This window comes from Carcharhinus amblyrhynchos, chromosome 9, assembly GCF_965287045.1.
Source record: "Carcharhinus amblyrhynchos chromosome 9, sCarAmb.v2.hapA, whole genome shotgun sequence".
NCBI lineage: Eukaryota > Metazoa > Chordata > Chondrichthyes > Carcharhiniformes > Carcharhinidae > Carcharhinus > Carcharhinus amblyrhynchos.
Genome location: NC_137332.1, coordinates 18,400,997 through 18,689,354, shown reverse-complemented (window position 1 = coordinate 18,689,354; position 288,358 = coordinate 18,400,997). Strand labels below are relative to the sequence as shown.

The 288,358-nt window shown below is 42.7% G+C and overlaps 4 protein-coding genes across 7 annotated transcripts; 2 read left to right on the top strand and 2 right to left on the bottom strand.

The window, feature by feature from the left end:
* Positions 1 to 5,178: 5,178 nt before the first annotated feature.
* hccsb (holocytochrome c synthase b) lies at positions 5,179 to 26,654 on the bottom strand. Its single transcript, XM_080196509.1, has 7 exons — positions 26,509 to 26,654; positions 23,255 to 23,394; positions 22,416 to 22,570; positions 21,059 to 21,207; positions 18,665 to 18,784; positions 9,157 to 9,243; positions 5,179 to 6,405 (listed from the first exon to the last, which is right to left on the bottom strand). Exons 2-7 carry the CDS (start codon positions 23,364 to 23,366, stop codon positions 6,204 to 6,206), a joined length of 825 nt encoding a protein of 274 aa, XP_080052635.1. The 5' UTR covers positions 23,367 to 23,394; positions 26,509 to 26,654; the 3' UTR covers positions 5,179 to 6,203.
* Positions 26,655 to 34,368: 7,714 nt separating this feature from the next.
* On the bottom strand, positions 34,369 to 100,829 carry tlcd4a (TLC domain containing 4a). Of its 3 annotated transcripts, none has more exons than XM_080195270.1 (9): positions 100,588 to 100,829; positions 92,256 to 92,400; positions 88,412 to 88,563; positions 86,749 to 86,910; positions 83,694 to 83,783; positions 79,159 to 79,217; positions 75,827 to 75,921; positions 44,072 to 44,145; positions 34,369 to 37,454 (listed from the first exon to the last, which is right to left on the bottom strand). In XM_080195270.1, the coding sequence occupies exons 4-9, from the start codon at positions 86,895 to 86,897 to the stop codon at positions 37,139 to 37,141; spliced, it is 783 nt and encodes a 260-aa protein (XP_080051396.1). In that variant the 5' UTR covers positions 86,898 to 86,910; positions 88,412 to 88,563; positions 92,256 to 92,400; positions 100,588 to 100,829; the 3' UTR covers positions 34,369 to 37,138. The 3 variants fall into 3 exon arrangements, with proteins under 3 accessions (XP_080051396.1, XP_080051398.1, XP_080051397.1); XM_080195272.1 differs by lacking the exon at positions 100,588 to 100,829 and adding an exon at positions 92,992 to 93,043; XM_080195271.1 differs by lacking the exon at positions 88,412 to 88,563.
* Positions 100,830 to 118,201: 17,372 nt separating this feature from the next.
* alg14 (ALG14 UDP-N-acetylglucosaminyltransferase subunit) lies at positions 118,202 to 213,171 on the top strand. Its single transcript, XM_080195269.1, has 4 exons — positions 118,202 to 118,369; positions 124,793 to 124,944; positions 148,651 to 148,773; positions 203,820 to 213,171. The coding sequence occupies exons 1-4, from the start codon at positions 118,231 to 118,233 to the stop codon at positions 204,048 to 204,050; spliced, it is 645 nt and encodes a 214-aa protein (XP_080051395.1). The 5' UTR covers positions 118,202 to 118,230; the 3' UTR covers positions 204,051 to 213,171.
* Positions 213,172 to 213,283: 112 nt separating this feature from the next.
* cnn3a (calponin 3, acidic a) lies at positions 213,284 to 284,740 on the top strand. 2 transcript variants are annotated; one of them, XM_080195267.1, is made up of 7 exons: positions 213,284 to 213,838; positions 267,507 to 267,628; positions 271,607 to 271,673; positions 272,870 to 273,007; positions 280,438 to 280,554; positions 281,166 to 281,312; positions 283,216 to 284,740. In XM_080195267.1, coding segments are annotated over exons 2-7 (813 nt in total). In that variant the 5' UTR covers positions 213,284 to 213,838; positions 267,507 to 267,626; the 3' UTR covers positions 283,558 to 284,740. The 2 variants fall into 2 exon arrangements, with proteins under 2 accessions (XP_080051393.1, XP_080051392.1); XM_080195266.1 differs by lacking the exon at positions 213,284 to 213,838 and adding an exon at positions 227,567 to 227,889.
* Positions 284,741 to 288,358: the final 3,618 nt, after the last annotated feature.

The following is a 288,358-nucleotide window of genomic DNA, read 5'->3' as shown; positions in this document are numbered from 1 at the left end:
GAGAGAATCTACACTCACGAAACCTTATTGAATAATGAGGATTGGCCAGGCATTCTTCAGACTATATTAACATAAGCGGGATTGTTATCCACCAACCATCCCAGTAAAGTGGTGACAGTAAGGAATAGTTTGCCAGTGTGAAATGGACTTTGCTGGCACAGCCCCTCATTACTAGAGTTAAAAAAGGTCACACTCTCAGTCTAAAGCAGCTGTAGCTTCATTACAGTGCCCCAATCTCTCCCATTTCCAAGGGTCTTTTCACCTTCTAGGCCTGAATGATCAATAATTCTTTCTGAAACTCGGATGACCTGCTGATTATCTCGAGCTATCGAGGTTTACTGTCTTGGAGGCAATGCTCCCCTCTAATTCTCTTTGCTAAGCGGTTTTCTTCCCTACTAAACCAGGCTTATCTAACCCATCTCCCATGGGGTCAGAAGCCCCAATATGTGGCCTGCAAAGCACGTTGAAAATCTTGTTTCTCTCCTAAGTTTGCTGCTGATAGGCTCACCACTGAGTGAGTGGACAGGTGGGTGGGTGACGAGGCAGCTGAGTGAGTGAGGCGGCAGCTGAGTGAGTGGGAGGGTCTCTGAGTGAGTGAGGGGGCAACAGAGTGAGTGAGGGGACAGCTGAATGAGGGGACAGCTGAATGAGTGAAGGGGCAGCTGAGTGAATGGGAGGGTCGATGAGTGAGTATGTATATGTAGTTGGTTGAGCGAGTGAGTGGTGCGAGAGGTCGGTTGAGCGTGTGCACGTGTGTGTAAAACAGAGAGTGTAGCAGAGCTGGTGTGTGAGGGTCGATGAGTGTATGTTCGAACGTGCAAGATGATGGCAGTGTCTGTGAGGGTGGCTGAGTGAAGGAGGGAGGCACTCTGATAGTGGGTGGGGGTGAGTGAGTGAGCATGCTAAACTGAGAGTGAGCCAGACACACACACTCTCCTACCCTTTCACACTCTAATGGCTGTCTCTATTATTACTAATTTATTGCATTTTTTTGTTGCTCAGCTAGTTGTTTCTTTCCCTAGGTCAGCTTTTTGCTTTGAAATACATGTTTAGCGCTGTGTAAAACCTTAACGTCTCTGAAATTTGCTCATCTCGATCTCCCCCACCAATGTATGAAAAATTTAAATATGTCCCCCCATGCAAAAGGCTGGACAAGCCTGAGCTACACCGTCCTTCTAAGATTACTCTATGTGCCTACACCTTAAAGAGAGGATTAGTTGTGCCTGCTGTCTGTTCCCTGCACAGTAACATTCCAGATTGTTAAGCAGTCACATGTCCATTGATTAGCGACAATTCAGCCAACCTTGGCCGTACTCCCAACCTCATCTCCTTCTCTGCTTCCAAAGCAAATCCAATTTTCAATCATTGGCACAGCGGCCTCTACCTTCAGCCCTCACAGCAGCAAAGAGTTCAAATCTCCAAAAACCCTCTTACATAAAGAAATTCCTTGTGAATTCTAATGGAGATATAATTGGCAAGAAGAACCACAGGAGAGCTGAGAGTTTTAAAAGTGCAGTGTGTTAATATGATCTGTAATGAAAGACTGCAGGCAGAAATTGAATAGCAACTTTCCAAAGGGGATTGGATATATATTTAAAAAGTGAAAAATTTACATTGGACGGGGAAACAGAAAGTAGAAGCAGGAGAAGGCCATTTAGCCCTTCGGGCCCGCTCTATCATTCATGGAATCATAGAATCCTACTCCACAGAAGGAGGCCATTCAGCTCATCAAGTCTGCACCAACCATAATCCCACCTAGGACCTGTTCCTCTACCCTCATGCATTTACTCTAGTTAGTCCCCCTGACGCTAAGGGGCGATTTAGCACTGTCAATCCACCGAACCTGCGCATCTTTGGGAGGAAACTGAAACACCCCGGGGAAAACAACACAGAAACAGGGAGAATGTGCAAACTCCACAATTTGTTTCTGAATCTATCCTGTCTAATCTTTTTAGAATTTTAAAAGTTTCTGTGAGATCCCCTTTCACTCTTGTAAGCTCCAATGAATACAATTCTAACCGACTTAAGCCCCTTCTCAGACCCACCATCCCAGGAGGCGTTTGACAAGGTACCTCACAAGAGGTTATTGCAGAAGGTCAGGGGACATGGAGTTGGGGGTAGGGTGTTAGCGTGGATAGAGGATTGGTTGTCAAATAGGAGGCAGAGAGTGGGGGTCAATGGGTGCTATTCGGATTGGCGGTTGGTGACTAGTGGGGTGCCCCAGGGGTCGGTGCTGGGGCCTCAGCTATTTACCATTTATATAGATGATCTGGAGGAGGGAACCGAGTGCAGGGTGTCGAAATTTGCTGATGACACCAAGATTGGGGGAAAGGCAAATTGTGCGGAGGGTGTGGAGAGTCTGCAGAAGGATCTAGATAGGCTGGGCGAATGGGCCAGGAAATGGCAAATGGAATTTAATGTTGGCAAGTGTGAGGTGGTCCACTTTGGTAGGAAGAATGGTAGGAAGGACTATTACTTACGTGGCAAAAAACTGCAGCAGGCGACGGTGCAGAGGGACCTCGGGGTCCTTGTGCATGAGTCGCAAAAACCCAGCTTGCAGGTGCAGCAGGTGGTCAGGAAGGCGAATGGGATGCTGGCCTTCATAGCGAGGGGGATTGAATATAAAAGTAGGGAGGTCTTGCTGCAGCTGTATAGGGCATTGGTGAGGCCGCAGCTGGAGTACTGTGTGCAGTTTTGGGCGCCGCACCTGCGCAAGGATATTTTGGCCCTGGAGGGAGTGCAGAGGAGGTTTACTAGGCTGATACCGGAGTTGAGGGGGTTGAGCTATGAGGAGAGGCTGAATAAACTGGGCTTGTACTCGTTAGAGTTTAGAAGAATGAGGGGAGATCTCATTGAGACGTATAAGATGATGAATGGGATGGATAGGATAGAGGTGGAGAGACTCTTCCCGCTCAAAAAAGACAGTAGGACTAGGGGGCACAGCCTCAAGATAAAGGGGAGGCGGTTTAGAATGGAGTTGAGGAGGAACTTCTTCACTCAAAGGGTGGTGAATCTCTGGAATTCTCTGCCCGTTGAAGTGGTGGAGGCTGCCTCGCTAAATATTTTTAAGAAGCGGGTTGATGGGTTCTTGATAAGAGAGGGGATTAAGGGTTATGGGGAGAGGGCGGGAAAGTGGAACTGAGCCACGACAGATCAGCCATGATCTTATTGAATGGCGGGGCAGGCTCGAAGGGCTAGATGGCCTACTCCTGCTCCTATTTCTTATGTTCTTATGTTCTTATGAATCAGCCTGGTAAACCTTGGTTGCATTCCCTCCACAGAAAGGACACCACAGGAGGGAAGTAGAATCTGGGGTCTCGTTTCTGAGTGTTCCACAAGTGGATCCCAGTGGCAAAGGATAATAGATGATTATCTTGAAAGCCTGTGCAATTTTGAAAGAGATCATAGAATTCCTGCAGTGCGGAAAAAGACCATTCGGCCCATCGAGTCTGCACTGATCATGATCCAACCCAAACCCTTCAACCCCACATATTTACCCTGCTAGCTTGCCTGACACTAAAGGGGCAATTTAAAATGGCCAATCTACCTAATCCGTACATTTTTAGAATTAGACAGGGTAGATTGAGAATGTTCCCAATAGAAACCCTACAGTGCAGAAATAGGCCCTTCGGCCCATCGAGTCTGCACTGACCACAATCCCACCCGGGCCCTACCCCCATATCCCTACGTATTTTACCCACTAATCCCTCTAACTTGTGCATGTCAGGGGCAATTTTAGCATTGCCAATCAACCTAACCTGCACATCTTTGGACTGTGGGAGGAAACCGGAGCACCCGGAGGAAACCCACGCAGACACAAGGAGAACGTGCAAACCCCACACAGACAGTGACCCAAGCCAGGAATCGAACCCGGGTCCCTAGAGCTGTGAAGCAGCAGTGCTGACCACTGTGCTACCCTGCCGCCCCTTTTTCTTTCTGCAAGAAAAGAAACAGGTCAATGTTTGGGGGAATGGTGGGAGAATCCAGGACTAAATTGAGATGGGGAGAAATTACTTCCCAAGAGTTGAGAATGTGTGGAATTCACTACCACAGAGGCCAAAATATTGTGCGATTTCAAGAAGAAATTAGATATAGCTCTTGGGGCTAAAGGGATATGGGAGGATCAAGATATTGAATGTCAGCCATGATTAAGTGTGATACAGTGGTTAGCACTGCTGCTTCTCTCAGTGCCAGGGACCCGGTTTGATTCCTGGCTTGGGTCACTATCTACGTGAGAGGAAACCAGAGCGCTCAGACAAAACCACTCGAACACGGGGAGAACATGCAGACAGAGTGACCCAAACCGGGAACTGAACCAGGTCCATGGCGTTCTGAGACAGCAGTGCTAACCACTGTGCTACCATGCCGCCCTTAAAGCTGAGTCTGACAGAACTCTGGACAGTGTCTGTGTACCATGCAGTCCCACACCATGCTGCAAGCACTCAGGTACGACCGGATGTTTGGCAGGCTGGGAAAGTAGGCGACATATTGGGAAATACTGCTGTCGCAGTGCCAGGGATCCGGATTCAATTCTGATCTCAGGGGACTGCCTGTGTCAAGTCTGCACAGTCTCCCCATGTCTGTGTGGGTTTCCTCCCACAGTCCAAAGATGTGTGGATTGGCTATGCTAAATAGCCCCTTCGTTGCTAGGGGGCTTAGCAGGGTAAATAGGTGGGTTTTAAGAGGATAGGACCTGGGTGGGATTGTCATGGGTGCAGGCTCAATGGGTGTGAAGGCCTCCTTCTGCACTGCAAAGATTCTAAGAAAGATTAGTGCTGGGGATATTGTGGGGCACAAAGAAAATATTCTCTATTGCCATCAGCCCCACCTCCCCTGGAGAATGGCAAGTTTGTGCTCGCATGCACCATTAGTAGCGGAAGACTCAAACTTCAGGACTTGATTGCACTTAGGCAAGCACGGTTTGCCGAGGGCTCAAGTCAAATGGCTGAGAAACCTACACAGGTTCTGTGTACCCAACATTAATTTCATATGCTATTACTCAAGCCCAGAGCAGTTAGGCAGAAGTCAGCTGCAACAAATATTCATTTTCAGGCTCGTATCCAGAACAGTGATTCTCTGCTTCAGTGAAGTACAACAACCAAAGATTAGCATTCTAATCTTGGGAACAACTCACTGAAAGTTCGAATGGAGGATACAGTTGTAACTATTTATGTACGTTTGGATAAAAATACTTTTATTGCAGCTGTGCAAGTTTAGTACACACAAATCATAATGAGGATCACCAGTGTTCCCAGAGCATGAATCCTCCCAGCAAATAAACCTAGGCAATAATGAATAAAGTCAAAATTGAGACCTTGAATGAATTATTAACATAGAATATTGGCGTATGGAATGCGGAAATTAGAATGTTGTCTCTCACCTTATGGTTTTGAACTTTTTTCGTTCAGATGAATTTACCTCATATTCTGAAACCTCTACAATAGTTATGTCATGGAAAAATTTATTTTGGATCTTGTATCAAGTTTGTTGCCTGCCATTAAGGAAAATACAACAAGGGAGACTTAGCAAAAGTGTTTGGGGGCAGGGGGAAGGAATTTTCAACAAGTACCTCCCAACCTAACAGAGAAGCTAAGATTTTACTGCTGCATCTTTATTTTTCAGCACTCGTTCAGCTCTCTGTACATCAGGAAAATTACTGTAATTAGTCCATTTTGAAGAGTTGCTGCTCAGTCCCAAAGCCGAGGGGGAAGCACTGGACGTGTACAGCTTTGCACCATAATTCCCAAGCACTACTGAACTGAAAGCACAGGAAGAGTCTCATGACTGCAGTGACCCCTGTATTCCATCAGGCCATTCAAACTCTAGAAGAAATAGTCAAGTATAATACTTTTTAAAATTAATACACTGGGGCAAGGCCTCATGAAAATAATTCCCCAGGACATGTCTTCACCGTCAAAATAAATGAATTTTGATTGATTATTCCTTATCAGCAATTACAAGAACTAAATGTATAGAATACATACAACACATTTATCAAGTCTAGAATTAAGACAAACTGCATCCACAGGTGTGATCAGAACGGTTTTAAAGAGTTCAGAATTTTTAAGTGTGCATCATCTGGTCAATGGCAGGTGCAAGTTGTCCAGTTGTTATTTGCAGATAATTCAGTTTTGATTTTAAAACATTTAAAGATGTGACATCCAAAGGCTCATGTGCAATAAATACTACAATTCAAGCAGAGGTTATGAAGTCCAGCGCCACCATGCCACTTTCATTCTGTCCCACACTGCACTGAAGGAATCCAGAGCAGGGCGCACATCTAGAGCAGTGAACTGGTACGTTGACGTGTCAACTTCACCTCCGTCGTAGTAATCAATCACATATCGCACTTCTTTTCCACAACGGTTCACAATCCAGTCATGGCGATCAAAGGGTAGCTCATACCTAGCGGGATTTTAAAATAATCCATTGAGATATCATAGTCACCTCGCAAGAACAATTATACACTAAATACATGCAGACTTTTACAACTGAAATAATGTCATTAGTGTCAAACACAGGTGGCCCAGGTCATAGTGACTCACTTACTTACTTGCTTCAACATAAACCACTAAATTCGTGATATATTCCTTCAAAATGTTTAAGCTCAGCAACATTTATTTTTGTAGGTGCAATTGAAAGATGAGATGACATTAAGCCATTTATTATTTGGTATTTTTTTCAACACTGTCTTGCTTTTCTACTTCTCAGAAAAAGGCTCCATCTCCACCAAATGTCTGGGTGTTCTGAAGCTAAATAAAGTATGTTTGAAATTGAATTACAGTTAATGTAGGCAAAGGTGACAGCCAATTTACATACAGCAAGCTTCTGATAATCTGTTCTGTGATGTCGATAGGGGATAAACATTGACCAGGATATCTGCCCTGTTTTTCTTCAAAGTATTCCTAGTTTTTTTCCCCCCAGGGTGAAAGTGTCAATGACAAGTGTGCACAGGCTGGGGGAGGAGGAGTTTTTCGCGCAGAGAGTGGTGAGTACCTGGAACACACTGCCAGAGGTGGTGGTGGAAGCAGGCACATTAGTGACATTTAAGAGGTATCTGGATGGCTACATGAATAGGGAGGGAATAGAGGGATATGGATTGAGTAAGAGCAGGTTTTTCTTGACATCTGACGAAATTAAGTCACAATTCGATTCAATGCTTTAACAATCATATGTAAATCAACATGAGATTAATTTTAAACAGCATCTACTGATCAGGGTGCGATAGTCATTTAGATAAATGGCCAGATGTTGCTGTCAGCAGCGAAGGGATGACACTCATCAGCTTGAAGAAAGCTGCCCACAAAAACCTAGCTGTCGCTATGCCATGAATTTCCTCTTTCCAGTGTTAATTTGAATCCAGCAACAAGTCACAGGGATCTCTTGGCAACTTGCAGCAAGGGTAGGCAGTGGTTCACCTTGAATAATTCTCACAGATAGAAAACTGGGGAAGTTAAAACAGGGGACAGGGAACCCTTTACTTTTAATATCATTCCACAGAACAAAACAGACATTATAATGAAGAAATCTGACAAAGTGAGAGGGGCTGCTTAACAGTAATTATGAGCCTGGTACATTGTTAAAACCCATTCAGCAAGACAAATTTTTCAAGGGCTTTTAAGTGAAATTAATAGTATAAAAGTGGAAGTTCCCATCAGTTCACTTAACTTTAATTGATTGCAGTCTGCAGGGAGTTTGACAGTGCAACCTATGCAGAAGCTTAGAATCTCAGATAGGATTTCCATGATTACCAGGGCATGTGAGGTGCTGCAATTTTCCGAGAAATGAAAGTGAACATCAATACTACCATAAAATTTGGACTGATACAATTAACACATCTTTCAATGCTGTTATAATGCCATTTTCAGCAATCATAGGTGATGGAAAAACAGTCAGCTTGACACCATTCTCTACAATTTCATTCTTAAACCCCCTCTCTCTCCCCAACTTCTCCTGGTAAAAAGGTTCTCAAAGCCAGATCTTCAACCAGATTTTTGTTCACTTCCCTAATCTTTCCTTCTGTAGTTCAGTATCCAATTCCCTGGCTTCATTTGTGAAGTGCCTTGAGAGTTTTAATGTTAAAATACTGGTGTTATTTTCATTTTTTTTTAATGATTTGCAAGTAAAATGATAATGCAAACTTGGATTACATTAAAAATTATGTATGCAAACATTTTTAAAAAGTACCATGTGAATAACAGGAGTGACATATTTATCGTCAGCACAGTTTTGGGAATAGGTTTTTAAGTAACCATGCCCAGTGCAGTACATTCCAAACTCCAGTAGATGCCAGTCACTGCATACTGAAAGGAAGAAATAAGGCAGAAAATCAACTGCACAAGTGTATCTCATGGCGATTCCCTGACTTTAAGTTCACTCACGTTTAATACAAAGTAATTAGATTGTTGATTGTTCTATAATGGTCTTTCTTGCCCCAAAGAATGGGGGAGCAGTGGCTTATGTATACAATTTGCTCACCCTCAAAGGGAATTCTTAACCTCAAAAGTCTAATCAAATGAAGCTACCATAGGCAGATTAAGAGGTTAACAGCCAGATCTACAGTATCACTGGTGAGGACCAGGGATAGTATTAGAGTATAACTGGCAGTGTAATTAGGCTGGAGTCAAGTAAATGCACTCAGTGACCCTGGAGCACAGCAAAATTTCAAACAGCTGGTTACCAAGTTCTCTTCTACCCACCGACATCACACACCCCCCATGATGGTTGTACTTGTTCCAAAAATACCACGGCACAATTCATTTACATCCTCAAAAATATCATGCAGCCTATGACTATGGGTGGCACAGTGGTTAGCATGCTGCCTCACAGAGCCAGGGACCTGGGTTCAATTCCCAGCTTGGGTCATTATGCATAGTCTGCATGTTCTCCTGGTGTCTGCGTGGGTTTCCTCCCACAATCCAAAAGACATGCTAGTTAGGCGCATTAGCTATACCAACTTCTGTGTACCCAAACAGGTGCCAGACTGTGGCGTCTGGGGGATTTTCACAGTAATTTCATTGCAGTGTTAATGCAAGTCTACTTGTGATAATAATACACAAACTTTAAAAAAGTATTTGACACACTTTTTAGAAATGTGTCCAATTCTTGCATAATCTAACTACATTAAGTAAGGCCATGAAATAGATCATTACATACCCCATTAAAGAACGAAGTCGAGCTCTTGGTGAATATTCCTTTGCTTTTCCCCCAAAGCGGAGTAATGAAGGTCCACACGGGCATTCCCTAAAACACAAAAAAAATCAAGTATGTTTAACTTAGCTAAACTGATAATAAAGCCCAATACGGCTCTTACAGCTTTATTCCATATATTGAATACCCAGAATATTATGTGGCAGAGTGACTGAATTCATGTTTTGTGAACTTTAAGTTTTGTCAGAAATTGAGGTTTTCACGTTAGTTATGATTCTGAGAAAAAAAAAACACCTGAAGGTGACAAAGATTGAAAGTGTCATCAACAAGTGGCATTTACTGAGCAATAACCTACTCACTGCTGTTCTCTCCATACTCAGCTCCTGACCTCAATACACAAGAAAGAGTTGAATTCCAGCAGTGAACCAAAAACAACTGTCCTGGACATCAAGGAGCCCTAGAAAAACTGGAGTCAGTGGGAATCAAGGGGAAACTCTCCATACTTGGCACGAAGGAAGATGGTTGTGGTTATTGGAGGTCAATCAACTCAGCTCCAGGATATCATCACAGGAGTTCCTCAGGGTAGTGCCCTAGGCTCAATCATCTTCAGCTGCTTCATTACTGACCTTCCTTCCATCTTAAGATCAGAAGAGGGAATGTTTGCTGATTATTGCACGATGTTCAGCACCATTTATAACTCCATAGATACTGAAGCAGTTCATGTCCAGGTATGCTGCATTTGGATAATATCCAAGCCTGACCTGAAGAGTGGCAAACAACATTCATGCCATCTCAGTGCCAGGCAAGACCATCTCCGACAAGAGAACGTCCAACTATTTCCTCTTGACATTCAATGGCATTACTATCGCTGAATTCCCTATCATCAACATCATGGGAGTCACCATTGGCCAGAAACTGAACTAACCATGTAAGTATTGTGGCTAGAAGAGCAGACCAGAGACTGGAAGTTCTGTGGAAAGTAACGCACCTCCTGTCTCCCCAAAGCCTGTCCACAAGACACAAGTCAGGAGTGTAATAAAACACTTGCCACTTGTCTAGATGAGTGCAGCTCCAACAACATAAGTTTGACAGTATCCAGGATAAAGGAGCTTGCTTGATTGGCACTCTCTTGCCCAACTTCAACGTCACTACTGACACACAATGTGCACTGTCTACAAGATGCACTGCAGCAATTGACCAGGGCTCTTTGATAACACTTTCCAAACCTATGACCTCCACCACCTGGGAATTCCTCTCTATGCTACATACCATCCTGACCTGGAACGATATCGCCATTCCTTCACTGCTGGTAGATCAAAATCTTGGAACACCCTTCCTGGGTGTACCTACACCAGAAGAACTGCAGCAGCAGCTTACCACCATCTTCTCAAGGGCAAATGAGAAATAAATGCTCACTTGCTATGAGATTGTAATAAAACACCTCCCTTTAGCTTTCAATAGCATTACCATTGCTGAACAGGACTAGCCACATAAATATTGTGGCTGCAAAGGCAAGTCAGAATTCTCAAAGGTGAATTCTTACCTGTTGACTTCCCATAGTCAAACAAAAGGATAGTAAGAGTTTTTATAAATATATGAAGAGGAGGAGGCTGGCTAGGGTGAATGTTGGACCCTTAGAGAATGAGGGGGGGGATTTAGTGGTGGGGAATGAGGAAATGGCTGAGGCCTTAAATAAGTTCTTTGCCTCAGTCTTCACGGAGGTGGACGCGAATAGTTTGCCGGGTATTAAAGATAGAAGGATGGTAGGAGTTGAGGGCCTGAATACGATCACTGTCACTAGAGAGGTAGTGCTCGATCGACTAGCGGGACTGATGGTGGACAAGTCCCCAGGACCGGATGGAATGCATCCCAGGGTTCTGAAGGAAATGGCAGAGGTGATAGTAGATGCCTTAGTGATTATTTTCCAAACCTCGCTGGAGTCCGGGGAAGTGCTGGAAGATTGGAAAATGGCTAATGTTACGCCGCTGTTTAAAAAGGGTAGCAGGCAAAAGGCAGGGAATTATAGGCCAGTTAGTTTAACGTCTGTTGTAGGAAAAATGCTCGAATCCATCAAAGAAGAAATAGCGAGGCACCTTGAGAAGAATTGTTTGACAGAGCAGATGCAGCACGGATTCGTTAAGGGGAAGTCGTGTCTGATGAATTTATTGGAATTCTATGAGGATGTGACTAGTGCAGTGGACAGAGGGGAACCGGTGGATGCGGTGTTTCTCGATTTTCAGAAGGCGTTTGATAAGGTGCCACACAAAAGGTTGCTACAGAAGTTTAGGGGGCATGGAGTAGGGGGTAAGGTGTTAGCGTGGATAGAGGATTGGCTGTCTAATAGGAGGCAGAGAGTTGGTATCAATGGGTGCTATTCGGATTGGCAGTTGGTGACTAGTGGAGTGCCCCAGGGATCGGTGCTGGGGCCTCAGCTATTTACCATTTATACAGATGATCTGGAGGAGGGGGCTGAGTGTAGGGTGTCGAAATTTGCTGATGACACGAAGATAAGTGGAAAAGCAAATTGTGCGGAAAGCCTGCAGAGGGATCTAGATAGGCTGAGCGAGTGGGCGAGGACCTGGCAGATGGAGTACAATGTTAGCAAGTGTGAGGTTATCCACTTTGGCAGGAATAATAGTAGGAGGGATTACTATTTAAAGGGTGAAAAGCTGCAGCATGCTACGGTGCAGAGGGACCTGGGGGTCCTTGTGCATGAGTCACAAAAACCCAGCCTACAGGTGCAGCAGGTGATCGGGAACGCAAATGGGATGCTGGCCTTCATAGCGAGGGGGAATGAATATAAAAGCAGGGAGGTCTTGCTGCAACTGTACAGGGCACTGGTGAGGCCGCAGCTGGAGTACTGTGTGCAGTTTTGGTCGTCGCACTTGCGCAAGGATATTCTGGTCTTGGAGGGAGTGCAGAGGAGGTTCACAAGGCTGATATCGGAGTTGAGGGGGTTGAACTAAGAGAAGCTAAATAGACTGGGCTTGTACTCGGAGTTTAGAAGGATGAGGGGGGATCTTATTGAGACGTATAAGATGATGAAGGGGATGGATAGGGTAGAGGTAGAGAGGTTCTTCCCGCTCAGAAAGGATAGAAGGACTAGAGGGCACAGCCTCAAGATGGGGGGGGGGGGGGGGGGGGGCAGTTTAGAACGGAGTTGAGGAGGAACTTCTTCACTCAAAGGGTGGTGAATCTCTGGAATTCACTGCCCGTTAGTGGTGGAGACTACCTCGCTAAATATATTTAAGACACGGGTAGGTAGGTTTTGGTAGGCAAGAGGATTAAGGGTTATGGGGAGAAAGCGGGAAAGTGGAACTGATCCACTTCAGATCAGCCAATGGTCTTATTGAATGGCGGGGCAGGCTCGAAGGGCTAGATGGCCTACTCCTGCTCCTATTTCTTACGTTCTTATATCAGTCCACCATCTACAAAGCACAAGTGCGGGATTGATGGAACACTCTCCACTTATCTGGATGATTAAAGTTCAAGAAGCTTGACACCAACCAGGACAAAGCAATCCTCTTCATTGGCACTCAATCCACTACAGTGACATTCACTCCCTCTATCACTGATGCACAGTGGCAGCACTGTGCACTATCCGCAAGATGCACTGCATCAACTCACTAATATTTCTTCCAAATGCACAATTTCTGCCGCCTAGATGAATAAGGACAGTCACCACCTGCAAGTTTCCCTTCAAGTCAGATGCCATCTTGACTTGGAAATCTTCAGTGTTACTGGACCACCAACCTGTGGGCCCATCGACACCACAAAGCCTGTAGTGGTTCAAGGCAGCTTCCAGTTACCTTCATAAGGACAATTCTAGGTGTGCAATAAATATTGACCTTAGCAACAATTTCAACCTCCTATGAATGAGTAAAAATAACACAAAAATTGTACTGATATTTGATCCTACAGGACTTTAAATAAATTAAACACATTACAGGGAATTGCCTTATTAATATTTTTATAAATAATAGATAGTTAGAATTGTTAAAAATCACATATGATAACGCAAACATGAATAGTCCCTGAGGGGCTCTCTGAGTGAAACTTGATTAGCAAACTCATTCTCATTTTCCTGTAACAGACAGGTTTTTGCACATTTTGGTTTAACATTCTGCAATTGGAAATAGAAAATGCTGGAAATACTCAGGTCTTGCAGCAGAAACAGAACTAAAGTTTCAAGCTGGTGAACTGTTGAATCAATCTTAACTTTCCTCACTTCATTTTTGCTGAAGGAGGCCATTTGGCCCATTGTGTCTATTCCCACTCTTCAAATGAGCCATTCCCTATATCCTTGCCATTTTTCTATTCAAATAATCATCTAACGCCCTGTGAAGGCCCCAACTGAACCTGCTTCCACCACATTTTCAGCAGTGCATTCCAAATTCCAACTATTGGTGAAAAGGTTTATTTCCACATTAACATTTGCTTTTTCTGCAGATCACTTTAAATCTGTGCTCTTTCGTCCTCGATTTGCAGAGTGCTTATTCCAGAATTTTCTGTTTTATCTCAGATCTCCACCATCAGCAGTCTCCTATGAATTACGGAAAATCTAGTGAACTGGTGTGGTAACGATAATCATTCCCTCAGCATCAACGAAATGAAAGAGATTGTCATCAACTTCAGGAAGTGTAAAGGAGAACATGCCCCTGTCTACATTAACGGATGAAGTAGAAAGGATCAAGAGCTCCAAGTTTTCAGGTGTCCATATCACCAACAACCTGTCCTGGTCCACCCATGCTGACACTATTAGTTAAGAAAGCCCACCAATGTCTCTACTTTCTCGGAAGACGAAGGAAATTTGGCATGTCAGCTACAACTCTCACCAATGTTTACAGATGCACCATAGAAAGCATTCTTTCTGCTGGTATCACAGTTTGGTATGGCTCCTGTTCTGCCCAAGTCTGCAAAAAACTACAAAAGGTTGTGAATGTAGCCCAATCCATTACGCAAACCAGACTCCCATTAATTCTGTCTACACTTCCCATTGCCTCGCCAAAACAGCCAGCATAATTAAGGAGCCCACCTACCCAGGACATTCTCTTTTCCAACTTCTTCCATCGGGAAAAAGATAAAGTCTGAGGTCACATACCAACCGACTCAAGAACAGCTTCTTCCCTGCTGCTGTCAGACTTTTGAATGGACCTACCTTGTGCTTAGTTGATCTTTCTCAACACCCTAGCTATGACTGTAACACTACACTGTGCACTCCATTTCCTTTTCTATGGAGGTATGCTTTGTCTGTATAATGCGCAAGAGACAATTTTTAACCGTGTAGTAATGCATGTGACATTAATAAATCAAATCAAAATTTACTCTTAAATATTTAGCAATTTAATCTAATAAACCATGCATCATACTGACTACAAAACAATTCAAGTTATGAAAGCACTTATTTATAAATACTATAAACAAGATTCAGCAACGAAAATCCAATTTAACATACAATTATGGACCTTAGATCAAATGTTCCATATTAAATGAATAAATGGAAATGAACTTGATATTGAGATATTATCTCCTGGTCTAGAATGATTTATATCATATTGACTACATGTGAAAAAAATCTACATACACTGGCTGTTATGCCTGTCCAAACCTATTATGTTTCCAAGTTGCTGATTACATTGTAATAGATGTGAACAATCGTCACAACTGTTAGGTTAAACGAGCGGACATCAACATGGCAAATGGAACACAATGTGGGAAGTGTCAAGTTATTGACTTTAATAGGAAAAATTGAAAAGCAGAGTTCTGATAAAAGGTCACAGACCTGAAACATTTTTGTTTTTCTCTTGCTACAGAGGCTGCCAGCTCTGTTTGTTTCCCGAATTGTGCGTATTTATTTTCGAGAAACAGAATATCTTTCACATGGTGCAAAACTTGGAAATATTGGTATTGAGGGGGACCTGGGTATCCTTATTCATGATTCACAGAAGTCAGCATGCAGACACAAGCGTGCAATTAGGAAAGCAACAGGTATGGTGTACTCCATTTCCTTTGTAATCAAGGTTGTGAGTGAAGAATTAAGGATTGACCAATAGACAGACCCAAGGATTGGCCAATAGGCAGGAATAACAGGACATTTTCATAACTAGCAGGATATTGCAAAGATCAAAGATCAATTATTTACAATCTATATTAGAGATTTGCATAAGAGGAACAGAGTGCAGCATGTCCAAGTTTGCTAACATACAAAAGAGGTTGGAAAGTTAATTGTGAGGAAAACAGAAAGAGGCTTCAGATAGATATAGACAGATTGGGCGAGTGGAAAAGAATATGGCAGATACGGTAAAGTGTGAAATTAGGTTTTAGTATAATCATACAAGACATTGGCGATGCTACAACTAGAAGCACTGTGTACAATTTTGGTCTCCTTACCTTTATACTCTATTCCTTCAGCTATAAATGCCAAAATTCAATCTGCTTTCCTTTATTGCCTGTTGTACCTGCATACCAGTTTTCTGCGAATCGTGCACGAGGACACCCAGACCCTTTTGTATCAAAGCACGCCAAAGTCTCTCTCCATTTAGGTAATAAGTTGCCTTTCCATTTTTCTGACCAAAATTTTAACCTACCATTTATCCATGTTATACTCCATGTTATATATATCCATGTTATATATATAAAAGTAGGGAGGTCTTGCTGCAGCTGTATAGGGCATTGGTGAGGCCGCAGCTGGAGTACTGTGTGCAGTTTTGGGCACCGCACCTGCGCAAGGATATTCTGGCCCTGGAGGGAGTGCAGAGGAGGTTTACTAGGCTGATACCGGAGTTGAGGGGGTTGAGCTATGAGGAGAGGCTGAATAAACTAGGCTTGTACTCGCTAGAGTTTAGAAGAATGAGGGGAGATCTCATTGAGACGTATAAGATGATGAATGGGATGGATAGGATAGAGGTGGAGAGACTCTTCCCGCTCAAAAAAGACAGTAGGACTAGGGGGCACAGCCTCAAGATAAAGGGGAGGCGGTTTAGAACAGAGTTGAGGAGGAACTTCTTCACTCAAAGGGTGGTGAATCTCTGGAATTCTCTGCCCGTTGAAGTGGTGGAGGCTGCCTCGCTAAATATTTTTAAGAAGCGGGTTGATGGGTTTTTGATAAGAGAGGGGATTAAGGGTTATGGGGAGAGGGCGGGAAAGTGGAACTGAGCCACAACAGATCAGCCATGATCTTATTGAATGGCGGGGCAGGCTCGAGGGGCTAGATGGCCTACTCCTGCTCCTGTTTCTTATGTTCTTATGTTCTTACTCCATCTGCCATATTTTGGCCCACTCAGCTAACCTATCTATACCCACTTGTAAATGTCTTATTTCCGCATTGCAACTTACTATTCCACCTGTTTTAGTTTCAGCTGCAAATTTGGTTATTACTTTTTATTACTGCAGCCAAGTTATTAATATAACTTGTAAATAGTTAGGGCCTTGAGGTTCGAATCCTGTGGCACCCCATGAGTATCCCGACTCTGTCTTTTGTCAGTTAGCTAGTCTTCTAGCCAAGCTAATAAATCACCCCTTACCCCATATGATCTAACCTTGTGTATGGCACTTTTTTCAAACACCTTCCTGAAGTCCAGATACACCACATCTGCAAGATCCCCATTATTTGCTGTGCTTGTTACATCTTTGAAGAATTTTAGCAAATTAGTCAAACTCGATTCACCCTTCATAAAAACATGCTAACTCTGATAGATTGTGTTTGACCTTCCACATGTCCTGTTATTACTTCTTTAATAATGGATTCTAACAATTTCCTAACAACAGATGTTAAACTAACTGTTCTATAGTTTCCTACTTCGTGTCTCCCTCCCTTTTTGAATAAGCATTACATTAGCATTTTTCCAGTCCACTGGTTATAACCAATGAATCCACTATCTCCATTGCCACTGCTGTAAATACCCAAGGATGAAGGCCATTAGGCTCTGGAGACTTGTCTGCCTTCGATCCTAGTAGTTTGATGAGTGCTGTTTCATTATTGATGATTCTTTCCTTTCTCATCACCTATTACTATTAGGATGGTACTAGTGTTCACCAGAATATTAATTTAATAAGAGACAAAATATTAATTTTGTGTCTCTGACATTTCTGTATTCCCCACTATTAACTCCCCAGTCTCATCCTCCAAGGGACCAACATTTACTTTAACTACTCTCTTTTACATATGTAGAAGCTTTTATTATTTAATATTTTGTGCTAGTTTCTTTTTCATAATTTACCTTTGCTCTTTATTACTTTTTTTTAAAGTAAGCCTTTATTGATACTTAAAGTTTCCCAATCTTCCAGCCTTGCCACTGACTTTTGCAATATGGTATGCCTTAATTTTTATCTTTATGTTGTCCTTAACTTCCTTGCTTAGCCATGGATATTTTTCCTCTTTCTTACAACCTTGCCAACCAGAAAAAGGCACATTTATCCCGTCAACATGGAAGCTAGCAGGCTTAAGGTGGAGATAATCAGAATATCGGTCAGGCCTTCATGATCAATTCATTGATGGAATAGCATGGTTAAGGATGAGTAACTGTCATGAAATGTTGCAGTGAAAGCAGGAGGACAAGAACTATGGATTACTGAAAAGTTCTTTGGGTGACCGAGCTTTCCTCCCTTGAATATGCTGGAATAAAAAAAAATTCTGCTTATTTGAAGTTCGAGACTTGAGAGTGGTCATTTTATCACGATAAATGGGGATTCTAAACATGAAGGTACAGTTTGGAAGAAGGGGTTAACCATTTAGAACCAGGATAAGGAAGTAACAAAATGGAATAGTTTACCATAGAGGACTGTGGATACTTAATCATTGAGATACATTTTTGGGTAGTTAGGGAATTAAGAGCTATGGAAGACAGTGCAGAAAAGTGGAATTGAGGTAGAAGATAGATCAGCATTTTATTGAATGGTGTAGTACAGTCAAAGAGCCAAATCACCTTCACCAAATCCTATTTACGTGCTTAAACAGGCAATTCACTAATGAAGCCTTCAATGTACTACCATAACATCACTAATTCCTTGCTCACAAAATAAAATCCATAGCATTTCCTTTTAATTTCCCTGCTTTGATGCTTCAAATGGAAAAAATATCAGTCTTACTACAGGCAAGAGGAAATAATTAACAGAACTGATATGATGTGGGGATGCCAGCGTCAGACTGGGGTGGGCACGGTAAGTCGTCTCATAACACCAAGTTAAAGTCCAACAGGTTTATTTGGAATCACAGCTCTTCGAACGCTGCTCCTTCCTGGTGAAGGAGCAGCGCTCTGAAAGCTTGTGCTTCCAAACAAACTTGTTGGACTTTAACTTGGTGTTGTTAGAATCGATATGAACTTTCATAACTAAAAAGACTATAAACCCTCTAAGATTGTGTATATTTAGCCTTCTAGGTGTTCATTTTAATTAAATGAAGTAATGCAATATATTATAACCTAATGCACTGCAATGTCAATTTCATTTCATAGCATCAACAGACAGCTTTCACCTTGCTGTTCAATAGATATATTATTATGGACTCTGAACTTACTTGGCATGGAGTGCTTCCCACTTCAGTATTTCATTCCAGGCCTGTTCATTGTTCTGATTATGGATCTTAATAATGTTTGACATATCATCAGCTGTAATGTCTTCTTTCTGCCAGCGCCACCTGTAAAATAATTACAACATAGAATAGGACTTTAAACCAAAGCTTTCTCACTATTCAAATAATCAATTTACTTGAGCAAAACACACAATTATACTCAGTGAAAAGAATGTTGACTTACAGAATATAAAATTGTGACCCTTTTCATATACAACACTTACAACAACCAGAATATAGTATTCCATCACTGATGAATACTAGGCACTCAGTACCCAAATTATTTAATCTGAATTACACATTGATACTTAAGATGTCTTAGCAATATAAAACCCATGCCGCATCAGTGGTGGGACATGTATTTACAACGTAAATGTGAGGTGATCCCAGTCAGGTCTTCACATCGTCACCTTTAGCAGAAGTAACTGAGTGCAATCAGGAACAGGAACCTTGTTGATTACCCCATATTGTGTCAGTTTTCATCATTCCAGCTGCATTCCCTTCCTTTACATTATTCAAAAAAAAACTACGAATGTATTTTTTCCCAATTACTGAGGGAGGCGGAGAGATTTAGACAATAGAAAGAAATCAGAAATTAACCTGCAAACATCAAACGGCTAGATAACATTCCTATGCTTAGCCAATGGCTGATAATAGTAATGGAATCTGATACTCAATCTGATACTGAAATCTGTAACAGTTCCCTCCAAAGGAACATGGGAAGAGGACCTTCAGTCCTTTGAGCCTACTTCTGCTCACAGCTGTGAGGAGGCAGTGGTGTAATGGTATTGTCACTGGACCAGTATGCAGAGTCCTACAGCAATGGGACCAGGGTTTGAATCTCACCATGGCAGGTGGAGAAATTTGAATACAATAAAAAACCTAGAGTTAATAGATGATTGTCAGAAAAAAGTCCTTTAGGGAAGCAAATCCACATGTCTCCAGGCTGCAACAAAGTTGACTGGATGTTAAACCACTCAATTGAATGGCAATTAGGGATGGGTAATAAATGTTGGTAGGAAGGGCTTTAAATGCTGGCCCAGCCAGCGGCACCATCCCATGAATGAATAAGAAAAATCTAGATGATCTACCTTGATGCCATTTTCCTCTGCTAGCCCCATATCCCTTTGTCATTATCCAGAAATGTATCAATCACTGCTTTCAACACTCAATACAAAGAACAGCACAGCACAGGAAACAGGCCCTTCGGCCCTACAAGCCCGCGCCGCCCATTTTAACATTCACTGAGTGCCTTATTCAAGTCTTTCATCGATCATCAACAATTTTTGGCTACCTCTAGTGGAACTCCACAATAAAGGGGGTGCAAACTGAACTTAATAACTGAATTTTGACAACCCTGAGGCAGAGAATTCTAAAGAACAAAGAAATTCCTCATCTCATTCCCAGATTATCTGCCTCTTATTCTGAGCCTGTCTCCGAGGTCGAGAATCCCCAGCCTGAGGAAACATCCCTTCCACATCTACCCTGTCTCACCCCTTAAAAATGTTGTTACTTTCAATGAGATCACCTTGCATTCTTTTAAATTCTAGAGAATCTCCTCAATCCCTCCTCACAGGACAGCCATCCCAGGAATTAGTCTGGTGAACATCCACTTAGCCTCCATGGCAAACATATCTTTCCTTAGACAAGGAGAGCAAATCTGTACACAACACTCAAGTGTGGCCTAGCCATGGCTCTAAACAATTGAAGGAAGACATCTCCAGCACTTAAATCCTTCTGCAATAGAGGCCAATGTATCATCTGATTTCTTAACTATTTGCTGCACGCACTTCAGTGACTTAAGAAGGATACCCAGGGCTCTAGGGACATCAACGCTTCCCCACCTCTCACCATTTAAAAAATATTCTGCTCCTTGGTTCTTACTATCAAAGTGGATAACCCAACACTTATCTACATTGTATGCCATCTATCATATTTTTGCCCATTCATTAAGCCTGCCCAAATCCCATTAAAGCCTCTTTGCATCATCCTTACAATACACATTCCCACCTAGTTGTGTGTCGTCCACAAACTTGGAAATATTACCTTTGGTCCCCACATGCAAGTCAACAGCTGGGACCCCAATTACTGATCCTTGCAGTATCCCCAACCTGAGAATGACTCATTTATTCCTAGTATGTTTTCCATCCATTAACCAATCTTTAATCCATGCCAATATATTGCTGCCTATCTGATGTGTTCCAATTATGTTTACTGACCTCCTCTTTGGGAATGGACCACATCGACCAGTTCCCCTTTTTTTACATTCTGAAAGTAACATTCTCGAAAGACTCGGGTATTAATTAGTGTCAACAGAACAATAAATCTTTGTTTGCTTACCCTTTCCTTATCATTGCATTCCAAAACATCTGTTCTGAAGGATATACCCAATGCTTGTCTGAATAAGTCCGAGGAATGGAAGACTCCTCTCTGACTTTAGAAAGTGGATATGGCTGATCTGGTGATGGCTCCTGGTTAGCTGGCGGCATCTACGAGAAACAAAGCGTCCAGGTTCTTATTCATACAATTAAATACTCCAACTACACCCCCATGAACTCCCCTCCAAAGAAATATAACATATGACACAAAAGGTGAATACAGCTCCCATTCAAAATAATTGATTTCACAACACTTAATCTTAACAAGGGGAAAAAAATTCAAAGTTTAAAAACCACTTTGCACAATCACTGTTTTAGTTCCAGCTGAAAATAAGTTTGTCTTCCCCAGAACAATTCTCCCCTAGTACAGGTAAGCTAAGCAGTCTACCTTCCCTAAAACGTGCAGTAAGATTTCTATTACTTCATTTATAAGCAAGACATAGCAGAAATAATTTATTAGAAGATGCAACAATAATAATTTTATACATGTCATTACGCAACATCTCTCATATGCCTCGCAAGGTCATGTTCCTTAGATCTCAGCTTCAACTGCTCAACTTATAGAAGTAGACCATAAAAGTTTAAGGCAGCACAGTAGCAAGCACTGCTGCCTCACAGCACCAGGGATCCAGGTTCAATTCTAACCTCGGGTGACTGTTAGCATGGAGTTTGGACATTCTCCCCCTGTCTGCAGCGGTTTCCTCCAGGAGCTCTGGTTTCCTGTACAGTCCAAAGGTGTGCCCGTTAGGTTGACTGGCCATGATAAATTGATCCTTAATGTCAAGGGATTAGCAAGGTAAATATGCGAGGTTATGGGGATTAGGCCTGGCTGGGATTGTTGCTAGTGCAAGCTTGATGGGTCGAATGGCCTCAGGATTCTATGAATCAGTCTATCAAGTCTACTCCATCATTCAATAAGATCATGACTGATCTGATGTGCTAATCCTCAACTCCACTTTCCTGCCCTTTCCCCATAACCCTTGATTCCAACCAATCATATGATAATTCAAGAAAACCAACACAGTACACTCAAAGTATCCACCTCACCTCAAGGTCTGTAAAATGATTAGCAAGGCACTTTCTGTCTCATGTTACTGAGCACAATAAATATTGCTGAATCAGAATGTATTAAGTCACGAAATGAAAATCAGGATGAGTCATTTGACATTATTTATGCTTTTGCGGCTTTATGACATGTTTGGATTTTCCCTCAATCTGTCCCTCTACAGAAGGGTGACAATGAAACAGAATAGTTTACAAGTGAGAAAAAACATGGATGTCAGCATTTGAAAGACCAAGACAAATCCTGTCATTCTTACCATATTACTGGGATCAATGTCATCTGTTTGTGATCTGTTAGCTGCTTTCATGGGACACTCCACATATTCGTATGCCCTCTCCTGATGTGCAGGAACAGGATAAGATGCATTCTCTACTGAGGCAGCTGTTGCAGTTGCTTGATGCATTGGACAACCTGATAGAACGCAGTTTGTAAACAGAACAAATAATTTAAAAATCACTTAATTATTACAGTTATCTGTATCAATGCTATTTCACAGTGATAGTTTTGGATTTCTGTTGTGTGCTTGAGTATAATACCTAAAGTTCTTTGTTAGTTTGAAAGAGAAAACAACAAAGTAAATAAAGCAATAACATTAATATTCACAGCGTAATGCCCAGACTAATGAGTTTAAAATATTTGTTCAGGCATAATGCTAATATCATAGATGCCTGAAGCAGCCATATTGTGAGATTACTACTAATTCTAATATACAAAGTAATGTATTAAACTAGTTGCCATTATTCCAAAGTGAATCCAAGGTGCATCTTACACTTCACAATAATGATGAGAGCCTTTGCCTCCAAAATTTGCTTAAAATATGTTTGGATTTAAATTTAAAATTCACATCTTATAAAATTGCACTAAGCACATCAGATGCCCAAGTTTTAAGTATCATTTCAAACATTATACAAGTTCAAAGATATCCCAATGTAGGCTACATTTTTTATACAGTGTATTTACAAGCACTCATCACAGTGAATGACTTACTCTACTATTTCCATCTATGCAAGAATTTTACAAGTTGGCTGCACAACACATCCGAAGCTTCAATAAAACACAGTGGAATTCAGGCTCCAACAATTTTAAAATGCTTACCTTCCTTCTTGGCTTGATGCATAGGACATTCTGAAGGTGATGTTGCCTGTGGTGTCACAGTAGCTGAAGCTGTTTGCACACTGTTTGGTAATGCTGATGTGGAGACTCCCATCCTTTGGATGGATTCGGGCCTCGAGTACCTGTGGAATGAGAGAACAGCAACAATCCTACTGTAAGCTGAACATCCTGCAGTATCAACACTCAAAACACTAAAATGTACCCAACACATTTACAGTTAACTGCCGACAGTTAAAAACATACAAAGCGAACCATCCAATCATACGTTAATTCAAAGGAACAGGTAATTAAGAGAAAATCAAACTAACAAAATCCTTGCAATCATTTTCAGAACAATTTCCAACTTTAAATATGCATGCAAGCAATTCATTTTTACTTAGATTGTAAAAACCCAGTTTCCATGATCTTAATAATTATCTCTTCTATAATCTCATCAAATAGTCAGTTAAATTGTCAGTCTTCATTCTTGTATGTCTCTAACCTGTTTCAAGGCTCTAGGTTCAAATTCCATTCTAGGCAAGTGTGTAATCTCAATACTTATAGTGCAGAAGTGAGGGAATGCTGCACTGTCCAAGGTGTCAATTTTTTCCAATGAAATGCTAAATTGAGGCCTCATTTGTCCACTCAACTGGGCATGAAAAATTTGATGCAAGTTCTTGAAGAGCAGGGGAGTTCAGTCAGTGTCTCAGCCAACATTTAACATAGAAAGCATCCTATTCAATTGTATCACAGTTTAATATGGCTCCTGCTTTGACCAAGACTGCAAGAAACTACAAACTGTTGCAAACATAGCCCAGTCCTCCTTCAAACTAGCCTCCCATCCATTGACTGCTTCTACATTTCCCAATGCCTCAGGAAGGCAGCCAAAAAAACCAAGGACTCTCCACACTTCTGACATACTCTCTTCCACCTTCTTGCGTCAGGAAAAAGGTACAAAAGCCTGAAAACATGAACCAACAGACTGAAAAATATGATCTTCCCTGCTGTCAGACTTTTGACTGGTCCTATCATATATTTCACTGATTTCTCTCTTCACCTTACCTGCAGTCGCAACACTATATTCTGAATCCTACCTATTTTCCCCTAGGTACTTCCATGAATGGTATGTTTTCCCTGTGAGCACACAAGAAACAACACTTTTTACTGTATCCTAGTACGTGACAATAACTTAAATCAAACAAGGCTAGCAAATACAGATTATCCAGTTATCACAGCATAACATATAATTGTCATAATCGTTCAGTGAGTTTCACCAGACTGACTGGGATGGAAGAATCATCATACAAGGACTGTATGGACCAACTGGGCCTGTATTCATTGGAATTTAGGAGAAATATAAAATTCTGAATAGGCAGGACAGGGTGAATGCAAGAATGTTGTTTCCTCTGACTGATGTGGTCTAGAACAAGAGGTCACATTCTCAGGATACAGAGCAGGCCATTTAAGACTGAGATTAAGAGAAACATCTTCATTTAGAGGGTGGTCACCTGGTCACTAATATATTGAAAATGGAAACAGACTGATTTCTAGACTCTGAAGGCAAGCAGGGTGAGTGCAGGGGTATGACATTGAAATGGAGGTCATACTGATTGGCCACACTGACTGGCAGAGTAGGCTTGAAGGATCGAATAGCCTACTCCTCCTATTATCTATGTTTCTAGCACAGGACCTTGCTGTGAGATAGAAACCATATCTATTGACAGTACAAAACCTGAGACAGAGTATAGGAATGAGACAGATAATCTGGTGCAGCAACAATAATCTCTCCCTCAATGTCAACAAAACAAAGGTGATTGTCATCAACTTCAGGAAATGTAAAGGAGAACATACCCCTGTCTACATCAATGGGGATGAAGTAGAAACAGTCAAGAACTTCAAGTCTTTTTGGTGTCCAGATCACCAACAACCTGTCCTGATCCCCCCACACTGATCCCATAGTTAAGAAAGCCCACCAACGCCTCTACTTTCTCAGAAGGCTAAGGAAATTTGGCATGTCAGCTCTGAATCTCACCAGCTTTTACAGATACAACCAGAAAGAATGCTTTCTATAGTGTATCACAGCTTGGTATGGCTCCTGCTCTGCCCAAGACTGCAAGAAACTACAAAAGGTCATGAATGTAGCACAATCCAGCACGCAAATCAGCCTACCATCCACTGACTTTATCTACACTTCCCACTGCCTCAGCAAAGCAGCCAACATAAGTAAGGACCACACACACCCTGGACATTCTCTCTTCTACTTTCTTCCATTGGGAAAAAGATACAATAGTATGAGGTTATGTACCAACCGATTGTTCTTCCCTGCTGCTGTCAGATTTTTAAACAGACTTACCTCGCATTAAGTTTCTGATACACAAGGGAATGTTTCTGATAGACAAGGGAATTAAGGGTTATGGGGAGAAAGCAGGAAAGTGGAACTGATCCACTTCAGATCAGCCATGATCTTGTTGAATGGCGGGGCAGGTTCGAAGGGCTAGATGACCTACTCCTGCTCCTATTATGTTCTTACGTTATGTAAGTTGATCTTTCTCTACACCCTAGCTATGGCTGTAACACTACATTCTGCGCCCTCTCATTTCCTTCTCTATGAACGATATGCTTTGTCAGCAAAACACACACAAAAAAAGTATTTTCTAAGTATGTTAACACATGACAATAAAGCAAATACCAATGAGAAATATTCATTTCAAATCAAAACCCTAGCTATGACCGTAACACTACATTCTGCACGCTCTCATTTCCTTCTCTATGAACAATATGTTTTCTCGGTATAGCACACAAGAAACAATACTTTTCACTTTATGTTAATACGTGACAATAAATCAAATCAAATACCACATAAATATTCATTTCAAATCAAAATCAAAACCCTAGCTGTGACAGTAACATTACATTCTGTACTCTCTCGTTTCCTTCTCTATGAGCAGTACGCTTTGTCTGTGTAGCACACAAGAAACAATGCTTTTCACTGTATGTCAATACATGTGACAATAATAAATCAAATCAAATCAAATAAGGCAAATGTCAGTCTAACCTCAGGAAGGACAGAAGGGGAGTGGAGCCAGTGGAGGGGGGTGGGGGGGTAGGCTGAAGGAAGGGGGGGGGGTGAGAGGGAGAGGGGGACGGGGAAAGGGAGAGAGAGGGGGTTATATAACCTCAGAGGCTCCTTACACCGAGGGAATGTGCGGGCCCTTCAGGTAGAGCCGGGGGAAAGGGGAGAGTATTCGGGATCTTACCTCCGACAACCGCTGCTGGAACTCTCGCTGCCTATGTGCAGGAAGCCGCTCTCTCTATCTCTGTCTCTGTCTCCGTCTCTGTCTCTGTGACCGTGTCCGTACCTCTGCGCCTCTCCCTGCTGAAGGTTAAGCCGGCCCAGCTCCCACAAACCCCCACGCCGCCGATAGACCACTTTCCACTGACGCCATTTCCTGTGATCGGGACACGTCCACTTCCGTTCTCAGGCCACGCCCAGTGCCTAGACATATGGCGCCAGCACCTGGTCCCTGTCACTCCACTGAGCAGCAGTCTTGCTCAGATTCAGCTGCAGTTAAAGGAGGAAGTCTGTGATATAGTGTCTTTCACCACCTCAGGACCCCCCCCAAAGTACTTTACAGTTCACTTTTGAAGTTGGAAAGTGGGAAGCACAGCAGATCACGTTTTTGTGATGTTGGTCACTGGACAAATATTGGCTAGGATACTGCAGCTCTTTTCCCACTTCTTTTTTCAAAATAGTGCCATGGAATCTTTAACAGCCAGCTGAAAGGGTGGATACACCTCAAAAGTTTCCTCTGAAAAACAGCACCTCCAACATTGCAACACTCTCCCTTTCTACTGCCCTCTCAGCATTAATTTTAGAACAAAACAGAAAATACTGGAAAATCTCAGCGGGTCTGACAGCATCTGTGGATAGCCGACTCGAAATGTTGGCTCTATTCTCTCTCCGCAAGTAGTCATAGAGATTTACAACGTGGAAATAGGCCCTTCAGCCCAACTTGTCCAATGCCATCTTTTTTTTAAATCACTAAGCTAGTCACAATTGCCTGCATTTGACCCATGTCCCTCTGTATGCATGGTAGCTCAGTGGTTAGCACTGCTGCTTCACAGTACTAGGGACCTGGGTTTGATTCCTGGCTTGGGTCACTGTATGTGTAGAGTTTGCAGGTTCTCCCTATGTCTGCGTGGGTTTCCTCCCACAGTCCAAAAGATGCGCTGGTGCAGTGCATTGATCCAAACAGGTGCAGGACTGTGGCGACTAGGGGAATTTCACAGTAACTTCATTGCAGTGTTAATGTAAGCCTTACTTGTGACTAATAAGTAAACTGTCTAAATGCTTTTTAAAAGACAAAATTGTCCCTGCCTCTACGACTGCTTCTGGCAACTTGTTCCAGACACTCACCACTCTCTATGTGAAGAAATGGCCCCTCTGAGCCCTTTTATATCTCTCCTCTCTATCTCAAACCTATGATCTCTAGTTTTAGACTCCCCTACCTTTGGGAAAAGATGTTTACTGTACAGCTGATCTATGCCCTCATTATTTTATAGATCTCTATAAGATCACCCCAAGCCTCCTACGCTCCAGGGAAAAAGTTCCAGCCTATCCAGCCTCTCATTATAACTCAAACCATCAACTTCCGGTAGCATCCTAGTAAATCTTTTCTGCATTTTTTATAGTTTAATAATATCCTTTCTATAATAGGATGACCAGAACTGAGTATTCCAGGTGTGGTTTTACTAATGTCTTGTACTGCTTCAACAAGACGTCCCAACTCCTGTATTCAATGTTGTGACCAATGAAACCAAGCATGCCGAATGCGTTCTTCACCACCCTATCCACCTGTGACTTCACTTTCAAGGCATTATGAAGCAGTATCCCTAGCTTTCTTTATTCTATAACTATCAGACCGGCTGAGATTTTCTCACATTTTCTGTTTTGTTTCAAATTCCAGCATCTGTAGTAATTTGATTTTATCTTAAATTTTCTGCTCACATCTTGAAGTGGGTCTTGAACCCAGAACCTTCCAACTTGGAACAATACCAAATGAACCACAGCTGACGTAAATTTTAACATTTCAATTGACTCCGCATCTGCAACTTTTATTGGGATAGAGTTTCAGACTTTCATTACGCTTTGTGCAAAAAAAAAGTTTCCTGATTTTACTCCTAAATTTTCATTTTAAAATGTTCCCCAATTAATCATTTTTTCATGTTAAATATTAAGTCACCCTCAATCTTCTAAACTCAAGAAACACCACTGACCCAGGAGCTGGTGAACTGCAGAAGAGACGCACTCAAATTGCTACAATAAGTGCACAGGTATAAACATGATAAAGGCATTATGTGCCCTTATGAGTATCAACATGCGATGATTGGGTAAGTTTATCTCCATTTGTCTGCTGAATAGTAATTCTATGTTAGTTCTGCAGTATGGAGTTTGCAAGTTAGAATGGGTGTATTTATGCATTTCAAGTTGTACTATGTAGCCTGCTGGCTGACGATTTGCACTGCAGTTAGATTTTCTCCCAGCACAAGCACAGGATTTTTAATGGTGCTCTTTGTGGTCTCTGATCCTCATTATTTTCCTGACAATCAAATAGATGATGATCAAGGACAAGATCCTGCATGCAGGTATGCTTGTGATGACTGGACCTGTGATATCCATCATGCAAAATACTTGAGGTGACATTTAAGTGTAATGGATCCCAGGGATGCAATCTCCAAGACATTGTATGCATACATTTGGTATTGGTTGGTTGAATCATAACTGGCCATGTCCAAGGTGCTTGCATCTCAATGTGAAAAGTGGAAGCAATATCAGTTTTGCATCTAGTTTCACATGTAGATTACGCTGGCCCTTCATCTGTGGCATAGAGTCTGCACAGTGGCTTCTATTGGTAACACTGTGTCAAAACACTATTGTTCACTGTGTCTGTCAATGGTGTGGTCATGTTCATTATCTGTGTAGCTTTGATAGGCATTTTGTGGATCATGTCTTTATGTTGTTCGGTATGTGCTCTTGGTCAGCTGGAATGGTGCACCAGTCTGGCCTCTGGTTGTGATGTTGAACTGCTTATTTTGACCTTTGCTATCTGAGTTGACACTGCCAATGCCCTCTGGTGCCTCATGTCTGGCATAGTGTGCGATGATACTATGCCTTTAAGAAAAATATTTGAGCCATGTTCTTCTGCAGGGTCTGTTGTATCATTTTTATGCATTTGGAACTTCAGTGTATACTACCATGCTGTATTATTATTTGAGCAGCCTAATTGTTTCTATTGGCTAGAATGTTGGATTTCATCTGAACTAATGCTGTTCTGCTGTTTTCCCATGAGATTTTGCAGAGTGGGGCTTCATTGGGATGATTGGCAGGTACAGTTGTGCGACAGGAAGCTGGACTTTTCATGGAATATTCAAGCTTAGATGCTGTTTGTGGAGATGAAAGAGTCTCACTCTCTCTTTCCTCATCATGGAAGGAGGAGGCTGGAATCTGCCAGGAGATAAGCTTCTTTCTTGAAGATTCTACTGAATGAGAGTGGCTCTTTCTCTGAGAAATGCTGCTTTCAAAGCTTCTTGAAGCAGAGAGAAACAAATGTGTTTTTCCCCTCTCTGGCGCCTGAAGACTGGAAGCTGCCAGAAATTAAGTTTACCTCTCTGACATTTGATTGTTTTGAGATTAGATCCTTCTCTGCTGGCTTGGCTTTCTGTCCACAGGTGTTACAAAGCTGAAAAATCCAGCATCACGTGAGCATACTTGTTTTTGTGCTAACTAATTCTGACAAAGGGGGTATGTCTGTGGAATATTGCTTTACATTGGAACAACAGAGATAACTAGCTGTTAACAGTTATACTTGAATAACTTGGTTTATTCAGAAACTACTCATAGGTTAAAGTAATATCCAATAGACAGCACAATGGCAGTGGTTAGCACTGATGCCTCACAGCGCCAGGGACTGGGGTTCAATTCCAGCCTGGGTCACTGTCTGTGTGTAGGTTGCATGTTCTCTGTGTCTGCGTGGGTTTCCTCCGGGTTTTCTGGTTTTCTCCCACATTCTGAAAGACGTGCTGGTCGGTGCATTGACTCAAACAGGTGCTGGACTGTGGCGACTAAGGGAATTTCAGTAACTTCAGTGCAGTGTTAATATAAGCTTTATTTGTGACCAATAAATAAACTTTAACTTTAATGGAGATGCTGTATGCAGTTTTGTAAATCAGATGGTTCCAGCATTGATTCTTGTCTGTGAAGAGTCTGAGTAACAAATGTAAATCATTGGGTAGAAAATACGCTCCATGAGGCACACCTGCCACCCCAACCTCCACAGTGTGAAAGCATGGGTATCAGTTAAGAACAGGGAATCAAGTAAGAATAGAATGAGACAATAGCCCCTCCAGGTTCAAATATGGAAGAAAGCCAAAAAAGGAATGCCAGGAATAAGGATGGGAAAAATTAATGATGAAAAACCAAAGTACTCTTCAGCAAAGTCAATGACCAGAACACATGCTTTATTGTCATTTGGAATATGATCTTTCGTAAATGTGTTGTTTCTAAGCAAAAGCCTGTTCACGTACAATATATTTAATTAGAAACAAAAATTGCAAATAAGATTATCTAGTACAGCATCAAAAACTTTCAACACAAACCTGGATATAGTTTTGAGCAGCATACATAATGCAAAATCTGACCTAAAGGGGGATTTGTATGGCATTCATAGGACTTCAATTTGTGGTACTTGTTAATGGCATTGTGCAAACATCTAGTTTCAATGTAAAACCCTTAAATGATATACACACAAGAGCCAATCTGCCCATCATGCCTGTGGAGGCCCTTTAAAGAACCATCCAATCAGTCCCATTTCCCCTACTTTTTTTTGCCTGTTCTTTTAAGTAATTATTAAATTCCCTTTTGGAAGTTAACTCCAAAATTTGTTTTCACCACACTGTCAGACAGCACATTCCAGATGATAACTTGCTGTCTATTCTTTTTTTCCTCACATGTTGCCTTTGGCTCTCTTGCCAATTAACTTAAATCCGTGTCCTCTGGTGACTGATCCCATTGGAAACTCTTTCTCTTTATTTACTCAACCCTAAGAACAGTTTAATCAATTGTTTTGGTTCTAAAGTAGATTGCAATCAACTTGATTCCATTGTATTGCATTAACATTATGAAACTAACCATAAAGGATTAGTTAAGTACGTAACTAATCCATGAACATACACTGCAGGCAGTTTTTGTCTTGCTGCATTAACATCTCTCAGAACCTATTCATCATTTTGCTACACTGTAAAAGCTATTGACAATCTTGCTGGAAATCTCAGAGTGCAACCTTAAACACTGTGTTTTAAAAATATAAAAATGATTAAGGAAAATTTTAACTTATTCAGCACTTGAAACAATTCACAAAGAAACAATTTTCAGTTTCACGGACAAAACATTTATAGGTGATACAGATGAGAAACAAAAGATTACAATTAACATACATACCTATACATATATACCTACAAGAGTCCCTTCCAAAAACAATTCAAGTAAAACTGAGTCAATTAAGGCCAAATAAACATAGATATTAAAATATTGCTTCAAATTAAAAACATTTAAATGTGTATATATGTCAAACATCCAGTACACTGGGTTTTCTAATGGACTGTGGAGAGTTTATGCTCCCAAATTGTTGGGAGCATTGGAACAATTCTTTTAGTAAACCATAAATGTAACTACTATGCAACTTTTTTCAGAAAGCATTACCTGTGTAATACGATGCTGGTTCTTACTGGGGCACAGTCTAATCAAAATTCACAACAGTGGCAACTCTCCATAAGCCTAAGACAGTGAATCTCAGCTAGCTATTTGATCACAAGAACAGCCAAGTCTGATGCCTGCCATCCCCAGATATCCACATATGGAGACTTCTCAGCAAAGGGAAACAAGAGTTGGAACCCTTACAAATTTTCTCCTCCCTTCACTGAAGTGGGTGAGGGGCAATCCAATTCGAACAACCCAATTGCTGAAATAGGCTGGGATTAATGAACTTACACAACAGGAATCAAATCCAGCCAAATGAATTATTGCTACACTGCTCTTTCCCATACTCCAAAAAGCATCAACAGTTTCAGGTGAGCCCTTAGATCTCCTTGCATCAGTACTATATTTCAATCTGAAATCAATGGGAAAGTAAAGTGCATGAGCTGTAGATTGGCTATGCTCAAGATTACACTCTCCCCTTAAATGCCCATAAATCAATAGACAAATAAACATCAACTAGAAAACATTGCATAAAACCAAAACATGATCAGAATATTAGTTCCCCTCACCCTCTCTCAGCTTTATCTTTTTGATTATTACAAATTAATTATGTAGGCATCCATAAACACCCCTCCCCTTCATCCATAGACATGCTTAAATAAGTAATTACAAATAATACATTTATTGTGGCACACAAGATTTCTTAGTTAATGGGACTGATGGTTATGGGAACATATATGCACAATATAGGAAAGTCTTACGCGGTTTTATTTGATTAACATGTATTTCTTTTGGCTATAAATAGACTTGTATTTTGGTATAAAGTAAGATGGCCATCTACACTAAGTATCTTATTCATGCCTTTAAGAATATGATGAAAATAATTTAAGTCTAAATAACAGCAAAATAGTTAAGGCATGCTTTCTCAAAAATACAAAGTTAGCTGACTTAAACACATGAAAATGGCAGGTATTTGCATTTGTGAATTTGTCGATCAGTAGCTTTAAATGACGTCCATCTGCAATGCTCTCAACTAGTAAAGGTGCTGTGTTAATATTTTGCAATACTCAAATTTTAACTGCATTATACATTGAGTTTGTGATATAATTAAGATTTTATACAAATTCTGACTGTTTCTAATTTAGCATTCTAGGAGGAGTGCATTGGTTTCATTGGTGCATTGGTACCTCACAAGAGGTTATTGCAGAAGGTCAGGGGACATGGAGTTGGGGGTAGGGTGTTAGCGTGGATAGAGGATTGGTTGTCAAATAGGAGGCAGAGAGTGGGGGTCAATGGGTGCTATTCGGATTGGCGGTTGGTGACTAGTGGGGTGCCCCAGGGGTCGGTGCTGGGGCCTCAGCTATTTACCATTTATATAGATGATCTGGAGGAGGGAACCGAGTGCAGGGTGTCGAAATTTGCTGATGACACCAAGATTGGGGGAAAGGCAAATTGTGCGGAGGGTGTGGAGAGTCTGCAGAAGGATCTAGATAGGCTGGGCGAATGGGCCAGGAAATGGCAAATGGAATTTAATGTTGGCAAGTGTGAGGTGGTCCACTTTGGTAGGAAAAATGGTAGGAAGGACTATTACTTACGTGGCGAAAAACTGCAGCAGGCGACGGTGCAGAGGGACCTCGGGGTCCTTGTGCATGAGTCGCAAAAACCCGGCTTGCAGGTGCAGCAGGTGGTCAGGAAGGCGAATGGGATGCTGGCCTTCATAGCGAGGGGGATTGAATATAAAAGTAGGGAGGTCTTGCTGCAGCTGTATAGGGCATTGGTGAGGCCGCAGCTGGAGTACTGTGTGCAGTTTTGGGTGCCGCACCTGCGCAAGGATATTTTGGCCCTGGAGGGAGTGCAGAGGAGGTTTACTAGGCTGATACCGGAGTTGAGGGGATTGAGCTATGAGGAGAGGCTGAATAAACTAGGCTTGTACTCGTTAGAGTTTAGAAGAATGAGGGGAGATCTCATTGAGACGTATAAGATGATGAATGGGATGGATAGGATAGAGGTGGAGAGACTCTTCCCGCTCAAAAAAGACAGTAGGACTAGGGGGCACAGCCTCAAGATAAAGGGGAGGCGGTTTAGAACGGAGTTGAGGAGGAACTTCTTCACTCAAAGGGTGGTGAATCTCTGGAATTCTCTGCCCGTTGAAGTGGTGGAGGCTGCCTCGCTAAATATTTTTAAGAAGCAGGTTGATGGGTTCTTGATAAGAGAGGGGATTAAGGGTTATGGGGAGAGGGCAGGAAAGTGGAACTGAGCCACAACAGATCAGCCATGATCTTATTGAATGGCGGGGCAGGCTCGAAGGGCTAGATGGCCTACTCCTGCTCCTATTTCTTATGTTCTTATGTTCTTATGTTTCGAGAACTAGCAATGTAAACTGTATGTAAATGAAACTAAATGTTAAGGCATCTCATCCTTCCCATTGACTTATATGATGGAAAATGCACTTATAAATCATCAAGTACACTAACACGTAACCAAATAGTTGCATGTGTTGTTAAAAAATAATTTCAGTTATAAGTTAAGAAGTCACCAATTCATTAATAATGAATTTCATATTCAGTAGGTTTGAACAGCAGGCTAGATTAATTAGTTTAAAATTTACTTCAGAGTCAAGAATTCAGAAAGAAGTACGACATTAGCCTGTTTTATGTGCCACCATAAAATACAAATAAATAATTCCATGAACATAATTTACATGATTAAATGGTGGTTTGACTCAGACATTAAAGAAGCATTACATGACTCTTAGAACTAAGCTCTGCTGTTCAAATTTTTCACCTAAAAGTCTGATCACACATAACGTGCAAGACATACAATTTGAACTCAGGACTTTCACATGGTACATATTTACTGGCTTCAAATGAATAGCTATAAGTTGAAGCACTACCCGACACCAACATACCTCAGAGTGACCCCAGATAGGACATTGACCTTCTGGGAATATCTAAAAACAACTGCAGCCAAGGTCAAGTCCAGAAACTACTTGATTTTCAAACTAGCTGCCTCAACGTTGGGTGCTGCTACCACCACCTTCCAAACCTCACACTCAATAGCAGAATGCTGCGCCCGTTTAGCCAGATATGTACGTGCACAAACAGCTGACATCCAGTTGAATACTACCATGCCTATCATTAGTGGAAATACCACGCTCAACGCCACTCCTTTCGCCCACTTGCAACAATCCACAAAATGATAGAAAAACTTTGCAATGACCACCATCTATGACCCCCATCAAGGCCAATCTGCAAGAACTCTCCCTCACAGGACTCCAAGGCAAATTCTACTTGGACAAATGAATGGGAATCATTGAACACGACAAACAAGTACCTGGTCCAAAACCCAACTCAACAGCTGCCTGGTTTCAACCTTCCAAAGAAAGAGTGTTCATCCTCAATAGGTACAAAGCTGGCCACAGCCCCTTTTTGACCAACCTCTACAGAATGGAGGGCTCCCTATCTGCTTCTGGTAGAGAGCAAGCTATGCACCACATCACTGAAGAGTAGCCAATCCACTGACTCAGCAGTGGCCTATCTGCACTTAATAGAGCAGGATCCAGAAGAAACTGCATGGCTTAGGGCCTTCACAATCACTAAATAAATAAATAATCAGATCAGATACCTGATTTTAACAACCTTTTCCACAGAATTTCTATTCAAACAATTTAACTTGAATAGGTACATACTATTGGGTGTTACCCAAAACATTCAGTAACACAACTGCTTATAGAAAAGAGTTTTTGACAACTAATAATCTATTATTGTAGAGCTAGTTCAATTAACTAATTTTCCAAGGCTATATGACTCAACAAAATAACAAAAAGCTTTCCGCATTTCAGGTGAACCTGGCGATATAGAAGTGTTACATCAGAGGAAACGTCTGTATCAGTTCTGCACTGTGAACATGGAAATAACATTATCTTGGAGGGCTTTGAGATCATGATTAAGGAGTGCTAAGACCAATAAAAATCCATACCTTGGATGTTATTATTCCAATCAAAAAAGGCAAACCATTGTTGTTTCATTTATCTCACGTGAATTAAGATCTTAATTGTTGTTATTTATTCCTACAAGATATAGAATTGGCTAATCAATTCTATATTTGATAAAGTCTAATCAAATCTATACTATATTTCCTACACTAATACATTTTCAGTCTAAAATATTACTCAAAACCAAAAGTCAAAGCTATGACAAGTAGGTGTTTGCAACCCTCTCACCACTAATTATTGTACAAATTCAAATTATAAAATCACATTTAGCACTGATTATTCACTGCAAGTCTTGTGAATATAATCTGCAGAACTATATTTTTAGGTTCGACTGAAGAAAAGATGTCCTATTATCTACATGCCCATTAAGTTATTGTTATTCCTAAGAAAAACTAAGAGACAACCTCGTTTGTGCAATAAGTTCCACACAGCAGGATCACATTATATGACTTCTCATAATATTTATGCATCTTAAAAACTCATAATAAATGAAATTTAGATAGTAAAATACAGAGTCTTGTTATGCATGCAAATGACAGATTGATCCTCCAAACCTGCAGGAACATGGCTGCTTCCTTCATAGGATCAACTCCTGCGGAACAGCTATGTTAAAGGCACTATATAATTGCAGGTTATTCTTGCTAGTTTCCAGTGAAGAAGAACTTGTTGGTCATGGTTGACATGGATATCCTTGAAGCTGTTGTTTATAAGTATTCCAAATATAATATCCTTCGTGGCAAAAAAAGAGTCTTCATAGAGGCATACAGTTGGCTTGCTGTGTTCAAAGCATTACAATGTGTCCCAAAATAAATAGTGCAAACCTAAAACAGTGCTTAATGGAGAATTGGATGTAACCAGCATGCAGTTTGAGGGCTTCCACTTACTATATGTAAGCATGAGAAAGCAAGCGATTGTAATTCAGTGCATATTCAATTTGTACACACTACCTTTGCAAAGTCATAAATAAGTTCCAAAATTCAATGGTTAACTGTATTTGCATAAACAGTCTTCTAAAGTGATGCACACAGTACATTGTTGGTTTGTGCAACTCAAGTTCCACCTTTGCAAACAAAACACTGACAATAAAAGCTCTTATTAAAAAATGTTTTAAAAATTTCACTTAAAATAGAGTCAATCTCTACCGTTGTTTTCCATTTTCCCGAATGGCTGCCTGTTGCTTCTTGCAGGCAGTCAAAACCTTGTAGCATCCCCTTCCAATCTTATACATCCACATTATATTCATAACATCTAAGCAAATACTGGCAGCGATCCAAGCAAATTGTGCTCGTAGTCCAAGCTTGTGAAAGGCCTCCGTTCCAAATGTGGAAATCATTTTGCAATAGTATGGAGGCATGACGGCAATTCTCACCAGGAAGAATACCATCATCATCAGAAACCCATTAATAATATTTGGCATGGAAGTTTTTGGATAACCTAATGCTTCAAAAAACCACCTGAAAAGCAAAGGGCAATGATGAGAAACACTTCCAATGCAATACCATGGTGAAAATGCCATTTACCTATTTGCATTCCAATCTGTGACAATTTAAATATGAGCTGACAGGCAGATTATCTGACAGCTCTGATGACCAAGAGGGATTCAACAAAATACGAGGCGCTCCTGCCTCATTTTCAAGTTCAACCTGCCTCTCTGCAGGATTTTTTCAGAAAGTGTAATCCTCGCGTAAAGAAGGTATTAAAAAGATGGACATCTCACAAAAGTTGATTTGGTTGCCTGTTGGAAATGCAAACAGTATTGTACTTGAGTGTCAGGCAGAAATGTATCTTTCTCCAATTCTGCTTTCCAACTTCTACGTATGAAAAGGTAGAATTTGGCAACAGTTTGGGAGAGAATTCCTGAGACCAAGACAATTGGTGTGGAAAACATAACTGCTGGTAATACATACAGCACATTTTTTCTCTCAAAGAATCAGCAGAACTCGAATATCAAACTAGACAAGCTGGCATGAACATGAATCATAAATTCCTACACAATCTCTCTGATATTCCTGAGCATGGAACTGAATGAGTTATTAACAGTGATTAGTGCCAAATTTTTGAGGCTCCCTTCCGTCAGGTTTTGCAGTCTTTATCATCATTGTGGATTTAATTAGAGACCCACAGAGTTGACTGCTTGCAAATTAGAAAGACTGGGTGCTTTACAGATTTGAGCTCAGCAAGCAACATCACAGTTGACCTTTCTTGATCATTTTATCAATGTTAAAAAATGCACAATTTGACATCCAATTATGTCTATAATTACCTGTAGTTGTTTGGTTGCTGCTCATTTTTCAGGTAGAACTTTTAAAAACCCTACAGAAAATGACCTTGATATTTAAAATCATTCAATTTTGATATCATCCATTAAGGATTGAAGAGGGGACAAACAAGCAATTACTGTAACCCAAACGTTTGCATCAAAAAGATAATTATAGATGAGGAAGGTCACCTTCCCCATTTTAATCCATCTTTCCATAAAGACCCTATAGTTGCCCCATGTTGCAGCATCCATTTACTTTTCTTATAATCTGCAGGTCATACCTAGAGCAATATCCAAGTATCAGCTTTGTCTACTAGTGTCAATTATGGCTCATTTGTTAGCACATCACAAGGATGTTACTCTCATGCCAGAATTCAAATACAAAAAGCAATGCCAAATACTCCAGTGCAGCACTGTTAGAGATACCATCTTTTGGTTGAGACATTAAACAGAGCCTTCAACTGCTCCCTCAGGTGGATGTAAAAAAATTCCATGCATTATTTTGAAGAGCAAGGGAGTCGGTTTCCTGACTGATTTATTCTAATCAATCAAACAAATGCACAGTGGTTCGCTCCGCTGCCTCACAATGCCAGGGACTCAGGTTCAATTCTGGCCTTGGGTGAATGTGTGGAGTTTGCATGTTCTCCCCATGTCCATGTGGGTTTCCTCCTACAGTCCAAAGGTGCCCAGGTTAGGTGGATTGACTATGCTAAATTGCCTCTTAGTGTCCAAAGCTGTGTAAGTTAGGAAGATTAGTGGGGTGAATGCATAGGGTTATGGGGAGATGGTGGGAGCAGGGCCTGGGTAAGATGCTCTATCGGATAGTCCATGTAGATTCGATGGTCCAAATGGTCTCCTTCTGCACTGTAGGGGTTCTAAGATTATTACAGAAACAGATTATCTAGTCATTATCATATTTGTGGCAGCTTACCATATGCAAATTGACTACTATATTTCTTGCATTACAAAAGTGGTCATAGTTCAAAAAATACTTCATTGGCTGCAGAGGACTTTGGGATGTCCTGTAGTCATGAATGGTGCTAAATAAAGGCAAGTCTTTCTTTTCTCCTTTACTCAAGACCAGTAGGAGTTTGAGGAATATTCATGAGCATTGCTCTTTGTGCTGGTAATGCAAAATAACTTTATATCTTGACCATGCAATTGAGAGGATCACACACTAATTTAGTATGCCAAACTGAAGAGTTGGCTCGTGTGGTTCAGCTGTACAAACAGTTTCTGATTCACTATGGAATCCTAAAGTCTTACATAATTTACAGAGATAGATCCTGGCATCCCATTCGAATGGAGAACAACAAACTCTTGATTTAAGTAACAAAATTGATAAGTACCATGGAATGTTTTAAGAACATAAGAAATAGGAGCAGGAGTAGGCCATCTAGCCCTTCGAGCCTACCCCGCCATTCAATAAGATCATGGCTGATCTGTCGCTGCTCAGTTCCACTTTCCCGCCCTCTCCCCATAACCCTTAATCCCCTCTCTTATCAAAAACCCATCAACCCGCATCTTAAAAATATTTAGCGAGGCAGCTTCCACCACTTCAACGGGCAGAGAATTCCAGAGATTCACCACCCTTTGAGTGAAGAAGTTCCTCCTCAACTCCGTTCTAAACCGCCCCCCTTTTATCTTGAGGCTGTGCCCCCTAGTCCTACTGTCTTTTTTGAGCGGGAAGAGTCTCTCCACCTCTATTCTATCCATCCCATTCATCATCTTATACGTCTCAATGAGATCTCCCCTCATTCTTCTAAACTCTAATGAGTACAAGCCCAGTTTATTCAGCCTCTCCTCATAGCTCAACCCCCTCAACTCCGGTATCAGCCTAGTAAACCTCCTCTGCACTCCCTCCAAGGCCAAAATATCTTTGCGCAGGTGCGGCGCCCAAAACTGCACACAGTACTCCAGCTGCGGCCTCACCAATGCCCTATACAGCTGCAGCAAGACCTCCCTACTTTTATATTCAATCCCCCTCGCTATGAAGGCCAGCATCCCATTCGCCTTCCTGACCACCTGCTGCACCTGCAAGCTGGGTTTTTGTGACTCATGCACAAGGACCCCGAGGTCCCTCTGCACCGTCGCCTGCTGCAGTTTTTCGCCACGTAAGTAATAGTCCTTCCTACCATTCTTCCTACCAAAGTGGACCACCTCACACTTGCCAACATTAAATTCCATTTGCCATTTCCTGGCCCATTCACCCAGCCTATGTAGATCCTTCTGCAGACTCTCCACACCCTCCGCACAATTTGCCGTTCCCCCAATCTTGGTGTCATCAGCAAATTTCGACACCATACACTCGGTTCCCTCCTCCAGATCATCTATATAAATGGTAAAAAGCTGAGGCCCCAGCACCGACCCCTGGGGCACTCCACTAGTCACCATCCGCCAATCCGAATACCACCCATTGACCCCCACTCTCTGCCTCCTATTTGACAACCAATCCTCTATCCACGCTAACAGCCTACCCCCAACTCCATGTCCCTCGACCTTCTGCAATAACCTCTTGTGAGGTACTTTGTCAAACACCTTCTGAAAATCTAGAAAGACCACATCCACCGGCTCTCCTCTATCCACCGCCCTAGACACATCCTCATAGAACTCCAGTAAATTTGTCAGACACGACTTCCCTTTAATGAAACCGTGCTGCGTCTGCTCTATCAAGCAATTCCCTTCAAGATGCCTCGCAATTTCCTCCTTAATGACAGATTCTAACATTTTACCTACCACAGATGTTAAACTGACTGGCCTATAATTCCCCGAAAATTCCTTGTTTTTCATTTGAAAAACAAGGAAAAAAAAAAAAATTTTTTTCAAAACTACTACAGTGAATAATGGAGGGGCATGTGATGTGTGGTTTCTGTATGATGTGGGAACTGGTGGACTCCAAGGTCCATCCCAGTGACCATGTCTGTGGTAAGTGCAGGTTGCTGGAGGAGCTCCAGCTCAAGGTGGATGAGCTGGCCTCTGAGCTACAGACACTGAGGCTCATCAAGGGGAGAGAGGGTGCCATTGTCAATGGGGTGCAAGTGACATCCACCCCCCCCAGACTGGCTAACTCTAAGGGTCAGGGACAAGAGGGGGCTGCTGGGAGGAGGAAGGGGGGTGAGGAGTGGAGGCCTCAGCCTCTTAATCTGCATAACAGGTTTGAGGTTCTTGCTTCCAGGCTGGACGAGAACAAGGCAGATGAGGTTGGTGAGCAAACTGCACACGGTACAGTGATGCAGCAGGACATAGGCAAAGAGAAGGGGAAAAGGAACGTAGTAGTGATTGGGGATAGTGGGGTGAAGGGTATTGACACTGTCCTTTGTCACAATGACAAAGTGCACAGAAGGGTGTGTTGTCTGCCTGGTGCTCGGGTCCAGGATGTCGCAGCTGGGCTGCAGAGGAACCTGGAGCGGGAGGGTGAGAATCCGGTCGTTGTGGTACATGTGGGTGCCGGCGACGTAAGCAAGAAGTTTTCCTTGAACAAAATTATAACTGATTTCATCAGAAAGTTACCACTCTCCAGCAAGCATTCAGCGCTGTCTGCTGTACTCCACGTGGGCAATGGTGTTAGGCATGGAATTCCAGGATAATTGACCCAGAAATAATGAACTAATATGTAATCAAGTGGGGATGGTTGTTCTCAGTACATCTACTTGTCTTCTCCTTCTCAACAGTAGAAGTCACATAACAGGTGAATTTCATACTGTGGACAATGCATATTGCAGCTGCAGGATCAGCAGCAAGCTGTTTTCACTTAGAGAGTAACAAATTCCTAGAGTGTTGCAGCTAAAGCATTCAGACAAGTGGTGAGTACTCCACCACATTCCTGACTTTAACCTCACAGACACTGAAGAGGCTTTGGGGGGTCAGGAGGCAAACCACTCATCACAAAATTAACCAACCACTGTCCTGACCTCATAGCCATGGCATTGATATGGGTAGTCCAATTATGCTTTTGGTTAAAACAGATCTTGGGATGTTGATTGTGGGGAATTCAGCAACAGTAGTATCTATAAAAGTCATTCCTTGACATGTAGTCTTGTCAGCCCAAGACTAGATGTCATCCAGACCCCAGCATAAGATGTTTCACTGAGAATGTTATATATTGAAGTGAACACTGTGAAATCATCAGTGAACAGCCCCAATCCTGACCAATGTTCCCTGCAAGCTGCATGGAAGGTGACACAGCAACCTGAAAGACAACACACAGGCTGCTCACAAGTTATCCATGTTAAGGTGCACAAGGAAAATTTAAATGTACCATGCTTTCGAAGGAACATGCCATGAGCTAGAAAAAAAAATTAAAGGGGAATTTGCTTCTGAACAAACAACAGATAGAAGGCTATTGATCACATAGCTGAATATAGTTGGTTCAAAGACACCATCGTGAGGAACTTGTTCTGTAATGTTCACAACCTCAATGAAGGTGTCTGATCATTCTCTCATTATTTATTACAGAAACAAACAGTTTGTATCATTCATACATATTAAATTTATAATACTGTGATCACTGTCCACTGTACTCTCCGCCAAAAGGCAGAAGAATGCAAACCATAAAATTGGAAGTGGGCTAGTCATCATTTAGAACAATGCAAAGGCAGGACATGACAAAGCCAACACAGAAGTATTTGGTGGGTCGGTCGGTGTTTGATAGTTGAACATAGTGCACATAAGGGGCGTCACTGTTGGATTGACCTTGGCCTGGTGTTTACACAATCAATCAACTGCAGCACACAAAATGCAAGACCTTTGTAACAACTGGTGGAAAGCAGAAAGAGAGATGGAAAAATAGAGGCTGCAGGAGAAAAACAAAGGTAAAAAAATTACATGGGACAACAAGGAATTCCACGAGCAATGCATCAGGTCCCACTGCATCAAAATGTGCAGTGTTAGCATAAATAGTGTGAAATATCACTAAGTTTTTTGTTTTAACTTTTGCCCAAAGGCAAATTGGACAGCTTTGAAACAATGTCCAGACTTTTGCTGGAGTAAGGCATCCCACAGAATGCCCATTAGTTATTTTTTTTACTCTCAGCCTTTAGCTCAAATTATTTTGCTCAAGTTGCTGGAAGTGTGAGCTGATAATGGCATGTCAAGAGCAATGGGGAAGCTGAACCTTGATGAAAGACAGGACCAACGGTGTGACTTTACCAATGAGATTTCATGATCAAGGATGAAATGAGAGGAAACAACAAAGAGGAAATAGGGTGAATTAGTCAAATCAGTTACAGAATGAGAGGGAATGACAGACTGGATTAAGAGGAAAGAAAGAAAAAGATTTTAAATAAACTAAGTCTAACAGCATACTGTCTATAGGAATCAGAGTCCAATTTAAATGGCTTCCTTTCTGGATATGGAGAGTTTAATTTGCATTGCAAGATGATTAATCACTTCATTAAAAAGATACTTGTACTGATAATTTGCAGCCAGAACCTTTTAGGATAAGTTTAATTGGCAATTAATCGGCAAACGTCATAAAGAAATCTTGAAACATACAGGTTCATGCCTCTTCCCCATCACTTCCCCACACCAGGACTAATGGCAAAGCAGCAAAAATCACCCAGCAACATGTGACAGTTCCCTCACCCTTGCAGTGAATCTCTGGAATGACTTATACATTAATAATGTGTTCACGTTAAATGCAGCATCATTTTGGCTGTAGAATATGAGTCGCTTTTTTAAAAAAAAGGACTGTATCAGATTTCAAAACCAAGTGAAGAGTCACCTAATAAGAGAGTTATTTCTTTGGCACCCTCAAAATATTAGCGATTAGATTGCATCTGATGGTTTGTTCATTAATACTAATATACCTACCGCTGGTTAACAAAAGGAGTTGAAAATTCTGCAACCAGACGGAAATTAGCAAAATATGGCAGCAGTCCTTGTCCCTAAAAGAGCAAGTTAAAAATTCAAAGTTTACCTATAATCGATATCAAATAATTCTCTCTTAAACATGAAGTCACATGGTGGCCCATAATATAACTTGTACTGAAAAACAGTAAAATCGATCAAGAAAAGCAAATCAAATACCTTAGTCATTTATTTGCCATCAATAATTGACAGTAATAGCCATGCTTCAGAGGCATAAACAAAATGAAATGCAGATGTTATGTTGTGCTATATACACACACCCATCTCTGCAAGTCTAAAGGTTCATTCTGAAGGTAGAGAGCCTTAATAGCCATTTAAACACAGTTTGAACATTTGTATCAAATACCAACCAGAACATAGCTGAAAAGTAGATGCACATTTAAATTCATGGTATAAACACACTTAGCTCCCTGGTTATTCCATTCAGCCACAGTGAAATAGCACATTGACCAACATCCTAAAGACCTGTTCATTTTCAGGATAAAGAATGCCAGGATTTATAGTGAAGAATGGGATTCCATCCTCTTCTTTCATATTTGACCATAAACCTCTTTGCAGCTGTTAAACCAAAGAATATTTGTATCAAATACCAACCAGGCCATAACTGAAAAATAGATGCACATTTAAATTCATTGTAGAACACACTTAGCTCCCTGGTTATTCCATCCAGCCATAGTGAAATACCACAATTTCAAAATCGTCATGTTCTTTCCATCTTCAAATCCCTTCTTCTCCACCTCAGAATCGGGCCCTGATTGAGCAAAAGATGACACCAGGCAAGCCGGACTAATTGCAAAACGATGAGTACTAGAATTGACAAACTACTTAATTAAAAACTTCCAAAAATCGTAGGTTCACTGTGACAACTACTTGCACTGACTTGAAAAATTAATATCTGCAAGTGATTTACAAGTGATTTGCAAGTTCTTTTAGCTAAACACTAAGGTCATTATTTGAACTGTCTGAAAGTTCTCCATGCACAGATCTGCACTGGTTGGCAATTATGCCATCAGATTTGATGTAAAGTAGTTAAAATCCCCATGCGATCAAACTAACAAATTCCCTGCTGGCTGAAGGTGTCTGGAACTTCCAGCCAATGGGGGCACAGGGGTACTGGGAAATAGCCAATGGGGGCGTGGGGGTACTGGGAAACATAAAAGTTAAAATTAACAGACATTCCAAGAAAATTACCTTCCCCCTCAGTAATTTCCAAATCTATCACCAGTGCAAACATCATCACTTTGTCTTTTGTCCTTGCAGGAAAGTGACAGGATGTTGACTACTCCTGCCAACAAGTTATAACTCCAGTTATAACAAGTCTATGTCTCACTGCTCTTCATATTTAATGCTGGGGGCAATTTTCTGACCTCACCGCGCCTGTGGCAGATCACACCGATCCCGGAAAATAGTGCGCGAGCTTAAAAATTGGTCTCCTTCTAATGGCGCAAACCAGAAGGACGCAAAGCCAATCAGCATATTAAAAGTAGCGTTTAAAATGTGCATAGCCAGTTCAAATTCCAGCGCACAGAATTCACCAGCCTTCAGGCACGGCGTGATAACAGGAAGAATCATTACTGGTGTCCACAGGTGGCGACTTGACATAATGGTCATGGTGGGGGATGCAGGGGCGTGGCTGGACAGTGCCCACCTGGCATACCAGTGGAGGCCACAGGACAGACCGGCTGTGCAGCCAAGTAGGCATCACCAGTTGGATACCACAGTAAGCCAGTGGCAACACCAAGAGGGTGGGGCCTGAGTGGGGGCCATGACGGTGGGGCTGAGTGGTGGGTGGAGGGGTTGGGTCACGCAGAGGTAATCAAGAAGGCAGTCATGATGGGGAGTGTGTCAGGGATCCTGCTGGCGAGGGCATATCGGGTATTGAGTAGGGTGGACACATTGACACTGGGGTCATTCCCAGTGATCCATGTCAGGGAGGGGATGGGGGTAGAGGGAGGGGGTCTCCCAGTGCGCTGAAAGATCGGGGCACCCTTGCGAAATAGTGCCTGAGAGCTCTGAAATATGTATTTAGACCCCACTAACAGTCTACTGTACCAGCACAAGACTCCCAACTCTCCAAAAAAGTGACTGAGTGTGGGAGAATTCCGGTGCGCAGTGCATCTGAGAGCCCAGCACGGACCACTCCATTATTCTCGCCTTTATGATACTCGGAAATTTTTTAGAAGAATTCCGCCTCTTGTCTCTGCGTGCTTCAGGTCAGTATCAAGACTCTTATTTTGAGAACTTCCAGAAATGACAACGTCAGCTATCACATTTTTTGCAAATTGAGCTACAAAACAACATATCAAAGTCCTGTAACTTGGCAGACATAGCATGTAACTTGTTGACTCTGTTCCAAACTCTGTTTCATCTTTAACCTTTATTTCAAAAATAGTCATGTGAGAATCACTGAATTAGTTGCAGGTTTGGCACAAGAAGACTGCAAGTTCAAATGCTCTCCACTACTAACCAGTGACCTCTTTTGGAAAGCATTGACCCAGTGTTCAAATTAACTGAAGGGAAGATCCTCAAGACAATTGATACAACTGTGCTCTTGACCACTAGAAAGAGAATCATATTTCCATATCCTATTGCAATGTTGTTCAACTCTTCCTCTGAAAGGCAGCAGCTTCTCTCAACACAGTAATTATCAACAAAACGATAACTGTTGTTGATGCCATCTGCCAATTTATTCATAGCTAGTGATAAATACAGCTGTCTGTATATCTGATCCAATGTTTACGCTTAGCATTTCATTGGATAAAAATTCTGGCTTTCCCATTTCCAAATTTCTCAGATAAGTGCGGCAGAAGAAAAAGAGTAAGAAGTCTCACAACACCAGGTTAAAGTCCAACCAGTTTATTTGATAATAAACCCACAAGCTTTCAGAAACGCTGTTCCTTCGTCAAGTGTGTGGAAGATTCTGATCAGAGAAGGGCATATAGAGGCACAGTTTACAGAATACCAATTAGAATGCGAGTCTTTATAGTTAACCTGCTATTCAAGTCTTAAAGATGCAGACAATATGAGTGGAGATAGCATTAGGCATAGGTTAAAGAGGTGTGTATTGTCTCCAGACAGGACAGTAAGTGAAATGTTGCAAGTTCAGGCAAGTCATGGGGGTTACAGATAGTGCGACATGAACCCAAGATCCCAGTTGAGGCCATCCTCATGTGTGCAGAACTTGGCTATCAGTTTCTGCTCAGGTGACTGTATGCTGTCGTGTGTCATGAAGGCCGCCCTGGAGAATGCTTACCCGAAGATCAGAGGCCAAATGCCCGTGACCACTGAAGTGTTCGCCAACAGGAAGGGAACAATCTTGCCTGGTGATTGTCGAGCGATGTTCATTCATCCGTTGTCGTAGCGTCTGCATGGTTTCCCCAACGTACCATGCTTCGGGACATCCTTTCCTGCAGCGTATTAGGTAGACAACGTTGGCCAAGTTGCAAGAGCATGTGCCGTGAACCTGCTGGATGGTGTTCTCACGTGAGATGGTGTCATCCACGTTGATGATCCAGCATGTCTTGCAGAGGTTGCTGTGGCAGGGTTGCGTGGTGATGTGGTCACTGTTCTCCTGAAGGCTGGGTAGTTTGCTGCAAACAACGGTCTGTTTGAGATTGTGCAGTTATTTGAAGGCAAGAAGTGGGGGTGTGGGGATGGCCCTGGCGAGATGTTTATCTTCATCAATGATACATTAAAGACTCCAGAGAAGATGTCGTAGCTTCTCCGGTCCGAGGAAATACTGGACGACGAAGGGTACTCTGTCCACTGTGTCCCGTGTTTGTCTTCTGAGGAGGTCGATGCGGTTTTTCGCTGTGACGCGTCGGGAACTGTCGATCAATGAGATGAAAGCCAGATCCTGTTCTTATGAGGGCATCTTTCAAGTGTCTGGAAGTGTCTGTCACGATCCTCCTCATCCGAGCAGATCCTGTGTATACGGAGGGCTTGTCCATAGGGGATGGCTTCTTTAACGTGTTTAGGGTGGAAGCTGGAGAAGTGGAGCATCGTGAGGTTATCTGTTACCTATGCAAAATGCTATCTCCACTCACATTGTCTGCATCATTAAGACTTGAATAGCAGATTAGCTGTAAAGACTGGCATTCTAATCAATAAACTGTGTGTGCCTTTATATGCACTTCTCTGATCAGAACCTTCCACACACCTGACGAAGGAACAGCATTTCCAAAAGTTTGTAGGTTTACTATCAAATAAACTGGTTGGACCTTAACCTGATGTTGTGAGACTTCTGAGTATGCTTACCCCAGTCCGACACCAGTATCTCCACATCAGAAGAAAAAGAGAGAGGTGTTTCTTTCTGAGGAAGAGTTAAGATCGCAACTTAAAACATAGATGGGGTCTGGGTATATGTCCATGAAGGTGTATTGACACCTACTTCACTAGGATACTAAGTAAAGAATTTTATAAATTTTTTTTGGGAGGTGGGCATTGCTGGCACGGTCAGCATTTGGTGTCCATCCGCAATTGCTCTCGAAGAAGTGTTGGTTAGCCACTTTACAAACAGCTTACTGTCCATTCTGTTATGGTTTGGTACAATGGAGTGGCTTGCAAGGCCACTTCAGAGAACAGTTAAGAGTCAACCATACTGCTGGCATCACATGTAGGCCAGACCAAGTATGAACAGCACAGTTCCTTCCTCAAAGGACATTGTTGAACTGCATTGATTTTTATGATTATAATAATTGATTAGTAGTTTGACAATGGTGACGATGAAACGGACTTGCTTAGGATTCCAGGTTTCTTTAAATTAATTAAATTCAATTAATAAAAACAAACTAAAATTCCACCAGCTGGTGGGATCTGAACTTGTGTCACCAGAGCATCAGCCTATGCTGCTTGTTTACTAGTCCAGGCGGACATTCCACTACACCACCATTTACAAAATTATGAAATGAATTTCACTTTTACCTATTCTAAATTTGTAAAGGTGAGAACTGGGACTTGAAGTTGATTGACTTATTGACCTCTGAAATAGATTCATGCCCAATGATTCAAAATTAATTTGACACTGAGCCATCAGCAGTACTTCCCAGTAATGGGTTCAAAGATAAAAGGTGGATCCTAATCCCACCATGAAGAAAAATTAGGGAATTTTTGGATTGTATGGTGGTGTCAGAATCTATTGTGTTTCAAGTACTGGTCAATGCCTTTTCTGAAGGAATATCATTGTCAGGCAATATCTTTTGTCCGCAAATATTTTCCACAAAATAAAAGTTGCTCTTACGAGAGAAATGCTTCTCTGCTTTCCAATAAGAAATAGGAGCAGGAGTAGGCCATCTAGCCCCTCGAGCCTGCCCCGCCATTCAATAAGATCATGGCTGATCTGAAGTGGATCAGTTCCACTTTCCCGCTTTCTCCCCATAACCCTTAATCCTCTTGCCTACCAAAAACCTATCTACCCGCGTCTTAAATATATTTAGCGAGGTAGCCTCCACCATTTCAACGGGCAGAGAATCCCAGAGATTCACCACCCTTTGACTGAAGAAGTTCCTCCTCAACTCCGTTCTAAACTGCACCCCCCCCCCCACATCTTGAGGCTGTGCCCTCTAGTCCTGCTGTCCTTTCTGAGCGGGAAGAACGTCTCCACCTCTTCGTCATCTTATACGTCTCAATAAGATCCCCCCTCATCCTTCTAAACTCCAACGAGTACAGACACAGTCTATTCAGCCTCTCCTCGTAGTTCAACCCCCTCAACTCCGGTATCAGCCTAGTGAACCTCCTCTGCACTCCCTCCAAGGCCAAAATATCCTTGCGCAAGTGCGGCAACCAAAACTGCACACAGTACTCCAGCTACAGCCTCACCAGTGCCCTGTACAGTTGCAGCAAGACCTCCCTACTTTTATATTCAATCCCCCTCGCTATGAAGGCCAGCATCCCATTTGCCTTCCTGATCACCTGCTGCACCTGTAGGCTGGGGTTTTGCGACTCATGCACAAGGACCCCCAGGTCCCTCTGCACCATAGCATGCTGCAGCTTTTCACCCTTTAAGTAGTAGCCCCTCCTACTATTATTCCTGCCAAAGTGGATAACCTCACACTTGCCAACATTGTATTCCATCTGCCAGGTCCTCGCCCACTCGCTCAGCCTATCTAGATCCCTCTGCAGACTTTCCGCACCCTCCGCACAATTTGCTTTTCCACTTATCTTTGTGTCATCAGCAAATTTTTGAGCTCCCTCCTCCAGATCATCTATATAAATGGTAAATAGCTGAGGCCCCAGCACCGATCCCTGGGGCACTCCACTAGTCACCAACCGCCAATCTGAATAGCACCCATTGACACCTACTCTTTGCCTCCTATTTGACAGCCAATCCTCTATCCACGCTAACACCTTACCCCCAACTCCATGCCCCCTAACCTTCTGTAACAACCTTTTGTGCGGCACCTTATCAAACGCCTTCTGAAAATCGAGAAACACCACATCCACCGGTTCCCCTCCATCCACCGGACTAGACACATCCTCATAGAATTCCAATAAATTCGTCAGACACGACTTCCCCTTCACGAATCCGTGCTGCGTCTGCTCTATCAAACAATTCTTCTCAAGATGCCTCGCTATTTCTTCTTTGATGACGGATTCAAGCATTTTTCCTACAACAGACGTTAAACTAACCGGCCTATAATTCCCTGCCTTTACCCACTGAAGACTCACCACATTAAGCTTCCCAATCAAGAAAGAATATTTTCAAGTAAATATACAGATCTTTCTGCTCTGGTTTCTTTAAAACTGAGCCTGATGTTCCAGCACAATTCTAAAGTTCAGTAAAAGAAGTGACAAATTAAAAGTAGACCTCCCCCAAAACTTTCTTCAATGTCTCCGAAATCAAACTTTCATTAGCCGCAGGAAGAAGAAAGTTAACAAAGTAACAAATTGCTTGATCTGCTTTAGGAGGTTTTTCCCCTCCCAATTAACATTGGGCAGTAGGGTGGCACAGCTCCAAGAACCCGGGTTCGATTCCTGGCTTGGGTCATTGTCTGCACGAAGTCTGCATGTTCTCCCCGTTTCTGTATGGGTTTCCTCTGAGTGCTCCGGTTTCCTTCCACAGTTCAAAAGACGCGCTGGTTGGGTGCATTGGCCATGCTAAATTCTCTCCAGTGTACCTGAATAAGTAGCGTGTGGCGACTAGGGGATTTTCACAGTAACTTCACTGCGGTGTTAATGTGAGTGTACTTGTGACTAATAAATAGTATTAGTTGAGGGGGAGTTGAGGGGGTTGAACTATGAGGAGAGGCTGAATAAACTAGGCTTGTACTCGTTAGAGTTTAGAAGAATGAGAGGAGATCTTATTGAGACGTATAAGATGTTGAATGGGATGAATAGGATAGAGGTGGAGAGGCTCTTCCCGCTCAGAAAGGACAGTAGGACTAGAGGGCACAGCCTCAGGATAAAGGTGGGGCAGTTTAGAAAGGAGTTGAGGAGGAACTTCTTCACTCAAAGGGTGGTGAATCTCTGGAATTCTCTGCCCGTTGAAGTGGTGGAGGCTGCCTCGCTCAATATTTTTAAGACGCGGGTTGATAGGTTTTTGATAGGCAGGGGGATTAAGGGTTATGGGGAGAGGGCGGGAATGTGGAAATGAGCCACGACAGATCAGCCATGATCTTACTGAATGGTGGGGCAGGCTCGAAGGGCTAGATGGCCTACTCCTGCTCCTATTTCTTATGTTCTTATGTAATAAATTTTGGCCCCAATGGCTGAATTTGAGGTGTGGCTATCCGTTACTTCTACTGGTCATGCTCAAGGTACAGGAGATAAATCACACGACCACTATGTTGGGAAAAGGATTTTAGTAATTTGCGAAGAGCTGAAGTCTAACATGCTGCAGAATTCAAATACTGGAACTATCAGAACAGAAGTAAAGCTGGAACCAGAAAACATACTGTACTACTGGTTGGAAAAAAGGGGATTCACATGACTGGAGCCCAATGGTGAGAAAAAGATTTTAAAATATTTTTCTGCAGCTGTCCCTAAATTGAGAAGATTGCCTAGAATTCTTAGAAAGTTCAGTGTGCCAGTTATATTGTCAATAGCTTTACAAACTTATTTATGAACTGTAAAGTGTTAGAAATAAGTAACTACCACCTTAATACTTTAAAAAAATTGCTGAAATTGCACTAAGGTAGCTGGGAAACATTTAATAATCATGATCGCAGCAAAAATATGGCTCTGCTTAGTGTGTGCTATTTTCCTGCTTTTCATAAGAACATAAGAAATAGGAGCAGGAGTAGGCCATCTAGCCCTTCGAGCCTGCCCCGCCATTCAATAAGATCATGGCTGATCTGTTGTGGCTCAGTTCCACTTTCCCGCCCTCTCCCCATAACCCTTAATCCCCTCTCTTATCAAGAACCCATCAACCCGCTTCTTAAAAATATTTAGCGAGGCAGCCTCCACCACTTCAACGGGCAGAGAATTCCAGAGATTCACCACCCTTTGAGTGAAGAAGTTCCTCCTCAACTCCGTTCTAAACCGCCTCCCCTTTATCTTGAGGCTGTGCCCCCTAGTCCTACTGTCTTTTTTGAGCGGGAAGAGTCTCTCCACCTCTATCCTATCCATCCCATTCATCATCTTATACGTCTCAATGAGATCTCCCCTCATTCTTCTAAACTCTAATGAGTACAAGCCTAGTTTATTCAGCCTCTCCTCATAGCTCAATCCCCTCAACTCCGGTATCAGCCTAGTAAACCTCCTCTGCACTCCCTCCAGGGCCAAAATATCCTTGCGCAGGTGCGGCGCCCAAAACTGCACACAGTACTCCAGCTGCGGCCTCACCAATGCCCTATACAGCTGCAGCAAGACCTCCCTACTTTTATATTCAATCCCCCTCGCTATGAAGGCCAGCATCCCATTTGCCTTCCTGACCACCTGCTGCACCTGCAAGCTGGGTTTTTGCGACTCATGCACAAGGACCCCGAGGTCCCTCTGCACCGTCGCCTGCTGCAGTTTTTCGCCACGTAAGTAATAGTCCTTCCTACCATTCTTCCTACCAAAGTGGACCACCTCACACTTGCCCACATTAAATTCCATTTGCCATTTCCTGGCCCATTCGCCCAGCCTATCTAGATCCTTCTGCAGACTCTCCACACCCTCCGCACAATTTGCCTTTCCCCCAATCTTGGTGTCATCAGCAAATTTCGACACCCTGCACTCGGTTCCCTCCTCCAGATCACTTTCAAAGGATCTCAGAAGAAACATACACTTAAAGGTTCAGAGGCACTCATTCTTCCACAACAAAAACAATTGAAGATTACAGCTTCATCCAAGAAGAAATCCTCTTAAGACAACGCAGTTTTTGTAAGAAATGTGGCAAAGGAAATAGGTAATTCAGCCTAGTGATATTGCTTCACCACATGATAGCTCACTCCCCTTTTAAAAACCTCAAATCAGTCCAGCTATTTAAGGCTTTCCCTGTGTGAATTATTATTGTTCTGATTTCAACTCCAGTTTACACTGCAATTAGTGAAGGTTTTAAAGTTCATAAACATAAGAACATAAGAAATAGGAGCAGGAGTAGGCCATCCAGCCCTTCGAGCCTGCCCCGCCATTCAATAAGATCATGGCTGATCTGTCGTGGCTCAGTTCCACATTCCCGCCCTCTCCCCATAACCCTTAATCCCCTCTCTTATCAAAAACCCATCAACCCGCGTCTTAAAAATATTTAGCGAGGTAGCCTCCACCACTTCAACGGGCAGAGAATTCCAGAGATTCACCACCCTTTGAGTGAAGAAGTTCCTCCTCAACTCTGTTCTAAACTGCCCCCCCTTTATCTTGAGGCTGTGCCCCCTAGTCCTACTATGGGGTTCAAATGCTTCAGTAGGAGTACAGAAGGAGGTAGAAGAGAGGGTGGGGTAGCATTATTAGTCAAGGATTGTATCACGGTGTCAGAGAGGAAGTTTGATGAGGACTTGTCTGTTGAGGTAGTATGGGCTGAGGTTAGAAAATAGGAGAGGAGAGGTCACCCTGTTGGGAGTCTTTTATAGACCTCCTAAAAGTTCTAGAGAGGTTGAGGAAAGGATTGCGGAGACGATCCTGGATAGAGTGAAAGTAATAGGGTAATTGTTATGGGGGAAGTTAACTTTACTAATATTGATTGGAATAGCTATAGCTCTAACTCCTTAGAGGGGTCAGTTTTTCTACAAAGCGTGCAGGACGGTTTCTTGACTCAGTATGTTGATAGGCCAACTAGAGGTGAGGCTATATTGGATTTGGTGCTGGGAAATGAGCCAGACCAGGTGCTAGACTTGGAAGTTGGTGTGCATTTTGGTGATAGTGACCACAATTCGGTTACGTTCACCTTAGTGATGGAAAGGGATAGGCAGGAACCTCGGGTCAGTAGTTTTAGCTGGGGGAAGGGTAATTATGAGGCTATTAGGAGAGAATTAGGAAGCATAGGTTGGACTAGGGAGACTACAGGGTCTCGGAACGTCCGAAATGTGGAGTTTTTTCAAGGAGCAGCTACTGCGAGTCCTTGATATGTATGTCCCTGTCAGGCAAGGAGGTATTGGTCGAGCTAGGGAACCGTGGTGCACTAGGAAAGTTGATTCGCTGGTTAAAAAGAAAAAGGAGGCTTATGTCCGGATGAGACTTGAGGGCTCAGATAGTGCACTAGAGAGCTTTAGATTGGCTAGGAGGGAGTTAAAGAGAGAGTTAAGAAGGGCTAAAAGAGGACATGAGAAGACTTTGGCTGATAGGATTAAGGAGAATCCAAAGGCGTTCTATAGATATGTTAAGAACAAAAGGTTGGTTAGGGCAAGATTAGGGCCAGTTAGAGACAGCAGTGGGAATTTATGTGTGGAACCGGAAGAGATTGGAGAGGCATTGAACCAATATTTCTCTTCGGTGTTCATGCAGGGGGACATAAATGTAGCTGTGGAGAACACTGGGTTACAGGGTTGTAAACTGGACAGTATTGCAGTTGACAAGGAGGATGTGCTAATTATTCTTGATGGTTTGAAAATAGATAAGTCCCCTGGGCCGGATGGGATTTACCCTAGGATTCTCTGGGAGGCAAGGGAGGAGATTGCAGAGCCTCTGGCTCTGATCTTCAGGTCGTCGTTGGTCACCGGTATAGTGCCAGAAGATTGGAGGTTAGCGAATGTTGTCCCATTGTTTAAGAAGGGGAACAGAGACTTCCCCGGGAATTATAGACCGGTGAGTCTTACTTCTGTTGTGGGTAAGGTTTTAGAAAAAATTATTAGGGATAGGATTTATAGTTATTTGGAGAGTAATGAAATGATTAGAGATAGTCAGCATGGTTTTGTGGAGGGTAAGTCGTGCCTTACTAACCTTATTGAGTTTTTTGAGAAAGTGACCAAAGAGGTGGATGGGGGTAAGGCAGTTGACGTGGTGTATTTGGACATTAGTAAGGCGTTTGATAAGGTTCACCATGGAAGCCTTCTGCAGAAATTGCAGATGTATGGGACTGAGGGTGATTTAGGAAATTGGATTAGGAATTGGCTGGCGGATAGGAGACAGAGGGTAGTGGTTGATGGTAAGTATTCGACATGGAGTTCAGTTACGAGTGGTGTGCCTCAGGGATCTGTTTTGGGGCCACTGCTGTTTGTAATTTTTATAAATGATCTGGATGAGGGTATAGTTGGGTGGATTCGTAAATTTGCTGATGACACCAAAGTCGGAGGTGTGGTAGATAGTGAGGAAGGGTGTCTTAGTCTACAGGGAGACTTGGACAAGTTGCAGAGCTGGGCCGAGAGGTGGAGGATTTAGTTTAATGTGGAAAAGTGTGAGGTAATTCACTTTGGCAGGAATAATGGAAGTGTAGAGTATAGGGCTAACGGTAGGACTCTGAATCGTGTGGATGAACAGAGCGATCTAGGTGTATGTGTACATAGATCCCTGAAAGCTGGGAATCAAGTAGATAGGGTTGTTAGGAAGGCATACGGTGTCTTGGCGTTTATTGGTAGGGGCAGTTATTAAGTTATTAAGAGCCGCAGCGTCATGTTGCAACTGTACAAACCTCTGGTGCGGCCGCACTTGGAGTATTGTGTGCAGTTCTGGTCCCCACATTATAGGAAGGATGTGGAGGCTTTGGAGAGGGTGCAGAGGAGGTTTACCAAGATGTTGCCTGGTATGGAGGGGAGGTCCTATGAGGAGAGACTGAGGGATTTGAGGCTGTTTTCATTAGAAAGAAGGCGGCTGCGAGGGGACCTTATTGAAACATATAAGATGATCAGAGGTTTGGATAGGGTGGACAGTGATAGCCTTTTTCCTCGGATGGAGAAAGCTAGCACGAGGGGGCATAGCTTTAAATTAAGGGGTGGTAGTTATAGGACGGATGTCAGGGGTAGAGTCTTTACCCAGAGGGTGGTGAGGGATTGGAATGCCCTGCCTGCTGCAGTTGTGGATGCGCCTAGTTTGGGGGCGTTTAAGAGATCCGTGGATAGGTTTATGGATGGAAAGGGTTTGGTTTAGGTTAGAGGGTCATTGTTTTTTAACTGGTCGGCACAACATCGTGGGCCGAAGGGCCTGTTCTGCGCTGTAATGTTCTATGTTCTATCCTTTGAGCGGGAAGAGTCTCTCCACCTCTATCCTATCCATCCCATTCATCATTTTATACGTCTCAATGAAATCTCCCCTCATTCTTCTAAACTCTAACGAGTACAAGCCTAATTTATTCAGCCTCTCCTCATAGCTCAACCCCCTCAACTCCAGCATCAGCCTAGTAAACCTCCTCTGCACTCCCTCCAAGGCCAAAATATCCTTGCATAAGTACGGTGCCCAAAACTGCACACAGTACTCCAGATGTGGCCTCACCAATGCCCTATACAGCTGCAGCAAGACCTCCCTACTTTTATATTCAATCCCCCTCGCTATGAAGGCCAGCATCCCATTCGCCTTCCTGACCACCTGCTGCACCTGCAAGCTGGGTTTTTGCGACTCATGCACAAGGACCCCGAGGTCCCTCTGCACCGTCGCCTGCTGCAGTTTTTCGCCACGTAAGTAATAATCCTTCCTACCATTATTCCTACCAAAGTGGACCACCTCACACTTGCCAACATTAAATTCCACTTGCCATTTCCTGGCCCATTCGCCCAGCCTATCTAGATCCTTCTGCAGACTCTCCACACCCTCCGCACAATTTGCCGTTCCATCAATCTTGGTGTCATCAGCAAATTTCGACACCCTACACTCAGTTCCCTCCTCCAGGTCATCTATATAAATGGTAAATAGCTGAGGCCCCAGCACCGACCCCTGGGGCACTCCACTAGTCACCATCCGCCAATCCGAATAGCACCCATTGACCCCCACTCTCTGCCTCCTATTTGACAACCAATCCCCTATCCACGCTAACACCCTACCCCCAACTCCATGTCCCTTGACCTTCTGCAATAACCTCTTGTGAGGTACCTTGTCAAACGCCTTCTGAAAATCCAGAAAGACCACATCCACCGGCTCTCCTCTATCCACCGCCCTAGACACATCCTTATAGAACTCCAGTAAATTTGTCAGACACGACTTCCCTTTAACGAAACTGTGCTGCGTCTGCTCTATCAAGCAATTCCCCTCAAGATGCCTCGCTATTTCCTCCTTGATGATGGATTCTAACATTTTACCTACAACAAACGTTAAACTAACCGGCCTATAATTCCCTGCCTTTTGCCTGGCACCCTTCTTAAACAACGGCGTAACATTAGCCGTTTTCCAATCTTCCGGCACTTCCCCGGAATCCAGCGACGTCTGGAAAATAACCACCAAGGCATCCACTATCACCTCCGCCATTTCTTTCAGAACCCTCGGATTCCATCCAGTCCTGGCGACTTGTCCACAATCAGCCCCTCCAGTCTGTCGAGTACCGCCTCTCTAGTAACAGTAATGTCATTAAGACCCTCCAGTCCTACCACCTTTCCATCTCTAACACCCGGCAAATTATTCACGTCCTCCTCCGTGAAGACAGAAACAAAAAAGTTATTCAAGACCTCAGCCATATCTCCATCCCCTACCACTAAGTCCCCCTTCTCATCCTCTAAGGCACCAACGTTCACCCTCGCCAGCCTCTTCCTTTTTATATATTTATAAAAACTCTTGCTATCCTTTTTTATATTAAGCGCTAGCCCAGCTTCATAGTTTCTCCTACCCTTCTTTATCAACTTCTTTGTCAATCTTTGTTGACATTTAAACCGCTCCCAGTCCTCTTCTCGCCCACTACTCTTAGCTACTCTAAACGCCTCCGCTTTTAATTTAACACTTTCCTTCACCTCCTTCGTTATCCACGGCTTATTACCTCTCCTCCTACTGTCCTTTTTGACCATCGGAATAAATTTCTGCTGAGCACCAAGAAAGATCTCCTTAAAGATCCTCCACTGCTCCTCAGCAGACCTTCCTTCCAACGCACTCCCCCAGTCCACATTTGCCAATTCTTCTCTCATCCTACCGTACTCCCCTCTGTTCAAACAAAGGATGCACGTCTGGGAACCCACTTTCTCCTCCTCCATCTGCACCAGAAACTCCACCATACAATGATCACTCTCCCCAAGAGGATCCTTCACCGCAAGGTCCCTAATTCTACCCGCCTCATTACATAACACCAGATCCAAGATAGCTCGCTCCCTCGTCGGCTCCAACACACACTGTTCAAGGAAACTATCCCGGCAGCATTCCAAGAACTCTTCCTCGAGCCCGCCGCGTCCAACATGGGTCAACCAATCTATATGTAGATTGAAATCCCCCATAACTACGGCCGTCCCATTCCTGCACGCCGCACTTATTTGCGCGTTAACAGCCCGCCCCACCTCCAGATCATTATTCGGGGGCCTATAGACGACACCCACCAGCGTCTTCCTCCCTTTGCTGTTCCTAATCTCTACCCACGATTCCACTTTCTGCTCCTTGGCTCCAATATCATCCCTTGCTACCACCCTGATGCTATCCTTAATCAGCAGAGCTACGCCCCCCCCTTTTTCCTCCCGCCTATCCTTCCTAAACACTTGATACCCCTGGACATTCAGCTCCCAGTCCCCGTCACCTTGCAGCCACGTCTCTGTAATGGCCACCAGATCATATCCATTTGTGCTGATCTGCGCCACCAGCTCATCCACTTTATTCCGAATGCTTTGTGCATTCAGATAAAGTGCTTTCATCCCAGCCTTCACCTGGACCCTATTTGCCGTAACGCCACCAACCATACTCACGCCCCCTACTCCCTCTATTATTGGGACATCCTTGGCCTCTTCCCTTACCTGTACCCTCTCCTTAACTTTAGACCCCGTAATGTCACCTACCCTCGCACCCTCCCCCCCCCCCCCCAATTAGTTTAAAGCCCTGTCTACAGTCCTCTTTACTCGATTCGCCAGCACTCTGGTCCCAGCACGGTTCAGACCAACCCCATCCTGCCCGGACAGGTCCCACATACCCCAATACTGGTGCCAATGCCCCATAAATGCAAACCCATTCCTCCCACACCAATCCCTGAGCCACCCATTCACTTCCTTAATCCTATCAACCTTACACCCATCTGCACTCGGTTCAGGTAATAGCCCAGAGACAACCACCTTGTCGGTTTTACTTTTTAATTCCATTCCCAGCTGTTCATACTCCCTCCCCAGGTCCTCAGTTCGCATTTTGCCTCCGTCGTTGGCACCCACATGTACCACAACGACCGGATTCTCACCCTCCCACTCCAGGTTCCTCTGCAGCCCAGATGTGACATCCCAGACCCGAGCACCAGGCAGACAACACACCCTTCTGTGCACTTCGTCATTGTGACAAAGGACAGTGTCAATACCCTTCACCCCACTATCCCCAATCACTACTACGTTCCTTTTCACCTTCTCTTTGCCTATGTCCTGCTGCATCACTATACCGTGTGCAGTTTGCTCACCAACCTCACCTCCCTCGTCCTCTTCCAGACTGGAAGCAAGAACTTCAAACCTGTTATGCAGATTAAGAGGCTGAGGCCTCCGCTCCCCACCCTCCTTCCTCCTCTCCCCACCCCCCTTCCTCCTCTCAGCAGCCCCCTCTTGTCCCTGACCCTTAGAGTTAGCCAGTCTAGGGGAGGTGGATGTCACCTGCACCCCATTGACAATGGCACCCTCTCTCCCCCTGATGAGCCTCAGTGTCTGTAGCTCAGAGGCCAGCTCATCTACCTTGAGCTGGAGCTCCTCCAGCAACCTGCACTTACTGCAGATATGGTCACTGGGAAGGACCCTGGGGTCCACCAGCTCCCACATCATATAGAAACAACACATCACATGCCCCTCCATTATTCACTGTAGTAGTATCGAAAATTTCCACACGAACTCACCTGGCCCTTTTTCTCTCCAGCCCTTTTGATATTAAGCCCTAATAGCTCACTCTGCTTCCCCCTCACTCCGCTGCCCGCTCCGACGCTGCCCGCTGTCTATATCAGGCCTCCTTTTAAACCTGGCACTGATTTAAAGCTTGCTGGCCCACAACTCCCTTCTAACCACTCCCTCAGAATTCTTAAAGTGGTAAATACAAAAAGCCCGCAAAAATGCTTTTAAATGATTTAAACAGTTCTACAAGGAACAAAGTGCATTAAACTTATTTAAACAGGTTTTTAACAGGTAAATTCTTATCCCTCTCTCTGCTCCTTCACTCGTCTGCTCCAGCAAACAATGGAAGGCGTCACCGAAGATGGATACCAATGAGCTACTTTTAGAAATTTCATTCGGGCTGAATTGTGTTAATTTGTAAACAGCTTTAAGTAAGTAGCAAAGTGCATTGGCATAAATTGGGCAGTTACACCAAGAGTGGAGAGACTAACTTCTGGGTGCCTCAAAAAGGAAACAAAGAAAAATTGTGAGAAGGAGGCAAGAGAGAGAAGCAGAGAGAAATGGGTGGCAAAGTGACACAATGGTTAGCAATGCTGCCTCACAGCGCCAGGGACCCAGGTTCAATTCCTGGCTTGAGTCATTGTGCAGAATCCAGACAGACATTCTCCCCGTGTCTGCATGGGTTTCCTCCCACAGTCCGAAAGACATGCTGGTTAGGTGCGCTGGCCATGCTAAGTTCTTCCTCTGTGTATCCAAACAGCTGCTGGGGTGTAGTAACTAGGGACTTTTCACAGTAACTTCACTGCAGTATTAATGTATACCTACTTGTGACACTAATAAATAAAATTTTAAAGTATCCAGAGTGACAACAGTTGCAGGTCATCGTGCATAGGCAGCTGGGAGATGTGAACAAGGTACATGGAAATTCACATCGCAGGAAACAACAGATACAAAAATAATTGTTGGTGGCAAAGATTGATGTGCTACCCACAAACTTGCAGGTTGTGGGCTTCTCCTTCCCATCTCCACAAGTCAAACTGCTAGTCTCAGGGAAGATTCACGTATTTCATTGTTGGAGACACCTGCGGTAAGTAACATGTGGCTGACCCGTCTGGCACACTTCTCAGCAGCCAACTACAAAATGGTTGTGGCAAACATTAGGATCCACTCTTTGTCTGTCCGAACTAGCAATGGTGCAAAAGAATAAATAAACGTGAGAGAGATGATAAATAAAAATAATAAAACATGCATCATGCAATCTGTGGTATTATTAGGTATATACTTTGGGATCTTGTCGTTATCTACATCGTATCAGGTGGACATCGATCACCTGTTTGTATCAAAGGCACTTCTATTGTTACCTGGGGAAAACACCATTATCTTACCAGATTGTTCTATAGAAAGAGAAATAAAGCATACTTACAGTGTTATGAATGCATAAACTCATGAAATGTACAATGGCAAAACAAAAAGGGAAAAAAAGCCCATTCAAAACTGAAGTCGAAAGCATTGTATACTAATACCACTACATTCTGGTAAGTCCATATTATTACTAGGCAATACAATTGCTCAGTATACAGCAACAGCACTTAATTGCAGACAAGACAGGTATAGAAGCTCACTAGGTAAATTGATTCTCTCATCATTTTGTAATTTTGCAGTATCTTGTTTAGCTTGGACTGGTAAAGGAGTGAGTGGGATTGAAGTATATAATTAGGCATTAGAAAGAAAAGGACAAGGTTAGACAATTGCACAGCATCTACACATATGACTACAGCTAGCAGCAGAGAAGCAAAAAAAACTCATGCATTCTAGTACTGTGAAAGGAAAGACAATGTTAGGTGTAGACTAACGTACACTTGTCACGCAATCCAGAAAGACAGAAGCTGTTGTCAGTGGCAGTGCAATAAAGCACAAAAAGAGGCTTTCACTCAAGTATCTTGTCCTGTTGGATTCACCATTTTTCCCCAATGTACAGTACCAAACAGAGGGAGATTAAATAAAAAGTGTCCTTTCAAGAAATTAAAAGAAAGTAGTTACCAATCCTCTGTAGCTGAAGTAAATGCAAAAATGTCAATATTCCCCATCAGATAAGCAAGATAACACAGGTGATCTCACTTAAAAAAAAACAAAGTTCTGGAGATTTCATGCAAATGCTAACCATTTTATTTTTCACAAAATAAACTCTGACTTCAAAACTTCATTAATACTGCTAATAACAACTTAGTTAAATTATCACATCAATATTGTAGGGATTTCAATTTTCCATTTAGAACATCTAGAGAGATTCCCTGCATGTTCAAAAACATGTACGCAATAAATTTTAGTCTCCAATTGTTCCTCCTCTCTAAAGCCCATGCTTAACCGCAAATTTTCATTTTACCGAACTCTTGTTCACAGCCAAAATGTGTTTACCCCATCACTGAAAGCAGTAACTGATATCCACATTATCTTTGTTCATAAAGATTACTTACTGTGGAAAATAATGTTTAGGAGATGGCTTTTATATGTCAACATAAGTGACTTAGGCAAAAAAAAGAGTTAGAACCTTCTCTGTGAGTATTCTGAATTAAAGTGTGGGCACTTCCCTCTGTCACCAATTTGCATCTGGTGGGACTTTTTCTTTCATAAAATGAAAGAACTTTGGTGATAGTTATGCCAAAATATTGGAAAATATAATATATGATTCAAAGTCAGCAAGGTCTTTTCATAATGTTTGTCCATTAATCATTTTTTTTTGCCAAAGACCGTGGGGTTCTTTTGCCTCAATTCTGTTGCTGTAAAGCAGAAGTTCTATCAGTTACAGTGCAACTGTATCCTAAAGCAACATTATGGTTTACATTTTTTTGGATGGATATGTTAAAACAAGTTGACACCTGCACATAGAACCACTGTGGGTCTATAGTGTCAAACATAGAACAATATTCAAAAATCAAAACCAGACAACACCTTATGCTGAATTAAGACAGCGATTAATTGACACAATTTGTACTACACTGGTAGTGGCCCACTACTGAAATGTATTAGTTTAGGATCAATTAAGAACAGTAATTTGGTTAAGTGCAAAATGATACAGCAATATACTCAAGCATCAGAGGTCAGCATTTAAGTCAATTATTAGACTAGCTTTTCAATGAATCAATTTTTATATTGACAGACCTCATCAGGGAATTCTCTTCAAACAAATGTTAGGGAGCATCTACTGCCCATCCATGATCTGAGATATTCTTGCATGGAGAACTCAATTTAAATAATAAATAGGGCAAAAATAAATCTTAAAACAAGATTCCCACTAACTCAATTGGTAAATCTATTGCTCAGTGTAGTACTAAGCCAAATGCATCTGGGTTTCACCAGATTTCTGAATTAGCTGGTCTCTACCAGAAAAATAACAGAAAACTTCATTCAACATAAGCAGCTCTGGAAAAGGAAGCAGCAGAAATCCCAAAGCGGTGTATACAGCTGAAGACAAATCCCAACTGCTGAGCAAGCTGCTACAGTTTAGGCTCACTTAAACAAGGCAAGATAGATACCATCTCCTGTGGAGCTAAACTTCAGCACAGGTTGAAAAAAAACCTCAGGAGAGGAGTGACAAGGGCATTAGGAGAAGATAGGATGACATAAACTGGGAACTGCCTTTTTTTTAGGCAAAATGTTGCTAGAAGCAAAATTGAACCCTTGGATGAGACACAAAATACACATGCAATACTGAAGACACAAATGCAACAACATGCAGTTACAATAGGTAAAGACAGAGAAGAAGGTGGTTAATTGACATCCCACTTACAATTAAACACAGCATGCAAAAACATCAAAATTGTGAGATAAATCAGATAACCCAGTGATGCAACTCTAAAATCTTTGGACCAAGGGTGAACAGCCAGAGACAAGCCTAAAGCCATTGTGACTTCCCACAACTTCAATATGGCAGGACATTTTAAAATGCTGCACTAGCAATTCAAAGCCTTCTAAGAGGTTTCATCTTTAATAAAACGTGCATTTTTTATAATACATCAAGTTTTAAAACCAGAGAAGTTAGTTTGTTGATGGAAAGGTCAGTTTCTACATAGAGTATGTAAGTATGACAGTAATCTGCTCTAAGAATACAGTTTTTACTGGCATCAATTCTTCCACAAAACATACTCCCAACATTTTTCTGTCCTATATTCCCTCAGTTTTTCCTTCCACTTTAACTGACCTAACATATTTTTCAATACCATTAGACTTTGTATTTCGAACATATTAACCCGTTTCTTCATTTCTCAGGATCTCTACTCTTTGTGGGAGAGGAGAACTGAGCTCAGCAGGAGGTCTACCAGGGGACCAGGAAAATTAGCAGCACTCTCAGCCTGGCTGTCTCTGCATATACATGAAATAGTCAGCGCAGACAAAGGGGATGCTTCAATATAATCTATCAACAGGACACAGCTTAATGCTTTGTAACAGCATCAAAACTATAACAATGACATTCAGTGACGATTGTCTGAATGGACATTCCATCCACCTACCACTAAAGATTATGAAATTACCGATGGGATGCAATTAAACAGCTCGGGCTTGCCTCCTTATATATGTAAATAATTTACCAGTGTGCATGGCTAGAAACAATTATCTTTACTAGAAGTTGCAACATATACCTTATAAAAAAGGCTAACTGTAGACAATTGGGCAGAGCAGATTGAAGAAGCCTTAAGAATCCTTCAATTCTCCTCTCATTGATAAGGCAGTAAAGGATCTATCATTCATGAACGCTGTGAACAAGTATCTTTTTAGCTCTGACATCTTCAGCATCTGACCTTCTCTTGTAACAAAGGTATTCATTTATATGGCTGGTTCAGGTGAGTTTACAGTCAATTGTGACCCCCAGAATATTGATGTGGGAGATTAAATGTCAAGAGAAGGTGAGGGGGGAGGGTGTAATTGACAGACATGTCACAGTCAAAAGGGAAAGGGCAATGTACATGGTGGTAGAATGGTGCTAAAAGCAGCCCATTAAATGATCGGAATATGAAAATGGCAGAACAAAGCTGCAGAGTGTCAAAGGCATGCGGCAGATGGCCATAGTGAGGTGGGGGAAGAAAACAAGATGGAAGGCAAGATTTTTAAGTGTACAAATGAAATGATGGAAGAAATGAAACAATGGAAGGCATGGCGTTTTTGTGGTACGAAATGTTACTTTTCACTTAACAGTCCAAGCCTGAAGGGTGTCCAAATCCATTTTCAGTCACGGATTACTCCATTACGAGAGAAAAGGCGTGAATGGAACTTAATGGTGAGCAATCATCAATGAGCAGCCCCATTTCTGAGCTTATGATGGAAGGGAGACCATTAATGAAGAGGAAATGATAGTAGGGTCTAAGGTATTGGTTTGAGAAACTGTTGCATTGATGTCTTGGAGATTAGAGAATTTAAAATCCACAATGATCTTCTTAAGTGTTAGGTATGACTCAAGCCGGTGGAGTTTTCACTAGTTATACTGACATCAGTTTCACTTCAGCTGCCTGGTGTTGTCTTGGTCATCCAGAGTCGAAATGTTGGCTCTGTTCTCTCCCCACAGATGCAGTCAGACAACAGGTTTGAGATTCTTGCTCCCAGTGTGGACAAGAACAAGGGCCGTAAGGTTGACAAGAAAACTGCCCACGGTACAGTGGTGCAGACTCAGGACAAAGAGGAAGAAGTAAAGAGAAATGTAGTGGTAATTGGGGACAGTGTAGTTAGGGGAATAGACACTGTCTTTTGTCACAACGATAAAGAATACAGAAGGGTGTGTTGTCTGCCTGGTGCTCGGGTCCAGGATGTCTCATGTGGGTTGCAGAGGAACCTGGAGTGGGAGGGTGAGAATCCAGTCATTGTGGTACATGTGGGTGCCAACGACATACGCAAATTGGGGACTAAGGATCTGCAGAGGGAGTATGAAAAGCTGGGAATGAAATTAAAAAGCAGAACCGACAAGGTGGTTATCTCTGGATTACTACCTGAACCGCATGTAGATATGCGTAGGGTAGATAGGATTAAAGAGATGAATGGGTGGCTCAGGGATTGGTGTGGGAGGAATGGGTTTGAATTTATGGAACATTGGCACCAGTATTGGGGCAGGTGGGACCTGTTCAGATAGGATGGTCTTGGTCTGAACCATGCTGGGACCAGAGTCCTGGCGAATCATATAACTAGGACTGTAGATAGGGCTTTAAACTAATGGGGGGGGCGGGTGCAGGGGTAGGAGAAATAACGATGTCTAAAGTAAAAGAGAGGGTACAGGTACAGGAAAAGGATAAGGATGTCCCAATAATAAAGGGAGTAGGGGGCATGAGAAAGGTTGGTAGCGTTCCTTCAAATAGGGTCCAGATAAAGGCTGGGATAAAGACACTTTATCTGAATGCACGAATCATTCGGAACAAAGTGAATGAGCTGGTGGCGCAGATCAGCACAAATGGATATGATCTGGTGGCCATTACGGAAACGTGGTTGCAGGGTGACAGGGTCTGGGAGCTGAATGTCCAGGGGTATCAAGTGTTTAGAAAGGATAGACGGGAGGAAAAAGGGGGAGGGGTAGCTCTGCTGATTAAGGATAATATCAGGGCGGTAGTGAGGGAAGATAATAGGCTCCAAAGAGCAGAACGTGGAATTGTTGTGGGTGGAGATAAGGAACAGTAAGGGGAGGAAGACGCTGGTGGATGTGGTCTATAGGCCCCCAAATAATAACTTGGAGGTGGGGCGGGCGATAATTATGGGGGATTTCAATCTACATATTGATTGGTTGACCCATGTCGGTTGCAGTGGGCCTGAGGAAGAGTTCTTGGAATGCTGCCGGGATAGTTTCCTTGAACAGTGTGTGACGGAACCGACGAGGGAGCGAGCTATCTTAGATCTGGTGTTATGTAACGAGGCAGGTAGAATTAGGGACCTTGTTGTGAGGGATCCTCTTGGGACGAGCAATCATTGTATGGTTGAGTTTTTGATGCAGATGGAGGATGAGAAAGTAGGGTCCCAGACCTGTGTCCTCTGTTTGAACAGAGGGGAGTACGATAGGATGAGAGAGGAATTGGCAAATGTAGATTGGGGGCGCAGATTGGTCGGTAGGACTGCTGAGGAACAGTGGAGGATCTTTAAGGAGATCTTTTTCGGTGCTCAGCAGAAATTTATTCCAATGGTAAAGAAGGATCGTAGGAGAAGGGATAATCAGCTGTGGTTATCAAAGGAAATAAAGGAGAGTATTAAGTTAAAAGCTGATGAGTTTAGAGTGGCTAAAAGTAGTGGGCAAGTAGAAGATTGGGAGAGGTTTAAAAATCGACAAAGATTGACTAAGAAGATGATAAAGAAAGGAAGGATAGACTATGAAGCTAAACTAGCACTAAATATAAAAAAGGATAGTAAGAGTTTTTACAAATATATAAAGAGGAGGAGGCTGGCTAGAGAGAATGTTGGACCCTTAGAGGATGAGAGGGGGCATTTAGTGGTGGGGGATGAGGCCTTAAGTTTTTTGCCTCGGTCTTCACGGAGGAGGACGCGAATAATTTGCCAGGTATTAAAGATAGAAGGATGGTAGGAGTTGAGGGCCTGAATGCGATTACTGTCACTAGAGAGGTAGTGCTTGATCGACTAGCGGGACTGATGGTGGACAAGTCCCCAGGACCGGATGGAATGCATCCCAGGGTTCTGAAGAAAATGGCAGAGGTGATAGTAGATGCCTTAGTGATTATTTACCAAACCTCGCTGGATTCCGGGGAAGTGCCGGAAGATTGGAAAATGGCTAATGTTACGTTGCTGTTTAAAAAGGGTAGCAGGCAAAAGGCAGGTAATTATAGGCCGGTTAGTTTAACGTCTGTTGTGGGAAAAATGCTTGAATCCGTCAAAGAAGAAATAGCGAGGCACCTTGAGAAGAATTGTTTGATAGAGCAGACGCAGCACGGATTCGTCAGGGGGAAGTCGTGTCTGACAAACTTATTGGAATTCTATGAGGATGTGACTAATGCGGTAGACAGAGGGGAACTGGTGGATGTGGTGTTTCTCAATTTTCAGAAGGCGTTTGATAAGGTGCCACACAAATGGTTGCTTCAGAAGGTTAAGGGGCATGGAGTTGGGGGTAAGGTGTTAGCATGGATAGAGGATTGGTTGTCTAATAGGAAGCAGAGAGTTGGTATCAATGGGTGCTATTCTGATTGGCGGTTGGTGACTAGTGGAGTGCTGCAGGGATCGGTGCTGGGGCCTCAACTATTTACCATTTATATAGATGACCTGGATGAGGGGGCTGAGTGTAGGGTGTTGAAATTTGCAGATGACACGAAGATAAGTGGAAAAGGGTGTGGAAAGTCTGCAGAGGGATCTAGATAGACTGAGCGAGTGGGCGAGGATCTGGCAGATGGAGTACAATGTTAGCAAGTGTGAGGTTATCCACTTTGGCAGGAATAATAGTAGGAGGGATTACTATTTAAAGGATGAAAAGCTGCAGCATGCTACGGTGCAAAGGGACCTGGGGGTCCTTGTGCATGAGTCGCAAAAACCCAGTCTGCAGGTGCAGCAGGTGATCAGGAAGGCAAATGGGATGCTGGCCCTTATAGCGAGGGGGATAGAATATAAAAGCAGGGAGGTCTTGCTGCAACTGTACAGGGCACTGGTGAGGCCGCAGCTGGAGTACTGTATGCAGTTTTGGTCACCGCACTTGCGCAAGGATATTTTGGCCTTGGAAGGAGTGCAGAGGCGGTTCACTAAGCTGATACCGGAGTTGAGGGGGTTGAACTATGAAGAGAGACTGAATAGACTGGGTTTGTACTTGTTGGAGTTTAGAAGGCTGAGGGGGGATCTTATAGAGACGTATAAGGTGATGAAGGGGATGGATAGGGTAGAGGTAGAGAGATTCTTCCCATCAGAAAGGACAGCAGGACTAGAGGGCACAGCCTCAAGATAAGGGGGGGACAGTTTAGAATGGAGTTAAGGAGGAACTTCTTCACTCAAAGGGTGGTGAATCTCTGGAATTCTCTGCCCGTTGAAGTGGTAGAGGCTACCTCGCTAAATATATTTAAGACACGGGTAGATAGGTTTTTGGTAGGCAAGGGAATCAAGGGTTACGGGGAGAAAGCGGGAAAGTGGAACTGAGCCACTTCAGATCAGCCATGGTCTTTTTGAATGGCGGGGCAGGCTCGAAGGGCTAGATGGCCTACTCCTGCTCCTATTTCTTACGTTCTTATGTTCTTGTTACTGAGATTTTCCAGCATTTTCTATTTTTGTTGTCATCCTTTCAGAATCTGGCTGAAGTTGGTTGCGAATGTTTCAGTGCGTTTTGTCCTTTGCACTCATGTGTTTGGCTCTTCCCAATCATTGAGTGCATCTGATGATACCCTTGGCATGCTATTCTACACTCCTCACTGAATGAGGGTTAGGCATCTGCCTTGACTGTGTTGCAGCAGTGAAGGAAATGCCAGGCGATAAGGTTACAGATTGTGGTGTAATAGAATTCTGTTGGTGCTGATGCCCACGGAGCTTCACTGTGTTCAGTTTTGCATTACTAAATCTGTGCTTAATTTAATCCACTTAGCAAAGGACTAATTTGATGAATGATATCCTCAGTGTGAAGATGGAGCATGGTCTCCACAATGATTGTGTGATTGTTAAGGAGAGATGCATCTGCAAAAGGTGGATTAAGCAGATGAGGTCATGTTACAAATAAGAAGTTTAAGATTGTTATGTTTCGCAATTTCTTTCTTAAATTAGGGTGAAATGCAGAAATGAAGAAAGTCATGTGATCCGCTCTGACTCCTGCCCAACAAGAATCTTGGATGGCTTGGTTCTTAAAGATTAAAGTGGATTCAGGTTGCTTTACTGGAGAGAAGGTGCAAGATGTTGACAGCCGGTTGACAATAGGAAGAGCGCTTGTGCTGACTTTGGTGGACTGTTAGTCTCCAAGTCTCACTTGGAAGGGTTATGAATATCAAGTTTTATCCACAGTTGTACTCCAAACTGTATATTTAATTCCAAGATAGAATGGAGGACTGAGGTCGAGGAGAAGGTTAATCAGCATGTCTGCCTGGATGGAAGGCCCATGCAATTCATGTTGCCGTACAAATGGGCTTTGACAGGGGAACAGGCCACAAAAAGCCACCGTAGTATCAGCTTGCAGGGTTTTCTTAATACATCCCCGAAGAACCTCACAGATAGATCAGTCCACAGAGAGGAAATAAGCCAGAACAACAGAGGAAGCAGAGAGATGGGAGCAGCCAGTCTATATCGATCACAACACGGAACGTGGGTGGGAGCTTGCACTCAGATTGAAGAGACTCAATTTGTGAGGGTTTAAACAAGACTGGAAAATTTGCACTGCTCTGCTAGGGAGAGGAAATTCCAGGGTAACTTCACCATGGAGGTTTGTTTGGAAGTTATCTGGCTGGAAAAGGCAAAAGGAAGCAAGCTCTTGAGAGCCGAGAATAGGTTCTTGGAGGATTACATGTTCACTTAAGAGGGAGGGAGACTTTCAATCATTTAAAAGTTAAACAGGGGATCTTTTCTGTAGTTTAAAGTAAAAATTGCTTACTGAAGAGTGTTTAGACAATGTTGCCATTACATTATTTATTACAGGTAAAGTCTTAAAACTTTAAATCTAATAATGTGATCCTTCAAGTCAGTCACTGGAAATTAAAATTTTTTTTTCAAGTTATCTGTCTCCAAGGAGTAGTAACATAGGCTTTTCCTTCATCTTTATTCTTTCATGTCCTGCTACAAACCCAGTCTTGCAGCTAATTCCTTCAGGATTGAGCTAGCTTGGTCAGTATTCTTGGTAATGGACATTGAACTTCCTCACTCTCAGTAAATTCCCTACCCTTGTTATTCTGAGTGCTTCCTCCATGAAAATGTCCATCCCAATGAAAACAAGGCTGAAACATTCAGTCCAAAGGAGCAGTCTGGAAGGGGTGATGGATATGGAATTGGGAAGGAATGCGGGTGGAGTGGGGGGGAATGTCTGTTGCCTTTCTGACTCCGTGCAATTCAGCCAGCTGTCGAGGACGTCCTTCCCACTCAGATCAATTGAGACACATAAGTAGCCAATTAGTTGTTAGGAAGGCTTATGGGATGTTAGCCTTTATAGGAAGGGGCTTAGAGTATAAAAGCTGCCGTCTAATGCTTCAGTTATACAGAACGTTGGTTAGACCGCATTTGGAGTACTGCGTCCAGTTCTGGTCACCTTACTACCAGAAGGACGTGGAGTCTCTGGAAAGGGTGCAGAGGAGGTTTACCAGGATGTTGCCTGGCATGGGGGGACTGGGTTACGAGGAGAGATTGAAGAGACTGGGGCTATTCTCCTTGGAAAGACGGAGATTGAGAGGGGACATGATAGAGGTATATAAGATACTGAAGGGAATAGATAGAGTTAATAGTGAGAGACTGCTCCCTAGACTGGGTACGAACACGAGAGGTCATCACTTAAGGGTGAGGGGGGGGAGGTATAATTTGGAGGTAAGAAGAAGGTTCTTTACGCAGAGAGTTGTGGGGGTCTGGAATGCGCTACCAAGTAGGGTGGTGGAGGCAGGAACGTTGGACTCGTTTAAGATGCAGTTAGATAGGCACATGAGTGAAACGAGAATGGAGGGATATGGTAGGGGCTATTAAATAGGGTTAAACCTCGGGAGACACCGGAAGGGCAGGCTGTATGATTAATATTTTTTGTCTTTATTCCACAGGTGGAGGTCCACCTCGTGTCAAACGAGGGGCATGCACACGGCGGGTCGTGCGTGGGCTGCTCTTGGAAGTCCAGGAGTGGCCTAGTACTTCATGTCGGTGTGTGTGCTTGATCCTGGACCGATAGACGGGCGCCGCAACAGCTCAGTGACTAGCACTGCTAGCTGTGCAGATACATGGATTTGGGCCTGTGTCTGTGGGAGTTTGCGCATTCTCCCTGTGGTTGCGTGGGTTTCCTCCGGGCGCTCCGGTTTCCTCCCACACCCCAAAGATGTGCTCTTAGGCTAATCGGTTTCTACCAAATTGACACTATTTCTTCCCTGAATCTGACTGAGTAGGGTCCCATTCGTAGACATGCAGGGTAGAATAGGTGTAGGGTGATGCGGCGGCGCGGGCTCGTTGGGCCGATGGGCCTGTTTCCCGTGCTGGGTTGTTCTTTGTTCTTAAGGTCTCAAGGGCCTCTTCTCGCCACCGCTGCCATTGTTCCAGCACTGGAGGAAGCCTTCTGCCACATGGGGATAGTCCAATTAAAGGAGGAAGTCTCACTGCAGGCTCAGGATGGAGGATCCCTGCAAATCGGGCACCCTGTGGCCCTTGGAGAGACATTCCTTGCCCTCAGTAATGGCCACAAACCTCACCTCCGCCAATCACCAGGGCTTGTCAGGCAGGGACTGACCAGCTTTACCTCACTTAACACCATTCCAGAGCCTGCTCCATCTTGCTGGTGCAGTCCCAGCAATGGACAACACTCCTGGCTACGCCGCCGGACTGAAAAGCTGGCGGCCCTCAGTTTTCTGCCATCTCTTAGATGCGTGATAAGAAAATAGGAACAGGAGTAGACCATTCAGCCCATCAAGCCTGTTCCATCATTTAAAATGATCATGGCTGATCAGACACTTCAATGCCTTTTACACTCTCTATCCCCATAACGCTATATGTGATTGTTAATAAGAAATCTATGAATATCTGCTTTCAACATTCACAATGACTGAGATTCTACAGCATCCCAGGGTACAGAATTTCAAAGATTCACAATCCTCTGTGTAAAGATATTCCTCCTCATCTCGGTTCTAAGTGGCTGCCCCCTTATTTTGAATTTGTGCCCCCTGGTTTTATACTTCCCAACCAAGGAAATCTTACCTGCATCTACCCTGTCTATTCCTTTAAGTAATTTGCAAGTTTCAATGAGATCACCTCTGATACTATAAAGGCCCAGTTTGCCCAATCCCCCTTCATAAGACAGTTCCACCAAGCCCGAAACAAGTTTGGTGAACTTCTGTTGCATTCCCTATAAGGCAATAATATCCTTTCTGAGGTAGGGGGACCTAAACTGCATACAGTACTCCAGCTACAGTCTAACCAAGTTCCTATACAAAAAAGCAAGTCCTCACTACTCTTGGACTCAAATCCTCTTGCGAGAAAGGCTAATACTCTATTAGCCTTCCTGGTAGTTTGCTGCACCTGCATGCTAGCCTTCAGTGACTTGTGGGCAAGGACATCCTTTGTAGATCCACACTTTCTAATTTCTTACAATTTAGAATATACTCTGCACACCTACCAAAATGGATTGCCTCACTTTTTTCCACATTATATTCCATCTGCCATGCTCTTGCCCACTCACTAACTCTGTCCAAATCCTCCTGTAGCCACTTCACACCTTCCTCACAACACACATTTCCATCTAGCTTTGCATTATCAGTGATCTCCACCCTTAAGATGGGCAGAAGTCTTAAGTCTGTATCATTGCCTGACATTATGTTGGAACTCCCAGAAACAGCCAAGGAATGATTGCCCCAGATTTCTGGCCAGCCAACAGGGCCACCACCACTGGCATTAAATTATGCCCTGGGTGCACATCATGGAAAGAAGTCTCACAACACCAGGTCAAAATCCAACAGGTTTATTTCGTAGCAAAAGCCACTAGCTTTCGTGGCTTTTTAGTGGCATTTGCTACCAAATAAACCTGTTGGACTTTAACCTGCTTTTGTGAGACTTCTTACTGTGTTTACCCCAGTCCAACGCCAGCATCTCCGCATCATGGAGGCACTGGCTGAAGGACAGAGGTAAGTAGTAAGCACAGGAGATTTCCTTGCTCCTGTTTCACTTGAATTCTTTGAGATTTCATGAGACTTTTGCTGGATATGTTCTGCATCGGGACAGAGCATATTCTGGGATAGGGATGGGGGAATCTGGGACATTGGCACAGAGTCATAAAGAACCAAATCTACATCTAAATCTACGTGGTCAACTAAATTCTGAAACACTCTCTCAACTTTAGGGGAATTTCACATTAACTTCATCGCAATGTTAATGTAAGCCTTACTTGTGACTAGTAAATAAATAAACTTTTTTGTCACCAGTCTCTAGGTATTCATACAGAAGACTTTACAGATTGACTGGCCTGGATGTGCCCTTTGTACATCTAAGCTGTAGGGTGATCTCATTCAGTGACAATAGCACCAATGCACTGTACTACCATATTCACCACAAGCCTTTTGGTATGTCCCCTTGGTCTGATGAGAGATCAAAAACCTGAAACGTTCACCTTTTCCCTTTGTCAACAGACTCTGCCTGGTCTGCTCAGTATTTCCTGCACTTCCTGTTTTTAACCTCAATCTCAATTTTGTTTACAGTAAATTTCTGAATAAGAACTAATTCCCGTCAGGCAGCCAAGATGTACTTTTGCAAGAATTATCACACGCTAATTTCTTGGAATATTGAAGTCAAACAGGAAAATTAGTTAACAGTATGAATAAAAACATCTTGCATTAATATTATGTTTTTCATGACCATTGGACATCCCAACACACCATACTGCAATGAATTACTTTTGAAGTGTAGTTACTGCTGTAGGAAGTGTGCCAGCCAATTTGTGCACCGGAGACAGTAATTTAGTAAAGGCCAGATTTTTTTGAGATGATAAATATTGGATAGGATGCCAGGCATAACTCTCCCATTCTTCTTTGAAATCTTTTACAGCCACTTGAGCAGATGGATGGGGTCTTGCTTTACCGTCTCATCTGAAAGATGGCACCTTTGACAGTCCAGCATTCCCTCAGTGCCGAGCTGGTGTGTCAGCCTTGACTTTTGTGTCCAAGCCCTGAAGTGGAACTCGAACCTTGTGACTCAGAAGCAAGACCACTGCTACCCAGTGAACGAGAACCAATCCTTGCTTTGTATTACCAGTGGCAAATTACATCCCAGATCATTGGGTCACAAGTGATAACTTTAACTTTTGACAAGGTTTATTCCATGTTCAAACTTAAGATTTCCAGTAAGGATCCAATTGGGATAACTCAATTGTCAGTCCAGGGAATAAATAACAAAATAGAAATGCACAAGTGTAAGTAATATGTTGTCAAAACATATTTTGGATTACTAGGCACGTATGGTATTTTTTCCACGTTGGCCATAATTTGGCTTCTGACTTTACGACACCTTCATTACCTGTGTAGTGCTTTGGGATGTTTGAGACAACTCCTTTCTTCACAGCTAACAAAAATGTAATGTACACACACAGGTTAAAGCAAATTCAATTCCACAACGGTCATGATGAGAATGTCACCAATTAATCACTCTGAGATCAATTCAATAGTCAGCCACAACATTAATTAATCCAACCACTGTACTTGGTTTTTGCCTCATTATTGGTCCATCAATCTGAACTGGTCAATTGCTAATATAATCTGCTGGCTAAAGCACAAGTCTGTTGCTGTTTCCCCTTGGTCCTTTCTTGCCCACAAATACTGCCATTGTTTAATATGGCACTCACCAGTACATAGTAGTAAGCATACAGCGCTGTTGAATGGTGGATAATAAAGTAAACGTCTCCAATTGCTTCCCAGTACCATAAAATAAGCAGGAAATCTGGAAAACCAATGCAAAACAAAAAATAGAAAAGGGATTAGTTGTGTTCTGGAGGTTGAATCAGTTGCTCAAACAAAGCCTCGGCAGCCTACCACTAAAATACAGATAATGGGCACAATCTTACTGGCTCGCCATGCACTTGATCAGCATAGCCAGCTGGGAAGGTAGCGCACGAGGGGAAAGATCTGATTTGCACCCGGCACAAATCGGTTTACTGTCCTCATGTCCCGTTTTGTCGGCGAGACAAATTTAAAAGGACCTACTTGTTCCAGCACAGCTGCCTCCACCCTTGCTGGCGAGAATCAGTACTGCTTTGCATGGCCAGCCGGGGGAAATTGGAGGCTCCCAGATGGTCGGGGGTATGACTGGGCAGTGCCCTCCTGGTACCATGTGTATCGGGACAAAGGGATGGGGGAATATACACAATAATGAGGAGCACTTATCCAGGGGTGAGGTGGAATGATGCAGCTATGCAAGGGGGGAGCTGTGCAAGCGGAGGGTCATGATGGGGGTGGGGACTCATCGGGAGAGTCCTGATGCCAGTGGCCCATGTTGGTGTGAAGGAGCGACAATGCCGCAATGATGGTGGGGTAAAAATGAGGGGGAAACACTTCAATTTTCACACTTTTATGACACGTAAGAATTTTGTGGGGGGAAAATCTCATCTAATAATACATAAATCGATCAGGTTTTCACTGTGACAACTAATGAATTGAAAGCGTGACACTACTATTTCAAAGAAGAACCTCCGAAACCTGTCAGTGAAATGGCTGTGAATAACTTTAGTTAAAATTACATCCGAATTCCTCAAGCAACTTGCTTTATGAAAGTTACTGAAAATATTAGTTTCCACCCATTTTCCTAAACAATGCTGCAAATGCAGTCCAATGCAAAGAATTTCTGCATTGGAGAATGCAGCTTGTCGAATAAATCTATGTAGCCCAACAGGAATTTAAATTGTTTAGTTCCTTCAGTTAAATATGACACAAGCTACTGAAGTATATTTAAACAAGAGTGTGTATCCACACATCAGCAGAATGGGCAGCAAGCATTTCTGCTAAGTCATTATAAAGAAGTTAAATGAGGTGAAAACTAAAGGGCTCCTTTAAGTAGTCCTGTATGCCCTCCAATAAAGCTGTGTTAATTGGGTGATTCCAACGGACATCAAGGCGTTCAATTTGCAAACGCAGTAGCACTAGAACATTGGCGCCAGGCTGATCAGTCTCCAAACAAACTGATTCCCATTGCAAATACTTTGTAACAGCTGCTTATGTTATTAAAATGATCTAAATGTTTTGAATGCTTAAACAGTATTAACATGATTTATCTCACGTTGAAAGCACTCCCCAACCCCATGGCTTATTTGGATGGTCACAAATTTGGAACCAAGAGCCAACTACAAATGCTGGAAATGCTTCTCTACAAGTGGCACGTTGCAAGTTAACAGTTCAAATAGAGTCAGTCTTCAAAACTTCACTACGTCTTGGCTTGCCTTTCATGCCCAGTATTTTTAGCTTGGACTCGACAAAAGTCATTCTCTAACATGGGTGGTAGGCTCGCTAAAATCCGTGGTTTTTATTGCAAATGAGAATAAAAGCAGTTTTTGGTGCTTTACATTTTGGAATCCACAATAGCTGCTTACTGACCTGAAATACCAAATCTCTAGCAAACTGATGACAAACAATACTTGTAACAAGTGTTAAAATTACACACAATTGCTTCTTATTGTATGGTCAACAAGCAATGAAGTACTGAACAGCACGGTGGCACAATGGTTAGCACCGCTGCTTCACAGCTCCAAGGAGTTGGGTTTGATTCCCGGTTTGGGTCACTGTCTGTGTGGAGTTTGCACATTCTCCCCATGGCTGCGTGGGTTTCCTCCCTCAGTCCAAAGATGTGCGGGTTAGGTTGATCGGCCATGCTAAATTGTCCCTTAGTGTCCTGCGATATGTAGGTTAGAGGGATGAGTGGGGGTAAATGTGTGATGTAGTGCGGGGTAAGGCCTAGGTGGGATTGTTGTCAGTGCAGACTCGATGGGCCAAATGGCCTCCTTCTGCATTGTATGGTTTATAGGATTCTAAGTAGTTTACATTAAAATGAGTACCCCTTTCGTTACACGTATGAAATAGTGCTGCAGTATGCTGATCCTCAAAGTCATATAAATTGTTATGAATTGCAGTAAAATTTCTTAACCCCATTATGTGACTCACAAAACAGCTTAGGCATTTTTTGGAGCTCATCAGCTCAATGTAAAACAGAATCTCTTCATTCTTCTCTTTCCCCATCCCCCCCTCACAGAAACTACCTCCAACCAAAACAAATTCCTGAAGATAAAAACAAAAAGCTTACCAGCACAGGACTTATTCCAAAAACAAAAGGAAAAAAAATGAGCAAGACTGAGGCATCAAGTTACTCCAATTCCAGGTTTTTTAGTTCAAGACAAATCATAAGGTCCAGTGCAGTGGTAATAAGAGGTCCAGTGCAGTGGTAATAAGTGAAAGTTCCATCTGAATCTATACCAAAACTACACTGGTGAAACTTCTATTATGCATGCAAAGCAAATAGAGTTAGTGTGAAAGGATGAAATTAAAGCCCAATTGATTATCGCTTTTAACAATAAAATATCTTACTAATCAACAAACATTTCAGGTCATTCTCAAACAAAAGATGAGTGAGTTAGGTTGATTGGCCATACTAAATTGACCCTGGTGTCAGGGAGATTGGCAAGGTAAATATGAGGGCCAAATGGCCTCCTTCTGCGCTGTAGGGATTCTACGCTTCTATGAAAAGTCTTGTTTTACAAAAGTTGGAAGGATTTTTCTTGAAAAAGAAAATTCTAGTCCAAATAAAGTCAGACCTAGAAATGCTGGAAATACACAGGAGGTTCATCACAATCTGAAGAAAGACAGATTAACATTCCAGATAAAGATCTTTCACCAAATTTAATTTGACATCCACACACCCTAAAACATCTGCCTTATGCTTTCAATCTCCCTCTGACAAGTGTTGATTTTGTACTTTCATGCCATTTCAGGACTCTTAGAAACTTTAACCCAGTAACAGCGAGGCACAAATATCGCAGTCCTTACCTGACGTAGTCACAAAGCAACTGGCCTTAATTTCCTAGTTTCTGAACAAATTCAGATGTTGCTGTGACATACACAATAACTACAAAATATTCCAGTTCAGTAAAACATTTGACAGGAGAAAATGCTTTTCAGATAAAAATATACTCACCTGAAATGAGGTAGCCTGCAGTTAGACCAACATTTAATTTTACCCATGTAGGTTCCCCCCTGTAAATAGCAAGAAACAGAAGGTTTCATTTCACAAATATGAGCTGATATAAATACAAATATAATCATGCTTTCAGTATGGAATCTGTATACTACTGAGTCACAATAGGCCAGGTTAGTCCCAGATTTGTTTCAGCAACTGTTGTTAGAAGAGCATATTAGATCAATGGTCTGCCAAATTATTCATAATTGCCAATTGAAATTCTCAAAGGCAATTATCAATTAGAAACTCTACACCAACAAGAAATCAGTGCCTGAATAGATAAGGGAAGGATCATAGAGTCCCTACAGTGCAGAAAGAGGACACTGGGCCCATCAAACTACACCAAGTCCACCCAGACCCTATCTCTGTAACCCCGTGTATTTATCCTGCCAGTCCTCCTGACACTATGGGGCAATTTAGCATGGCCGATCCATCTATCCTGCACATTTTTGGAGTGTGGAAGGAAACCGGAGCACCCGGAGGAAACCCATGCAGACACGGGAAGAACATGCAAACTCCACATAGACAGTGACCCGAGCTGGAACTGAACCCAAATCACTAAGCGCCGCAAGGCAGCAGAGCCAACCACTGCCGCAATTTGAAGGGGAAAGAAAGGGACTAAAGATGTATATGGTAAATATAATGGAAGTTTTATGTTTTTCCATTTTTCTCCACCATGAGCAGGATTTTCATACTCAAATTAATTATTTTCTATTTGATATTCTAATTGAGAAAAACAATATTTTGCTTATTCAACATTCTGAGCAATCATCCAATTGAATGAATTTTCTAAACAAACAATACTGACAATTTAATTTTTAATTTGTCGTTCATGCCCAAAGTTCAACCATGCAGAAGGATAAAGACATTCTTAAGGTTTAATGTTGCAACCACTAATTCAAAATGTGAACAAGCATGAAGCATGAATTAGTCAAATGATCTGACTGCGTAGGGTATTGAGTCCGAACAAGTTTAGATCAAGGTCCATGATTAAAGGGCAAAATGAAACTTCAATGGCTTTTTTTAAATAGAAAACTCTCGCCATCTTCATTCGCAAATTTGGCCTCATTGCTGACACGAACATCTTCAAATTTGTTGTGATTTTGTTAAGGCCAGACATTAAAACAAATAGCAGAACTACTCATTCACATCAACTGAACAAAATTAGGAAAGTACATTAAAATATCTATTTATTTTTTAGTTGTAAACTATTCAGTCCCTCAAAACTGTTCCACAATTCAATAAGGTCATGGCTGATCTCAATCGCAATTCCATTGACTTTGGTTTTATACCCCTTAATGAGTTCAGCTAACAAAAGTACTGAATGCAACATCCTCACAATCTAACCCTTGAAACCTTGGTAATATTTTCGGCTTCAGTTGCAATCTGCATGTGATTGCCGGAGGCCAATCATCTCAGTCCCAAGACATCACACTGCAGGAATTCCTCAAAATAGCATCCTCGGCTCAACCATCTTCAGCTACTTCATCAATGACCTTCCTTCCAGCATAAGGTCAGGAACGGGGATGTTCACTGATGATTCACAATGTTCAGCACCATTTGTGTCTCCTCAGATACTGAAGCAGTCCATGTCCAGATGCAGAAAGACCTGAACAATACCCAGGCTTGGGGTGACAAGTAGCAAGTAACATTAGTTGGTTCAAGTGCCAACTAATGATCATTACCAACAAGAGAGAATCTAACCATCACCACTTGTCATCCAATGGCATTAGCATCACTGAATCTCTCACGATCAACATCCTGGGGATTACGATTGACCAGAAATTGAAGTTGACTAGCCATATACACAAGAGCAGATCAGACGAGTGGAATCTTGCAGCGAGTAACTCATCTCCTGACTCCCAAGTCAGGAGTATGACAGAATATAGTCCACTTTCATCAATATGAAGTGTTTCGAAAGGCTAGTCATGACATGAATCAATTCCAGCCTCCCAGATTACCTGGATCCACTACAGTTTGCCTACCACTACAACAGACCCAAAGCTGACGCCATCTCCCTGGCCCTGCACTCAACCCTGGAATACCTAGATAACAAGGACACCGATGTCAAATTCCTTTTTATTGACTACAGTTCAGCCTTCAACACCATTATTCCCACGAAACCCATCTCCAAACTCCATGGCCTGGGTCTTTGCAGAGGGAGTTGCCATTGGATCTTGAACTTCCTAACTCACAGACCATAATCAACAAGGATAGGCAACAACATTTCCTCCACAATTATCCTCAGCACCAGTGCCCCAAAATGAAGGAGATTGTCATTGACTTCAGGAACAGCAAAGGAGAACATGCCTCTGACTACATCAAAAGGGACGAAATAGCAAGGGTCGCAAGCTTCAAATTCTTAAGTGTCCAGATCACCAACAACCTGTTCTGGCTCCCCCCATGCTGACACTATAGTTAAGAAAGCCCACCAATGACTCTACTTTCTCAGAAGTCTAAGGAAATTTGGCATGTCAGTTATGACTCTCATCAACTTTTACAGACGCACCAGAGAAAGCATTCTTTCTGATGGTATCACAACTTCCTATTCCACCAAGACCACAAGGAACTACAAAAGGTCAAGAACGTTGCCCAATCTATCATGCAAACCAGCCTCCTATCCATTGACTCTATCTACACTTCCACTGCCTCGGCAAAGCAGCCAGCATAATTAAGGACCCTGCACACTCCGGACATTCTCTGTTCCACTTTCTTCCTTCACGAAAAAGATACTAAAGTCTGAGGTCACATACAACCGACTCAACAACAGCTTCTTCCCTGCTGTGGTCAGGCTTTTGAATGGACCTATCTTGCATTAAGTTGATTTTTCTCTGCACCCTAGCTATGACTGTAAAACTACATTCCGCACTCTCTCGATATAGCACACAAGAAACAATATTTTTCACTGTATGTTAATACATGTGACAATAATAAATCAAAAAAAATCAAATCAAACTTTCCTGGATAAGTGCAGCTACAACAATAATCGATGCCATCCGGAACAAAGCAGCCCATTTGACTGACACCCCATTCACAAACATTCACTCCCTCCACCAGCAATAACAGTGGCAGGAGTGTGTATCAGCTACAAGATACACCACAGGAACTCAACAAGGCTCTTAAGACAGCATCTTCCAACACATGCCGCTATCATCTCAAAAGGACAACTTCAGCAGATGTATGGTAACACCACCTGGAGATTCCCCTCCAAACCATTCACTGTCCTGACTTGGCAATATGTCACCATTCTTTGACTGTCGCTGGGTCAAAATCCTGAAATTCCCTCCCTAAAAGCATCGTGGGTGCACCTATACCACATGACTGCAGCTGTTCAAGAAAGCAGCTCAGCACCATCTTCTGAAGGGCAATTAGGGATGAGCAATAAATGCTGGTCTAAATAGTGATACTCACATCCCATAAATTAATACAAAATAAAACTGCAGCAAGGGGCTTCCTCTTTTTTATCACTTAGTTATAAATGTTAACATTCCATTGACGTTTTTGATTTTTTTATATACTTGCCTGCTACACTTTTAGAGATCCGTGTACATATTGTTTGCATTATAGTGTTATGAACTATAGTGCATTATAGTGTTACAAACCTGTTCTGCTTTAAAATGTCTCTTAACTTCATGTAAAATTGAGAATTCTGCAAGCACCCAGCTAGCTCTGAGATACGTCCCTGTGGTTTGGTTGCAGAGGGGGAGAAACTCAAACAGAAACCTATTGAAATGTCAAGTTTTCATTCTGATACTGCTATTTGCTAAGACACCCAGAGAAAGTGAGACATACACACACATACAGAACAGATAATGCTGCATGGAGAAGCAAAGCTGCTGCTGCAAAGAGAGAGAATGACTATTTTCGTGTTAACAACCAAGCAGAATGTCATTCTGGTTCATGGTCTGTTCAAATGGAAGGGAACAGAACCACCAGAACTTTGAGATTGAAGGAACAAGGAGTCAATAAGTGGGCCTTGCTGGTGAGTTGGATCTGGAAGAAGCAGGCTGATTTTTGCAGGATCCTAGAAACTTCAACCCTGGTGTTGCAGGAAGAAATGAACCTATTGGAGAGGCAGGAGTAACTTTGGACTTCATCTTGTCATGGCACACATCTGCCAGAACTGAGGTGCACAGAAAAAAGGGGCTATAACTCTTAATGCGAAAGTATATTTTCCTCATCTGTTTGATCTATGTTGATTCAATTTACATAAAAAGTCTTAAAATGTGAAATCTTTCTTAGATCATCTCTTTTGGTTCTGGGAAAGTCATCCATCACTTTTAAAAAGGTTATCCACCTCTACAGGGTTTGTAACAGTTGGAACATTGCAATGGGAGGCTTTATGCTGGTTATTTAATGACAATCCAGCAAAAATACAGAGAAAAGTTGTGTTTCATTTAAACGGTGCCTCATTTTACAACAAATTTTCTGACCACTGAAATGAAGGCTTAAGTAGCCAGGCCCAGTTTAACCAGGCTGACTAGGTGACTTACCAGATAGGATCAGCATTAACAGCATCATCAAACCACAACAAGTACAGACACAATAGCCCAACCACCAGAGCGTGGAATGTGGATACCACCCTAGAAAGCAATAAAAACGTAGATTTCAGCATCATTGGTCCATTCCGTACAGCCTACGAGCAGTTTAATAGGGAACATTCAAATCTATCAGTGAAAATCACATGTATCAATGCAGCAAATTCATTAATAATTTCTGCAAGATTCAGCCAGCAGAAGAATTTTGTGAGTAAGACATTTTCAATGTAACAACATTCTTTAAATAGAAGTAAAACATAAGCTATGGTGTGGATTGATTCTATGTTAATATTTATACAAACATACTCAAGAGAAGCAGAAGTAAGCTGTTCGGTCTCTTGCTCCACTATTCAATAAAACCACGGTTGATCGGTTTGTGTTTTGAATTCCACATTCCTAACTATTCCCGCTAACCTTAGATTCCCATGCCTACCGAGAATCTATCCACCTCCACCTCAGAAACACTCAATGATCCACCACCTCCGAAGCCTGCTGAGGTGGAGTTTCATAGTGGCACAACCTGCAAAGAAAAACATTCTTCTTGTCTCTGACCTAAAAGAATGATTCCTAATTTTAACTTTATGCTCCACACAGTCCTCCAGCTACTCTCATTATCACTTCCTATCTCTCACCCTCTGTTTGTTTTCCCTTACATATGTATCAAACCTGTCCTTAGATAAGTCAATCCTACCTACCTCAACCACTATTTTGTGAAGATATTACTCCTAAACTCTTAGTTCAATAGATCAATAGGTATTTTTGTTCCCTTGTCTAGACTGACCTACAAATAGGAACAGTTTCTGCAATTATAAAGATCTCCATCAGCTCTGCTCTTAATTCACCTACACACATGAAAAGAGAAACCCAATTTCCCCAATCTTTCTTCTCAGTTTGCGTGGGTTTCCTTTGGGTGCTCTAGTTTTTTCCACAGTCCAAAGAGGTGCAGGTTAGGTTGATTGGCAATGCTAAACTGCCCCTTAGTGTCAGGGCGTTAGCAGGGTAAGTAAGTGGGGTTATAGGGATAGGGCCTGCAAGGGACTGTGATCGGCACAAACTGGATGGACCAAATGACCTCCTTCTGTGCTGATTCTACGATCCTATCAGTTCTGGTGACATGTGCGATGGAGTTCAAAATTATTCCTGTCCATCATGTTGGAGATAGCTTAACTTTACGCAAGCATGAACTTGAGTGGTGTCACTCATTTGCGTTACTTAATGACCACAAAAAGGCACTTCTTTGCATACAAAAGCGGAAGTATTCACTACTGAAGAACTTAATGCTACACCTCAAAGATAAAATCACATACTTGTTGTAAGCCCAACAATCCAAACAAAGGAAGCCTAATCTACCAGTAACGGAAACAATCTAAAAACTCTTCAAATACTTTACAATCCTGATACGAGAAGGAAACACCAACTCTGAAATAAACACAGTACAATTTCTAATGATGATCTCTATGCCGAGCACATTCCACACTATACATTCTTAAACCAGCCATCTGCATATGAACTTCTGTACATAACCAGACAGATAAGATTTAATATGAACAGCATTTCAGAAACTTCCCCCATTTATAAAACAATGAACATCCAATTAGGAAACCAGTGCCTGCTAAAGTGTTCTGTTTTCTTTTGTTTACAATGCAAGTCTCCACTAAATAAACTAGAGTTCTTTGCACTGCTCCCCTTCAGATGTTTAGCAAATCTCTCATTTCTTTGAAGGAAAGTAATTAGGCATTAATAATAGGTGTAGTGTTTTATGTTATTGAACAGGCAACCTAGAGGTCGTGAATTAAAACCCTACCATGGCAAATGAAGCTAAATTCACTAAACCTGATCATTCGTGCATTAACATCAAGAAAAATAACCAGGATTTTTTTGTAAAACTCAACCAACTTCCTCTTCTCCTACACAGAAGTGACATGGTTAACTCTAAATGCTCTGAAATAATCAACTGTAAACAAGATTATCACATCTAGGGATGGAACGATAAACACAGCCTTGGCCATCTTAGTCAACACCCCAGAAATAAATACGTTCAAGAATGAATAAACTTGTCTTACTTTTATTCTTTACCCATTACAAATATTTTAAAGCACAAAGATTTTATGAAAAGTGTCACCATTAAATGAAGCTTGGTTTTAAGAGCATGTCTGATTGTACCACTATGCAGCTCCACCTTTAAAATTGCCATTTATTAGATATTCTTTATTATACCTTTAAAGCAAAGTACTAAATAAAGTTTTAGTATTACTAAATAAAGATGTCTGGTGAGTCATTATACATCAGAAAATCTGTCCCATCTCAAAAGTTCTCTATTTTTAAAAGATTAGACAACATAATGAGTGTCAGAAAATACAATTATCACCAAAGAGTTTGATGCTAGTCATTAGGTGGGTGGCACAGTGGTTAACACTGCTGCCTCAAAGTGCCAGGGACCTGGGTTTGGTTCCCAGCTTGGGACACTCTGTGGGGAGTCTGCACATTTTTCTCGTGTCTGCGTGGGTTTCCTCTGGGTGCTCTGGTTTCCTCACATGGTCTGAAAGATGTTCTCCCTTAGAGTATCCAAGCAGGTGCCGGAGTGCAACAACTGGAGGATTTTCACATTAACTTCATTGCAGTGCTAATGTAAGTCTACTTGTGACACTTTTAAAGTTTATTTATTACTTTAAGTCAGTGTAGGGGAACAAATCAAAACAATTAACCACCCTACACCATAGTCACGGACCAGTGACTGGTCGGGAACATAGAAGCACTATCAGAGTCAGCGAGCAAGTCACCAGACCATTTGCTTGGATACCTGGGGCTGGTGTGCGGGGGATTCTTGAGGATGGCAGAAGTTTACAAAAAAATTAGTTCTAAGGTTTAACAAAAAAAAACCTTACGTCAGGATTATAATTAGGAAAAAAAAACTTACTCCTCTGCAGATGAGGTTGTAAATGTGCCTTTGTTTGAATTAATCTATTCACATGCTATATATTTCCCCACAAATAATCTCAAGAGTGAATACCTGGAGTTCCATTCAGTCTTCTGAATGTCAGTCAGTGTTCGATAGCCCTTGCAGAAAAATACAGATATCCTTGCACTTAAACAATGGAACATAATTTGAAACACAGTGAAACTAGCTATAGCGACAATGAGCCAATCAAGTGAAGCCATGACAACTGGAGCTCTGTAAGGAAATGAAAAAGTGGTAAATATTCCAAGCAAAGAGAGGACAATTTCAAAATTTCAATAATCCAAAAGTACATTACTAAGTTCATATTTACTTCCACAGTTCAAAACTAAGCGTCAGCCCAAATTAAACATTTCAAACATCTCTGATCACCCTTTAATCTCTGATCAAAAGCACAGACAGCCGCAAAGAAGATGTCATGGATTTTCCAAAAAAGTACGTGGAATCCAATCATGGTTAGCAGATCTATAACTTAACCAAAAATTACTGAACGACCTAATGAAAGCATAAATTCAGGCTTGAAGTCAGATCAAATTAAAGCAGGCAACATGGTTAAAAAAAAGAATGGAAATGTTAAAACTAAGTACAGATTTAAAAAAAATTCAAATAATCATTTGGGATGAAGACAGATGCAATGTTTGTAAAACATTTAAGAGATAACGTGTTGATTCAAGTAAAACAATGCAGGAATCTGAAATTAGGAAACAAAAAGCTGTTTATAAAACAGACACATCACATCCATCTGTGTTTAAGCAGAGAGGAAAAAAGTTACTCAAGTTAAATATTAAGCAATTCAGAAACTGCAAAGCATACAAATGACAATAAACACACATAAGTGCTCAGTTCAGACAACATACATGCTCTGAAATAGAGAAGATAAGATAAATTTTTAAATATCTTGTAAGTTAATTTAGTTTGGAAGACATGTCAAATGATTGGCAAATGGTTTACTTAAATGCAACACAAGGGTTACAATTCATGTCCGAAAACCAGCAAATCTAAACGGACTTGGAAAAGTGATTTAGCAAGCAACTACAAACAAAGGAAAGGCATCAGCTATTGAAAGGATAAAATTCAGCAGGGATTCAGGGAAGCAAGCACTAGAAATCTGCTCAGACCTTCACATGCTCTGCCGCTGCAACTTAACCAGGAATTCAGCAGAACCCCAGTTTATAAGGCAGGGTCGTTAACCCCCCCAGAAATGAAGTACCAGGGACCCAGGTTTGATTCCAGCCTTGGATGAATGTCTGTGTGGAGTTTGCACATTCTCCCCATGCCTGCATGGGTTTCCTTCAGGTGCTCCAGTTTCCTCCCACAATGCAAATATGTGCAGGGTAAGTGGATTGGCCACAATAAATTTCCCCTTAGTGTTCAAAAATATATAGGTTAGGTGCATTTGTATAACAACTTTAGCATCCCAGGACCATTCCCATCCAGTTTTAGACAGATTCACGTGTGCCCAAAAGTTTGTCTAAACACTAGGAAGAATTCCTGTCAGCTTTCAAATCTAAACATTGCAAATACTTCTTTGATTGGAATCAATGTTTGAAGTGATAAGAGTAGTGTGAGAGAAAGTGAACATGTGTCCTTTAAACATGATCCATTCCCTAACGGCTGAAGGTGAAGGAGAGAAGGAAGTTCATGTTAATTGGTGCTATGCAATGTTGCACAATAGCCAAAACTCAGCAGTTGGCAAGAAACAAAGTTTGATGCTCACTTTGATGACACTTCCCACTTAAGTTTTCACGGACGTGGGCAGCTGTCATTCGGCATCTGATCCAGCATGGCAAATGTGAACAATCAGGAAATGCCTTGGCTTTTCAACCAGATGGACGAATTCCTCACAAGCATACGCAGGGTGTAAAACAACTATAAACCAAGAAGTACAACTTCGATTCAAATCACGTACAGAAGGGGAAGTAATGGAGAGAAAGAAAGATGAGATTAAGGAGCGAGAAACAGGAAAAAGGCTTTGTTAAAATCACAAATAAACTCTGAAGAAATTAGACCCCCCACATTTGTAAAATTAAGTTTTAAGTGGCAGAGGCTGGTAGGCAGCAATAATGACATTTATATTAAAAATTCACTAATACTTAAATGTTTAAGCTCTATTTTTTCTGCCATGCTTAATGGGAAAGTACTGCAACTTCACATTCTTAGTTCAGTGCAGAGTCTATTGGTGAAGTTGTTACAGCGCAGCTCGTAAGTGGTAAGGTACTTGGACCTCGACGTCTGCATCTTGCTTCACCCTAATGTACTCTGGAAACTGTTGCCAATTTATTTTATCGCTACAGTGATGCTTAATTCATAATCCAGGCTCATGTGCTGTGTTATATCAGTTAAGCAGCTTTGGAGATTATCCAAGGACAGAGCTTCAACTCCGTGAAGCTGGATTCTGTTGATGGGGGTTAGAAGTCAGTGAACTGAATGTTGGCTTTATTAATTCTTTTTAGAACATATTGTGTATTGGCAACATTACATGCAAACTTTGGTTAGAATTTACCTATATTGATGATGCTTTGTGGAATTTATTTGTTTTACTATTCTCCTTACCTCTCTCTACTAAAATAAATTTCCACATTTTGTTTCAGCCCTTGGTGACACTTCTGCCACAGTGCATAATGGAAATGCTCTTAATACACTTGAATTTCAAACACAACAAAAGGTGGAAAATTCACATAGTTTCCTCAAATTTGTACTTTCACAATTATGAGTCACCTCCAGAGCTTCTTTAAAAGAGGGACTATATTTCAAAAGTGCACTATTGGCTGTAAAGCATTTTGGGATGTCCTGAAAGGCACTATAGGAATGCAATTATTTTAACAACATAGTATCTGGTTATGCACTGGGAGTCTTATGAATTGTCCATTGTACATTTCTGATCTCTTCTACAAAGAAAACTACTACACTCTCAGACCATGTAGCTCCAGCTGAAACTACAAAGTCTTACTAAATGAACAATTCACATCATAGGGCAATGTTAGCTCTAAATGCTTACTTAAATCTGAATGGGACATACCGTTAACTAATGTCAATCATTATTAATTTGGTTTGGTTGAAGTTGGGCAATTAGAGAGACTCTTCCCGCTCAAAAAAGACAGTAGGACTAGGGGGCACAGCCTCAACATAAAGGGGGGGCGGTTTAGAACGGAGTTGAGGAGGAACTTCTTCACTCAAAGGGTGGTGAATCTCTGGAATTCTCTGCCCGTTGAAGTGGTGGAGGCTGCCTCGCTAAATATTTTTAAGACGTGGGTTGATGGGTTTTTGATAAGAGAGGGGATTAAGGGTTATGGGGAGAGGGCGGGAAGGTGGAACTGAGCCGCGACAGATCAGCCATGATCTTATTGAATGGCGGGGCAGGCTCGAAGGGCTGGATGGCCTACTCCTGCTCCTATTTCTTATGTTCTTATTTCTTATGTTCTTATAACATAATCAGGCACAGATTATAACATAATCAGGCTGATTCCAGAGATGGTGGAACTGACGTATGAGGAGAGATTGACTAGGTTAGGATTGTTTCTGCTGGAGTTCAGACGAATGAGCGGGGGTGGATCTCAGAGATTTATAAATTCTAACAGGACTAGATAGGGTAGATACAGGGAGGATGTTTCCGATGGCGGGAGAATCCAGACCAGGGGTCACAGTCTGAGGATTCGGGATAGGCCATTTAAGATGGAGATGAGGAGACATTTCTTCACCCAAAGAGTGGTGAGCCTGTGGAATTCATTACCACAGGAAGTAGCTGATGCCAAAATATTGAATGTATCCAAGAGGTGGCTAGATATAGCACTTGGGACAAATGGGATCAAAGGCTATGGGGAAAAAGCAGGATTAGGCAATTGAGTTGGACGATCAGCCATGATCATAATGAATGGCAGAACAAGCTCGAAGGGTCTGTTCCTACCTCTATGTCTCTATACTGCTGATCAAGGACATTTATCTAACAAAGACAATCATCCAAGAGAATATTCACATCACAATATAACCACCCACCAAACTGTCCAGGTATTCCCTCATCATGTGAAGCAATTGAGTACCATACTTCAATTTTAAAGTGAACTATGATGGGTCTTCTTTTCAATTTCTATTCCAGCACAGAATCCAACATTATTTTTAAACCACACCAATATACTGCTGATTTTGCACAAGAGAAATGATATCTTTGGATTATTTGCCATAGCTACTGTCAACATTTAACTCATGATAACTCGACAATGAATGAGCGTTTGTGAATCCTGCCCACCGTACATCACTCTGCCTCCATCCTACCATAAAGATACTTATAATGCAATGCACACAATAGTCTTTGCACCAATTGCAATTTATTTAAACATCATTATAATGCAAATACCATGCATGTATCTGAGATGGTTCCATTCCACAAACTGCTGTGGAATCACCTCTGGTGTGAAGCAAACTTAATGTTCCCAGATGAGAAACACATCTTACAAGTGGCTGCATGGTGGCACAGTGGTCAGCACTGCTGCCTCACAGCGCCAACGACCAGGTCTTGATTCCACTCTCAGGTGACTGTCTGTTTGGAGTTTGCACATTCTCCCTGTGTCTGCGTGAATTTCCTCTGGGTGCTCCAGTTTCCCCCCAGTCCAAAGATGTGCAGGTTAGATGGACTGGCCATGCTAAATTGCCTCTTAGTGTCCAAAGTAAATGAGCGGGATCACAGGGATAGGGCGGAGGGAAGGCCCTGGGTGGAATGCTCTTTCAGAAAGTCAGTGCAGACTCAATGGGCTGAATGACTTCTTCTCATTTTTCTAAGTTGTCTGCTATCAGTAAAAATCTAACTGCCCTATCAACTCTGACCCAAAATTGAACATTTTTTTCAATGTCATTGGATATTAACACACAGTCCAATGCACGTTTATGCACAAACAGAGCTTTCATTTGCATGCAATTACACGCACGCAAACCAAGCTCTGCCTCCTATTCAGGGAATGACATGCAGGCATTATAACTTAGGATTTCAAGCTCTTCACCATTCTTGTGAACAATCAGGGTCCGACTGAAAGAATCCAAGAGATCAATTGTTCTGCAGTACAAGGAATACCTTTGTGCAATGCATCTATTTCTTAAAAACCTGCCTCCAAACATCTTGCTCACAAAATTGAAATTAATGGAGTTAAAATTACACAGCAAGATTCCATTTTGAATCCAAAACTGTTTTTTTGAGTATCACGTACATGAATCACACAGTACGATAAATATTTATTCGTCTCCAGTTTTCCTTCTTTAATACAATAACTTAAAACAAACTGCACCATGAGTAAATGGAGGAGGGAAGTGGTGCCTTATATAAACTAAACAGGTCAAAAAAATCCAAAGTAAATGGTGAGCATTGTTTTTTGATATTGGTTTGAGCAGGTCTACCAATCCTAGGGTGTAAATGGGTTTTAAACGGGTTGCAATGGGAGCAGGGATGGGAAGGAGGTGGTGTGAGACTAAGAAAGGACAGGAAACAGAAAAAAAAATAATTGAATCTATGCGCCAGCTTTCATTATGCTAAAATGTAAAGGCATTATGCAATGGTAAATGTGTTAACATGTTACCTGAGTATTGATGAGCAAGAGTTGAATGGTTACACTGTTGTCCTGGAGATTCAGTAAGACAAAATAATCGAGACTTCAAAGGTTGCCAGTATCTCAGCAGTCTTGGTTTCTGTATGTCTAACCAATTTTCTGTATGCAAGTCAGGCTAAATGAGAAAAGTAAGCAGGGTAGACCTCGTAAGAAGAGACACACGTAACTAATGTAATTCGCACTAGACTATCAATTTACATGCTTCTACACTCCCCAATACCTGCTGACAGGGAATTAAAATGTCAGATTATATTAAATGGATCAATTTATAAACTTCAAAGAAATAAAAGCAGTGTTAGTACAGCTAACAGTAATCAGAGGGGAAATGTTTAATTCTTCAGATCTCTACACATCTGAGGAAAAAAATCCAAATATGGCTCGAGAAACACAATTCATGTTACTATTCAATATCCTTCTAGTTAAAGACACATCACCTGTAGGTTGCCTAGATTTCCAACAATCGAAATACACGCCTCTTCTTTAAAAAGTAATTCTCACCCTACCAGAAATGTAGCATGCAACTTGACAACAGAAAACTTTAAAATCTATTAAAAATAAAGCCTTCCATCCCAGAAATCAAAACCCCAAAAAGAGGATCTCCTCTTAAGACATTCCGCGCCTTTTCCTTAAAAAAAAGTTTTGTACAATGGACATAAACTCACTTGAACTGAAGTGGAATTAAAATGTCTAAATTCAATTCACTTACTAGAATGACTGAGTGAGAGATTCTTCCTCCATCGAGCTGGTTGAATTAGAAACCTGCTTTCAGAGATCTAATACAGTTATGTACTCTTGTCCCACTGTTTGATTGTGACTCTAGCAAGCAAAGCTGCCAACCAATACATGAACTATATTACTGTACCAGCATCCTCATTGAACGAGGATTTGAAAAAGGCAATTTGCAGGCACATCCAATCGCAGACTGTATGGTCATACGAGTAAGCCTCCCATTATTACTCAGATGAAATACTAATATCCTGAGGTCTGCACTAAGAACATAATGCCAAAAATGTTGAGTGGAACTGAAATTTCTAATTTCAATAGGTGCCAATAAGTTGCCACTCTCTTTTCCTAGTTCGCATCAGATGCTGAATCAGTAAGATAAGCAGCCTGGCTCGTGTAATTTCTAACAATGCAGTTGTGGAGATGATGCATTGTGCCATACAAGAAAACTCAGAAGTAATTTTAATAACAGTGTCTTTGCTTTCAGAGTATGCACTTGCCAACTGAAAAAGGTAATGTAAACACAGCACTGTTTTTTTCATCCTTGTGCCAGATTTATTGCAGCTTCATGTCTCTGGTGAACAAACTAGCTGGAATCAAGAAAGTGCCACAGAAGGAATCTCAGCCAAAATTGTACTCTAACTCTGTAGTCCACCAGGTCAAGAGGGCTTAGCCTGCAGGAGCTGTATTCAAACATGCAACTGATGACAGTATTCATTATGAATAACCTCATACATAGGCTGCTGCATCACACACTAAAATATTTCACCACAAGCAAATTGGATGGCCTCCGCACAAACTCATTTTCCTACCTAACAGCACAGCAATTGTACGTTCAAGGCAACTCATCTCCACCCTGTCAAGGGCAATGTTTGCCTTCCCCTTGCCCTTCCATTACCTTTTTTTAAATCCCAAAAACAACAGAATTGTATGGTAAATGGGCGCAGTGCCCAAAATTATACAAATGATACCAGAACAGTGTGGTGCCATTCTCAGGCAAGCCAGTACAAGTGAAGAAATTAAAGAATTCAAATCATTCTGTATTCAACTAAACTAAAAGAAAAACTCCACTTTTCACATGTTGATATTCATAAAGAATATCTGTATTTTTCAGTGCTTACATCAACTCATTAGCCCACTTTCCCAAACAGACCAAAAGTTCAAGCTTTGGGGGAGAGGGGGGAGGGAGGGAGACAGAGACAAAGAGTCTGAGGTCACATACCATCCAACTCAAGAACAGCTTCTTCCCTGCTGCCGTTAGGCTTTTGAATGGACTTACCTTAAGTTCATCTTTCTCTACATCCTAGCTATGACTAATACTACATTCCGCACCCTTTGCTTTTCTATGAATGGCACTGCAGGCAAGAAGCAATACTTTTCACTGTGTCGCAATACATGTGACAATAATAAATCAGATCAATTCTCTCCCTTAATAAGAACATAAGAGATAGGAGCAGCCGTAGACCATTTGGCCCCTTGAACCTGCTCCGCCATTCAATAAGATAGAACCATAGAACATTACAGCACAGAAACAGGCCTTTTGGCCCTTCTTGGCTATGCTGAACCATTTTTCTACCTAGTCCCACTGACCTGCACCTGGACTATATCCCTCCACACCCCTCTCATCCATGTATCTGTCCAAGTTTTTCTGAAATGTTAAAAGTGAGCCCGCATTCACCATTTCATCTGGCAGCTCATTCTACACTCCCACCACTGTCTGTGTGAAGAAGCCCCCCGTAATATTACTTTTAAACTTTTCACCCTTCACCCTTAACCCATGTCCTCTAGTTTTTTTTCTCCTCTAGCCTCAGTAGGAAAAGCCTGCTTGCATTCACTCTATCTATACCCATCATAACTTTATATACCTCTATCAAATCTCCCCTCATTCTTCTAAGCTCCAGGGAATAAAGTCCTAACCTATTCAACCTTTCTCTGAACTCAGTTTCTCAAGTCCCAGCAACATATTTGTAAACCTTCTCTGCACTCTTTCAACCTTATTAATATCCTTCTTGTAATTAGGTGACCAAAACTGCACACAATACTTTAAATTCAGCCTCACCAATGTCTTATACAACCTCACCACAACATTCCAACTCTTATACTCAGTACTTTGATTTATAAAGGCCAATGTACCATAAGCACTCTTTAAAACCCTATCTACTTGTACACCACTTTTAGGGAATTATGTATCTGTATTCCCAGATCCCTCTGTTCTAGAAGATCATGGCTGATCTTTCTGTGGACTCAGCTCCATAACCCTCAACTCCTTTACTGTTCAAAAATCTATCTTTGCCTTAAAAACATTCAACTGCTTCACTGGGCAGGGAATTCCACAGGTTCACAACCCTTTGGCTGAAGAAGTTCCTCCTCAGCTCAGTCCTAAATCTGCTCCCCTTTATTTTGAGACTATGCCCCCGAGTTCTGGTTTTACCTAGTGGAAACAACCTCCCTGCTTCTACCTTATCTATTCCCTTCTTAATTTTATATGCTTCTATAAGATCCCCACTCATTCTTCTAAATTCCGATGAGTACAGTCCCAATCCACTTAGTCTCTCCTCATAAGCCAACTCTCTCAATTCCGGAATCAACCTAGTGAATCTCCTCTGCACCCCCTCCTGTGCCAGTATATCCTTTCTCGAGTAAGGCAACCAAACTGTACAGTACTCCAGGTGTGGCCTCACCTTATACAGTTGCAATATAATCTCCCTATTTTTAAACACATCCCTCTAGCAATGAAGGCCAAAATTCCACTGACCTTCTTAATTACCTGCTGCACCTGCAAAACAACTATTTGTGATTCATGCACAAGGACACCCAGGTCCCTCTGCACAGCAGCATGCTGCAAATTTTTAACATTTAACTAATAATTCATTTTGCTATCAATTTGAATGCCTCACATCTTTCCCTCCCATCTACAGCACAATTCTCTGCCCACAATCTGGATTTGATTTTTGCTTCATGCTAACTCCCTTTGCCTTCCTATTGGGCAGCATCCGGAGGAAACCCATGCAGCTTCACAGCTCCAGGAACCTGGGTAGCACAGTGGTTAGCACTGCTGCTTCAAACTCCAGAGACCTGGGTCACCATCTGTGTGGAGTTTTCACATTCTCCTCGTGTCTGCATGGGTTTCCTCCGGATGCTCCGATTTCCTCCCAAAGTCAAAGATGTGTGGGTTAGGTTGATTGGCCATGCTAAAATTGCCCCTTAGTGACCCGTAGGTTAGAGGGATTAGTGGTAAATATGTAGGGATATGGGTGTAGGGCCTGGGTGGGATTGTGGCAGGTGCAGACTCAATGGGTCAAATGGCCTCTTTCTGCACTGTAGGGTTTCTATAATCTCTAAAGCGAAAACTGGTTGGGTCTGTTCTCATACTTCCTGGTTAATGACCAAATACAGAGCACCTCCCAAAACAAAAAAAAAATCCACAGTGGGGTTAAGTATTAGTCCCTGAACTCCCAAAGTGTTCCATCCACCTCTCCAGATAGCTGGGGGTAGCAAGAATTTAGTTTTTGTCCCCACACAGTGGTTAGCACTGCTGCTTCAGCACCAGGAACCAGGTTTCGATTCGTGGTTTGGCTCACTGTCTGTGCAGAGTCTGCATGTTCTCCCGTGTTTGTGGGTGTTTCTTCCCTCTGTCCAAAAGATGTCCTCATTAGGTGCATTGGCCATGCTAAATTCTCCCTCAGTGTACCTGAACAGGCACTGGAGTGTGGCGACTATGGGATTTTCACAGTTATTTCATTGCAGTGTTAATGTAAGCTTACTCGTGACATTAATAAACAGACTTTAAAATTCTCTGTTCGCAACCTGGGTTTGATTTTTGTTTCATTGAGGGGAAGAATGAGGGGAGATCTCATTGAGACGTATAAGATGATGAATGGGATGGATAGGATAGAGGTGGAGAGACTCTTCCCGCTCAGAAGGGCTAGCGCTTAATATAAAAAAGGATAGCAAGAGTTTTTATAAATATATAAAAAGGAAGAGGCTGGCGAGGGTGAACGTTGGTCCCTTAGAGGATGAGAAGGGGGACTTAGTGGTAGGGGATGGGGATATGGCTGAGGTCTTGAATAACTTTTTTGTTTCGGTCTTCACAGAGGAGGACGTGAATAATTTGCCGGATGTTAGAGATGGAAAGGTGGTAGGACTGGAGGGTCTCGATGACATTACTGTTACTAGAGAGGTGGTGCTCGACAGACTGGAGGGGCTGATTGTGGACAAGTCCCCAGGACCGGATGGAATGCATCCGAGGGTCCTGAAAGAAATGGCGGAGGTGATAGTGGATGCCTTGGTGGTTATTTTCCAGACGTCGCTGGATTCCGGGGAAGTGCCGGAAGATTGGAAAACGGCTAATGTTACGCCATTGTTTAAGAAGGGTGCCAGGCAAAAGGTGGGGAATTATAGGCCTGTTAGTTTAACGTCTGTTGTAGGTAAAATGTTAGAATCCGTCATCAAGGAGGAAATAACGAGGCATCTTGAGGGGAACTGCTTGATAGAGCAGACGCAGCACGGTTTCGTTAAAGAGAAGTCGTGTCTGACAAATTTACTGGAGTTCTATGAGGATGTGTCTAGGGCGGTGGATAGAGGAGAGCCGGTGGATGTGGTCTTTCTGGATTTTCAGAAGGCGTTTGACAAGGTACCTCACAAGAGGTTATTACAGAAGGTCAGGGGGCATGGAGTTGGGGGTAGGGTGTTAGCGTGGATAGAGGATTGGTTGTCAAACAGGAGGCAGAGAGTGGGGGTCAATGGGTGCTATTCGGATTGGCAGTTGGTTACTAGTGGAGTGCCCCAGGGGTCGGTGCTGGGGCCTCAGCTATTTACCATTTATATAGATGATCTGGAGGAGGGAACCGAGTGTAGGGTGTCGAAATTTGCTGATGACACCAAAATTGGTGGAAAGGCAAATTGTGCGGAGGGTGTGGAGAGTCTACAGAAGGATCTAGATAGGCTGGGCGAATGGGCCAGGAAATGGCAAATGGAATTTAATGTTGGCAAGTGCGAGGTGGTCCACTTTGATAGGAATAATGGTAGGAAGGATTATTACTTACGTGGAGAAAAACTGCAGCAGGTGACGGTGCAGAGGGACCTCGGGGTCCTTGTGCATGAGTCGCAAAAACCCAGCTTGCAGGTGCAGCAGGTGGTCAGGATGGCGAATGGGATGCTGGCCTTCATCGCGAGGGGGATTGAATATAAAAGTAGGGAGGTCTTGCTGCGGCTGCATAAGGCATTGGTGAGGCCGCAGCTGGAGTAGTGTGTGCAGTTTTGGGCGCCGTACTTACGCAAGGATATTTTAGCCTTGGAGGGAGTGCAGAGGAGGTTTACTAGGCTGATGCCGGAGTTGAGGGGGTTGAGCTATGAGGAGAGGCTGAATAGATTAGGCTTGTACTCGTTAGAGTTTAGAAGAATGAGGGGAGATCTCATTGAGACGTATAAGGTGATGAATGGGATGGATAGGATAGAGGTGGAGAGACTCTTCCTGCTCAGAAAGGATAGTAGGACTGGGGGCACAGCCTCAAGATAAAGAGGGGGTGGTTTAGAACAGAGTTGAGGAGGAACTTCTTCACTCAAAGGGTGGTGAATCTCTGGAATTCTCTGCCCGTTGAAGTGGTGGAGGCTGCCTCGCTAAATATTTTTAAGAAGCGGGTTGATGGGTTTTTGATGAGAGAGGGGATTAAGGGTTATGGGGAGAGGGCGGGTATGTGGAACTGAGCCACGACAGATCAGCCATGATCTTATTGAATGGCGGGGCAGGCTCGAAGGGCTAGTTGGCCTACTCCTGCTCCTATTTCTTATGTTCTTATAGTAGGACTAGGGGGCACAGCCTCAAGATAAAGGGGGGGCGGTTTAGAACGGAGTTGAGGAGGAACTTCTTCACTCAAAGGGTGGTGAATCTCTGGAATTCTCTGCCCGTTGAAGTGGTGGAGGCTACCTCGCTAAATATTTTTAAGACGCGGGTTGATGGGTTTTTGATAAGAGAGGGGATTAAGGGTTATGGGGAGAGGGCGGGAATGTGGAACTGAGCCACGACAGATCAGCCATGATCTTATTGAATGGCGGGGCAGGCTCGAAGGGCTAGTTTGCCTACTCCTGCTCCTATTTCTTATGTTCTTATGTTCATGCTGACCTCCCTTCCCCACTACCCTTTGCCTTCCCATAAAAGAGAGAGAGAATTAAAGCAAATTATGTGGATGCTAGCATCTGACAGTAAAAGAGAAAATGCTGGAAAATCTCAGCAGATCTGACAGCATCTGCAAAGAGAGAAAAGAGCTGACATTTCAAGCCCAGATGGCCCTTTGTTTAAAAAAAGAGAAAACTGGTTGGTTATGTTCTGTTCTCATTCTTCCTGCTTAATAATTAAACAAAAAGCAACTCTCAAAACAAAAACAAACAGTTTGCTAAAAATTGCCAGTGTTCCCATCCACCTCTCCACAACAGCTGGCGGGGGGGGGAGGTTAACAGTGATTGAGTTTATTTATTTATGTATTATTAGTGTCACAAGTAGGCTTACATTAACACTGCAGTGAAGTTACTGTGAAAATCCTCTAGTTGTCACACCGTGGCACCCGTTCGGGTACAACGAGGGAAAATTTAGCACGGCCAATCCACCTAACCAGCACATCTTTCGGACTGTGGGAGGAAACCGGAGCACCCAGAGGAAACCCGCGCAGACACGGGGAGAACGTGCAGACTCCACACAGGCAGTGACCCAAGCCGGGAATCGAACCCGAGTCCCTGGCGCCGCGAGGCAGCAGAGCTAACCACAGCGCCAACGACATGCTGCCTTTTTGCTTCCACCCACCCACATACATACATACATACAAACATACATACATACATACAAACATACATACATACAAACATACATAGCATTTTCAGAGGTAGATATACCCCCTCCTTTCACCAAACACCCCTCAGATTATGTAAAGCAGGGAAGGTTATGGAGACTATAGAGTTGAATTGCTCCCTCCTGCAGTGGTTACCTGTTTGATGTCCTGATGTGGGGTTGGGGTTGGGGGGGGGGGGGGGGGAGGAATTGTCTGGCTCAGGTGGGCCCCAGGTGAAGGGTGGTGGAGAGGGGTGGAGAGGGATGGAGAGGTGGGGGGGGGGGCTGGAGGAGGGGGGGGGTGGAAAACCGGCTCACCGCCAACCCATCCACACGCCGGGAGGGGGATGTGTTATTCGGTGAAAGCCGCCGGGCAGGATGGCGGTCAGTATCACCGCCAGCCTCAGTCCGAGGCCTGGGCCGCCCTCATCGGGGGGGCCCGGCCTGGGGCCCCCTCCCCCCCACCCCGTCGCCCCGGCAACGGCGGCCACACCCGCTGACTCTCCTCGCCGTTATCCTGCCAGTTTCCCCCCTTCCCCATCGCCAGCCCGCCGGCAGGAGAATCCTCCCAGCTTCCAGCAGCCGTGCCTGCTCCCGAAACCCTCCAGATCTCTGCAACTTGGGTTTCCTCCCAGTCCCACTCTGCCTTCCCTTCACCTGGATACACAGAAAGGTACTTTCCATATTTATTCCCTTTCAAATTAAACCACAATCCTTCAGAAACACTTCCCTGATGAACAATGTTTTCTCATTTCTTACCATGTGTCTTGCAGGCTGAGTCTCTCTCTCTCTCTCTCTCTTTCCTCTCCTCTCTCTCTCTCTCTCTTAATATAGTTTTTCCTTTCACCACCAGGGTCTTTCCTTCAAACTACAAGTCACATCAAACGAGTCCTTTCTGGTCTCAATGTGGGCTTTTCACCACACACAAACTGCTTGGAGCCTCGTCTCATCAGCTAACTAACTCCACTTTTTAATTCTTCCCTCAAATGGGACGGTTTAGTTTACTGGAGAAGGCTATGTGTGGAATGGGTGGAGATTTTAAAAGCCTGTAGGTCTGCAGCATAGGGACCCAACAAGTCAGTCAACTGTCGTTTTCCACATTATTCACCAGTATCGGTGAATTATTGTGATGAAGTTTGGTTTCTCTTTCAGCTTTTGTCTAAAATGTGGTTTCGTGCGTTGTTTTAAATTTTATTGGAGAAATCTTTTAAAATGAAAGTAAAACTGTTTCTTAAGGATCTCTTTGGACTCTTAAAGAAGCACAAATGTGTGTGTTCCATGAGGGATGATCATTGATAGAAAGGATTTAGATTTACTTACTCAAAGTATTAAACTGCCTTCAAAGGAATTTGACCAAATTGAAACATTGTCCTGGGTTTTGAACACATGAATTAGGAGTAGGGCACTCGGTTCCCAGAACCTGCTCCGTTATTGGATAAGATAATGGTTGATCTGATTAGAATCTCAACTTCATTTCCTGCTTGCCTCCAACAACATTTCATCACCTTGCTCATCAGGAATTTATCAAACTCCATTTTAACAACATTCAAAGACTCTGCTTCCACTGCCTTTTGAGGAAGAGAGCGCCAAAAAATCATGACCCTCAAAAGAATTCTCCTCATCTCTATCTGAAATGGGTGACCCCTTATTTTTAAACAGTGACCCTTAGTTCTAGATTTTCCCACAACAGGAAACATCCTTTCCACACCCACCTTGTCGAGACCCGTCAAGATCTTATATGCTCCCATTAAGTCACCTCTTATTCTTCTAAACTCCATGGATACAAGTCAAGCCTGTGCAACTTTTCCTTACAAGACAATTTGCCTCTTCCAGGTCTTCATGTAGTAAACCTTATCTGGACTGCTATCAATGTATTTACATTCTACCTTAAATAAGGCGATCAATGCTGTACAGTACTCCAGATGTGATTGCCAGTGAATAAAAAACTAACCTCCTCAGTCTTTCTTCATAAGACTACCTGCCCGCTTCTGGTAGTAGTCTAGTAAATCTTGTCTGAATTGTTTCTAACGTATTTACATCTTTCGTTAAATAAGAAGACCAATACTGTATGCAATACTCCAGAGATGGTTTCATTAATGCCCTGTACAACTGAAGCATGACCTCATCTACCCTGCTAATCCCCCTGACACCAAGGTTCATTTAGCGTGGCTAATCTATTTAACCTGCACATCTTTGGACTGTAGGAGGAAACCCTCGCAGACATGGGGAAAACGTGCAAACTCCACACAGTCACCCGAGGCCGGAATTGAACCCTGGAGCTGTGAGATAGCAGTGCTGACCACTGTGCCACCCAATTGTTTTGATTTAAACTTTCAGATGATGAAATAAAGGATTATGATTGGATTAAGACAGAAGTGAAAATGAAGAGACCTTTTAAAACAAATTATTTTTCAAAATGACAGTGTGGGACAATTTAGCGTGACCAATCTATCTAATGGTTTGGCTATGCTAAATTGTCCCTTACTGTAACGGGAACTAGCAGGGTAAATCTGTGTGGTTATGGGGATAGGGCCTGAGTGGGATTGCTGTCGGTGCATGCTCGATGGGCCAAATGGCTTCCTTTTGCGTTGTAGGGATTCTATGAAAATGTGGTATTTTGTACCGTAATGGAGAAATTTGGCATTCCACAAATATAAAGTAAGCTACTCTGTGCCAGTGAGAGTGTTGAGAAACAATTATGGAATTAGTATGCTCTTTAAAAACCCAATTACATCTGATTCAGCAAGGTGTAACATTTCAAGGGTTTTTTTTCAGTAAGAGTAGCAGTGTAAGAATGGATATTCTCAGCATTGAATTGGTTTCCCATTGATTGCTATCTAGAGAGGGTGCCTCAACAGCACACACTCTGGAGAAGTGCAGAATCACTGAAAGCAACTTCTGGATTCCCAGATTATCCTATATGTACAGATTTCCAAGGTCAGTTTTAGTAAAGTAATTATGCCAAACACTGATGGGTTTGGCCATCATTACTACTGCAAAACCCAGGCACTAATAGTGCGTTAAATTCTTGGCCTGTTCTCTAAGCTCAGAACCCTGCCCCACTCTCCTTCCTTGATCACTGGGAATCCTGACTTTGCACACAATGTGGAATTAATCTGACGAGATGGATGGAGCTGTCTTGCAACACAAAATGCACTATCCCCAAGATAGAGATATTTTGCTTCTGCCTATGAAAGGCATGAATGAGAAATGGCTCCAGTTGGGTGGTCAGGTGAGTGAGCTCTTTAAAAGTGAAACTAAAATTAGCATATTGCATTACTATAACTGGGAAAATGCAAAGAAAAATTATAAGAGAGAATTACAGGCCTACATATAGATTAAGACCAATTTTTTTAAACTAATATTGAACAATTTAGCATTAAGTGCCAAATCTGTGTGGCGGGAAATCCATTGATATAGACTGAAAGGCTTATGAAATTTGATCAGCTTGTTTTCCATTTGTTAATCTAATTAGAACCTGATCTGCAGCCATGGATTAAACTTGCATCAGCAAGATCTAAGGATTATGTTTTGACATGGAGAGGTTTCTTTTAATCAGATCTCTTCTGATGATTCAGGTAGTTTAGACATTTGGGAAACGGAAGCTTTCCCCTTCCTAAGAAATCAACAAAGGAAAAAAATGTTGGAGATTCCCACTTTTTTTAATTATATCAAAGTTCCCCCTCCCCAATTTCTATACATCATTCTTCGTAGTGAACACAGATGCAAAATATTCATTTAATACCCCACCTGTGTCCTCTGCCTCCACAAACAGATTGCCACTTTTGTCCTTAATGCACCCTGCTCTTTCCCTGGTTACCCTTTTACCCTAAACTCTTTCCCTGGTTACCCTTTTACCCTAAACATACTCATAAAATACCTTAAGATTTTCTTTCATTTTGCCCACCAGTATTTCTTCATGCTCCCACCCTCACCCTTTTGCTCTCCTAATGTCTTGTTTAAGTATCCTCCTGCACTTTCTATACTCCCTCAGGGCGTCTTCCGATTTGAGCTCCTTGTATCTGCCATAATCATCCGTTTTTGCCTTATCCAGTCATGCATATCCCTTGTCATCCAGGGTTCTCTGGACATGTTGGCCCCTGCTTTTACTTTTGTGGGTACATGTTGGCCCTGTACTCGCTCTGTCTTTTTTTTGAATGACTCCCACTGTTCTGATGTGGATTTTCCTACCAGTAGCTACTGCTGTTCTGCTTTGGTCAGATCCTGTCTTATCATATTAAAATTGGCCTTCTGCCCCCAGTTCAGAACCTTTATTTCTGATCCAAATTATCCTTTTCCATAATTACCTTAAAGGGTTATGGTCACTATCACTAAAATGCTCCCTTACTGACACTTCTACCACCTGCCTATCTCCATTCCCTAAAATTAGGTCCAGTACCTCTCTTGTAGGACTTTCTCAGCTCTGGCTCTAAAAGCTCTCTGGATGCATTTTGAGTTCTACCCCTCTGAGTCTTTCACACTTTGAGATTGCAGTCAGATCAACCATGATCTTATTGAATAGTGGACAAGCTCAAGGGGCCGAATGGCTGATTCCTAATTAATACATTTGTATTATTGTCCTTTTGTTCTGAAGGATGATTTTAAGAAGCATCCTATTGTTACAACTATGAGGTTTAGAAAATTCTTATTTTTGGAACTGGTCCTTTAACTTAAGGTAAATTGGAGGGAGTCATGTGAGCTGTTCTGAAATCTACTTACAATAGCCTGGGATCATTAAAGATCAAATGATACTTAGATTATTATACTGAGAAGAAGATGCAGGCCATTCACAATTTACCTTATCGCAGAATTGTTACAATGTGGAAGGAAGCCAGTTATCCCTATAATGTCTGTACCAGCTCCTACCTTCTCTCATGACCCTCCACATTCTTCCTTTTCAAGTAACAAACCTGAAGACAAAGGCAGCAGCCTGTGTGTTTACAGTGAAGACTGAGTCTCCATGTCCTAGAAGAGTTTTCACAATGCCAGGTTCTAAACAGTTGTGTTTTAAACTGACCATTTAGTTTCAAGATGAAAGTGAGTTAGGCATTTAGAGGTAGCTCATTAGAGTTTCTATCTAGATTTAAGGCCTATGTGATTCACATTGCTGTTGTGAAAAATGATAAGGAAGCTATTGTATGATCAGATTACAGGCTTTCCTGAAATATCACTGATAGTGTTTTGGTGTCCGCCTGGATCTGGAAAAGAGGGAGCAGCTAGAGGCCAAAAGAGTCTGTATGATCTGCCATGCAGGAATGCAGGTAGAAGCTCACACTCTGAATCATAGGGAGTTAAAATAAGGCTGGAAGAGTTGCCTAGCTTGGGTGAGAGAAGTCTCCGAGAAAAGAAAACCACACTGTGAAAGAAGGTTTTAAAATTTCAAGAACAACATTAAATCTTCTGGAGCTAGAATGACTTTTGATTGTAAGAATATTGAATGTCTATGTAAAGGACAATGTAAAGTAAACCTGTGAAGTGTGTTTTTTCAGTTGGGCTAAGAATTAGAATGGGGTATTCATTTGGATTTAACTATAAGTTGCCTACAAAGCAAGTGTTTAGTTAGTAGTGTTTTAGTCATTCATTACAGTAAACAGTGGGCAGCACAGTGGTTCGCACTACTGCCTCACAGCGCCAGGGACCCAGGTTCAGTTCCCAGATTTTGTCACTATCTGTGTGGCGCTTGCACATTCTCCCCGTGATCTGTGTGAGTTTCCTCTGAGTGCTGTGGTTTCCTCCCACAGCCCGAAAGACATGCTGGTTAGGTGTATTGACCATGCTAAATTCTCCTTCAGTGTATCCAAACAGGCGCCAGAGTGTGGCTGACTGGGGGATTTTGATAGTAACTTTATTGCAGTGTTAATGTAAGCCTACTTGTGACACAAACAAAATAAACTTTAAATAAATCATAGAATCCTTACAGTGTAGAAAAAGACCATTCAGCCCATTAAGTCAGCACTGACCACACTCCCACCCAGGCCCTAATCCCTTATCCCCACATATTTACTTGTTCTATGGTATGGTGTAAACCCCCCTGACACTAGGGGGCAATTTATCATGGCCAATCAACCTAACCTGCATACATTTGGACTAAATGTAATGAGGCGTGAAATCTTGGATGTGTCATTCAGCTATTTAACTGGAGATCCAAATATCAAATTATCGGCCTGTACATGTCCAAAAAAATGTTTTTGCAAATCATGTATAGTAGTGCAGTTGGACAGTGACTAGTTTTCAGCGCCTGCAAGGAAAAAGCAACATTGTTTTGTAAAAAAACACTGTTGTTTTAAACCAGATGCAAAATAAACATCATGCATGAAGATTTGGGAAGGGAAATTCTAATTTTTACTTTGCATTCAATTAGACTTCACTAGGCTTGTGATATACATAATGTGTGGTTGATGGCTTTTGAACAAGTATTTGTTGTTGAAAGCTTTGTGACCATCAAGCTGCAACTGTATATCCAGAGTTATTTATGTACTGTATGTGTAATCTGTTTCTGTTCATATCTAGATTCAAATCTATAAATAAGCAAAGGCCACAGTACTGGGAATGTTGCTGATCCTATCATCACATTTCTATGCTTATAACGGTTCAATTTCTGGTCCTGCAAGGGTATAAAATAGCAAAATGAATAGTGTTTTATTGCCAAGGCTGTGCACAAATCCAGCAATACTGACTAAGCAAGTCAGAACAGAGAATTGATAGCAATTGATTGTGCTGAAAGTGAAACATTAAATAAAGTGTTGGTACTAAAGAAAGAATTTGTATTTATACAGCACCCTTCATAGCCTTGGGATGTTATGCATACTTTACAGCCAATGAGATAGAGGAGATAGTGGCGTAGTCGTATTGTCACTGGGCTAGTATTCCACAGACTGAGTGTAATACTGTGGATTCAAAAACCCTATCATGGCAGATACTGAAATTTGAATTCAGTAAAAATAAAATCTGGAATTAAAAGGGCCATAACCTCCTGGTTCCTGAAGAATCCCTCTTGCAAGTTCCCATGTTAAGGTTTATCTGGCAATTGTCCAGCAGAGCTGGGAACCATCCAACAAAGTGATTTAAATCGATTGCGTCAGATGGTTTTGCCAGACACTGTGACAGAGCTCTTTCCACCCTTCCCCCATCTCCCCCCCCCCCCCCCCCCCCCCCGCCACGAGCTCCAACTAAGCACCCTACCACCCTCAGTATTACCCACATCTCACTCCCAATCCAAACAAATCTCCTGATGATACTCTCTGGACTGGACCACACCCATTCCTCCCCAACCCCCAACAATGTCCAGACACCTGACACCCCCCCTTCAATGTCCAAACCCTCACCCCTCCTGCCCCAATTTCCAGACCCTTCGTGTCTAGATTCTTCCCACCCCACCCATTCAATGTCTGAATTCCCACCCCCAAATCCCATTTGCTTAACTTAAAAATTTACCTTCTCTCTTTCACTGAAACCTATAAGCTCATCTGGCGTTAGTGATGTAAAAAGGCGGCATGTTCTCATTTGCTTTGCTCCTTTTGCATTTCATTGTAAAGTTTATTTATTAATCACGTCAGGCTTACATTAACACTGTAATGAAGTTGCAGCGAAATTCCCCTAGTTGCCACACTCCAGTGCCTATTCAGGTCAGTGCACCACACCAACACATTTTTCGGACTGTGGGAAGAAACCAGAGCACCTGGAGGAAACCCACACAGACATGGGGAGAAGATGCAAACTCAACACAGACAGTGACCCAAGTCAGGAATCAAACCTGGGTACCTGGTGCTGTGAGGCAGTAGTGCTAACCACTGTACCACTGTGCTGCCCTTGTTTACATGACTAACATGCCTCCTATTTACACCACTAAAGCCAGGTGAGCTTATAGATCCCATTGAAAGGGAGAAGGATAAGTTAATGGGATTATGGGATGGGAACTCAGACACTGGTTGTTGGGAGGTGGGGCAGGGGGAGGCTGTGGATTTAGATATGAGGTCTCCAGAAATTGGGGCAGGAGGGGTGAAGGGCCTGGACATTGAAACAGGGCTGGGGTGCCTGGACACGGCTGGAGCTGGGAATGCACTCGCTACTTCAGTTTCACCCAGCCTGAGTCAGGAAAGTCAGGCGAGACAGGCGCTTTCCATCTCAAGTGCAGGTAAATCACAGATTGCCAATCCAGAGAAGTTACGGGCCAAAGTCTGCTGAATGAAACCATTGTCGATTTTTGTAACAACTCTTCTGGCTCACTGATGTCCTTTAGGGAAGGAAATCTGCTGTCTTTACATCTGACTCCAGATCCACAGCAACGTGGTTAACTCTTAAATGCCCTCTGAAATAGCCAAGCAAGCCACTCAGTTCAAGGGCTCAGCCAGCAACACCTATGAATGACAAATTGTCATATATACTATACAGTGGTGTAATGTTGGAAACGCGACAGACTGGTCCCAGAGCGAGTCCCATAGAATCTGCTGCCACAAAGTGCAGTTGCAGTTTCTTTTTATTCCCAAAGCTAAGAACAGCTGTGAATCAAGAGTTCAAACAATGTTAACATTTGGGTTTATGCAACATTTTACCCCTTAGTGTCAGGGAGATTAGCAGAGTACATATGTGGGGTTAAGGGGATAGGGCCTGGGTGGGATTGTTCTTAATGCAAGCTCGATGGGCTGAATTGCCTCTTTCTGCACTTTAGGGATTCTATTTTGTAACTTTCTAAAGTTTAACATTTTTTGATTGCTAAAAGGTTAGATATTTAACAGTGAGATGGGCGGCTAGTTTCCAGCTTTCCCTCCTTGATACAAAGTAGGTCAAAGTGGAGGTGCTGCTGATGGGGTTTAAAATTCACTCTGCTCCCTTGAGGACTCTGTGCCCAGATGACATCTTTGGTCTCTTCTTCGCTCTTGCTGCCAGTGGTGAGTATTTCAGCAAGGCAGTGGGATGCCATTCTGATGAGGGGTGGCAGTAGCAAGCATGTGACACTCCTCTTAACTGGATATTGGTAAGAACAGGCACTTCAGCCTACCAAACCTGCACTGACACATAAAACCTCTAAACTAAAGAGCTTTTGCCTCTACATGGTCTGTATCCCTCTATTCCCTGCCTATTCATGTATCTTTCAAGCTCCCTCTTAAACATTGCTATTGTATCTGCTACCACGTCCTCCGGCAGTAACATTCCAGGCACCACCCTCTATGTAAAATCTTGCCTTTCACATCTCCTTGGAGTGGCACAGTGGTTAGCACTGTTGCCTCACTTACCAGTTTTTTCCAACAAGTGGAATGGCTTTATTGGGTATGGAAGATATGTGTGGCATTGTGAACATCTTACGTTCCCTGCTCCAGTTAGATCATTAAACCTCTTTTGGCACTGTTCCTGCTCTGCTCGCCATGACTAGGTTAGCACCGATGCTCACAGTGTCAAGGACCTGGGTTCGATTCCGGCCTTGGATGACTGTGTGTGTGCGTGTATGTGCATGTACATGTGTGCATGTGGTATTTGGACATTCTCTCTGTCTTTGCATGGGTTTCCTCCAGTTCTGCCCCTTCCAGAACACGCAACTCACACTCTCCCAAAACATGTCTAAGCGTGAGACGATTGTGGTCCAGACCATGCCAGTTAGACTGAAATGGATCGCTCTGGTTTTCCCGCCGTTTTTTGGGGAAAATTTGCCCACTATCTCTATTCTTGTAAATGGTCTGTCCTGTAAATTCCATCATTTTAGGGGAAGTGATGACTGTGATATCTCCTTGTGCGTGGCTAAAGCTTCATGATTGGTTTCCAAATATGAACGATGGATCTCAGTCTAAATATGTTAATACATTAACCAGTATTAAGGCAGTGCTAAATTAATACAGTATTGTTAAATACTTTGCAAATTGTAGGTCAACGTTAGCATAATTGCTGGACATTAATTCAGGCGGCAGAGCCTAGACTCTCAATCTTTCTGATAAGTAGAAAACAGGAGCACCCGGAGGAAACGCACGCAGACACGGGGCAAACGTGTAGACTCCACACAAGCAGCGACCCAAGCTGGTTATCGAACCCGGGTCCCTGGCACTGTAAGGCTTTTGAAACCATTGGTAACTAACCAACATAGTTTAGTTCAAAGCCAAGAATCTTTGGCTTATTTAACAAGGCAGGGATACTCCTCCTTAACTGGAGGTTAAACTGAAGGAGTATCTCTGCCCTGTTAAATACCAAGCCTTTTTCTCACGCCTGGATGAGCACTGTGTATTTGATACCACAAGAGCTTCCCACAGATTAAACAGTGTTCCAGTCTTGGCCTGATTGAGAATGTTTACAGCATCGAGACTTTTTGAAGTGAAAAGAAGGGATCATGTAATAACGCTTGGCTGAGCATATTGCAAATACTCAGACATCATAGATTGTATGCAAGCATCACGATTCTGTTTGTTGTGAATCCATGCTGTACTGAATGTCAGTTCAGCAACACTGTAAATTTCAAAACCAGGTAGTTCAATAATCGACTAAGTGCAAATCAATTATTAATGTACTGTCAGCAGCACCCTTACAGATATGCTCTGACTACGTCCATTAAGCAGGCAGATCAATGCACAGGTTATTCATATCTGTGACATTGGTATGAAAGTTCTTGACTTTGAACTAAATTGTTAGTTGGTTACCAATGGTTTTGAAAGCCTCACAGCGCCAGGGATCCAGGTTCGATAACCAGCTTGGATCACTGTCTATGCAGAGTCTGCACTTTCTCCCCATGTCTGCATGAGTTTCCTCCAGTTTCTCCCCACAGTCCAAAAGATGTGCTGGTTAGGTGCATTGGCCATGCTAAATTCTCCCTGTGTACCTGAGTGTGGCACCGAGGGGATTTTCACAGTAACTTCATTGCAGTGTTAATGTAAGCCTACTTGTGATACTAATAAATAAACTTAACCTCACTTATGCACTAAATAATTCTTCAGTCTCCAGTGTGCCAAAATAGTATCGCCATAATGAAGGAAGAATACTTACTGCAGTTCTGAAATAACTTGCAGCAAATGCTGAGACCAAGCAGATATCAGAAACTGTACCACACATTGAACTAAAGTGCCTGAATGTAAGTGGGAAAAGCACAGGTTTCCCAGGATCCTGAAATCCTACATGGAGATTCTGGCTGGAACTTTACCGACACGTCTGTCCACTCGAGGCCCGTAAGATCACGCCCGAGGACAACGGAGGATGCTGTTCTGCGAATCTCAGGCACCCCGATTTCAGGGCGGGTATGCCAGTAAAATCAAGGCCTCTAAGTCTAAAACATAATCAGTTTTCTTTTTATGTCTGTCATCTGATTTCTGTATTTACTGATTTATTCCATAATTGAGTTTGGTTATTGCATTCTGCAGTAATAACACTGCTTTCCTTTGAACAGCTGAAACTGTCTTAGAAAATTAAAAAATGAATTTGTCAATATTTGCAGATTACTATAGAGATGAAAGACTCGCATTGATGCTGCAGCATTTCATATCTCTCAGAAACAAACTGACGTTCACTGCTGGATTTGAAATCAGATTCCTGAGGCTCACTTGTGGGGGTACGCAAATTGCATTTGTCACTTAGCACATTTGGCAGATGAAGCTGTGCTGTGGATTAAACAATTTGTAAGAAATTGCTGTTGCCATTATTTCAACATTCATTTTTCAACTTTCTTCAAATAACACAAAGGAGTTTGAAACAAAAACAGAAAATCACAGCAATTTTGACAGCATCTGTGATGAAAGAACAGAGCCAACGTTTTGAGTCTGGATAATCCTTCATCACGAAGGAGTTCCATTGTTATTTTCACATACTAACATTTTGCAGCACCATACATCCCATATGAGTCTAAAAACAATTCTCTTTAGTGATATAAAGTGATTTTTAGACTGAGACAATAATTGAAATTATGTGAAAACTGATTGACTTTGCACTTCTTGTTTTTCTTTTCACCACTTAATTTTCGTGGTAGATTAGTGATTACTTTCTCTGCTTTGTTTTCCGCATATGTATATACATGTGTGTGTGTTTGTTCCTTTTTGCCTGCTCAGCAGGTATTCATTTCATTGGCTTTATATGTTATTGCTGCTCGCCACTCATCTAATATTTCCACCTCAGCTCCCATGCCACAATTTTCCGTTGTTTGGGAGTTAGTTACATACCTGAGGGACTGCTGATTTTAATGAGCTGCTGGCAGCTTAATGTTCATTCAATATAAAGACCAACATTACTCCTTCAACTAACCATCAAACACAGGTTAGCTGTTTAAGCTTGAAGGTTTATTTATTAGTGTCACAAGAAGGCTTACATTAACACTGCAATGAAGTTACTGTGAAAATCCCCTAGTCACCACGCTCCAGCGGCTGGTTGGGTACGCTGACGGAGAATTTAGCTTGGCCAATGCTTAATCTGTGACGAGAGAATAGAGTCAACGTTTCGAGTCTGGATGATCCTTTGTCATGAAGGAGTTTCGTTGATACTTTCACATACTAACATTTTGCAGCACCGTACATCCCACATGAATCTAAAAATGAGTGACGTACTACAGCTTGGGGCAACTGTAACAGAAGCGCAATGGGGCAGGCTGCTGTCTAAGACATATCGGCCACAGTGAACTGAGGGGAAGTGGATTATTTAGAACCCTCTCAAACCAGATGACTCACATTAAATGGTGGATATTGCTTGTATCACAATTGTATGGAACCACTTTAGTGTACAACTCTGTCTTAGACAGTGACCTTCCCCATTATGCCTCTATGACTGCTGCCCCAAGCTATAGTGTGTCCCTCTGCACATAGTCCTGAGCTTTGGAATGTGCCAGTCTGCAACATTCAGTCAGGGGCAGCCCTTTGCACTGGAAGACAAACAAGTTTTAGATGGACCAAAGAGTATCTTTCACTGAGTTGATGATCCTCCAGCAACAGCTGACGCTTGTTTCAGTGTGCGACCCTGGGAGCAGCCCATAGAGCACAGAGGCCTGCATCACAGAGCTGCTTGGGATGAACCTCATCAGGAACCACCTCATCTTTCTCCAGACTTTCTTTGCAAAAGCACATTCCACAATGAGGTGGACACAGACTCTTCCCCACCACAGTCACCTCGAGGGCCATGTGCAGATGGGGATGAGACTACAGGTGTGTTGGAAGGATCTGAAGGGGAGGGCATTTTCCATCACTAGCCAAGCTAGGTCTTGGCATTTGTTTGAAAGTTCTTGACAGATATGTGGTTTGCACTGAGGCAACACATGATTGGGATATTTTAAAAAGGGGTTTAAGTTGGAGGAGAAAGATCACAATCCAAAGCTGCCAAACTCAAATTTGTAACATGCCCAACCGGAAGATGAGATGCTGCTCCTTCAACTAGTGTTGGGCTTCACTGGAGCATTGCAGCAGGTGAAGGATGGGCATGAGAGCAAGGTGCTGGGTTAAAATAGCAAAGGACAGGAAGGTCAGGGTTATGCCTATGGACTGAGCAAAGGTGGACTGAGCAGAGGCGTTCTACAAAGCAGTCACCCAGTCTGCGTTTATTCTCCCTGGTATAGAGGAGGCCGCATTGGGAGCAGCAAATATAAACCAAATTGAAGAAGGTGCAAGTAAAATGCTGCTTATCCTGAAAGGAATATTGTGCGGAGGGTGTGGAGAGTCTGCAGAAGGATCTAGATAGGCTGGGCGAATGGGCCAGGAAATGGCAAATGGAATTTAATGTTGGCAAGTGTGAGGTGGTCCACTTTGGTAGGAAGAATGGTAGGAAGGACTATTACTTACGTGGCGAAAAACTGCAGCAGGCGACGGTGCAGAGGGACCTCGGGGTCCTTGTGCATGAGTCGCAAAAACCCAGCCTGCAGGTGCAGCAGGTGGTCAGGAAGGCGAATGGGATGCTGGCCTTCATAGCGAGGGGGATTGAATATAAAAGTAGGGAGGTCTTGCTGCAGCTGTATAGGGCATTGGTGAGGCCGCAGCTGGAGTACTGTGTGCAGTTTTGGGCGCCGCACCTGCGCAAGGATATTTTGGCCTTGGAGGGAGTGCAGAGGAGGTTTACTAGGCTGATACCGGAGTTGAGGGGGTTGAGCTATGAGGAGAGGCTGAATAAACTAGGCTTGTACTCGTTAGAGTTTAGAAGAATGATGGGAGATCTCATTGAGACGTATAAGATGATGAATGGGATGGATAGGATAGAGGTGGAGAGACTCTTCCCGCTCAAAAAAGACAGTAGGACTAGGGGGCACAGCCTCAAGATAAAGGGGAGGTGGTTTAGAACGGAGTTGAGGAGGAACTTCTTCACTCAAAGGGTGGTGAATATCTGGAATTCTCTGCCCGTTGAAGTGGTGGAGGCTGCCTCGCTAAATATTTTTAAGAAGCGGGTTGATGGGTTTTTGATAAGAGAGGGGATTAAGGGTTATGGGGAGAGGGCGGGAAAGTGGAACTGAGCCACGACAGATCAGCCATGATCTTATTGAATGGCGGGGCAGGCTCGAAGGGCCAGATGGCCTACTCCTGCTCCTATTTCTTATGAAACCTCGCACAATGAGGAGGGAAGAGGTAAAGAGGCAGATGTTGGACATTCTGCGATTGTAAGGGAAAGTGCTGTGGAAAGGGGATGGGGAGTTTGGAGGGATGGACCAGGGTGTCTTGGAGAGAGCAGTCCCTGTGGAATGCTGAGGGGGGGTGGGTGAGGGGAAGATGTGTTTTGTGGTAGCATTGTGCTGGGGCTGGTGGAAATGGAGGAGGATGGAGGGCAAGAAGAACCTGAGCTGTGATTCTCCCATCCCACTGCACTAATTTTTTAGCACAGTGGGTTGGAAGAATCCCGCGTTGGTCAATTTGCAGGGCTTGCGTGTGCATTCACGCCCCAACTGTGTCTCCCATCGCTGGATTTCCAGTTGCATCTGCTCCGTGCTGGAAATCAGCAGGAAGATCAGGAAATAGTTTAAATTTTCAGTTCCATGTAACTTAAATGAGATTTGCAGGCCTGGGACTGGAGTCCCTGGACCCGCGAGCCTCTCGTACCACGCCAAAGTTTATCACTCCAGCAGGGATTACAGTAACTCCCCACTTTTGGAGAACTAGTGGCCTGACCCCTTCTGGAGTGACGGGTGGGTAATCGGGGCTCCCCACAAGTTGGGCAGCAGGGTGTGGTGCCCCCGGGCATGGGCACAGTGCCAGCCTGGGCCCCCTGGTATTGCCGAAAGGACAAAGTGCCAATGCCTGGGAGGCACCTTGGCACTTTGCCTATTGGGCATGGGACAGTGCCAAGGGGGTGGGGCCTATTGGGCCAGGGTCTGAGGGGGCTGGGGCAATTGGTGGGAGTGGGGGTGTCTCACTGCCACTCTGCAGTTGGGATTGCTGGGAGAAGGAGGGAGGCCAATGATTGGGCTGGGGGGGGGCAACTTGCTGGGAGAGGGTGGCACTACTGAGGGTTGGGGAGAGATCAGGACTGTGTGGAGGGGTACTTCTGGAGATTGCAGCGGGACGGGGGGAGAGGGGTGGCGGTCGGGGCTGGTCCCAGGAATGGTCAGGAGCCAGCTATTAGGCCATGGGGGGGGGCAGAGGGCTGGCGATGTGGAGGTCGTGGGAGCAATCGCGCTGGCCAGCAATCGGGGAGGCTGTCAGTGCAGGGCTACTGACAGATCGGCGCGTGCACAGAGGTCCGTTGGTTTCAGCCTCTCCAGTGGGAATAGGCCCTGCCCCCTGAAATTTAATGATACTCGAGCTATGGCCTCTGCAGGGCATAAACAGACACAACTCAATATGCAAGATAATGTCTTTACAGGTAATCAAGTCTTAAAGGTACAGACAATGTGAATGGAGAGAGAGAGCCAAACACAGTTTAAAGAGGTGTGTTTTGTCCTGTTTGTGAACACAACTCCTCACTCACCTGAAGAAAGAGCGAGACTCCGAAAGCTTGTGCTACCGAATAAACCTGTTGGACTTTAGCCTAGTGTTATGAGACTCCTTACTGTGCCCACCCCAATCCAACGCTGGCATCTCCACATCATGGCCTCTGAGGCGTACAGAGTGTGGGACACTCTTGTCTGAACTCTCACTGAAAAAAAAGCTTTCATTCCTCCAGTTTTTCACTCAAATTTGCTACTTGGAATTTTTTTGGGAGAATTCCACCCCTTGTTATAACAGGCGAATAAAGCAGGAAAGTGTCAACTGAGGACATTATTTGAGCTCAAAGCAGAGACAAGTCAGGGCATGTTGTGATTAATCACCTTAGTGACTATATAAAAGAAGAGTTCTTGGAACACGCAATAAATGCTACAACCCAGGAACAACCGTTGCAGGAAGAAAACCTTGGATTTGGAGCTCAAAGAAGAAAAAGACATCTGTATCAAGTGACTGAAGCTTGGCCAGCTCCCTCACCTGTGCAGGTAATACCTAGACCTCAGTAGCGAACCTGAGTCATCTCTACTATATTCCCAGAAATCGTGATTAAGCTAGTTCTTCTGAAAAAAGTAGAGTTCCACTAAATTTCAGTGCCTTCATTTTATCTACCTAAGCCGATCGTGCAGGGTCTTGGTCAACACTATCATGATTCTGGGAAGGAGGTGAAAGAGTGAGGGTCGATGTGTGGGAAATGGGTTGAGCCCAGTTGACAACAGAGTTGGGCAGGGGAACCTTAATTAAGAAAAAAAGCAGACATGGTGAAGAGCTGTAGTCAGGGTAGCCTTGGGAGTTGGTGGGTTTATAATGAATATTGATCGTCAGCCTATCACCAGAAATAGAAACACAGAGGCCAAGGAACACCAGCCATATAAATACTAAGTCACTGACCATCCTGACTTGAAACTATATCACTGTTCCTTCACTGTCACTGGCTCAAAATCCTGGAAATCCCTCCCTATCAGCACAATGGGTGTGCCTACACCACGTGGACTGTAGCAAGTCACCACCATCTTCTCAGTGGCAAATGGAGATGGGCAATGAATGCTGGCTTGGGCAGTGACACCCACCCACATCTTGTGAAAGAATACAAAAAGATTGAGTTTGTGACCACCTGAGAAACAGCAACCTTGCCTACCAGCCTTTACTCTGGGTTGCTTTGTAGTTGTAGATGAATTCTTGAGTTGCCAGCTTTATTGAGTTTTATAGGTTAACAATGTGTACCCATAATGACGCACAGAGGCTGTAAGAAGGGGTACTGTTGTATTACAGTGTGGAAGAGGCCATTCAGCCCATCTTATCTGCACCAACTGTCCAGATGAGACTTTTGTTGGCAACACAGTGGCGCAGCAGTTAGCACTGTTGCCTCACAGAACCAGGGACCCAGGTTCAATTCCCAGCTTGGGTCACTGTGTGCAGTTTGCACGTTCTCCCCGTGTCTGTGTGGATTTGCTCCCAGAGTCTGAAAGACATGCTGGTTTGACCTAAACAGGCGCCAGAGTGTGGTGACTAGGGGAATTTCACAGTAACTTCATTGCAGTGTTAATGTAAGCCTACTTGTGAGTAATAAATATATTTTAACTTTACTGGTGCCATTCTCCTGCAGACTATTACATTTCAGATATACAGTGAATTCCCTCTTGAATGCCTCAATTGAACCTGGCTCCACCATTCTCAGGGAATGCATTCCAGACCCAAACTACTTGCTGTGTGATTTTCTCTATCATATCATTTTTCCTTCTTATGCCAATCGTTTTAAATGTGTGTCCTCTCATTTGCAACCCATTTACAATGAGGAACAGGTTCTCCCGATCTACTCTGTCTAGCCCCTTCGTGGTTTTGAACATCTTTATCTAATTTAGTCTAAACTTCCAAGGACTTATCTCCAAGGACAACAGTTCCAACCCTCCAATCTATGTTCATTATTAAGTTATGATATGGAGATGCCAGTGTTGGACTGGGGTAAACACAGTAAGAAGTCTCACACCACCAGGTTAAAGTCCACCAGGTTTATTTGGTAGCAAATGCTACTAACTTTCGGAGCTCTGCTCCTTCGTCAGGTGAGTGGGAGTTTCTTCCCACAGTGGAACTCCCACTCACCTGACCAAGGGGCAGGGCTCCTAAAGCTAGTGGCGTTTGCTACCAAATAAACCTGTTGGTCTTTAACCTGGTGTTGTGAGACTTCTTACTACATTATTAAATTGGCAGACTTTGCTAAATAATCTGTTTTTGCAAGGTATACTCTTCACTGGATTAAGAAAACCATTTCTCCCCCGACAGATCATCTGCTGTTCTCTGCCTAACGCGATTTCGAATTGTGCCACACAGGGTCCCGCCGATACCCCGTAGTATGAAGTGCAGCTGCGCGGAGTTTGATTGACAGTTGATCCGGATCAAGTGCTGCGGAGTGCGGCTGCGCAGGGTTTGATTGACAGATACTCTGGATCTGAGTGCTGCGGAGTGCAGCTGCGCGGTGTTTGATTGACAGGTAGTCCGGATCTCTGCTGCGGAGTGCGGCTGCGCGGGGTTTGATTGATAGCTGCTCCCAGGCTGAATGGATTGGTGTTGCGGAGCTGGAGCTGTGCTGTTTGCTTCCATTTTCATCGCGACAATTCTGCTGGTTTGCAGGAGAAATGAAGCTGGCAAAGCGGGTGGGCAGCGCACGGTCAGCGTCCTGGTGGCGCTGGGTTCTGGTAAGTTGACTTGAGCAGGAAGACAGCCAGGATGAGAGCTGTTGCCGTCTCTCCATCTTTGTAAAGGAAAGGGAACCCGGAAGTGATTGCAGTTCCTGCAAATATAAGCATTGAAGTCAGTGTTTGGGAACACAGAAAAAGGCAATTGCACGCTGATCCATGCTGTAAAATAAAACATTTAGAATTGCATGTTCCTGACTAATGCTTGCAATGAATGTCTGAACTGTTTGCAGAATAATATTGTATAAACATCAATTTAAAGTTTACTAGTGTCACAAGTAAGCTAACATTAACAATGGAATGAAGTTACTGTGAAAATTCCCTCGTCGCCACTTTCCGGTGCCTATTCGGGTACACTGAGGGAGAATTTAGCATGGTCAATGCACCTAACCAGCACGTCTTCTGGACGGCGGAAGGAAACCAGAGCACCTGAGGGAAACTGGGGCAGACACGGGAAGAACGTGCAGACTCTGCACAGACCGTGACCCATGTGGGAATTGAACCCAGGTCCCTGGCATTGCTAATCACCGTGTCACCCCTCATCACTGGGGGCAATGAGGGATTATGACATCACAGATATTGGGAGCTGACGATCAGAAAGCAGTGATGTGGAGTTGCTAGCGTTGAACTGGGGTAAGCACAGTAAGAAGTCTTGCAACACCAGGTTAAAGTCCAACAGATTTATTTGGTAGCACTAGCTTTCGGAGTGTTGCTCCTTCAGGTGACTGAAGAGTTGCGTTTACAAACAGGACATACGTAAACACAGACTCAATTTTCAAGATGATGGTTGGAATGCAAGCCTTTACAGGTGCAGACAACGCAAGTGGAGAGAGGGCCAAGCACAGGTTAAAGAGATGTGTATTGTCTCAATCCAGGACAGTTAGTGAGATTTTGCAAGCCCAGGCAAGTTGTGGGGGTTGCCAATAGCGTAACATGAACCCAAGATCCCTGTTGAGGCCATCCTTATGTGTGCAGAACTTGGCTAACAGTTTTTGCTCACCGTTCAGAAAACAATACAGCAATCTTTCATTTTTAACTCGTAAACGTAGAAAGCACATTTCATTTTTAACATAAGTTGTGATATTTATACTTATGCTTAACTGCAAGGAAATGATTAACTCTCATCTCCTCCACACTCCTGTTTCTCTTAAAAGACACCTAGGGGTGATAAATAAGTGTTGTGGTTCAGATATGGGTGTCAGTGCATGCTCCTATTCTGAAATGGTGTTTGGAAGCTGTCTCACTTGAGTGCATCAGTATTATCAAAACTTGTTTCTGACCAGCTCAGGAGGTTGAATTAAGGGGAGCCAGTTTGCAAAGATGAGGTGGAGTGAACTGACCCGGGTTCAGTTCCCAGCTTGAGCCAATGTCCGTGCGGAGTCCCTCGCGTCTGCCTGGGATTCCTCTGGTTGCTCCAATTTCCTCCAATGGTCTGAAAGATCTGTTGATTAGGTGCATTGGTCATGCTAAATTCTCCCTCAGCGTACCTGAACAAGTGCCAGAGTGTGGTAACTACGGGATTTTCACAGGAACTTCATTGCAGTGTTAATGTGAGTCTACATCAATAAATAAACTTAAACTCATATGTTGAAATTAGGATCAGAAATAGCCAATTCAGCCTTTCGAGCCTGCTCCACCATTCGATCAGATCATGACTGATCTCCCCCTAGTCTCAAATCCATCTTCCCACCTGTCCCCCATATCCCTTTAACTCTTTTTTTAAAAACCGAAATATATCTATCTCCTTCTTGAAACCATTTAATGATTCAGATTCCACCGTGCTCTGGGGCAGCGAGTTCTACAAATTCACCAGCCTCTGAGAGAGGTAAACCGGCGGGGAACTCAGGAAAATTGCAATTACCAGGCAAGCAGTGAATTCTCTGGATCTGCAGTTCTCGGACAGACTATTCCCTGCTTGTTCACCTCCCCAAGCTTCTTTGCTATGCCGTATGGGCTACTAACTGGGCTTGTAGCGGTTGGCCCCAGATCGTTAAGAGCACCAGCGCTTAGTCTCCGAGCTGAAAGGTTCGGGCCCTGATGTGTTTGTCTGTCTGATTTTTCATTGCTATTTGAGGAATTTTTTTTGAGCTCTATTTCAGGTGAGTTGCTCACGGACCATGGCTGTGTAGTTTAAGGTGGCGATTTCCTCCTACTGTTCTAAAAGTCTCTCCTTGACTACTTTCAGAGGAGCTTTCCTTTAATGTTGTAAAACTGGTGGACTCATTGGCTAAGCCTCTGATAGTCCTTTATCCCAGTCCTGGGTTACTAATGGTAATATACTCTGCGGTTTTAGGGTCTAAAGATACCATTCTAGGACCCCTTTGCCACGGCAGGGGTTACACTGAAGACTTCAGCTGAGTCACACCCAGGTCACACATGACTTCCCAAACACTTGAGATTCAAAATTAGAGCTCTAATTGGACTGGATCTCAGTGGCCATTCCATTACCAGGAAAGTATTGTGGGGTTTTTAAATATTCTCTTTTGAATTCATTTGTGAAATATGGGCATCACTGGCTGGCCAGTATTTATTGCCCACCTCTAGTTGCCCTTGAACTGAGTGGCTTGCTAGGCCATTTCAGAGCGCAGTTGAGAGCCAACCACATTGCTGTGGCACTTGAGTCACCTGACCAGCTAAAGGCTGCAGATTTCCTTTCCTAAAGGACATTAGTGAACCAGATGGGTTTTTCTGACAATTGACAATAGTTTCACGGTCATGAGTAGATTCTTAGTTTTTCATTATTTTTAAATTCAAAGAAAAGTAGAATTTCTACAGTGCAGAAGGAGGCCAATAGGCCCATCGAGCCTGTACCGACAACAATCCCACGCCAGACCCTATCCCACTGATCTCACGTATTTACCCTGCTAACCCCCTGACACTAAGGAGCAATTTAGTATAGCCAATCAACCTAACCCACACATCTTTGAAGTGTGGGAGGAAACCGGAGCACTTGGAGGAAACCCATGCGGGCACAGGAGAACGTGCAAGCTCCACACAGACAGTCACTTGAGGGTGAAATTAAACCCGGGTCCCTGTAAGGCAACAATGCTAACCACTGTGCCACCATGCTGCCATCTGCCACGGTGGGATTCAGACCTGGGTCCCCAGAACATTAGCTGACTTTCCGGATTAATAATTTAGCGATAATACCACTCGGCTATTCCTGCCCTGGTAACTTCCTCACTATTTGGTAGATATAGTTCTTGGGGAAATGACCTTTGAGAAGCAGGGAGCAACATCCATGATGGTAAGGATATACTGGTAGCCCTCTTTTGGCAGGGGCCCCACATGGTCCATTAGCATCTCGCTGAATACTTCCCCCAAACGGAATGGAAAAATGCTATTTGGAGATAAGGTTCTGTCAATTAAGATCATCCATTCGGAGCAGCTGACCAGACTCGGTTCTGTTGCTGAGCTATCGCACAACCTCAGTGACTCAATTTTAAATGAAAAGGAATGAGCTACTTACCGCTGCGAACGTCATGTGAGATGTTTGTGGGCGAGATTAGATAGTTGAAGGATGCTAGGACTTATTGTGGCCTTTCACAAAATAAATATTGTGCCTTTCACATAGTCAGGATGAGAATCAAGGGTTATGGGGATAAAGTGGAGTTAAGGATTATCATATTCACCATGATCTCATTGAATGGTGGAGCAGACTCAATGGGCCAAATGGCCTATTTCTTCATTATCATATGGTTACATTAATCTATTCTGTGTACGTCTTCAAATGTAAATGACATCTGTCATACTCATTGACCCTACTGCCAGATTTTAAGGTTTTTTAAAGTTTATTAATTAGTGTCACAATTAGGCATACATTAACACTGCAATGAAGTTACTGCGAAAAACCTCTCTTAACATGTTTTGTCTAGTTTCTAGTCTAGGTTCTGCCCCTCGACACCATTTGAGACATAGGCCGGACCTCTACCACCTCACCCACTGCGGACTTGGCATGGGCGAGGGAAATCTCCATTGATCTCAGGCGGGAATTTCCAGTCTTGCCCAACTGAGGTTGTAAAATCCCACCCAAAGCGTCATCTTTGAAATGTATGCTGACAAGACCCAGCTCCCTCTCACCACCCCTCTGGACCCCTCCACTGTCTCTGGTCTCTCGTGCTGCTTGTTTGACAACCGGCATTGAGCAGGAATTCCCTCCAGTTAAATTTGGGAAGTTTGAAGTCGTCGTCTTTGGTCCCCCAAGACAAACACTTCCCTAGCTATCAACTCCATACTCCTCCCTGAGAACTCTCTGTACCTAAACTACACGGTTAGCGAGCTCTACTTCCTGTCTGATCTTGAGCTAAGCTTCCATCTCACACCAGTCCATCACCTCCAAGACTTCACTCTCTTAACCTGCTTACCCCAACATTCCTCTCTGGTGTCTGTGCTTGTCTGATTCTGGCCTTGTGTACGTTCCCCCATTTGAATCACTACCAGTTTCAGCCATACCATTCGCTGTCTGGACCTTAAACTTTAAAACTTTCTCCCTAAGCCACAGAATGTAAATAAGCACTTGTGTTTATTTAGGAACTTTCATGAGCACAGGATGCCCCAAGTCCATTTGTAGCCAATGAAGTACAGTTAGTGTGCAAATATGCTGCAGCCAGCTTGCACATAGCAAGCTTCCACAACAACGTGTTCATGAAAAATTGACATGGGAACAGATTTACAAATTAAGAGCAGGAGTAGGCCATTTGGTCCCTCGAGCCTGCTCCGCCATTCAACAAGATCCCGGCTGATCTGTGACCTCAACTCCACATTCCTGCTTACCCCAATAACCTTCCGCACCCCACCCCAGCCTTGTTAATGAAGAATCTATCGAGCTCTGCCTTGAAAATATTCAGACTCTGCTTCCACTGCCATTTGAGAAAGAGCACTCCAGATTCTCACCACCCTCCGAGAGAAACAATGCCTCATCTCTGTCTTAAATGAGTGACTCATTTTTAAACAGTGACCCCCCCCCCACCCAATTTCTAGATTCTCCCACAAGGGGAAACATCCTTTCCACATCCATCTTGTCAGAACCTTCTATGTTCCAATCAAGTTGCCTCTTACTCGTCTGAACTCCAGGGGACATGAGCCTAACCTTTCCTCATCAGACAACCTGCCCATTCCAGGTATTAGTCCAGTAAACCTTCTTTGAACTGCTTCCAATGCATTTACATCCTTGCATAAGGTGACCACATAAGGGGTGGCACTGTGGTTAGCACTGCTGCCTCACAGCACCAGGGGCCCGGGTTCAATTCCTGGCTTGGGTCACTGTCTGTGCAGAGTCTGCACATTCTCCCCATGTCTGCATGGGTTTCCTCCAGGTGTTCTGGTTTCCTCCCACAGTCTGAAAAACATGCTGGTCAGGTACATTGGCCATATTGAATTCTTGTTCAATGTACCCAAACAGGCGCTAGAGCGTGGCAACTAGGGGATTTTCACAGTAACTTCATTGCAGTGTTAATGTGAGCCTACTTGTGACAATAAATAAACTAAAAAAAATTACTGTCCACAAGATCTTGTCAATGCCCTGTCTAACTGAAACATAACCTCCATGCTTCTGTATTTAATTCCCCTCGCAATAAACAATAATATTCTATTAGCCTTTCCTGATTATTTGCAGTACCTTCAACACGCAGGAGAACACCCAAATGGTGTCCTTTTTTGTCCATGTTTCCCTTACTGATTAAAAATCTCAGCCTTGAGTGTACTTAATGATAACAGGACCATCCCTCCACTTATTTGTAGCTTCTGTTCTTGTGATGTTGATTGAGGGATAAATCTTTGGTATGATATGGGGGATAACTCCCCTGCACTTTGAAATTGTGCCACAGGATCTTTTATGTCCACCAACAGGGCCGAAAAGGCCTTTTTTAGTGTCGCATCTGCAAGATGGCACCTCTGACAGTGAAGCATGCCCTCAGTACTGCACTAGAGTGATAAACTAATATGCAGAGTGGACCGAGTAAGCCCAAAACCCCACCGCCTGGTTTGGTCTGAAAACCAATTCAAATGAAATCCTTCTCATGGTTCCCACAAGAGAAACAAACAAGATCCAAGCTGACAAGACATGGCATTGCACCCCATCTTGGGCTTGATCTTAGCCAAAAGACCAGGCCTGGATTAGGATTCGAACCCACTAGCGTCTGACCCAAAAGTAAGACTCCAATCAACTGAGCCACAAACTCTTGATGTTCTCCCTCCTCCTATAAGGTGACCTTAAAACACATCTCCAGATCACCTTGTGTCAGATTTTGGATGATTGGACTGCTTGTGAATTGTTTTTGGGTGTTTTCATGACATTAAAGATGCTTTATAAATTTAAGTTTTTGTAGCGCTTACAGGAATCTTGTGGCAAAACTAATCGATTATGGCATGTTTGGCCTCGTATAGTGTTTCATGCCTGAATCTCTGTCTCTCTCTCTCTCTCAGGGGGGCACACAACAGAAATTCTGAGGCTAGTGGGCAGCCTCTCTGCTTCATACACTCCCAGGCATTATGTCATTGCTAAGACAGACAAGATGAGCGCAGAGAGAGTCCGCGTCCTGGAGGCTGCGAGAACCAAAGGAAATACTGAACCTCAGGTGAGTGTTAGCGTGGGCTGGGCACTACAGACGCTGTGTCTTAATTCACATTCTTTTGTGATATTGTCGGCTGACAGGACAACCACCACCAGTGCCAGTGATGTCTTCGCCAGATGCGCTAATATTAATGTCTATTTTTTGTAAGGGTGTAAATATGAACTTGTCCAGCAGAGGTCCCTAATTGGCATGAGGAGCAGGAATTGGAAGGTTTTATCTTTAACCCTACAGGTAAATTAGCAAAGATGGCAAAATAATGCTAATTTCTTGTCCCTACAAGTTTTGCTGGCTATATGACAACGTGTGGACATTGGAGGCAAGTAGGCCTGAACATGAGGGTCCCTTGTGTAAGACTTGCATTCCAACCATTATTTTGTAAATTGAGTTTGTCTTTATATGCCCTGTTTGTGAACAGAAATCCCACTCACCTGATGAACAGGCAGTGCTTTGAAAGCTAGTGGCTTGTGCTATCAAATAAACCCGTTGGACTTTAACCAGATGTTGTGAGACTTCTTACCATGAGGGACCCCACAGTCACGGAGTTTGCAGAGATTCACGAGCCAGGTTGATCCCAGGCAGGAAAGAGGTCATGGAGTCATACAGCATAGAAAAGGCCCTTCAGCCCATTGAGTCTGCAACGACAATAACTACCACTAAAGTCACGCTAATTCCATTTTCCAGCACTTGTCCCATATAATGGTAGATGCCTTAATGTTAATTGATAGGGATACCAATGCCAGTAGTGGAGGTGGTGGCATTGTCAGCTGGAATAGTTTTCGAGAGACCCAGGCTAATGCCCTGGGAGCCAGGGTTCAAACCCCACCACAGCAGGTGATGGAATTTGAATTCCGTAAAAAATCTGGGATTTGAAACTATGACTATGAAATCGTTGTTGTTTTGAAAAAAAAACCCCATCTGATTCACTAGTGTCCTTTAGGGAAGGAGATCTGATACCAAAAAACAACAAAGAAAATTACAGCACAGGAACAGGCCCTTCCGCCCTACAAGTCTGCACCAACCATGTTGTCCGACTGAACTAAAACCCCCTATCCAAAGATCAAAATCAGATCATCCTGACCTGATCTGTCTTACGTTTGACTCTAGACCCACAACAACGCGGCTGACACTTAAATGTCCTTTGAAATTGCCTAGAAAGCCACTCGGCTGTATCCAGCCATTATAAGGGACAGCACCAATAATGAGACAGGGTGGACCACACGGCATAGATCTAGTCACCAGAAACGACAATGGGAAGCCCAGACCTGCTGACCCTGCACAGTCCACCTTGCTAATAACTGGGGGCTAGCACCAAAATTGGGAGAGCTAGTCAAGCAACAGCCTGACACAGTCATACTCGCAGGATCATACCTTACAGATAATGTCCCAGATACCACCATCAGTATTTCAGGAAGCGTCCTGTCTCACAAGCAGGACAGACCCAGCAGAGGTGGCAGCACAATGGTATACTGTTGGGAGGCAGTTGCCTTGGGAGTCCTGAACATTGACTCTGGACCCCATGAAGTCTCGTGGCTTCAGGTCCATCATAGAATCCCTACAATGCAGAAGGAAGCCATTTGGCCCATTGAATCTGCACCAACCACAATTCCACCCAGGATCGATCCCCATAACCCCATGTATTTAGCTATCATAGGCAAGGAAACCTATTGATTACCATGTACTGCCGCTATCACTGTGCTAAATGGGATAGATTCTGAACAGATCTAGCAGCTTAAGATTAGGCATCCACGAGGTGCTGTGATCCATCAACAGCAGCAGAACTGTACTCAACTAAAATCTGTAACCTCATGACTCAGCATAATCCCCACTGTACCATTACCATCAAAGCAGGGGATCAAGCCTGGTTCAATAAAGAGTACAAGAGGGCATGCCAGGAGCAACACCATGCATACCTAAGAAGGAGGTGTCAACCTGTTGAAGCTACAACACAGGATTACTTGCATGCCAAACAGCAAAAACAGCAAGTGATAGATAAAGCCAAGCCACACCACAGCAAATGGATCAGATCTAAGCTCTGTAGTCCTGCCGTATCCAGTTATGAATGGTAGTGGATATGGTAGCCGAAGGAGGAGGCTCAATAAATATCCCCATCCTCAATGATGGAAGAGCCCAACGCATCAGTGGAAAAGATGAGGTTGAAGCACTTGCTGCAATCTTTAGCCAGAAATGCCAAGTGGCTGATCCATCTCGTCACCTCCACAGATCCCCAACATCACAGATGTCAGTCCTCGGCCAATTCCATTTACTCTAAGATATCAAGAAAAGGAATACTGAAAACTTGTGCTCCTGAACCTGCCACGTGATTAGACAAGGTGTTCCAGTACAACTACAACACTGACATCTACCGAGCAATGTGGAAAATTGCCACAGGTCTGTCCTGTACACACAAGAAACAGGACAAATCCATCCTAACCAATTACCTCCCCATCGGCCTACTGTCAATCATCAGCAAAGTGATGGAAGGAGTCATCAACAGTGCTGTCACGTAGCACTTAGTCAGCTCGGTTTGGGTTTCTGCTGGCATCACTCAGCTCCTCACCTCTTTATAGCCTTGGTTCAAACATGAAAACAAAAGAACTGAGTGCCAGATTGAGGTGAGAGTGACAGCACTTGGCAACAAGGCAGCATTTGACTGTGTCTAGAATCAAGGAGCCCTAGCAAAACTGGAAACAACGGAAATTGGAAGGACGGGGGGAGCTCTTTACTAGTTGGATTCATACCTGGCACAAAGGAAGGTGGTTGTGGTGGTTGGAGGTCAATCATCTCAGCTCCAGAACGTCACATTCCTCCAGAATCGCGTCCTAGGCCCAACCATCTCAGCTGTTTCATCAATGACCTTCTCTCCACCATAAGGCCAGAGTTGAGATGTTTATTGATGACTGCACAATGTTCAGCACCATTCACAACAACTCAGATATTGGAGCAGTCCATGCCCAAATGCAGCAAGACAATATCTATGTTTGGGTTGACAAGTGGCAAGTAACATTTGTGCCACAGAAGTGCCAAGCAATGACTATCTTCAACAAGAGAGAATCTAACCATTGCCTCTCGACATTCAGTGACATTACCATCACTGAATTCCTTATTGTCAACATCCTGGGGATTGCCATTGATCAGAAACTGAACTGGATTAACCATGTGAATACTGTGGCTACCAGAGCAGGTCAAAAGCTGGGAATTCTGCAACAAGCAACTCGCCTCTTGACTCCCCAAAGCCTGTTCACCATCTACGAGGCACAACTCAGAAGGTAATGCTAAATTCTCCACTTGTCTGGATGAGTGCAGCTCCAACAACATTCGAAAAGCTTGACACCATCCAAGACAAAGCAGCCCTGCTTGATTGGCACTCCATCCACAAACATTCACTCCCTCCAGCCCCCTGATGAACAGTGTTTACCATCTACAAGGTGCACTGCTGGAATTCACCAAGATCCTTCAACAGCACCTTCCAAACCCACGACCACTACCATCTAGAAGGACAAGGGCAGCAGGTGTCTGGAAACACTACCACTTGGGTGCTCCCCTTCAAGTCACTCATCATCTTGACTTGGAAATATATCACCATTCCTTCAGTGTCACTGGGTCAAAATCCTGGAACTCGCTCTCTAACAGCACTGTGGGTGTACCCACACCTCAGGGACTGCTGTGGTTCAAGAAGGCAGTTTACCACCACCACCTCGAGGACAATAAATGCAGGTCGAGCCAGGGATGCCCACATCCCTTGAACAAATTCTTTAAAAATAATCCTGACATCTGTCGAGCAATATTAGTGAGGGCACCACAGAGCTGCCAGTAAATAAAAATTGATGTCATCAGTTCACTTAATGGCTGTTGAGTTCTCCAATGGTGAGGGCTTAAATTTGTTGGTTGTAACATGAAAGATTATTGGATGTTTGATGAGGCTGAGTATTGGAACGGAAGAAGGTGGCAGCTGGTCAGTCGACATCTGCAGAGAGAGACCAGGCGTTTATGTTCTGGCTAGTAAAAGGTGTTTAGAAATAGTTATTTAATTTGAAGTGCCAGCTGGCATAGGAGTCTTTCTTCACTGGAATTTAAATTCCTCGACAACTGAATAGTTGGCAGATAGGGGAGGTCAGCAGAAGAGAAAAGGTCAAGCCAGCAGCAAAGTGAGTTCCAGAAGGAGCAATTGCAAAGGTCTTGTGCCTAAGGGTGATTGATGACTGGATCACAAGCCACATGGTGAAGTATAAAACTACACACCAACCCTTTTCTTCATTGTTCCTTTATTTCCAGAATACAATTATTATACATGTCTGCCTTCTGGGTTTGGGTGTTGTTGGCTGGGCCAGCATTGATTGCCCGTTGTTATCGATGCCTCTATTTTCTCAAGAGACTAAGGAAATTTGGCATGTTAGCTAGCTTTTGCAGATGCACCATGGAAAGCGTTCTTTCTGGTTATATCACAGCTTGGTATGGTTCCTGCTCTGCCCAAGACCACAAGGAACTGCAAAAGGACTGAATGTAGCCTAATCCATCACACAAACAAGCCTTCCACCCATTGGCTATGTTTACACTTCATACTGCCTCGGCAAAGCAGCCAGCATAAGTAAGGACACTGTGCACCCGGGCATTCTCTCTTCCACCTTCTTCCTTCGGGAAAACGATACAACAGTCTGAGGTCGTGTACCAGTCGACCCACGAACAGCTGCTTCCCTGCTGCTGTCAGACTTTTGAATGGACCTACCTTGCATTGATCTTTCTCTACACCCTAGCTACGACTGTGACACTACATTCTGCACGCTCCCGTTTCCTTCTTTAGTCTGTATAGTGCACAAGGAACAATACTTGTCACTATGTTAATACATGTGACAATAATAAATCAAATCAAGTCAGTTTGGATATCTCAAGGTGTTGTATGAAGCTTACCTGACTTGTAATGTTTTACGTTGAATATGGCTAGGATGAGCATGAGTTCAGGTGTGATTCAACTAACCCATGAGGAGCTTTTATCAGAAACAAAGATTAATTAAGAATATTGTTGACATGTATAATAAGACAATTAGCAAGAGTAATTAGAAAATAAGTAAATAATTAAAAAAAAATTAGGCTGAATAAACTGGGCTTGTACTCGTTAGAGTTTAGAAGAATGAGAGGAGATCTCATTGAGACGTATAAGATGATGAATGGGATGGATAGGATAGAGGTGGAAAGACTCTTCCCGCTCAAAAAAGACAATAGGATTAGGGGGCACAGCCTCAAGATAAAAGGGGGGCGGTTTAGAACGGAGTTGAGGAGGAACTTCTTCACTCAAAGGGTGGTGAATCTCTGGAATTCTCTGCCCGTTGAAGTGGTGGAGGCTGCCTCGCTAAATATTTTTAAGACGTGGGTTGATGGGTTTTTGATAGGAGAGGGGATTAAGGGTTATGGGGAGAGGGCGGGAAAGTGGAACTGAGCAGCGACAGATCAGCCATGATCTTATTGAATGGCGGGGCAGGCTCGAAGGGCTGGATGGCCTACTCCTGCTCCTATTTTCTTATGTTCTTATGTTTCCCAAAACACAGCTTCTTTAAGGCAGAACCAAGCAAAGAGGAAAAAAAGGGAAAGAAAGAGACTGCTTCTTACTTGCTGCAAAACTGCTTCCAAACACACACAGTCCAAAAGGAAGAAACCCCTATCACCTGATGACCACAAATGAATCTGAAAGCCCTATCACCTAACTGCCACAGCTTAGCTCCACCCCCAGTGACATCACTGAAGATGTAAACTGCATGGTTGTTAGAACAAAACCTTTCTTAAAGGTACACTCACACGACACCATCCCAAATGGCCCTTGATCAGCGGGCATTTAAGAGTCAATCCACATTGCTGTGGGCCTGGAGTCACATAGGCCAGACCAGGAAGGACAGCAGATTTCTTTCCCTAAAGGGCACAGGTGAACAACGTGGGTTTTTACCACGATCAGCAGTGGTTTTGTGGTCATTATTTTAAGTTCCAGGTTTTTCTAAATCCAGATTTTTATCGGATTCAAATGTCACCTTTGTTTGTGCTGGGATTCGAACACAAGTGCCCAAAGCATTATCCTGGGTCTCTGGATTTCTAGACCAGTGACAGTAGCACTAGGTCACCATCTTCCTGCTAGTCCAACTGACTAATCCAGTGCCCCAAAGGTTTCTCTTTTAAAATTTTTACTCCAATCTTAAAGTTACAAAGCCAATGCACAGGATGGACTGGGCAGATCCAAACCCATCTGCTTGCTCACTTCAAAAACCAAATTCAAATTGAATCCAGCTCATGGTTCCCACAAGAGAGACAAGCAAAATCCAAGCTGACAGGATGAGGTATTGTACCCCATCTGGATCTTAGCCAAAAGGCAGTTTCCCTTTAGTTACTATTTTGCGTATGCCAATATGATAGACTAATCGACTCTCTTTGTGCTCCTGCATATACCATTAAAATAGTTAAATACATGAATAAACTTACAGCCCTTTAAAGGTGAGTGGCACAGTGGTTGGCACAGCTGCCTCACAGCACCAGGAACTGGGATTCAGTTCCCAGCTTGGGTCACTGACTGTGGGTTTCCTCAGGGTGTTCCAGTTTCCTCCCATAGTCCGAAAGATGTGCAGGTTAGGTGCATTGGCCAGGCTAAATTCTCCTTCAGTGTAGTATCCCAACAGGTGCTGGAGTGTGGCGACTGGGGGATTTTCATAGTAACTTAATTGCAGTGTTAATGTAAGCCTACTTGTGACACTCAATAAATAAATAAGTAAAGGAACAGTCTCTCTTGGATTAAATACTTTGGGTCAACACTATGGCACAGTGCCAAAAACCCGGATTCGATTCTGGCTCCGGTGACTGTGGATTTTTCACATTCTCCCCATGTCTGCATGGGTTTCCTCCAGTTTCCTTGTACAGCCCAAAGATGTGCGGTTAGGTTGATTGGCCATGATAAATTGTTTTGGTGTGAGAGGGATTAGGACTGTAAATATGAGGTTATGGGAATGGGACCTGTGTGGGATTACTGTCAGTGCAGGCTCGATGGGTCAAATGGCTGCCTTCTGCACTGTAGATTCTATGATTCTTATAAACATTACCCTTCTCTCCTGTATCTTTATAATTGACATGCAGTTAACAAGGGGACATTGAAGGTTATGGGAGGTGTGGGGGTGGCAGAGGCTCCAGCTCTTATAGGATCTGGTGGAGCATTCATGATCTACTGGTATCAGTTAAGAAAACTTTTTTTTTTGTACAAAAAGACCCTCGCTGGTTTACCAATGGGCTTCACCTGGCTGGGTATATGCCTTGCCCAAGATCGGGTACTCCCATGGGGTTACACCACCCTCCCCCCATTTATTAATGGGGCTCCCATCAGAGTCTGGCAGGATCCTCCATCTGCTGCTGACTCCCCGCTGCACTAAAATGGGATGTTGACAGGAGAGAAATGGAATTGGAACAGCTCAATTACAAATCATCTATTCTTCTTAAAATTGAATCAATTCCCTCATCAAAATTCCCCTTTTTAATAAAATCAGGGAAGGGGAAATCGTTATGTAACAGGGAGAGGAATGATGTGACAGATCATCCCAGTCAAACAAGGGACATCCGAGAGACATCCGTGTTTGCAAATCAGCAAAAGTGCTCAGACCTTGGGGAATGGAAGGAGGGAAACATGTTTAGATCAGACTGAAAATTAAAACCAATCTGGAAACAAGAGGATATAGTTGAAGTTTAAAGTTACTGAATTGGGATTACACAGCCTGTAGCCAAAGTATACATTTTATCTGTTTGTTATTCTGTAGCACTGACTGGCTTGCTGTGTGTTGCCTGGATGGCACTGTGGCACAATGGTTAACACTTTTAAGGAGTATCTTGACAATTGCATGAATAGAATGAGAATGCAGGGATACGGTCCTCGGAAGGGGAGTCGGGCAGCATGGTTGTTGCTGGCTTGGACGGCCGAAGAGCGAGTTCCTGAGTTGTAATTTTCTTCGTTCTTTTGGTCTTTTGTTTACTGCTGCCTCACAGCGCCAGGGACCTGGGTTCGATTCCTGGCTTGGGTCTCTGTCTGTGTGGAGTCTGCATGTTCTCCCCATGTCTGCATGGGTTTCCTCCCACAGTCTGAAAGACGCGCTGGTTAGGTGCATTGGCTGCACTAAATTCTGCCTCAGCTGCCGGAGTGTGGCGACTGGGAGATTTTGATAATAACTTTATTGCAGTGTTAATGTAAGCCTACTTGTGATGCTAATAAACTTACTTAATATTTTGTATAATATGCTGTTGCTTTTCTAGTATGAAGAACTTGTGGATCATGTTTAAACATGGTAATTTTTCAGTCTGAGGTTGCTGTGCATTTCTGATTGAACTCCTCCAGGATGGCTCAGTGAAAAGTTTGAGTTTCTATCACTAGATGTCAGCAGAGCTGACAATGGTGTGATTGTAATGTTTGAGGCAGGTGGGACTGTCGATGCATTTAAACTATTACATTCTCCCTGTGACTTGCCTCATTGATTTCCTTTCAGCGCAGTCAGTCTCTGGTTCACAAGATGAGAAACGCATAGGGCCTGTCCGTAACCTAGCAAGCTTTGCCAACAAAAAGTACAAACATTTCTGATTGCTATCTTTATCTTCTTCATGGTATGAGAGCATTGCTGGCAAGGCCAGCACTTATTGCCCATCTCAAATTGCCCTTGAGAAGGTAGTGGTGAGCCGCCGTGTTCCATGTGGTGTAGGTGCACCCACGCTGCTGTTAGGAAGGGAATTTTAGGACTTTGCCCAGTGAAGGAACAGAAATATATTTCCAAGTCAGGATGGTGAGTGACTTTGGCGGGGAACCTCCAGGTGGCGATGTTCCCTTGCTGCCCAAGTCCTTCTGGTTGTTTGAGGTCAGGGATTTGGAAGAGGCTGTTGAAGGCTTGGTGAGCTGTTGCAATGCATCCGGCAGATGCTGCAGATGGCTGCCATTGTGGTGGAGGGAATGAATGTTTAAACAGACTACTTTATCCTGGATGGAGTTGAGCTTCATGAGTGTTGTCGGAGCTGCATTCATCCAGGCAAGTGAAGAGCATTCCATCGCACTATTGACTTGTGCCTTGTAGATGGAGGACAGGCTTTGGGGAGTCAGGAGGCAAGTTTCTCGCTGCAAAACCCACAGCTTCTGACCTGCTTATTTATTAGTGTCACAAGTAGGCTTACATTGAAGTTACTGTGAAAATCCCTTAGTCGCTACACTCCAGTGCCTTTTCGGATACACTGAGGGAGAATTTAGCATGACTGATGCACCTAACAGCATATCTTTCAGACTGAGAGAGAAAACCAGAGCACCTGGAGGAAACCCACGCAGACACGGGGGAAACATACAGCCTCTGCAGAGACAGTGACCCAAGCCGGTAATCGAACCTGGGTTTCAGGCAGTGTGAGACAGTACTGCTAACCACTGTGCCACCGTGCTGCCCTTTGGTGCCACAGCATTTATATAGTTAGTCCAGTTCAGTTGCTGGTCAATGATAACGCCAAGGATGTTGATAGTGGGGGATTCAGCAATGCTAATGCTGTTGAATGTCAAAGGGCAATGGTTAGATTCTCCCTTGCTGGAGATGGTCATTGCCTGGCATTTGTGTGGTGCGAATGTTACTTATCACTTGTCAGCCTGAATGGTGTCAAGATCTTGCTGCGTATTAGCGAGGAATGCTTCAGTGTCTGAGCAGTTTCAGATGGTATTGAACTCTGTGGAATCATCAGCCAGCATCCCTACTTCTGATCTTGAGATGCAGGGAATATAATTGATGAAGCAGCTGAAGATGTTTGGGTCTAGGACACTACCCTGAGGAACTCCAGTAATGTTCTGGGACTGAGATGTTTGGCTTTCAATGACCACAAGTGTCTTTGTTATACTGCTATGATTCCAGTCATTGAAGAATAGAATCGTAAAATCTCTACAGTGCAGAAGGAGGCCATTTGGCCTACTGAGCCTGCACCGACAACAATCCCACCCAGGCTCTAACCTCTTAATCCTATATATCTCCCCTACTAGTTCCCCTTACAACAAGGGTCAATTTAGCATGGTCAATCAATCTAACCTGCACATCTTTGGACTATGGGAGTAAACCGGAGCACCCAGAGGAAATTCATGCAAACATGCTGGGAACATGTGAACTCCACACAGACAGTGACCCAAGGCCAGAATTGAACCCGGATCCCTGACACCATGAAGTAGCAGTACTAACCACTGTGCCACCATGCCTCAGGGATAAAGATATGTTTTGGACCTTGTTCGTGCCACCCAGTGTGGTGGAGGATATGTTCAATCTGAAGATGGGACTTCATCTGAACAAGGGTTATGCAGCGGTTATTCCTCCTAAGAATGTCATGATCAGATGCATCAGTGATGGTCAGGTTGCTGGGGACAAGATCAAGTAAGTTTCTCTTTCCTCTTGTTGGTTCCTTCACCATGAGCTGCAGGCCCAGTGTTGCAGACACGCCCTTCAAAACTAGCCCAAGCCGGATTGGAGTGGTGCAGTGAAAATCTGTCCATCGGGAGTGGACACACAAAGTAGCTGAATATCTACGGTGGCACAAGATTGTTCTATAGCAATGTTACAAAATGGGTCCAAAAGTACTGTCTTCAAGAAGAACCACGCAACAATGATTTTTGGGCCTTTCCAAGTGGGAAAACCCGGCAAACATTGGCATGATTTGAGAGAAAGGAAAATAGGATAGGTTGGTGCTGTTGACTTTCAAAGTCACCACTAATCAATGGCAACTGTGATGGATTATCTGGTTATTTGCCTCATTGCTCCTGTGGGCTTTGCTGTGCACTAATTAACTGCCTCATTCTCTACCTTCAGACAATGAGTGTGTTTCCAGTGTGATTTACTAGCAGTAAAGTGCTTTGGGGCATCCCGTGGTCATGGAAGGCTGCGTACAATGCACGTTTTCTCCTCTTGTCCGGTAAATCATCAAATACCGAAATCTGATGGAAAAAAAGTACAGTAGCAGAAAATCCGTGTGTTCGTGGTCAAAGTATTTGCAGCCAGAAGAAGCATAAAACCTGCAATGCAGCTGGCTGAAGTGTTCAATGTATTTAGAAACTAGAAGCAGGAGTAGGCCATTCCACCCTTCGAGCCTGCTCCGCCATTCATTCTGATGGCTGGTCATCAAATTCAATATGCTAATTTACCTTCACACCTGCCCTGCCCATATCCCCTGAGCTCATTAGCCCCAAGAGATATATCTAATTTCTTCTTGAAATCAGACAGCGTTTTGGCCTCAACTACATTCTGTGGTAGTGAATTCTACACATTCACCACCCTCTAGCTGAAGAAATTTCTCCTCGCCTCAGTTCTAAAAGATTTACCCCCTTATCCTCAATCTATGACACCTAGTTCTGGTCTCCCCCACCATCGGGAACATTCTTTCTGAATCTACTCTCTCTAACCCTGTTAGAAACTGTTAAAATTCTATGAGATCCCCTCTCACTCTTCTTAACCTCCAGTGAATGTAATCCTAAACAACTTAATCTCTCCTCATGTGACAGACCTGCCAGTGCTGGAGCTTAGCAGAGGAAATAATGTCTCAATGCACCAGGAGTCGTGCTTACCTGTCCTGATGTTTATTGACCTTTGATTTTTCCAGTTGAACTCAGCCAGAATAAGTTAAAGTTTACTTATTTATTAGTGTCATAAGTGGGCTTACATTGACACAGCAATGAAGTTGCCGTGAAAATCGCCTAGTTGCCGCACTCGGGCACCTGTTCGGGTGCACTGAGGGACAATTTAGCTTGGCCAATGCACTGAACCAGTACGTCTTTCAGACTGTGGGAGGAACTAGAGGAAGTCCATGCAGACACAGGGAGAACATGTGGACTCTGCACAGACAGTGGCTAAAGTCAGAGAATCCCTACAGTGCAGAAAGAGGCCATTCAGCCCATCCAATCTGTGCCGATCACAGTCCCACCCAGCCTCTTTCCCTGTGACCTTACATATTTACCCTGCTAGTCCCCCTTACACTAAGGGGCAATTTATCATGGCCGATCAACCTAACCCGCACATCATTGGACTGTGGGAGGAAACCGGAGCACCCATGCAGACAGTGATCCAAGTCGGGAATCGAACCCAGGTCCCTGGCGCTGAGAGGCAGCAGTGCTAACCACTGTGCCACCATGCCGCCCAAAAGTGTTGTTTTGTTTATTATGAATTTAAAATGAGCTTCAGCTACCTGTATTGTTGAGGGATGACTTACTGATCAGCGGATGGAGGAGGTGTAATAAGTCTCTTTTTGGATAATCTGTTTTGTTCAGTTATATGCTTCCTGCATTTCAGTAAGTTTCTCATAAAAGCTAAAACAAAAAGCGAGTGCTGAAGCAGTTCCCAGTGATTATGTACATTTTTAAATCGGGACTAGCTTGGGCAATCAGTGTCCTACTGGAAGTTCCTTTCATTCACAAGCAAATTACATCATATCTTTCTGAGGTGGGGGGGAGCTATCAAGTTCTATTTGATCCAAACTGGCAATTAGAGCAATTTAGTTGTTTGATGTCAAAAACCAGGTTGCAAAAGCAAACAAAAGCGCCTTAAATATATGCTTTTCTCACCCTGTTCGAATGACCAGCTTGACTGATGAGATTAATTGCCTGGCAATTTAAGTGAGTTTCTTTGATCCTGTGTATTATAAATTGCCTCAGAGTCCCCAGAAAACCTGCATAATAGGTGTGGAATTTTTCCTGCATCTCAAGTTTCTTGTTTGAATGCCAACTTACGAGCCTCAAGTTTTGTAAGGAGCAGGCTCTGTGGAAAGTTTTTGCCATGTGATATGGCAGAGATGAAATTGAAACCACATAGGCAAAACTAAAACATTTAACTTTCTGTAATTGAGAACTTGTTTAAGCATTGCATGAGTCACATATCACACAGAAAGTTGATTTGTTTTATTTGCTTGTCTCTATCATTCATTTTCTTGCAAATAAATTTGACTTACTTAATTTAGCCTGTAAATGGTGGACTGCCAGAATATTGTGGTGACACGAATAAAGTGGGATAAACCACATTGTCCGTTGCAAGAAACTTTGGGAAAGGGTTAATATTAAATCTCATTCATCCCGTTGCAAAAGGGAGAAAATCTTTGCTCGTAGGGGATGAGGGGCAGTTTGTGGAAGCCGTCTTCATTCTGTGTATACAAGGACACTAGGAAAGAGCCTGAACTGATTCGAGGCACATTGCTTAACATCAGTCTAATCAATATGCATATCATAATCAAAATCTTTATTCCATCCGGGGGGAAAAGAAGGAGCCATACTCATGTAAGGATATCACCTTAGATTTCATTTTGGCTCATAAATTTTTCTACAAACTTGGGCAGCAATAGGAGAAATATCTGTGAGATGAAGGCAGCGTGATCACTCTCGTGCCAAATCAGCTAAGGTGAGGCGTGTGGTTGGTGAAAGTGGAATCGACGATATGTCAGTATGTATCCGTTGGCCACAACTTTAGCCATGAATTGCTTCATGCAGCGTCCAGCAACAACCTGGCCTAAAACCATCACAAATCCTTTTCTGTATCATCTATAGGTTGGGCACTGAGTGTTAATTATATATTAACTGTGTTCAGTTGTTTGCACATAGTAGTCACTAATGTTGGAGAGGATGTGGGGGGGGAGGGGGTAGAGTCCCTATGAAAGTGCTGTTCAATTAAGAACAGTGGCTGCGATTCTCCCATCCCATTGTGCTAAAAAATTAGCACCACGGGCCAGGAGATTCACCCGTTGGCAGATTCGCTGGGTTCGTATGGGCATTCGCGCTCCGCTCGTGTCTCCCAATGCCGGATTTCCAGCAGAGTCAGCTCTGCACCAGAAATTGGTGGGGAGCCGCAAAGTCTATTTACATGGTCATTGTAATATAATTTAAATATGATGAGTGGGCCCTTGACTGAAGTCTCCGCGCTCGTTAGCATCTCCCATTGCGCCAGAGTATTTCACTGCAGCAGGATCTACAGTAGTTCCCCACTTTCGGGGAACTAGTGGTCTAACCCTGCTGGAATAAAGGGGGGAAATCGGGACTTCCCCCACAGGGTTGGGTGCCCCCTGGGCATTGGTACCCCAGCAGTGCCAGCCTGTGTCCCCTGGCACTGCCCAAAGGGGCAGGATGTGTGGGTGAGGCTAGGAGCGCAGAGACTGATGGGGGTGATTCTTCTCTGAACTCCCACTGAAAACACAGCGTGAAGTACTCCAGTTTTCATGCAAATTCGGCATTTAGAATTTATGGGGAGAATTCCGCCCTGTGTTTTTAATATGTAACTTTTTAAATAAATCCTAAAGTGTGCTTTTTTAAAAACAAATAAATTGGCTCCAATTCTATTCTCCCCCAAGTGTTAATTGGAAGAGGACAGAATGTCCAACATTAAAATATTTACACCTGTGTTCTCAAATCCAGTTGTCCTCACCTTTTAACCTTGCTTCACTTGACAACTATACACAGCCTCGAATTCTCTGTTACATTCACACACATAAATCAATAGTGCATGAATCTTCTTGAGCCGGAACACGAGTAAGCTTATCTTCTTGTTTTAAGCTACTTGATGGTTGCAGTTAATTCAGTCATAAGTTAAATGGCATTGCATTTTTCTCATCCTGAAGTCATACTTTACAAATGGAACCAGATTGTTCCTACATTTGTTTTGGCAAGGGTAGCGTAGGAGGGTCAGAAGTTCACAATATTATTCCGGGAAAATTACGAGGTCAAACGTTTTTATTCAAACTGTGCCAGACCTACCTGTCAAAATGAATTAAGCTGCGGCTGTGAGTTAATGGTTTTAAGTGTGTATGCTGTTCTATCTTTCATTGGTGCTTTTATATTCTAATTTGATTTTCTTTTAAATATGGATTCTCAAAGTATGTTTGCATGTCTATGCTACCCATAATTCTCGAGATTAGCACTGCTCCCTTACAATGCCAGGGACCCAGGTTCAGTTCTAGCCTCGGGTCACCGTCTGTGTGGAGTTTGCACGTTCTCCTTATGTCTGCGTGGATTTCCTCTGGGTGCTCTGATTTCCTCCCACAGTCTCCAAAAATGTGCAGGTTAGGTGGATTGGCCATGGTAAATTGCCCCTTAGCGTCCTAAGATGTGTAGGTTAGAGAGATTAGCCAGGTAACTATGTGGAGTTAAGGGTATAGGGCCTGAGTAAAATACTCTGTTAGAGAGTCAGTACAGACTGGATGGGCTGAATGGCTTGCTTCTGCATTGTATCTGTATTCTAGTGGAGACGGATTGTAGCCTGCAGACACCATGGGATTAGGAGACTGGGATAAATGGATCAGAGTATGCGAATGTAACAGTCATAATGAATTTATACATTCTGTTCTGATTTGTACATTAGCGTTGTAAATTCTTGATCCCATGTTTATATGGGAAACTGTCAATGTAAACATCCTGTGGCGTAATTCCATCATCTTGCCAGTGATGGTGTCTCAGTACATCTATGACAGGGAGAATGTAATTACAGTGCAACCAGTTTCTATCGCCTGCCTGTTAAACCAGGGCACAAAGGAAGGAAGACTTGTATTTATCGATCACTTTTCATGATCTCCGGGTGTTCCAATGGACTTTCTGGCCAATGAGTTATGTTTGTCACTGTTGTGTTAGGAAAGACAGTAAATTTGCGCACAGCGAGCTCCCAGAGACATAGGGATGGAAACATAGTGGTATTGTTATTGGACCCAGAGGCCCTGACTAGTGGCCTGGGGACATGAGTTCAAATCCAACAGTGGCAGCTGGTGGAATCTAAATTTAATTAACAAATCTGGTAGTTTGAAAAGAAGTTTGTCTCATCAATGGCAGGCATGAAACGATTGTCGTTAAAACACATTCTGCCTCACCATTGCGAGGAAGAAAATCTGCCGTGTTTACTCATTCTGGATTGCGTGTGACTCTGTCTAAACCTGTAGAAATATGGTTCACTCTTAACTGCTCTTGAAATGGCCTCGTTGTACCGAACCGTGGTGGCAGTCGACAACACTGTAGGTGTACCTGCACCAGACTGACTGCAGCAACTCAAGAACGTGGCTCTTTGAGGGAAATTGAGTAGATAATCTGCTCCTGTCAACTTAGGCTAGTTGAATAATTTGCCAGGCCATTGGGGAGAATACCTTGCTCTTCCTCAAAACAATGCGCTGGGATCCTTTACCCATCTTATCCAACAATGCACTGCCATTTCATCAGTTCTCCGAAGTGGAGAGAGAGAACCAGAGATGTTGAAAGAGGGATCTCTGAAAGGTAACACACCGGCACTACCTGCCATCAGTAGAGTATGGCTGAGTTGGACAGGATCATAGAATCCCTACAGTACAGAAGGAGACCATTTGGCCCACCTAGTCTGCACCGACCACAATCCCGCTCAGACCCTATTCCTGTAACCCTACATATTTACCCTGCTAATCCCCCCGACACTAGGATTAATTTAGCACGGCCAAACCATCTAACCCACACACCTTCAAATTGTGGGAGGAAACCGGAGCACCCGGAGGAAACCCACACAAACACGGAGAAGGTGCAAACTCCACACAGACAGTGACTCAAGCTGGGAATTGAACTCAGGTCTCTGGCACTTTGAGGCAGCAGTGCTAACCACTGTGTCACCATGCCAATCTCCTTTTGTTTGCCCAACTTTTACAAGGAAGAAAGTTGGCTGAAATCCAAGAAATGGAACCCTTGGCAAGGGAATCGGGGCTAGAGTAGACAGCAGAGATGGTCTGTTGAGGTCATATTGGGATTCATACATCTGTGTGAAGACTCTAATTTTTTTATTGCAGACAATGCATAACTTACTTTCCCTTTGCTGGGGTTAATAGAACACAGAACAGTACAGCAGGGTTACTTACTATTTATTACAACTTAGTCAGCTCCTAGTTCAGCAAAAAGTCCCTGGTGATGAATGACTGAGCTGTCTTTCCCATTATGATGTGTAACCCGCTTGCTTCACTCGAGGGGTCAGTGGTCCCTGTGACACACTAATCCCCCGACTCCCCCACTGCCACAGTCATCCTCGGATTAAATTCCGTGATCAAATTGTTCGCAAGTAGTTGCGTGATATACAACTGCTCCCCACCCAAAAACAGCACGCCTTTCTTCAGAAGGGCCCATTGTTTTCTGGTACATGCAGTGGAGGTTTGAGCTGCAGAGGGGCAGCTCTTTACTGTTTTTAAAAAAGAAATGATGCATGAGTTGAGCTAACTGCCATGTTGCCAGTTTAGTAACTCTCAATTTTTTGCTTTTACGGACAGTCACGTTTCTTCTTCAAATGGAACTTTGATCGTGTTTGCCCGGCTACCAAAGTACAGAGATAATAACGCCTCTGGAAAATGAAACAAAAGGGAGAGTGTCTTTAAACTGACGCATGGAAGGAAATCCTAGCCTGACAGATTCATGTCTGTGCCTCCGACCAATTGGTGATCTGGCCTGTGTCAGATCATACAAACCTTTATTTATTTTAATATCATACAAAACATGTGGTTAGCATTGTTGCCTCACAGCACTAGGGACTCTGGTTCGATTCCTGGTTTAGGTGACTGTGCTCCGTGTCTGCATTGGTTTCCTCTGGGTGCTCCAGTTTCCTCCCACAGTCCAAAGATGTGTGAGTTAGGTAGATTGGCCATCTACATTGCTCTTTAGTGTCAGGGGGATTATAGGGTAAATATGTGGGGTCACGGGGATAGGACCTGGGTGGGATTGTTGTTAGTGCAGGCTCGATGGGCCGGATGCCCTCCTTCTGCCCTGTAGGTATTCTGTGATTCTCCTATCCTATTCTATTCTATGTATGGCAGTGTGCAGCTGGAAAAGTGGGGACTGCTTTGTGGGACAGACTCTAATCTGCATGGGTGACATTGAATGAGGAGTGGGAAGGGCAAGCGGGCAGGGTCAGTCTGCACTTTGTTCACATCCTAATCCTTCATCAGATCCGGATTGTTTGACCAAAGAGCCCAGGCTTGTGATCTCTTCACATGTGTAAAATCACCATTGTGGCAGAAAAAGCAGTTATCGTTATCTCTCGGGATAGATGGATCAAACTGAGCTTTGTCTTTTTTAAACAAAAGCCAGTGGCATTGTATCTGGAATTCTCCCAATCGTGATAGCAGCGTATCATCACTAGCTGTTTGAACAGCAGAGTGTTTATTAGCTGCACTGCATCAACCAGTAAATTGAAGATGGGCTGGGTTCCCAGCAAACTAAAGGCTGAGCATTTTCATTCTGCACCTTGTCTCTGGCCTGCTGCAGTCTTCCAGTGAACCTCTGGACTCCACTTTTGTGTTCCACGGGTTTAGGTAAGAGTCATAGAACCACAGAGGTTTACAGCATGAAAACAGGCCCTTCGGCCCAACCTGTCCATGCCACCCTTTCTTTTAAACCCTTAAGCTAGTCCCAATTGCCTGCATTTGGCCCATATCCCTCTGTTACCCATCTCACCCACGTAATTGTCTAAATGTTTCTAAAAGACAAAATTGTACCCGCCTAGACGACTACCTCTGGCAGCTTGTTCCGGACTCATCACCTCAGTTCCCATTTTGTTTAGCGTTTATTTGCTGGTTAGGCCTTTCCTGCTTCTCTAATCTCCTTTTATTTTGGGTTTGAATGGTAGTTATCCTGGTATTCATAACTTTTATTCATTCATGGGACAAAGGTATCGCTGGCTGTCCAGCATTTATTGTCCATTCCTGGTTGACCTTGGAGAGTGTTAGAGAGTCAACCGCATTGCTGTGGATCTGAAGTCACTTATAGTCTATTCTGGGTAAGAACGACAAATTTCCTTCCCTAAAGGACGTTAGTGAGCCAGATGGGTTTTTCCAACAATCGCCAATTGTTTCATGGTCATCAGTAAATTCTTAATTCCAAATATTTTTTATTGAATTCAAATTCCACCATCTGCTGTAGCGGGATTCGAGCCCGGGACCCCCCACCACCCCCCATTCCAAAGATGTGATAGTTATGTGGATTAGTGGGAAAGGGCCTGGGTTGTATCCTTTGCCAGAGTTGTGGCAGACCATATGGGCTGAATGGCCTCTTTCTGCTCTGCGGGATTCTATGATTCTATCACAGATCTTGTTCTTCTTCCTACCTTCATCCCTCAAAGCCTATTGCGTGGCTAACTCCCAGTTCTGGTGATAGACCCGAAACTGACTAGACCTGCTGAGTATTTCTGCATTCTCTGTTTTTATTTCAGATTTCTGTCATCTGTGGTATTTTGCTTTTCTGTTGATAGGGTCCAAGTTAAAAGAGTCTCGAGGAGCCCCAGCAAACAGGCCTCCTCATCGTTGAAACTTTTTTTCTATTCTTGAGACATGGGCCTCGCTGGCTGACCAGGATGAATTCCCCATCCCTGTTGCTGAGGATAGTTGGGAGTTAACCACGTTGCTGTGGGTCTGGAATCGCAAGTAGGCCAGACCAGATAAGAACGGCAGATTTCCTTTCCTAAAGGACATGAGTGAACCAGATGGTGTTTTCCCAACAATCGACAATGGTTTCGTGGTCATCAGTAGATTCTTAATTCCAGATTTTTTTTTTATTGAATTCAAATTTCACCAGCTGCCGTGACAGGATTCGAACCTGGGTCCCCAGAACATTAGCTGAGTGTCTGGATTAATACTCTAGTGATAATACCACCAGACCATCGCCTGCCCTGCAAACTGCAGCAATTCCTCCTGATAAAAGCAGGGTGCTTTCTCTAGCAACAGTGACAGATTGTGTGCAGGAGATCAATCCCAGCCATTCACAGTGTGATTGCAGAGGAATTGTCTCTATTCTGGTCGCTGTATACAGCCTTGAATTTCGCAGCATGTGTTGGAAAATACAAAGGAAGTCCAGGTGACAGAGCTATTCAACATTGGTCACCAGATTGTCTATTTCAAGGCTCCCTGATCTGTGCATGGTTCCCCCACCCCCACCCCCGTCCCTGCCAGTGGGGTCATAAGATGAGATTCTGGGGTCGCAAGCTCCAAGGCCACAATGGCTGTTGTAGCGGTGGGACTGAATGCTAACAGCTGTGAGGCAGAACAGACTTGAAGGGCTGAATGGCCTAATTCTGCTCCTATATCTTATGGTCTTGTAAATCCATCGGTGACCATGCCTTAATGGAGCGCTCCCCAACGCCTGATGGTTGCCGCAGACTAAGCAAAGCCTGTGAATGGCTAGACGTTCATTTCATTTCGGGGAAAGTTTGCTCCCATCATCTCTCCTTAGGGGGAGATGTGTCACACTTAACTCTGAGGCACTCATAAAATGGGGTCACGGTAAGAATAAGTTTGGGAAAACACCAGACTTCAGTTCATCCCTGGTGAGGTAAAATCACTTTGGTTGGCTGTGAATTGTGCATGATGTTTAGCTGTCGTCCTTCCAAGATTAAAGGGGAAAAAGGGATCTATAACTGACTATCAGCACATGTTCTTCATTTTGCTGCTGCACTATATTGGCAGCAGAGATCCCGTGAAGTCTCTGGCTCGTGTCGATGCTTTGATCGGGAATGTGCAATCCAAATTACAGAAGTTACTTGACGAGCAGCTTGTGTAATGGGACTAATGCCTGTTTTTAAAACGGTTTTTAAAGCAGTGGCGGTGAATGTAGTCTTTACCAGTGAACCCACACAGCTGATTGATCCATTTTGCTCCTCTGTACTTGGGCGTCTCTTAATCAATGTAAATTAGTGATTTTTCAACCTTGAATTAGGCGGTCTGTTTAGCTTGTTATTTTCAGCTGGTTCCAGAGAATTAGGGAGAAATTATATACTGTCTTCCGGTGTCCATGCCTCTGACAGTTCCACAGCCTGGGTGCAATGTGCCCAAGGCTGAGGTTCATAGGAAATGTGTCCTTACCAACAGGAGCTGCCTTTTGCTTTGGGAGAGCCCACATTGCAAAAGCACTTAAATTCACAGAAAAGCAAAAAAAAAATGGGCAGAACTATTAAAGGGCTGTAGTAAACAGAATTAAATTCTAATACGTGTGCCAGAGAGTCATCTGTGCAGCATATTTTAATTAATGTAACGTGAAAGTCGCAGACCCTAAAAAAAAGTCTTGCTGCGTAATTTAATTAATGTACTGTGGAAGTCGCATGCACTATAAAATATTATGGGTTATGAATAAGTTAATGAGTTAGGAGCAGGCGTTTGGCCAACTCTTCTTTTGACCTTCAGTTATGTATTTTCTGGGCCTTTTGGCTAAGATCAAGTTGAAGATCGGGGTGTAATGCCTCTTCTTGTCAGCTTGGATCTTGTTTGTCTCACTCATGGGGACCATGAATTAGATTCAGTCTGAATTTGAATTTTTTTTTTGGAGCAAGCAAGGAGATGGATTACGGGTTTGTCCCTTCCACACTGAGCATTGGCCTAGTAACCTTAAGGAAAGAAATAAAAATTATTTTAATAAAAAGCTCTGTATTGTCTTGTCACAAGCGATCAGCTCACAAGCTTTTACTTAAATGAGGGGACTGGGGTAAAATTAAAACTTTAACATGGTTAACGTTTTCCATGTTTTAAAAATGGCGATTAAGCGTGGCAACATTTATATAGATACTATCTGTGGACTGGAGATGAAAGATGTGGGCAAGCAGGCTGCAAAGATAAGATGAATGTCTTCTCTTAGTTTCTTTTCAGGCATGAATTATATTCTCCACTGCCTCTCCTAGGGCAGCACGGCGGCACACTGGTTAGCATTCACTGCGGGGGAGCTGTGCAAATGCTCTTTTCGTGAGTCAATGCTGACTCGATGAACCAAATGGCCGCCTCCTGCATGGTAGGGATTCTGATTCTTTGGTATGTGCTTAGCTTTCTGTTGTAAACCAGCTATGAAATCATAATTCCACTGAAATAGTGTTTCCATTACTATGATTCTCATCTTGCTAGAAATGGGTTTGTAATTAAACAAACTCATTCTTGTATAAAATGCTTAGTAGGCTTGACAGGCTAGAGGTAGTCTCTTCTGATTTAAAGGTCTAGAACTGGGAGGGTAGTGGGAGGGACGGGGGTAGTTGGTTGGTGGTGGTAGTGGAACTAAGGAGGGGATGGGAGTAGTGGGAAGATTGTGTTGATTGAGGGGAGGGGTTCATAATCTTAGGATAAGGGATTGGTCGTTTAGTATTTAGTCATTTAGGGCAGCAAGTGGTTAGCACTGTGGCCTCACAGCGCCAGGGACCCGGGTTCGATTCCCGGCTTGGGTCACTGCCTGTGTGGAGTTTGCACATTCTCCCCGTGTCTGTGTGCATTTCCTCCAGGTGCTCCAGTTTCTTCCCACAGTCTGAAAGATGTGCTGGTTAGGTGAATTGGACATGCCAAGTTCTCCCTCCATGTACCTGAACAGGTGCTGGAGTGTGGTGACTAGGGGATTTTCACAGTAACTTCATTGCAGTGTTAATGTAAGACTGCTTGGGACTAATAAACTTCACTGGGCTGAGGAGAAATAGCTTCACTCGGAGGATTGTGAATCCTTGGAGTTCTCTACTGAGGAGGGTTGTGGATGCTCTATTCTTGAGATGTTCAGAATTGAGATATTTGGACACGAGTAATTTGGATGGATGGCTATAGGGCTGGAGAGTTATGAAACCAAGGCTTGCATCTGGAATGTTGCCAATCTTTATCTGGCTCGGTTTGGAAAACCCATCCACTAAATGATGGAAGAACCATCAACCCTGACAAATGGAGAAACACTCTGCCCAAGTTGGGAGAATTGTTTTTGGATCAATAATATTCTGTTTAACAATGAGAATTAAATTATTAAATTGCAGTAAGTAACTTCTCATTCTTTGTATAGGATGCTGAGTAGAGTCAGCTATGGCTCTCATGCCAGAGTCGTAAGGTTGTGGGTTCAAGACCCACTATTGAGGCCTGAGTATAAAACCTTGGCTGACAGCTGCACTGTCAGGGGTGCCATTAGATGGGCATGGAAGATCCCAAGACACTTTTGATGAAGCATTCTCACAAATGTTCTGGTCAATATTTATCCTTCTAATACCTGTTGCCTTTGTGGAATCTTGCTGTTCTCATTGTTTGCTGTGTTTCTTACCTTAAAACAATGACTACACTTCTGAAGTGTTTCATTGGCTGTCAGGTCCTTTGGGCTATTCCGAGGTCGTGAAAAGCAATAAACGAACATTTAAGATTTTTCTGTATAGAAAGCTGGAGTTAAAGATGGTGGGAAAGTTGGAGACTCCAGGAAAAGAATTGCTGATGGCTTTGACGAAAGTAAAAGTTAATTTATTAGTCACAAGTAAGGCTTACATTAACACTGCAATGAAGTTGCTGTGAAATTCCCCTAGAAGCCACAGTCTGGCACCTGTTCAGGTCAATGCACCTAGCCAGCACGTCTTTCTGAATGTGGGAAGAAACTGGAGCACCCGGAGGAAACCCACACAGACACTGGGAAAACGTGCAAACTCCACACAGACAGTGACCAAACCAGGGATTGAACCTGGGTCCCTGGCGCTGTGAGGCAGCAGTGCTAACCACTGTGCCACCTTGACAAGAGAAGGGACGGTGTTTTTGATCAGATATTGATGACGAGCTGTTTAGGACTGTTTAGGTTAAAACGTGCCAGTCGATGCTATGTTCTGGCCCGATTCGGATTCACTGTGGACCTTGCCATATAGCGTGTAACCAAATGTAAATAAATCTAATCTTGCTAGAGTGAGTTGTCATTTAATGCTCCTTTCTACTTCCAATGCTAAAAATCTTCCTCAGCATGACTTCCGTCTCCCATTTACTTTACAGTACACTGTTCACTGGATTCCTCGGAGTCGTGAGGTCCGTCAGTCCTGGGTGACTTCAGTTGTGTCAACAATATATTCGCTGCTCTATTCCATCCCACTAGTATTTCAGCTAAAACCCGATGTGGTACGTATAATCAAACCAATTTAATCCCACACATAATTGATTTTACAAACATTTTTGCTTCTGTTTTCACTTTTCGTTTCCCTCAGTTTATGAAATATTCCAACCAATGCTTTGCTCTATGGTCTTGATAATAAGAGGTAAGCAAAAGGAACACTAATATTTCCACCCACTTGAAGACAAATGATTCCATCTACTTGAATTGGCCAAAGAGCGTTTGCAATCTCTGCAGATCATGAAAGGCGCCTCACAGCTCCAGGGACCTGGGTTTGATTCTGGCCTTGGCTGACTGTGTGGAGCTTGCACGTTAGAATCAGAAAATCATACAGTGCAGAAGAGGCCCTTCAGCCCATCGAGTCTGCACTGACCCGCAAAAAATACTGACATCCCAACTGATCCTTAGGACACCAATAAGACAATGGGCAAAATCTTACCAAAAAAATGGCGGAGTGTTGTTTCTTGCAAGAAAACCAGCAAGTTTCTTTTCAGCCATCAAACCAGGGGGACCTCAATACACTGACCAGAAACCCGTTGCTCAGAGATCGGAGCACCGTCTTTAAACGGCGCCTTAATCAGTGTCTTTGCGACCCCTCCTCCCAGCCCACAATCATGGGTCCCTTCTTCCCCCTCAGTCAGAGCTGGTGAGGGACATTTTAGCATGAACCTTATGATGTCACCGAGGGGTGGGGAAGATGCGTTCTCCCCGTGTTTGCATGGGTTTCCTCTGGGTGCCCTGGTTCCCTTCCACAGTCCAAAGATGTGCGGGTCAGGTGGATTGGTCATGTTAAGTTGCCCCTTTGTTTCCCTAGATGTGTAGGTTAGGGGGATTAGTGGCGTAGATATTTGGGGATATGAGAATAGGATCTGGATAAGATGCTATATGGGAGCAAGTCGGTGCAGACGCGATAGGCCAACTGGCCTGCTTCTGTAGGGATTCTATAATTTTTTTTTGCCACAAAACATCTTCAGTCGTTTTTGCCTGTGGCCACTCTCCTCACAGGAACAGCACAGAGTTTGTGATCTTTGATGATAAATTTAGATAGTTGCACAGAAATGTTGTCATGGAAGGAGGTCTTGACCGTAATCCTGCCTGTTGATCTGCTCTCCCTATTGGGGATTTCCATTGGAATCCAATATTCCTGCTCATTCCCTTTTAATGTATTTTTCCTTTGAATGTTTATACGCTCTGAAATGTTGTGATTGACTCTGCTCCAATAGCCAGATCTGTATCGCAGTCAGTGCAATGATGGACCTGTGTGTGGTGAGAATGCCGTCCAGATGACGTCTGCTGGTGATCAGATCCAGCTGGAGCCAGTGGCCTGATCTTGGGTGTCTCCAGGACACCTATGTGGCATGGATACCTTGTGGCCACACTCCTTCCAAGTTTCTCTGAAGTTTTGGCCTGGTACCCAGTTTGTGTATAGTTGCAAGGAGGCATAGCTGAAGACCTGTACATGGAGAGGCTGTGTACTGGAAGGGTGAAACCCGCACATTTCTGCTGCTGGCTAGCCAGTGGTGGAGGCTAAAAATGAGAAGCAAGGTAAATTGCAAAAGCAGGAAGCATGCTAACTCTCGTCACCCACACACTGAACGCATCACATCAACTGCTGGGCATGGAGTGCAGGAGCGAAATGGTACCATTTACAATGCAGTACTTTCCAAATACAGGAAGTAAGAATGGAAAATGCTGACTGGTTTGAGGTTGACATCACAGTGGTGGGACCTGTCATTGAAGCCAAGTAGTCTGCTGTCATTAATCATAAGAGATATGAACAAGAACACTGAATGCACAAAAAAGTACTCAAAATAAAGCCCACCAGTCTGCTAGGCAGTATGCCAATGGCTATTGGTTACAACTTTGTTCAGATATCCAGATGTTCTTCGACATAGGGAGTTGTATAAAAGGATCAAAAGAGCAACATATCCATCACAAAAGAAAAGGCTCCCATTGGAAACAAAGGCAGGGGAGGCCACTCCTGACTGTGATGAATAGTTGGAGCGATGGGTGGAACACACCCTTGTTGCTTTCGGGGAGAACACTGTCACTGAGGAAGCTCTAAGCACTACAGAAAGCCTGCCTGTTATGACAGAGCTTGATATTGAATCCACACTGCAGGACCTTAGCAAAGTTATTGGCCATGAGGAAAGCTGCAGGTGTAAATGCTTTACTGCTTGAACTCACCAGGCACAGGTTGCAAACTGCCCAGCCTTCAGGAGAACAATGACCACATCACCACACAACTCTGCCACAGCAACCTCTGCAAGATGTGCCAGATCATTGGCATGGATGCCAACATCTCATGTGAGAACATCATCCACCAGGTACACGGTACATACTGTTGTGACTCGGCCAACATTGTCTACCTGATACGTTGCAGGAAAGGATGTCTCAAGGCATGGCACGTTGGGGAGACCATGCAGATACTATGAAATGGATGAATAGGCACCGCTTGACAATCACCAGGCAGGAGTGTTCCCTTCCTGTTGAGGAACACTCAGCAGTCAAGGGCATTCGGCCTCTGATCTTCAGATAAGCATTCTCCAAGGCAGCCTTCATGACACACGACAACGCAGAATTGCCGAGCAGAAACTGATAGCCAAGTTCTATACACACGAGGACGGCCTCAGCTGGGGTCTTGGGTCTTGGGTTCTAATCCCCACAACTTGCCTGGGTTTGCAAAATCTCACTAGCTGTCCTGGCTTGAGACAATTCACACCTCTTTAACCTGTGCTTAACACTCTCCACTCACATTGTCTGCATCTGTAAAGACTTGATTATCTGTTAAGACTCGCATTCCAATCATTATCTTGTAATTGAGTTTATGTCCATATGTGCCCTGTTTGTGAACCAAACTCTTCACTCACCTGATGAAGGGGCAGCGCTCTGAAAGCTCGTGCTACCAAATAAACCTGTTGGACTTTAACCTGATGTTGTGAGATTACTTACTATGCCCACCCTAGTCCAATGGTAGCATCTCCATGTCCTGTGACTGAAGGTAGACTGAAGTGATCGCAACAACCAGTGAGGCGTCGCCCTGCTGAACATCTTGGGAAAAGTATCTTCCCATGTTGCCCTTGTGAGGATGCATATCCTGGTTGAACACACATCCCCTGAGTCCCAGTGTTGGTTCAGAACAGGAATATCTACAGTGATATGGTCTTCTCAGTCTGGCAGTGTAACAGAAACGTGAACGAAGGGGACCACAATATGTCGCCTTTATCGGTCATACCATTCAACCATGTGAGCTGAAGCAGCCTAAGCGGTTGGAAAAAATTGCCTGCCTGCCGAAACTGCTCAACGTGATCTCCTCTTTCCATGACATAATGATGGGCACAGTCAGCTATGACAGGGCAACGTCAGACCACATTGAAATCTGCAGGGGGGAGGGGGGTTGGATGGTTGTGTTCAGGCACCGACACTCTTTGCTGAAGGCATATGCCTTCATAGTGTGTCTACTTATGTAGCCAAAATTGATGGAAAGCAGTTCAGCCTTGCTGGCCTGAGATCCATGGTAAAGCTGCACCAAGTTCCCATCAGAGTTGCCCTAAGCTGACAATGCTCGCGTTCCATACCATTAAATGCCTTTGGCAACAAATGCACAGACTCTCTCAATGATAAAGAGATTGGTTTGATCGTCAGGAGTACAAATGTCATGGTCCTGGCTGTCGCGTACTGCCATCTATCAATGTGACGCTGGAGGGTTCCAATATCTTCATATATCCAGGCTCCATGAACACCAGCAATATGTCACTTCATACTGAAATCAACACTTACATCGCAAACATTGCAAGCTGTGACATTCAAGCTGGGCAGTATGCTGACACAGTGGTTAGCAGTGCTGCCTCACAACGCCATGGACTGGTTTCGATTCCAAGCTTGGGTCGCTGTCTGTGCAAACTGTGCACATTCTCCCTGTATCTGTGTGGGTTTCCTCCGGGTGCTCCGGTTTCCCCCCACAGTCCGAAAGACATGTTGGTTATGCGCAGTGGCCATGCTAAATTCTCCCTCAGTGAACCCAAATAGGCACCGGAGTGTGGAGACTTGAGGATTTTACTGTAACTTCACTGCAGTGTTAATGTAAGCCTACTTGTGGCACTAATAAATAAACTTAAAGCTGAACAAGAAAATGTGGAGCATGAGCACCCTGACTGAGAACACCAAATTGATCTTCCAAGCCTGCATCCTCAGTATATCCCTTTATGCTGCTAAGACCTGGACAATATATGCAAGGCAGGAGAAAAGGCTGAACAGTTCCCACCTTTGCTGCCTCAGACGTATAGTCAGTATCTCTCGGCTGAAGCATCTCTCCACAGTTAATTCCATCAGCATACGTGAATTCACTAAGATAATGGTGCCTGAGCTGGCTTGACAATGTTCATTGGATGTTCTGTGTGATGAAATGGCCACTGGGTCACAACCTCGTGGATGTCCACACCTCCACATCAAACAAATTACAAAGATGGCGGACGCTAACATCTGGAAAGCAGTGGCTAACAGTTGCAACCTCTGGGGGCAGACTGAGGGGGATTGGAAAAGATGAGCTGACCGAGGGGTCCGGTGAGCAGGAATTGTGCACCACCTTAGTCCACTCTGTTCCTATGCAGCAAATGCAGAATCACAGAATTGTTATGGTGCAGAAGGAGGCCATTTGGCCCATTGTATCTGCACCAGCTCTCCAAACGAGCGTCGTGACTTAGTACCATTGCCCTGTCTCTTCCCCATACCCCCCTGCACATTGTTTCTATTCAAGTAATCATTTAGTGTCCTGATGCACCCCATATTCCAACCATCATTTATTCCAACAGATGAAGCCTTTGTGCTTGCATTAAAATGCTGCAGTTGGCTTCCAAAAAAGAAGAGAACATTCATAGAGATCATAGAATCTCTACGGTGCAGAAGGAGGCCATTCGGCCCATCGAGCCAGCACCGCCGACAATCCCAACCAGGCTCTATCCCTGTAACCCCACATATTTACCTGCTAATCCCCCGACACTAATGGACAATTTAGCATGGCCGATCCACCTAACCCGCACATCTTGACTGTAGGAGGAAACCAGAGCACCCTGACACGGGGGAGAATGTACAAACTCCACACAGTCAGCTGAGGCCAGAATTGAACCTGGGTCTCTGGCGCTGTGAGGCGGCAGTGCTAACCATTGTGCCACCCTGTCACCCATCAATATATTTGGGTAAAATGTTATCCATATGTTTGTGCTGGTGTAAAACTCTCACCCAATGTGTTATCTTCAGTCGCAGCTCAGGCCAACACCACCCAATGAGAATGTGACCACCCTGTATTTCAATTTGTTTGCCCCTCAATTCAGTTCATTAACCAAATGATATTAGCAATGACTACAGCAGCATTTAATCAAATTGTGAATTACAATATACTGATGTGATGAGATGAGGGCGTTAGCTTATGAGGAAAGATTAAATAGACTGGGCCTGTACTCGTTGGAGTTTAGAAGGCTGAGGGGGGATCTTATAAAGACTCACAAGATAATGAAGGAGCTAGATAGGGTAGAGGCAGAGAGATTCTTTCTGCTGAGAAAGGAAACCAGAACTAGAGGGCACAGCCTCCAAATAAGTGGGGGGGTGGGGGGCAGTTTAGAACAGAGTTGAGGAGGAACTTCTTCATTCAGAGGGTAGCGAATCTCTGGAATTCTCTGCCCATTGACGTGGTGGAAGCTACCTCGTTGAATATATTTAAGTCACGGGTAGATAGGTTTTTGATAGACAAGGGAATTAAGGGTTATGGGGAGAAAGCGGGAAAGTGGAACTGATCCACTTCAGATCAGCCTTGATCTTATTGAATGGCGAGGCAGGCTCGAAGGGTTAGATGGCCTACTCCTCCTCCTATTTCTTATGTTCTTATGCTTACGTTCTTATGATTGTCTCCTCCACGTGGATTTTCACCCAGGGTATGTGCTGCTGTTGAAAGAAGATCCGAATAAAGCCTCTGTGAACTCCACGACACACATGATTAAAAGTAAAGTAGCGGGAGTCATTTTGTCTGGTCTCCTGGTTTAAATGATGCTGATATGCTCTGTTGTGGTTTATACTGTCTGAGCCATTTGATGGGATGACGGCCTTGGAATCATTCCTAAGTTAATCATTGTTCTGCATTTAATCTCTGCCCATTTCTTCTGAGGAGATTTTAAACAAAAAATATTCAATAACTGTTCCATTTAAAATAGCCTTAGCCTAGACTCGCCTGCTGCATGCTGTTCCATCATATCGTGATCAGTGACAGGGGCCTACTTGTATTTGGCTTTGTCATATTCACTGCCTAGGAAATGGGGTTAAGTCTACAGCAGGAACGCATAACTAATTCCCCTCGCCCACCCATGCTGGAAATTGTGTCCCTGCAGCATAATGGAAGTATTTATTATTGTCACATGTATTAGTGTACAGTGCAAAGTATTGTAAACGCTCTGCAGACAAAGCATACCATACATAGAGAAGGAAAGGAGACAGTGCAGAATGTGCGAAGAACAAAGAAAACTGCAGCACAGGAAGAGGCTCTTCAGTCCTTCAAGCCTGTGCCGATTGTGATGCTTGCTTAAACTAAAACTGTATGCACTTAGAGTCCATATCCTTCCAATCCCATTCTACTCATATATTCACCTAGTTGCCTCTTAAATGCTGCTATCGTACCTGCACCCACCACCTCCCCGAGCAGTGTATTCCAGACATTCACCACCCTCTGTGTAAAGAAAGACTTGCCTCACACATCTCTTCAAAACTTTTCCCCACACCTTAATTCTATGTCCCCTAGTACTTGACTTTTCTACCCTAGGAAAAAGCATCTGACTATCAACTCTGTCCATGCCCCTCATAATCTTGTAAACCTCCATCGGGTCACCCCTCAACCTCCGTTGTTCCAGTGAGAACAAGCCTCTCTTGATAGCTAATATCCTCCAGACCATGCAACATCCTGGGTAAACCTCCTCTGTACCCTCTCCAAAGCATCCACATCTTTCTGGTGGTGTGGCGACCAGGATTGTACACAATATTCTAAATGAGGCCTAACTATAAGGTTCTGTGCAGCTACAGCATGTGATGTTGCAGTCATAGCTAGGGTATGGAAAAAGATCAACTTTCTCAAGCATGGTTCTGATTTTGAATTCTTACCCTCTCCTGATCTGCCTCATCCTTTAAAATTGTGACAACTTCGTTTGGCGATGTTGGGGCTTCTAACATTACCCCTTGCTGTCAGATGTATGCTATTGGCTTTCCTTGATATTAAGTGCTGCATCTGTGCCGGATTACCATTTGAGAAACAAGCTTGCTGCTGTGAGTGTTGGAACCTCATGCAGACCTCCCGCTGCTTCTCTGCACGGTTTTAAATTTGCAAAGGAAAATGTGTTGTTACTCAGACTAGTGATTGCTTGGTAACTCCATTCTTGTTTACTGGATGTTGGAGCTTATCCTGTGAACGAGCTGAAAGTCATGCAGGGATATGAATTTTAACTTGTGCAGTTTGCTCCGGAAATGTTGGGGGTAATTTTCACCTTTGCTTTCTGTGTGGTGAGCATATTGTAGGGTGCACATAGATTGATGAAAGGTAAGTCAGGTCTGCAACCCTTTCGAGTAGGTCACTAATATGGAGGAGTGTTAGTTGATGCTGAGTATATGGACGTCCTGAATCATAGAATCCTACAGTGCAGAAGAAAGCCATTCGGCCCATCAAGTCTGCACTGGCTACAATCCCACCCAGGCCCTAACCGTATGGTCCCACGCATTTACCCCAGCTGGTCCCCCCAACAGTAAAGGCAATTTAGAATGACCAGTCCACCTAACCCATGCAATTGATAAAGTTAAAAGAGATTATTAGCAAGAAAATAAAAATGCATACAATGGGAAATAACCGTGTGACGTGGAAAGGAGGGGAGTTCATAGAATCCCTACAGTGCAGAAGGAGGCCATTTGGCCCACCATGTTAATTTGAACAGCACTAGTTTCTCCCCTTATCACCTGTCCATAAACAGAACTGTGTTCTCACTTGTTCCCTCTTTATAAGTGTTGCTGTATTTCCTCAACCCCTCAGTTTTTAGGTGAGCAAATCTAAGTTTCTATTACTACCCACGTAGCAAACTTGAGATAGGATGAACTCAAAGGGTTAGTTTATTTGCACAGATTCAGAGAATGTGGGTAGGAGGGTTCACAATGTCACTTCCAAACTTGGATAATGAAGAGAGAAGGGTAGAGAAAGGGCAGATTTTTACTGTACGGAGATCATAGATAAAATAAATTTCATAGCACCCTACAGTGCAGAAAGAGGCCCTTCAGCCCACCGAGTCTGCACCGAACACAATCCCACCCAGGCCCTACCCCCACATATTATACCCACCAATCCCTCTAACCTACACATCCCTGGACACTAAGGAGCAATTTCTTAGCATGGCCAATCAACCTAACCCGCACATCTTTGGACAGTGGGAGGAAACTGGAGTATCCAGAGGAAACCCACGCAGACACGAGGAGACTGTGCAAACTCCACACAGACAGCTACCTGATCTGGGAATCGAACCCAGGACCCTGGAGCTGTGAAGCAGCAGTGCTAACCACTGTGCTACTGTGCCGCCCCAAATATTGGTTCACGTTCCAGAACCAAAATGCAACTGAGATATTCCTCCATAGAGATTGACATACTGCAAACCGATGCTGGATAATTCACCTTTCTGGCAGTGTTAACATCACAAGATGAGCTAGGCATGCAAAGATGCATCCGTCTTGTAGATGATGGCACAGAACCTCCAACAGAACTAGCCAAAGGCCTCTGTCACATGACCTTCCGCCCCACCTCTTCATTGGTCTTCAACAACTGATGTATGTCTAGAGTCTGGAATTTGGTTCGATCTCAAAGACGGCTGAACGTCTCAGCCATGAATTCTCTGGAATTCTCTGCCCGTTGAGGTGGTGGAGGCTGCCTCGCTAAATATTTTTAAGACGCGGGTTGATGGGTTCTTGATAAGCGAGAGGATTAAGGGTTATGGGGAGAGGGTGGGAATGTGGAACTGAGACACGACAGATCAGCCATGATCTTATTGAATGGCGGGGCAGGCTCGAAGGGCTAGGTGGCCTACTCCTGCTTCTATTTCTTATGTTCTTATGAAGAGTTGGAAAGTATGTTCAACTGGCCTTTTGATGTTACCTGTATCTTCTGGCACACTGGATTATTAAATGCAAATGGAGGTGGATGGTAGAGAGTGAAGTTGAAGGGAACATTTTCCTGATTGATGGGGTGTGTACTGGAGCTTTAAATTTTAATATATTGAGTTTGTAGATGACATTTAAACTAGCAGGCAAGATTATTTGCAGATGAGAGAGGGAAGCTACTAATTGGATATGGTGATGTGGGCGAAAACAGTGGCATATGGAGTTTAATGTGGGGAAGTGAGGGGTCGTCACTTTGAATCTGAGGAAGACAAATCTGAATATTACCTTAATGATAAGCCTGGAACTCTGGAGAAGTAGAGGGATTTGGGTGGCTGTGTACACAAATTGCCAGAACATAAGCACAGAACTGCAAAAAATCATCAAAATCTCATGAAATCTTGACATTCTTTAAACTCCAGTGGTTGGAATACTAAGGGGAACATTTTATGATTCCATTGTACAAAATTCTGGTCATATCCCATTAATAGTACTCTATTGAACCTTAGACACCACACCTCAGAAAAGAGGTATTGACCTTGGAAAGAGTACAGCACTGATTAACCTGTCCCCTTTAAGTTCTGGTTATTTAATCTTTATTATGGGTTTATTATGGGGACAGGTTACTTAATCTTTGCTTATATTTGCTCGAGTTTCAAAGGTTGAGGAACAAACTAACTGAGGTCTATAAAATTAAAGAACATGATCAATGGTTAGAAAGATACGGTTTCCTCTGGCGATGAATCCAAGACGGTCACAGAGTGATGGTGAATCCAAGACAGTGGCGCAGTGGTTAACACTGCTGCCTCACAGCGCCAGAGACCCAGGTTCAATTCCAGCCTGGCGTCACTGTCTGGGTGGAGTTTACACATTCTCCTTGTGTCTGCATGGGTTTCCTCTGGGTGTTCCGATTTCCTCCCACGGTCCAAAGATGTGCGGGTTAGGTTGATTGACCATGATAAATTGACCCTTAATGTCAGGGGGGACGAGAAGGGTAAATATGTGGGGTTATGGGAATGGGACCTGGTTGTCGGTGCAGGCTCAATGGACCCAATGGCCACCTTCTGCATTATAGATTCTATGAAGTAGGTATACTTTTACCATTGAGCAGTGAAATCAGGGGTAGTTAAAAACATTCTCCAAGAAGAAAGTTGTGGGTGCTAGGACACTTGAAATTTTCTCAACACTGAGACTGATGGATTTCAGTTAGAGAAAGGTGTCAAGGAATTATGCAATTTAGGGGTGAATGGATTTGAGGTGCAGACTAGCCGTGATTAAGTGGCAGAACAAGCTGGATGGGCTAAATGGGCTAAATGGCCTACTGCTGTCCCTGTGCCTGATTTGGTTTCATTGGGATGAAACTTGGACAGATTTCTATGAAAGGCAAGCAATTCACTTTGCCAAATTACTGCCAAAATTACCATGCCAATTTTCCCCACTGCATTACAGCAGTGTGAACCTGGCACAAAGGTTAATGGGTCAGCTTAAATTGTTTCGTAATCTGGTCTGATGAGCGATATATTTTTAACATATTTTTGGAATGATGTTGGTATTCTGTAGGTAAAGGAAGCTGTGTGTATGTCCAGGGTTGATGAAACAGGGAGAAAGATCCAAGAGACAGATTCTCTGCAAGCGTTAAAAGGTATTAAGTTTGCGATGAGAGGTGAAGGTGGGTTTGAGTGCATCTAAAATTTGCATTGATAGATAAATGGGAAACTTGGTTTCTCAGCTGTTGAGTTTCAAAAGGAAGTCCAAAGGTAACAAGAAATATGTGCAACTTACGAAGGTTCCATGCATAAACCAGGGAATAGGTATAAAATTTTATTGACTTGAAATTTGAGGCAGAATAGAAAATGTAAATGTTTATAGTTGGAGATGTTAACTTCAAAGAAGCATTTGAGGACAATCCATCCTGAGATGGAAGAGGAAGAGGATATTTGAGGAAGAGTATTTAACTGAGTTGAGTCTGTTGTGGGGAACTGAGACCAGATCCTTTGTACGTGAGTTGCTGTGAAAGTTTTGAATCGGAGACAATCACCCAGTGTTGAGTAAGAAGAGATTTTGTTTAGGAAACATTTTTTTCTGAACCTTTATTTTGGAATTCCACTCTGTGTTTGAGAATTCATGAATTGTACCTTTATTAAATTGACAGCAATTCTTTTGACTTGGGGCATACCACTGGGTTTTCTTTTTGTATTAGTAGGACGTAGGTGTTGCTGGTTGGTCAGCATCCCTAGTTGCCCTTGAGAAGGTGGTGGTGAGCTGCCTTCTTGAATCGCTGCAGTCCATCTTCTGTGGGTTGACCCACAATGCCGTTAGGGAGGGAATTCCAGGATTTTGACCCAGCGACTGCGAAGGAACGGCGATATATTTCTAAATCAGGATGATGAGTGGCTTGGAGGGGAACTTGCAGATGGTGGTATTCCCATGTATCTGCTGCCCTTGTCCTTCTAGATGGAAGTGTTTGTGGGTTTGGAAGGCGCTGTCTAGGGATCTTTGGTGAATTGCTGCAATGCATCTTGTAGATAGTACACACTGAGTGTCGGCGGTGGAGAAAGTGGATTTTTTTTGTACATGTGGTACCAATCAAGTAGGCTGCTTTGACCTGGATGGTGTCAAGCTTCTTGAGTGTTGTTGGAGCTCCACCCATCCAGGCAAGTGGGGAGTATTCCATCACACTCCTGACTTGTGCCTTGTAGATAATTTTTATGGTTAAGGCCTGTTGAGATGGGTTTTGCCAAGGAAGTACTTATGTACTTTTGACCGAGCAGGTTTCTTTGGGGGTTGTTCTGGAAGGCTGATTTACTGTGAGACTTTAATTTTGTGTGCCTGGGCTTTATTTTCTTTTTAACAGTTTTTTTTTTAACTTTTTGCTACTCGAAAAGTGTTCTTTAGCTTTTGGGGCCAGGAGCCCTTCTCCCCCCTTATCACGATATGAAAATGGTTTGTGCTCAGTGAGACGGACCTCTCTCTGGGGCCTTGTTTGCTTAACAATGACATCTGCTGTGTTCATAATTCAGGTCTCTGACCAATCCAGGCAAGTAGGAATTTCACAAATATTCATTTTGAGGGAGCACAGTCGAGTTTTTGTGGGTGCTTTTGGAAGAGGTATTGGGTGCTCGATATCTGTTGGACAACTTGTGCGCAGCAAGCTCCCACAAACAGTAATGTTATAATGATCAGATAAGCAATGGCCATTAATCCAGAAACTCGGCTACTGCTCTGGTGACCCGGGTTCGAATCCCGCCACAGCAGATCTTGGAATTTGAACTCAATTAAAAATCTGGAATTAAGAATCTACTGATGACCATGAAACCATTGTCGCTTGTCGGAAAAACCCATCTGGTTCACTGATGTGCTTTAGGGAAGGAAATCTGCCATCCTTACCCGGTGACTCCAGAGCAATAGCAATGTGGTTGACTCTCAACTGCCTTCCACGGGCAATAAGTGCTGGCCAGCCAGCAACACCCATGTCCCATGAATGAATAGGAAAAAATAAACTGTACATTTCTGATTTCTGTGCATGAGTAAAGATGGTGTGTTGAACCCTGAAAAACGAATCTTTATAGTTTTGCAATGAGTGCTTGTTGTGATGCTGCCGACCAGGATTTTTTTTTTAAAAGTGTGTTTAAAGTTTTACGGGAACATCTGGGGTCCACCACAAAGCACCTCCAGGTCACTAAATATTCTGGCGGCTGACTCAGCAAAAGCAGATAAGTTCTTGCAGGTGGATGCTGTCTACGTGAATGGGTGGGAGAATAGTAGCTATGCGAAGGGCAGTGTCGGCTGATCAGGCAGAAAACGTAACTATCTCTGTGAAAAACAAAAGCGCTGCAACTCAACGACTTGTGAGCAAAAGTCAGCCCATGATGTTGAAGTGTTGGTTTTGATGAGTCGATTGTCCCGGTGCTGAGTTGCTGCTGTCAGAAAACGTAAAATGACTTGTTTATTTCCCCTCCAGTTTTTAAACAAGCTTGCTGGGGGTTACTAGCGAGAAAAGCTCTGAAAGTAGACAAAAACATGGGAGAAGAAAAGAAAGCATAAAAGGTATTTATTTGTCCCAATGAAGGCTCATCCAATCCAAATTCTCCATTGTAGCGTCCTGCAATGTTTTGAATTCCCCAAATATTTTTATCTCTTCTGCCCCAGCTAACAGATTGTCCCTGCTGTATAATTCTCTTTGAATCAAAAAGTTGTTCCCTATGTCATTTTAAAAGTTGCTTCAAGTTGATAGAATTTGGAGTCGAGGAGGCACCTGAAGGCAGCAAAATAAGGAACCTGACAAATTTTAAGTTTATTTATTTACTGTCACAAGTAGGCTTACATTAACACTGCAATGAAGTTACTGTGAAAATCCCCACTCTCTGGCGCCTGTTCGGGTACACTGAGGGAGAATTTAGCCCGGCCAATGCACCTAAACCAGCATGACTTCCAGATTGTGAGAGGAAACCAAAGCACCTGGAGGAAACCCACGGAGACACGGGGAGAACATGCAAACAGTGACCCAAGCCAGGAATCAAACCCTGGCACTGAGGCAGCAGTGCTGGGCACCATGCCGCCCATTTATAAATTATGATCGAATTTAATTTTGTTTTGCACATTTCCTTTTTTTATTGTCTTCCCTTGGTTTATTTTCCCTCAAACGCACTGATAAATAGTGATTTTATTTTGGTCGTTCAGGATGCCATGGCACTATTTGATGAAGGGCAGGGATTTGGCAAATGACTATTCAAGCCCCCACCCCCTCCAAACGGTTAAATGAGGGCTTAATTCACTCATGTTTGTGAAGTTTTGCTGTCTGCCAACTGGATGCCTTGTATGCCTTCATAATACTGGCTACACTTCAAAGTGATTCATTGTACGCGATGCATTCAGACCTTTCTAAGGGAGGAAAAAAACTCCATATAAAAGGACAGCTTTCTTCCCTGCCTCAGGGCACACTGAGTCCTGGAGTTTGGTAAACTGCTGGATCAATAAAGTGTAGTATTGGCATCCTGCATTTGGATCCTGGTTGAGGCCGTCCTCGTATGCAGAACTTGGCTATCAGTTTCTGCTCAGCGATTCTGCGTTGTCATGTGTTTTGAAGGTTGCCTTGGAGAACGCTTACCTGAAGATCAAAAGCCGCATGCCTGTGACCGCTGAAGTGTTCCCCAGCAGGAAGAGAACATTCCTGCCCGGTGATTGTCAAGCGGTGCTCATTCATTCGTTGTCGTTGGCCTCAACTGGGATCTTGCGTTCATGTCTCACAATCTGTAACCTCCACGACTTGCCTGGGCTTGTAAAATCTCAGTAACTGTCCTGTCTGGAGACAATGCACATCTCTTCAACCTGTGCTTAACCCTCTCTCCGCTCACATTGTCTGTACCTTTAAGACTTGATTACCTGTAAAGACTCGCATTCCAACCATCATTTTGTAAATTGATTTTCTGTCTTTATATGCCCTGTTTGTGAACAGAACTCCCACTTACCTGATGAAGGAGCAGTGCTCTGAAAGTTAGTGGCTTTTCCTACCAAACAAACCTGTTGGACTTGAACCTGGTGTTGTGAGACTTCTTACTGTGTTTATCCCAGTCCAACGCCAGCATCGCCACATCATAACCCGAGACAGTCAATCACCACAAATCTGTTTTGGGTCCATTGCCAATTTTGTATCCATGCAGCTCCTGCCCCCTTTTAATCAGACAAGCTTCAATTTTGCTAACGTGCCTATTATGTGGTATTTTATCAGACTTTTTCAAGACACATCATCAATCACCCTCATCCAATATCTCTGTCTCATCAAAAAAAAACTCAAGTTAATGGACCATGATTTGCCTTTAATAAATTAAGCTGGTTCACCTTTAGTCCATTCTTGTCCAAATAGCTGTTAATTTTCTCCTGGATTATTTTTCTAAAGGCTTCCTCACCACTGCCCTTTAATCACTAGCTTTATCCTTGCTCTAACCCTTTAATGCCATCTCTGTATCTTGAGACTTGTGGGACATGGACATCACTTGGCTGGCCAGCCTTTATTGCCCATCCCTGGTTGCCCAAGGACAGTTGAGTCAATCACATTGCTGTGGCTCTGGGGTCACATCTTGGCCAGATCAGGTAAGGACAACGGATTACCTTCCCTAAAGGACTTCAGTGAACCGGGTGGGTTTTTCCAACAATCGGCAATAATTTTATGGGCATCAGTGGATTCTTAATTCCAGATATTTCTTTTGTTATGGAACCCACATTCCATCATCTGCCATAACAGGATTCAAACCCAGGTCCCCAGAACATTAGCTGAGTTTCTGCATTACTAGTCTAGCAATAATACCATTAGGCCATTGCCTCCCCTAAATTGTGGCCAATATTTCTGCAATTTCTATCCAAACTTCCCACCACAACCTCTGATACTTCCAGTCTGAAATTGGTGACTTATCTACGTTTAAGTATTGCCAGCCTTTCTACTACCCCTTCTTTATCTCTTGTTACCTCATCCAGTATGCTAGCAATCTATTCGTTCACAGTAGGTTAGGCAAATTACTCTCCTTTGGTAAATGTTGATGCAAAGAACTCATTGAGTGCCTCAACTATGTCTGCAGTACGACCGAACGATCTCTTGTTTGCTGCTGAATTGTCCCCATTTCTCCTCTTGATGATCATTTTACTGTTATTTCTAGCTTGTAATAGGATGTGCTTCATGCCGCCTTATTGGACATTTGGCTCTTTTTGCACCTGAGAAACTAAACCCGAGTGACCAAATATCCAGGCCATTTGACTTTGCGGTCCTCCAACAGAGTGCTTCATGTGAAATACATGTTGAGGGCTGCAGTGTAAACTTTTAGTATAATTTCTTCACCTAGGTGGCACAGTATTTTAGCACTGCTGCCTCACAATGCCAAGGACCCAGGTTCGCTTCCCGGCTTGGGTTCGAATCCCACCGTGGGTCACTGTGTAGAGTCTGCACCTTCTCCCCGCGTCTGTGTGGGTTTCCTCCCATGGTCCGCAGTGGCCATGCTAAAATTTTCCCTCAGTGCACGCGAACAGGTGCCGGAGTGTGGTGACTAGGGGACTTTCACAGTAACTTCATTGCGGTGTTAATGTAAGCCTACTTGTGACAATAAGTAAATAAACTTAAACTGTTACAGTCCTGTCACAAACGGCGGCCTGAAGACCTCTTACGTAATTTAGTTGATGCAGGATTCAAGAGGGTGTTGGAATATTTAATCTGTTCGAGTTGCTACTTAAATGCAATTTGTTAATGATGCACATCATCGTAATGTCATCCTGGTGTTTGCAGCCTTTTAAATATATATATACGCTTGAGAATCTTGCCATCTCTAACGACATGCTGAACTATTAATTGTAAAATATTATTGGACTCATAAAGTCCCATGGTTGTCCAGTTAGTCATTACTTTCTCACGAGTACTAACCAAAACAAGGACCACCCATGTAACTATGGTCAGTTGAGGTTCTCCTTTGCCAATTTTCATAAACTCCCTGAAAGTCTTTTGCTTTTTTACTGAAGATTGGTTCCTTGGACTTTACCCAGTGACTGTTATTTATATGTGAGCTATGACATTTGAGTGTTGGCAAGTCTCCAACGCAGCCAAGCCCAACACTATTCGCACTCAACATAACATCCACACACAGATTTGAAGTAGTTTTTGAAAGGCTGAAGTTGTCATGATTTTTATTTTCCTCTTGAGGAAGGCAGCTTATGACCTCTTGATATTTTGTGAGTTCAAAGCCCCGTTTGATTCAGTCGCTCGCATTAAAGGCTTCTGCGTATCCTTGCATTGGGCAAAATAGCTTTCTCAACACAAGAACCCAGAGAACTTTTCAATAATGCCTGCGTTCAGTTAACTCTCAATGTTTCAGAGTGCAATAACAAAACCTTAGTTGAAGTGTAGATGTGAATGTTGGGGAGAAGCATTCCGCCATTTTGTTGAAGATAAAATCTTACACAAGTGCATCATGTTCAACTGTTTTTGATGTAGCTATGAGCCAGATTAAGTTAATAGCTTAAAAATGCGTGAATATCTGTACAATAGCCCTCATAATATGATCACGCCTAGCATTGGCAACTGAAAAATGCAAAGTAGCTATTCAGGTTCTAATTTATTATTCAGTCGTGGGACATCGATGTCACTGGCAGGCCAGCATTTATTGCCTATCCCTAGTTGCCCTTGAGAAGATGGTGGTGAGCTGCCTTCTTGAACCACTGCAGTCCACATGCTGTAGGTTGACCCAAAATCCTGTTGGGGAAGGCATTCCGGGATTTTGACCCAGTGACTACGAAGGAACGGTGATATATTTCCAAATCAGGATGGTGAGTGGCTTGGAGGGGAACTTGCAGATCGTGGTGTTCCCATGCATCTGCTGCCCTTGTCCTTCTAGATGGAAATGTGTGTGTTTGGAAGATGCTGACTAAGGAGCCTACGTGAGTTAGGTAAGGCTGATGTCAATGTGATGAGACAGAAACTGTTCACCGTAAACTGGGGAAATCTGTTACTGGGTATTTATTATTTCATGAGGCATTCGTGTTGCTGGCAAAGTCAGTATTTGCTGCCCACACATAATTGCCTTTGAATTGAGTCGCTTGCCTGGCCATTAGCAAAATGACAAAAGACCAATGATAGATCTTCAAAAATGAATTTAATATGAAACTGAAATATTTCATACCAAGAGCACCACTTTTCAAAATATACAGATAAGGGGCAACATAAATCTGAAAGAAAAGGCATATTAATGTGCAAAGAATAACATAAGTCCTGAAGAATAGGAGAGATACAAAGAATAGCAATGTGTGATAAAATAGTAAGAGATACAAAAAGGGACTAGCAACAGACAACAAAATCAACATAATTTTTTACATTCCTATTAGGAAGAAGAAGGTCAGACCCACATTAAGGCTTCATTACAAATTGCAGCAAGAAAATACCATTAATCTTACGTCCTTTAGATTCTACAGACATCTGACTCCAATCTCTCCTTTGATTAATCCTGCAGAAAGACAACTTCACCGTCAGTGAAGTTGAGGAGGGGGTGGCCATTCGCCTCCTTGCAGACGTAATGTACAAAAACATACTCCTGCATTTCAGTAATGAATGATATGCACCACCCCCCACCCCACAGGTCTGGAGAGTGAGCAATTGGCCGTCTTCCAGCAGCTCCCCTAACTGCCAGCAAAGTTCAGGCTGGCTGTTCCAGGTTGTGACTTCAACTGCATCATTGATATGTCTGGACGATTCAGCAGGGACCATATCCTGGGTCGCCAAGCTGTGATATGTTTTTAGCAACCCTGCAGTTCGAGCACTGAATAGATACACATGGTCAGGTCAGATGCATCCATCTGTTCCAGCATTTATTAACCGTTTGCATCCCCAGATGCGTCAAATCCACAAATGTCAAAGCGATGTTCTTTTCTCACCGCTGCTTCCTGCTGGCCCTCGCTTACAGGATGACCAGAGGAGTGGCAAGGAGACATGGAAACTAAACATGAAACTTTTGACCCCACAATACATTGTGGGATGCAAAGGGCTGCACAAAGTGTTGAAGAAAGTTTGGAGAATAGTGAACCTTTCTGGATCCATCACACTCTGGTGGGCAGCAATCAAGGCAAAAAAAATTCTTCATCCTGAGAGGAGTTCAGAAGAGGGGGAGAAAGACAGGAATTGTCCTGACTCCAGAAAATCAAACAGAATCTGCTTCTGCTGCAGTCCATGGGACTTGATGCCAAGAAGGATGGAATCAACAGACTTTACTGTTTGCCTTGATGGCCTTCCAGGCCATCATCCAGTCCAGATTCTGTTTGGTGGTGCAGGATGAGATATACTTGCAAAAGATATACAGATATATCTTCCAAAAGATATACAGAAAAACCTTGTGATTAGCAATCCTGAAGGAAGAGAACAGCTTAGAAATATCACCATAATCTGATTCATTGAGGAGCAAGAACTCCTCTTAAACTGGATCATGCTTCATGGAACCACTAACTTGATTTGATTTATTATTGTCACATGTATTGGGATACAGTGAAAAGTATTGCTTCTTGTGTGCTATACAGACAAAGCATACTGTTCATAGAGAAGGAAAGGAGAAAGTGCAGAATGTAGTGTCATAGTCATAGCTAGGGTGTAGAGAAAGATCAACTTTAATGCTAGGGAGGTCCATTCAAAAGTCTGGCAGCAGGGGAGAAGTGGTTCTTGAGTCGGTTGGTACGTGATCTCAGACTGTTGTATCTTTTTCCTGATGAAAGAAGGTGGAAGAGAGAATGTCTGGGGTGTGTGGGGTTCTTAATTATGCTGGCTGCTTTTCTGAGACAGTGGGAAGTGTAGAGGGTGTCAGTGGATGGGAGGCTGGTTTGCATGATGGACTGGGCTTCGTTCATGACCCTTTGTAGTTTCTTGAGCTCTTGGATAGAGCGGGAGCCATACCAAGATGTGCTATAACCAGAAAGAATGCTTTCTGTGGTGCATCTGTAAAAATTGGTGCGAGTTGTAGTGGACTTGCCAAATTTCCTTAGTCTCATGAGGAAGTAGAGGCATTGGTGGGCTTTCTTAACTGTATGCTGGCATGGGGGGACCAGGACAAGTTGGTGATCTGGACAGCTAAAAACTTGAAACTAACAGTATGGCCTCCGAGTCCTTCCTGTCCTCCGTCACTGCGATCTTGGATTACAGCAAGGGGGAGAGTCTGAGCAATCCTCTGTCTCTGAACAAGCTGACAAGGCTGTTGTCTGAGATGTGCAAAACTCCCAGAAGGGATGCTTTACTAGCCAAGTTGTATTCTGTTCTGCGGGACTGGATTGGCCACGCCTGCTGAAAGTGTATGAGAATATGCTTCAGGCCTGCAACATGTCAGAATCCATGAGGAAAGGGACCGGCACCTTCATCTACAAGCAACAGGAAAAACGTCATTTAATTTATTATTGTCACATGTATTGGGAAAGTATTGTTTCTTGCACACATACAGACAAAGCATACAGAGGGAGAAGGAAAAGAGTGCAGAATATAGTGTTACAATCTTAGCTAGGGTGTAGAGAAAGATCAACTTAGTGCAAGGTAGATCCATTCACAGGTCTGATGGCAGCAGGGGAGACGCTGTTCTAGAGTTGGTTGTACATGATCTCAGCCCTTGGAATCTTCCCAACAGAAGAGGTGGAAGAGAGACAAAAACTGATGAAGGGTAATTAAAGTTCGAAATGCTGGCTCTATTCTCTCTATCGCGCTCTCTCTCTCTCTCTCTCTCTCTCTCTCCAGATGCTGTCAGACGTGTTGAGATTTTCCAGCATTTTCTGTCTATGTTTCAGAATCTAGCATCCCCAGTATTTTGCTTTTTATCAAGGTGGAAAAGAGTATGTCCAGGGTCTGTGGGGTTCTCAATTAATCTGGCTGCTTTTCCGAGGCAGCAGGAAGTGCCGACAGAGTCAATTGATGGGAGGCTGGTTTGTATGCTGGAGGCTGGTAAAATGGAGAAAATTAGAAATTGAGGATCCATTTCATTGCTGAATGTGGACTGCAGAATTCTACCCAAGGAGGTCATGGCCAGTCTGGTCAGCCCTACTCTAGAGTTGGTGGTGCACCCTGATCACGCCTACCCCACACATGGCAAGAAGGTCCATTCAGTTGTGCACTCGCCTACGTGTACGACAGGGGATGGACCAAGTCTCATCAGCCTGGACAAGGAGAACGTCTTTGTCAGAATGTGGCACACCTACGTAATGGATGTGCCCTCCATGATGGGGATTGGGAAGGGAATCTGCAATTGGATCTAATTGAACATACTGACCTCAGTTTCAATCAATGGCTGGGAATCGGAAAGCTTTCCGGTCAAAGTTGTGCAAGTTTGCTCCCTCTCTGTTTTATTCATATTGTTACGACCAGGGAGGACTCATGTTGGGACTCAGTCTTTCTTTCAATCGCTCCTTGATTGGTAATAACAGGATTTTTTTGTCCTTTCTAAGGACGAAGAGATGAATTCATGTCTGTGCTTAATCACTCCCATCTGATTGTAAAGAACTCAAGTCTGACAAACTTCCATGAATTTAAACAAAAATGGGATTAGTTTTGGTTGAGTTACAATCCCACCCATTTGAAGATGTAAAGAAATTTATAAAAGTGGGCGTCACAGTGCCAGGGACCCAGATTCGATTCCCGCTTGGTTCACTGTCTGTGTGCAATCTGTGCATTCTCCCTGTGTTTGCGTGGGTTTCCTCCAGGTGCTCCGGTTTCCTTCCATAGTCCAGAGATATGCGGGTTAAGTGGATTGGCCGAGCTTGATTGCCCCTAGGTGATATGAAGATTAGGTTAAATACATGGTATAATGAGGATAGGGCCTGGGTGGGATTATTGTCGGTGCAGACTTGAAGGGCTGAATGGCCTCCGCCTCTACTGTAGGGACTCTATGATTCTAAACCCATGTCCCGATCTTTGCAACACACAGACCACACACACGCGCGCACACACACACGCAGGCAACATTACAATTCATATAGTAGGAGCTTATCTTTTGACCAAATTAAAACTCACTGCTAATGGGTTTTTAAAAAATAGAGAGTTCACTGTTTGAGTCTGTTGTTGGTGTTTGAGGATGAGGCAATTTTTTTTCCATGGTGTGGTTACAAATTCCAGTGGAGTTGAAGCTCATGCAAACTGCAACTTCTGGAGACAGTCTCTTTTAAACCATAATCCATGTTTTTCAAATGCCAATGTGATTGTGTCTGAGGTTCCTTTGAATGGAAATTCTCCTATCTCTGGTGCTTTCCAAAATGTAACTGAGATCGGGCCTTGAACTGGTGAGAAAGAGAGATGGTGTCACTGCTTCATTGTCAAATTTCTTCCAGGCTGTTTTTAGAAGCTTGGGTATTATAAAAAAAATACATTTTAAAATGTTTTTTTCTGAACACGTGACCTCTCGCCTTGTATTGATTTTAGAAGGTACTTGATTAGCTCATGCTTGAACAAATCGTGGTTTTTTTTTGATCACTTTTGAATGGACTATTCTTCTCTGTGATGAGCTCAGAAGAACACCTTCTACCTAGTCATTGTTCTGTCTCTACTTGGAAGAGTAGCTGTATTAGCAATGCAAATGGTAAATCCAGTATAGTTTCAATTTCTCTTTTCGAACAGTCCTTGACATCAGCAGGTGTGAAATTCAATCAGAGACTGCCTTGACACATCTTCTTGTAATTCACATTGGAGACTTCCGGAAACTGTAATTGTAATACCTGACATCAAGTGACCTGTGGCAGCCATCTTAAGACAGTGTCTGTGTGACTTAAAAATCCTTTGTTAAAGTTGTTCAATATATATTTGGCCAACCAATGAAATTCACGATTAATATAGGGCGGATGTCAGAGGTAGGTTCCTGACTCAGAGGGTAGTAAGGGCGTGGAATGCCCTGCCTGCAGCAGTTGAGGACTCGCCAACTTTAAGGGCGTTCAAATGGTCATTGGATAGGCATATGGTTAACATTGGAATAGTTTAGGTTAGAGGGTCATTAGATTGGTTCCACTGGTCCGCGCAACATCGAGGGCCGAAGGGCCTGTACTGCGCTGTAACGTTCTATGTTCTATATCACATCATGATGTATCGAACCTTTTGTGATCCTAGGAGGGGTGGCAATCCCAGGCAACGGAGGCACAGGAATCAAAGTCTCCCTGTTGATGAATGACGTTGCTGCTTTCTGCTTAGACCTGCTGTTAGATCACAGACTGATGACTATCTGCGACCAGTTCAAACTAACCTCAAGAGCTAAGTTATAGCAACGGTGGGGCCATCTTCTTTGGGAACTGGACTGACAGATCCTTTATCCTCTTCGCCTTCAGGCCAGGCCACCTGAAGGCGCCAAAAAAGGCTGGAATGTGTGCCCGAAGTTGGGTAGAGTATATGGTTAAGGGGAGACAAACTGGCCATGGAGGAGTGAATCTCCCTCATCCTTCTGGGTAAGAACCAGGTCACCGGGTGTGAAGTGCTGTCTGTATTGCTGTGCATGGTGTAGGTCTGGCCTGTCCCACACTCTTGCACCTTGGCGGTCACCTGAGTCACGGGAACACGATGTCCAAGTCTCTGGGGAAGGAGAGACACATTCCATGTTGCCCTCAATCCTACTTTTCAAATTTGGTAGTGGTTCATATAGATTAGAATTAATTATTAATTAATCTCCATGTAAGGAGTTTCATCCAGCTTGATCTACTTTCATGATTGCCATGTTTTGAATAATAATTATAATGCTACACTATGATGCTGTGTACCTAATTGGGATTTGCTGTGCCACATTTATTATTATAACAGAGAAAGAAAGACTTGTATTTATAGCGTCTATCAAAACCTCAGGACATCCCAAGTACTGTATAGCATTACTTGCTGCTTAAGCTCCCAAGGGCAGCAGTGAAATAAACGACCTGTTGGGTGACACAGTGGTTAGCACTGCTGCCTCACAGCGCCAGAGACCCAGGTTCAATTCCAGTCTTGGGTCATTGACTGTGTGGAGTTGGCACGTTCTCCTCATGTCTGTGTGGGTTTCCTCTGGGTGTTCTGGTTTCCTCCCACATTCCAAAGATATGTAGATTAGGTGGATTAGTGGGGTAAATATATGGGGTTATGGGGATAGGGGATGGAGGGTGTTGGGGACCCTGGGTAAAAGATGTTCTGTCGGAGAGTCAGTACAGACTCAATGGGCCGAATGGCCGCCTCCTGCACTGCATGGATTCTGTGGTCTTTTACTTTCAGTCATGTTGCTTGAGGGATAAATATTGGTCTGGACACTGTGAAGGTGCCCCTGCTCTTGGTCAAAATAACGCCATCAAATCTTTTGATTCTACCTGAGAGAGCAGATAAGACCTTGGTTTAACAAAAACAGAAAATGCTGGAAAATCTCAGCAGGCCTGACAGCATCACTGGGGAGAGAATAGAGCCAATGTTTCAAGTCTAGAAACTTTGGCCCTTTGTCAGCTGCCATCTAGACTCAAAACATTGGCTGCATTCTCCCCACTGATGGATGCTGGGGTAAGCACAGTAAGAAGTCTCTCAATACCAGGTTAAAGTCCAAAAGGTTTAGTTGGTAGAACGAGTTTTTGAAGCGCCGCTCCTTTAACAGGTGAGTACTCTGCACTCACCCGATGAAGGGGCAATGCTCCGAAAGCTCGTACTACCAAAATAATCTGCTGGACTTTAACCTAGTGTTGTGAGACTACTTACTGTGCCCACCCCAGTCCAACGCCGGCAACTCCACATCATGACTGCCACCCGCTAATGCTGCCAGATCTGCTGAGGTTTTCCAGCATTTTCTGTTTTTGTTTCAGATTCCAGAACCCGCAGTAGCTTGTTTTTACCTTTGGGCCTTTAGTTTAATATCTGCTCCGAAAGATGGCACCTCCGACACACAAATTGGATTTGGGATTGTGCGCGAGTAAAATTGTTCATTTGCCCACGGATTAGGCCAGTTAGAAAGTGCTGTCTGCAGATATTTGGAATCAATAGAAAAGCTTTGGCTGCAGTGTGACCGTGGCTGAAGCTGTCCATGGCCTTTGAGAAGGATACCTTCTGTGGCCTTGACAACGCATTGGAGCCGCAAACAGGGCCTGTGACTGGTCCCCAGTGATTCGTACTGCGTTACCAGAACAGAAGTGCTGTGTTCACAGGCTGCATTCACAGACCTCTTGGCCAGCTGCCAGTGTCAAATCTGAAAGCTTTAGAGAAATGGGATCAGGTTCTCTCTCCTCTCTGTGGGAGGATGACGGGCTGAGTCAAGAGACTTGAGTTCGGAATTTTATTTTTCCACTCTGAAACCATTTAAATTTTGCTGAGACATAATCCCGAGGAGCGGAATATTAGTTCCCCAGCAAACACCGGCAAAGAAAATCTTCATCTGCTTTGGGAGGGCGGCAAGGGCTAAGGATCTCTTGTGCAATTCAAGGGCAGTGATTACATTTATTGAGAGAAAGTTGTGGTTAAATTCTGCATTTGAGATCAGGCTAATGGGCACTTATTGTCAAATTTCACCAGCATCCTGATTTACTATTGTTCCGTCATGACAGAATTCCTTTGTGAATAACTTGTAGGAGGGTGTGAGGGGCACCCAGTTCACTTGAGTGAGATCACTGACTGCAGCTTAAGTGCGTTCACCATTAGCTGTGAACTTCAGTTCTGTAATTAACCCATTGATACTGTACATTCTTTGTCCATGTTCTTCCACGCATTCCTGCTAGCTCCTGCGCCCCCTCCCCCTCAGCTCCTGCCTCCTCCCCACCCCTCCAGTTTGACTGCAGCTTTCCAGAGGCCTGATTGTCTGATCTAAGACCTGAGGGACTGCTTTTGAGTGATTAGCATTCTCCAACAGAAGCCTGAGCTCAATGGCAGGTTTGAGTTTTTTTTTGGGTCTGCAATCCACTGGTTTCCTGTGGGTGAAATTGTTTATAGTTAATTCACGGAGCCAGTGCCAGGAGGACTACATGTCTGCAGTCGACCACATTCCTGTGGAATAGAAGCACCTTAAGAGTATTGTAACTAACTGGGGATACAGACAATGCACTTATAACACAACAGACCAAAACATCTGCAGTGTTGTTACAGTGTAAGGAGACACCACTGCCTTTACTGATAAGCTAGTTGGAGTCTCAAAATGAAGATTTATTGGACTGGGAAGCTTCTGTTTCAGGTTTCTTTTACTGTTTGCTTTCCTTCTCTTTCTTCCTTGCCCTGTTTCTCTCTCCCTCCTCTCTTTCCCCCTCTTTCCTCCTCCTCTCCCCCTCTCTCTCTCTCCTCCTCTCGCTCCCCCCTCTCTCTCTCTCCTCCTCTCGCTCCCCCTCTCTCTCTCTCCTCCTCTCGCTCCCTCCTCTCTCTCTCTCTCTCTCCCCTCCTCTTGCTCCCTCCTCTCTCTCTCTCTCTCTCTCTCTCCCCTCCTCTCTCCCCTCCTCTCTCTCTCTCTCTCTCTCTCTCTCTCTCTCTCCTCCTCTCGTTCCCTCCTCTCTCCTCTCTCTCTCTCTCTCTCTCTATCCCCCCTCCTCTCGCTCCCTCCTCTCTCTCTTCCTCTCGCTCCCTCCTCTCTCTCTCCTCCTCTCGCTCCCCCCACTCTCTCCTCCTACTCTCGCTCCTCCCTCTCTCTCTTCTCCTCCTCCTCCCTCTCTCTTCTCCTCTCGCTCCCTCTTCGTCTGAGCAAAAAACATTTTGTTACAAGTGAGTTCTTGCTTCTCTCGCTGTTGACTTTTAGTTTTCTCTTTTCCTTCCAAATTTCTTTATCTTTGTGTTTCCAAATTACTCCGGTCTTTGTGTTTGTTTCCATGTTTATTGTCTTAGCTCCTGATCTTTATGGCTTAGTTTTACTTTTTCTTCCTTTAAAGAGTTTGAGATTATAACTGTTTTTTCTCTGCTAATCCCTCTTGTATATCTCTGTATTAAAGTGTTTTTTCTCCTTACTCTTGTTCTTAACCAGTTTTGTTTTTTGTCAGCGTCTGAGAACATTGACAGCACAAAATGTACACATGTAGGCAAACACATTCTTTTTTTCCTTTTTGCAGTTTGTTCTTGTCATTATAGAATTACCAATGCCATATGTCCTCTTGCTCCTTTCAACTATTTCACCCTGCTGGTGTTGTGGAGGGGAGATTGATAGAGAGCACAGAGGAAAATTAGAAGGGAGGGGGTTGATTCTCATGTTAAAACCCAGGGTTTGCGACAAAGGAACAGCGTTCCAAAAGCTAGTGGTGTTTACTACCAAATAAACCTGTTGGTCTTTAACCTGGTGTTGTGAGACTTCTTACTGTGTTTACCCCAGTCCACTGCTGGCATCTCCACATCCTCAAGTGGATCACATTGGCCGTAAAGTTTACGTTTATTTATTAGTGCCACAAGTAGGCTTACATTAACACTACAATGAAGTTACTGTGAAAATCCCCCAGTCGCCACACTCCATTGCCTCTTTGGGTACACTGAGGGAGAATTTAGCAATGCACCTAACCAGCACATCTTCTGGGCTGTGGGAGGAAACTGGAGCACCCAGAGAAAACCCATGTAGGCACGGGCAGAACATGCAAGCTCCTCACAGACAGTAACCCAAGCTGGGAATCGAACCTGGGTCCCTGCTGCTGTGAGGCAGCAGAGCTAACCACTATGCCACCATTTTTCAGAGAAGAACAGGAGAGTTCTCTCTTGTGTCCTCATCATTTATCCCTCAATCCACAGCACAGGAAACGGATCATAGAATTCCTACACTGCAGGAGGCTGCCATTGGGCCATCGAGTCTGTGCTGAATCTACAAAAGAGCGTCTTATGCAGGCCCAGCCTATCCCCATAATCCCATGCACTAATCCCCTAACCTAAGCATCTGGGGACACTGAGGGGGCAATTGAGCATGGCCAATCCACCTAACCTGCACATCTTTGGGAGGAAACTGGAGCACCTGGAGGAAACCCTCTCAAACATGGAGCGAATTTGCAAACTCTGCAGTCACCCAAGACTTGAATTGAACCCAGATACCTGGTGCTGTGAGGCATCAGCACTAACCACTGTACCACCACGTTGCCCAAAATGAACTGGTCATGTTCCCACTGCTGTTTGCAAGAGCATTTTGTGTACAAATTGGATGCCTTGTTGTTTCCTATGACAGAGACTGTGCTTCAGAAATAGCTTAATTGGCTTCATATCCTCTGTGGTTCCCGGAGGTCCGTAAATATGTCTGTCTTTTTCCCATGCGAGCATCAGTGCAGCGCAGCAGGTGAGAGAGGTGATGCAAGAAAGAATCACAAACTTTACCTTCAGGACTTGCACGTTACTCCAATGGCACATTTATCCAGCAACAGCTTAGCCAAACAAAAGTACTGCTCACCACCTTGAGTTAGCCACTGGCAGCCCACGATATTCAAACGTTCCAAGCTGAGATACTATGACTATGCTCATGTGTTTGGAACAGTACAAAATAGAGAAGTGATCTGGTTCACACCCTTATTCATTAAGTATACGGCTAAAAACTAAAATCAGGTGTTCCGAAATCCAACTCAACCCTTTCCAGTGACCCCACGGAAGATTTGAATTGATAAGTTTTAAAGTTTATTTCTTAGTGTCACAAGTAGGCTTATATTAACACTGCAATGAAGTTACTGTGAAAATCCCACAAGTCGCCACACCCTGGAGCCTGTTCTGCGACACTGAGAGAGAATTTAGCATGGCCATTCCATCTAACCAGCACATCTTCTGGACTGTGGGAAGAAACTGGAGCACCCAGAGGAAACCCATGCAGACATGGGGAGAATGTGCAGACTCCACACAGACAGTGACCCAAACCGGGAATCGAACCTGGGTCCCTGGCACTGTGAGGCAGCAGTGCTAACCACTGTGCAATCCCTTTGCTTCAAAAATTTAATGAATCTTCCGTTGCAGGTAAAGGGTTAAAAATTGTTGGGCAGTGTGCCCAATGCCTGGACTGGGTTGATATTACTGTGAGTGAAAGGCAGGTGGGATTTCCAGAGATGCACTTCATGGTCAATTTTGTCTCCTGGAACTTGTAGATAAGGGTGAAAGGTCAACTCCTGACGCACTATCAGGACAGTCATGACCTGTTGTTTTTTTTTAAGCCAAAGAAGGTGAAAATCTAGCCCTCGTGAGTTCTGCTTTTAAAGAAGTATGGTTGTAGAACGTCAGACGTTTCTGGAGGCAGATCTTGTGCTGAAAATACATCTTTATGCCTGTCTTAGAGGACGAAAGGGGTTTTGGTTTAGCGCCAAATCCAGGGAAAAAAGCAAGAATCACAGAATATTACAGTGCAGAAGAGGCCCTTCGGCCCATGGAGTCTGCACTGATACATTGAAGGCCCTGACCTGCCTACCTAATCCCACTTTCCAGCACTTGACCCATAGCCTTGAATATTATGGCGTGCCAAATACTTATCCAAGTACTTTTTAAAGGGTGTGAGGGATCCTGCCTCCACCACCCTGCCAGGCAGTGCATTCCAGACTGTCCGGAGAATGCATTTATTTAAAAAAAAATTCACAACCACAGAATATTCCAAAGGGCTTTTCAGCCAACTACATTAGAAGCATAATCTAAGCGTACATTAGAAGCGCAGCTCAGTTTTAGTTTTAGTAACGTTAGTTGAGGGATGAATATTGGCCAAGACACTGGGAAAAATTTCCCTGCTGTTTGAGAAATAGTGCCATGGGATCTTTCTCTTCAACCTGAGAGGCCAGGCAGGGCCCTGGGTTTCACGTCTCATCCAAAAAGATGGTACCTCCAACAGTGCTGCACTCCCCTAGCCTGTGCTGGGCTGCTGGCCTTGATTTTTGTTCACATTTTTTGTTCTTGTTTTGAAGCCACGACCTTCTGACTTGGAGGCGAGTGATACCAGCTGAGCCAAGGCAGACACTTATTGAAGCCATTATGTTTGTTTCACAGCAGAAACCCTGTATCTTGCCAAGGATTCCACTCAGCAACCCTTCTGGCCACAGCTTCGTGACCGAATCAATTTGTCCTCACCCTCAGTATTACTTTTCTCTGATCTGAGCTTCCAATGTCGTATTCCTCTCCAATTACAAAGATCAATACCACACAGTAATGTCACCCAACTCTTCCTGTATCTCAACAGTCAGGCCAATATTCTCATCAACGTTTTAGAAGCATCCAAGCTTCAACTGTTCTGATGCTTTCATAACTGCTCTCCCATCTTCCACCTTCCTTGAACTACACCTAATCCAAAAACTCAGCTGCCTGTTGGAGTTGACACCATACCCTGCCTGTCCATCAGCCCCCGTGCTTACACATGCTCCAATGCCTACAATTTAATATGATCATCCTTGTATTTCTTCTTCCAGATCTCTATAACCTTCACCAACATAACTGCCCCTACCTCCACCACCCTAACTCTGTTTTCTTCTGACTCAGTCCTTGTCCATGTCCCTCCATGGTCTCCCTCATTGTGACTGCAACTACATTGGTCCCATGTTTTGGCAGTCACTACCCGAAATCTCTCTGCATTTCCACTTCCCTTTTTGCATTCTCAAGACTCTCTTTAAAACCCATCCATGATCTCGCTAATGGTGATCCTCCTAGTATCTTTTCAATATGCAGCTTTTCCTTGTGCCTGAGTGAAATGTATTAGAACATCTCTATGTTGCCCGTACTGCTGCCTTACAGTGTCAGGGAGCCAGGTTTGATTCCCGGCTTGGATCACTGTCAGTGTGGAGCTTGCACGTTCCCCTCGTGTCTGCATGGCTTTATCTCCGGATGCTCCGGTTTCCTCCCACAGACTGAAGATGTGTGGGTTAGGTGGATTGTCCATGATAAACTGCCCCTTAGTGTCAAAGGGACTAGCTAGGGTAAATGCATGGGATTACAGGGATAGAGTTCGTTTGGAATTGTGGTCAGTGCAGATTTGATGGGCCGAATGGCCTCCTTCTGCACTGTAGGATTCTATGAAAGTAAGCGAGTTTTTATGGTGTCTGCTGCTTCTTGGAGTAACAGCAGTGCCACCAGCCTGCCCTCCCGCCCCGCTAAAACCTCCAAGATGAAAAGTTGGGCAGGAGGAAGGAGGCTTGTGTGAGGTATAAAACCTACATGGATCAGTGGCATGTTTGCTGTGCTGATAGAGGGTTGTATATTTACCTCTGCCTGCAGGTGCGCTTGTTTGGGTATTGGTGTATGATCACAGAGCACCTATTTTCAGTCTGACTTGTTTGGCATTCTTTTTGTTGGCCCTCCAGCTCAGATTGGGGAATTGTCATCGGGAAACCCATTGGTACAGGTAATTGTGCTGGATGCAAGCAGAACAATTACAAAGGATCAAAATAAAACCGCCATCAGAGGGGAAAAAATACGGTGAAAGCTGATGGATGGAATGTGTTGGCTTTGTCAATCTGCCACATTATTACAGCTGCCCTACAACACTGGGCATTTCACTTCACATTGAGCCTACTGCATATCGGGAAGGTGGGCAGTGATATGCATGATATCATAGAATCCATACTGTACAGAAGGAGGCCATTTGGCCCGTCGCATTTACATTGACCACAATCCCACCCAGGCCCCATTCACGTAACTCCACATATTTATCCTGCTAATCCCCTGACACTAGTGTCAATTTATCATGGCCAATCAACCTAATCCGCACATCTTTGGACTGTGGAGGAAACCGGAGCACCTGGGGGAAACCCATGCAGACACAGGGAGAATGTGCAAACTTCTCACAGACAATGACCCAAGGCCGGAATTGAACCTGGTCTGTGGTGTTGTGAGGCAGCAGTGCTACTAACCTTGCTCACCCCAGATTAGTACTTAAATGAAGTTCCTGCTTGTTTGACATGGGTGCCACTCTTGGCTGCCAGAATGAATTGGGCATTAAAATGGGTTGGGATCTGGTGACATACATCTCCTCCCTGCTGCCTGCACAATGCCACATCTAAATTGGGTGGGCCCCCGGGGAAGACCTTACTTTCCTCTAGAGCAGGACATGGACAAGTTACAGCTTGACAAATCACAGAACTAGTCTTGTAAGAAGATGCTATTACCCATGGCAATAAGCCTGTTCAAGTTCATAGATGAAGTTCCACCAGACTGAGACATTATCAATTGAACGGTAGCTGTCCCAATGAATGGTGTTGGGGAAAGTGGTTTGCATCGGTTGTTGAAGATTTGGACACCTTGAACTGGGACAAAGACCGTTATTATATCCCTGTCCATTCTTATCCCGTCACCTCCTAAAGGTGTTGACTCATTGAGATATGGTTCTTTAGTATTTTTGCCAATGTCAGAAATCATCATATGTGAGTTCAGATGGTGGATAGCAGAAGGCAGTTGTGGATTGGCACCAGCCTGTGCATCATTTGTGAAAGTTAATTCTCAAGAACAATCCTGAAAGAGAACACTCTCAGAAAATATTGATTTGTGATAATATTCGGTGCACTTTTCAGCAACAACAACTTGTATTTATTTATCACCTTTAATTCGACTTCTGTGGGTGTATAAGAGGAGCAATGTATGACACCAAGCCGTAGAAGAAGCACGATGAGGGAGACCGTGGAGGGACAGTTTAGGAGAGTGGGCAAAGAAGTGGCAGAGATGCAATACAATGTTGAAAAGTGTGAGGTTATACAGTTTGGAAGGAAGAATGGAGGCATAGACTATTTTCTAAATGAGAAAATGCTTAGGAAATCAGAAACACAAATAGACTTGGCGGGGGGGGCTTTCGGGTAACAAATAGACTTGGGTGTCATTGTTCAAGATTCTCTTAAGGTTAACATGCAGGTTCAGTCGACAGTTAGGAAGGCAAATGCAACGTTAGCATTATTTTAATTTATCCGTGGGATGTGGGCATTGCTGGCAGGGCCAGCATTTATTTTCCATCCCTAATTGCCCTTGAATTGAGTGTCTTGCTGGGCCATTTCAGAGGGCAGTTAAAAGTTCATTGCATTGTAGGCCAGACCAGGTAAGGACAGCAGAGTTTCTTCCCTAAAGGACATTGGTGAACCAGATGGTTTTTATGACAATTGACAATGGTTTCATAGTAATTGGTAGATTCTTAATTCCACATTTTTATTGAATTCAAATTTCACTGTCTGCTGTGGCTGGATTTGAATTTGAATCCCCAAAGCAGTACCCTGGGTTTCTGGATGACTAGTCCACTAACAATACTACTATGCCACCACCTCCCCCTGAATGAGGTTGGGAATCCTGGAATGAAGTCCCATTCACTATTATTAGAGTCCGTCCCATGTGTATCTGTCCTCATTGGAACAGGAAAGTCCAGCCCAGATTGTCACACAGAATGTGATAGCAGGAAGGGTGTGAAACAGGAAGTGCTTGCTATGTTCACAACCTTTGAATGTGAATGGAGAAATGATTATTTTTGTGTATACGATTTGAAAAGAGAAAATAAACCCTACCAGTGGTGATTTAGAGTGATTGTAAGCAAGCATTGTGAATAGACAAATAGATGGAAGAGAGAGCCCGCAACATGTGCAACCAAATAAGATAGGAAAGAAAGTCATAAGTAGTATATTTCAGTCCTCAGTGGATGTAATATCCTGCATTAGGACTTGTCACTGATAATACATGAGTGTTTTTAAACTTCAACTGAGGCACATGGAGTTCTGGAAGTTTAAAATGATGAATTATAAAATGAATTCTGCTCTTTAAACAACAGCTGCACAATGTTGGAGGCGAGATGCCAGGAATGAATTGTTCTAAGTTTACCACAGCTCACTGTGTTATCTGAATATCTCAATTGCTTTCTATTAGTTCCATGTTACTGTAATTCCATGTGCCAGTTTTTAAAAGTTTGAGTATTTTTTGCCTTCGGAGTGACCCCAGGACATTTCTAAAGTTGTGCGCTTTCCTGCTTGGAGTTTATTTGTCTTTGGGGTAGCGACAGTGTATAACATTTCAATGTGCTGAGTTCACAGGACTGCAACATAAACATCCTTAGGAAGGTCACTTTGGAGGTTTTAGGCCTGGGAGCTTTCAATGGAATTGACTCTTAAGCACAGTAGTAAAATGAACCATTTCTCCCGTTTCTGCTTTAGCAGAATTGTTTTGTTGTCTCTGTGTGTCTTAATGGCTATCTTAATGCTTCTAGTTCTATATATTCACATCAGCGTTTTCCCCACTCGATTTGCTGGATCTTTCCAATGTTGGTCGAGGAAGATTGTTAGATGTCAGTGAGTTATAGACAGAGGCTGTTTCTAAGTTTGCTGTAAATCATTTAAGACTGTACTTTGGAAGTGAGACCATCTTCTTTTTGAATGGCTATTGTATCTGAAACAATGTTGCGTTTCTCTTGCAAAAAGATACTCTCCAAAAGAAATTCTGGACGTTAGAAATATGAAGTGAACACAGCAAAATACTAAACACACAGGCCTGGAAGCTTCTGAAAAGAGAGAAAGAAGTATTTTGGATAGAGACTCTTGGCAGATCTGTCAATGGACAGCAACATCCATCATTAAACTGACCGAGAAAGGTGCAAGGGCCAGTGATGGTCACAATATACAAACTCTTAAGAATAAAACAAGCAGCTTGAGGGTTTAGTCATCTGTAAGTTAAAAAACTTCAGCCAATTCAGATCATATCCGTCTCTCCTACTTCCTGGCTATTTCTTATTGTCCTCGCATTCCTCATTTTGTGTGCCTCTTGAAGTTGTTTGCCTCAGTTTTCTTCTTTCTCTTGGTTTTTTGGATGACTTTTGTCTATTATTGAGTACTTTTTCACCTCTTTCCAGCACTCTTATTAAAACAGTACAGATTATAAAATCCGCTTTCCTGTCTCTTTGCCACCATTAAGAACAAAGAATAGTACAGCACGGGAACAGGCCCTCCGACCCACCAAGTCTGTGCCAACACAGATGCCTCTCTATTCTAATATTTTCGTGCCTTTACGTGGTTCATGTCCCTTTATTCCCTGCCTATTCATGTAGCTATCCAGATGCCTTTTGAACATTGTTACAGAATGTGGTCCCACCATCTCTTCTGGCAGCATATTCCAACCATTCACCACCCTCTGTGTGAAAAACTTGCTCCTTGCATCTCTTTTAAACTTCCCCCCTCTCACTCTCAACCTATGCCCCCAGGTAATTGTCCCGTCAATCCCGGGAAAAAGTCTCTGACTATCCACTCTATCTAAGCCTGTCGTAGTCTTATAAACCTCTTTCAGATCCTCCCTCATCCTCTGACACTCCAATGAAAACAATCCAAGTTTGTTCAACTTTTCTTCATAATCCATATCCTCCGCTACTCTCCCAAGTTCTGTATCATCTGTAGATTTATTAATCAGACTATCTATATTTTGTTCCAAAGCATTTATTTATATATATATATATGACAAACAACAGAGGTCTCAGCACTGATCCTTGTGGAATACTGCTTGTAACATTCCCTCAGTTAGAAAAGTACCCTTCCACTGTTACTCGCTGCTTTTTATGCTTAAGCCAGTTTTGTATCCATTTTAGCAGCTCACCTCAGATCCTATGTGACTTCATCTTCTGTATCAGTCTGCCATGAGGAATCTTATCGAGTTTTTTATTAAAAGTCCACGTATACAACTGCCCTGCTCTGGTCAATTTTTCTTGTCACTTCCTCAAAGAATTAAATCAAGTTTGTGAGACATGACGTCCCCTTCACAAAAATCATGTCGTATTGCTCATAAGCCTATTCTGTTCCAGGCATGAGTACATCCTGTCCCTAAGAATCTTCTCCAATAATTTCCCCACCACTGATGTAAGGCTCACAGGCCCGTAATTTCCCAGATTGTCTCTTCTGCCCTTTTAAACCAAGGAACAATGTTAGCTATTCTCCAATCCTCTTGTGCCTCGCCCGTGGCTGTAGAGGATACAACGATTTTGGCCAAAGCCTCAGCAATTTCTACCCTCGTCTCTCTCAGTATTCTGGGATAGACCCTATCTGGCCCGAGGGATGTGTCCAACTTTCAAAACCTTCATTACCTCCTCCCTTTTTATCTCACGTGTCCGAGAATGTTAGCATCCTCCTTTCCACACTCTCCATCCATCACGTGTTTCTCCTTTGTGAATACTGATGCAAAGTACTCGTTAAGGACCTCATCCACCTCATCTGGCTCTACATACAAATACCCTCGACTGTCCTTGAGAGGACCTACCCTTTCCTTGGCTACTCTCTTCTTCCTTATATACACATAAAAAGCCTTGAGATTCTCCTTAATCCTGCCTGCCAAAGACATTTCATGGCCCCTTTTTGCTCTCCTAAGTCCCTGTTTAAGCTCTTTCCTGTTCTCTTTGTATTCTTCAAGAGCTTTATCCATTTTAAATTTGCTGAAATTTATGTATGCCTCCTGCTTCTTTTTCACTAAGCTCACAATCTCTCTTGTCATCCAGGGTTGCCGAATCTTGCCATCTTTATCCTTCATTTTTATAGGGACATACTGTTCTGAATTGTTAACAACTGACTTTTAAAAGATTCCCACATATCGGATGTTTATTTACTTTCAAACAGCCACCCCTTCGGTCTACATTGCCTAGTTCCTGCCTAATACTGTCATAGTTAGCCTTCACTCAGTTCAGTACTTTCACTTTGGGACTACTACTATCCTTTTCTACAAACATCTTGAAACTTATAGAATTGTGATTACGGTTCATAACATGGTCCCCCACAGAGATATCAGTCACTTGTCCAGGCTTGTTTCCCAGAAACCAGGTCTAAGATAACCCCTTCCCAAGTTGGACTATCTACATATTGCCTCAAGAAGCGCTCTTGGACATACTGATCAAACTCTGCTTCATCCAAGCCCCTGGCACTAAAGGAATCCCGGCCTATGTTGTGGAATTAAAATCACCCATCACAACAACCCTGTTGTTTTCACATTTTCCCATAATCTGCTGACATGTCAGGTCCTCCATTTCACGCGGGCAGTTGGGAGGATTGTAGTACAACCCCAACAGTGTGATTGCACTGCTCCTGTTCCTGGGTCCTATTCAAATGACCTCACTGCATGATCCCATCAAGGCGTCCTCTCTCTGTATAGCTGTGACATTCTCCCTAATCAGTAAAGCAACACCTCCACCTCTTCTGTCACCCTCTCTATCTCGCCTAAAGAATCTAAATTCTGGAATGCTAATCCAAGTATCCGTAATTGCCATAACATCACAATTCCGTGTACTAATCCAAGCTTTAAGTTCATCCACTTTACCTGCCATTAAAGCAAACACACCACAGATCATCTGTCCTGTCATGTTTTGTACACTCTCCCTGGGTTTTATTTCTTTTAGCCTTACTGGACTCATTCACTGAGTTTTTCACAGTCTCTGTGGTCTGTACTGTGGCCCTTTCGACTTTTGTCTTTGGTTTCTCTGCCTTCTACTTTTCCCCTTACTGCCTTTGGTTTCTGCCCCCACTTTACTTCCCTCTGACTTCCTGCATCGGTTCCTATCCCCCTGCCACATTAGTTTAAACCTTTCCCAACAACACTAGCAAACAGTCCCCCTAGGACCTTGGTTCCAGTCCTGCCCAGGTGCAAACCATCTGATTGGTACTGATCCCACCTCTTCCAGAACCAGTTCCAAAGTCCCAGGAATTTGAATCCTTCCCTCTTGCACCATCCCTCAAGCCACGTATTTATCTTCGCTATTCTGACATTGCTACTCTGACTAACACGTGGCACTGGTAGCAATTCTGAGATTACTACCTTTGAGGTCCTACTTTTTAGTTTAACTCCTAACTCCCTAAATTCAGCTTGTAGGACTTTGGCACCACAACAGCTGGTTGTTCACCTTCCCCCTCCAGAATGCCTGGCAGCCACTTCGAGACACCCTTGACCCTTGCACCAGGGAGGCAACATAACGTCTAGGAGTCTCGTTTATGTTCTCCTGTTTATTCCCTTACAATTGAATCCTCTATCATTATAACTCTGCCACTCTTTTTCCTGCCCTCTATGCAGCAGAGCCAGCCGTGATGCCATGACCCTTTCTGCTGCCACCTTCCCCTAGTGAGCCATCTTCCCCAACAGTATCTAAAATGGTAGAACCATAGGAAATTACAGCTCAGGAACAGGCCTTTTGGCCCTTGTCTGTGCCGAACCATTTTTTGCCTAGTCCCACTGACCTGCACTTGAACCATATCCCTCCACATCCCTCTCGTCCATGAACCCGTCCAAGCTTTTCTTAAATGTTAAAAGTGATCCCACATTTACCACTTTATCCGGCAGCTCATTCCACACTCCCACCACCCTCTGCGTGAAGAATCCCCCCTGTATATTCCCTTTAAACTTTTCACCTTTCACCTTTAACCCATGCCCTCTGGTTTTTTTCTCCCCTAGCCTCAGTGGAAAAAGCCTGCTTGCATTCACTCTATCTGTACCCATCAAAATCTTATACACCTCTATCAAATCTCCCCTCATTCTTCTACGCTCCAGGGAATAAAGTTCTAACCTATTCAATCTCTCTGTAACTCAGCTTCTCAAGTCCTGGCAACATTCTTGTGAACCTTCTCTGCACTCTTTCAACCTTATTTACATCCTTCCTGAAACTAGGTGACCAAAAGTGTACGCAATACTCTAAATTCGGCCTCACCAATGCCTTATATAACCTTACCATAACACTCCAACTTTTATACTCGATACTCCGATTTATAAAGGCCAATGTACCAAAAGCACTCTTTACAACCCTATCCACCTGTGATGTCACCTTTAGGGAATTCTATACCTGTATTCCCAGCTCCCTCTGTTCGACTGCACTCTTCAGAGTCCTACCATTTAGCCTGTTTTGGAGGGAGATGGCTGCAGGGGATCCCTGCACTGCCTTCCTACTCTTCCTGTGGCTGATGGCACCCATTCCTTATCTCCCTCAATAATTTTTATGTGCAGTATGTCCAACTCACTGAACATGCTATCCACGACTTCCTCAGCATCATGGATGCTCCAAAGAGAATCCATCCACAGCTCCAGAACTGTCAAGTGGTCTAACAGGAGCTGCAGTTGGACACACTTCTTGCACATGAAGAAGCCAGAGACACCAGAAGGGTCCCTGAATTCCCACATCACGCAAAAAGAACTTGAATGGGTCTGAGATCTCCTGCCATGACTTAACCCTTGAGTTAACTTACGACAACAACTACAATGCCAAGAGAGAAAAAAGAAAACTACTTCGCAGTCACCAGCCAATCACTCACCTCCTGGCTATGATGCCACGGTTCAATTTCTTTCTACCTTTCACTTGCCCTCAAGCCTCCCTTGCAGGTCCACCTCTTCACTCCTCCCAAAATGAGCACCTCTTTCCCCTCAGCACCAAATTCCCACTCAGCTCCAAATTTCCGATACCCTCACTCTGGCTGAATCTCACTCCGTTTGCAGTCTCTCTCCCACTCACAAGTTCACTGGTCATGCGCTTGCTAAAACCACTGCCTTATATAGCTGAGGTGAGCTGTTTAGCCTGTTAACAAAAGTGAGGAGGTTATAACCTGTAATTTTTGAAAGGGGAGGATTGTAAAGTGTTTAGCTGAAAGATGAGGTGTTGTTTCTTCAGTTTACACCTCAGCTGCAGGAGCCTGGAGACAGGAAGATCAGAGTGGGTATGGAACGCCAGAATTAAATACAATCTGAGCAAAGTTGTTCCACAAAACATCTCCCACCTGCATTTAGTATCCCTGATGTAGCTCAGGCAGATCTAATTGTAAACTGCAAATGCAATATAGACAACAGGGCCAGGCCTGGCAATACCATTGAATGTGAGACTAATAGAGTTCACCATTATTATGGGGGAAGTCAGATAGCAATCTCAGGGCAGTGTAACACAGAAATCCAGATGTTGCTGTTGCAGATACCCTACTCTTCCCCAGGATGTGCTGGTGCAGTCCTCGTTGATAGAGTCAGCATTTAAACGACTGTGATAGTGTGAACCTGGGATACTGGCTCATTAGTTCCTCACCAAAGATGGCACACAAAGCTAAGGCACAAGCATTCATGATTGAGTGAGCTTTTAATGGAGAAATAAGTAACCATTGCTGCCAAACAATCTCTGTAACCCAGTAAACATATTCTTTCCAAGTGTGGAGCCTAATTCCCTCTGAAGTTAATAAGGCTTTCGTTATCCTTTGTCTGTCTCTTTTGTCCCTTGCTATTAATCTCATCTGTATTTCCCAGCCTTTATTTTGTTTCCTGTACATCATTTAAATCTGCAATTGTATTTCCTGCTTTAAGCCTCCTGGTTTAGACTCTGTGCACCTCAGGACTCTTCAGTTTGGTTGATGAGCCACATGTTTCTTGTCCTGCTCATGGACCCAACCAAATCCCTGGAAAGGGCATTGTGCCAGAGTAATAGAGCATGTTTGCATTTTTATCAAGATTGCAAAAATCTGTGAGCCGCTGTCATTGAGGCGAACAGCGACAGTCATCCCATTGCAAAATCTGGGCCGTGGCCACAGTTTTGGTTTCAAACCTCCTGTTTATTTTTGAGATAAAAAAATTATGAATTACTGTGAAAATCTGATTTCATCACTTTTTTCATCAAAGTAAAACATTTAAAAGAAATGGCCAAGAAATGAATGGCACATGTATACTAGAAGATCATAAACTGTGATGTATTCTAAACTACAAGGTACTGTCTTGCTGCCTGCAACAGCTGCTGTAGACAGAGAAAGTCCAAATTAAACTGTTTGGACCCATTAATATTTATTGCACAGTATAAGGTATTGAGCGAGCTATTTCTAATTGAAAGCTATTTGTTGAAGGCTTTGTGCTATGATTTGCACTTATTGATGTATTGAAGGAATGATTGTTTCCAGATACAGTGGTAGGTATTTGTGTTGTGGAAAAAATACTGATTTTATTTATTTTGCACCTTTTACAATTTCTGGATGACCTGAAACTCTTTACAGACAGTTAAGTATTGTTGAAGGTAGTCACTGCTGTTGTGAAGGAAACATAAATGCCAATTTATGCGTGGCAAGCTCCCATAACTGGACGGCACGATGGCACAATGGTCAATACTGCTGCCTCACAGTGCCAGGAACCCAGATTTGGTTCCCGGCTTGGATCACTTTGCAAAGTCTGCACATTCTCCCCTTGTCTCCTCATGTCACACTGTAACCCCCATGACTTGCCTGGACTTGCAAAATCTCACTAACTGTCCTGTCTGGAGACAATGCACATCTCTTTAACCTGTGCTTAACGCTCTCCCCACTCACATTGTCTGTACTTTTAAGACTCGATCACCTATAAAGACTCACATTCCAACCATTATTTTGTAAATTGAGTTTGTGTCTTTATATGCCTTGTTGGTGAACAGAACTCCCACTGACCTGATGAAGGAGCATCACACCGAAAGCTAGTGGCTTTTGCTATCAAATAAACCTGTTGGACTTTAACCTGGTGTTGTGAGACTTCTTACTGCATTGGAGCAGGCCAAGGATAGACTATGTGGGCATGAGAGCAAGGTGCTGAGTTAAAATAGTAAGCAACGGGAAAGTCAGGGGTCATGCTTGCGGACTGAGCGAAAGTGTTCCGCAAAGTAAGAACATCAGAACATAAGAAATAGGAACAGGAGTAGGCCATCTAGCTCTTCGAGCCTGCCCCACCATTCAATAAGATCATGGCTGATCTAAAATGGATCAGTTCCACTTTCCTGCTTTCTCCCCATAACCCTTAATTCCCTTGTCTGTCAAAAACCTATCTACCCGTGACTTAAATATATTTAGCGAGGTTGCCTCCACCACTTCAATGGGCAGAGAATTCCAGAGATTCACCACCCTTTGCGTGAAGAAGTTCCTCCTCAATTCCAATCTAAACTGCACCACCCCCCCCCCTTATCTTGAGGCTGTGCCCTCTAGTCCTGCTATCCTTTCTAAGCGGGAAGAATCTCTATACCTCAGTAGCCACCCAGTTTGCGTGTGGAGGAGACTGCATTGGGAGTAGTGAATATAGCAGATCAAATTGCAGGAAGGGCAAGGGAAACACCGCAGATTTTCCTGAGGGTTGTGGGACTGGGGGAGATTGCAGAGGTGGGGATAAGATGACACCAAAAATGAGTGGTTATTTACTTGAAGAAAGGCTTGAAAAAATGTTCTTCCTTCCCCAGTGGAACAGAGACTTTTAGCCAGGGAAATCCAAGGGAAGTTTTAAATTAATTAATGCTTTTAAATGTTAAATAATAGATTGCTTTTGCTGGTTAATTAATCAGTAACAAAGGGGAATAGTCTGAAGGTTCACAGTAGAAAAATTGAAGGGAGAAGTTGTAATTTTTTTTCATCTAATGAGTTATTCATGCTTTACAAGTGGTTATTAAGGCAGAAACTATAACATTAAAAGGAAGTACATGAGAATTTGCAAAGAACAAACAGAAAAGTACAGGCAAATGAGATTAAAGTAAATAGCTGCAGCTGGAGATGTATTACCACTAAGGTGACAGAGCCAAGTGATCTCCTTCTGACCTGTAATTTCCATAATTCTCTGGGAAAACATGATTGCACTCATAAATAGGATTTTTAAAAGGCACCAATCTAAACAAACTTTTTATCGTCTGGTTTACAGCTTACTGGACAACCACTCAGAAAATTTAAGAATATGAGAGATAAGATCAGGGGAAAACCATGGGACCTATTGAGCCTGCTCCCCCTTCCACTACAATCATGGCTGATTGGTAGGAATAATGGTAGGAAGGATTATTACTTATGTGGCGAAAAACTGCAGCAGGCGACGGTGCAGAGGGACCTAAGGGTCCTTGTGCATGAGTCGCAAAAACCCAGCTTGCAGGTGCAGCAGGTGGTCAGGAAGGCGAATGGGATGCTGGCCTTCATAGCGAGGGGGATTGAATATAAAAGTAGGGAGGTCTTGCTGCGGCTGTATAGGGCATTGGTGAGGCCGCAACTGGAGTACTGTGTGCAGTTTTGGGCGCCGCACCTGCGCAAAGATATTTTGGCCTTGGAGGGAGTGCAGAGGAGGTTTACTAGGCTGATACCGGAGTTGAGGGGGTTGAGCTATGAGGAGAGGCTGAATAAACTGGGCTTGTATTCGTTAGAGTTTAGAAGAATGAGGGGAGATCTAATTGAGACGTATAAGATGATGAATGGGATGGATAGGATAGAGGTGGAGAGACTCTTCCCGCTCAAAAAAGACAGTAGGACTAGGGGGCACAGCCTCAAGATAAAGGGGGGGTGGTTTAGAACGGAGTTGAGGAGGAACTTCTTCACTCAAAGGGTGGTGAATCTCTGGAATTCTCTGCCCGTTGAAGTGGTGGAGGCTGCCTCGCTAAATATTTTTAAGACCCGGGTTGATGGGTTTTTGATAAGAGAGGGGATTAAGGGTTATGGGGAGAGGGCGGGAAAGTGGAACTGAGCCACGACAGATCAGCCATGATCTTATTGAATGGCGGGGCAGGCTCGAAGGGCTAGATGGCCTACTCCTGCTCCTATTTCTTATGTTTCTTATGTTCTTATGTTTCAACTCTATAAATGTGATGTTACTAATTAACCATGCCTCATTATACCACACTGGATCTAAAATAGCTCTGCCCCTAGTTGGTTCCATGACATTACAATCTACTCAATCTTCCTCAGTTTGTGTGGGTTTCCTCTGGGTGCTCTGGTTTCTTCCCACAGTCCAGAGATGTGTGGGTTAGGTTAATTGGCCATGCTAAATTGACCCTGGTGTCGGGGGATCAGCAGGGTAAATACGTGGGATTATGGAATAGGGCCTGGGTGGGGTTGTGGTCCGTACAGACTCGATGGGCCGAATGGCTTCCTTCTTCACACGAGGGATTCTGTGGAAGTGTCACATAAGCATTCTACAAACTCACCTTTCGGTCATCTTAGCCAATTTGATTGGTCCAGGCTATATGAAAATTAAAGACTCCCACAACTCATACTGACCCTTGCTATTCCTAATCTACACCCATGCTGATTCTGCTTCCTGATTTCCTGAGCCAAGGTCCTTTCTCATTCATTTTTGTGACACCGTTTATTGTCCTCCTTTTCTGTTCTGCATGTCTGTGCCCCAGAATGTTTACTTTGTCTCCTTGTAACCATGTCTCATAATAGTGACTTGATCTAATCCATTTATCTCTCTTTGTACCACTGGCTCATTTGACTTATTGCAGATGCTTTATACATTTAAATAAAGTGACTTCAATTTTATTTTTTTACTACATTTCCCTGGGTGGACCTTCCTCCGCACTATTATCATTAAATTCTCTATCCCTTCTTGTCCCACTCAGCTTGTCTCTACCCACACCAGTATACTTTTGTATTGTCTCATCTTTTATCTTTGGATTTCTAAATTTCCTTTCGCCTGTTCTTTTCTCTGTTTATTTGAAGCCAATTCTCCCTACTCTGACCCCATATTTGCTGGTGCACTCTTATGTTTGTGTGCTTTGTCTCTCCCTGTCACTAATTCTGTTTACCATTACCCATATAGTTACCCAGCCCTTTTCCTTTAACTTTTCAAATCTCCCATCTAGTGTACAGCCGCCAACCACCCCCTCCAATATTTAATTTAAACTTAACTAAGGCCAAACCAAACAGGTGGTCATGCTTTGGGAGAGTCCACGTTGATTTTCTCTGCAACAAAATTCTGCAAACTTCCTTGTTGAATGGGCTGAGATTTAAAAGACTGGCAGATTAGTTGAACAACAGTTTTCAACTCCAGTTTATAATTAACACAAAAATAAGACGGGATATCCTTCATGGAAACAGCAAAATGAATGCTTTGTCTAAGTTGTTTAGACACCAAGGACACTACCTTAAGTGCAGTAATAGTTCAGCCAAACCTTTGCTTATTTTGCCCAGGGCTATAATTCTGCCTTGTAAATTGAAAGGGCAAATTCAGTTCCATTCTCCATCTATCCTTCAGGAATTTGGCACTGGCGCTTCTGGGGATGTATTGGAGCCAGTGGCAGGCAGGTCCCCCATAAAGTTTTATAAGAACATTGTGTAGCACAGTGCAGCAATATTGCTGTGTTTGTTGTGCAGTAATTGGCAGAGCATGCTTTGTCCCCAAGGACCTGCTAGTTTCTCTTAGTCAATAAGATAAAAGATCAGGATACATCCCCCTGACCCCACCCCTGTCTCCTGTGACCCTGCTTCCTTCACTCAAACGTTGACCCTTGAAGATCTGTTCCTTCAACTCATCCACCCAAACTGAATTGCATCAATTGAAGTAGCATTTAATTGAGCGTGTTTGGGAATTGTTAGCTACTAACCGCACCAACTACATAAAACAAGCCACTTAAGACATTGAATTGTGCTAACTGGCAGGATCTGCTGCTCTATGTGGACTCAGCTTTATAGAATTGAATGTTGCCTTTCACTGTACATTGCATCAAAACTTGGTAAGTACAAACCATATGGATTCCTAACAACTCCCGACGCAAAGAAATGCAGCCACCTCTCATGTAGTCTGAAAGACGTGCTGTGCTGGTTAGTTGCGTTGCTAAATTCTCCATCAATGTACCCAGACAGGCACACTGGAATTTCACAGTAACTTCATTGCAGTGTTAATGCAAGCCTACTTATGACACAAACAAATAAAAACTTTAAAAACCGTTTATAAAAACCAAGATTAAAGCACAACATTGAGGATCCTGGAGATCTGAAATACAAGTAGGAAGTGTTTCAAAAACTCTGGTCTGGCAGCATCTGTGAGAACAGAAAGAGAGTTGAGCGTGATGTGACCCTTCTTTCAAACTGAAGATAGAAATGTGATGGTTTATGCTGTTGTAAAAGAGTGGGGGAGGTCAGGTGGAACAAAAGGGAGAGGACTGAGATCAGTCTTTTCTCACAACTGCTGTTCCCAGAGCTTGCAGTTCAGCTCCCCATAAATGAGTCTGTGTGACATTTTCTGAAGTCAAAAAGGGTGTGCGCCTCCACCCAGCAGCTTTGGATTCTGCGAGTATGTTTTCTGATGGCTTGGTTCGGGGGGTACACATTCAGGAAGATCAGCTGTTTGTTGCCAAATGGTTTGCCACAGCTTCTAATAATTATAACCTTACCGTAACAGAGCAAATAGAGGTCATGTATCACCCAACCCCTGGAAAATACTATACTATATCATAGAAACATCAAAGATAGGCCCTTTGAGCCTGCTCTGCCATTCATTACCATCACGGCTGATCATTCAACACAATAGCCTAATCCTGCTTTTTCCCCATAACCTTTGATCCTATTCGCCCCGAGTGCTCTATCTAGCTGCCTCTTGAATACATTCAATGTTTTGGCATCAACTACTTCCTGTGGTAATGAATTCCACAGGCTCACCACTCTTTGGGTGAAGAAATGTCTCCTCACCTCCATCCTAAATGGTCTACCCTGAATCATCAGACTGTGACCCCTGGTTCTGGACTCCCCCACCACTGGGAATATCTTCCCTGCATCTATCCCGTCTCGTCCTGTTAGAATTTTAAAAGTCTCTATGCGATTCCCCCCTCATTCATCTGAATTCCAGCAAAAACAGTCCTAACTTAGTCAATCTCCCCATGTACGTCAGTCGCATCATCCCTGGAATCAGCTTGTTAAACCTTTGCTGCACTCCCTCGAGAGCAAGAACACCCTTTCTCTGAAAAGGAGACCAAATCTGCACACAGTACTCTGGGTTTGGCCTCACCAAGGCTCTGTATAATTGCAACAACACATCCCTGTACTCAAAACCTCTCATAAAGAAGGCCAACATGCCATATCAAATGTGATCACCCATAATTCTGAACTAAATGTTGTCAGGCAGTCCTATCTTAATCAGTGGTGTGCTGTCAAATGACCCACTAATACTCATCATTGCATTAGAAAGGACAGTTCTGCTTGCTTGTAAGACTTGAACAAAAATGCCTCGATGGCTGCAGGCATGGCCACAAATGCTAGGATGAAGAAAACTGGTGTTCCGCGGAGGCCAAAATTAAAGTTCTTGGAGGATTGCAAGACGACGCCAGAAATAGAGAAGGTGAGGCCATGAACACAAGGATGAGAATTTTAAAATTGAGATTTGATGGTCCGGAAGCTAGTGTGCACAGAGGTAATGGGTAAACTGGAATGTGTAGTTTAGTATATAGCTGGCTCTAGTTTATGGAGGCTACAAGTTAGATCTTCCCCCAGGAAAACATTGGAATATTTACTTGCAGTGTTAATGTAAGCCTACGTGTGACACTAATAAGAACATAAGAACATAAGAAATAGGAGCAGGAGTAGGCCATCTAGCCCTTCGAGCCTGCCCCGCCATTCAATAAGATCATGGCTGATCTGTTGTGGCTCAGTTCCACTTTCCCGCCCTCTCCCCATAACCCTTAATCCCCTCTCTTATCAAGAACCCATCAACCCGCTTCTTAAAAATATTTAGCGAGGCAGCCTCCACCACTTCAACGGGCAGAGAATTCCAGAGATTCACCACCCTTTGAGTGAAGAAGTTCCTCCTCAACTCTGTTCTAAACCGCCTCCCCTTTATCTTGAGGCTGTGCCCCCTAGTCCTACTGTCTTTTTTGAGCGGGAAGAGTCTCTCCACCTCTATCCTATCCATCCCATTCATCATCTTATACGTCTCAATGAGATCTCCCCTCATTCTTCTAAACTCTGAGTACAAGCCTAGTTTATTCAGCCTCTCCTCATAGCTCAACCCCCTCAACTCCGGTATCAGCCTAGTAAACCTCCTCTGCACTCCCTCCAGGGCCAAAATATCCTTGCGCAGGTGCGGCGCCCAAAACTGCACACAGTACTCCAGCTGCGGCCTCACCAATGCCCTATACAGCTGCAGCAAGACCTCCCTACTTTTATATTCAATCCCCCTCGCTATGAAACTGTTTAAAAATTTTAGTAGGTTTGTAGATGGCAAGAGCATCAGTGACTGTCCCACCAGCAGAGAAGCTGAGGCAGGGGCAAAGTTGGGTGATCTTTTGGAGATGGAAGATCTTTGTGTTTCGTGATGATGGTTAAGATTATTGTCAAAAGAGCAAAGGGTGGGATTTTACAATCTCGCTCAGACGTGATCATAAAATCCCACCCGAGGCTAACGGACATTTCCGTTCTGCGAGCCTCTGACTCCAGAGCAGGCGTGGCGGCAAAATTCCAGCCAAAGAGAGAGATTCGGAATGTTTTTTATGCAGAATATTGTTGGGACATGGCACAGCAGACCATTTGGCCATTGTACAATGAATGCCCTATCAGGAACAATGATGCTGGCAGAATTCACAATAACTTCTAAGAGAGAAGCGAATAAATATTTGCAAAGGAAATATTTGCGGGGGTTAGGGATAGGTTGAATGAATTTCAAAAAATTGCCTATCTTGCTAAAACTAAATCCTTGAAGGATGAAAATATTTTGCTGAATATCTACACGGTCTAAGGTTAATCAAGCAGAAAGCCGAACAAGAAAGTTAGGGAGGGGTGGTTTGTGCTTTCTGCAATTTCCTTTAATTGCAGTGAGCGTGGAGGTTAAGCGGTCAGATTTGCAAAAAATGTGGCTGAATGATTGCATAGAAATTTTAATACATGACTTATTTATAATAAAGAACCAGGTCTTTCAAGAATGCTCCAGTTAAATTTCAGAACTGAGTTTTAACAAGTTCTCATAGATGAGGTCTTTTGGATATTTGGTCCCATACTCAAACTTCTTGAAGTTTTGTACTGAAGTTGGTATGTTAAAGGTAAGAAAACAAAGTTATGTATTCCCATTTGGAAGTAAAACACAGATGTGAACGTAATAGCCGCTATATTAATGAGACCAGGTTTAATGTGAATGTGTAGATGCACATTATGCAACTTTGTATAAACGTGATGTTCTTCCTCTTCCAAAATCCTGTGGCACTGAATTTGAGGAAAAAAAGTTCAGTCAATTACTTTCTGATTAGTGTTATCCTCCCAAATCCTGATAGGAAAAACATTGCCAAAAAGAACAATGGTCAAAATGCACTGATGTACTGGATTTCCTTGCCTCCAATGCCTGCCTGGATTGGATTGGCTTGGAAGATGGCCCGTAGCTGCCCGAAAGTATGCAGTACACCCTACTCACTCCTGAGAAAGACACTGAAGTGGCTGTGAGGCCAGTCTGAAATTGCTGTCCCCATTTGAGTCGAACAAGTTGTTCCTGAAGTCACAGAGCAAATCTAGAAACAGGGAGGGCAGGTCTTCATCAGACAATCAATTTGATGTTTTGTTTGGAAATATATTTGCTGGCTGTATATTTTTCCTTCTCATTGTTGGAGGGGAAGTGATTTAAAATGAAAGTGCTGGGTGAGTTCTTTAACCTTTCTGATTTTTGTCAGATTTTATTTGCGATCCACAATGTCGAGATCATTTCTTCCCTGTGGATGGCTGGATGGAGGGGGCACATCAGCATTGGGCTGTGCATTTGCAGCTGGCATCTGGTCCCTGTCTTAGCTGAAAAGGCTCTCCCACATTGAGGACAGTAGTTGTTGGTTGAGGTGGTGGTAGATTATTGCTTTGAGCAGCTGTCCTCTCTTTCCATCTCTCCCACTGATCTCTCTCTCTCTCTCTGGCTGCTCTTGTTTGGAAACTCTTGCCACCATTTTTGATGATGAATTGCCATTTTAGTCACGGTTGGGCATCTGTTTACCACGTGTTGCTAACAGAGCAGGTCTTCATGGATGTTTTGGGATTATCTTCAAGACAGATCCTTGAGCCCTGGTGTGAACCAGGTCTCTGGGGTTGCTCTGCATTAGAGCGTCGGATTGTCTGGTCTTCAGTCAGACATCGTGATTGTGTTCTTCGTTCAGCACATAAGCATGACCCTAATCTTCCTGTAGCTTGCCTTTTCAATTCAGCACCTTGCCGTCACACCCATACGTCTGTCCTTGGCCTGCTGTAATGTTGCAGTGAATCCCACTGCAAACTGGAGGGGCAGCATCTCATCTTCTGGATTGATACATTACAGGCCTCAGGACTCAACACTGAGTTTCAGCTTGACTGTGACTTTTCTCTTCCTTCTGCGTCTTTTTTTATACATCTCAAACACTTTTAGTCTCAATGCAACTCCACCTCCCCCATTGGGTCATCTGTCACTAGTTCTTTAGTTTTGCTTTCACTGAGCACTGATCTTTATTCTCCCATTAACACATTCTGATATCTTATCTTTATGCAACTACCCGTACTTTCTCCAGCCATTAACACTTCCTCTGCCTAGTGACCTACACATCTTTGTTGCAATCTCTTCTAGCTCCTGCCAATAACTGACCTTTTCCTATGTCACACTCCTATTTATTGACTACAGCTCAGCCTTCAATACCATTATTCCTACGAAACTCATCTCCAAACTCTGTGGCCTGGGAATCGGCTCTTCCTTCTGGTACTGGATCCCAAACTTCCTGATTCACAGATCACAATCAGTAAGGATAGGCAACAACACCTCCTCCACGATCACCCTCAACACTGGTGCTTCACCTGGCTGTGTTCTCAGGCTGAGGAAGCACATTGGATTTAGGGTACTGTCAGCCTGTTAGTACAGGTAGCTTTCAAGAAATAAGAAGAAAGACATTTTTCAACACATCACCATGACTCTCAAGTGTGGACTCCAAATTTGATACGTTTAACCATGTAAATGTATGGTTACATGTATCAAATCTGAAGTCTACACAAACAGCAATGTATGACTTCCATAGTTGTTTCATGCAAGTCACAATTTTCTTTTCTTATTGTTTTATTTATTAGTTATGAGTAGGCTTACATTAACACTGCAGTGAAGTTACTGTGAAAATCTCCTAGTTGCCACGTTCTGGTGCCTGTTCAGGTACACTGAGGGAGAATTTAGCATGGCCAATGCACCTAACCAGCACATCTTTGGATTGTGGGAGAAAACCGGAGCACCTGGAAAAAACGCACACAGACATGGCAAGAACATGCAAACTCCGCACAGACAGAGACCCAAGCCGGGAATTGAAGTCTGTTTCTTAATTTTAATGACCCTGATTCTGATCCTTTTAAGTTTTTAAATGTAACCTTATTCTATTGGTTTCACAAGTAGGCCTACACTAACAGTGTAATGAAGTTGATGTGAAAGTCCCCTTAGTCACCACACTCTGTCACCTGTTCGGGCACACTGAGGGGGAATTTAGCATGGCAATGCACCTAACCATCACGTCTTTCGGACTGTGGGAGAAACCAGAGCAACCCACGCAGACATGGGGAGAACGTGCAGGCTCCGCACAGTCACCCAAGCCAGGAATCGAACCTGGATCCCTAGTGCTGTGGGGCAGCAGTGCTAACCACTGTGCCACCATGCCGACCTTTATTCAGTGATTTGATTTTACTAGTTGGAAATCATCTCTCTGAATATTTCAGGCTTGCGCTGAACACAAACCACTTTCCCTGAGCTCAAGTGTGAAGAATGCACCTTGGGCAAGGCACCAGAGACATGCAAAGAAGAGCAAGATGAACCACAGGTCTTCAGTCTAAAAGGAGACTATGTTTGTAGAAGGATACAGGATTATCAGAGGCAGAGAGAAAGTGCACCCAGAAAGTGTCACAGGAGCACAGCAAAATAATCAGGGTTGCAAAAGGTAAACTTAGGATACTGGCAGAAACGTTTCTTTATGCAGAGTGGGATCAGCAGCTGGAATGCGTTGTATGGAATGGCCATAGTTTGGAAGAATTTAATCAAATAAGCCAAGGTCCCCCTTATGTAGACCAATCTTCTGAAGATACCATCCTTGTTCATGTGGTGTGTTTGGTGAACATCCATTTCAATGTAGCGTTAATTCCGATGTAACTTTCCATTTAAAGATAGTCAGTTTGGATCGGGTTTGTTGGTGAAAATGACGGAGACAGGGGATGTGTGTACGTTGCTGTCAGGCACTATCTGAACCCCCTCCAGACATTTCTCACCGGTGCTCCACACAATAGTTTGGTTTCCCTGAGCAGGTACATGTTTCCTGCCAACTGCAACGTGACCTTGTGAGCGCTGTATTGAGGATATATCACACACACAGCTTACTTGCACTGGAACGGGGCATATTTCATCTGTTACTGAAATTGGTAGAAAAGTGCTCATTATGAAGAAATACACATTATAAATAAATTAGCAAAATCACTACTCTGATTCTATCACAGGGTGGCCCTTCTGAATCCGAATGGGCCAGGTGCACACCTTCAAATATCACTGCCTGTGCAGAGTCTGCATGTTCACCTTGTATCTGCGTGGGTTTCCCCCAGGTGCTCCAGTTTCCTCCCATATTCCAAAAGATATACTGGTTAGGTGCATTGGCCATGTTAAATTCTCCTTCAGTGTACCTTGGGGGGCACTGTGGTACTGTGGTTAGCACTGCTGCCTCACAATGCCGGGGACCTTGGTTCAATTCCCTGCCTCAGGTCACTGTCTCCGTAGAGTTTGCACGTTCATCTCGTGCCTGTGTGGGTTTCCTCCAGGCTCTCCAGTTTCTTCTCACAGTCCAGAGATGTGGAGGTTAGGTTGATTGGTCATGCTAAATTAACCCTAGTGTCAGGGGTATTATCAGGGTAAATATAAGGGGTTACAGGAATAGGGCTTGGGTGGGATTGTGATTGGTGCAGACTTGGTGGGCTAAATGGCCTCCTTCCGCACTGTTGGGATTCTGTGATTCAAACAGCTCCGGATTGTGGCAATTAGAGGATTTTCACAGTAATTTCATTGCAGTGTTAATGTAAGCTTACTGGTGACATCAATAAATAAACTTTTAAAACAAAGAAGAGGAGTGAGAGTCCTCATCAAAGGACAAGTACAAGCGTCATAGTCTGTGAAAGTCAGCATATGAAAGCCTGGTGATCATATTAAGCATTTGCCTTTCATAAAGCATCATAACCAGCTCCGACCTAAATTAGGATATCAGTTTAAACAGACAAGTTATTTTCTTCTTGATGGGCAATCAGCCTAATTAGGAATGAAATTGTGATTTTAGCATTTGCTTCTTTAAGTCTTTATGTTGGCCCAGTGGGTAGCACGCTAGCCTCTGAGGAGAAGAGAACATGTACAGTTCCCACTGTCAAGACTTGAGCACACAATCTGACAGTTCATTGCAGCATCAAGGGTGTGCTGCACTGTTGAAAGTGCCTTCTTTCCAATCAGATGTTAAGCCAAGGCCCTATCTTTCCTCTCAGCTGGCTGCTTAAAGATCCCATAACACTATTTTGAAGTAGGGTAGGGATTTTCTCCTGGGGGACTGTTGAGTATTTATCCCTCAACCTGTATCACTAATGCAGGTTATCTGGTCATTATATCATTGGTGCTTGTGGGAGTTTGTTGCATGCAAATGGGCTGCTGTGTTTTGTACATTAGGACACTTCAAAAGGTTCTTCATGGGCTTGAAAGTATCTTGAGATGTCCAGGGATCGGGAATAGTATAGATTTTAATCATTTTATTTTTCACGAGGGGAGTGGGGACAGTGTGTGCTGTTTCGGCCAAACATAGTTGGGAAAATAAGGGAGGGAGAATCTGAGGGAGGATTGTTATGTTTGAGGCTGGAGGGTTAAGACAGAGCAGGAGGAAAGTAAAGGAGGTCAAGGTCAGATAAAAGGTGCAGGTAGGTTAGAGGTTATCAGCAGGGGGAGAGATTGAACGGGGCTAGAGATTCGATGGTGATTGTGGAGGAGGAGGATGCAAGGTAGAGTAGGATTTGAGACTTTTTGTAATAGAGGAGAAAGATGGAGCGTGAGATTAGAGGTGAGAGGTCATAAAGAGAGTCAGTTGGAGGAGGATGGAGCTGTGTTGGAGCCCAGAAGAAGGGAGTATATTGTAACCAGCATGGTCAGTATGGTGAACATGGACTACAGGTACTTGGAGGGAAGAGAGTTGAAGTTTATCTGTTAGTCACAAGTAAGGCTTACATCAACACAGCAATAAAGTTACTATGAAATCCCCCTAGTCGCCACACTCTGGCACCTGTTCAGGCCAATGCAGCTAACCAGCACGTCTTTCAGACTGTGGGAAAAAACCAGAGCACCCGGAAGAAACCCACGTAGACACGGGGAGAACGTGTAAACTCCACACAGACAGTGGCCCAAGCCGGGACTTGAACCTGGGTCCCTGGCGCTGTAAGGCAGCAGTGCTAACCACTGCTAGCTAAGAGGGAGGAGGCTGGAGCGGATGGGGGTGGGAGGTTGGAATGGTTGCAGTGTTATTTTAAATTTCCTAAATTGTGAGCATGAGTTATGGGAATACAGAGCAAAAGAGTGAACAGCTGGTGCGGGTGGTGAACCAGCCTGGAAAGCAATGGGTAGATAATTTTACTGCCATATTTTGTAATTTGCAAAAAAGCATCTTTTGCCTCTGAGGACTGCTGTTGCTGCTTTTTATCTTGATGGTGCGAGGATGATGTCAAGTGACAGGCATTAATGGTGGAGATCTAATTTCACGCCATTACTTCAACTCTCACATCAATGAAACCAGATCATCATTTTACAACCTAATGTTTATGACTTGCACTGGGTGCATGTGGAATGTAACAAAATATTTCCTTGGTTAGCGCTTTATTCTTGGCTGGCAGTATAGAATGAGATCATTGGCTGCGATATACAGCACTGTCATTAGCTTTAGTAAAATTCTGTTGTTGCAAATTTTTTAAAAAAATCTTCTTTCTCTAATGCTTTGCTTCCCAAAGCCACTAACTCCTGTTTTGCAGTTTGGCAAGTGTGGGCAGCCTTCAAGTGTCAGTCTTCACATGTGAGCTGAAGCAGCAGTATTTTAGACCAAGTGGGTTAGAGCCAGAATCACAGCATATTTGTGCCCTTCCCATGCTCCTTCAGTTGGCTCTTTGTGACCTCCCACCTCTCATCTCACGCTCCATCTTTCTCCTCTCCTACAAGAAGTCTCAAACCCTGCTCTACCTTGCCTCCTCCTCTCCTATGCCCACTACTTAAACTCTAGTCCTGAATTTGTGTGAACAAAGATCATTGAAGTGGGAATCCTGGCAAAATTTATTCCCCATCATAAAGCCACTTCATTGTTGTGGCTCAGACCTGGAGTTACACAAAGTACCCAGGTCACTCATTGCCATCATGAATGTAATCTTCTCGATCATAATGAAATCTTGTACCGAAATTTGTATGGCTATTTTTTTAAAAAACGAAATGCAAAGATTTTCTCTTTTACTCTGTCTCTTACTTTATCTTCTCTCTCTCAACTGCCCTTTCTGTCAGCCCACACTCCTCACGCCCACCCCCATCTTGCCCTCCTCCCTCTCTCGCCTCCCTTCCCCCTCTCTCGCCTCCGTTCCCCCTCTCTCGCCTCCCCTCCCCCTCCCCCTCGCTCGCCTTCCCTCTCCCCCCCTCCCCCCCTAAATCTGGCTCCCATAGACCCCCCCCAATCTGGCTCCTCTCCCCCGCCCCTTTTCTGGCTCCCCCCCCCCCCTCCCCCCTCTGGGTATTTCTGAAATTATGTTGCATTTCTGGGCTATCAGAGTGAAGACTCTATGCACAGCACTAGAGGGATAGAGAGCTAGTGACCCATATTGGCTGTACTAAACTCCAAAATACCTGTAAATCATGCAAAAATAACCTTTCTGTTTTTCTGTGCAGGTGCTGTGTAACGGACCGGGAACATGTGTGCCCCTCTGCATATCTGCTGTGATGCTCCGAACGCTCGGAATAAAGAAAGTGCTGATTATCTACATAGAGAGCATCTGCCGAGTTGAAACCTTATCTCTTTCTGGGAAAATACTGTACAATTTGTCAGATTACTTCTTTGTTCAGTGGTCAGTACTACAGAGGAAATATCCCAAAGCAATCTACCTTGGCCGGCTAGTCTGAGCTACCCGCTGAGGCTGGGGCAGTGATTGTCGAGATAGCATATCTGTGCCCAGATGTCAGGAAGGAGCAGCTATGCCGGATAAGTATACATTCCAGACATTGTATATCGGGCCTCGTGTCTGTAAAGGAGACACATTCCGAAAGAAACAAATTCTGTCTAAATTTATGGTTTTGGGGGAAGATCTAAATATAAATTAGTGCTCTTGGGATTGCTACTGGGTCAGGGATAAAGTATTAACATATCCAGTATGACGGAACCAATTCCTGCATAAACGACCTTATAAGGTTCTTAAAAATGTTGAATGCTTCAAGGACTCAGACTCCTCGGCTCTCCGTTTCCTTATCAGCAAACCTTCATTTAACAATAGCAGAAGGCCATTCCACCCAACACACCCATCCATTTTACTGGATCCGTGCCATTATCTACTTGCTGTACACCTCCGTCCCGGAGTTTTATTATCTACTAAATAGATTGACTTTCTATTTATCATGAATGCTAAACTGCTACAAATATTTTTTTCACATCAAAGGGTAGTGGGGCATTGCAGTTGACTTCCCAGCCAGAAGTCACTTGAACTCTCCTTGTTTTGAAGAACGTGTTTTTCTCTTTTGAGCTCCCAGGTGCTAATGTTATGAGCAGACGCTCACACCACAGTACGCTTTCTTCCTGCCTATGTTTTTCCAAACACTAAAGCTTGCTACAGAAGCAATAAACGTGTTGGTGCACTTTATGTGCAGACATACATCTATCTGATCTGAAGTCTTTCTCTGACATTTAGAATGATTTACTCTCATCATTACTTCCCCTAATCTCCAGTGCTCATCACTGTAGATTTCCCCTTTTAGCTTCTGTTTGTTTTTGTAATTTACTTCTCTCTCTGCTATTCCTTAATTCCCTCCTGAGGTTTGTTTTGTCGCCTGCCATTGCTTTTCCTTTTCACTCCTCTCAACCGCAACCGTTGAAAAAAAGTTTGGGGAATTCCCAATTGTCGAACACTTGGATGGAAAGGGGAGGACTGATCCCCTCCGTTATGGTAGCTGATTGAAACCCCAATGCTACAGAAAGAAGAGAAGGCTTCCATTTATATTGTGCCTTTCACAAACTCATAGCTTCATAGCCAGTGAAGTACTTTTTGAAATGTAGTTGTTAGGATCATCATGCAGAAAATAAATATTCTTGTTTTTTTTTGTTAATTCATAAGGGGTGGCACGGTGGCACAGTGATTAGCACTGCTACCCCAGCACCAGGGACCCGGGTTCAATTCCAGCTGCAGGTCACTGTTTGTGTGGAGTTTGCTAATTCTCCCAGTGTTTGCATGGGTTTCCTCTGAGTGCTTCGATTTCCTCCCACAGTCCAAAGATGTGTGGGTCAGGTTGATTGGCCATGCTAAATTGCCCCTTGTTGCTAGGGATTAGCAGAATAATGTGTGGGGTTAAAGGGATATGGCCAGCGTGGGATTGTTGTTGGTGCAGGCTAGATGGGCTGAATGACCTCCTTCTGCGCTACAGGGATTCTATTCTATTCTGTGATATAGACGTTGGAGCAGGGAATAGGACTCACCATTCAAGGTACTGCCCCCTCATCGTGCAACTGGTCGACTTGCATTGAGATTGGTTTAGCGAACAGTCAGAACGATCAAGAGAAGCGACCTGAATCAAGTTCAACAATGAAGTTGAATACGTTTTTTTTTTGGGTACATTGATTACAACCCAAACCAACTGTGCCAGCAATAAGAGAGTAATCAGCTGTGGATGTTCTGGCAAAAAGCCCTGTGAGATAGCGGCTCAGGGCATTGTCAGCATAAAGTCCTGTTATTTAAAAAATTCTCCACCTGAACTTCTAAGGCCTCGTGTCACTGTGCAGAGTTTGCACGTTTTCCCTGTGTCTGCATGGGCTTCCTCCGGGTGCTCCGGTTTCCTTCCACAGTCCAAAGGTGTGCGGGGTAAGGTTGATTGGCCATGCTAAATTGATCCTAGTGTCGGGGGATTAGCAGGGTAAATGTGTGGGGTTATGGTGATAAGGCCTGGATGGGATTGTGGTCAGTATAGATTCGATGGGCTAAATGTCCTCCCTCTGTACTATAGGGATTCTATGATTCATTTGTGCGATGTGGGTTTTGCTGACTAGGCCAGCATTTATTGCTCATCCTGTGTCTGCATGGGTTTCCTCCGGGTTCTCTGGTTTCCTCCCACTGTCCAAAGATATGCAGGTTAAGTGGATTGGCCATGCTAAATTGCCCTTCAGTGGCCAAGACTTGTAGCTTTGGGAGGGTAAATATGTGGGGTTATGGGGATAGGGCGTGGGTGGGATGCTCTGTTGGAGAGTTGGTGCAGACTCGATGGGCCAAATAACCTCTTTCTGCACGATAGAGGTTCTATGAATTTAATTGCCCTTGAGAAAGTGGCGGTGATGGCACTTTTATCTTTCTGCGACTCAGACTGCACCTCCCTAAACCATCATGTGGAGAAAGCATCATAGTGGGGAGCAACATCAAGGGAAAAACTTTCCTTTCCAACAAAAAGAAATCAAGTGTAGCATTTAGGTTATTTTAGGTTCTGTACCTCAGCTGGTTTAGAGATCTGTCTAGGAATTGGCAACTAGTCAAATACCACAAAATCAATGTGTACCAATGCAACAATAATTCATATGCAGCTGCCAGTTTCCTTTCCTTTCATACTGTTGCCTAGTTATTGTAATGGTATCTTAAAATGAATTGGTGTGCAAATTCTTAGCCTGACCTCAATGTGTCATGTTTACTTTCTGTCAAATGGTACATTCCATTTATCTGCATTCTGAGCTGACGCTGTCACAGATTAGAATTTGAAGGGTGGGCCCGTTGTCCTGGAACTTGACAAAAGCAGGTTTGTCTCACGGACCTTGATTTATGCCTGCGGTGGCTGAAACCTACAAATCACTTTGTTGGAATTTAAATGGCAATGTATTTGCACTGATGCTACTGTAGTTCTTACTAATGGATTTGGTAAATTTCATTAGCAAGCAAATCATTTGGAAACTTACCAATGACAAAATTGGGTGTGTGGGGGAATGGTCATTATCTCGGCTGTTAGATTGAACTGAATTGAAAAATAACAGTCTCTGCAACAATATTGAGCATGCGTTGTTAACTGCTACACAGTCCATTTTAAAAGTTTGTTTATTTTATTAGTCACAAGTAAGGCTTACATTAACATCGCAATGAAGTTACTATGAAATTCCTCTAGTCGCCACACTCTGACGGTTGTTCGGGTCAATGCACCTAAGCAGCACATCTTCCAGATTGTGGGAGGAAATTGGAACACCCGGAGGAAACCCACGCAGTCATGGGGAGAAGGGGAAACTCCACACAGACAGTGACCTGAGCCAGGAATCGAACCCGGGTCCCTGGTGCTGTGAGGCAGCAGTGCTAATCATTGTGCCATCATGCTGTCCGTGCAGACACAGCAAATTGACAGAGAAAATTGTCAATTATTCAAACTCGCTGTTGAGTTCAAGACCATTCAAAGACGTTTGCAGAAGGAGCCGTCACAAGGGGTCAAAAGTTCAAGGTGAGAGGGCAGGAGGTTTGGAGGGGATGTGAGGAATGACTTCTTTACCCAGAGGGTGGTGACGGTCTGGAATGCACGACCTGGGAGGGTGGTAGAGGCACGTTGCCTCACATCCTTCCAAAAGTGCCTGGATGAGCACTTAGCATGTCATAATATTCAAGCTTATGGACCAAGTGCTGGTAAATGGGATTTGGTGGGAAGTCAGGTGTTTCTCCCATGCTGGTGCAAACTCAATGGGCCGAAGGGCCTCATCTACATTTATGATTCTATGTAAAAATGTAGGACACTCAACTATCCAGGAGTAGAACAGGATAGCATTAACAGTGGTGGTCAAATACGGGGGAAGTTTACAGAGTGGATTTTGAATTGTTTACTAACTCCATATATTACAAATCCAATGTGGAACGTTGCAGTTTTAGACCTGGTTTTGAGTAATGAACTGGTATGGTTCAGAGGCTTGATGGTGGGAGAAGATTTAAGAGCTGATGCTCATGGTTCAAGTTAGCGAGTTTGAATTTCAGAAAAAATATCCATCCAAAGCAAAACATGTTGGACTGAAATTAGGCTGAAGAGAGCGATAAACCTTATTGATTGGACGCCAAACATTGCATACAAACCAACACTGCAGCATCGAAAGGAAAGGGATAAAGGCAGAAAAGGCAAGGATTTGCTTTTGTATCAAATCCTCAGTTCAGCCGAAAGCACTGCACAGCTAAGAAACTACTTTTGAAATCAAGTCACTGTTTAGCAGGAAATGATAGGAACTAATTTGCACACAGCAAGATCCCGTAGCCACTACTAAATGTATGCTGCCTTGGACAGGAGCCAGAATGCTGGGGAAATTCCCTGCCCTGGAGAAAAAGATCCATGAGATCATCTACGTCCACCTGAACAGGTAGATCAGTGGATCATTAAGGACCAGAAGTAGATCATTCAGCTTCTCAAGCCTTGTTCATTCGTATCTCATCCAAGAGGCAGTGCAGCAGTACTCAAAAATTTTATCCAAGAGTAGGAGTGGAACCCAGACCCTTTGCAGCACTTAGCCAACAGGATAGAGGTCTGATGAAAAGTATTCTAACCAGAACTGGAGATATTTGACAAAGTCCAGAGTTCCAGAGGTAAATAATGAGATTAAGGCAAGTATAAAGTTCACAATAAAAGTAAGGCTGCTAAAAAGCAAGACTATAGAAATGCAAGAAATAGATTAGAAAAGTTCAAAGCAAGTGCGAAAACAACCTGTGATTGATGTAAATGAGAATGGTGAAGTTTTTTCGACATGTATCAAAAATGTTAAATATGGGCTAGGTCACAGAGGCCGAAAAGTGAAATTTTACAGTGAATAAAAAAAAAGTGCAGATACTTAACTAATATTGTGCTTCTGCATATAGGGAAGAGCATGAAGAAAAGAACATAGAATTATCAAAAGAGAAGAAGCTGTGATCATAGAACATAGAATGTCCCTACAATGCAGAAAGAGGACATTTGGCCCAATGAGCCTGTACCGACAACAATGCTACTCAGGCCCTATTCCTGTAATCCCATGTATTTACCCAGCTAATACCCGCTGATGCTAAGGGGCAATTTATCATGGCCAATCAACCTAACCTGTACATCTTTGGACTGTGAGAGGAAACTGGAGGAAACCCACACAGACATGGGGAGAACGTGCAGACTCTGCACAGCTACCCAAGGCCAGACTGGAACCTGCGTCCCTGGCGCTGTGGGATAGTCATACTAACCGCTTGTGAATCACTAATGGACAGCAAGCCAGGTCAGACCATTCCTTAGGATATTGAAGAAATGGGATTGTTCCAAAGGGCTGGAGAATTGAAACCCTATGAGGTCTCTGTACTCCAATTCTGGTCCCTTTTCGATTCCTAATTCTAACTGTTACACTTTTGGTTGTCATGCCTTCAGAATTCCTCAGCCCTAAGCTCTGGTATTTCCCCTTCAAAACCTCTCTCCATCTTTCCTCCTTTAAGGCACTGCTTAAAATCTACTGGTCTACCAACTTTCTTGTCACCTGGTGTAATGTTTCCTTTATGTGACTGGGTGTCAAACTGCATTTGATCAAACTCCCATGAAGTTTCACCTTGTTAAAGGTGTTTTATAAATCAAGGAAAACAGGATAGATAACTAGACAAAATGGCCTGTTGGTAGTTTTAATAAGGATGATGAGAAAGATTTGGGCTCATCAAGGAAAGCCAATATGAACTTGCAAAGTGCAAGTCACACATGACCAATCAAAATTTCAAGCAACTATAGAAGGGCTTGGGTGAAGGAAGTGCAGAGGGATGTGGTAATCCAACCAATGACAGAATCAATGTATAAAAAGAACTACTAGTTCAAGTGGAAGATATGATTTAAGGCAGGAAGCAGTTATGGATTTTTACAAATCTATAAAAGGCAAATGGGATTCCAAAATTGACGTAGATATTTGAGTACATGTTTGAGATAATCAACATAGATTTACTCGGAAAATACCATCAAGTTATGAACTGAAACTTGATAAGTTGGGTCGATAGTCAGCAAAGAATGAACTCTTAAAGGATTTTAGAGGACAGCTAGGAAAATAGTAAAAGGTTATTTCCATGGGTTGGTAAATCAGTGACTTTTGAACATATAAATGGGAGGTAAGAGGAAATTTTTCTCTCAGTAATTACTGAATACATTACCACCAGTTTCTGTTGAAGTTGAATCTCAATTATGCCTCAGCGAGTAATAGCCTTGTTTGCTGGGTCAGAAGGTTGTCAGATCAAAGACTATTCCAGAGACTTGAGTAAGTTGTTTATCACTCAACGACGTACTGAGGGAGTGCTGCATTGTTGCCCTTTGGATGAGATATTAAACCAACTGCCCCCTCAGGCGAAAGCAAAAGATCTTGTGATACTATTTTAAAGAAAAGCAGGAGAATTCTCGTTCTTTCTGGTATCCGAGTCAAGATATATCACAGATTATCTGGCCGTTACCTCATTGCTGTTTGTGGGAGTTTAGCTGTATGTGAGTTGGCTGCCATAGAATCCCTACGGAAGGAAGCCATTCAGCTCATCAAGTCTGCACCGACCACAACCCCACATATTTACCCTGCTAATCCCCCTGACACTAGGGTCAATTTTGCATGGCCAGTCAACCTAATCTGCGCATCTTTGGACTATGGGAAGAAACCGGAGCACCTGGAGGAAAGACACGGAGAACATGCAAACTCCTCACACAGTATCCCAAGCTAGGAATCGAATCCAGGTCCCTGGAGCTTTGAAACAGCAGTGCTAACCACGGCGCCACCCAATACAAAACCCCATGTTTTGTACCAAGTGACTGCACTTGAAAAGCATTTCATTGGCTGTAAATGCTTTGGGGTGTCTTGAGGTTATGAAAGGCACATTATTAATTAAAGTTTCTGTTAATTGCAGCATTTTAGTAATGGCTAGAAAACGTGGAGAACAGATACTAAAGGAAATGGCAAAAGAGCAGGTGACTGATGTTGGAATCCAAAGCTCCACTGTGAAGCTGTGACAGCCATGACAGGATAAATGGCCTCCTTTACTGTTTGTTATTCTATGATTATGTTATTAGCATTTAATAGTTCTTAAGAACGCTTTCAAGTTCTCAACAGTGACAAGCTTGACGAAGGGAAAAGCAGCAAAGCCAGGATATCATTTCCCCACAAGTCAGCAACTATTGTGGTGTTGAAAAGAATTATGACATTATTGTTGACATATAAGGACATATTCTCTGTTCAGTAAAGCCTCTGTAAAAACGCAACGCATGGGTGTGAGATTCTCCTGAGTGCCTCAGTGCCGGTTTAAAAATAGCAGTGAAGGCTGAAGCACATTAAGTAATCATGAGAACTTGGCTGATCGGAAAATGTGCCATCTTGTACCTTCTCATGCCTACAAAGCAGTGATCTGTGAAGTAGCATCTGTTTGCCTACCCAAGTCAATATACATACTTGTGCACTTTGCACTGCCATCACTGGGTTGGCAGTTTAGGGTGAAAGTCACTCAGAGTTGCCAAAACATAGTCGCATATCAGGTAGCTTAATTCTGGGTTTTGGCGTTTTTAAAATTAAATGATATGGCACTTATAATGACTGTAATGTACCTCAATGTTCGTACAGGTCATTAAGCTTAATATTTATGCCAGGGTTTTTATTTCTAGAATTTATTTTTGATTTAAAAAAGGGAAGAAGATTGTTGGGGGTCAAAATTGAACTCCAGAGCACTCCGGTGAACTCAGAGAAATCAGTAATAAAAAATGAGAAGAAAAGTCAATGTAAGTGACTATACATGATGATTTAATATAGAATAATAGAACACAGAGGGAGGCCATTGAGCCCATTGTACTCTGACTGGCTCTTTGATATAGTGATCCCATTTGCCCTACTTCCCTGAAACCTTGCATATTTCTCTTTTCAAGTCTATTTCCATTCCCTTTTGAAAATTTCTATTGAATTTGTGTCCACCGCTCTTCCAGGTAGTGCATTCCAGATCATGAATCACTGTGTGAAAAATGTTCTCCGATCTCCCTGCTGGTTCTTTTGCCAACTAGTATTCTGCGCTCTCTCGTTACCAACCCTCCTGCCAGTGGAAACAGTTTCTTCCTATTTACTCTATACCTTGTAATTTAGACCATCTCTATTAAATCTTCCCTTATCCTTCCCAGCAGCTTCTCCAGTCTTGCACAATTCATGAACATCTCACTCAATTTCTAGATCACCTTCACTGAATTTAAAACGCCGTACCCTGTATTATCAGCAGATCCATTTATGGAGATATGATTGTGTCAAAGAAGGAACTTTCATCCACCAATTTGGACATGCATGAATGCCATTCCTAAATTGTATGGTTGGATTAATTGGATACCAGGTCTATAGAGACACAACAGTGCTGAATGATGGACTGTGATGCCAGAATCTTATACATTGTATAATGTTTCCATACAGTGACAAAAATATTCTGTAAGAATTTCTGTTTGTTATATCATTATCAATGGCTGGCTGATAATGGCTTGCCAATTACATTAAGGTTAAGAGAAACAGGTGATGGGTATTAATAGTTTTTGAGCACGTAGAGAGAGAGATGGTTTTGTGATGCAGTGAGTAGCGTCCCTTCCACTCAGTTAGAAGGTTCAAGCTCAAGCCCCACCTCAGGATTTGATGGTCAAGGAAGGTACATTCATAATGCACTCAAACAGTTTGACTGTGTCAACCTGATAGTCCTTCCAAACAGGCCAATGGCTAGCAATAAAAGCAGGAGAGATTTCTGGTCAGCCATGTTTGATGTGAAGTGGCGCCCCTTAATCTTTAAGCCTCTGGTGACAGACTAGCAACCTGTTCCAGGATTAATTTGCTGTGGAAACAGACAAAAAGTCTACCTTAATGCGTCACTAGATGCAGTAAAAAAAATTGGAAACATGAATAGTGGAAATGCCCCAGCAGGGGCTGTCACTCCCTCTCATTTTTAATCTTTTGTTTCATTTATTGACTTTTGTTTCATCAAGTGGTATAAATAGAGGAATCCTGATACATTGGCTTGTGTGGGAGGAGAGCTGTAAGATTGAACAAGTGAATAAACTCTCAATAAAGAAAAGATCTGTGTTGTGGTTTCTGCTTCACCAACTGGCTTGGATCTTATTAACAGTTGACATTCTTCGCTTTTGTGTAATGTTTAAAAAAGAAAATGCCTTAAAAGGTGCATTTTTGTACAAATTGCTGGCTAATCTTAACAATCTGGACATGAAACTTAGTATCTAACATCAAATTGAAATGGCAACAATCTATATCTAAGATTTGTCATGTGGGACAGTATTAAACCAGGTATAGATTAAACATATAAGTCATGCATTTTGATGTCCACAAGAACATTTAAATAAACACCGAACAGATAGTTTCAAGTGGGATTGGGCTCTGCAGCATCTATGGCTGGTGACAGATGTTACTCATCTGGTGTCCAAATTTATCCTGGTAGAAGAATGTAGCAATGACTGAAGCTCCACTGGAACAAACAGAGTTTTCCTTAAATACTTTCTCTCAACATATCCTAATCTTGCTTTTCAGGACATTCCAAGGACTACAATCTTGTGTTTAAACTGCTTGTGAATGGTTACTTTGTGCCGAATTTTAATTCGGTGAGTCGAGAATGTTTGGACTGAACTGCCCAGCGAGGAAATCGAGGATTAGCACTGCAGTAATTCTGAGATGGAGTAGGACAGGCAGTTGAAGAGAAAACCAACTGAGGGATATAGTGAGTGAACCATGTGTCCGGTTTGAATTTATTGTTTGAATTTGATTCGCTGTAATGTTCTTCCGGCCCCATACATTCCTACGTTCCTGTTGCCAGCATTCATTTGCTACAGCCTTTCTCCTGAGTAAAATTGCTTTGGAGCTGCATTTAAATATCTTTGTGGGAATGGTGAAATCTGAAAGACAAGCAACTGCTATTCATTATGGTCATTCCCATTCCTCTGAAGGAGAATCTTCACACAAGAATCTGTTGGCCTTCTTCCATTTCGCTGAATACCTTTTGAAGTAGCTTGCTCTTGGAATGTAATATATTCTGATGGTCATGATTTATATGAGGATAAGTATTTGCTGTTCAACATATCACAAGTAATATGAGTTTCAATTCTTCCCTTAGCTAGACTGATGTAGCTCTGCGAACAAAATACTTCAGAGAAATGAAAACTGCATTAACGAACAATATTCCCCTTTCACATACTTTTGTAAAATTTGTATTTACCTCGAGAAGCCATTTGGCCTATCATCTACTGTGCTTGCTACAGCAATTCAGAATTACTCATGTTATCTTCTTCTGCTTCAAATGAAAAGCATTCCAGGCTTTATCTGCGATAGTTAAACCATTCCAGCAGTATTTTATTCTGAGTTCATAATTTGCTTCACCAACGTTGAAGTATTTTAAAGAATAATCAATCTTGTTATGTGAGCAAACTCGGGGCAGCATGGTGGCACAGTGGTTAGCACTGCTTCCTCACAGTGCCAGGGACCTGGGTTTGATTCTAGCCTTGGGTGACTGTTTGCGTGAAGTTTGTGCATTTTATCTATGTGGGTTTCCTCCGGGCACTCCGGTTTCCTCCCACAGTCCAAAGTTAGGTGGATTGGCCATGGTAATTTGCCCCTTAGTATCCAGGGACGTGTAGGTTAGGGGGATTAGCCATGAAATGGTGAGTCAAGGACAATTAGGGATACGAATTAGGAGCAGGTGCTGGCCACTCAGCCCCTCAGGCCTGCTCCACTGTTTAATAAGATCATGGTTGATCTGATTGTAATCTCAACCCCACATTTCTGCCTTTCCTGATAACTTTTCATCCCCTTGTTAATCAAGAATCTATCTAGCGCTGCCTTAAAAGTATTCAAAGATTCTGTTCCCACTGCCTTTTAAAGAACAGAGTTCCAGAGACTCACGACCCTCTGAGAGAAAAGATTTCTCCTCATCTCAGTTTTAAATAAGTGACTTCTTATTTTTAAACAATGACGCCAAGTTTTATGGATGGGCAACATGTAATGCCCACATCCGATGAGAGAATCAATTTTTAAAAAGCAGCAGTGAGATAATGATCACAATCTGTTTCTCTGGTGTCGGTTGAGGGATAAGTATTGATCAGGATATCAGAACTTACCTGCACTTTTTAAAAGTAGCAAAAAGTTTTTGAAAGTTTGCTTATTAAAGTCACAAGTAGGCTTACATTAACACTGCAATGAAGTTACTGTGAAAATCTCTGAGTCGCCACCCTATGGCGCCTGTTCGAATACACTGAGGGAGAATTTAGCTTGGCCAGTGCACCTAACCAGCATGTCTTTCAGACTGTGGGAGGAAACTGGAGCACCCAGAGGAAACCACGCAGACACAGGGAGAACGTACAGACTCTATGCAGACAGTGACCCAAGCTGGGAATCAAACCCAGGTCCCTGGCATTGTGAGGCAGCAGTGCTACGCATTGTGCCACTGTGCTGCCCTAGTACAATACTTTCTTGAAGAATGATTTACCCATTAAATACCCAGCACTCCATGCATTCTTGACTGTGCTAGAAAGTTGCTGCTTCTGTGTTTAAAACTGCACCTACTCCATATTCTCAGCAACAATTGTATGTGCTGGATAGTAAATCAATTTTTTGGTGCAGAGAATTTATGTTGGGCATTGTCAGATTTACTGCTCAGCTCTACATCAATGTTTTGTTTGCAAATGCAAATAAAATATTTTAAGAACACCTTTCTTAAATCACTAAAATATCGATTTGTTAGACCATATAGCATTATGTATCAGATAATCCCAATATTAGTGTTAGCTTTTTGATGTCAAATACTATTTATATTTTAAAATATAAATCTTGATTTATAAACTTGGTGGTGCAGTGTGTAAGATGAGGCCCCTTGGCTTCAAATTTGATGTGGTCTCTTCAGACCAAAGTTCTGAAATGAAAGTGTTTGGACAGTCTCAGGCTCAGTTTTAATGGCATAATACTTAGGGCTGGCTGGGAATCAATCCAAAGCTGTGCAACGCTAGACAGTAATAAAAGAAATTTATACTGTTGCAAATAACACAAGAGCTTCAGGATGTCGGGCATTTCTGCAAAGGCTTCAGGTCTGGCCCAAAGTGCCAGATTCCACTCATCTGAATGAAGCAGTTGTAGCCTATATGTGAACTATTCTTTATTACAGTCAAGCACCACTGGAAGTACAAGTTGTTCATGTATACTCCAACATTTTTATACCATGCAAATAAGATTAATTACATAGCTTTCATTATGTTAGGCCTATAACATAGTGCTATCGCACACTCCTGGTTCAGTAATTGTATTTAATTTTCATTACTAAAGGCTTGTAACTGGGCTACTCCGTTTCCTTTATAACCACCCTTCAGCTCTTAACGTTTTATTTCTCTATGCAATTAGATGATCATGCTCTAAAGGCTACTGTATGCAGTGTCTCACTGCCTGATAATGAAATAGCCACAAACAGTATTCCTGAGGCTTGCCAACTGCTGAAATAAACTGCGTGTTAATATTGGCCACTCTGTAAAATACCTACATAAACTCCAAAGTTACTGAAGCCATGCATTTTCACAATGATTAAATACAGCTGGGTTAGTAGGAGAATTATTTACTTTGATCTGGCCAAATTCCAAACTGAGGTAAGACACTAATACCACAGATTATGAGAGACACTGACACGGGTTTGAAATACTCCAGAGAAAGAACTGATGACAAATTAGTTTAATGACTGCTGCAGTTCAGTTGGAGAGACAAAACATCCTCATGATATTTACTGAGCTCTTGGAAACATCCGCAAGAATAGCCTGATGTAAAGTTTTATAAATAACATCAGCATTTACTTGTTTTCACCAAATTTTTTACGCTCAGATTGCACTGAAGCTAAATATTTTGTGCATTTTATTTTGTGTCCGATCCAGTATTCTAAGGGAATATTTTGCCCTGTATCATTTTCTTCTCAGTCACAATTAGATATGCAATATATGTATACAAATTTTGCTTCCTTCTTCATTTAAATATGATACTCAACCAACAATTAGAATTTAATTTTTCATCTGTAATGATTTACAATAAAGATGAAACCCAAATTTAAAATCCTTTTGCAATATTAAGTTTTATTTCCTTCGCATTTTCTTCAGATTCCACAAATGTTCTGATAAAATTACGGCCAGAATTCTCTGGTCATTCACGCCCTGCCACTGCTGCCAACGAGAATGGAGAATTTGATGCTCAGCCAAATCTCCATTCACTGCAGCAGATAATCCCAGCTACGGGCAAAGTTAGAGACTTCCAGCCCTACATTACAAATTTAAATATATCAGGTGCAATCTTGTCAAGGTGTCCAGGGTCTCATCTGCTTTCTGGAAAGACGATGAGAAATCCGCACAGACTCTTTTCGGGAAGGCCTGCCGAACCGCACGCCATGGGCAGTAGCGGGGCCAATGGCGAACCTTTCCCTGGAATCAAGACTTTGGAGGCAGGAGTCTCGCCTAGCATGCTCAGCACCCAGAATAGCGACAGACTTGAATGCAACTGGGTTAATACCAATAGTGGCAGGATGAGGCCCTTAAATGGACTCTAATTGGCCACTTAAGGGCCTCAATTGACAGCATGGCTGGAAGGTTGACCACTGGCCTCCGGCCCAGTACTTAATTGGGGTGGAGGTGGGAAGGCTAATGTTGGGTTTCCGACACAGCCCTTATCAGCTCCAAACTTGCTACCTGCAAAGCACAAGATTCTGCCCTCCAGAGACTCCATCTTAAAATAAATGGTGCCACATGTTACTTTTTTAAGTTACATCTATTTCCTTTCCAGTCTGCATTGATTTCCCATATCATTATTCAGGTCTTTCCTCACCCCAATAGTGAGTTTTGTCACAAAGTCAATTCATGAATTTGAACTGCTGTCTTTTGATTATTATGCATCAAAAGACAGTTTCAGAGTTAGTCCTCATAAATATGAACCTCTTTGGATGATCCCACTAAGCTGCAAGCTTCTTTCTCTTTATTTATGACAAAGACCTTGATTATGGATATCTTTGTTCAGTCATTTTCACCCTGACTTCTGGTTGCCCTTCTCCATGCATTTTTTCATGCAAAATCTATGTAACACAAAAATTAGAACACAGAATAAGGACAATCTGTGCTGGTGTTCACTAATATTTGAATACTTTTTAAATTCCATCTCCTTGCATTATTCACTCCTTTGTACATAATAATTCCATGTCCCTGAAATCAAGACAGCAATTTAGGCACATTTTCCCTGCATTCTACACCGTACTGTATCAGACTTTATTTTTGGTTTCAGCCATGTTCACCTTTAAATAGGGTAACTGTTTTATCATACATTTCTGTTTTGTCTGCAACTCTGTTGCTCGCATCTTCATGACTCACCATTTCAACAAGTCTTCCTATTTCCAGTCAAACATGTCTTTATCCTCCCACAGTGTTCCGAACAAGCTCAAATATCCTTGGAGAACAGTAACTAATTTTCCTTCTGGGCACAGTGTAGCCGTATTCATTGACTTTTGTAATTGTTCTTACTTTCTTTCCATCATTTCTCCCTTCTGCTTTCAACTTTGCCTCCATTTTGGAGATGTTTTATGCGTACTTTTCAGATGCCCTTTTCCACTGTCTTACTTCAGCTTTCGTGCTGGTTTCTTTTTAATGTTTTTCCATTGCCTCACTAGGATAGTAGTTTTCTAACTCTGCAAAATTTACCTTCACTTACCGTTAAACAAAGCATAAGGATAACTCTCTGTCTGTCATAAAGTTATTGATCTGTACATTTTAAAATATGCTTCTTGTCAAATATGGTCTGAATGCAGCAGTCAGTGGTGAAGGAACGGTACCTGATTATTCCTACAAAACTGATCTCCAACTCCGTGGCCTGGGCCTCAGCACCTCCCTCTGTGACTGGATCCTGAACTTCCTAACCCACAGACCAGAATCGGTAATCAACGCCGCCTCCATGATCATCCTCAACTCCGGTGCCCCACAAGGCTGTGTTCTCAGCCTCTTACTATACTCCTTATACACCTATGAATGTGTGGCCAAATTCTCCTCCAACTCGATTTTCAAGTTTGCTGGTGACACCACCATAGTGGTCAGATCTCAAACAATGACAAGCGTATAGGAATGAGATAGGGAATTTGGTGAATTGATGTGATGACAATAATCTCCTACTCAATGTCAACAAAATGAAGGAGATTGTCATGGACTTCAGGAAGCATAGTAGAAAACATGTCCCTGTTTACATCAATGGGGACAAAGTAGAAATGGTCAAAAGCTTCAAGTTTTTAGGTGTTCAGATCACTGACAACCTGTCCTGGTTCCCCCATCCCAACACAATAGTAAAGAAAGTCCATCAACACCTCTTATTTCTCAGAAAACTAAAAGTCTAAGGTCACGTACCAACTGACTCAAGAACAGCTTCTTCCCTGCTGCCATCAGACTTTTGAATGCACCTACCTTGCACTAAGATGATCTTTCCTTACACCCTAGCAATGACTGTAAACTACATTCAATGACTGTAAACTACATTCTGCAGTCTCATTTCCTTCTCTATGAACGGCATGCTTTGTATAGCACGCAAGAAACAATATTTTTCACTGTATACTAATACATGTGACAATAAAATCAAATGACCTCGGGAAAAAAGCTGCCCACAAAATCTAGTGATCTCTGTGACATGAACTTCCCCTTTGCTAACTTTAATTTGAACCTGGTGACCAATCAAGGGGATGCCAGGCATTGAGCAACAGTGATGTCATCAGGCAAAGTAAGCAACCAATCACCTTGATGTATTCCCAAAAACAGCAAGTAAGCATGAAAGAAAAATAATTATTCTTCACTTTTAACTTTTACAGAGTCAAAATGAATGATTTGGGCATAGAGGCAGGATTAAGATAGAAGTTGAAATATCTTAAAAGTCTTTATAAAAAAAGAGTTAAAAAAGATCTAACTTTTAAAATTTAATGGAGAAATTTGGTATATCACAAATATGAAATGAATCTTTATAAGCCAGAGATATTGTTGAGCAGTAATTAATAACTTATCCCACGTATACTTCATTCAAAAATGTGTTACTTTTTCCAGAGTTTTTACAATGTAACTAATAGTATAAAAAGGCAAGTTCTCATCTATGGATTGATTTCAATTGAATGCGATCTGTGGGGATTTAAACAGTACACCCCATGGATGAGAATCACTGACAGCAATTTGGACTCCAGAAGTTGCTGCCAGCTTCAAAGGAGTAGGGCAGCAAACATTTGTCAGTTTCACTGCCGTTTCTACCACAAAAACCAGGTCCGCAACTTCTCCTTTGCAACTTCCACAGCTCATTGTGCCTGTGCCAGCTTCTTGAAAAATCCATCTAATTAGACCTACTCTCTAACCTTTCCTATTTATGTGGAGCTGCATTTTGCTTTTGTAACCCCATGCGCATTGCATACCAGTAAGCATCTTCCTTCAAACAGAAACACGAGACTGTTTGAACCGCAAATTTCACTGTAGGTACCTCGCAATTCGGCAACCTAACAACAAGTGACAGAATTTGACTGAAGAGAAGTCATTGTAGAACATATTACATGGAAGGAGGCCATGCAGCCCATCACACTTATACTGACTCTGCAAGAGAGCTATCCAATTACTCCTGCTCCTCAGCCCTGTCCCCCTAGGCCTACAGAACTCTTTCTCTTCCCCATAGAGTTATAAAATGATCAAGGGATCAGACCATCTAAGGAGAAAATAAATAACGTGTATAAGTTGTTGGAAAGTGTATGGCTTATTTGTTACAACTTGTCTAGTTCCCGTTCACTCCTGTTTTTGTGAACATGGTTATTAAATTAATGGATCATTCTACGGCCAGTGAGACAGGGAAATTCAGTTGTTTCCAATAATGCAATTAAACTAAATTAACAATAATGGATATCATGATTAAATTGAGAGGTTGAACATTAATTCAGTTTTCTCATTGTTTTGGCTCAATAGTATTTGGGTATAATTCTCAAACATATTAATATTCATGTTTCGAACAAATAAAAGATAAAATTGAAAGAATGTTAAAATTATTCCCAGTCTTTTAAACAAAAACAAAAATGCTGAAAACACTCTGTAGAAGCAGGTGGCACTTGTGGAGAGGGAAACATTTAACATTTCAGCTTCAGAATATATGAATCTAGGATTAGGCCATTCAGGCCTTGTAGGCCGCTCCTTCATTCAATAAGATCATAGCTGGACTGACTGTGGTCTCAGTTCCACTTTCGCCTCCCGCAGTCCTTGACTCCCTTGTTTATCAAAAATCTAACTAAGCCTTGAAAAAATTAAATTACCCAGCCTCCACTGCTTTCTGGGGAAGAGAATGCCACAGACCAAAGACTCCCTGAGAGAAACAAGATTTTCCTAATTTCTATCTTAAAAGAGTGACTTCTTGTTATTAAACTGTCTCCCTCATAGAATGAAACATCCTGCTGGTATCCACTCTATCAAGTTGCCTCAACATCTTATATTTCAATAAGGTTTAAAGTTTATTAGTGTCACAAGTAGGCTTACATTATCACTGCAATGAAGTTACTGTGAAAATCTCTTAGTCACCACACTCTGGTACCTGTTTGGGTATACTGAGGAAGAATTTAGCATGGCATGCATCAAACCATCTCTCATTCTTCTAAACTCCGATGGGTATGGGCCCACCCTGTTCAACATTTCCACATCAGATAAGTACTTCATCCCAAGAAAATCTTTCATCAGATTAACCTTTTATCATTGGCTACTTTAAAATGTAGGCCTGATAGTTTAAGAAATGTTGTCAGGACTAGAAAAGTGTAGCTCTGAAGAGAGATCGGGTAGGTTGGGGTTATTTTTCTTGGAATGAAGCAGACTGAGAGGTGACATGATAGAGGAGTGCAACATTATAAGGGGAAGAGACAGAGTGGACAAAATAAAATTGTTTCCCTTTGTGGAGAATTCTAGAATCAGGGGACATAGAGTCAAGATAAGTGGGAGTAGGTATAGAGGGGACATGAGGAAAAACGTTTTCATGCTGGATGTCTGGAATTCACTGTCCGAGTTGGTGATGAAGACAGAGACCCTAACAATTTTAAGAAGTACCTGGATCTGCAAGTCAATTGCTGTAAGATACAGAGCTATGGGCCAGTTGCAGGAAGGTGGGATTCGAAAGAGCACCTGGGTGTCCTATGGCTGGTATGGACAAGATGGGCCGAATGGCCTCCTGTGCTGTAACTTTTCTATGGTTCTAAAGCCCACGGAAATGAAGAGAAGTCCATTCCACAGATCCAGATTTCTATCATTTCATATTTCCCTTAGGATCTAACCTGACTATTTCCTTTTTTAATCTTTTTAGCAGAGAGTAGATGTTAAATCAATTCAGTTTTGAATTCTCCAAAATTATTGCATCAGATGGAAAATTCTTTACAGCTTGATGCTCTTGCCATGAAGAAATTTCCCCTTAATTTTTACTTTCGTTCATGTTCTTAGATTCTCTTTTCTAGTTGGACACAGATTTACTCTCTCCTGCCATATTTTTCAGTTTCCTTCAATGTTTCAGAAACTTACATCATACCTACCATCCCGATGTTATTATTTTTCCATTGAGTTATATTTCATTTCCAGAACCTTCTTTTATAGCTCTGTAATCATCTTTTCCATTGCCATGACATTTTTTTGGAACTACGGAAGTAGTGGGGCCCCATTTGCTTTGATCTATGTTTCTATCCATTTTCTTTACATTGGCAAATGACAAATATCAAAACAGTTACTATTTCATTCAGTTAATCTAATTAGTAGGTAGGAGTTAAGTTGTTATAGATAGGGAGGGGGAAGTAAGCATGAGGATATGAATTTTTCATTTGTAACACGGAGGAGTTGGAAGGCAATGTACGTCTTAATAGCAGGGTGTACAGGACTTGACACGAGAGAGGATACAGCCAGCAAAGTTTTAGATAAGTGGAGACTGAAGGGTAAAGAACAGGAGGCCTGCTAGAACAGCATTGTAATAGCTGGATCCAGAAATTATGAAGACGTGAATGAAAGTTTCAGCAGCAATAGGCAGAGGTCAGTGGGAGAGTGAATGATATTACAAAGGTGGAACTAGACATTTTTGTGATGGAACAGATATAAGATTGAAATATCTCTTTAGTTCCGGAAAGGATTTTAAGGTTAAGAACAGTCTGCTTCACTAATAGTCAGCGGCCAGGGTTGGTGTTGGTATTGGTGATGGAATACAGAGTCCAGTTACACACAGAGGATAAAGTATAGACGATGTGAAATATTCTGCTTTTTGATAACCAAGTGAGAGTTGTCAGAGATCAGTTTGAGACCAGGATATTTATGGATGAAAAATAATGCTGGGTGGAGTTGAATTGATAGCTGTTAGTTGATCGAGCTAGGGACATAAAACACTGTCTTTAAATAAATAACTGAAAGAAACAAAATTCAACAGCGTAGAAAGGATTAAAATGTAATGATTAAGACATTGTGCAAGAGACTGATATTTGTTTACTGTGATCAGAGATAATTTAAATATATATATTTAATGGTATGTGGATGTCAACCAGCTTAGCAAGTGATTTTATTGCCCATCCCTAATTGCCCTTGCGAGGTGGTGGTGAGCTGCCTTCTTGAACTCCTGCAAACCATATGGTGTAGGAACATCTTCAAAGGAACACTTCAGCAGTCACAGACATTCAACCTCTGATCTTCGGGTAAGCGTTCTCTAAGGCGGCCTTCACGACACACGACAACTCAGAATCGCTGAGCAGAAACTGATAGCCTTGTTCCGCACCCACGAGGATAGCCGCAACCAGGAACTCGGGTTCATGTCACACTATCTGTAACTCCCAGACTTGCCTGGGCTTGCAAAATCTCACTAACTGTCCTGGCTGGAGACAATACACATCTCTTTAACCTGTGCTTAACCCTCTGTCCAATCTTTAACCCGTGTTTAACCTTCTCTCCACTCACATTGTCTGTACCTTTAAGACTTGATTACCTGTAAAGGCTTTCATTCCAATCATCATTTTGTAAATTGAGTTTGTGCCTTTATATGCCCTGTTTGTGAACAGAACTCCCACTCACCTGATGAAGGAGCAGCGCTCTGAAAGTTTGTGGCTTGTGCTACCAAATAAACCTGCTGGATTTTAACCTGGTGTTGTGAGACTTCTTACTGTGTAGGAACATCCACAGTGCTATTAAGGACAGAGTTACAGGATTTTTGACCCAGTGACAGTGAAGGAATAGCAATGCATCCCAAATCAGGCCATAAGATGTAGGAGCAGAAGTGGACCATTTGGCGCATCGGGACGAATTTTACCATCCCACCTGCCACAGGAATTGGAGCTTGGGGAAATTCTCATGGGTAAAGAAGTGTGTGGGAAGAAGAGCACCCCAATCTCAAAATAAACTCAATGGGCTGGATTTTCCAGTATGCTTGGCCAGAAACCAGGAAATCCCACCTCAGGTCAACGGACATTTCCATGGATCACTTCTCGCCTGCTCTGATTCCCATGGCAGGTGGAATAGTAAAATTCGCCCTGATGTGCCAAATGGCCCACTTCTGCTCTACGTCTTATGGCCTGACTTGGGATGTATTGCTATTCCTTCACTGTCACTGGGTCAAAAATCCTGATAATTTGTAAACAAATAATGGTTCCCCCCAGTCTCATTCTCTAAGGAGCTTGGAGGGGAACTTGAAAGTAGTGGTATTCCCATGCATCTGCTGCCCTTGTCGTTCTGAGGGTAGAGGCAACAGGTTTGAAAGGTGATGCCAAAGGAACTTTGGTGCTGCTGTGCATCTTGTAGATGACACACACCACTGCTACCATTTGTCAGGGGTGGAAGGAGTAAATGTTTGTGGATGGGGAGCCAATCAAGCAGGCTGTTTTATCTGGATGTTGTCAAGCTTGCATATTGTTGGAGTTGCACCCATCCAGGTAATTGGGGAGTATTCCAAGTCAATAGACTTTGGGAACCAGGGATGTGTTTTCCTCTACATTAGACCCAATCTTTGACTTGCTCTTGTATCCACCATAGGTAGCCAAGAAAGATCATTCACTCAGCACTTCTGGCTGAAGATCAAATCAAATGTTTCAGCTTAATCTTTTGAACTAATATGCCGGCTCCCCTTTATTTGTTGAACCTCTTCATCCTGCTAATTGTTTAATTGTCCACCATCACTCATGGCTGGATGTGACAGAACTGCAAAGTTAGATCTAATCTGTTGTTTGTGGTATTGCTTAGCTCTGTCAATTGCATGCTGCTTTGGCATGCGAGTAGTCCTATTGTTTACTGCAGCATCACCAGATTGACAACTCATTTTTAGGTAAGCCCTGGGGTATGCCCTCCTGCACTCTTCATTGAACCAGGTCTGAATCCCAAGGATGACAATGGTAGAGTGAGGAATGTGCCAGCCCATGAGATTACAGATTGTGGTTATATTGTTGCTATTGATAGCCTACAGTGCTTCATGGATGCCCAGTTTGAGCTGCTAGATCTGTTTGAAGTATTTACAATTTAGCATGGTGGTGATGCCATACAACATGATGGAGAGTATTGGGACAATACTGTGCCTTTAAATAACGTATTTTAATCATGTTCCTTTGCAGGATGTTTCTACAGGATTCTGGGTGTTGTTGGCACCATGTTGCCTGTGACCGGTGTCCTTTTGCTGAGTCAATTACTGAACACTCACCTTTATTCTCCCATTAACACATTCTGGTAGTTTACCTTTATGCAGCTACCTGCACCAGTCATTAACACTTCCTCTGCCTCAAGATCATCTTTGTTACAATCTCTCCTAGCTCCCACAAATCACTGACCTTCTACTCTGCTCCAGCTACTACACCCCCTCTTATACAGTACATAATCCATTATATTTCTCCCTCTCTATCTCTAAGAACAGTCATACAGATTCAAAATGCTGCAGGCCAAGAATGGATATGTGGACATGAGGGCCAGGTGCTGAATTGAAATGGCAAGTAACATAGACTGTATTTTCTCTCTACAGCTGTGGCCTGTCCAGCTAACATTCTCCAACATTTTTCTGTTTTTATTCCTGGAAGTTCTGTTCTGATTGCCACACAGACAACAGACAACCCAGATGTTGTCAGTAGATTAAAACCCTGAGAACCAAAGATCTGTCAGGAATAGAATTCCTAAACAATAGACTTATTTTTCTCTTGGGAGCATCCTGAACTCTGTGGGGGGAACAAGAGAAAAAAAACTCAACATCTCTCCAGAGTTTGGGGTTTTCCTGTCCCCACACTCCCAATCTGGGGTTTGGGGCTTGCTGCTCTGCCTCTTCCTTTCATGGGTTGTAATGATAGCCTGTCCCTAGGTGTTGGCTTAGACTCTGGTCTCACACAAATACACAACACAACGATAGAATCCCTACACTGCAGGAGGCCATTCAGACAATCAACTTTGTACTGAATCTCTGATTCTACATCTATGACTCTGCACTGAGGCGCAGTGAGACAGCAGTGCTAACCACTGTGCCACCCACCTAATCTGCACATCTGTGAACACGAAGGGGCAATTTACCCTGGTCAATTCACCTAACCTACATACTTTTGGACACTAAACAGCAATTAACCATTGCCAGTTCACCTAACCTGCACATCTTTGGACACAAAAGGGCAATTTGCCATGACCAATTCATCTAACCTACACACTTTTGGATGCTGAGGGGCAAGTACCATTGCCAGTTCACCTAACCTGCACATCTTTGGACACTAAGGGGCAATTTACCATGGCCAATTCATCTAACCTGCACATTTTTGGATACTAAGGGGCAATTAACCATTGCCAGCTCACCTAACCTGCACATCTTTGGACAGTAAAGGGCAATTTACCATGACCAATTCATCTAATCTGCACACTTTTGGACACTAAGGGGCAATTAACCATTGCCAGTTTACCTAACCTGCACATCTTTGGATAGTAAGGGATAACTTACCATGACCAATTCATCTAACCTGCACATCTTTAAACAGTGAGGGGCAATTTACCATGACCGAATCATCTAACCTGCACATCTTTGGACATACCATGACCAATTCAGCTAATCTGCACATTCTTGGAAGCTAAGGGACAATTTAGTATGGTCAATTAACCTACACACTTTTGAACGCTGAGGGACAACTTAACTATTGCCAATTCACCTAACTTGCCCATTTTTGGACTGTGGGAGGAAATCGAGGAGAAGGTGCAAGACTGGAAACAAGAATAAGTCCCCTTCAGCTTTTTCCTCCTCAAAGATCTCCCTTTTAGGGGCGGGGAGGGGGGGGGGGTGCTCTTCAAGAGCGAAGACAAAGGCTGGCGAGCCAATTGGTCGAAGGGCTGCTCCAATCGTAGGGGGGCTTAAAGCCGGGCAAGGGAGGAGGGGTGGGTTCGCATTATAGTGACTGAGAAAGCAGTTATCCACGGAAGGAGCCGGGAGCGGAGATAGAGAGTGAAGTGGAAGGTGGGGGGGGGGGACAGAGAAGAAGATAACAACAACAGTGGCAGCAGCAGCAGCAGCGGGTTTGACCGTTGGAGCAGGAGCCCGCGCCACACTCTGAGCGTTCCATCGGGCGGCGGTTTTGGAACGTTGGACCAGGAGCTGCGCGCCGGTGAGCGAGACACCGGGCGTTCCATCGGGGCTACAGCAAGGTGCCGTCAGCCGGGCTGCTGCTCGCTGCACATCCCCTCACACACACACACACACAACACAATGGCTCACTTCAACAGAGGTCCCGCGTACGGGCTCACCGCCGAAGTGCGAAACAAGGTAAAATAATAATTAAACAGAAAGCAAAGAAGAAGAGTTGTAACCGTGTGTGGGAGGGGGGAGGTGGGTGAATTCCAGCCGTGGTTAAATGGGCTCTCCACGAACTTCTTATGTGGGCCGGGGGCGTGGGGGTGGGAATACAGTTTTTCAAAAAATTTCAGCCACCGAAAGATAACGGTCGCTCCAAGTGATTTTTTTTTTGAAAAAGCGAAAAGATTCGTCGTGTTTCTCTTGGGTTTTTTTTTCCCCCTGTGGCAGGGCTCCCGTGTTTGATCAGGTTACAAGAGGAGTGCCGAATTGCTTGAGCTGGGGAGGGTTGGTGAGGGGATGAAGAAGGCGCTTCTCAGGATTTCTTCCATTTCCAGCTCCCATTGTCTGAGGGCGCCAGGGCTCTTTGATTGTGTGTGTGTGTTTTTCTTCTTCTTCTGCAGCAAATTCCTCAGGGAGTGGAGACAGAATTCGTCGACGTGACTTTTGTTTTCCACCCTCCCCCCCCCCCCCCCCCTTTTCCTTTTATTCAGCTAAAACCAGAGGAAAGAGTTGAGAGAGAATCTGAATAGAAAGAAAGAGTCTGTGATTTTTGAATGAGGAGATTTATTTTTAAAGTGCTGCTTTCCTTCTGGGGGGAGAGGTTACTTTTTTTGCTGTTGTGTGTCAATCAGGAAGAGATTCTGCCACTGCTTCAGTTTGGAGCTATTAAATGTTAATGTTTTGTTGAAGTTTGGTGATCACACTTTTTTTTTAATCATCCTGAATTAAATGAGAATTTGCAGCCATCCTTGATCTTAGAAAAATGTAGTCTCTCTGATCTTAAATTTAGTCTGCCTATCATCATCTCGCTGTTAAAATGGATCTAAGCGTAAAAAGGCAAACAAGAATTAATGGCTGTAATATATAACCAGATTGTGCAGTATGTTGGTTTTGTGACTGCTGTATTGATCGAAAGCATTTTGCTTCCAAGCACAATGGGACAATGAATGGGTAAGTACTTCAGATCAGAATCTGCCACTCCCCCTTCCCCCTTTTGTTCCATCTCTTATCATTTTAGATGAATTCCATTTGTGAGTCACAGCAGTCTCCCAACTAGTTCATGGCTCCCTGTAAGCGAGACTCCGTGCCACAGATCTGAGGCTGGTCCACAGTGGCTGTTCCAGCAGTCCCATTGCTCCTACGTTCATTTTGCTAATGAGAGCGCTGTGATTAATTGGATGTTCTCTAATGCTGTTTGTTGTGCAAGTCATACTGAGCCATCCATATTTTCTTCAAAGGAAGTGTGATTCTCAAGTGCCTTTTAACATCTCAATGCATATCACACCAGAACAAATTACCTTATAAGGACATCAGAAATAGTTTATCACTCCAGCATTTCAACTTGCTCAGATCCATTACTATTTTAGTGTCACAATAGGCTTATGTTAACACTGCAATGAAGTTACTGTGAAAATCCCTGAGTCATCACACTCCCAGTGTCTGTCCAAAGAATTTAGTATGGCCAGTGCACCTAACCAGCACCTCTTTTGGACAGTGGAAGGAAACTGGAGCACCAGGAGGAAACCCATGCGGTGGGGGATTGCAGGGGAAAAGAGAGAGAGAGAGGAAGGAGGATGGAAAGTGTGGATGCTGCACAGACAGTGACCCAAGCTGGGAATTGAACGTGGGTCCCTGGTGCTGCAAGACAGCAGTGCTTGCCACTGTGCCATCTATCCAATTGTCCCATATGTTTACTATACAGTTTCCCCAAAGACATATACTAAATTTCCTGTTTTCACTAAATGTCCTAATGCATGCTATTCTGGGTTCACTTTCTCTGCCATTAAATACTTTGAAAAGGCTGAGTTCCCCCAAGGCCTACAGAGAATAGATCCTGATAAATTATTCCATTTTTCTTTGTTCTCGTTCCTCCTACAAGCAATTTTTCCTCAAGTTTTTATTTTGTGGGGGATAAAATCTGTTTGTCCTTATTGTGCTGTCCTTCCACAGTCAGGGAAGATTTTGAGGCCAAATGATAATATTGAAAATGTCAAGGATCCTTTTCAGTCCAAGGGCATTAAAAATATACTTGGATGTGCAGAAAGTAATTGCACTCTGGGACATAGCGAAAGAAGGGATACAAGCAGGATTGACTACTCCTGAATCCAAAAAATGATTTTAAAAAACCCATGAAACGTGTTGGTGACATTTGAATAGTTTAGGAGTAAGTTGTCCTTTGCTGGAATGGATGGCATTGAATACTCTCTCAGGTGACACTTAAACAGATGATGATGACAAACACCCCCCCCCCCCCTCCCCCCCCCAAAAAACACCGTCAGCTGCGTCTCCCATTTTTGTCCCATTCCCAATCCACCTGGCCAGACTAACTCTTCGATACCCATCTCGACCTATCACTGAACTTGTACCTTTATGAAGTTTCCCTCCCATTTCCCCCTGTATCCACTCCAAGCTCATCTTGTCCATGAGATTCACCTCTTGGTCCCTTAACCCACTTCAGCTAAACTGCTGACCATCCAACTTCTCTTCCTGGTTTCCACGTGAGCTGAATGGTAGTTCTGTCTCCTTCAGATCTGCTTATTAAAAAAAATCAATCCTTCACCCCCTTCAACCTTGCAAACTGGTGCTCCCATTTCTGACCTTCCCCATAGAGATTTTTAACGTGCATCTCCTCCCAAATCCAGGCCTGTTTTTCTCAAACCCCATATTTCAATCCTGTAATCATTTCTATCCCTGCTGCTATGCCAAAATGGTTCTGGCCAGAGTTGCAAATGACTTCTCTGACTGACCCAGCTAAAAGTCTGACAACACCAGGTTTTAGTCCAACCGATTTATTTGATAGTAAACGCACAAGCTTTCGGGTTAGTCCCTTCGTCAGGTGAATGGAGAGTTCTGGCGTCAGACAGAGCGTATAAAAGCACAGACAGTTTACAGATTACTGATTAGAATGCGAATCTTTACACCTAACCTGCTGTTCAAGTCTTGAAGTGGCCGACAATGTGAGTGGAAGGAGCACTGATCACAGGTTAAAGAGATGTGTATTGTCTCCAGACAGTACTTCCACTCACATTGTCGGCCACTTCAAGACTTGAACAGCAGGTTAGGTGTAAAGATTTGCATTCTAATCAGTAATCTGTAAACTGTCTGTGCTTTTATATGCTGTGTTTGAGGCCAGAACTCTCCATTCACCTGACGAAGGGACTAACCCGAAAGCTTGTGCGTTTACTATCAAATAAATCGGTTGGACTAAAACCTGGTGTTGTCAGACTTTTTACTGTGTTTACCCCAGTCCAACGCTGGCACATCCACATCATGACCCAGCTAAGCCATTCCTCCTTGTCCCTCTTTACTGTTTACAGCCTTTGACCTGGTTGAGTACACCTGGGAATCTCCTGCAATGGCTTCTCTTTCATATAATCTTGATGTTTTCCTAATTCTCATCCACATGTCTCCTTGACAACATCATCCAAAAGTATAGCTTCAGTTTATAGGTGAAGCAAAGCTGGATGGGAGGGTGAGCTGTGAGGAGGATGCAGCGATGCTTCAGTATGATTTGGACAAGCTAAGTGGGCAAATGGAGACAGTTGTAGTGTAATGTGGATAAATGTGAAGTAAGCCACTTTGGTAACACAAACAGGAAGGCAGATTATTATCTGGATGGCTATACATTGGGAGAGGGAGATGTGTGATGAGACTTGGGTACACTAGTCACTGAAAGTAAGCATCCAGGTGCAGCATATGGTGGAAGAAGGCAAGTGGTATGTTGACCTTCATAGCAAAAAGATTCAATTGTAGGAGCAAGGATGTCTTGCTGTAATTGTAAAGGGCTTGGTGATGCCACGCCTAGAGTACTATGTCAGTTTTGGTCTCCTTATCTGAGGAAGGATGCTCTTGCTATAGAGGAAATGCAGTGGACTGCTTCTTGGGATTGTGGGGTCAGTTAGGATTATGTTCCCTGAAGTTCAGAAGAATGATGGGGGATCTTGTGGATACCTATAAAATTCTACAAGGATTAGACAGGGTAGATGCAGGAAGGATGTTCCTGATGGATGGGGAGTCACACTTTGCCAATAGGGGAAAACCATTTAGGACTGAGATTAGGAGAAATTTCTTCACCTAGGAATGTGGAAGCCTGTGGAATTCTCTACCACAACAAACAGTTGAGCCCAAAAAATGATGTTGTCAAGAAGGAGTTAGATGTAGCTCTTGGGTGAAGGGGAATCAAAGGAAATGCAGTGGGGCGGGGCGGGGGGGGGGAGGGTGAGGTGTGGGAAGCAGAGTACTGAGTTGAAGGATCAACCACAATTGTATTGAAAGGCGAAGGAGGCTCAAAGGGCCGAATGGTCAATTTCTGCTCCTATTTTCTTTGTTTCTATATATGGTGACAGCATCCAACGCTTAGCGCCAGACCCCCCCCCCCCCCCCCCCTTAATCTGTCTGTTGTCCCAAAATTGTTAGGCAACTTGTCTAACATTCGCTATTGAGTGATTAAAATTTCCTGCAATTAAGTAATAGATGCAAAAAGCCATTGTCTTCACTCCTCATCAAAAACTCCACGAGCTGACTCCATCTCCCTCTTGGGCAACTTGCTGAAGTTGAACCAGACTGTTTGAAAACTTGGTGTAATATTTAATCCCAAAATGAAGTCTTGACCACACATCTGTGCTGTCTGTTTTCAACTCTGTAACACTGTCCTGCTGCATCCTGCCTCTGCTTATCTGCTGGAGCACTCTCTCCTTTGCCTTTATGATCTCTATACTTAGCTATTCCCCGTGCATGCCATAGAATCCCTAAAGTGCAGAAAGGTGCCATCTGGTTCATCGAATCTGCACAGACTCTAAAAGAGCATCCCTGTAACCCTGCACATTGCCATGTCATATCCATCTAACCTGTGCATCTTTGGATTGAGAGGAAACTGGAGCATCTAGAAAAAACCCATGCAGACGTGGTGAGAACATGTTAATTCTACAGTCACCCAAAGCTGGAATCAAACCTGGGTTCTTGGCACTGAGGCAGCAGTGTTAACCTCTGCCATTCCTGATTGGGCTCCCACGTTCTACCCTATGTAAACTTGAGGTCATCAAAAATGATGTTCACGTCCTATCTTTTGCCAAGTCCTGTTCACCAATCACATCTGTGCTTGTTGATCTATCTCAGCTTCTAATTAAGCAACGCCTCTACATTTGTTTTGAAGTTTTTCTGTGGCCTTGCCCATCTTTATCTCTGTCTTTTGTGCAGCCTACAGCCTTCCTCGAATTCTGTTCTTCTCCATTTGTGATTCCTTGCATGTCCTCAATTTTTAAGTTGTACTGTTGGTGACTAAGCCTTCAACCTGGCTGGTCCCTGAGCTCTGGAATTCCCTTCCTAAATTCTTCTGCCTCACAATCACTCCTTTGTTTGAGATCTTTAAAATTTCCCTCTTTGACCAAGCTTTTTGGTCATCTCCCCTAGTGTCACTTGGTGAGGCTCAGTGGCACGTTGTGTTTGATAATATTGCTGTGAAGCATTCTTGACTGTAAACTTCTTGCAAGATGTAACGTAATGTGAGGTCCAGGTGCTACAGGCAGCCATTGTCTTCTGACCAAGATTTAAATGCTTGGTGTCAGAACATTTTCTAGATACCTCAATGTATTATTTTGAGACCAAAATCTGAAACTAGATTGATAATAGGAAATGAAAGCTTAATACGTTAATGTGAATTTTAAGACCCTGCCTCAATGTGATGTAACAAGAAATGTACATTATCTTAAAATATTATTTGGAATGATGGTTTTCCGATCAATGAAGTAGCTTTTTGGTTGATGGATGGAAGTAGGAAAGCACCCCCCTCAAAAATAATTCCTGAACTTCTGCAATTGCCCCTACATCCTTTATTTGGGTCCAGTAGCAGTAAATCCATAACATTTAGAGTAAAGTAACTAATTCCCTCAGCCTGTACTGAGGGTCAGTTCCATTTTAGCACATTGATTGGGTGTCCGCTTACTCTTTCTACACCTAAACTAAATAGATAAAGTGGCAGACTTGTTTAGAGGTACTTGAGATGTAAAATTGGGAGTGTATAGCACACAGCCTCAGTGGTGATTCATTTAGTTAAGCAAGTAGGAGATTTATTTAACTGAGCTTTGCAAAATGCATTCTGCTGCCACACTCTTTCCATTGTCATAAAAAGATCTGAAATCTGTGGATTGAAGTTGGTACAAAATCTCCAGGACTTTGTTTATCCAGCCTGGCTTCCACTAATTAGAACTTGGTTGGGCTCACTGCTCCTGTTGCATGAAGGTTTTGCATTCCAGCTCGTTATGTATTTGTAATTTTAAAAATGTTAGATTCCAGTGTTTAACCTAATGGGGCAAAGTGCAGCTCTAGTTTTGAAGGATTAGAATTTGAGGCTGTGTTGCCTTGCTAGACTTTCTCCATTGTGTTGTCAAGTGTTACTGATGTTATGGCAATATTTGTCTTGAGTTTGTGCAGCTGACATCTTCAGCCAGTTTCGAAATCTCATCCCACTTATCCAGCTATGTGGAAAGATCAGTTGTGAAGCGTAGGCGTCAGATTTGCTTGTAGGCCTTTTTGTTGCTTGTGTTTCTTGAGTTACATTGCATGCAGAGTGCAAAGAAAAGAAGTTGGTTGTGTTATGCTTGTACAATGAGATTCAAATTTCTATTAAAAACTCACACACTGATTTAAACATTTGCTTTGCTGCTTCCAGTTGCTTTTCCAAGATGGTTTTTTTTTGGGTCCATATGACTGTGTATCTAAACTGTTCTAAGGGTTGTAATAACTATGCTGATAAATAACGTAAGACAATGCTTTCCTTTTATTTGTAATCTCCCTGGGTGGAATGGAGGAGGTGGGCCTTTGAAGGGTGCCCTCTTCTGCTTATCAGGCTGTGGATTATCACTTAGTAAACCTTCAGTAATTATTAAATTACATTGAACAATGGCTTCATTCATGATTTTATTTGCCAATATCTGCCAATGCCATTATTGAGGAGACTAAAGTAACTCCTGAACTTTACAGCACATTATAAAAATACATATTCTATTTAAGCTCTAATCACATCAGGGGTGTAATGAAGAATGCTGTGTAGTGTTGGGCTACTGAAAAACTGCTTATGTTTTGCTGATTGCTCATTTAAATACTGTACGTCATGCATTTTATAATTCGCCTTTAAAAGTATAAGCTTTATAGAAAAATTGCCTCTTTTGCCCACACCCGTGCATTTATTTTTATATATATATAATTTGTACTTTCGGGAATGGTAGCATAAATGATCACTTTTGCATTGGATTAGTAATCAGGTTCCTGACGCTGGAGGTGTAAGTTCAACGCCCATGGCAGCTGGGGGAATTCAAATTCAATTAACAAATCTGAAATAAAATGCTGGACTCATTAACAATAATCATGGGACTACTGGCTGTTGTTTAAAAACCTATCTGATTCACTGTTGTTCATCAGGGGACAAAAACTGATCTGACCTACATATGACTCTTAAACTGCCCCCGGAATGGCTTAACAAGTTACTCAGTTATGTCAAACCGTTGCAACAAAGTTTAATGAGACCAGATGGACCATGGCATCAACTGAGGCAGAAGTCCCTCCCTGACAGCACTGGGTGTATCAACATCACATGGACTGCAGCAGTTTGAGAAGGCAGCTCACCGCCACCTTGAGAGCAGTTTGTGGGTGGGTAATGAGTGCTGGCCTAGCCAGTGTTGCTCAGATCCCAAGAACAAATTTTCTTTAACAATGAGCACGTTAAATTGCCAGAATTATATTTTGATAGAAAATATAACTTTAGTTGTCATCATCAGCAAATAGAGTTGCTTCTTTTCATTTTTGTATTAACTTCAGTTTGGAATGCAAGCCTACTGTATGTTAAAAATGTGAGTAGGCCATAACATTTCATTTCAAGGCATTGTAATGATTCCTTATATCCCAATAGTAACCTTCATAAGAAGATCATCATTTTTCACCTAAAGAAATAACTGATAGAATAATGTTTTTAAATATTATGTGACAATAGTTTTGACAGCAACAGAGGTAGCTCCCAGAAAACACATCCAGTCCCACCCACCACAGGAATTGTAGCCGTTGGGTAGACCATGCGAAGGTCTGTTGACCTCCAGGGGAATTCCTGACCTTGGGGTGAGTGTGTGCAAAATCCCACCCCTCAAGCCTGTGTTCATTGCCAGCCCTAGTTAGTGAAGCATCCAACCTTTGGTTCAGTGAGCAGCCTTGTTGGTACAGGTTAATCTAACAGTTAAATGTTAACGTTCCAAACTAAGGCACGTATTTGGTTGCAGCTTAATAATGGATGTGCAATTTTTTTTTTGTGTTCTCCTCATGTGTACATGCAGACATGTTTGGAGCCACAAAACCAAAAAGTGGTTCTCTGATTGCCACAGTTCTTTGGCCTGTTGGGTTATGTTTCAATATATACTGATCTCAGTTTCAGCACTAACAATTGTGGTGAACAGAAGAAATGCATCCAATTTTTCAACTTGGGGAGCCCAAAAAAATGGGTTTCATTTAAATTGGCTTTTTAGAATTTGGGGTGAATATAGTAACACTTGAGCATTGAATGGTGTGTATGTGTTTTTTGTTTCACTTTTTTTGCCTCTAATATTTGCAACTTCCTGGACGTATAGCATCAGAACCTAAGTAGTTGATTTGTTAGTTATCGTTCTTTAACTTAAATATCTATTTGGCAACATGTGGCTGAGGTTAGATGTTATAAAAGCAAATTCTGATACAGTACAACAAACTGCATGACTTGAGGCTATTCATGCATTCATGGTTTTGGAATCAACAATGTGCATGATTGCCTGCCCAAAGGGCAGACAAAAACCAACGACTAAAGGATAAAGCTGCTTGCCTGGTTGAGTAAGTGTCAGTAATGAAGCCAGATGCCACCAAAAGAATATGTAGTGGGCAAATCCATCTTTAGAGATATTTGTGCTTCTGATTTGCAACAGAATTATGGCATCATCTTTTTAATGTTTTGCATTATCAGGCTAGGCAATAATGATTTGGTAATTAAGCTCTTACTAACAGCAGTTCATGTTGAAATTAGTTGAGATACAAAGAGGAGGAGCAACTTTTTAATCAGAGTTGCTCTCTGGTTTATTTGGTGTGTACACTTCATTGATTCAGCTAGGGGTATTGCTAACCTAGAGCAATGGGATGGTGACATTTGGATATGTATTGCAAATTATTATAGCCCATCCACATAAATCATTAATGTCTAGAGAACCTTTTACAGTTAGAATGCTAGCTATATATCATTCCACACACATGGTTAGCAAGGCATTGCCTTCTAATATGCATGAAGATTTTTAGTTGTATGAAGCGGAGGGTGAGTAGAGAGAGAAATCAAGACAAAGTGCTCCAAGTAGCAAAAGCATTTTTGAAAAGAAAAAGGGTAAAATTGTTTTGCTTTCCTGTCTCCTTGAAAGAGTGGAATTGTTGCAACTGGGGATTGAATGCATGGCCTCCTGACTTGGAGGTGAGAAGTACAGCTGAGAGCATATAAGGGTTTCTCCTGTAATACCAATTCATGTGTGCTCTGTTCAAAGGCAGGTCCTAGCTCATTGTCACCTGATGCTTCGTGGAAATCAAACCCACAATGTTGGTGTTACTTTTAAACCACATGCTATGAGATATCCCTCAATACTAGATACAAATATGCTGAAATAGACAAGAAGTCACTTTATTTGGTGAGTCAATATTTTTGACATGATATTTCTTCTATATTGGATGGGCGGACTGTATCACTTTTATCTCGCCTGAGTGCCTACTCTTGGCTGGATATCGAAGTGGCAGTGCACTTGGGAATGCTATTGAAGGCGTCTGTGGGACCGAGTCCTATATTTAAACTCTGCCAGTTGCATCTCCAAGCAACTTTTAATGAACCATTTTAATAGACCACTAAAGACTTTGCTAAAATAAAAATGTCAAGTTAATAAAGCAACTGAATTAAATCTGTGTGGTATCGCGGGAAGAATGTGGAATTTCCAGAATGTTCTGCCGTCAGCAGACAGGAAGAATATCACATGACAGACGGAATGTTGCTAATACGCACTCCATTCCCTTGACTCTCTGCACTATCCAACTAATGATTTTGGCCATGGGAGTGGGGGATGTTCCAATTAAAAAGAAAAAAACAAAAATTCAGAAATCCTTGAATTGAGGATTGAAGTGCGTAAAAGAACCAGAAGTTCGGAAACTCACTGGCTTAAATTTAAACCTGAAAATGACTGCTCCAGTTAGTAGAGATGAAAGCCAGTATTTGGGCTCTTGTGAAATGAAATCAGCTGGGTGAAGGACTGATCACATTACTAAAAATAGGTGAAATTGGAGATCAATGCTGACCTTTTTCCACATTTCACTTCCATTATTCTTGAGCTTCTCATTGGGAATAAATTTTCATATTATCATTTTAAAATCCTAGGTGGTGCTTATATTTTATAGTATGAATATCAGAGGCCTGTCTTTTCATATTGTTTGAGGTAGCAACCAAACTTTCCAGCAACTATTTGCCATTTAATTTAGTGGAACTCGACTCCTCGAATTCAAAAAGAACACTTCTTATTGGAGTGTGTGGTATTCGACAGTGACTGCCTGGCATAGAAGGTAAATTTTGAGAGATGAGAACCAGATGCCCCACCGAATTTCTTTCATCTAATTCTCTAATTTGTGCTTTTCATAAAACATTCTGGTGAGTTGAATCAGGCTAGAAAGCTAGAAGAAAAGTCAGTGGACTATATTTGTGGTTCTCCTATTTGAATGTGGTAATTATAAAATCACCACAAATCAGATTTTTACAACCTCCTTGATCTTCAGTGCCTCATTAGGCTGTTTGATCCCTCAAGCCTGTTCCATCATTCAAATAAGATCAAGTCTGATCTGGTTGTGGTCAAAGTTCACTTTCCTGCTGCCACCCCTGCCTCACCTTCTCAAGCCTGACCTGAGCAAGAATTGCTGTCCATTCCATATGTGCAACATTTTCTAAGCTGGACCTGTTCACTTGTTGCCAGAAGCTGCTTGTTAGGATGTTGCTGTTGCTCAAAGGATTACACTTGCCTGTTTTCCTTTTTGGTGTGTTACAAGAAACGATGGAGAAAACATCCGCAGGTGTAAGATGCTGTCTGTAGAACTGGTGCACAGAGAGACATAGCATACGTCAGTTGAGGAATACCGCTGAACTTGTTCAAAAGTTTGTTGGGCTGCAGTTTGAGCACTGCCTCTCTCACCCTTGGGGTTGAGGGTGACTTGCCTCCACTCTCTGGTTGGATGAGTTCTAACAGGCGGCCAAGTCCAACACGTGATTTGCAGATTCTCCTTTATGTGGGGCAGATAGTAAGTGAAGGATCAGGTAGGTATGGTGTTGGAGGGTTGTGTGCTCCCTTTTGACTGCTCTGTCATCTCTCCATGTTTCTGATGAAGTCTCTGTTTGGGGCATTCCCAAATGAGCCATCCTCACTTTGGTCAGTGACAAATCAGGGACCTGTGAGTTGGTGAGAATGTTTAACTTTTTCAGTGAGCTTTGAGGGTATCCCTAAAGCTTTTCTGCTGTCCTGGGAGCTTCATGGGATCCTGGGAATAATAGAGCTGCTGCTTCAGAAGTCTGGTCTCTTTTAAGGTCAAACCAAGTTAAATCAGGACAAATTGAAAGGGGCAGTTCCCCAACAGGAAGGGGAACAGCCCAAACAAAATCAAAATGCAAAGGAAACTTGAAAACATCAAATTTAAAATGGCTTCAGGAGTCTGGTGACGAGTACAAATGACCTGTCCACCCAATGGAGCTAGTTTTGAGTGAATAGCTTCCCAGTGCTGAGCTGCTTGCCTTGGGTAAGGATACTGCTATTAGACTGCCTCTTTGGTCACTGGATTTGGAGGATCTTGCACAGTCAGCTGTGGTGTTTTTGAGATGCTTTCTGGAGATGTTCCAAGTTTCTGAAGCATAGTACTGGCTGATAAACCGTGGCCTGAGTCTCTGATTTGAAATTCAGGACCTCGGATACTCTTAAGTCAACCGAAAGCCATTTGTTTTTGCCTTCATTGAGAAGAGGCTCCCGTGATATGGAATGGTCCACATTTTTGAGGATTTCCCTGTTGGTCTTAATTGATGGGGCCAGGTGTTTTTCGCTATGGACGCGGGTTGGAACAGGACCTTCGTTTTTCACATGTTTAGTGAAAGGCCATTTTCTCTATTTGAAGGAGCCAGCGATGGTCTGAAGCACAAGTTAGTGAGTGAACGCGCCCAGAAGTATCATCTGCATAGCTCTTGAGGTTGGAGTGGTTTTGGTTTTTGATGGAAGTTGACGTATTTTGAACAGTTTCTCCTCTGGTAGATGATTCCCACATCTGTGGGTAATTTGCTGGAGGTGAGGTGTAGTATTGTGGTGAGGAAAATGGAGAAGAGTTGATGCAATGATGAGAGTTCGTGTGTGCAGATTTATATCATAAAGTAATGGGAAAATAGATTCACCAGTTATTTTGTGAGATGAGGAATTGGTTATGAAGACACTCAATGCAGAAAATGCTGGATAAGCTCAGGTCTGGTAGCATCTGTGGAGAGAAACATTTACATCTAAATGATCCTAATACAGAACTGCTCAGCCACTTTGTAAGAATCTAATCAGCCTCTGAAAGCTTGCGCCACCAAATAAACCTGTTGGACTTCAGCCTACTGTTGTGAGACTTCTTACTGTCTCTACATAGGGCTATAATTGTAGATTACAATGAGCCTCTCCTCCGTTTAATACATTTTCTGGAACTGCAATGGCTTGGTTCCATTTTAATCGTGTCTGAGAACAGCTAGTATATTCACAACAGTGATCCATCTTTCCCTACAGCACAGCCTCTGACTCATTCTTCAACCTGTGTGGTGCCAAAGATTAGTTGTGGGCTTGAGATCCACTTTCACCTGGAGTATGTGTTGCTCTGTCCAGCTCTAGCCCCCTCGCGTTGTCAAATTGTTGGTTGACATCAATACTGTGGGTAAATCACCAACCCAGCATGGAGAAGACTGAAGCAATTGTCTTCAACTCCTGCCACAAGCTCTGCTGTCTCATTGCTGTTAAGGACAAAGATCAACAGTGACTAAGGGGAGGTAGAAACTATTTTTAAAGGTGGTACAAGGTCTACATTCTTTTGAGTAAGGTGGCAAACTGAAGTCTATATTTTCGATCAACTCTCTATTTCAATTTTGGGACAATTTCTCGGCTAAAATCTTATGAGCAAAGTGAAGCAAAAAGTAGCTCCATACAACTCTGTATTTTTGTCTTCTGCAATTGTATGATTGCATTGTCAAAGAGAATCGAATTAAAAATACGTTGCTGCACAGGGGTGGCACTGTGGTTAGCACAGTTGCCTCACAGCACCAGGGACCTGTATTCGATTCCTGGCTTGGGTCACCACTGTAAAATGTATTTTACAAGGATCTGTTTAATTTTCCTAGGGTCAGAATGGAATAATTTTTCATTTTTAATTTTTAATTTTCCTAGGGTCAGATGCAAGACTGGCTCCATAGTAAGGTGCTGTAACTGTGTATTACAATCCCAATTACCTGTCACATAACTGAATAGGGGAAAACTTCATCTACAAGGCTGAAATTAAACTTTTGAAGTAGGTGCTTCCTTCCATTGTTGGTCAATATGTCCAACATTGATACCAGAAACACTACTACCAAATCAATGATGTGTTGGACTCCTGGTTGCATTCTGGTCACCTTGGCCTTCTAATGACTAAAAATGGCATGCTGAATAGCATGTATCGCTTGCTGGTTAAAGTATACTTATACTTAGTGATTTGATGTATTTTGCTTGAGTAAACAATATTTTATGTTCAGTACTTCTTTTGGCCTTTTTCTCCCTAAACTTGTAAGCTATTTTTTTAAACCTGTTGAATGTTAATCAAGCTTTTTTGGTTCTGGCTTTTGGCCTCCCATCTCAATTTCTCCTTTACTGGTGAAACACCTTGGAGTGAGATTTTTTAAAATTAAAGATAATGTATAAATGGACTACCATATTTTCACTTTTGTATTTGATTTAAGAGCACTTATCTGCAAGAAAGGTAAGAAAATGTGCATTTGTATCGTAGCACTTCTCACTAATTCAGGATACCATGTTGTTTTGGACACTACCAAGAATATGCTGCTATTTGCTGCTGAAAGAAATTCGTGCAACCTCTTAACATGATGCAAGGTTCCTGTTTAAACTGCTATGGATGACATTTCTTGGAGAATTCTGCATTTTACCCAGTGTTGCACAGAAGTACCAGCATAGATGTGCTCAAGTCCTTGAACCACAAGCCTTCTAATGCTACTAATTAAATCAAAACAACTATTTTAATGACAAATATGCTATGCACGAAGTTTGAAGCACCTTGAAACCTTCTATGCCATTAAAGATACTATATTAATGCAAGTTGATGTGTTTTTGTTTTGCTGCATCACATCAACGGATCACATCACAGCACCAGGGACCCTGGGTTTTATTCCCACTTGGGTCACTGTCTGTGTGGAGTTTGCACGTTCTCCCCATGTCTGCGTAAGCCTGCTCCAATTCCCTCCCAAAGGCTGAAAGACGTGCTGGTTACTGCATTGACCTGAACAGGTGCTGGACTGTGGTGACTTTGGAATTTCACAGTAACTTCATTGCAGTGTTAATGTAAGCCTTGTCTGTGAGACATAAATAAAATAATAACAAACAAGCAGGCGAGTGATTCAAGTCTGGAATGCACTGACTAGAAGTATACTGGAGGCAGGTTCAAACAAGGCATCTATTAACCAATAGATGCCTTACAGGGAATTGACATCTAAGCCACGATGCTCATTTGGACTGCGAGTGCAAGCATGATCATAGAAACCCTGCAGTGCAGAAGGAGGCCATTGGGCCCAACGAGCCGGCACAGACCACGATCCTACCCAGGCCCTATTCCCATAACCCCTTATTTACCCAGCTAATAACCCTAGTGTCAGGGGGATGTTAGCTTGGCCAATCAACCTAACCCCTACATCTTTGGGCTATGGAAGGAAACCCAGAACACCCAGAGGAAACGCACGCAGACATGGGGGAATGTGCAAACGCCACGCAGTTACCCAAGGCTGGAATTGAGCCCAGGTCACTGGTGCTGAGAGGCAGCAGTGCTGACCACTGTGCTATGGTGATGAGATGAATGGCCACCTGCTGCACTGTAACAATTAGGACATTCTCATTAAAATCACTTGATTTTGGTGCAAAGAAGAGTAAAATAAATAACCAGGCAGTTTGTGGTTTTTATTTGTACCATTGCAGTTTGTCAGTGATTGCACAGCTTCACTTTAAATGGAGATTTTATCATTTTTGCTTTCCAAAAATGAATTTACAGTTTAGTTCTTTAGCTGTACAGAAAAAGTGTGGGCATTTCCATGCGTTATATAAACAAAATGACTATGTCTTTGCCAAGCATATGCAGTAGTTTGTGAATTCAGCATGTATTATGTTGAGGTTCCTGCGTAATCATGTTTTGTAATGTGAGATAAAATGATTATTGGAGCATGTGGGTGTTTTAACTTTTTTCCATGATGTCTGTATTCAAATTTCAGGTATACGCTTGTATTAATAGGTGGCTTAGTGCTATCATTATTGGACTAGTGATCCAGAGACCCAGTGTAATACTCTGGGAACCTGGCTTCAAATCTCTCCATAGCAGATGGTGAAATACGAATTGAACAAAATCTGGAATTAAAAGTTTAAAACTATTGTCAGTTGTTTAAAAAAAAATGGTGCGCACTTTCGGGAAGGAAATCTGCCACCCATGCCTGATCTGATGTACAGCAATGTAGTTGACTCATAAATGGCCAGTTATTTCATGGACAATTGGGAATGGGTAATAAGTGCTGGCCCAATCATTGATGCACACATCCCATGAAAGAGCTAAAACAAAATCAGGTACTTCTTCCAGAGTCTTCTGCAGTGTAGTTTTCGTGCTGATATTTAGATCGGATACCATGGTTTGCCTTTTAGTGATGGGCATTAGATCATAACGTTCTCCTCGAGTGAGCATGGTCCTCGTACACCTTTCCTAACTTGTGATTTCACGTTTCCCTGGTATGGAATGTTGAGATAACAATTGATGGACTGCATTTGGGTCAAGTTTCCTATATTTACTACTTGAGCAATTTCAACTTCAAATGGACTAAAGTGGCCTTTATCCTAGCAAGTTAGCGGAAGCTCTGGACCATTCCATTCCAATTATTCTGTAATGACTTCTCCAACTCAGCACAAACAAAAACAATTGCACATTATCCCAATGCTAATCAAGACATCTGGTGGCAGACTCTTTGCCTTGGACGTATGCCAGACACAGCAAGAAACTATTCTAACATGCCTGTAGAACTATTTGAGCAAGAGTGGAAAAACTTACTTAAGCTGTCAGCTTGACCCACAAAGGTAACACTGTCTGGAGATTCAACCTTCTGTATGTAGTATTTTAAACCTATGCCGTCAGTGTTTTGGCAAGACTGGAAAGTAGATATTTTTTTTTTGTAGCACTTCAATAAAAAGCTTATGGCTGTTTAGAAAGGTACCAGGGATGTATTAAGTTTTCAATTTTAAGTTGTATTTTTCTACATGAGTACTGTGCCTCGGTACTATATAAAATGGTGTAAATCTTTTTTGGGAGTTTGTCTTGAATTTGATATAAAAATGCATTGTTTTTAACACCGTTTTCTGAGCTAACTTTATTCGCTCCCATCCTGATGATGTCAACTTCTGGACTAAGGTTCCATTGTTGCCAGGCAGCCCCTCATTCCCATGTGGCTGTCTATGAGCCTTCAGTTTGAGGCCTGGAGGAATGTTTGAAGTGGAACTATCTCAGCTGATTCTGTTCTGGTGTTCTCAAGTGAACAGTGCCAGCACTACCTTGAGTGAAGAATGTAAACAAAAACACAATCTGTTTTATTCTTGGTATTTTAATTTGGTTTATATTCTGTAGCATGTCATCATATCCTTCAGGGAAGGAAATGTGGCATCCTTGCCTGGTCCAACTTGCTTGTGATTCCAAACCCACAACACTGGTTGATTCTTAACTTTTATCTCTGAAATGGTCTAGCAAGCCACTCTATTCAAGGACATTTAGAGATGGGTAATATCTGGAGCTGCCAGCGATGTCCTCATCCCATGAAACATCACTGGCTGTGAGATTGCATTCCTGTCTGTCACTGTCTCCTCTGTTTGACCTTTTCACACTTGAGGTTTTCACACTGGATTTTGTCCCTATTTTGATTCTTTCATGGGATTGTAAGAAAATCTTGTCTCTAAGCAGAGTGCAGCTCCCTAAGTAGTCTGTCAGAAGACGTGTAGCATATTTGCTAGCAAGGTTTAAGGATGGAAGTCCAAACACTGATGCAACATTTGTCCCTGAAAGGACATAGTTCCATCCTTCCAGGAAAATCTGGATTAAATATTTAAGGCTGGAAATGGGGTGCATCCTCAATTGCTGTAGCAGAGACACAAATGAACCAAAATGCTGCCTTCATACTGTGGAATTGTGTGGGCTGCGATGAAATAACCTGTTTGTTATGCTTTGTATTTAGGATGTTTGCTTGAACAAAATAGTTTAACTGAGGCTCGTCGCAAGTTCTAGAATTTTATTAGTACAATATGCCATGTGGCATGTGACTTCTTCAGAACTGTGGTGCAAGCAATGTATCAGAAACTGAGTGGAAAAAAAACTGCAGCAGATAATCGCCCTCATTTGCAATATTCCACCTTGTGTAAAATTTTTTTATATTATGGATAGCACGGATGTAGGAGCCTTGAAGGACTGATTATTACTGAATACATAGAACACTACAGCACAAACAGGTTGCGCCGATCACATCTATACCTACCACACCATAAAACTATCTGTAACTCCCAATCCCATTAGATCCCATGTACTCATCCAGAAGCCTTTTAAAAGACCCCAGCGACGGCAGCTGATTTCCACTCACTCATCACCCTCTGAGTGAAAAACTTACCCCTAACAACTCCTCTGTACTTGCTTCCCAGCATCTTAAACCTGTGTCCTCTCGTAGCGACCATTTCAGCCCTGGGAAAAGCCTCCGAGAATCCACTCTATCTATTCCTCCCAACATTTTATAAACCTCTATCGGGTCGCCTCTCAACCTTCGTCTCTCCAGGGAGAAGAGACCTAGCTCCCTCAACCTGTCTTCATAAGGCATGCCTCCCAATCCAGGCAACATCCTTGTAAATCTCCTCTGCACCCTCTCAATAGCTTCCACATCCTTCCTGTAGTGAGGCGACCAGAACTAGTTTAGTTTGAGGATTCAAAATCCTCACTCCTGCAGTTTCAGTGTGTGGGAATTCGATTACAACAATCCATTCGGGAAATGTAATCGTCACATCTATCTGGGAGCATTATTGCATTTATCAATGGCTTTCTTTCTAAATGGGACACTTCAGAGTACTGGAATTGGACGTCTGTATGGGTTGTAGCATTTTCTGCTTTTACTACTACTTGTGATGACTATTCTCGCACTTTGTCTTCACAAGCTCAGACAACTGAAAGGGAAAGGGACAGACTTAAGTGGGCTCAAATCCAGAGTCTCAGAATAAATCAGACTAAACGTTTCCATTGCAAGCTTTTGCTCGATTTCTGCTATTTCAATGTTAACATTTTTCATGCGATGTATTCCCAGCATCCTTCTTTCCTGCTGTCATTGTCTTAAAAAAAAGAGAAGCTACTTTGTGAGAAGTCACATATGGGAATATAGTCTTGGAAAGGTTCATGTTAATATTCCAGAGGCATTAGTCATCGAATTGTGAATACAAACGTTTATTACCCAAAAATCTGGCAAGCGTAAACTACACATTCTTTACAAAGCAGCATGAAACTTCCATTATACAACTCACAATGATTTCAAGTATCACTGACCTTAATCAAAGGTCACTTTGAACTTTAATTGTACATGTGCCATTTTGAAAATGTGGTTCATACAAACTATGGTGGCATGAAACCTTTATTTAAAGAATACAATCCCTGAATTTCCATTGAGAGTCCAAATTGGATCATGAGTTAATTGATCAGATTACAAAGAAATACTAATTCTTGTAATTTGAGACTTTTGAGAGATTTGAGACTTTTCGCTGCAGTTGAGTTTTTGATTAAAACAAACTACTGGAAAGCAGCATCTGTAAACAAAGTTAACTTTTCAGGTTGCTGACCTTTCATCAGAACTGAAACGTTCACTCTGTTTCTCTGTCCACAGATGGTGCCTGACCTGAGTAAGACCTGAAATGCATTTTCTGTTTTATTGTAGATTTCTGCAGTGTTTTGCTTTTTGTGTTATACCAGATGCCAAAGTTCTGACAGTGTGTAATCTTTGCCTTGTGGATGGCTCACTTCATGTATTGGCATCTAACACCACTTTATTAATAAAGAAAATAGCTCTGAACTGAGTCGAATGTATTTTATTGAATGTTATATCAAAAATCAAAATTATTCTTCCTAGAGTAAATGAAAATCTGCTATTTGATTTGTCTGTGCACCCTAATTCTGCCTGCTTCTGAGTGCTCAAGTTTGTCTCTGTGTCTCTCTCTGCATTTTTTTTTTCTCCTTCTGTTTTGATGTCTCCTTTTTCCTGTTTTGTTTCAAACACCCACCACCTCTCAAATAGTACTTGGCTGACTTAATTTTCCATATATGCCTTTTTTTAAATCATCACCACCTGTAGAAAGATGTATGTTAATATTCCAGAGAGGTTTGCAAATGCAGCATTACTTTGAATAAGCTCGGAGTGCCAGAGCATATGAATGAAGCTGGGCTTGAGGGAGGAGTGCGCATTGGGAAGATTTGTAGGCTTGGACTGAGCTAGGAAGTACATGGGGGCTCTGAGGTGATGGTCAAATGGCTATGATGTGGATGTGCCGACGTTGGACTAAAACTAAAACCTGGTGTTGTCAGACATTTTACAAATGGCTATGAGCAGTGTTGATGTGAATCATATAACCCTACAGTGCAGAAAGAAGCCCTTTGGCCCATCGAGTCTGCACCTAACACAATCCCACCCAGGCCCTACCCCCATATCCCTACATATTATACCCACTAATCCTCTAATCTACGGATCACTGAACACTACGGGGCAATTTCTTAGCACAGCCAATCAGCCTAACCTGCACATTGTTGGACTGTGGAAGGAAACCGGAGCACCCGGAGGAAACCCACACAAACACGAGGAGAATGTGCAAACTCCACACAGACAGTGACCCGAGCCAGGAATCGAACCCGAGTCCCTGGAGCTGTGAAGCAGCAGTGCTAACCACTGTGCGACTGTACCGCCCCTGTGTCAGGCAATTGTGCCTGGTCAGGAAGGCAGTAGTCATGCAGGCCTAAACCTGGAAGGAATAGGGCTCCTCTTTTTTTTTGAGTCTTCACTGCCTCCAATATGTATGGAGGTAGAGAAGCTTGCAGTCTGAGTTGGCAGGCAAGTCTGCATTGAACTTAATGGCATTTGCAAATAACATAAATGAGGTGGGAGAGATGAAGGTCCTTGATCTTTCCTACTGTGAGGACTTTGAAAAATACTTAATTGGTTGTAAAGTGCTTTTGAGACATCTGGTCTTAAAAGTTATAAAAATGCAAGTCTTTTCTTGTTTTCATATCGAAAATTGCAATGAATTCTCAGTTTAATATTTAGACACTTGACAATTTTAAAATGTGTTCATGTTGTAGTTGTGCCTAAGTGACCCTTCAAGTTGTGCAACAAAGGGCATTGCCAGCCAATCTGGTACTCCAAATTGAACAACACTGGAAAAGAGTGTTCACAAACTGAAGTTGGTCCTCTACAGTACGTTGTTGGATTGGACATTGTGACCTTTGTGTTAACTATCATGTGAAAGGCCTTTATTCCAGCTGTGTCCTTATCATTTAAGGTGAAGGATCAAAATTCATGATGCATGATACCACCAGTATTCAAAAGAACAAAACCTGGATACCAATGGCAAAGTAATTCCTTGTGTAAAATGAAGGCTGGCTTGGATAATTAGAATATAATTACAAGTATTCAGAGATGGAACACTAATTAGCTGACCCCATCTTTCTGTTCAAAGAGTATTTCTTTATAAAAATTCTATTTTTTTTTGTGACTACAGTGGGGAAATTCAGAACTTGTACAGATTAATTCATGCACAATATGTCTAACCTAATATAGTGGGGGAGGTTTTTTGCCTAAATTTTCTGCTTGCTGATGCAATTACCTGCTTGCACAATTGATATGCAAGCATGAATGTTATGACAAACACCTCTTTGAGATGTGATACAAGAATATAGATTTTTTTTTAAGGAGTCATCCGGTAAGAAAATTTAGTGGTTGTTTGGGATATTAAAAAGGTTAAAACACAGTTTTGGCTAAATTGCATTTTCTTTATTCTGTCAGATCTGGCTTAGTTTAAAAGATGTGTATCCTAAGTATGAAGAAACTGATGCTCTTGGGATTGCTAGATGGTGTAAGTTGGTTGCTGTGTAAAGTTGAATGAACTCCAGCTGCTGAGATTGTCAGCTATTTCCTCTGGGTATTGATTTTACCAAGGGCACATCCTGGTTGTTTTTTTGAATGTCTATTGTAGGATGCTAATAAAGGAAGGTTCGCATCATTTATACTGGCAAATGATTGTTGGAATTGAGCTGTTAAATGCCATTCCTTTTACAGTAATTAAATACTTTGCTCTTGGAAATAAAATTGTATATTTGGTAATTGAGTTTGTTATGAAAATGTAATTTATATCAATTGAGAACCCACACAATTGGGTGCACAATCAGATTTTTGTGGTATTTAAGTAATTTTTAAGTAATTTTGGCAATGCGCATTGCTACTGGTGAGTTTTTCCATTTGCCAACTCATTAGCAATCTGAAAATGCATAAAAGGGAAGGTTTAGGATGATGTGACTAAAACAGTATTCTGGATTGCTCACTTAACTCTAAGTAATGTGAGTCTAGTTCTGAACTTGTTGGAAAAATGATGTCTGATTTGATCAATACAACTGCTGACAGCAAAATAAGAAAGAGAATGATAAAGGAATGGCCTCCATTTTGATATATAGGCTGGTATTTTATGTCCTGGGGCAAGGCTGGTAAAATCCTGCTCGAAGCTATTGAAGAATTTCGTTCTGAACCCCACTCACCCCGATTTCCGAGGCTCGTGCTGGTAAAATTTCGGCTATAGTGTCCTTACCGAGTTATAACATCAAAATGTCTGTAACAGGGGAGGAAAATAGATGCTGAGCTATTTTAGCAGAGTTAGAGAGAGTATCCAAAAATGGAATTAGAAAACATTTTGAAAATGTGGGGCAGTTAGCAAGTTTAGAGTAGTTTTGACAGAATTTGCAGTGCCATATCTGAAGGGTTTGCTTATGAAAAATGTAGGTAGGGGAGAGGGTGCATACGAGGCCAGAGTTGAAAGAACAACGGCAATGTCCTGCAAGTATTGTTGGAGCGGGATGGAGAGATGAAGTTGGAGAGCTTGGTGTGGAGTAGTTCATTTTGCATCATCTCAATGGGATCTAATCTACCACTTCATTTTACTTAAACCCAAATTCATTTTGAATCGTTGAGATGCCATGCCAATTGAGGTTTGAACCTTTCCCTACGTCACTGCTGTGACTGCACTTTATTTAAAAAGAAGCGACTTTGTATTTTTTTTTTCTTTTTGCTCTCTTGCATCCTGTTCCTGCAACCTGTAATTTTAGATTACTTTAAGTGATGATGACTGGGATAGGGCAGAGGAGAGGCCCTAGGTAAGGTACTCGAGTTGGATGGGCCAAATGGCTGCCTCCTGCACTGTAAGAATTCTGAGTCCTCAAAGCTTTGAGTTCCTCCTTTGGCCATGAATCAATCACAAATGTCTATAATTTACCTGAAACAAAAAAATCACTTTGGTTTCTGGTTGCATTCTGTGCGAGGGGAAGTGATGGTCTTATGGTACTATCGCTAGACTCTTAATCCAGAAACTCAGCTAATGTTTAGAGGACCCAAGTTTGAATCCTGCCACGGCAGATGATGGAATTTGAATTCAATAAAAAAAATTCTGGAATTAAGAATCTACTGACAATGAAACCATTGTCACTTGTTGGAAAAATTCATCTGGTTCACTGACGTCCTTTAGGGAAAGAAATCTGCCTTATCTGGTCTGGCCCTACGTGTTACACCAGAGCCACAGCAATGTGGTTGACTCTAAGCTGCCCTCTGAAGTGGCCCAGCATGACACACAGTTCAAGGGTGACTAGGGATGGGCAATAAATGCTGGCTCAGCCAGCGATGCCTTTGCCTTTGTCCCACAAATGAATAAAAAAGATTTCAGACTTCAAAAACAAAAATGCTATAATCCAAAGTGCAGATGGACAAGTAAGTAAAAAACTGATAGAACCTCATTCCATCTTCCTATAAAGAATCATAAAATTCCTACAGTGCAGAAGGAAGCCATTTGGCTCATTGAGTCAGCTCTGCCAGCAATCCCACCCAGGCACTATCCCCGTAACATTTATCCTGCTGGTCCTCCTGACACTAAGGGCGCTTTTAACACAGCCAATCAGCCTAACCTGCACATCTTTTGGACTGTGGGAGGAAACCAGAGTATCAAGAGGAAGCCCATGCAGAACCGGGAGAATTTAAAAATGCCACACGTCGCTCAAGACCCAAATTGAACCTGGTCTAGTGCTGTGAGGCAGCAGTGCTAACCACTGTGACGCAGTGGCATCCTGGTAGTCCCTGTGATGTTTAAGGGGCAATTTAGCATGGCCAAGAAAAATAGTGAAATGTCTTATTTGCTGAACCTTCCTTTTATAGCCTTGTTAACTAGTGCAAATTCTCTTCCCTGAAATTTCTGAAGGTCAGATAGTGATTTGAGCAGTCCTGTCTAACTACTCAAACAGTTACTGTCGATTTTAAATAATTCTTGACTAATTTTGTGTAGTAATTGCCAGTCATGCAAATATGAGTGAATCATACAGTGCGTTTTTGTTTGAAGGCATCTTGGCTCCATCCTTCAAATTATCTGCTTGGAAGTTAAACACAGCAAATCTTTGCAACATTTGTTTTGAGTTAGGCAGTGCTCATTCTTTGGTTGCAGTTTGCTTTGAAAGAATCCTGAATGTGCAATACACACATTAAAGGGACTAATACTAAACTAAAAGTAAGATGTTTCATCTTTTTTTGACATGTTAATTGGTGAATATTGTGCTTATAAAATATGTTGCACTCCATTGTCCACTTAGAAAATACCCTGAGTTAATCACTGCAACGTATTTTGTTTTCCCCTATACTCCTTTTTATTTGCCTGTGCTAAATCTTTCTTGTTGGGAAGGGTTCTCCAAGCACTACTGTTTTGCCCAATAGATCATTCTTTGTGTGAGCTGAGACATTTGATTGTTGACGAGCCATTCATTCACAGCTGACTATGTTCCTGCCTTGGCTTAATGCTGTGAAGTGAGCCCAAAAGGACAGAAGTCACTTGATGCTGATGAGAACTGGAGCTAAGTCTGTCCATGAATTCATTGTACTATGGCAATTGCTGCCTCGTTAGTGATTTTTAAGCTGATTCAGTACAAGAGTTTGTCCTGTATCCTGATAACTTTATATAGAAATTTTATTTTCTCACCAGGGCGAAGATTTGAATCTAATTCACTGAAGTTTATACTTGTTTTTATCGTGTATTTCACCACTGAGGCATCTGTGTTTTAGTCTGTTTGTGTGCATCCTTTTAGTAATTTTGGTAATGAAGTTTTCAAGTTTCAGTTATTTTTTTTAAAAAAACTCCTCCATGTACAAATGCCTTTTCAGCTAAAAACTGATCTTGCCTTTAAAACAGTAAACCTTTTTATTAGCTTATGTGCAGAGTCCTCAAATTCAACTTTGAAATAACTTCTTTATTTTTAATTGAATACCTGGAAGAGTTGCCAGAACTTTAATGAGACCCTGTTGGGTCAAAGGTTCAGTATTTTCAAAGACTGCAAAGTGTAGTGTTCTTTGCTTGGCAAAGGAGAATTGCTGATGGGTGTGGAAGAATCTAAAGGAAACTCTTCCCCTTTGATTCCTGTAAGGAAAGGCTTGCAGCTGCACATCAGCTTTGCAGTTGATCTTGAGATGATGGGAGAAGATATGATTTTAGATTGGCCAGGTGGCATTGATTCAAATAACCAAGCACACCAATTTCATACATCCTGATCGGGTGCCGCCTTTCTCAATTTGAAAGCTGCAATATGTTGTGTCAACATTGAAGCAGCGCTGGAGGGGAGTAATGTTGCTGATCTGACAGCACACTGAATCAGGCCAGGTGGTGAGACTCCACAGTAGGTAACCACCCACTGCTCAACTTTACACTTTTTTTGCACCCCACACACCTACAGTGAAACTTAATTTGAGTTTTAAATTCTGTCTGAAGTTCTATCCTCGCCACTTTTTTAGTGGAGAGCAACACCCCAGTGAGCGAAGCCAGCATTTTAGCTCTCAAAACCAAGGCCAGGATTTTATGGCTCCTGCCCCTTGATCGGGCTGGAGTAAACAGTAAATGGCTTGCTGCAGCCATTGGTGGGAGACTTGCTGTGATGGACTGTAAAATCCTGGTATAATCAAAGAAATTGGATGATGGCTTTCAAATTTGAACCTCAGAATTATTTAATTCTCTCCACAGGGACCATTATTCTGATTTTTAAATATGTGGTGAAAATTTCATGTGCATGTTTCTAATATCTTTTGTAAACTATGGTGTTTAAACCCCCTTCCACATCACTTGTTGCTGTGGGATGGTGGCAGTGGGGTGGATTTAGTGATCGCGCATGCTCTCCCACTTCATGCTAACCATATCAGCATACTTCCACTCTTTTCCCCTCCTCCTCAGCTTCCCCTTTAATGCATCTCTGCTATTCACTTTGCGTGCTCCACATAGTAGCAGATTAATGCACTCTAACCACACTTGGGGTAAAAATAGTTTCTCCTGAATCCTTTTTTATTGACGTACGCTTTTGTAATGTTGACTTGTCACCTCAAATTTCACTGAAAGTGAACGCAAATGAGGGTAATCATATTTGACTTGTGGCAATTACCTAGAAGTGCAAACTTCCCCCAAGTAATTGCCATGCAGTGGGCATCATCTGAAAATGTGATTTAAATCACAAACTTTGGTTCTGGCTGTATTACACACAGTTACCCAGGAAAAATTAGAAAAATTTCTAACTTTGGGTAACTGTTGTAAAGATATGTGCCAGCCCTTCTTCTGACTCCCTTTTGGATTTGCCCTGAACCAGTTGCCCCAAATAATACCATCTACCTTCAATGGACGTTTAAACTGACTTGGTCTACAGCAGCAAGTGCTGTTTAAAAGAGGGCATATATCCTCCAACACTGCTGGGCAGCCTGGATCCCACCCAGCCTGGGTCAGAAGGGACAGGCACTGAAGGAATTAGGTGGTATCGGCATCAATTACTATTCTGAGGAAGTTGCTTATTGTTTACACTTATCTCTGCTTGCCCACCTAAAATTTGATGGCCAGAATATTATTACTATTTGGATAATTTTTTTTGTTCTAAATTTTGCAAACTGGTTCTTTTGCAGAGTTGACAGGCTGGGTGTGCCAGTATTGTTTTGGTGCATAAGTCAGTGCCAAGTCACCCATCGAGGTTTGTTTCTTTTTGAATGGAAGTTTAGTAAACTAAGTGGCTTGCTAGGCCATTGCCTGAAGAAGTGTTTCTGCAAATTGTTCTATCTAGAAATAGACTACCTTTTTAAAATAGCTTTTTAGAAAAGTTCACTAATTTGTTCCAATGAGCATTCATTTACCTGGAACATAACTCTTTCCCCCTTTTCACAGATGCCACCAGATCTACGAAGCATACTCAGTACTGTTTGCAAGATAAATTAGTATTTCCAATTAAGTTCATGTTGATTACCCTGTGAGCAAGATTTAAGCAACTGCTTTCTATGTTGAGGCTTTCTGTCAGGTATATGCAGTGGGAAATCTGACAGGGCTTCTTTGTCAGATGGTGGCCACTAATGTCCTTTTTTAGGGAAGGACATCTGCTATCTTTAACCTGATCTGGCCTACCTGCGACTCCAGACTGCAGCAATGTGATTGACTTGGAGTTGTACCAAGCCCCTCTAGAAAATTCAATTCAAAAAAGGGGAAAAAAACTGGCCACTTAGGCACTGGAAACAATAATGGCATGCTCAACCTGTCAACTCTGCAAGTGCCTTCTTGCTGATGTGAGCGCTTTTGCAAAATTGGGAGGGCTGTTTCACAGATGAGTCAAGCAACAGCCTGACATGGTCATACTCACCGAATCATACCTCATAGACCACAATTGTCTCCAGACCATGAAGTTTCACAGTATTGGATCAAACGTGGGCAAATTAACTTCTATTTGTAGGGACGTGGGTATTAAGGACTAGGCCACTATTTATTGTTTATCCCTAATTGCCCTTGAAAGGTTGGTGAGTTACCACCTCCTGTTCCTCTGCTTACGAGTTGGTACTCTTTGAAAACAGAAGTTGATGAGGCTTAAGAATGTACTTTGGATAGGGGACTTCCATATCCATTTATCAAAATGGCTCAGTAGCACCGCTACTGACAAAGCCAGAAGGGCCTATCTACCACACTGAGCCTGTAACAGGTGGTGAGGGAATCAACAGTGGGAAAAACTGACTTGACCTTATCCTCACCAATCTATTTGGTGATGCATCTGTCCCATAACTGTCTCCAGAAGGCCTGTTCTGTGGTCACTCCTACCGATATTAAGTCCCACCTTCAAAATGAGGATACCCTCCACTGTGTTGTGTGGTATTATCACTCTGCCAAATGAAATGGATTTAGAACTATCCAGCAATTCAAACTGCTGACATATGATGCGCTGTGGGCCTTAAGGAGCAGAATTCTATTCAACCACAATCTAACCTTTTGGCCCAGCATATCCCACACTCCACCAGGTCAGGAGATCTACCCAGTTTAATGAAGGGTGCAGGACGACATGCCAGGGACAGCACCAGTCATACCTGAAAATGAGGTGTCAGCCTGGTGAAGCTACCAACACAGGACTACTTGCGTGCCAAGCAGCATGTGATAGAAGTAACTAATTCCACAACCAGTGGATCAAATTAAAACTCAGCAGTCCTGCCATATCCAGTCATGAATGGTGGTGGGCAATTAAACAATGTATTGGAGGAGATGCCTCGACAAATATCCCCACCTCTTTGGGGGAGCCCAGCACATCCATGCAAAAGATAAGGCTGAAGCATCTGCAATAATCTTCAGCCAGAAGTGCTGAGTGGATGATCTATCTTGACCATCTGCAATCTGTAATAGTCTCCATCATTACATTTGCCGGCCTTCAAACCACTCCACTGCATGAAATATCAAGAAATGATTAAAGGCACTGCATATGGCAAAGGAAGTGGGCCCAGGGAACATTCTGGCAATAGTACTGAACGTTTGTGCTCCAGAACTAGCTGCACCCTTAGCCAAGTTTTTTTAGTACATCTACAACACATCCATCACTGTGGATAAGTCCCAGGTGTGTTCTGTCCACAAAAAGCAGGACAAATCCAACCTGCCTGTTCTTGAGGGGAGTTGGGGATTGGCAACAAAACCCCCATGTCACATTGAAAGGATAACAAAATGAAATACCGGTAATGGCTGGGAAAACATGAGTGTTCTCTGGACCTAATCGAGTCAACTCTGATAGTTGATGTACTTTCACTGTCTTCATGAAGAATTGTCACTTGGGCAATGTGTATTCAGGTGCTGGAGTGTGATGTTCAGAGATAATAGCTCAATTTGCATTTGTTATTTTAGCAAGGGTCTGTGTCTTTGGGAAGGAAGAAGAATGATGGGAAATAATTTACTGACTGAACAAGACTGAAAGCATTGTTTGTAATCGAAGTCAGACTCATGGAGATGGAGTGTGTTGGTTAGTTAATGTTTGTTGTTAAAATTTTGTTTTGCGATTGTTATGGCTATATTTTGGGCACATTGGGAGAGCATGGAAATAGTCAACAAACAAGTAATTTTTGATGCTCTGAGAACACTATCCTGCACTTATATAATATTTTACACTAAGAACTTTCAAGACCAGGTTAAAGTCCAACAAGTTTATTTGGTAGCACAAGCTTTCGGAATGCTGCCCCTTCACCAGGTGAATGGAGGATTGGGTTTACAAATTGGGCACATAGACACAGATAATGTTTGGAATGTGAGTCTTAACAGGTAATCAAGTCTTTACAGGTGCAGACAATGCAAGTGGAGAGAGGGTTAAGTAAAGGTTAAAGAGGTATGAATTGTCTCCAACCAGGACTGTTACTGAGATTTTGCAAATCCAGGCAAGTTGTGGGGGTTACAGATAGTGTGACATGAACCCTAGATCCCGGTTGAGGTCATCCTCGTGTGTGGAACTTGGCTATCAGTTTCTGCTTGGTGATTCTGCGTTGTCATGTGTTGTGAAGGCCGTCTTGGAGAATGCTTACCTGAAGATCAGAAGCTGAATGCCCTTGATAGCTGAAGTGTTCCCCAACAGTAAGGGAGCTCTCGCTCCTCGCTCTCTCGCTTGGTGATTATCAAGCAGTGTCCATTCGTCTGTTGTAGCGTTGGCATGTTCTCATGGATGTACCATGCCTCGGGACATCCTTTCCTGCAGCGTATCCGGTAGACAATGTTTGGTCGAGTCGCAAGAGACGGCCTCAACTGGGATCTAGGGTTCATGTCACACTATCTGTAACCCCGCCCCCCGCAAACTTGCCTGGGCTTGCAAAATCTGTAACTGTCCTGGCTTGAGACAATTTGCACTTCCTCTAACCTGTACTTGACCCTCTCCACTCGCATTGTCTGTACCCTTTTAATTACCTGTTAAGACCCTCAGTCCAACTACTATCATGTAAACTGAGTCAGTGTCTATACATGCCTGTTTCTGAACTCAGTCCTCCACTCATCTGATGAAGGGGCAGCATTCCGAAAGCTCGTGCTACCAGATAAACCTATTGGACTTCAACCTGGTATTGTGAGACTTACTGTGCCCACCCCAGTCCAACACCTGCATCTCTACATTGTAATATTTTATCCAGCTGTTCATCAGAAGGAATTAATGCTAGCATTTATTGCCCATCTGTAATTCCTGTTGAGAAAGTGGTTACAGCGAGCCACCACCTGGAATGGTATGCACACTTGTTCTGAGAGGAACATTGGGGTAAAATATATTTATGGCGTGGACCTGTTTTACTAGCATTGGAGTGTCGCAGATGAGACTGGGTTGCAATTTACTGATAGGTTGCAAAGAGGAATTGAGTGGAAAAGAGTTGTGGGGAATTTATTGTCCTACGCACATTAGGGCGCACAGATTTGAGGCCATGGTTGTACAGCTGCATAAGAGAAGGGGCATGTATTGCAGTCTCTCCGCCTAATTGAATCTTAATGATGAACCTAAGCAGGAAACACCAGGAAGCTACTGAATTGACCAGAACATTTTGGCTCAGCTGGCTTTATATTAAAGATTGTATCAATGTTTTTAATCAGGTGCTGGAGTGTGATGCTCAGCATCAGTAAGGCTTTTTTTTTGCATTTTTAAAAAATGACCCCTTCTGTTTCAGTCCACTGCACTCACTTGCTGGACAGTGCCTGTGTATGTCAGCTGTGAGAGTTGAGATATTCTTTACACTTGGCAATTTGTATAACCTGACCAGCCTTCCACATTTCAGGTCTGCCTAATGTGGCAAATCAGTTAACTTCTGCTTACGCTGCAGATTTTGCTGCTTAGAGGAGGCTTATGCTGAAACTCTTTAAGGTGTTGAAATAACATGAATTACTTCCCTTTTTTGGTCTTTTGGCAATAAGTGATTACTTGCCACTTATCACTCCAAGCCAGTTACTACTGAATCCCATGGTGTGTAACTTCCCTCCTGAATCTTGTAAAATCTGTCCACCATCTGTTAGGCACAAGTCGCAACTGTCCACTTGCCAGGTGAGCAACCTGAAGGAGAAACTCAGTGGCATCCAAGACAAAGCAGGTTGCTTTATTGGCACCCTATCCATCACCTTCAACATACTCTTCCATCTGTGGTGGAGGGAACAAATCAGCAAGATGTACTGCAGCAACACACAGTATTTTAACACTACAATGAAGTTACTGTGAATGTCAGCCTACTTGTGAAACTATACAGAAACATGAAGGAGAACACCCCAAGGCTCCTGTGACAACTTCCAGAACTGCAAGTCTCTTCTGTCTCTAGAAGGACAAGGGTAGCAGATGCAAGGGAACATTGTGATCTGCAAGTATCCTTCCAAGCCACACAGCATCCTAATTTGGAACTATATCATGGTTATTTCACTGTTGCTAGGCCAAAATCCTGGAACCCCTTTCCTAACAGTAGTGTAGGTATACCTACATGTACTGCAGCGGTTCAAGGAGGTAGCTCACCACCACCTTCAAGAACAATTATGAATTGGCAACAAACACTGGCCTAGCCAGCAATGCTCACATCATAAAAATAAATTTTGCTCCCGAGTCAGGTCATTTGAGTTCTAGTTCCACGTCAGTGCTGGAACATATAACTTGGCTTGTAGTCAGTTTACTATTAAGTAAATGCCAATATTAGAGAAGGAAGTAGCTGATATAATTTTCTTTTGGGATATGCTCAGTTTTCCACTAGAAACTACTTGTATTTATCCTTTAATTGCAATGGACTGCCTTTTGATAACCAGGTAAAAGTGTCAGACTTTTTAAATGGGCAACAATGCAATTTAGTTCTAGTTCGAATATTGAGAATTATGATGTAATTGAGTTTGTTTCACGTTTGTGGAGAATCAGTGTGAAAGCTGTGCTTTTGTTTTATAAACTTATTTGAGGTTATAATTGCCATACAGGTTAAAGAAATAAAGGTATTGGCAAGAGTACTTGGAATAGAGGAAGCTACCCACTGGAGATTATTTTACAAGCAGTGAACAGTGTATCAAAATATTTTTCTAAACCTTGTGGTCATGTCTTGCATTAGATAGAAGAAAAAAGCATACTGAACGTTGGTTGAGGTCCATAGTTGAGCTCTGCTCTCCACTGGAGGATTGTAGTCATGAGGTCACATGCACAGTTTACATAAGAAATAGGAGCAGGAGTAGGCCATCTAGCCCTTCGAGCCTGCCCCGCCATTCAATAAGATCATGGCTGATCTGTCGTGGCTCAGTTCCACATTCCCGCCCTCTCCCCATAACCCTTAATCCCCTCGCTTATCAAAAACCCATCAACCTGCATCTTAAAAATATTTAGTGAGGCAGCCTCCACCACTTCAACGGGCAGAGAATTCCAGAGATTCACCACCCTTTGAGTGAAGAAGTTCTTCCTCAACTCTGTTCTAAACCGCCCCCCCCTTTTATCTTGAGGCTGTGCCCCCTAGTCCTACTGTCCTTTCTGAGCGGGAAGAGTCTCTCCACCTCTATCCTATCCATCCCATTCATCATCTTATACGTCTCAATGAGATGTCCCCTCATTCTTCTAAACTCTAACGAGTACAAGCCTAGTTTATTCAGCCTCTCCTCATAGCTCAACCCCCTCAACTCCGGCATCAGCCTAGTAAACCTCCTCTGCACTCCCTCCAAGGCCAAAATATCCTTGCGTAAGTACGGCGCCCAAAACTGCACACAGTACTCCAGCTGCGGCCTCACCAATGCCCTATACAGCCGCAGCAAGACCTCCCTACTTTTATATTCAATCCCCCTCACTATGAAGGCCAAGTTTGTAAAGACCTCAACTGTTTTTTTTTGAAGCAGATTGCACACTAGAAAGCAGCTTGCTAGTTGATTTTATTTTAGCTCGTCCCTGTAGAAGGGCACCTGGCCTCCCCTTGACGTTTTCTTTCTGTCTTAAACATGCATCAAAGATCAGGAGTTTGTCACTTGTGGAGAATTCCAAGTCCAAGTCTGCTGCTTACTGCTGTAGCCTGAAGAGTGAACTAACTTCCAAATTTGAATGCAAAGTTATCAACTGGACAAATTATAAACCTAAGCAAAACTGCTGAACTGATTTCTTCAACACAGATATAAAACAATTTTAAAAATCTTCACAAAATTAAAACCATAACTGGAGGCAGCGACAGCTAATTAGAATGATGGTCAGACCATACATCTGCACCACCTGGTAAAATATTCCATAGTATGGATTCCATAGTACTTGGATTCTCTGGTTAAGTGACCATGGCGAATGGAAATAGTGGATGATGCAGGTTTGATATTGAAGTATTGTCTGAAATTGGAGCATCTCTCACCTGTAGCAGTGGGCAGAATTATTAGGGGAAGCTACCCACTGGAGTTGGGTTAATGATGATCAGTGTTAAGATGATTAAACAGGAAGTGATTGGGTGGCATTTTGTTTTCTAGCCTTTTCTTATCAGGCATGTCCAGTGGTCTTTTGTTGCTGCCAGTCTTGAACTGTTGCTATCCTTTTATTTTTGTTTTCAAAACCACCAACCCATTGATTTAATTTTGTACTAGATTCATCTTTAGAATCCTTCCTGCATTATCCTGAAATTGCTGATATATTCTGAAATAATCCAGATTCTATTCCTGGCAGCAGTTTTCAGTAGTCATTACCCCGAGTGAAGATTTAATCAGTTGTCCATATTATTTCAAACCTTAGAATTGCATGCATTATTGCAGTTAATTACTGAGTTCAAATGCAGGTACTTTCAACTCTTCTATCAATCCTGTGTTTCTCCTCAGCACTTCTAATGGAAACTGTTAGTAATTTTATGGGGAACTGCTCTTGATTGAGTGTCAATTTTTAAGTATTGGAAATACTTAGTCTCCTAATGGAGTTTAGTCTGGTGTTCAAATAAAAAAAACCAAAATCCTCAGTTCACTATTCCTTCAGAATATTTAGAATACTTTTTGGTTTTTGTTTAACTATTTAAGAGTTCAAGCCAATCTGTTGCTTCTTAAATTGCTTCCAATTCAAGATGGTTAACTCCCAAAGGAAAGTGTAATTTGCTGCTTTTGCGTTTTTTTTAACATATCTTTTAATGCAGGGATCTCTCTGTCTTTTACCGGGTGGTGCAGATGTCTGGTCTGATCGTCATTCTAATTAACTGTCTTTGCTTCCGGTTATGGTTTTAATTTTGTGAATAAGATTTTTCAAATTGCTTTATATCTGGGTTAAAGAAATCTGTTCAGCAGTATTGCTTAGGTTTAATAATTCTGGACTTTATTAAATAAAGAACAGTAATTGCATTGTTTGGAAAGCTATGAAAGGCTTAGGTTAATGACAATTGGTGTTAAAATGATTAAACAGGAAATGATTGGGTGGTGTTTTGTTTTCTAGCCTCAGTATTTTCAAAAGAAGGTGAAATTAATTAAGGTAAGAAGCTTAACGGTTTGAGATGCTAATAAAAATGATTAGCCCACAGGTTGCATTTCAGTATAGATATGGGGAACAGAAAAAAATCAGAAGCTCTGATTCATTGCAGCAACAATGTAATGGGAAGTTGCACGCAAGTAATAAAGGAGGAAAGTAAATTTGGTGAAGGTCTCATTTCCTGCTCTAACTTTTGGATGAGAAAGTTGGTAGAAGTGCTTTCCCAAATGGCAAAACAGTAATACAGTAGTTGAGGTTGGGAGGGGAAAGGAAGTATTCATACAAAATTGGTTTTTAAGTCATTTTGGAAAATTTGGAAAAATTTGGAGATGTTTGATTAGGAAAGATCACATCGATTAGAAAAGAGCATGACCTGGATTTTACAACAAGTAGGGTGGCCATGAAGCTTAGTCATTTTGACTCAAAGGTACCCATACAGATTTAGCGATCTTGAGTGTAAATTCGAATTTCAGCTTTTCTAATGTTTGAATCTGATGCCAAGTCAAAGGGATTTCCTTGCATCCACCAGCAGTGATGTCATCCAAGTAGGATAAACAGCCAGTCACAATGAATAATTCTTGTCGATAATGGTGTGCTCAATATCCCTCTTTTTTTTAATACAAATTTAAATGCAATAAAGATTGGATTATGCACTTTGGAAGCTGAAATTTGAGTCCTTTTTTAGCAGAATTGGAAAAAGTATTGCAGAAATGAAAAGGGGCCAGAGGTTGTTCAGTGGTTCTAACTTATCACACTGTTTAAAAACATTGTTACACCCTGTTAACGAGGTGAAACCTTTTCAGTATTTGAGTTTATCACTTTAATTTCTCAAGATTGCAGTAGCCAGTCAGTGAAGGAAGAAACCTGAGGCAATATTTGCATAGCATAGCTTAATTCAGTGAAACATTAAATTTATGTTTCTCTGTCTCCATCAGTTAGTCTCTTTGTATGTGCTCAAGTAATCATCCAAGTAATGTTCTTTGTGCATGTGAACGTGTTCTCAGTTGTATCAATTGAGGTTAGGAACGTCAACAATACACGGTGTGGAGAAGCAGGGAATCAGTGACAGCAACTTCTGATTTTTCTCTTAACTGTATGTGCAGACTCCAGGCGCTGCTGCCAGTTTCACAGACTAACAATAGTGAATGCTGATAGTTTTCCCCCCATCATGACAACCCAAAAATTTGAAGGCAAAAACGTTGATATAAAATGGACCAGCTGTTAAAGATGAAAAGCGGCTGTAAAATTAACTAAGAAGCGAAATGAGATTGTCACTGCCTGTGTGCTATTTAAGGAGGGAAACGAGGTGTAGTTATTTCCTTGTGACATTATAAAATGACTAGTGGTCATTTTAAGTAAGATTGATTTAACATGCAATGGAAACACCAGCTGCAACATTGCAGGATCACGAGTGAAGATGGTGGCTGATGGGAAAGAACAGAGTAGGAGTGAAATAATCTCTAACTACTGCTTGAACGGTTGGAGAAAAATAAAGATGAGCCATCAACTGCAAGAGTAATTTCAGAGGAAACTAGATATGACCCCATATCTCTCTCTTTCTTCGTGTCATACCCTACCACAAACTTTGAAAATGTCCAAAGGATTGACTGAGGTTTCACAAAACTGTTGCAAGACCAAGTTTTAACATGTTAAACCAAATTTTAGAACCTTTAAAATGACTGTTGTCGGAGTCATTATCTTGGGAAAGCCACAAAGTAACTGAGTTCAAGAATGATCCTTTCAATCAAAAACTGCAAACTTGCTGCTGATGAGGTCAACATCTGGCCAGACCGGATTCTTGCAGCTTGGGTGTTCAAGCATTCATTGTTAAATGCATTTGTGATTCGTGGTCCATATTAAAATAGAGATGTATAGAAGTGCATATATGTCTCTGATTGGTGTGTGAGAATATGCTGCCTCCTAACTTCCTTGAAAATGCTAACATTGGCACATTCTTCTGTTCCATAAAGCTCATGGGATCAATTTTTTTTTCCTCCTTCCAAAACAGTTCAGTCTGGTTTGCAAGTCAGCTGTTTAATCCCTTTCAACACTAAACCTTCTGTCAAAAAAGCAGTGTTTTATTGACCTGCAGTATGTATGTTTGTGGTGACAGCTTATTAAGAGAGCTGGAGAATTACTCTCTGAAATTTTCCTTTTTGCCTAGCCAAGTGCAGAGGCTTTTCAACAAACAAGTAAAACTCAAACTGTAGAATGTTCCACAAAGGTTAATTTATGAAGCAAATGTTGTGTTTTCCAGATGCTTGGTATGAAACAATGTATCACTTTCACATTAGTGTTGATAAGTTAGCAGTTGAAATCTGATCCATTTTAAGCAATATATTATAACCCTTATCAGTCCTGAAATCAGAAATCCAGACTACTTTGAGCAGCCCATGCAGCTCAGATTCTTCACTGTGTTGCGGTTTTCAAAAAATTGCACAATAGTAAATGTGTGATGGGCCTGCTACACTGAAGGAGATGGTAAAAGCCTTTGGCTGTTTCAGTGGGAAGAATGCAGGAACAAGGCACAAGATAGATGGTGAAAGAAAAGTCCACTAAAGAGAAATTAAAACTCAAAATTCAAAAGTTTTTTTTTACACTGGTACACTTTGCCAACTTTTCTGGGAAAATAAATTGTTCGTTTTTACATTCTGGTCATTTTTTTTAAAGAATATATTGAATGTTTAATAAGTAATTACCATGTAGGCTGGTCCCTCAGGCCTGCACTATCATGCAATAGAATCATGACTGAGCCAACGTTTCTCACTTCCCCTTTCCCTGTAACCCTTGATTCCCTTACTGATCAATAATCTACCCATCTCAGCCTTAAATATATACAAGAACTTTGTCCACTCAATGCTCTGCCGCAAGGGGTTTCAAAGATTCTCAATCCTCAGAAGAAATTCTTCCTGTCTTTAAATTGGTGCGCTTTATTCTGAGACTGTGCCCTCTGATTCTAGACACTCCCGTGAGGGAAAACATCCTGTCAGCATTTACCCTGTCAAACTCCTTAAGATGTATAGATGCCAGCATTGGACTGGGATGGGCACAGTAAGAAGTCTCTCAACACCAGGTTAAAATCCAACAAGTTTACTTGGTAGCACGAGCTGTCGGAATGCTGCTCCTTCATCAGCTGAGTGCAGGAGCAGTGCTCGGAAAGCTCAAGCTAACAAATAAATCTGTTGGACTTTAACCTGGTATTGAGAGACTTTTTACAGCCCCTTAAGAATCCTATATGTTTCAATAAAATCACCCCACCTCCTTTTTTTTAATTCCAATGAGTAGGATATCAATCTGTTTAACCTTTCCACATCAGACTCCTGTTTCATCCAACTCGGGGATCATCCTAGTGAAAATACAGGTTTGGATAAATAAACTATTTTTACTGATGCATTATGTTTCTGGTATATATTTCATATCTGGTCACTCCATAGAACCATAAAAATCCTACAGTGCAGAAAGAGGCCATTTGGCCCATCGGGTCTGCACTGATCACAATCCCACCCAGGCCCTACCCCCATATCCCTACGTATTTACCCGCTAATCCCTCTAATTTACACATCTCAGGACTCTAAGGGGCAATTTCAGCATGGCCAATCAACCTAACCCGCACGTCTTTGGGAGGAAACTGAAGCACCCAGAGGAAACTCGTTTGCATATAGACATTCTAATGTTATCCTATAATTCAGAAATTTGGAACTGCCTTGGCCCTAGGCATTCCAGACGTTGATAATCATTAGATTCATGTGATCGGACAGCACAAGTGAGACGTTTCTTGTATACTTGTTCCAGGTCATTTTATAGCTTTTATCATGGTGTACATATGTAGTGCATGGGTCAATGTTGATCTTGCACAATAACCTTTAAAACTTGGAAGATACTAAGCAAAATTCTAAATGGCTACAGTTTGAATAGTTTAGTAGACAAAGTTTAAAACTGACTGCTATCGCCCCATTCTGTTTTCCTTCTGGAGACTCTCGTTTTCTAAATTCTCAAAGAATTGCAGTCTCGGGTATATAAATATTTATTTTAATTAGTAATTTAATGGTCAGTGGTCTTGACAGATATTACATCATGTCAGCTAAAAATTGAGAGCAAACTCTGGGGTATGATGGTGAGAGACCCAATTATGTTTTTTATACAAATAAAATTCAGTTGTGGTTCTTTTACGGGTTTGTTTTAATCAAAACAAAATTAGTGGAAGGAAGCTATCAAAAAATCAGGCCCAGATGACCATTGCCAGTCTTCTGAGTACTTGCACTTGTCTCCCCTCTAACCACCACATTTACTCTTTAAAAACTAGCATTGATGGTTCACTGGTTTAAAATTTTGCACCTTTTTTTTGTTGCAGCTTATTATCCTTATGTTTTTCCTTACCATTTCCTTATATTTTCTCATTTTTTGGAATTAATAATCTGACAGGCAGAGCAAAGGACCCAGATTGGCAGCAAATTTAAACTTTGTTCAAGGCCGCAGCCCTGTCCAAAGAATTGAAGAGGGCAGCAAAATGGCTTCCCATGCCACTGTTGTACCCCAGGCTGAATATTTCGAGAATTTTGTTTATATGAAGGTCTAGAACTGTTGGGAGAAAACTTAGGTAAAATCATTAAGGTTTTGCAAGCTAAGAAGTGGGAAGATTCCAAAGGAAGGAATGATCAGATCCTGCAACAATATCAGAATGACAAATTCAAGGAGTGTTTTTTTTGTGAAATGTAAACAAATAAGATTGTCAAAGTAGAGCGTCATGAAACAGTTAACTTGGTGCAATATATTCCATAAACTTCTCATGTTTCTTTAAGAATCCCAAAGTATTGACTAATGGTTGGTCTTGCAAAAGGAAATGAGCAAGTGTGCAATTCGTTATGTCAATTAATTGCCAAGATTCTTCATGTAAGACCTAATCTGGCTTTATAGAGCTTTTGGATTCTTCTTGAAGAGCATTCATTCTCCAGCCTTGACCAACTATGTTGTATTAGAAGGTATTATGAATAAAAAGTTGCCAGAAGTTTCCAATGGGTTTATTGTAATATTTTGTATTTTATTGAGGAAAGGACCATCATTTGCACAAACTGAAAGCATAAAGATAGTCATGATTTTCCTTTTTCACCAATAAAGCAATGCCAATAATAAACAATAATGCAGTTCTCCATAGAAAACCTGATTAGGTCGGAGTGCTGTACAAATTTCAAGGCACAGTTATTTTTAATGCGTAGACACCTAGTCAGTTATGTGGTAATATGTATCTCATGTATTTTGCATCCATCCAGATCCTTCAGAAATATGATCCCCAGAAAGAGGAAGAATTGCGAGTCTGGATTGAAGAGGTCACAGGCAGACGTTTGGGTGAGAACTTCCAGCTCAGCCTTAAGGATGGTGTCATTCTTTGTATGTAAGTAACTGGCTGCTTTGCTAAGTCTTATTCCCACTGTGCTGGTGTTAATAATGCATTTTAGAGATGGACTGTGCTGTGCTTTCCCCTACACTAGCCTTAAAACTACAATGTTTAAGAAAATGCTTCATAGACATTCTGAAGGCTTACCTCGGGGAATGCAACATAAGATGTGACCCTTGCTTAGGAACTTCCTGATTTGAAGAGACGTGACTCTTCGAGATCACCCAACGGCAAGAGGAGGTTTGGAAAAGGAGCCTAAGAAAGGAATGTCAGTAATCTGAAGTCTGAGCACCAATTTCAACTGCTGGAAGCGCCTGCCAAGTGTGCATTTGGCAATGCAGCTCTTGGATTGGGCTCATCAACCATGCAAGGATCCACAGCACCCATGACCACTGACATGAAGTTTCTTAGATGGATAATTGTACTCAATTAGCGAGTGGCTGATGAAGAGAGACTTAATGAAGACGAAACATTTTGACTTGGCAATCAGCCTCCAAAAATGAGTCTTGCAGAAAAGCAAAATGCTTCTGATGTTGCAAATCCAAGTTCTGGTGAAAGGTTATTGACCTTAAATATTTATCTCCACAGATACTGCTTGAATTTGCTGAATACTTCCAGCATTTTCTGTTATTTCTTTTGCAACTTAAATGAAAAATACAAAATAACTTGCCTTTAGAGGTTGCACAAGCTGCTATATTGTTTAATCCCAAAGTGCTTTAAAACAGTTAAGTACTTTTTGTAATCACTGTTGTAAAAATACAGCTTTTGTTTATACAATGCTTTCCTCTATTTACATTTTACTTTGTTATATTCAACCACCCTTATTTACCATTCTATTGATGGAAAGGAGCTGGTTCTGTATGCTGTTTTTATGTATAAAATGAAACACTTGTACAGTTGCCAGTAAGTACAAAAGCATCAATTGCACTTGGGAAGCACTTGGAAACTCCTGAGGATACAGGCTGTGACCTGACACTCTGGTGCCGAGCTGGGAGTTGTTAAGGGGAAGGCAAAGGGTTGAAGACCTGAACAAGGGGATCATGGCACAACGAAGAACACTGAGTTGGACCAGTTAATGCAGGCAGCGATATTGTGGTTGTGTTGATGAGGAGGGGGAGGAGGTGAAATTTAGAATGTATCTTGCGATTTTCACAGGAGTCAATACTGTGGATGGTGAGGGAAATGGGGAAAATTGCCCACAGTGATTTGTCCAGTAATCTAAATTCTTTAGTGAAGTTGAGTAGGTACTCATGGTTTATAGAAGCTGATGTGTATGATAAAGTTGATAGGACAATGGAAGGTAGGAGGGAAGAAAATCAGGGGAAACTTAGATTTAAGGCTAAAAATCGCTTCATTGTAAATGCATTGATACAAAGGCTATGGGGGGAGATCTCAGTGGAAAATTTGCAAGGGCTTTGGAGAGTAACAGACATGGCTTGAATATAAATGAGATATTCAAGTTTTGTTAAATTACTGAAATTTTATATTCAACATAACAATAGTGATCTAAAGACAAGAATAAAAAACTGCTTGGATTATGCATCGGAGACTCAAAATTGGAAACTGAGTGATAGGCCTGTTCGACAGCTGTAGATAGCGCAAGGTACCTATCAAAGAATAGTGATACCTCAACTTCAAATAGGAGAATGCATCATCATGGGGAAAGGTGTTCTTCCATTTAGACAATTGGGACTTAGCATATTTAATGAATTGCATTATATATAGTGCCTTTCACCATCTTCAGATCTCCCAAAGCACTGGACAGTCAAGTAATAAGCAAGTCAGGATATCTAATTTTGGTGTTATTTGAGGGAGCATCAGAAACCTTGGGATGCTAAAAAGAACTCCCATGCTCTTTGAAAAGTGTTATGGAATCTTTTACATTTGGCCTGAGAGGTTAGATATGAACTCATTTTAATGTTTTATCCAAAGTTATAGTTGCTTCAGTGTGCAGAGCTCCTTCAGTACTGCAGTGGAGTGACAGTTGACATTTATATGCTTAAAATCCTCTGACTCTAGATGATACCTAACCAAATGTATGTATGTTAGTGTGTCCAAATAGCTCCCCCCAACTTAGCCACGTCAGAAGGACAAGAGGATTACGTTGAGTGTAACATATGTGGAGAATGATTAGTATTTCAGATCACAAGGGAACCTGGACCTAAAAAAGCAATCTAACTTTTTTTTTAAATATGAGGGAAAACTGCAAATGCTGGAATAAGAACAGAGCAGCAGCATCTGTTTCTGGAAGCTTTCTGAAATTCCTGTTTATCTCAGCCATTTTAAGTCCCTGATACACAGTACATCTGTAACGTAAAAACTTTCCAGCAAGAAGTGGGATCAGGAATAGAGACACAACTCTGGAAAAATGATTTTTGAAGGTCAGCTCAGAATTTGAACAGAAGCAAAGAGTCCAGTGACCATATCTGGTGAAATATACACATGCTAATTTCGCAGTGTGCTTTCCAATGTTGAAATATTTAATATGGAGAAACCAACAATTGACGATAAGTGCATTGATAAGGTGGTATCGAGTAATGGACTCTAATCCTAATGTTCTTAAATCCCACATCTCAAAGTGCTTGGACTTCATGAAACCATACTGCTCATTCAGGTTTCCATCAACCTATCACTTGATCAAACTTCTGGTGTTTCATGGAATCCATCTCCACTTCTCCAATGGACTTTTGTAGCCTGTAGTGATACGTCACTAAAGTGATGTAACTGGGCAATTTAAATGAGGGTTTTTAATGGTTGTAATGAGCTCCATTTTAATGTTTTTACCCAAAATATAATTGCTTCACAGTGCCACGCTCCTTCAGTACTACAGTCATGTTGGGGATTTCTGATTTGACTTATGACTTTGTTTTTAACACTTGGATTGTGTTTGTTTCCTTCTGAGTGGCATGCTTTAAAATAGGACATATTATCTCCTGAGTGCCAAGCTGTGTATTTTTATATTGGTGAAATGGGCAAAGTCTGTTGTGAAAGTTCTAGATGTCTCGCGTACTGTTTTGAATTGCTTATGGCCCTTCAAGTCTGCACTGACTCTTCAAAAGAGCATTTTATCCAGGCCTATACCTGTAAACCTGTGCTTTACCATTGCTAATGCACCTAATCTACACATCTTTGGACGTTCGTTAGAAGTTCAAGTGGAAAGCTTTTTAAATAACAGGACTTTATGCTAATGATGCCCTGAGTGGCTATTTTGCATAGCTTTTTGCCAGAGTATTCGCAGCTGAGTACCCTCTCCTTTTTATTGGTGCAGTTGGTTTGGGTTATATTCAGTGTACCCAAAAAAAAACCACGTGTTCAACTTCATTGTTGAACTCGATTCAAGACTCTTCCCTTGATGGATCCCCTATGGAGGTTGGGACTGTTGCAGACGCACATTTCTTGGTGGGTTTTCTTTCATCTCTCACCCGCTCTGTTGCTAAACCAATCTCAATGCCAGTAGACCAATTGCATGAGGAGGGGGCAGTACCTTGGAATGGTGAACCCTAGTCCCTGCTCTAAACTCTGTAGCCTTGGAGTTTTGCACTCCTTGCATTTGCTCATTTTCAACTCTGCCATTCTTATTGAAACGTAGCCAGAAAAAATGCAACTATAGCATTGATAAACCATTTGTTTACCCAGCCTGATTGGTATTGTTTGATTCTGGAGCTGTTAATAGCTGTCTGTTTACAGACTTAATTTCTGAAGTTGGGCGCTATTATTTTGTAACTCTGAATTGACACTGTTGAACTGATCATTTTGCTTTTCTATAAAGCTCCTGGTGAGCAGAATAGTTTTCTTGCACAAAGTATCTGAGAATGTACTGAATGAACAAAGATCAATTTGAGAATGTAGCAAACTGCAGCTCATGAAGCTTAAAATACACGGTAACTCTTTATTTAATTAAAGTTTTGGCATCAGTGCAGAATTGTTTCATTTGCATGGTCAGAAGTTGTACTAAATTCTTAATCAATATTTCAGGCTCATGAACAAGCTACAACCCAATTCAATCAAGAAAATAAATGAATCCAAATTAAATTGGCACCAGGTAAGAAATTTTCTTGGCCAGCCTATCCTGACTCATTTGGAATCTGATTCTACAGGTGATTTTCAGTGTCCTCATCTGTAAAGCTGAACAATGTGCAAATGATTTTATAGTTTCTGAGCTACCCAGTCCTGACCTTGGCATATGTTCTCACATGCTGTTCTCCAAAGTCGGATGGCTGGAATATTCTCTGGGATATGGTTGAATAACTTGCTGATGTTTGTGGTGAACTGCCAGTTGGACAGGGTACTGGGAAGGTGCCCAGCGAACCATACACCTGTGTATGTGAGTGCCAAGCTGTTTAGTTGATTCACTTTCCCTGACATTCCTATTGGAAGATAGCCCAGCAAATGTCAGCCACAGGCTCAGGAAGCAGTTCTGTTTAATTAGGCTGGTTCAGTATCCTCTTTGGTTCTGGATGCCAGTCTAGAGCTGTCATTTGGATATGGGGGGGAAAAAAAGTATGGTTACAAATTTCTGAGCTGGGCCACTGTTCGTTTGTAGCTTTACTGAGGCAATATTAGAACTGGGTTGGACGAATGGTGCAATTTACTGCCCTGCAGGAAAATGTTTTGAAATTAAGTATGTGGACAAAGATATAGAGTTAATCACAGTGCAAAAAGAGGCCATACAAGCTACATACTGTCCCTCTGGAACAGTCTGACCATCTATTTCACCCCCTCACCACCACACACCCCCGCCCCCATTGTGGTTTCAGACCATTGCCACCTGCATTTAAATAATCTTTGCATTTTCCCCTTTTAATCTTTTATCCAGAATCTAGAACTTTGAACCCCCCCATCCTCATTTTCTTCCTTGTCTATCTTATTTAAACCTGTCATCGTCTCTTTACCTCTTTCAACTCTCCCCTCAATTTTCTTTGTCCCGAGGGGAACAACTTCACCTTCTCCAATCTCACAAGGATCTTGCATCTTTCCTAAACTGGTGACCTGAACCAGACTTATGTTCTCATGTGATTTTGAGTTTTCTGTGGTGCCCTCCATTGTTGAATAGCCACCCAATATTTGTGAAGAATCACCTACTGAGTCAGGTGAAGGCACCTAAAGATCCATATTCCAGCAAACCACTCAAGCACTCAGAAGGAAGTATATGGTAAAGAGCTTGACAAGTGAATAAAACTATTGATCTTTTAGAAATGGGCTATATGTTGTTTAACAGCTACATTTAATTTCTTTCAGCTGGAGAATATTGGAAACTTTATTAAAGCAATCCAGTCGTATGGGATGAAGCCACATGACATTTTTGAAGCAAATGATCTTTTTGAGAATGGAAACCTAACTCAAGTACAGACAACACTTTTGGCACTTGCAAGTCTGGTAAGTGCTATCTAACCTGAAGTTTGTTAATGGATGCTCCTAATGGAGGCCAGATCACACATTTCTATTGGGTATTAAACATTGTTTGACTTGGTGATGGCATTCTTGGCTCTGAGTCAGAAGCTTGTGCATATAAGTTCCACCCCACATTTTTGTGGTGATTTGATTTTAGTGGGCATAGACTACTATGCAGGGTAGCAGGTGGGGTACAAAAGACTGAAACATACAAAGCATTGCATTAATCAGAGATCACAGAGCAGCTAAATTCAAACATGATGAAATGGTTCCATTGTTATGTTTTTATTTGTTTAAATAATGTTATTGTCTCTGGCTGGCTGAACATTCTGCAACCTCTGACCTGGCTCCCCAATCACTGCCAAACACGTAGCCAGGAAAGGTTAGAGCCCTTTTTTAAGTTAGTTTTTTTCCTTTTTATCTCCTCCCTCAGCCCAGCCCTGCAGATGGAAGACAGATGCGTAGGGTGAGAGTTCAGTGAGGAACAAAGCTGGAACATAAGAACATAAGAAATAGGAGCAGGAGTAGGCCACCTAGCCCCTTGAGCCTGCCCTGCCATTCAATAAGATCATGGCTGATCTGATAGAGGTTCAGTTCCACTTACCCACCTGCTCCCCATAACCCTTAATTCCCTTATTGGTCAAAAATCTATCTATCTGTGACTTAAACACATTTAATGAGGTAGCCTCCACTGCTTCAATGGGCGAGAATTCCAAAGATTCACTACACTCTGGGAGAAGTTCCTCCTCAACTCTGTTCTAAATTGATTTCCACCACCACCTCTGCAACCCCCCCCCCCCCCCCCCGCCCCTGCCCCCGCCCCCAAGCATGTGGAAGCTATTCACATGCTCTTTACATGAGAGGTGTTGGTTTAAAAAGCCTTATTTGCTGTTCAGCTTTAGTTACTGATTGCTACTTTGAGATGTAGCTACTCTGAAGTGCTGTTGATTGGAGCATTTTTGGCTGCTGGTGGTTGTTGATGGCAGGTTGGTGAAGGAAGGAAAAATAGAAGGTAAGGGAGATCTGGGATTGGTGATGGGGATGGCATAGGAAAAAGAGAATGGGATGAGAGGAATATGTTGGAGATGGTGTGATGGGGATTTGAATGCTTTTTAATAAGAAATACCAGTTTCACTACAGGTGTTTTGTCAGTCTCTGCTAAATTATTAATTGACTGTGAAATGTATTTTGGAAGTGAGGATGTATTAGGCACAGGAATGCACAGCTTGCCTGGTTCTGCACACAACATAGTGAGGAAGTCTTTGCACCAAGGTGATTAAAAGATCATATAACCTTATGTTTGTAACTGATTTTTCCACATAAGTTATAATGTTTTCCACTTTGGGGTATTTGCTGAGATTCCAGTGGGTGACTACTAATCTGTTCCTGGACAGGATACCATAGCTGTTGATTCGAGATTTACTCCCCTTGCAATTACTTTGTCTCTGTTGCGCTTGGGTTTTGATGGGTACTATGCAGGTTCAACAGTCCTGGGCAAGCCTCTGTGAAGCTTTGAGTATCCTAGCGCTGGCTTCCTTTGACCACCATGAGAATGAACCCCCAGCTCGTTTTCCATGGAAGACTTGCTTGGCTGTTCATGAAAGATTTGCTTTAGTATGAGATATCAGGCATTTTGGCTACATGAACAGCCCAACTAAGGTTATGACTGACTCAATCTGGTATGGGTACTTGGAATGCCAGCTCTGAGCACCTCAGTGTCTGGTATTTTGTGCTGCTATCTGATCTTCAGAAGCTTCTGAAGGCAGTGCAAGTGAAATTGGTTGAGCTTCTTGGCATGAAGCTAGTACACAGGCCAAGTCCTTCATTGCATAGAGCAGTATCAGCAGGACTGTTGCTCTATAGATATTGGTAAGCAAACTTGCTCATCTTTGTTCCTAGACTGATGTTTGAAGTCTAACAAAGACTGCACTTGCTTTGGCACTTGTACCTGTCTCTTCATCTGTCTAAACAACTCAGAAGTGTTCTGTTGAGATGATTTGAACTGGCCCACTGCTGACAGATTTTGGTCATACACTGAAACCTTGGGCTCAAAGTGGCACTTTCCTGGAGTAGGAAATACATTTGTATTTACTCCAGTTTCTTTTGTATTAATTGTAAGGCTGAAAATGCCACATGCAGTGGAGAACAAGTCCGTGCTCCACTGCACGTCAACACTGAACTGGCAGCAAGTGCAGTGATCTGCAAACTGGAAATTCAATTATGTCCTTGGCGACATTGGTCTTTCCCAAAGTCATCTTGGAGTGAGCAGCTTCCTTTCCATTCAGTATCTGATTTCAATGTCAGGATTGTCGTCATGGAAGGCATCTAAGGGTATGGCAGTGTAAACATCTGAAATTAGATGGCACTGGTGTGCAGCCCTGTTTAGCTCTCAAATGAGTCAAAATGCTCCATCCAGGGCGTACACAAGCATGTGTTAATGAAACTATTGAACCATTGTGACGAATTTCCCAGGGCAGCTGAATTTTTCCATTGTCTTTCAAAAGCCCTCACTGTGTCAAAAGTCCTTGGCCTGGTCAACAAATGTAGCGTTGTGTTCCATGTTCTTTTGGTTTATGGCACTTTCCCCTGGATCTGTCTAACTGCAGTAACTCTGACAGTAGATTCAGGTCAAGATGTTACACTAGAAGTTCAGAAGGATTCTGGCATAGTGGCCAAACTTTTGTTGGCATTGGGAGAGTTGTGAAATTCCCCTGCAAGATTGGTGTGTTTCCTTTTGTTTGTACCAGTGTACAGTAGAGGCATCTTTGTATTATGGGATGGTTATTTGCCCCCACGTTGAAAAGTTTGAGAGTTTTGTGACTAGACATTGACCTTCATAGACCTCAGCGGGGATAGCATAAATTCTTGGAGCTTTGCTGCCAGACAGAGGTTTGATTGCATTCATCATTTTTAACAGTATGGGAGGGTCATCAGTAGAGCAATTGGCAGCCTATTGATGGCTTCTTTGGATGTGGTTAAAAATTCTGTACCCATTATTCTAGAATTTGGGCTTCCTCTGAGTAGTCTCAGCCTTCTGGCACCATGGCACCATCCAGGTAGCAGCAGTATATTCTATGTACAAGATGCACTGTAGCAACTCGTTAAGCTGCCTTCAGCAGTGCCTTCTGAACTTGCAACCTCTACCATGTGCAAGGACAAGTGTAGCAAATACCTGGGAATGCCACGTGAATGCTCCCCTCCAAGCTATGCATCATCCTCACTTAGGAATTGTATTGCTGTTCTTTTGGCTGAGCAACAGTAAAATCTTGGACTTCTTTTTCTATTAGCACTGTTGGTGTACCTATATCACATGGACTGCAGTTGTTCAAGAATACCACTCACTGTCTTCTCAAGAGTGACCTAGGGATGGGCAATAAATCTTGGCTTTCCCGGTGATGCTTGCATCCCATGAAAAACATTTACACAATGAAGATGCACTGATGCTGACCATTGCAGGCCTTTTCTCACTACTGTTGTATGCCAACCACTACTGCCTTTCATTCTTTTGAGTGAGTTCCCAGTTCGATGTGGATTTTGGAAATTGCTGTAGCATTACCTTCTAATTTCCCATTGCCCACTTAAAGGCAGGTGACACTATGCAAATATTGTTTTAATAACTGTGGCCAGTAATCCTTTTTTTCTTTTCTTTTAACTTTTTTTAGCACTGCTGAAACTCATGTTATGTGGCATTAATTTAACAAAAGTTTATTCAAGAGCTATGGAGGCTCCATCTCTGAATGCTGTTGAATTTGGCTGAGAATGCTAGGGTTAAGACAATTTTCACCATCTGACGATGTTCCTCATGTTCTAAATTAATCATGTATTATTTTGGAATGCCTATTCCTTACGCACAGATGAGCGTTTACATAGTCCACCTGATTTCTATTTGCTGCTTTTTCTCTTCCTTGCCTATTTTGTATTTTCCTGCATTATTATTTTTGCACTAGTAATACTTGAATATGGCAGCAGCAAAATCAAAATTGCTCATCTTCAGTTGGATCAAAATCTGATCCTCTTGTGGGTGCTTGCCATTATCCTCTGCCTTATACCTTTCCCTTCCCTATCACATTTCAGTCTTCCCCGCTTAAGTGAAAGTGGATTTGCTTTTAATTTTTCTCCCCTTTTTCTTTGTATTGTGGTATTTTGTTGAAGGCGTTCCTATCTATTTTGAGTTGCTAATTCTTTTAAGCATTTTGTTGCTCAATTTTGTCCTTGACTTTTGTAGGAAAAGATGTACCAAACTCTCAGCTTGCATTTGAATGAAGTTACAAATTGAATGAACAGAGGAGGATCATATGTGGATGGATGGTCACTGTTCTTAAGAAATGCTTTAAATTGTACTTTTTAATTTATGAATGTATAACTGTGCTGCGTTCAGTCAACAGTAAGTCACTCGAGCCTAAATATGTGCTCCAAAGTCTGGAAACTTAAGATTGATCTGGCTAACAGAATGTGGGAGATGGTGTTCCAAGAGAATTGATGCCAGGATCACTGTTGTTCACTGGTCATCTTAATGACTTAGTCTCCAAAATTGGAAATACAATTTTGCCAGTGATACCAAGTTGGATTGTACAACGAAGGCTAAGAGGTACTGCATCCAAATACGGGATGCCATAATGAGCTTGCAGGATGTATGTGAGAAAGGCAAATTAGTAAATGTGAGGGTGGTCATTGAGTAGGAAGAATAATGAGGTTCCATAATCCACAGAATACAGAGTCTTGAATAAATGAACAAAAATGGTAACACTCTCAAATTAATGCAGGTTAATGAGACCACAAACAAAACTCTGGGTTTCATTTGTAGTCATGATGTGGGTATGCCGGCGTTGGACTGGCGTAAACACAGTAAAAAGTCTGACAACACCAGGTTTTAGTCCAACCTATTTATTTGATAATATACTCGCAAGCTTTCGGGTTAGCCCCTTCGTCAGGGGCTAACCCGAAAGCTTGCGAGTATATTATCAAATAAATAGGTTGGACTAAAACCTGGTGTTGTCAGACTTTTTACTTTCATTTGTAGACCAGAATTAACCTCTGCACGTTTTACTTTAAACTTGTGTAGTGTCGTGGACCACATCCAAGCACTTATCAACTGTGGCTGTCTCTTAATTGGAGGATAAGCATTTAATTGTGATTGCAAGTTTCTGCCATGGGCCTTTGTGTGACAACAGGCTGATTCTTGACCTGAAAACTAGGTACATGAGTCAGATGACCCATGAGGCAGTGAGATCTATCTCATAATTTTAAAGCATTTGGATTGAAGCAGATGCAGCCTGATGGAAAGTTGATGCCATTTTAAATGGTGGAAAGCTGCTGCTGTGCATCATGGAAAGCTTCAGCGTGCCTTTTGTCATGGTGTATAGTTACGATGACGGATTATGGTTGGGGGGGTGGTGGTGGTGGTGGGTGTGCTGTGGGAATTGTGCTCCCTTTTTTTTAAAATGAATGCAGTGGACTTTTAAAATGGCTGCCAAGAATCACCTGATTTTACAACTGGAATGTTTCCTCCATTTCCAGAGGGTTCCAAATGGATTGCAAGTGAACATACCCAGACATGAAAATGCATTTGAAATTCAATGGGCCAAAACTTCTGGGCTCCCCAGTGATCTGAGAAAGCAATTTAAATCCCAATGTGATTGCTCTTGAGATTATAAATTGCCAGATTTAAATTTTCTTCGGCCACAAAGATGCTGATCCCTTGTGTGGTTCTTCTACCAGGAAGTGGGACAGCCTATTTTTAGGAATTTTTATTTGTTTTGTCTCCTCATTTGGGGTGAGTAGAGGGTATCCTGAATGGACTGCTCAGTCACTGCTGCTGGCCAGAGACACACCTGTCACAAGTGTCCAACCACCTTCCTGTGTCGTCTGTGTGGAGTTTCTTGATCGGGGGACAGATACGTAGCCCTGTCCCCATCACCAATTCTCCACCGCCCTAGGACTTGGAAATGGAAGCTGGTAAAAGTTTTGTGTGATATTGTTCAATGTGGGGACCTTGGGGCTCCTCTGTTGTCCCCACGATCTTGACGGTTGGTGGTCAGACATGTCAGATCATGATAGTCGGACTGACCTTTTACTGAGGAACCACCTCTTGTCTTCTCAGCCAGTGAAGCACATAGTCTTTTACCTCTTCAGCTGTTGAAGACTTTTTGGACTGCATTTTGTGTAGTATCTTTACCTCAACCTCACCTCCATGGGCAAGGAGCTCCCAATGGCATCGTTTAAGGGATCAGAGTGCCCAAGCCTCGCCACCACATTATGAAAAGTCCAAAGATGTGCGGGTTAGGTTGATTGGCCATGCTAAGAAATTGCCCCTTAGTGTCCAGGATGCGTAGGTTAGAGGGATTAGTGGGTATAATATGTAGGGACATGGGGCTAGGGTCTGGGTGGGATTGTGTTCAGTGCAGACTTGATGGGCCGAAGGGCTGTTTCTGCACTGTAGGGTTCTATGAAAGCGATTCACACAAGCACTGTGTACAGTTCTGGTCTCTGTTACAAAAAGAATATGGAGGCACTGCAGAAGGAGCAAACAAAGCTTACAAGGATGATGCCAGATAAGAGGTTATGTTATTTGGAAATGGCTGAACAGACTGCGGCTTTTCTCCAGAAAAAGGCCAGGCTGAGGAGTGACCTAACAAAGGCCTTTAAATTCTAATGCTGTTCAGGAGGGTGGACATAGATATTTCCAGATGGGGAAGAGTCTGCTTATAAATTATAAATACAAAGTAGATCTCAATCATTCTAACAGGGAATTCGGGAGAAATTTCTTTACCAGAGAATGGTTAAAATATGGTACCACATGAGGACTAACGAATGTGAAGAGCATTAAAGGGCAAGTTAGATAAGTACATAGTGTAGAAAGGAAGACAAGATCAGTAGTTCAAGTAAATGAAACAGGATCAGAGGGAAGACACACAAAGTATGGATCAGGTGGACCAAATGGCCTGCTTGCTATAAATTCCATGCAAGATAAGAGAGGCAGCTAATCAACAAATAAAAGGAAATGTTTAAAATTTTATGCCACGAAATTCCCACTTTTTATGGTTTAAGTGAGAAAGATTGTAGTTTTCCTTTGCAAAGGCAACAATATTGTTACTTTGGTGCTGAAAATTGAAAAATGTAGTAAGGCAGTAGAGAACGCTGGGGGGGGATGGGGAGTAAAGTTTGGTTTGTGTATTAGGAGTATTTCTGATTCATTGCTGAAGTTAACTTGCAGATTCTGAAACAGTTCCTTGGTGCCTTACTGCTTTGCAGAGTTGCAATTTGTTTCTCTTCCTGCTTGTATTTGGTCTTCATGTTCCATATGCAGTTTTGCTGTAATTCTTAAGTTGCTCTTCTATAATTGCTCCAGAGGTAATGCTGCCTGAACTGTTAGTGGTTTGCATCTGATGTCACTAAACTTGATTTCTTTTGAACAGGCTAAAACTAAAGGCTTTCACACAAGAATGGATATTGGCGTTAAATATGCAGATAAGCAAGAAAGACACTTCAAGGAGGAAAAACTGAAGGCTGGACAAAGTGTAATTGGGCTTCAGGTAGCCATGACTTATTTTTCAAGTTATTTTTCAATTGGCGAGGTATTCCTCTCTTCCCAACCTAATTCTTAGCTGGAACCGAGGCCATTTTAAAAATATTGTTGTTTGCGGGGAGGGGGGGTGTCTAAATAGTCAGCTTCTTCGTACCCACAAAGTGTCCTGACATTAGGCAGAAGGATAGCAGCTGCAGTCAAAACCCCCCATGATGCCCTCACTTGCCTTTTTGGCCTTGAGCCCATGGTGACTTAGGCTGATTTGATGTACTGCCACTAACTACTTCTGGTGCTGGTGGCAATGATGAGCTACTGGCTGCTAGTTGGCAACTCTCACTGGGTGAGACTAATGCCACCAAAGATCTCTTTGGGAAGACCTGCTGATGGCCATTTGAAGGGTGTTTGATTCCATCAGGTCCCTTCCCCGCCCATAGTTCTGACTAGTGAGATCTGCATTCAGCCTGATTAAATCCCAGCCAATTGTCTTCTGAAACGCTTCTAGCCCGATTTTTAAATGCTGTCTGAATTCAGCTGGGCTATTGATGGTACACTTGTATTGCAACACATGTCCTTGGTTTGCTCTTGATGCCACCATAAAGGAAATGTATCTAATTTCAGATGGGGACCAACAAGTGTGCCAGCCAAGCAGGTATGACTGCCTATGGGACCAGAAGACACCTTTATGATCCAAAGACTCATACTGAGAAACCTTATGATCAAACAACCATAAGTCTCCAAATGGGAACAAACAAAGGTGCCAGTCAGGTAAGCAACCCAGTATGTGCGTGTATGGTTTAATAAATTGCAATCAGAGCTGAGATTTGATCTTTTTTCCAGTCGAAGACCATGTAGAAGTTGAAATAATTCCTCCAAGGCTGGTGTCCCTTCACCAAATTTAGATCTATTTACATAAGTAAGCAACACTCAGGCACTTCCTCATACAGCATATAAATCTGGAGTGCCAGTAGCCCTGACACTCTACATAATGTCGCCATGCAGGGATCCTGGATTGGACAGGTCATTCCTGCCTTAATCTGGGAGCTCATAATCCCAAGTGGTCCACGTTGTGGGCCTCATTAGAATCATTACTAGGGTAACTAATTTTCAGTGGTATAGCTCATGCACCTTCCCTTTGTTACAGACTTTCAGTAATCTGTTCAATTACTGCACATAATCAACTGCCTGTTAATTCCACACTCAGATCTTTGTTCTCTTGCATTCCTCCATGATAATGATGTCATTGACTTTAGAGGCTGAGTAGGAATCTTTCATGGCAAACCTGGCTATGTTAGTGTTGTAATAAACTGCTGACTTTAACTCCTAATGGCCCCAAAGACTTCTCCGTTTGCCACCCGATTTGAGCAAATAGGAAGTTGCACACAAAATGGCAAATAGCCGATTTTACATGCCTTGCTTTGCTTACTAGTTCTTGAATTTGCAGTCTAATTTTAAACAGTTCAGGTCAGTGGAGCAGAGCACGTCTGAACTCTGTGAGCAGATGGTTACTTCCTGCATGGTCACTCGAGCTGTCCGCCGCACCCTCACGTCACCCGTTGTCCTGATTACAGTTAGTTTGAGTGGTTGAAAGCCTTCACAGAAATTTGAGACTTGAGCAGTAAGGCATCTAAAGACGACAAGGTCTGTTGCAAAATCAAATATTTCAATATCCTGGCATTTTGCTGTGTTGGTGTTCTATTACGCAGAAAACTATATTTTAAGAATGAAATCTCATGCAAAATGATCCATTTATGCTTGGACCCCACCTGCCCCACACACACACAATGGAACTAAACTTCAGTTTGCCATCTTAGCTGAGATACTTGGAAGTACAAGCCATGCAGTATAACAGTTATATTAGAAATGTAAAAATGTAATCTCGAAGAAATGATATGAATTAGGAATTCTGTAGAGATTTTTTTCAAATGTGCAGAAAGAAATGCTTTTACTACTGTGAGGAGCCAACCTGGGGTATTCACTAAAAACATATTGAAGGGACCTGATGTCTCCCTGAAACAGTTGGTTAGTCTTTATGGCCTGATCGTTCTCCAGCTGGCAAGCGATTGAACATGTATACCTGTGTGATGGTTGGTGTATCCCGGATGGCTGATGGTGCTGCTTAGGATGATCCCATTGGGGCCTCCGGTTTTCCCTGACCTGCATCACCTCTTCCCACCCCAGCCTCTTTGCTGCCTGCAGAGAGACGAGAGGGGGCAGCTGAGATTGACAAATTTTTAATTAATTGCCTAGCTCCTTCGAGCAACCCGAGTTTTGAGTTTCCCGTACTTGACATCCTGAGAGTTATCACACCTCCCCAGACAGCAAGACATTTGAATCCTTAGATTTTAATGAATGTGTAATACTTGTGTTGTACTCAAAGTCAATTGTGGATTACTCGCATGAACTTCCAAACAATAGCCCATGTTTATTATCATGTCAATGGATTTTTTTTTATTAAGCTACCTAAGAAGAATAGTGGGTGGTGGTAAACTACCTTTGAACCAAAATTTGGGATCTTTAATAAAAGGTTATATTTTAGGTATTAGCATTCACTTTTTTTATTCTTTTTCACCATACTGTTAGGCACAATTCCAAACTGTAAAACTATCAATTATTTCACTTCTGTATTAAAACCATATTTGCATGCATCATTCTTCCTGCACCCCTTTAGGCTGGTATGACTGCTCCAGGTACCAGAAGACATATCTACGATCAAAAAGTGTCGACGGAGAAATGTGACACTTCTACAATATCGCTGCAGATGGGCACTAATAAAGGGGCATCTCAAACAGGCATGACTGTATATGGTCTTGGACGGCAGGTGTACGACTCCAAATATTGTGCCACCCCAACTGAGCCTATAATTCACAATGGAAGCCAGGGAACAAATGGTTCAGAATACAGTGATGGAGATTACCAAGGCGATTACCCTGACGACTATCCCCTAGAGTATCAGGATGAGTACCAAGGAGATTACCGTGGTGAATATTCCGATCACGGTGTTGATTATTAATGAGCAGTATTATGACCCAATACGCCTTTGTGAACTAGCTAGACAGCTTTGGTTTTGCTACAGTCTTCCATGAATTTAAAGGTCCAAAAGATTGGATTGCTGCCTTTTCCGTGCACAGCTAATCCATAAAATCAGTATTTTGCTGTCTTGCTTTTCTATTCTTTATTGCCACTTGCTGGTAGCAGTAATTATCATTTTTAAGTACTGGAGATGATTCTGTTTCACTTTGAGTTGAAGAAACAAAAACCTAAAATCAACATTTAGAAATCATACCTGGCAACCTTCTATTAAAATTAGTTGTTTTGACTTTTAACTGCCTCCTTGCACAGCATGTTTGATTGGATTTTGGGAGGCTGCCAGAAATATTGCTAAAATAGGACTTCGTATTTTCCTTTAAACAAACACGACGCATGTCTGCTGCACCATTTGCTGTCAGCTATGATGTAGTGACAGATGTTAAGAGCTCAAACAGTGTAAAATGTGCATTTACAGCTAGCCAGTTGTCATATCCTTTAGTCTTATGATTTTTGTTCTAACTTTTGTATGGGACCAATGCCTTTTCAAATGCACAAAACTTAGAGTGAACACAAAACTATGAAGAATATCTTACTTGTGGATAATGGCTCTTTTACGATTGAGAAGTGAAATGGCCCTTGAAAGCTGCAAGTAAGAAACGGGGCAGTTCCACACTGGTGTTTTCTGGAACCCAAAGCTAAAATACTGGGGCGCAAATCTTAAAATAGTTAACCATGCCTTAAACGGTTACATCCTGAACTGTTGAACAAAACAATTAGTTATGCAATATGTAGGGTAGGGTAATAAGTTTAAAATGATACACCTTGATATAATGCGTTGTTTAGAACCATTGGGATGTTGCATGTGTTAAGAGGCAAAAACTTGTGATTGAAAACTGAAATCATTCTTTTCATTAACCAAATGAAGTGACAGAAACAATTGAGCAAATATCTGTACTAAAAAGGGACTTTACGAAACGCCATGCTTTTTTTCCATTTTTGCTGTAGATTAAATGTATTTTACTTATGTGCCATATTTTATCCCTGTAGGAATTCTGTCCTCACTTTTTTGTATTTATTGCCATTTTCTTTGGCATAAATGTCTTTGTGTATGGTTCATTTTTGTGAATAAAAATTACTATAGAGACAACTTGTCCACATAGCAATAATCGTCTGTGCCTTTCTTTTGTCAAGTCTCTTTTCTGTGTTAAAATACTGGGTAGCATGAGCTTAGATTTGATTAACTCAAAAGTGAATTCTGTTTCTGTGCAAATTCCAGTTTGCTTTCAGTATAGCTGATCCACACAATGCTCCTGTTTATAAGAGGAGTTAAACCAACCTACCATTAAAACATAATCAAGGTTGATTTTTGCAGTAATTGCTAAGTCACAGTTACTGATTTGATTGCTGAAGTGAATCTTTAAATTCACCCAGCAATCACATCTGAAGAACCAGAATAATTAATCTAGGTATTTCCAATCTATTTATTTCTATTCAGTTGCATGTCTTACCATTTGGAACTGCAGCTGCTTGGAATTATGTTAAAAGGTTGCAACAGAGTTGAGAGGTACTGATAATGTAAGGCAGTTTTCTTAAGTATTTCTGCACTGTGCAATTCTTTCTGAGCAGTTTGTTACTCCACACACATGCCTTGACGTTGAGTCTTGAGAACAGGAAAGAGATGGAATTGGAATTAATTGCAAATATTAGTCATTACTTAACTATTTCAACTAGTTGACCAATACAAACTAGAGTTACTACAATCTAAAATCACAACAGCGTCACATTTAGTGGAAAATAAAACTGGCGCAAACATTGATCGATTCATCAATTAACCCAACGTGCACAGCAATTTAGCACACTGTCACAAATATTGAACTCAATAAAAATTTACTCTAAGAAAATAGGATCTGATCTGCCTCCAAAGGAATGTATAGAGACACTCTGTCTAGAAGGGACTAGTATTTGACACAAAATGGATGATAAATTCAGCACAGTGTCATATCTGATTTTCAAAATGCTTGATGGTCTGCCTACCTAAAGTAGGAAAGTCTTGACATAAATGTACAGGGTGCTGATGTGACCACTCCAGTACTGCCCATAGTTTTGCCTTTATTTCAGGAGGGATGTGTTTGCATTGGAGGTAGTTCAGTGAAGGCTTAACAAGGAAATGTTGAGCATGTTTGGCCAATGCTCATTGGAATTGAAGACTCAGGGATTCTATTGAGATTGAGCAAGCTTGATGGGGGTAGATGTCTAAAAGTTATTTTCCCCTCATGGAAGAATCTAGAGCAGAGGGCATTGTTTCAGAATAAGAGAAATTATCTCTCTAGGTTCTTAATCTTTGGAATTCTATACCACAGAGAAGAGTGAAGACTGTATCAGTGAATATATTAGGGAGTGGAAGGTTATGGGGAACAGGCAGGAAAGTTTGAGTTAAGGCCATGGTCTTATTGAAAGATAAAGGGGCATATAACCTGCTCCTAATTGCTATGTTCTTCTGTCTTGTTTGACTATTTGAATAACTGGGATCACTTTGTCTAATCATGATGGCCCAGATCTCCTGACCAGAAATCAATTTCCCATCCTGATCAGACCAAAAGATGCACGCTTGCCTCCCATTGAAATTTTAGAGCAGTCTTCCCATGGAGACCTTCACACCTGGGAACAGCTCACGGAATCAGTGCTGAACACATGTCCCCTTTTCATAGCACTAACTGTTGACTGATAAGTAGAGTTTAAATGTTCCAAAGCTCCTTTGAAAACAGCCAAGGAGGAGAAAGTAAGTTTGCAGTGGGGGGCAGGGTGCTTAGTCAGGGCTGTCCTGAGTGGTAAGAAGACTCGCAACACCAGGTTAAAGTCCAACAGGTTTATTTGGTAGCACAAGCCATAAGCTTTCGGAGCACTGCTCCTTCTTCAGGTGAGTGGGATTTTTGTTCACAAATAGGGCATATAAAGGCACAAACTCCACACTGTGACTAAGAGTGTGTGACTGGAGGGAATCCATTCTATAATTACCTGGATGTTAGACCAGGATTTTTTTTTGACGAATATTTTGGAATCCTCTGAAATCGCTGACTCTGTGACTCAATTTTTTGGGGGGAGACAAGGATTTGCCCATCAAAAGTCCAAGCTTAGGGGTCTGTAGTGCATCTTCTGGAGTGTCTGGTCCCTGTCTGGAAACACAAAGATCTATATTTTTAACTCGAGAGAGAGAGTTCTGTTTACCTAAGCATGCACACAGCTTATCTGGGCAAGACTTTTTTCCCAGCCAGTCATACTAACTGAAGCTGTGCCTAGCTGCGATCTGAATGCAGTCACTGGTCTGAAATTACAATGTGGATATAACCTTACTGAGAGCTAAGTCTTTTTGTAAGCTAATTGACAATCTTTTGTTCCTAGACTATTTGAATATTAAGTATCATCATTTCTACAGCAACTGTTTGGTACTCAACTGGTGTAGTGACATGTGCTACAGTGTTTAATTTTATTACTAGAGTGCCTGTTTATCCAAAAACATAGGTGGAACAGAAGTAAACTGATGCACTTTGCCAAAAGTGCCTGTTATTCTAATGCATTCACATTTTTATCAATGTCATCTAACTGCAGAACTTGCATCCAACTACCTTTTAAGATGGCCAGAGTATTGTGTGCAATATTACACTGCATGCAGTAGAAGAAGATTGTGGCTTCAGGGAGCACACTAATGTAGATTCAATGGATTGCTGTCTGGGGTGAGGGAATACAAATATGAAGAAAAACTTTGGCTCTTTTTGTTGGAATAACATGCAAGATTATGGGGTGATTGAATGTTTGATCAAGCCAAACTTTTTCAGAAGGTGGGTCAGAATTGCTTTTGAGGCTGTAAAATATGCAGTTGGAGTGGATAATTGAAATAGAAGCCATGCTGACACTTGGGAAATGGAAACACAGCAGGCACCAGGGATTAAGGAGTGCTGCTTGGGTGTATGGGAAACACCCTGATGAACTGGCTGGAATGAATGATCTGCTGTTGTATTGTAACTTCTAACTTCTAATGTAACACCTCAGCAAAATTCATTTAGGTATAGTGTATATTCCATCACACTGCTCACTTGTGGGAAGTGACTTGCTACAATACTCAGCTTCTGACCTGCTCTAAGAGCTGTAGTCTTCATAGCTGGCCCAGTTTCTGATCAATGGTGACCTGAAGATGTTGACGGGTGGAAGGTTTGACCATAGAAATGCTGCTGACAGCCATCACGCAAGTGGTTGCAGAAGGTCAGGGGACATGGAGTTGGGGGTAGGGTGTTAGCGTGGCTAGAGGACTGGTTGTCAAACAGGAGGCAGAGAGTGGGGGTCAATGGGTGCTATTCGGATTGGCGGTTGGTGACTAGTGGAGTGCCTCAGGGGTCGGTGCTGGGGCCTCAGCTATTTACCATTTATATAGATGATCTGGAGGAGGGAACCGAGTGTATGGTGTCGAAATTTGCTGATGACACCAAGATTGGTGGAAAGGCAAATTGTGCGGAGGGTGTGGAGAGTCTGCAGAAAGATCTAGATAGGCTGGGCGAATGGGCCAGGAAATGGCAAATGGAATTTAATGTTGGCAAGTGCGAGGTGGTCCACTTTGGTAGGAATAATGGTAGGAAGGATTATTACTTACGTGGAGAAAAACTGCAGCAGGCGACGGTGCAGAGGGACCTCGGGGTCCTTGTGCATGAGTCGCAAAAAACCCAGCTTGCAGGTGCAGCAGGTGGTCAGGAAGGCGAATGGGATGCTGGCCTTCATAGCGAGGGGGATTGAAT

What these genes read in the sequence shown, in the direction of transcription:
- alg14 (XM_080195269.1), top strand. Translation starts at nt 118,231, where the DNA reads ATGGATTGGTGTTGCGGAGCTGGAGCTGTGCTGTTTGCTTCCATTTTC. An exon ending in AAGGAAATACTGAACCTCAG is followed by an intron (nt 124,945 to 148,650) that starts GTGAGTGTTAGC and finishes TTTACTTTACAG; the next exon opens with TACACTGTTCACTGGATTCC. An exon ending in TTCAGCTAAAACCCGATGTG is followed by an intron (nt 148,774 to 203,819) that starts GTACGTATAATC and finishes TTTTCTGTGCAG; the next exon opens with GTGCTGTGTAACGGACCGGG.
- tlcd4a (XM_080195270.1), bottom strand. Translation starts at nt 86,897, where the DNA reads ATGGCTTCACTTGATTGGCTCATTGTCGCTATAGCTAGTTTCACTGTG. An exon ending in GTTAATGCTGATCCTATCTG is followed by an intron (nt 79,218 to 83,693) that starts GTAAGTCACCTA and finishes TGCTATTTACAG; the next exon opens with GGGGGAACCTACATGGGTAA. An exon ending in TGCAGGCTACCTCATTTCAG is followed by an intron (nt 75,922 to 79,158) that starts GTGAGTATATTT and finishes TTGGTTTTCCAG; the next exon opens with ATTTCCTGCTTATTTTATGG.
- hccsb (XM_080196509.1), bottom strand. Translation starts at nt 23,366, where the DNA reads ATGGGAGTCTCCACATCAGCATTACCAAACAGTGTGCAAACAGCTTCA. An exon ending in GCATCAAGCCAAGAAGGAAG is followed by an intron (nt 22,571 to 23,254) that starts GTAAGCATTTTA and finishes GCGTTCTATCAG; the next exon opens with GTTGTCCAATGCATCAAGCA. An exon ending in ACATTGATCCCAGTAATATG is followed by an intron (nt 21,208 to 22,415) that starts GTAAGAATGACA and finishes TGTTTCTCGTAG; the next exon opens with ATGCCGCCAGCTAACCAGGA.
- cnn3a (XM_080195266.1), top strand. Translation starts at nt 227,833, where the DNA reads ATGGCTCACTTCAACAGAGGTCCCGCGTACGGGCTCACCGCCGAAGTG. An exon ending in TTTTGGCACTTGCAAGTCTG is followed by an intron (nt 273,008 to 280,437) that starts GTAAGTGCTATC and finishes TCTTTTGAACAG; the next exon opens with GCTAAAACTAAAGGCTTTCA. An exon ending in CAAACAAAGGTGCCAGTCAG is followed by an intron (nt 281,313 to 283,215) that starts GTAAGCAACCCA and finishes GCACCCCTTTAG; the next exon opens with GCTGGTATGACTGCTCCAGG.